Source organism: Vicugna pacos, chromosome 4 (genome assembly GCF_048564905.1).
Source record: "Vicugna pacos chromosome 4, VicPac4, whole genome shotgun sequence".
Taxonomy (NCBI): Eukaryota; Metazoa; Chordata; class Mammalia; order Artiodactyla; family Camelidae; genus Vicugna; species Vicugna pacos.
In genome coordinates, this window is record NC_132990.1 from 62,042,842 (window position 1) to 62,325,863 (window position 283,022).

At 51.4% G+C, this 283,022-nt stretch overlaps 4 protein-coding genes and 1 long non-coding RNA gene across 17 annotated transcripts in view; 3 read left to right on the plus strand and 2 right to left on the minus strand.

The window, feature by feature from the left end:
- Window positions 1-412: 412 nt before the first annotated feature.
- COL27A1 (collagen type XXVII alpha 1 chain) lies at window positions 413-142,593 on the plus strand. 5 transcript variants are annotated; one of them, XM_072959984.1, is made up of 61 exons: window positions 420-900; window positions 7,314-7,384; window positions 11,247-12,985; window positions 20,806-20,859; window positions 24,858-24,911; window positions 33,704-33,757; window positions 34,906-34,959; window positions 44,709-44,753; window positions 45,331-45,384; window positions 45,812-45,856; window positions 48,798-48,851; window positions 49,755-49,799; window positions 57,427-57,480; window positions 59,733-59,777; window positions 67,674-67,727; window positions 68,444-68,488; window positions 71,768-71,821; window positions 73,074-73,127; window positions 73,866-73,919; window positions 76,903-76,956; window positions 77,123-77,176; window positions 78,825-78,869; window positions 80,064-80,117; window positions 81,801-81,845; window positions 86,236-86,289; window positions 88,152-88,205; window positions 88,446-88,499; window positions 92,325-92,378; window positions 97,556-97,609; window positions 98,176-98,220; window positions 98,306-98,350; window positions 98,622-98,675; window positions 99,783-99,836; window positions 100,700-100,753; window positions 101,834-101,887; window positions 103,731-103,784; window positions 107,683-107,790; window positions 111,469-111,522; window positions 111,648-111,755; window positions 112,810-112,863; window positions 113,835-113,888; window positions 117,501-117,557; window positions 117,750-117,803; window positions 118,371-118,424; window positions 118,707-118,760; window positions 119,638-119,691; window positions 119,770-119,877; window positions 120,356-120,463; window positions 121,301-121,408; window positions 124,305-124,358; window positions 124,870-124,932; window positions 125,311-125,364; window positions 125,507-125,542; window positions 125,663-125,680; window positions 125,906-125,941; window positions 126,216-126,242; window positions 128,210-128,275; window positions 129,253-129,421; window positions 130,430-130,539; window positions 139,586-139,804; window positions 140,632-142,593. In XM_072959984.1, the coding sequence occupies exons 1-61, from the start codon at window positions 842-844 to the stop codon at window positions 140,776-140,778; spliced, it is 5,544 nt and encodes a 1,847-aa protein (XP_072816085.1). In that variant the 5' UTR covers window positions 420-841; the 3' UTR covers window positions 140,779-142,593. The 5 variants fall into 5 exon arrangements, 3 of the variants coding, with proteins under 3 accessions (XP_072816088.1, XP_072816085.1, XP_072816087.1); XM_072959987.1 differs by lacking the exon at window positions 88,152-88,205 and having other exon boundaries at window positions 419-900; XM_072959986.1 differs by lacking the exon at window positions 33,704-33,757.
- An 8,118-nt stretch (window positions 142,594-150,711) lies between these two features.
- Window positions 150,712-153,851, plus strand: LOC102526056 (alpha-1-acid glycoprotein-like). The gene is made up of 6 exons (XM_006211366.4): window positions 150,712-150,825; window positions 151,202-151,344; window positions 151,583-151,653; window positions 152,418-152,525; window positions 152,670-152,773; window positions 153,786-153,851. Exons 1-6 carry the CDS (start codon window positions 150,712-150,714, stop codon window positions 153,849-153,851), a joined length of 606 nt encoding a protein of 201 aa, XP_006211428.1.
- Window positions 153,852-155,868: 2,017 nt separating this feature from the next.
- Window positions 155,869-209,001, minus strand: AKNA (AT-hook transcription factor). 5 transcript variants are annotated; one of them, XM_031677452.2, is made up of 22 exons: window positions 208,970-209,001; window positions 193,268-193,654; window positions 189,140-190,206; window positions 187,300-187,374; window positions 182,647-182,803; window positions 181,795-181,949; window positions 179,068-179,127; window positions 176,923-177,050; window positions 176,221-176,428; window positions 174,489-174,643; window positions 174,209-174,388; window positions 173,044-173,293; window positions 171,940-172,046; window positions 170,977-171,188; window positions 169,117-169,279; window positions 165,985-166,167; window positions 165,222-165,337; window positions 164,400-164,546; window positions 162,886-162,981; window positions 161,249-161,365; window positions 160,794-160,986; window positions 155,869-157,008 (listed from the first exon to the last, which is right to left on the minus strand). In XM_031677452.2, the coding sequence occupies exons 2-22, from the start codon at window positions 193,539-193,541 to the stop codon at window positions 156,747-156,749; spliced, it is 4,305 nt and encodes a 1,434-aa protein (XP_031533312.1). In that variant the 5' UTR covers window positions 193,542-193,654; window positions 208,970-209,001; the 3' UTR covers window positions 155,869-156,746. The 5 variants fall into 5 exon arrangements, with proteins under 5 accessions (XP_031533312.1, XP_006211429.1, XP_072816095.1 ...); XM_006211367.4 differs by lacking the exon at window positions 208,970-209,001 and adding an exon at window positions 199,313-199,450; XM_072959994.1 differs by lacking the exon at window positions 208,970-209,001 and having other exon boundaries at window positions 189,140-189,387; window positions 190,047-190,206; window positions 193,268-193,405.
- A 3,836-nt stretch (window positions 209,002-212,837) lies between these two features.
- The window catches only part of WHRN (whirlin), an 80,488-nt gene continuing 10,303 nt past the window's right edge, over window positions 212,838-283,022 (minus strand). The window contains exons 2-13 of one of the 5 annotated variants that reach the window (XM_072959988.1): window positions 268,948-269,166; window positions 263,106-263,231; window positions 234,502-234,704; window positions 233,398-233,431; window positions 232,008-232,220; window positions 230,911-231,120; window positions 228,091-228,123; window positions 218,464-218,535; window positions 216,727-217,270; window positions 214,668-214,849; window positions 214,042-214,164; window positions 212,838-213,755 (exon numbers count right to left, since the gene is read on the minus strand). In XM_072959988.1, the coding sequence (XP_072816089.1) occupies window positions 213,573-213,755; window positions 214,042-214,164; window positions 214,668-214,849; window positions 216,727-217,270; window positions 218,464-218,535; window positions 228,091-228,123; window positions 230,911-231,120; window positions 232,008-232,220; window positions 233,398-233,431; window positions 234,502-234,704; window positions 263,106-263,231; window positions 268,948-269,166 (2,142 nt within the window). In that variant the 3' untranslated portion in view covers window positions 212,838-213,572. Of the gene's footprint in view, window positions 213,756-214,041; window positions 214,165-214,667; window positions 214,850-216,726; window positions 217,271-218,463; window positions 218,536-228,090; window positions 228,124-230,910; window positions 231,121-232,007; window positions 232,221-233,397; window positions 233,432-234,501; window positions 234,729-263,105; window positions 263,232-268,947; window positions 269,167-283,022 lie in introns of all 5 variants that reach the window. The other 4 variants (XM_072959990.1, XM_015245379.3, XM_072959989.1 and 1 more) reach the window with 4 other exon arrangements.
- Window positions 223,333-224,532, plus strand: LOC140696135 (uncharacterized). The gene is made up of 2 exons (XR_012072201.1): window positions 223,333-223,551; window positions 224,335-224,532. It is a non-coding gene; the product is annotated as an uncharacterized lncRNA (long non-coding RNA).

A 283,022-nucleotide genomic window follows, 5' to 3' on the forward strand; every position in this document is an offset into this window, starting at 1 on the left:
TTTCGTGGGATTCTGGACACTGAGTCCTGGTCCCATATCTGTCCCTGGAACTCCGGGTTCCTTTCAGCAATAGCATCTGTCCCCTTTCCCCCTCAATCTCTGTCCGCTTTCCCCTTTTATCTCTGCCCCCAACTCGGGGACCACTGTCTCACAAGCCAGAGGTCCCGAATCGCCGAACTGTGACCATACCTCTGCGCAGCCTTGACTGTTTCTCTCTGTGAATCTCAGTTTCCCCATCTTTGCAGGGGTGCGCTGGGTGAGATGTCTCAGCGGGACAGTCGTGGGCCAGCCGAGGCTGTGTCCCTGGCTGTGGCCGGCAGGGGGCAGCAGGGGGCAGCAGAGGGCGGCCCGGCGCGGGGAGGAGAGAAGGTGGAGAGCCACCGCGGGCCGAGACTTTAAATCGCCTTCATTTCCCCCAAATCCTTCCTTTTCCTCTCCTCCCCCAGGCCGGCGGGGAGGCAGCTTCCACCGCCCTCCGCGCGCCCTCGCCCGGCCTTGCTCTGCCTCCAGGGACCGCCAGCAGCCCGCCTCCAAAAGTTTGATCATCTTTTTTTTTTTTTTTCCTCCTGCTTCTTCTTCCTTTTCGGTGGAAGCAGAAAAGAACGAGGCAGGGGCGAGCGCGGCGCCGGGACTCCTGGGACCATGGGCCTGGCGCGGGCGCCCGCGGGGCCCCGGCTGCGCTGCCTGCCTGTTCGGGCGCCCCTGGGAGCGGGGCTGCGCTGGGGGCGCGGGGGCCGTGCACTCTGAGCCGGCCTGGCGCGGCGAGGCGGGGGGCTGGCGGCCCCATGGGGCGCGCCCACACTTGCCCCCCGGGCTCGGGAGCATGAAGTAGGGGCCCGCCATGGGAGCGGGATCGGCGCGGGGGGCCCGAGGCACAGCGGCGGCGGCGGCGCGCGGGGGGTGAGTACCATCTCAGGGACGCCCCCTCCCCAGCTTCCTGCCGCTCCAGCCTCGGGGCGGGCTGGGGTTCCCCGCCGCGTGGGACGCTTCCAGCGGAACATCAGCTTCCTGCCCCTTCCTGCGCCCCTGGGAGGCCGGCCGCCAAGGGTTAACGCGGGCAGCGCCCCCGGCCCAGCGAGAGCTGGCGAGCACTGCCCGCCCTGCCCCGCCTGGCGTGGCTGCGGGATAGCGTTGGGGCGGGGGCCGAGCTGGGGAGGGTCCGCGCGGAGCCAGCCCCAGGGTCTGGATTGGGATGGAGGGGAGGTGGCGCCTGGAGCGGCCGGCGGGATCGCGTCGGGGCGGAGGGGGCCTTTTGGATGCTTGTGGGAGGAGAGGGGTGTCCGTTTCTGGCTGTCTCAGTGTGTTCCAGTGTCGGTGTCTACATACAGGTCCTAAGCCTGTAAGTCTCCGTTCTGTCTGTTCTTGTAAAACTGTGCAAATTTCTAGGGCTCCGAATCTCGGCTTCTGCTCCTGTTTCAGTGTCTGTGTGTCATTGCACGTCCCCTGTTTCTGGAAATCTCCACATGTGTGTCAGTCTGTTTGGGTCTGTGTGTCTCAGTGCTTCCACGCTTGCAGGGTGAGGGCAGTGGGGAGACTGGTCCACAGTTCCTGTCGCTTTCCCGTGTGTGAGAGAGAAGGACTGAGAGCCAGCATGTAGGGCAGAAAAGGCCCTGGAAGGTCACCAGTTCCAACTGCTCATTGTACAGATGGGAGACTCAGGGCCAGAGACAGGCCGGGAATCTCCAAGGAGGGGCTGCCTGGAACTGGGACCCAGAGGCTCTGATTCCCAGCCTTTGGAGTAGGAGTTGCAAAAGAGTGAGCATGTGCAGGAGGGAGTCACTGAGTGTGGGTGTGTGTGGGAGTAATCGGATGGGAGCAGCTCCTCGGGCTGTGCAGACTGTGGACTGTGGCTCATGTTCATTGCCCAGAGAAGCACAGAACTTTCGTCCTGTCCATCCTGCCCCCAGGACCAGGGGACAATCCCAAGAGGCTGGTCAGGGCTGTAGCTCCACCCTACCCCAATGAGCCTGCCCCCTCTGAACTGGAATCGGGGGTGATGCCTCCCCCTTTCTTTCCCATGTCTTGGAAAAAACTGGCTGGCCGAGATTCCCCCGCCCCCCACCACAACACACACACACACACACACACACACACACACACACAGCACCAGTAAGCACACTGCTGACTCATTTTCTCCAGAAGACCCTGTGCCAGGGCAGATGCCAGCGGTTGGGTAGAAAAGTGGTGCCAGGCGAGCACCCCACAGTGGGGCCCAAGCTTTAGGCAAACGGGCAGTCACACTGCGTTGAGGCCCAGCTGCTGCCCCCTTGCCATGGCAGTGTCCCCAGTCTTGTGCTTTCTAGTTTTACTCTTCTAAACCTCCCAGACCAGGTTCCACAATATTGTCTATGGAGTACATCCCTGGCCTCTTCTTTCCTCCCGCTTGCTCTCTGTATTCAGAACACTGCCCCTTCTTTGCGCTTCCGTATGCCTACTATCCCCTGCTGTCCCTCGAGGCGAGAGGCTCATGGGCCATCAGCTCCCCCTGGTGCTGTACTGGAGGGGGCCTGCCCTCCAAATATAACCCACTCTCTGTCCCTCCCTGAGCACACTCTGCCTGTTACATTATTGGCATATTCTCTTCTTTCTCTGTGTTCAGGGATCCTCTTATTACCCCATAATCTGCCTGGCATATGAAAATGCCATTATCAGTTGGTGGTGGAAACTGTAAGAAAACATAGACTCATACCAGTGGGCAGAGAGGGCCCTGCAGTCAGACCATCTAAATCCTACCTCTGCCCCAAGAACTTGGGCAGGCACCTCATCTTTCTGCGTCTCCTTTTTGTCATCCACAAGACGGGCATCCTCATTCCCAGAGAGCAGTGTTTTGTGAGGATTAGTGGGACTGTGCTTGTTAAAGGCTTGTAGAACAGTGCCTGGCATGTAGTAAGTGCTCAATAAACGGCAGCTGTTATTTGTATTATTATCCACTTCATCTCGAGTGGATGTGTGAGTCAACTGGAAAGTTCTGGGCTGCATCCTGTCCAGACAGATGACCTATCTGTGTTCCCATGGAAGAGGTATAAGGTGTGAAGAAAGGAGTCTGGGTGTGGCTGTCTGGGCACATGGGCCTGACCACTCCATGGAGGCAGGTGGGACATGTTCATCCCCCTTTGCTTTTCTGTGGTCCTCTGGCCAGCATCCTTCCCAGCTTGTCCCATGGGAGCATAACCAAGCCCTGAGTCCACTGCTTTCCTTGTGTTTCTGTGCCCTGGGTCTCAGCTCTGAGTGCTCGGTGGATGTTCAAGCTAGAATGGGTCTCTGAGCTCCTGTGTGTTCTCAGTTAACAAGGATGGAGGAAAAATTATGCAAATCAGCTGCAGGTTCTGGCAGCCTTGTGGTCCAGGAGTAACTGCATTTGGTGTAGTGGCCGGAGGGCTCTTTGCAGGAGAAAGGAACACCTGGGCTCCCTTCTCAGAGAGCTGTGTGGCCAGGCTGTGTCTCCAAGATCAGGCTCCCTAACTCGTGGCTTCCGTTTCAGCTGCCTCCTGCCTCCTCTGGCCCCCATGCTCTGGTCTTCCCGACATTCTGGAGCCCTGGCTTCACCGAGCCAAGGCCCACGAGTCAGCGGTGAAAACAGAAGTCTGGAAGAACAAAGCTCTGAGCCAACGCAGGCACTAAACGTTATTAGCAGTAGCCTAAACAGGATTGGAACGGGAGCAAAAGAATCGGCAGGGCCTCCCTCTGGGAGCCAACTTTCCAGGCCTGGAAGCTTACTGAGATGGCTGTTGGCTCCCCAGGCTGTATCTCTGTTCCTTGTTGGTGAAGGCTGGGACGCTGGTCTCTGGCAAGTAGGAAGTCCCTGTAAGTCTCCGATTTCTTCTCCAGGGGAGATAAGTAAGTGAAAAGGACTGTCTACTAGGTAATGGGGTCAGATGATGTGTGTTACTGACATGCTGTGTGTCTTTGGGCAAGTCAGCTCTCCTCTGTGGTCCTCGTTGTCCATCTCTACAATGAGAGGATGGAACTAGATTCTGGCCTCTAAATGATCTCGGAGGACCTTCTCCCACTCTGTATTCCTGCCGGATAGGGCAGTTTTGGGTCGAGTACACACAGAATCCAGGTCTGAAATGGTCAGTTGCGTTTGTTGAGATGAATGAATGGGAAACAAATATGTTTGTCCCAGACTTTTCAGGACTGAAATTCTTAAGTTAGAAACTGAGGTGCTAGGAAGCTTAGTTGAAGAGATGATTCTGATCCCATCTCCCCTGTGAGTCTTCCTCCTCCCCACCTTTAGGGGTTACAAATATTTCCCCCAGATTTATCCTCTTATTCTCTACAGAGTAATCACCTAGCATAACCTCGGGGGAAAATTGACCGAGGAGGATGTTTGTGGTTCTCACACCTTCTCCTTTGCACCTGACCCCTCTGTATCAGCTTGGGGAGCATTCTAAGAAGAGTGAATGTGACAACACGGTGAGAGACTCAAGGAGTGAGGCTGGTGCTCAGAAAGGGCTGAGAAGAGACAGGGCAGAAGGAAACAGGAATGAAACTAGTTGGGTTGCAAGAATGCTAGAGAGCCAGGGGCAGTGTGTTCTGAGAGGACATGCTCAGGAAAGATGAGTTCCCTGGTCCTCTATGTTCAGGGACTGCTGACCGGTAGAAGGTGCAGTCACTTTATTGCAGAACTTCTCAGAGCCTTTGCTATGCAGTTGTGCTTTGGAACTGCCAAGACTGGGGACGTAGGATCTTCCCCAGTAGATCTAGCCACGGTTTCCGGGAGTATCCACTTTGTGGATGTGGGAAATTGTACTGAAGAATTATGACCCCAGAACCTGCCTAGGGTGACCTTGAGGAAGTGCTTGCCCTCCCTAAGCCTCAGTTTTTGTAAAGTCAGACAAAGCTGCCTATTATTGTTCATCAGGGCTGATGGGACTGCCATTTGCTTCAAGCAGGCAGGTCATGCCACAAGGGTCAGCCTCTGCCTTTCTCCCCAGACAACACCAGAGCCGCTTAGGCACTGACCTTTAGCTGTTGCTGGTGGTGAGCTGGAAGTGAGGCCAGTGGAGGCAGGGAGGACTGGCCAAGTGAAAAAGGTACTGTTACAGCAGTAGCAACAGATTGGAGAGGATGAGGAGGGAGCAAAGATTATCCAGGATCATCCCTGGATAAAGTCAGAGATGGGATGGGCCTGCTGGAGTTAAGGGTTTGGGAAGATATTTTTTTTAAGTCCAGAGTCCTGTGATACCAGGTAATATTCATTCCTTCTGCAAAAATACACTGGACGCTTACTACAGACTTGCCAGGTGCTGGGAATACAAGAGTGAACAAGACAGATGTGGTCCCTGCACTTCAGGGACTGGGGCTAGAAAGGGAAACAGAAAAATAGACAATGACCACACATGGGATGCCTGCTCTGGTGAGGTACGTGCAGCGGGCCATGGGAGGGAACACTCAAATTAGAATCTAATGCATCTGTGGGAACTGACCAGGCAAAAAAGTGGTGTCTAGAGTACTCAGGAACAGCATGTGCTAAGGCCCAGAGGCTGGATAAGTCTTTTGAGGGACCACCATCTGTGTGTGAGTGCTGCTTCAGCTAGTTTGCCTTATGCTGTGAATAACTCCCAATTGAACACGACTTAAACAATAAGGGGAGTTATTACCTCCCATATCAAGAGGTCCAAAGGAAAAACATTAATAAGGCTGGCCAATAACAACCTCTGTTTTCCATTCTGCTATCCTCACGTGCTCATGGGGCTTGTTACCTCATGTGCACAAAATGGCTGCAGCAGCAGTGAGGCCTTACTCAACAACATACAAAGGCTAGAAGAAAACATTCTCTCTGTCCCTCTGAAACGTTTTCCTAGGGGCCCTGACCGGCATCCCTCACATTTCATTGGCCACATCTGGGTCCAATATGCATGCCTTAACCAGTCACTGGCATGGCAAATTCCCAGGATGGGCTTAGACTTATCCAGAGTCATCCAGTATCCTCTGAAATCCTTATCTCCCTGAACAAGCAGGAAGGGAGGTGGCTGTGGGTAGGTAGCCGCCAGTGTCTTCCACAGTGTCCAGGTCAGGATTACCATTGATCCTAATTGCAACTAATCTGAAGTACTTGCCATTAAATCAGAGGGTGTGATCTTGTTGTCTAAGGCTCCCAGGATGCTGGGAAGAACCCTGGGCTCCAGACCTTCACTCTGGCAGATGGGTTTCCTGGATCACGTGATTCCCCAGAAGCACACCATCCTAGCCTTCCTCCTGGAAATGGATCCTGGGCCCCCACTGCCCATCAGGGCTCTTTCTGCCTGCATCCTGGCTGGCCATCTCTGGCCATGTGCCGCCCTCCTCTTTTCCTGCTTGGGGATCAGATGCCCCGGGTGGCTTCGGGTGTCACCAGTGGCTGCTCCCACAGGAAGGTGAAATTGGATCACTGCCTCTGCCCATCTTGGCAGGAGCCCCTGAGCAGAGCATTAACCCTTCAGGCCCCAGAGTGCAGGGGCAGCAGGGTCCGTCTAAGGAGCACTTCTGTGGCTGGCAGCAGGCCGAGCCCTTGACATGCATGAGCTCATTTAATCCTCACGCCTGGCTTGCAAGATAGGGAGTGTCAGCTGAGTTGCAGAGTAGGAGACAGGCCCAGGGGGGCTGAGGGGCTCATCCAGGGTCACACAGCTTGTAAGCAGTGGGGCCAGGTATACACCTGGGTCGGCCTGACTCCCCCGTCATCTCCTCTCCTCTCCGCTCTCCTCCGTTCTCCATCGGCGTGAAGCCAGCGGGCAGCTTCCTTAGCACGCGCTGGTCCTGGCTAAGGGATCTTCTCCCATTCCCTGCTGTCAGTCTGGAGACTGAATTCTCATCTTTCCTGCCCTTTGAAGACACCTGTCATCTAAGCAGACCCTTCTGGGGTTCCTGCTGACCTTTCAGCCCTGGCTCTGCTGCCCTGTGGGCCTCAAAATCTTGAGGCCATAGCACAGATAGAGAGACTGAGGCTCAGAGACAGAGAGGGGCAGGGGCTGGTCCCTTGTCGCCTAATGAGTTGGGAGCAGATATAGCTGGACCCTATGTCTCCTGACGTCCAGGGCAGGGCTTCCAGCCAATGAGTTCCTGCCTGGTGACCTTGGTTTATTGATCTGTAAAAAGTGAGGTTGTATTTGTACTGTGTAAGCGGGTCCTGCCCCGGGAAGCTGTGCCTGGGCACCCAGGAGCCTGGGCTGGTCTGCTGGGATCCTAGAGCCTCTGCCTCGCCTCCCGCCTCCCCTGGGCAAGACTAGGGTGGTACTGGGGCCAGGTGAGTGACTCCCAGCTCCCCACGCGGATCCGGCCGTGAGGGGTGGAAGCTGATGCCGGATCTGCTTGTGTCTCCTGGTCTCTAGGGGCTTTCTCCTCACCTGGATCTTAGTCTCGCTTGCCTGTCACCTGGCCTCCACCCAAGGATCTCCTGAAGGTAATTCTCTCTTCTCTTTGTCCAGGGGGAGACAAAGGAGGATGGAAGGGATCTACAAACGCAGGGGTAGGAGACATTAATGCCCCTAGTTGGAACTCAGTGCCTCAGTTTTCTCATCAGTAGAATGGAGCCAATCATTGACAAATTCTCTCCAGGCTTGAAAGAGCCCCCTTTGATGTTTTGTAAGGGGTAGGAAGGGCTCAGTGCAGAAATGTGGAAAGGTGGTGCCTTTGTTCCTATCCAGGGTGGAATTTGAGTAAGTTACTTTGGGGACAGTAAGCCTCAGTTGTACCTTTTTGTCCAAGGGGTACTCCAAGAAGTTCTGAGAAGAGGCAGGAAGGCTTCAACCATCACTGCCCACACCTGTGATCTGCCCTCCCCTTCCCGTGAGATGCTGCCTTTTCCTGCTACCCCTGAGGAGCTGTCCAGGAGGCGAGGTGGTGGGGGGCTGGCTACACAGCTGCCTGTGGAAACTGAAACCTCCCCCACATCTGTTTGTCAAACAGCCGCATCGCCTCTTAAAATAGCGGCCTTTCCCCTTCCTCCACCCCTGGCCCGCGTGCCAGGGCAGGCAGCCGGGCACTCCCAGAGCCCCTGTGGCCTGACCTGGCCGCCAGGCGGGGATTGGACCCCTGGGAGGGGAGGGCCGTGCCCGGAAGAGACTCCTGCTGCCCAGCAACATTTTGTGCAAATGTCATATTTTCCAGGCTTGCTGTTTCCCCCACAAAGTAGGTGAACAGCTGTCCAGAGTCCTGAGTCAGGCACTGGGCGGGCGGGGGGGGGGGGGTGGTGGGGAAAAAGATGGAGCAGTGTGGAGCCAGGTTTATGTAATAAAGGGATCTTGCTGCGGCCAGCTGGCTGGGTCCCTCCATCTTGGCGTTGGGCTGAATTCATTCCCCTGTCCCCTAGCTCCTCTCCCCTGATGGGGTTCTGGATGTGTCTCCGCCCTGCCTTCCAACTAGTATAGGGGCTCCAGCACAGGATAGCAGAGCAGCTAAGGAAGGACAGAGGTCCCGGGGCCAGGCACCTTGGTTCCAAAGCCCAGCTGCGCCTTTGACTACAGGCTGCGTGGCCTTGGGCAAGTTACTGCAGCTCAGTTTTCTGACCCTCGTCTGTAAAGTGGGGAGAATAAACAGTACCTGCTTCAGAGATGACTGAGAGAATAAGGAGAGACAATGCACGTAAAGCACTTGGTACATAGTAAGTGCTCAATAAATATTAGTTATTACCATTATTGTTCATTATATTATTTGCCTGCAAAGTTTGGGCGAGAATGGCCTTCCTTATCCCCCGTGGAGCCCACAGTGGTCAGAGGCTCCCGGAGGCTCAGCAAGGACCACCTCTGCCAGCTCTAAGTAGCGGAGTTGGAGTTTGGCCCCTGAACTGCAGGGGGTGTGCAGGGGAGGCCTGGGGAGTGCCTGGTGTCAGCTTAAAACCCACCAGGACAGTGGCGATCAGGGAAACCTCACTGGTGCCCCCTGGCCTGGCTGGTTGTTATCTTCCCCGGGCGAGTGCAAGTGGCTGTAAGTTGCAGTGTGCAGGGAGAGACGTGTGCAGGCCTGGGAGCCTCCCAGGGGCTGCCGAGGTGGGACAGGAGGAGGGGAGAGGTGACGTCCTGCCATTACTTCTCCAACAAATGGCTCCTCCCTTTTAAGTTGTTTGTAGTGAGAAGTATTTTATGATAAGAAGAGGCTTTCAGGGATTAAACGTATAAAATACGCTGCTACTCAGAGAATCCTTAAACAGTGGTCTGTTTTACCTTAGGAACTGGGGACAGATAGAGGTGGGAGAAGGGAGGAATTTGAAGTGAGATGAAGGCTCTTGGGTTCCAGGGAGGACTAAGAGTCTTCAAGCCACCCTGGAACAGTGGCCTGCAGCCGCAGAGTTCTTAGAACATTCTTAGCACTTTGTGGCCACCTCCAGGTCTGGTTTCCCTTGTCTTACAGGCAGGGAAACTGAGGCCTGGGGTCAGGAAGAGACTTGGCCAGAGGTACCTGATGCAGGGGTGGGTGAGGGTGGTAAGGGAGACCACCATTCCATCTCCCACTGCCCCCCGGATGTAGGTACTCTTCACAGCCCTGTTTTACGATGGAGGGAACCAGACCCACAGGTGGCCTTGTCCTACTCTGAAGTCTGGCCTTCAAACCCAAGATCCTGCTATGGAACCAGTGTGCTACCACGTTGCCAGCACCCGGGTTCTCAGTGTCTTCCAGCCTGTTTATCCATCCATACACCGGTCCATCTATCTCCCAGTTGTCACCAGAGGGCTACTGGGTGCTGGCTGCGTTCAGCCCAGGGCACACCTCTCGCTCCAGGTGATGAGGGAGAGTGCATTCCACACTCAGGGGTTGGGAGGCTGAGCTCGGGAGAGGGGCCTGAGGACATTTCCCAGACCCCAGTTCTCGAGGCAGCCTCTCCTTTCCTGCCAGGATGGAGCTCCAAGGCGGGCTTCTGCCGACGCTGGCAGCTCAGCCGCCTGAAGGAGGTCGAGTGCCCCGGTGAGAGGCAAGGTCAGGAAGCCTTTCCATAAACACCCTGGAAGCCCTCGATGTGCTCTGGCAGGCCCCATGAATGTAATTGCCAGGTGGATGTGACCTGGCTGGGCCATGGTCAGATGTCCAAATGCTTCGCCAGAGGACAGAGGTTGAAGGGATGCCTTGATTACTTCCTCTGCTCTCTCCAAAGCCACACAGGGAGGAGGGGAGTCACTGGAAATGTCCCCTACCTTCTGTGCAGACAGCAGCTCCCCCAGCCTGCTCCAGCCTGAGAGAGACTTTGGGGGTGGGAAGGGGACTGGGTGGGTTCCTAAAGATGATGAAACCAGTCGAACCCCCTGGGCATCCTTACCATGCTCCGGTGACATGAACATTCCTGTCACTCCATCACTTATGGGACTACTTCCTGGAGGAGATGGCTCTCGAGGCAGAGAGAAGGGGAAACAAGCCATGTTGGGCAGCCTCTAATATTGGCTCTAGTATTTGGAGATTATCATTATTTTTAGTATTAAAGGCTATTCTTCATAAATGCTTATTTTGTGCCAGGCACTTGTTTTTTTTTTCGACTGCGTTAGCTCATTTAATCCTCACAACACCCCTGAGCTTGGTACTGCTGTTATCCCATTTAAGAGATGGGAAAACCGAGGCACTGAAGTCACAGGACTAGTAAGTGGTGGAGCTGGAAGTTTGGCTCTAGAGTCTGCTTTTAAACACTGCAGACGGTCCCCAACCTACGATGGCTCGACTTACAATGTTTTGACTTTACAATGGTGCAAAAGTGAAACTGTACTTTGAGTTCTGAATTTTGATTTTTTTTCCCCTGAGCTAGCGGTATGCGGTACGGTACTCTCTTGTGATGCTGGGTTGCGGCAGTGGGAGCTCCCAGTCACCTACGTGATCACGAGGGGAAACAACCGATACACTTACAGCTCTTCTGTACCCGTACATCCATTCTGTTTTTCACTTTTAGTACAGCATTCAATAAATTGCATGAGATACTCAGCACTTTATTATAAAATAGGCTTTGTGTCAGATTGTTTAGCCCCACCGTAAGGTGCTGTTAGTGTTCTGAGCGTGTTTGAGGTAGGCTAGGCTAAGCCGTGATGTTCGGTAGGTAAGGTGTATTAAATGCATTTTTGACTTATGAGGTTTTCAGCTTATGTTGGCTTCATCTAGATATATCCATTTTAAGTGGAGGAAGGTCTGTAGTCACAAGATCACACAGCCAGACGAGGGATTTGTTCCAACTCTGCACCCTCAGCTGCAACCATGGGGCACAGGTAGCAGTGGGCAGACTGTCCCCGAGTCAGAAGCAGTAGGAAGCAGGCCCTGACCGTGTCCTCTCCCCCTCTGCCCTCCCTCTCCAGATGTGGACGTCCTGCAGCGGCTGGGCCTCAGCTGGACGAAGGCGGCGGGCGGCCGGAGCCCCCCGCCCCCGGGGGTCATTCCGTTCCAGTCGGGTTTCATCTTTACGCAGCGGGCCCGGCTCCAGGCCCCCACGGCCGCCGTCATCCCTGCCGCCCTGGGCACAGAGCTGGCGCTGGTGCTGAGCCTCTGCTCCCACCGGGTGAACCATGCCTTCCTCTTCGCCGTCCGCAGCCGGAAGCGCAAGCTGCAGCTGGGCCTGCAGTTCCTTCCCGGCAAGACAGTGGTCCACCTGGGGCCCCGGCGCTCCGTGGCCTTCGACCTCGACGTGCACGACGGGCGCTGGCACCACCTGGCCCTGGAGCTCCGTGGCCGCACGGTCACCCTGGTGACGGCCTGCGGGCAGCACCGGGTGCCCGTCCCGCTGTCTTTCCACAGGGACCCAGCGCTCGACCCCCAGGGCTTGTTCCTTTTTGGGAAGATGAGCCCACACGCAGTCCAGTTTGAGGGTGCCCTGTGCCAGTTCAGTATCTACCCTGTGACGCAGGTCGCTCACAATTACTGCACCCACCTGCGAAAGCAGTGTGGACAGGCTGACACGTACCGGCCCCAGCTGGGACCCTTCCTCCCCCGAGACTCTGGCACGCCCCTCACCTTCCAGACCGACCTGGCCCTGCTAGGCCTAGGGAACCTGACCACTGCCACGCCAGCCCTGGGGGCATGGCCAGCAAGCAGGGGGTCCAGGGTGACTGTGGTGCCTGCCTCTCCCCCCAAGCCCCTAAAGACTAGCGTCACAGGCCCTCACCAGCCCGTCACAGTGGGAGGCCCAGCCCGGAACCCCCTGCCATCTGCCAAGCTGTCAGCCAGTGAAGGGCTTCCTTCCGTGCCCGCAGCCTCTCCCACCAGCTCCACCAGACTCGTCCAGCCATTGCAGAAGAGCCTAGCCACCAAAATCCCCCAAAGTCACCCAACCAAGCCTTCAGTCCTTTCTCCTTCAGTTGCCCCTGTCAAAAGCCCACGCCCCACCCAGAAGACAGCTCCACCTTTCTTCACAAAGCCAGCCCTACCCACCAAGAAGCCGGTGCAACCCACTTTCCACCTAGTTCCCCCCAAAGTCTCCCATCCCACAGTGAAGCCGATGCAGAGGAACCCCATAACGCCCAGGCCCCCTCCGCCCAGCGTCCGGCCGCTACCTCTTGCCGCTGGCTCCTCTAAAAAGCTCTCTCCCACAGTGGTCCAGGCCAAGATGAGCAGTCGTGCCAGTGAGCCATCCCCTGCCCACACCAGCACACAAAGACCTCCCCATCCCACTGTCTTGCCCCCATCACCTGTCCCCAGTCCTGGCTCTACCAGGGCTGCTCAGCCACCAGCCACTGCTATGCCTCCCACCCTCGCTCCTGGTTCAGCCCTCACTGGAAGCAAAAAACTCACTGGATCAGAAGCTGCAAAGAAAACCAGACCCAAGAGCAGCCCCCGGAAGCCCGTCCCTCTCAGACCTGGGAAGGCAGTAAGAGATGTCCCACTGAACGATCCGACAACTGGGTCCAGCCCCAGACAGCCCCAGCCCAGCCGGCAGACCACCCCGGCCCCAGCGTTGGCCCCGACATTGGCCCCAGCGCGATTCCTGACCTCCAGCCCCCGGCCTGCGAGCACTGGCTATTCATTCTTCCACCTGGTGGGACCCACACCTTTCCCGCTGCTGATGGGACCTCCAGGACCCAAGGGAGACTGTGGTTTGCCGGTAAGACTGGGCAGAGTGTGCATGTTGCTTGGAGCTTAAGTAGGTGACAGGGCAGTTAGGTGTTTGCTCCTGGTAAGGGCGGAAGGAGGAAGAGAAGCAACCTAGAGCAGGGAGCTAGGTACAGGCAGAGCCTCCACTTGAACCCAGGTCCCCCTCTCCTCCACCTCTGCTGTGTTTCTGATTGCATATCCTGCCCCAAATTCGTGATTCCCTGGGGCAGACTTGGGTCTGGTGGCCACCCCCCGGTGAGAGCACTCCTGGGCTTTGGTTGGCCCAGGCCCCAGGTCACTCTTTGCTAACCTAACAGTAAAGGTTGAGTGGCTTAAGGAAAACCACAGACTAACTGGCCCCAGGTCATGCAGTCTCCAAAGGCCAGCTCTCCTGACTCCTGGAACAGAGTTCCTCCAGCCCACCAGCTTGTCTGTGAGTTTCGGACAAAGGTCGCACATGGATAGTCCTGAATGTGTTTTGTTTGGCACATGCAGCATTGTTTTAAAATATTTAATAAGTTACTAATATTTTTTAAATGTGAGAGATTTCTTATAAAAAACCGGTGACCTGCTTTTCTTGGAAGGGGGAGACATGCAGTGGCCTGTGGGCTTTGGCCGGGTCAGGGCTGCTTCTTTAGACAGGACAGGCCCGCTTCTGTCTGTGCCTGTCCACACGTCCGTCTCCCGATTGGTCTTCAGTCCAGTCCTTTCATCTTGTTTCTGTTACCTGCCTGGCTCCTGGAGGTATTTGATTTGTGGCCCCTGGTAGAGGAGTTTGAGGTGAGGAAGGTGAGGGTGGATCTGAGCAGTCAAGGAAGAGAGAAAGAACATTCCACGTGCAGGAGTCGGTCTCGGGGTCGATGCCTCTGGCATGCCTGGGACTGTCTCCAGGGGCAACGACCTTTCTGCAGCTGGAGGCCAATTCCTCCGGGTGGGGAACGATGAGATGGAGTTTCCAGAAAGCTGAGCCTCTGCTCCATTCTTCTGCCTTGGAGATGACCACTGTGCGGGTTCCTCCTTCCTGGGGTGGGATCTCCCACCAGGCTCCCCACAATGTGGAGACAGTGGCAGATGCTGGGAATTCCCAGGCCTTACAAACACACTTAATGAGTTTTAATAATCATTAGGAATAATATTTATTCAGCCTGTCTCCAAGGGGATCGAGAGCCCGTTTTTATTATAACCATATTGTAGAACTTATGGAAATTGTATGCATTGCTTTGCAATTATGTCAACATTCTGCTCAAGCTCCATGTTCTGAAATTGGCAGGGTAGGGAGTGGGGAGCCAAGGAGAGCAGGAGAGACTCTTCAGCCCTCCAGGCTGCCCAGCCCTACTCAGGCATCAGGTACCTTTGGCCTGTGACACCTCAGCTTCCCAAGATGCGTGGATGCTGGGCTCACTGGCCGGAAGGTCTAAAGGGGGTGAATTGTCCCCCTCGGGCAGGGTGGTGGAATTTAGGGTCTCCACCCTGCCGAGTGAATGAGGCCAACCCTGTCCCCCAAGGCTGTGTGCTATGTGGAGAGAGAGGGAGGCTGTGCTAGGCCAGCAGAGCTGGAGCAGGAGCAGGTTTTCAGGCTGTAGAATCTGCCTCTGGGCCTGTCCGATGCCTGAGCTTTGTACTTTCTTCCTGGGGTTTGGTGATGTGGGTCAGTAGGAGGTGAGGCCTCCTGCCAGATCTGGTCTTGGATTTACCCCCACTCTAAGAAGGTGCTGGAGTTGACCTGTTCAGTGGATGGATGCTTAGGGATCATTCAGTTCAACCCTCATCACTGGGCAGGTGAGGAGCCTGGAGACTGTGCCCAGAAAGGGCCAGGACTTGCTCAGAGGCCACACAGCACATAGGAGGCAGAGCTGAAGTTTACACCCCAGTTCCCGACTCCAAGATCAGCACATTCCATCCCACCCCCGTGAGTGTCCACTCTGAGACCCTAGGACTCAGGCCTGAGAGGCTGGGGGTTTCAGAGATGTGGGAGGCCCTGTCCTTGATCTCAAATGGAGAGCTCAGTGTCTAAAGAATCTTCTGTTTCTATACCTGTCACGTTTATGAGCTACTTCCACATGCATGTCACCTCCCTTTAGGACCTCGTGCAAACTGGTCCAGGAGGGTAGGATATGTGTGCTAACCCCGGCTTTACAAATGAGAGGCCTGCGGTTGGACCGACAGACTTGGCCAAGGGCATCCAGCATGTTCTCCCAGGAGGAGCTGGGCTGTGACTGCAGGTCCCTGACTTCAGCAAGGACCACAGTTCTTCCTGCTCCTCCTGGCCTGAACAAATGAGGGCAAGGGGAAAGACACTTATCTGCCCAATTGCCGTCCTGCCTCTTGTCCCACGCTATCCCATAATCCCACCCTCTCCCCAGCTCAGAACCCAGTCTCACTCCAATAAGAATCAAGAAGCTTCTCGAAGCTTTGTCCAGTCTGTGGCAGGTGGCAAACTGGTCATTTAGATTTGACCAGATACTGGGAATTATTAATTGAAGTGGCATCTTTGAGCAGCAATGACAAGAGCTCAAGTCCCTTCTATTCTGTTATCCCCTTCCCGAACCCTTGTATGCTTTCAGGAGCTAATCTGAACAGAGCAGAAATCTGTGCTGCCCGGGGCACGGAGCTTAGTTGTCCCCAGTCTGGGTTTGAATCCTGGCTCCACTCCTTACTAGCTCTGTGGCCCTGACCCACTCTAAGCCTCAGTTTCTGCAGAATATAAGATAATAATAGCTCCCACCTCCTGTGAGGAAGCCAGTTGAGTGATCTCCAAGGCCACCTGGAGTTCTAGATTTGCTGGGTGATTTGGAGGACTTAAAATCTCTCCCTGGGGCGGTCTCCCCTCTGTGACCCGGCGTTGGAAGAGCTCCCTTGGTAGAAATGACTGTGGGACCTTTCAGCGCCTGAGAGGGTTTTCAAGGCTATGCCTAACCGGTTCTGCATGGTTCTTGAGGGGCACGAGACAGCCTGGCGGAGGCAGAGCTCTGGGCGCAGGCCTGCCAGGAGTTGTAGCCACTGAGCGAGGGAACTCTGTGGGAGCCCCGGGAGCGGGGGGAGCATGGAAAAGCTGAGCTTGGCCCTGGGTGAGTAGGGGCGGGGAGGCTGCGGTTCACAGAGGCTGCACAGAAGCTGCACAGAAGCCCCACGCCCAGGAGGAGGCGAGTCAAGGCCTTATTTATTCATGATCAGGCGCTGGCATTTGCACACCCTTGCACTTTTTCCAAGCGTCACCTCTGGGAGACCCGGCTGAGCGCCTGGCCTGTAGCAGATGCTCCATGACTATCTGTGAGATGAATGAAGGAATATGATCCTTACAAAAAACAGGTTGTCCTGACACCCAGGACAGGCTTTTTGAGGTTACACAGATCTCTGCTGCTGGTGGGGTAAGGAGGCACGTGGAGTACAAAAGCACAGACTTTGAATTTGGAATCACCTGGGTTTGAACCATTCCCTTATCCAGCGATCCTTTCATTCTTTCAACAAATGTTGAATGAGTGCCTTCTAGGTGCTAGGTGCTGTGTGACCTTTGGCAAGTCACTTAACCTCTCTGAGCCTCAGTTTTCATCTCTGTAAAGTGAGGGTATGGCACCACCTACCTTTCCAGGGTTGTGTGGGCTGTCTGAGATGAGGCATTAGAATCTGGGTCCCAGTGGATTGTTGTCACTGAGTATTGATATACCGATGGTTGGAGTGGGGGCATTGTTACCCTAACAAAACCAGGAGGGCCTTCATGCTGTTGGCAATTAGGAGTCAGGGAGATTTTGAGAAATTTATCCCATACACTGGTATCATCAGGAACCCAGGAGAATGGAGGGGTGTCTTTGGCATATCGGTTTTGAGCTCCTATTGTGTGCCATGCTCTGTGCTATCCTGTGGCTCCAGGCAGGAACAGGGTACTTGAGGGGAGTTTCAGAAAGGGACCATTTACAGAGGTGTGGGTATCCTCAAATGAATCAACAGGGGCTGGTAAAGCACAGGGGGTACAACCTGAAGGTACAAGGGGAGGGGAAGGTGTTGCCAGAACCCAGTGAGTGTTAAAACATGAACAGAGGTCTCTGATGGGAGCTGAGGCCAAACTATAGCACAGCAAGGAGGGAGCAGGGAGAGAAATACTCCACGCATCCTCTCCTTCTACTCTGCAGTTTCTTGCTGGGGTCTCCCATTGACCAAACTCAGCTGCAAGCAGAGAGCAAGGAAGCCTGGGGGTGCAGCCTGTAGAGATCAGCTCCCCAGGGCAGAGAATGGATCTGGGGAGCAAATGGACAATAACCAGCACACATACACATTATCTTGGAAGATGGGCATTCCCATTTTACAGCTGGGCAAACTGAGGCCCGAAGGCACAGGGAGATGAAATGATTTGTTCAAGGCCTCACTGAGAAGCCCTGTCCCAGTAGGCCCCTGTCTAGGACAGAGACTGGGGGAAGCTCAGCACTCTGTGGGCTAATCTTGGGAATAATGGTGAGCAGAGATGGGAGGGCCTTTTGAGGTCCCCTGCCTCCCCCTGCTCAGGGTCACCCGGCTGTTAGCAGCACACTTGGGACTGGACTCAGGTCTCCCAGATCCCAGGCCTGCAAAACCTCTCCTTGCTTGCTGCCAGGGATCGTGCCAGCCAGGACTTACTTCCTTCTACAAGGCTTGGCTGGCAGACTGTTGCAGCTGGACACAAGGGTAGACTTGTTCTGTGGGATGGGGTTCCCCTAGGCCTGGCTGTCGGAGGCCAGGACCCTTGGGGGAAGCCCAGAGTGGCTGCTTGGTTGTTTCCACGGCTCTGCTTGCCTGAGCCCCGAGCCCAGGCCTCGTCCACCTCCCCCAGACAGGCCTGCGGCCCCTGCTTTCCTCCCCCTCATCTCCCGGCCCTCTCAGAGGCCCCGTTGTTTGCAGCGTGGAGTGGAAAAATCCCACCCCGGCCTCGTGAATCATCCCGGAGTCACCCGCTCAGGCTGCAGGCCCTGGAAAGAAATGGCAGCATTTTTCCATTGCATGGAGAACAGGCAGGGTCTCAGATCAGGAGAGAGGGGCAGGGGGCGCCCAGCCCCACTGAGTGTGGGAAGGTCAGACCAGGGGCAGCGGCTGGGCTGCCGGGCAGGCCCAGCTGGCGAGGGTGGTAGAGGAGGGACGGCGTTGGGCCCGCAGACGGGGGCTGGGCTGCCATGTCAAGGAGTCCGGCTATGGACTGACATCACCGGGCCGGGCCACAGGTCCTGACTGGCACTTAGAGTCTGCTCTGCAGATGTCTAGGATGAGGTCAGACTCCAGGCTGGATGCCCCCGTTTCTGGGGCAGGAGAGGTGCCAAGAGGTGTGTCCAGGCCTCTGCAGCGGCAGCCCTCCCAGGGTCCAGGAGGGAGCTACACCCCACAGAGATTGTCCCTCCCTGGAGTCCTCCTGGGCCTTAGCCCTCTACTCTGGGAGATGGGTGTGATCTCACCTTTCCCTTCCCACCGGATAACGTGGAAGAGGAAATCACCGCCACCCAGAAATTCAGGAAATGCCAGTGTCGGGAAGGCTCTGGGATGCTCATTTCACAGATGCCCACACAGGGGAGAGGGCTTTCTCAAGGTTACACACCTAGTCAGAACACACCTGGCCAACATGGCCTGTGTGGAAGCTGCCCAGGATAGGAGAACTAATCAAATGGTCCTGGGTTGAAGCCAGGCTCTGCCTGTTAGCTGTGTGGCCTTGAGCAAATCACTTTGCCTCTCTGAGCGGCTCTGTGGTTTCTCATCTGAAAAGGGCTCAGTCATGATAACAATATATGGTAATGCTTGGCCTTAGCGCACCCCCCTCCCCCATTTCCCTTTGATTCTAGGTCACCTGGAAAAACAGGGGCAAGGAGGGACTTCTAGGAAAGGAAATCTTTTGCTTTCCCCCAAAACAGATGCTGAGGAATGTGGCTTAAAATTTTGAGTTGGGGAGATTTCAGCAGCTTGCTTAACAGAAACGTCACTAACTCTCTGGGTGTGAACTGTGCCAGGCACCAGGATTAGCACTTTTTATAGATTATCTGTCAGTTAGGTGCCATTACAGCCTCATTTCACATGAACCTTGGAGACTGCAGGTAGCTTGCCCAAAGCCACACAGCCCGCAAGGAGGGGTGCCCAGTGTGAACCCAGGCCCCTGCCTTGTACTGTCCTCTACTGCTCCCCAGGAGGGAGTGGGGCGTAGACTGGCCCTGAATCTCAGGCCTGCAGAAGTACATACAAGACTAGAAACTGTCCACCCAGCCCCTGGGCTCTGGAAGGAAGGAACGTTGTTTGCTGCCAATTTGGCCAGAGGTAGCCGGAGGCTCAGAGGTGGCCAGGACTTGCCTGAGGTCACGCAGTAGCTCCCCTCCCTCCACCCGGGGCTCTTTTCGGTGACCCTGGGGCCTTGGTACCCATATCTGCCTGTCTGGATCTCTCTTCAGATTTTTATTCATGGACGAGCAAGCACGTGGTGTTCACAGGCCAGAACTGTGAACCGAGGCTGCCCAGCGTGAGATCTGGATTAATTACCAGCCAAATTGTACTGGGTTTTCAACACCGATTTTAACTCTGGGCAGGAAACCTGGAATCTCGTTGATGGTTATTTGAAACAAATGAATTCCCCGGGCCTCACACATCCTCAGAAGCCTGGCTTCCTTTGAAGGCTCTGTGTTCAGTTCTTTACATCAGGCATTTAGTCAATCCTCATTTACTCCTTGGGGTAGATGGGACAGTAGCTATGGTAAGGGGAGCTGCAAAGAATCCTTGCACCACGTGTGCAGCTATTAAGTGGTAGGACCAAGATTTAAACAAAGGTCAGCCTGTGGTTTAGTAAGTCTGCTCAGCTGCCTCTCTTCCTATGGGAGGGGAAGAGAGGGGAGGCCAAGCAGGTACTCCCTGAATGCCATGCCGCAGAGTTAGGACTTAACCTGGGAAATGGGGAGCCATTGAATGTAGTTGAGCAGGAGAATGCCTTGGGAAGATGAATCAGGCTGCGTGAAGGAAGACTGAAGAGGGGAGAGGGTGGAGGTAGGGAGACAAGTCAGAGGACTGTTTCAGGTTCTCAGGGAGTGGTGATGAAGACTGGACCTGGCTGTGACCGCTGAAATAGACGGAACATCTGAGTGACGATTGTATACCAGGCACTGTATTAAATATTTACCATCCTCATTCCAGTCATCCTCGATAATCCTACGAGGAGGGTATTATTGCCCCACGTGATAGGCGCAGGCTGGTTAAGGAACTTGCCCAAACCCAGCTAATAGGTGCAGCACTGGAGTTTGAACCCAGGCCCGTTTGATGCAAAAGCCTTTGCTTACACCCTTTATGCTATCCTGCCTCTTTGCGATGCAGAGAAGCTTGGTGTGACCTTGGACAAGTCCCTTCTCTGCTCAAGCTCTGCAGAGAACTTGGCTGAACTCTGAGGTCTCTTGCTGTTTCATTTTATCAAACATTTGGCTGAGCCTTGGGGAGAGAGAGATGACTCATATCCCATTAGATCCTTTGAGGAGATTGTAGTCTAGCGGGAGAGGCGGGCTTCTAGGCAGACAATTCCCCAAATATAATACAGTAGCCTTGAAGCAGAGGAAAAGAGGGGCCTTGGCCCAACTTGGGAGAGGGATCAGGGAAGGCTTCCTGGGGAAAGCGACACACTAAGTTAGCTGAATAATAAAAGATGAAAACTTCAAAGACCAAGAAATAGCAGCTGCAAAGGCCTAAAAGCCCCAAAGAGTGTGAGTTCCTCAAGCGGGGATCTCAGGGGACCTCTTCTCAACCGAGGATTTCCATGTCCAGAGATCTAGATAGGTTTGTTGAATGACTGCTTGACTCTATTCTCTCCTGTCACTTGGCACTGATGCTGTCTTCTTGCCTGTTTTTCAGGGTCCCCCTGGGTTGCCTGGGCTCCCTGGACCCCCTGGTGCACGGGGTCCTCGGGTAAGTAGTCACACACTGTCCTTTCAGTTCTGGTTGGCTCTTTGGCCTGTATCCCCTGCCCCTGAAGTCCCAGCTTTGCTGTGTGTCTTTGTGCTGCCCGACGCCCGTTTTCCAGTTGGCCCGTTAGAGTGGATGTAGGGCTCTTAAGGGGCACTGCGTGGCTAGACATGGCATGGGATAGCGAGGACCTCTTGCAGGGCCTCAGCTGCTCATTGTGGGTATCACCTCTGGGTGGCAGCCTGGAGTGGAGAAGGGGTTTCTCAGACCACATCCCCTCAGCTGACGGGCTTTGGTGTCTGTCCAGGGCAAAAAGCTGACTTGGGAGAGCATGACCCTTGCGTCCATCTTCCCACCTCTGCTGGGCCAACCTGGGGTAGAGATGCTAACACAGGCAACTGGACTAGCCATGCCAGGGACGGGGTGAGCTCCCCACGCTGGGAGGACCAACTAGAGGCTGGAGGATGGCTTGGCTGGGCTGCAGTGGCTGAAAGGAGCGAGCCTGAACCTCGGAGTGAAAAACAGTTCCTGTGTTCCACCTGACATGTCACCTAATGCAGCCTTATTTCATCCCCTCTCCAGTGTGATCCAGTGTGATCCAGTGTGATCACTCTCACTGTAGGGATGAGAGAACCAAACAACTAGGAAATGGAAGAGCCAGGACTAGAACCAGGCTCTTAACCATATGATACTGGGACTCTTGGGAGTCCTTTTGAAGGGAAATCTGTCCTTTTCCCAAGAGGGCTCAGACCCATGGCGCCTGGCATCTGTGCCCAGGCTGAATCAGCCTTTCCCACGCTGGGTGCCTGGCGAGGCCCTGGCAGAGATAGCTGCCTGGGGCATATTTTTAGCTCTGAGCCCAGCGGATGGTTCTGGTTATGCAATTACTCGAGCCCTAGTTCCCTCCAGACCTGGCCCTGTGCTCCCTGGGCCCAGGGCTCTGGAATCTGCTGTCTGAGTAGCATTTCCTTCTGGTTTCAGAGTCTCCATGGAGCACTTGCCCAGAGCTTGGGACCATGAAGGTATCATGGACCCTGCTGGCCAAGGGGCCTTGTAGCTTGGGGCCAGGATGAGGCCCTTGGACCTAGCATTCCAGGAATCTTCAGTCTGCCCATGCCTCCAAACTCCTCCTGAGCCCCCAGCCCCTGCACCTTTGGGCTGTCCCCTCAACCAGGCTTGCATTCCTTGCAAACTCCTCTTCCATCCGTGGTGCAGATCAAATGCTGCCTCCTTTTCTGATGATCACCCCCTTCTTAGAATTCCCACAGCAGTTAACTGCCCCTCTGGATAGGATGGATCCCTTCGTAAAAGCTCACATTGACAGCTGAACTCTGTCACCTGAGTGGCATATGTGTGATTTCATCCCATCTTCCCAGCCATCCTGAGAACTAGGTTCCAATATTATCCCCATTTTACAAGTGAGGAAACTGAGGCTCAGAAAAGTTCAGTAATTTTGGATAAAGTCAAATATAGAGTAAATGCCAGAGCCAGGGTTGAACCCAGTCTGACTCCAGAGCCTGTGATCTTAAATCAGCTGTTGTACTAATTTTTCCATCTACTCAGCTGAGCCCCTCTGGGCCAGAAACAGGCCCTGTCAACTTTATTTTTCTTACCCAATGCGTAGCAGAGTACCCTGCATGCAAAAGGTGCTGGGCAAATGGTTGCTGACAGGTTCTAGTCTGGGAGTCGAAAACATTTCCGTGAGTAAGCTGTGTGACCTTAGGCAAGTCCCTTCCCTACTCTGGGCCTCAGTTTCTGCATCTATAAAACATGGGATCATGGTAAGGCATTTCCAAGTTCCTCCCAGCTCTGAAATTCCACAAGTGAGGGAATGACTCTACTGACATCCTTCTCAGGCTCTCTGTGTGCTCTCCCTCCCCACCGCCCACCCATCACCTTGTTTCTGGATTGGAAATTCCATAGATCACAAAATTCCAAAGATATACAATGCTAGGATTAAACAATCCCAGTTCCTCTGTACAGATAGTGGCTCTGGGGTTCAGGGAGGGGCAGGGCCTTACCTGAGGTCACCCAAAGCTCTATGGCTTGTCCCTTTCTGCCTCCACATAGTCCCCTGGCCCATTGGGGGACGCTGGGGAATCCCTAGGCCCTCCCTCCATTTGGCTTTTTGGACTGTAGCATTTGTGGACTTGGTCTGCTTGGCTCCCAGTCAACTATGTGATTTGTTTCTCTGCAAGGCAGTGGCTGGAGAGGGTGGGGAGGCGGGGGCGGGAAAGCAGGAAGCCCCCACCTTTACACGCTGCAGATGCTCCAACCCTCCATCTTTGGGGCAGCTAGGGGCACCAATGGGGAGAGGTGGTCACTCTTGACCTCGCCTGGCATGGTCCACGCCTGGTTCTGGGGCACTTGACGTGAGGGTCCCCTCCTCAAACACCCTCGTACAATTCAGGCTGAGCTCTGAGGTTAGATCCCAGGAGCCCAGGCTGGGGTGAAGCTCTGAAGTCTTCCAGATTCCTTAGAGACCATGAGTCCCAGGTATTCATGGAACAGATGGGGAGACTGAGGCTGGAGACAGGGAAGGCTCAGAACTGGAACGAGGTTGCATCTAAGGGTGAGGAGACAGTGTTTGGTGACGTGTTGGGAAGGGGCTGGAGGGCTGATTATTTTGGAGGTCATCCGTGACACCATTATAAATCCCCCGGGCTGAGGGAGCTTCCGAACACTGGTCTTTCTGGATGTGGCTGGAGAAAGGGAGGGTCCCATTTCAGGCATCGAGGAAGGGGGAGGTACTTCGGGCGGAATGTGACAGGCTGCAGCTGGGAAGTTGGCCTCGAAGAGGGAGGAAGGAAGCAAATTCATACACAGCCAGATGAGTCAAATGGGGCCAGGGACGAGGGCAGTGTGTCTAGAGGCTGGGGTACCCTTGAGATGCCTGTCTCCACCCCCAATGCCTCAGAGTATTCCTACTGGACAAAGACCCTCAGAAAGTACTTGACTCTTAGGACTTTGTTTATGTTACTGGGCTGTAGGACTCTAGACCAGGGCCCTTGTGGAGAAAGTGGACATAAGGCCCCAGCTGTTGTAAGGGAGATTTGAATATGGTCTGGGAAAATCCAGTGCCGTGAATAAACCTTGGACTTGAAACCAACAAACTGGGTCCCGGCCCTGGCTTGGCCACTACGCTGCTGTGTGACTTTGGCCAAGACATTTTGACTCTCTGGGTTCAGTCTTCCTAGCTGCTTCATGGTCTCTGGGGGATCCTGTAAGCTCAGAGCATGTAGGAATCTAAGGGAGAGCTCTGACTGTAGGCTGTGGCCACAGGAGAGATGCACATTTGTTCAGAGGAGGCCGAGAGCTCCCTTGACTGAGCTCGCAAATCCATAGGCTCACACAAAGTCCAGTTGGGGTCTAAATGGTGGAGAGCTTCCCTTAAGCAGGAGGAGTCCCAGAAGGCTCCCTGGAGGAAGTGGCATTAAAGCCAGACCTTGAAGGATGGGGTGGATTTCAGCTGGAGAGGATGGACAGGAAAGGCATGCAAAATGATGGAACAGCATGGCAAAGGTGATGCGGAGACGAAGTACCAGATGCAGTGCAGGAAAGCTAAGTGTGCTTTGAGCCCGAGGAAGCAAGTGTGGAAGGGGCTCATGGGGTCAGGGGGAGAGAGCGTGGAAAGGTGGTAAAATTCAGAAGTTAAGGGCTTGTGCTCTGAAGCCACACATTTGAGGTTAAGATCTAGCTTTGTCCCTTAGCAGCTGGGTGACCTGAGAATGGTATAAACCTCTCTGGCATCACTTCCTCATCTTCAAAATAGGAATCACGGTAGCTCCTACCTTGTGGGTCAATAGGATAAAAGGAGATAATGCATGGAGAGTGCTTAGTGTGGGGCTGGGCATCGAAGGAGCCTCTCTGAAAGCAGGCTGCCGTGGCCACACTGCTGAGACTCGGCTAGTGGAGAAGACATAGCCGGAGGAAGGAAGTGCCGGGCCCTGCTCTAGGGAGTGGAATTTTTCTCTCATTTCTTTTTTTCTCTTCCCTTTCAGGGTCCTCCTGGGCCTTATGGAAATCCAGGCCTCCCTGGTCCACCTGGGGCCAAAGTGAGTATTTGCTGTGGGATCTGGACGAGGGTCCATGGAGTGGATGCTGGGGTTAGGGCTGTGTTTGAGGAACTTCCTTTCCTTGAAGCTCCTGGTGGGAGGGCCTCAGGGTCACCGTGGAGGATGCATATTCGGGCCACAAGCACTCCCTGAGTGCCTCCCAGTGAGGAGCTAGGAGTTTAGCTTCTGGTGGGGAGGGGTTGGGTGGAGAAGGGCAGCTGGAAACTAGGGCCCTCAAAAGGAGCGGGAAGAGGGATCATAAGACACACCCCGGGAGGCATGTCAAGTTTTGAGGTGGAGAGGAACATGGAAAGATCACACTTGAGAAAGATCCCTGGATGCCGTGTGGAAGATGGACTCAGGGCGGGGACCAGAGCAGTCAGGAGGACCTGGGATGATACAAACCCGCATTGTGTTGTGGGAGGAGGGGAAGCAGGTGCCTTGACAATGTGGATATGAGGCAGAGAGGAGTCAGGGATGGATGAGAGGAGAGAGATTGTGACTCCCTGGTGTTAGTCTAGGTGACTAAACCGAGGAACCCAGTAGAAGGAATAAGACGATGCTGCCTCTGGGAGCCTGTAACACAGCCAGGCGGAACTGATTCATGGGCGTTCTGAAACTCAGGAAGGCTCTGAGCTGGAGATAGAGCCTTGGGAGGTGGCCAGCACAGAAATGCCACCTCTGGACTTTAGATGAGACCAGAAACCTGAGTGACTGGTGCTCGGATGAGTGTGAGGACTCCAGCCCTGGAGCGCCGCCAGAGAACAGAGCTGTCCAGGGCGGTGCGTGGAGTGAGAAGCACTCTAACGGGCCAGCCGTGTGCAGGTTACTGGCAGAAGTCTCGATGAATGGCTGGAGAAATAGGAGGAGGGGAAGGAAGACGCAGGGTCAGGGAAGCCAAGAGCACAGCAACTGTGCCAGAGAGTGTGGGGAGGCCAGGAAGGGCACAGAGGCCACCCAGCCTGTCAGCCGTGGGGTCACCAGGTGAAGAGCACCCCTGGGCTTTGGTTGGCCCAAGCCCAAGGTCCTTCTTTGCTAACCCAGTGACAAAGGTCTCGTAGCCCCAGCTCATGCAGTGATTGACAGCTGAGCATCCTCCAAAGGCCAGTCCTGACTGCTGGAGGAGAGCTCCTCCACCTGCTGATTTGTCTGGAAGTTTGGGACAAAGGTGCACAGGCCACCCTGGATGTGTGACAATATGGCACCCGAGTGCTGGTGCAGGGCCCTTGTGCAGAACTGCAGGAGAGCCTCGCCTCAGCCCCTGTAGGTGTGTGACTATGGCCAGGGCTGGGCGGGGTCCTTCCTTAGAGGGCAAGCACAGAGGCCTCAAGGTCGGGGGCCAGCAGCTGCCTGGAGGTGCCCTGGGTTTTAACAAGACACATACACGGGTGATAATAAGCACCGGATATTGGACCCTTACTGTGTGCTTGGTGCTCTGCATGCACTTCATGCAGCCTGTCCAGTTTGATTCCTAGACATAGACCTAATGAGATGGTGGAGATACTATGCCCATTTACAAATGGGGAAACAGAGGCTCAGGTAGATTAAGACACTGCTCGGAACTGGCAGTGAGACCAACCCTCATGGGTCAGGCAGAGAAAGGGGAGCTCCTTTGGAGACTTCCGCTTTGCAGGTCTCCCAGGCCGTGGGCTACATCAAGATGCTAAGGGTCAGCAGCTGCTTTGATTGCCTGGTTTGCTAAGGAACACGTCCTTCTTGGCCTGCTCTGGGCCTGCCTGCTCTTTCCCGCTCCCTCCCGCTCCCAGACTTGACCCTAGGCTTCTGTGGCAGCAGATGCACCATCAGCTTCTCCCGGGCCAAGCTGGCCCCACGCGGCAGGGCCTCAGCCCCAGTCTGGCCTGCAGCCCACTCCCGTCCTGCCAGCCAATGTGCAGAGGCAGGACGAGGACCCGCCAGCTGCTTTCCCCTCCAATTTAAGGAACAACTTTGGGTGTGGGGAGGGAGGCTCAGACCGAGCAGGTGAGCCCCCCCGCTGCCCCACAGGGCTGGGACCTGTGGACTCAGGGCCTCATGGACAGGCTTTCAGCTTGCTCCTGTGTAAACAAAGAAGGGTGTGGGCTCCAGAAAATACATCTGAATTAGAGCTTGTATAAAATGCCAAGGGGAAAAGTCATGCCCTTTGCCTGGACACTTGGCTGGGAGGCTAGACGGGGAGCAGAGGTAGACCCAGGACAGGTCAGTTGGATGGGTGGCCCCAGTCAGCTGGGCTTGGGCCCCGGGGTGCTCTTCATCTGTGGCATGGCCAGGATAGGGTTAAAGAGAGGCTCTTCCGGATGGAATTCCTGACTTAGCTGAGATTGGAAGAGAATGTTGTGGATCTGCAGGAATGGGTGTGATTCTGGGGAGAGGGTTCTCACTGTTTACCAGATCCTTTGGGGGCCTGGGAGGTGACCTGGTGGGACTGTAGGGCTGGCCTCCTCCAAGCCCTGTGCTGGCTCCTCCTTTTCTGCATGGTGTTGGCTTCTAGAACCACATCTGGGGCCACCCATCCATTCGTCTTCCTTCAGTCAACAAACATTTATTGAGCACCTACTATGTGCTGTTGATGGCAAAATTAGACAAACAGGCAGGGCCCGCTGTGGTGGCAGGGATCCTGCCCTTTGTCTGGGTGGGTCCCTGTGAGGTCATTCCTGCACCGTATTTATTGAGCCCGTGGGAGCTTTTGGCCTTGTGAGTTGAGAATCCCCCTGCCAGACTAAGGATGGGAGAGACCGGTGGACTGAGAAATCAAAAAGAGGAGACAGAGCAAGGGTGAGGAACTTCATCTCGCTGTCCCAGAGGAGTGAAGACCCAAAGGGCCAATGACTTGCTAGCGTCAACTTGCAGTGACTAACAGTGGCAGGGCTGTGTTTCTTGTCCTGGGGTTTGCCGGCCAGAAGACACTCATCAGGGCTCCAGAGCTGGTACAGGCCAGAGCCAGGCTTCACCCTCACCTGCCTCCTCCAGAGCCCAAGGCTTTCCCCACGCACCACATACCCATACCTCCCATGTTCAGATCCATCAAGAAGAGGGTTCGTCAGCTCCCGCGGGGAGTCAGGATCAAGGGCTTTGAGAATGAAGCAGAGGCCAGAACCCTGGGAGGATGGCATTAGCTGTCCATGGAGGCCCAGCATTGAGTCATGTGTCCAACCGACCATGGTTGTAGCTGCAGGAGAGCGCAGTGGTTAAGAGCACAGACTGGAGCCAAATGGTCGAAGTACACATCCCAGCTCTGTCACCTCCCAGTTCTGTGACTGTGAGCACATTATGTGAACTTCCCATGTCTCAGTCTCCTCATCTGGAAAATGGGGTAATAAGAGTAGCAGCCCTCTCAGGTTGTCATGAGGTATAACTGAGTTAGTTACTCAGAGCAGTGCTGGCCTGTGGCAAGTGGTCAGCTGTTGGCATGTGCAATGGGCACAGACAGGTATGGTCCCTGCCCTTGTGGAAAAAAGCTGATCGCACCATGGAAAGGGCTCCATGTGAGAGGTACCTGGTGCTCAGAGACCCCACAAAATGGCAATCGGTCTGGCCTGGGAGGTGAGACCCGCCTCCCTGGAGGGTGGGAAGGTTGAATCAAGGTCTGAAGTGCAGATGACCAGGCCAAGGGGCAGGAGGAGGCTGGGGAGGGCAGCAGGCCTGGTGGGTGTGACAAGACTTTTGGACTTTATCCAAAGAGCAGCAGGAAGACAAGAGGTTTTCAGCAGACAAGACATGATTAGGTGGAGTTTGTGAAGGCCACTCAGGCGTTGTAAGAAGCTTAGTTGATGTTCAGCAGGGTGAGGGGTGGCCAGCAAGGAGGCCTTGAGCTGCCCTAGTCGGGTTGCTGATACTGGACCAGGTGAAGTCAGATGGGATTCAGGGCTGAGGTGGGGGTAAGCAGCTCTGGGCCAGAGGTGGGTGGGGCTCCACCTGTGCCTACCCTGGGCCACAGGGCACCTGGCAGCTGGCCACCGCATCCCTTCTCTGGCCTACTTAGTTTGCAATGAATTACCCCGGATGACCATGGGCCCTCGGGTACCTGGGAAGGATGGGCAGGCAGGAGGGGCCGTGCTTAGTGACCCAGGTGACTGCTGGCAGAGCTGGTAGAAGCTGAGGTGGAGTCAGCCCTTAGACAGTACTCTTGGGCCTCAGGCCCCAGCCTACCTTCCCCCTTCCTCTGATGACTGAGATAGGACATGCTCCTTAAGGAAAATGTGGAAAAGTCTAGAAAGTATCAAGAAGAAAGAAGGTTTCCTGTAGTGGCTCTGCCCAGTGACAGGCACTGATGGCATTTTGAGCAGCCTCTGGGCCAGGAACTGGCCGAGAGCTTTACATACTTTGCAGGGCAGATGTTAACACTCCCATTTTACAGATGAGAAAACTAAGGTCCAAAGTGGCTAAGTAACTTGCCTATTTCTGATAAGTGGCAGAGATAACATTCGAACCCTCTACTGCCTGACTCCAGTTTTAGCCACAGGGGAATTCAGTTCCATAGCTCTTTAGCCTTTCTCTGTGGATTAAGCAATATATATTAATCAAGATACATACATGCATATATATACATATATATATATATATACATGTATACATACATGTGTATGAATAATTTAAAATATGCCTTGCATAAGTGTTTAGCTGTTATTTTATTAACAATTGCCTTTTGGAAAGATTGAATTGATCCATGCCACTGCTAGCATTAGAGGAGGATGTTTGAAAAAGGTAATTCATTATTGCTTTCAATTCACTTCGTTGCGTCGATCATCTATGAGAAGAATGTTTTTCTTACATTTGTTTTCTATTCACGTTTCACCATATATGAATTTGTTCATTTTGGGGGGTTGTCTTTTGTTATTGATTTTTTTAAATTGAAGTATTATCAGTTTAGAATGTTGTGTTAATTTCTGGTGTGTTGATTTGTAAAAATTATTTGTGTTTATATATTGAGGCTTACTAAGGCTTCATCTACCTTACAAATATCTTTAAGTTTACTGTTTGCCTATTAAGAGTATTCATGATAATTTTCACAAATGGAAGTGTTACCTTTTTTTTTTTTAACTAACAATAATAGCTAACATATTAGGAACTTAACAACATGTCAGATTGGAGAGAACTCTACCATATGTAAGATGTATGGGTTTTTTTTTTTATACTTAGACATTTCTTTCCCACACTAAGACAAGATCAATATTCATTTATATTCCTAGTCATGTCATAATATCATTTGTACTCTTAAAATTTTAAACCATCTGGAATTAATCTTCATGGGATGGGTATGAGGTATAATTTTATTTTCCCCCCAATAGTTGACCATTTATTAAATAGCTTTTCCTTCACTGACTATTATATGATAGACCAGGGTCTATTTCAGGCCATTCAGATATGTTTCATTGCTCTGTTTGTATATTTTTATGCTAGTAAAATGCTTTTTTATGACATTTTTTATCTTTATACTGTGTGTCTCCCTCCTCCACTTTTAAAAAATAGTTCTGGCTATTTAATCTGTCAGATGAACTTTATGCCTATCTTAATAATTTCCTTTAAAAACTCTCTTGGAGTTTTTCTTGGAATTGTATTAAATATGTTTATTAATTTATGAAGAATTATCATCTTTAAAATATTGTTTTCCTGTCTAAAACCATGGCATATCTTCCCATTTGGTTGAGTTTTTAAAACAGCTAATAATAAACTACTAGAGTTTTTATTGCATAAACTCTGCACATTTGTTACTAAGTTTGTACTTAGAAATTTTATATTTTTGTTCCTGTTATGAATGGAATATTTTCCCCATTATATTTTATAGCTGGCTTTCAGCTATTGAAAAGAACTATTCACTTTGTATATTTGTACTTTTTGTGTTTATTTTATAACCAAGCCCTTTACTGAATTATTTTATTAGTTCTAACAGTATTTCAGTTACTTCTCCTGGATTTTCTAGACAGGCACTCATAATATTTGCAAAAAAAGGACATATTTTTGTCTCACTTTCCTCAAAGGTTAGGTCTTATTTGTTTTTCCTGCCTTATTGCCGTGGCCAGAACTTCTAAACACATGAAATAGTAATGGTGATGGTGAGAAGCATAGTGAATCTTCAGAGAACCTTCCAGGGCTGGGGCCAGATCTGACCTAATCTCAGCCCAAGAGCTGTCTCTTGAGACTCCATTCACTCATTTGCTCATTTGAAAAGTATTTTTATGATGCCTCTTCTGGGCCAAGCCCTGTGCTAGGTCCTCAGAATCTTATTATCTTGCAAGAGATAACTTACACAGGGGACTTCTGGCCCAGAAATTTTCAGTCCTTTGTGGTTTGTTCCTTCTTTGTCTGAGCCCTTCTCAAGGCCTCATCGCCCAAAGCCTTCTATTCTCTCCACCTCCCAACCCACCTGCAGGAAAGAAGCTCATAGTCTCCATTCCCGTTATATTTGTAGTATTTATTGTTTAAGATATAGCTTCTCAACCATCTTCTAGTTCTGCAAGTCTCTGTTAACTAGTCCAAAATCTACTGTTCCATACACAGAGAGGGAAAGGGGCGTTGCTCAAGGTCACACAAACTCATTGACTAAAGAGCTGAGTCTGGCAGCCAGGTTCTCATGACCTCACCAAGGTGTAAACAACTAATTAGACCTTATATAGTCCTCATATCTCTTACTGGGGAATTTGCAGGAGTCTGGCTGGGAAGACAGAGAGTCTTCTCCATCCCACAAGTCACACCTTCAGCTGACTAAGGATGTCTTGAGCATCCTTGGAGCCCAAACTTCATCTGGCTCCCACCTTGTCTTTCTCCAGCCTTAACTTGGCTGTAACTCCCTTCAGGGATTCACTCTCAGTCTGGGTCAAGTTCTCCCTGACTTCCTCTTGTACTCTACATATCACTGGATCATCATTTTTCATCTGCAGTGTATTGAAATGTAAAGACCTGGGGCTCCAGAAGTGGACTTCCTGAGTCTAAATCCCACTTGTATAACTTTGGACAAATAACTCACCCTCTCTATGCCTTAGTTTCCTCATCTGTGAAATGGGGATAGTGATCATTGCTACCTCATAGCTTTATGTGTCAAGGGCTTAGAAGAAAACTCAGTAAATGCTAGTGCAGATTATCATTACCAGTCTCTGGCTTCTCCCTTTAGAGGGCCCTACAGGCACGAGCTGTGTCGATCCCACTGTGGTATCCTCTGTGTGCATTGCGAGACGTGGCTCTCAGTAGATGTTCAGTCAGTACGTGTGTTTGTTGATATTGTACCCGGGCAGGGATTACATCCCAAACACTGTGCTGGCTGCTGAGAATGCAGAGAGAAGTCCATAGGAACTAAAATGCCCCAGATACAGACTCTGGGTCTCAGTTTCCCCTTTTGTAAAATGACAGAACAGGATGCATGAAGGCCCACCCATGAAAGCATTTTTAGCCCAGCTCCTCTGTTGGCTGCAGACTGAGGTGGGCAAGGGTGGGGCGGGGAGAAACTGCTGTCCTTTTTTGGCCATTGGAATCCTGGGTAGCCCTGGGCCTGGCCTTGCACATGGACTTAAAAGGCATTGGAACGGGGCTTGTGAGCAGCCGAGGGTGGGAGAGTGTCGGTGAGGGGCAGCCGCGGTGGGAGGTAGTAGATCCTAGAGGCAGGTCCTGCAGAGGTAACCTGGAGGGGCCCAGGTGGACAGAGAATTGGGGTCCTAGCAAGGAGGGAATGGCTTATAGACTGGGGCAGCCCGGAGGTCGTGTGGGAGAAGCATCCAGGCTTCCCATTCATAAACAAGGGCTCTGGAGTCAGATAGACCAGGGACTTAGACTTAGTAAGACCTGACACCTTACCTACGTGCCACCCCAGGTTGTGACTCGGCCTCCCTGAGCCCTGGCCTTGGTCCTGTGGTGCAACAAGTGGGTGTAAGAGGACTAACGAGGTGCTGTGTTGAGTGGGCCTGGCCAGCTCCGGGCGCTTGGTAGGTGGGCAGTGAAAGGCGCCCCTCCCTCTTTAAGGCTCTGTCCTGTTTGGAATGCAGTGATTTCTTGTGGAGAGTGGCTGAGTCAAGATTTGGAGGGTCTGAGTCCTGAGGAAGAAAAGAACCAAATGGGAACTTATTAAAGTTGGCCAAACCACCCCTCCCACGTGTTGCATTAACTCACCGGCTCTTTGAATCTGGGATGTCAGTGGGTATGTGTGCATGTGTGTGTGTGTGCACATGCGCGTGCGTGTGCTCGCTCATGCGCACGCAGGTACACATGCTGTGCAGCCCCTGTGATAAAGGTGAGAAACCGAGGCTCAGAGAGAGAAGTGACTTACCTGAGGTCCTACTGTGAGTCTGTCTCTTCTCCCCAGGACTTCTGCCTCAGTACTCAGCTTGGAGAGGGAGCTTGGGAGTGAGGGTGAGGGACAGGGGTCAGAGGCTCTTGGAAGGTGACATCAGGGGGACTGACTTTCCAAAGGACTGTCTCTTGAGTAATTTGATGAAGTTGGGCCAAAAAGCCTGACACAGCCGGGAGCCCTCTTGAGCCCTGGAAGAGACGTGGCAGGCGGGCAGAGGGACCCCATCTATAGGTGGGGCTGGTGGAAGGAGAGCCAAGCCTGGACAGGATGGCTGGGACCAGGTGATGGAAGACTTGGGACACCAAAGGAGGAGTAGGAATTTGTCATCAGGAGAGGTGGGGCTGTACGGAAGGTGTTGGTGCAGGGGAGTAATGGGATTGGAGAAGACCCTGTGGAGGAGTGTGAGCGGGGTGGGTGGGAGGGCACCTGATTAGGGAACAGGGATTTGAGCAGAGTTGGTGGGGAGACATCCTCTTTAGACGACTCGGTGGCCAAAGTGGAATTGTTTTTGTTTCAGGGACAGAAAGGGGACCCGGGGCTCTCACCAGGCAAGGCCTACGATGGGGCAAAGGTAGGTTTCCAGGGACTCCAGCGCTCAGGGACGTTGCGGGGTGGACAGTAGGGAAACTGCTGTGCTCTGGGGTGAACCCTCCCGACAGAGGCCAATGCGTGACAAAGGCAGGAGGTGGGAAGTAGAAAAGGACGTGGTCTGTTTTCTCCTTAAAGCCTTTCAGCTTTCCCTACACCAAACCCAAAGCCATTCCCTTCTGCCTTCGGCGTGCAACCAGGAAGCCCGACAAAAGATGTTGCCTGTGGACACGCCCTTGGTGAATGTCCTTTTGCCTAATGCTCTGAGTGGCTTTCTGCAGGGCCTGCTAGGTGACCCTCGGCATCCAGAAGCTTCTTGGTAGCAACATGCCCAGGAAGCTTCCAACAGACATTCAAAGTCCCCTCTGAGGTGGTTTGTTTGAGCAGACAGGTCTGTGGATTTTCAGGACGTGGGAAGGGAATGGGCCTGAGACTCAGGGCCAAAACCAGAAAGTTCTCCCGTGGAAGAGAGAATACTTAGGCCACAGGATTTGACCCATCCCTGAAGTGCCCACCCCATAGGGGCCTGGAGGGAGCGCAGGACAGGCCAGGGCAGGAGAACCCAGAACTCCAGTTAAGGTTGTCCTCTGTCCCAGACATGCACATCATGGGAGGAATCCTCAAGACCGTCTGATTTCCTTCTGGACACAACCCAAGAGCCCTCCTGACAGGCAGAACACTGCTTCTCAGCCCAGCCTCCTGTGCGGGGGGACTTGGAGGGGACAGTGCCTGTCGACTTCTCTGAGACACAAGTGGCTCGTCCCCTCACGTTTTCATGGGAAGTTTTCTCACTCAGCAAACTCTTACTGGGTGGAAACATCCCACCTGCTCCTCACTGGAAGCTCATAAGCCAGGCGGATGGGCCCAGCTTGCCGATGAGAAAACAGAGCCCCCAGAGGCGGGTGGCTTGCCAGAGGCAAGATCAAATGGGGCGGCTGAGTTAAGTGATGAGGAGGCCAGATACCCCACCCACTTGGCTGCCCTCTCCCCTGCTCAGTGTCTCCTCTTAGGCCTCTAGGCCTCCAGGAATCCTGTCTGCAAACAACCGGCTGGCCTTGGGAGGTCACTCTTTCAATTTAAGGAGTGTCAGCTCCCGTTCCCCCACCTCATCCCCTTGTCTGTGTTTTTCAGGGCGACATGGGCTTGCCAGGGCTTTCGGGGAATCCAGGACCTCTTGGACGAAAGGTACACCTTGTTGTCAATGCTTTGCCTTGCCTGGTGGGCTTCCTAGCAAGCAGGTTCTTCAGGCAGGAACTTTACGTGCTGCCTGCTTGCCTGCCCTCCTCTCCCCTGCCCCGGCCTAGCTCCCTCGGGCACAGGGACGATGGCAGGAGGGGAGACACGTTTCCAAGTGTCTGTGCTTGCCTGGGGGCGGGAAGCATCTTGGCCTGGAGGAGGTCCCCCTACCATGGCTAAGGAGATGTGACAAGAAGTGGCTCTGGTTTGCTGTCCTTCCTCTCTGGGGCCAGTTGCTCCGGGGAGGCCATCCTAGGGGGCACTCCTGGAGGTGGAAGGCATATTGTCAGAGCCAGGGGGGCCCCCATGAGCCCAGCTCCGCCTCCCACCTGCCACGTGACCTGGGCCTATGCGTCCCCTCTCTGAGTCTCAGCCCCCTCCAACCTGGGATGGAGACTGTCACCCTCCTGCCTGGGCCCCCTGGGGCTGTAAACCCAGAGGGAGGCCTGGAGCATAGAGTTTGAGAGAGGTAAATCTGGTTGTACTCCCAGCTCCACCATTTCCTTGCTGTGTGACCTGAGGCAAATCAGTAACCTCTCTGGGTCTAATATTTGTCCCTCCCTGTTACACTGCAGAGAAATGCTCTATAAAAGCAATGCCTTCTCTATACATTCTAAGCTGTTGTCATTCCATCCCCACTCCCATCCCTGCTTCAGTCATGCTGGGGGAGTTACCCCTCTAGTTGCTTTTGGGGGAAGGTCTGCCACTTTTCTAGATGGTGGGTCTCTGGCTTCCAGTGCCCCTGGATTCCTCTCCAGCTTCCCAGCCAGGGCACCTCATCCTTCAGATTCAACTCTAGTAGCGCCTATTCCAGGAAGCCCTCCTGGAACCCCAGCCTTCAGGCCAAGTGCCTCCATTCTGCTCAAGGACCTCTTAGGCCATCTTAGCTGAGTTATTTTCAGCCCCAAGTCCAGCCTCACCAACCAGTACGTGTAGATCTGGTTTGTCACTCTCCCTGCTAAGCCTAGCCCAGGGCCTGTGCATAGTAGGTGTTTGGGAAATGGAGAGGACCGTGCAGGCCAACGGTCATTTGCTTTTTGCAGGAAAACCTCCCATTGCTGTTGAGTTTTCCAGTAGATACATCAGCCTAGGGCCACGTCTTAAGCTTCCACCCTGGCTCCCAGCTGTGGCCACAGCTACCCTCTCTCTAAGCCATCTGGTTCTCATCTGGACAGCTTGGTATCTCCTGGCTCCATCCTGTCCATGCTCTAAGGGTCCTGTAGCACACAGGGACTTGGAGCATCATGTTCCTCCCCAACCCCTCCCCTTCTCCTCCACCCTCTGTGGCCAGAGCCAAACAGGCAGTCTGTGAGCTGGGGAAGTTGGTCTTTTCTGGCTCAAGGGACGCAGAGGGACTCCCTCTCCCTACTCACTTCCCCTCTGGGCTCCAGCACTTTCTGATGGATGAGGTGTGAGTGGAAAGTCTCCTTCCAGTCCCGGCTCATAAAGCAGCCAGTGGTGGTCTCGTTCTGCATGGGGGTAGGAGTCTAGCAGAGGAAGCAGGAGATGGAAAAACAGACTAAACTGGCTCCTGCCTGGGGTTCCAGGCCTTCTTGCTCTCAGCAGATGTCCAGGGAGGCCCAGAGCCCCCAGCCCAAAGGAACCAGCTCACCTGAGCAGGGAGAGACATCTTTTCTAAATTAAGAGTATCATTTGGCAAAGCCACTTGTACCGAGTCCCTCTGGCCCCAGCCTAGGCAAACACAGAGGGGTTTGATTATGGCAGGCCAGTGTCACCTGCTCACAGAGGATGGTGGACAGAGCATGGGGGAGCTCAGGTCCTAAGGCAGGGACCGCTGACCAATGGTAGGGGTCAGGGAGAAGGACCAATGCGGTGAGCGACCATGCCTGGAATTGTCACTGTTTATCAGCAGTCTCTCCTCCCACAAGTGTCTTTGGTGACAACAGTAGCCACTTTGCCCTGATCCTGTGGGGTGGTTTTTCTGCATCATCTCACATGGGGAGCCTTGAGGGAGAAGGAACATCAATGGGTGAGAGGGGTGGGCAGCATCCCCTCTGCTCCTTGAATTTTGCACACTGAATTTTGGTGTCACCTCAGAGGGACACCAGTAACCCTATTCATTCATGTATTCAACAGAAGGGATTGAATGCTTGTTGTGTGTCAGACACTGAGCTGAATAAATAGACAAAAAGCCCTTTTCCTCAGGGCCTGCAGTCTTGTGGGGAGAGAAGTCAACAGAAACAGTAAAAATACAAGGTGTTAGGAGCTGAAAAGGGCCATGGAGGAAAATAGGCAGAAGAAAGGGAGATTTGGTTTAGAGGTTATCACATTGACTAGCGTGACAGAAAGGCTAACTGTCCCTCATCATATTCTTTCCTCACAGTAGCCTCCAGGAGTTAGGTAGTATTGTGCCCATTTTACAGCTGAGAAAATTGAGGCCTAAATAGGCCTCATTCATTCATTCATTCATTTTTTTTTGAAATTTAGAGAAGGCAATTTTTATTTTTTTTAACACTTTTTATTGATTTATAATCATTTTACAATGTTGTGTCAAATTCCAGTGTTCAGCACAATTTTTCAGTCATTCATGGACATATACACACTCATTGTCACATTTTTTTCTCTATGAGTTATCATAACATTTTGTGTATATTTCCCTGTGCTATACAGTGTAATCTTGTTTATCTATTCTACAATTTTGAAATCCCAGTCTATCCCTTCCCACCCTCCACCCCCCTGGCATCCACAAGTCTGTATTCTCTGTCTGAGTCTATTTCTGTCCCGTATTTACACTTTGTTTTTGTTTGTTTGTTTGTTTGTTTGTTTTTGTTTTTGTTTTTTAGATTCCACATATGAGCGATCTCATATGGTATTTTTCTTTCTCTTTCTGGCTTACTTCACTTAGAATGACATTCTCCAGGAGCATCCATGTTGCTGCAAATGGCATTATGTTGTCGGTTTTTATGGCTGAGTAGTATTCCATTGTATAAATATACCACCTCTTCTTTATCCAGTCACCTGTTGATGGACATTTAGGCTGTTTCCATGTTTTGGCTATTCTAAATAGTGCTGCTATGAACTTTGGAGTGCAGGTGTCATTCATTCTTTGTCATTCTGTAAATAGGTACCTATGTACCAGGCCCTGTACTGACCCTGGTGTTAAATGCCAAGAACCTCATTGGGGGCTTGGGGAGAGGGACATCCACAGCCCCAGTTCTCAGCCCCACTGTGCATGACAACCAACGGGGAAGCTTGCCCCCTCCACCAAAGGGGTTCCCATTCAGTTGGTCTGAGTGGGACCCAGGCACTAGATTCTCATGTGCCGCCAAGACTGAGAGTCACTGCGTTCTTAGACATAGCTTCCAGGGTCACTAAATGGCAGAGCTGGGGTTTGAACTCAAGTCTTCTGACCCTCAGGCCCTTTCCCTCTCCACAATGCTGACTGAAACAGCTTCTTCAATAAGAGCAGGGCCATGCAGTAAAAAAGAGCCTCCCCACCCAAGGCTCCCTTCTCTACCTCTGCCTGAGATGCTTGCTGAGGGACTTCGCTGAGCTGATTCCTGAGGGCAGGGAAGGCGCATAGACCAGGTCAGACAGGCCCGCGTGGAATCCCAGCTCTGTCCCTTTCCTGCTGTGTGAGCTGGGGCACATGGCCTCAGCTGCTCCATGGAGTGGTTGGGAGGGTTAAGGAAGATGCTGTATTCCCAGCACCCAGCACGGCGCTGTCACGTGGTAGGCGCTGCGGAGGTAGTTGTTGAGTGAGTGAATGAATGATCATGATGATAATGAAGAAGCAGCACTGAAGAAGACTGGTCCCACCGGTCATCTTGCCTAGTTACCAGTTAGCCACCCTCTGCTTGCCCAGAAGGCTACCGCATTTGCACCTTGGGAGGGCGGAGTCCTGTGCTGTCCCTAGTCTAACCCTCCTGCCTTCTCGCCCATGGAGCAGTGCTTCTCAGCTGCCCCCCGGGGGACAGTTAACAATGTCTGGAGGTATTTTTGGTTGTCACAGCTGGAGGGGTGGTGCACGACCAGCTTCTAAAGGATAGAAGCCACAGATAAGTGTTAAAGATGCTACAATGCACAGGGCAGATGCTCCACCCACAGCCAAGACTCATCCGGCCCAAGGTGTCAGTGATGCCGAGACCAAGACACTCTGCTGTATAGAAACCCTCACTCCATCCAGTCCCGTGTGCCCTGGGCCTTCCTGCCTCCTTGCGTTTTCTTAAACTGGACCCACCCCTGGCATGGTCTCTCCTCCTCACTCATCTTCATGCATCTGTCCCTTGATTCTGTTCTCAAGTGCCATGTTCTCCAAGAGCATCTCCCCAGCACCTCCAGGCAGAAATCATCTCTTCTCACACCAGCCCATTTCCCCAGCGTCTTTGGGACTCTGCACTTTCTGGCTAGTGGGCAACTCACTGGTATCCTTGGCACATTTGTCAGACTGGAGCAAGTGCCCGGAGCACCTCTTCATCTTTGTTACCTCATGTGGGGCTTAGCACCTGCTCTGTGGTCCCACACCTCCCTCGCTCCCTTGCCTATGGCAGATACCATTAATTGTTCTTTCTTGCCAAGCCTAATACAGCCTCAAAATCTTTCTTAACACATCACCCCAGGTAGACATGACTAATGGAATGAAGTTGGTGCTCAAGTTGAAACTTCTTCCTGGCTCCTTCCTGCAGCCCTCACCTTGTCCATGAGCCCTCCCTACGCCACCTGAGTTGGCCACTGTCTGTGAGAATCTGTACTAATATGGGAGGGCAGAGGGGGTCATTTGGGGATGTTTTGTGGGGGAGTGTGATTGGGGCTGCTTGAGATGATCTCCTGCCTTTCTGCAGAACTACCTGGATGGAGCACCCCCAGTTCCATACACCACCCTGATGAGAACCTTCTCTGGGCTCCTCAAATGCTGAGCTGCTCTGGGCTTTGGGGGCCCAGACCCCCTCCATTTCTGAGTTCCACTGCCCCGCTGCCCTCCAACAGGGCTCCTTCAAGTTTCAGCTGACACAACGCCGCCTCCTCCAGGTGGCTGTCTACGCTCTCCTAGCATTCAGTACTTCTTTGTTCTACTTTGTATGTGTTTAATGCCTGTGTCCCCTTCTAAGAGGTAGGAGGTGAGTTTGCTTTGTTCACCAGTATATTCTTAGTGCTAATACAGGGTCTGACTCATTGCTGGGGCTCAGCAAACCTTTGAATGAATGAATAACCGGATGAATGAATGAGCCACACGGAAACTGTACCTTCCTGCCCTGACCTGTCTCAAGTGCCCGCCGAGCAGAGTTTGGCATCAGATGCCTGGCTGCATTGTGATGGACTGTGCTTTTGGACAAGCCACACATCTCACTTTAGAATCCCATGATTTTTGAGCCAACAGGATGCTTTGAAAGGCCAGCTGGGGAAACTGAGGCCCAGAGAAGAGCAGGGATTTGGCAAGTACCATGTAAATGACTCATTCTGCCTCCCGGCATGTGTTTCTTCCTCACTGACCCTTTCTGTTAAGCGGGGCTCTCTGTCCTGCTGACTGCCTGGTGTGGCCGGTGGGCTGCCAGTAGAGAAGTCCAGCAGGAAGGCTCGTGGAGCGCTAAGAAGCATGGCAAGTCCCATTTACTGGGAGAGAAGCCGGGGCCTCGTCCAGCCTGAGGTGGAGCCTGTGGGATCAGCTGAAGTCTAGGCGCATATTGGTCCCCAGGACCCCCAGGCAAGGACGGGACCCCCCTCCCCTCCCTGCCCAAAGCCCAAATAGCATCCCAGCTGATGGGAAGACTGTCTGCAGCAACAGTGAGGTGATGTCTGGTTTCTCCTTGAGCATTGTAAGCAATGATTAATCTGGCTCCCAAACCAAAATATAGCCCGAGTTCTATTATAAACACGGTCCTGTGGAGACCCGCCTGCTGGGCAGCCAGACGCCCCTTGCAGACTCCGTGGTCCCTGGAACTCCCACCGAAGCATCTGTTCTCCACTAGTACCAGTCAGGCACTGATCACCCATGGGGCAATCACTGCCCGTGGGTCCACCTTGAGGTCAGTGCCCGCCCCATAATTGCTGGGGCCCTGGAGAAGGTAATGGTTTAGATTCTTCCAAGTCCTGGGGCCCTGTCATTTGAAGCTGTTTGGCTGACCCCAGCTTGGTAAACACCATCAAGGTGCTTCCAGGGAGCATGTGAACCTCACCCCAGCCCTCACCTCATGCCTTGGTTGTGCTCAGCCTTGATTGTTCCCGGCCAGCTAAGAGAAACAGGGTTCATGGCGATGTTCAAGGCCCTTCGGGGGTCCATGGACTGGGGAGACCTAGGAATTGTGGCCTTCTGGACAAAGCACAGCCCAGTGGGTCTGGAGATGTGGGCAACAGTCTGGACTTGGCTATACCTTGCTAAGTAGCCTTGGGCAAGTCCCTTCCCCTCTCTGAGCCTCAGATTCTCATTCTGTCTAATGAGAAAGGAGGTTGTCAAATTGATGGCTTAGGTCCCTTCCAGCTCAGATGCTCCAGGGTTCACAGTGCTGCAGTCACCTGTAAGCTCAGACCTGCGGAGGTGGGTCAATTAGAGGGTCTTTCTAAGGTGGCCCTGTGGCTCTTCTAGGTGGTTCTAGGGTCTCAACAGTAGGTCTCATCCATGATCTGGTGGTTAAGGACATAGGGATTCACAGCTTGCTTCCCCTGGGAAGCTGTGTGACCTCAAGAAAGACTCTTTACCTCTCTGAGCTTCAGTTTCCTCATCTCGCAAATGTGCATGGTAATTCCTACCTCCTGGGGTGACTGCAAGTTGTTGATGAGCGGATGTATTTAAGGCTTTAATACTGGGCCAGGCATAGGGCAAGCACTGTCCATGTCCCTGGTGGCCATTTGTTTCCTTTTAGCTACACCTTGAGTAAAGGATTTACTTGAAATCTCCTGGAATTTTACTGGCAATTCTGCTAAAGCATTGGTTTCTATCAGACATCTTTGCAGCTGCAAAGAAAGCCAAAGGAGTGGGTGATGCTCAGGGGTTCCCCGGACCCCTTTCATGTGTCCTTGCTTCATTATTGCATTGGCTCTGTTATTGCATTGAGGCAGGCAGGGGATGGCAGAGTGAGCTCAGAGAGGGTGATTGCCTGTGCGGAGTCACACAGCCTAGAGCTCAAGGCTCCATTCAGCTCTAGGTGGGGAAAGGCTTTGATTGTTCTTCCTCATCTGCAGGCTTCAAGTGGAGAAAGGTTAGCGATGACCATTATATGCATCCTGTCTGTGACATGTCCTGCTCAAAACCCTCCTGTGGTTTACTACCATCTTACTGCCTGGCATACTCTGGCCTCCTGCTTCCTCTCTGACCACCCCACCCCTCTACTTCTCACCCCTCACTCCTTCTGCTCCAGTCACATGGGCCTTGTTCTTCCTTGAGAACATTTTTGTCTCAGGGCTTCTGTACCTGCTAGTCCTTCTGCCTGGAATGCCTTTCCCCAGGGAGCCAGCCCTGCGTCCAGCTCCCTCACAGCATTCATCTCTGAGCAGCCTCCCTTGTCTGCCCACCTGCAGTCACCACCCTCCCCAGCACTGCATTCTCTGTCTCCAACTCTGCTCACTTTTCTTCATAGCACTAGTCCCTGCCCCACATTATCTCCTTCTTTAATTTTATTTTTAATTGTAGTAAAAAACACATAAACTTTACCACCTGAACCCTACACGTGCAGTAACGCTAAGTATATTCACATTGTGTGCCATCCATCTGCAGAATTTTTTCATCTTGCAAAACTGAAACTCTACACCCATGTAAACAAACCCTTGAGGCATTACCTTTTATATTTATTTGTTCATATTTATAGCTTCTTAATTCGACTGTAGACGCCATTAAGGCAAAGGATATTGTCTTCTTGTTCATCCAATGCCTAGAATGGTGCTGGAGCATAAAATTTCAGTAAATGTTTGTCGAATGAATGAATGAATGAACTATAAAGACTATGGTAGGAACACCAGCTAGTCTTTACCTCGCCCTTGAATTCAGTGCCAGATACTATGCTAAGTGCTTCACACACATTATACCATATGCCAACCCTTAAGATCCCCATTTGTAAAAGAGGAAAACCAAGGCTCAGAGAGGTGTCATCATTGGCCCCACGTCATCCAGCCAGACAGTAGTGAAGCAGGGTAGAGATCCAGATTTATCTGAAACAAGAGATCTTAACCACTGCTGGCTGTGGCCTGTGCCTCAGTTTGCCCACTGGGGAAAAGTGCACATGCCCTAGGTGGAAGAATCTCACCCAGCTCTGTTGCTTCAATCTCATGGGCCCCAGATTTGAGATGTAATCATAAAACTGAGCAGTCGCAAGGCGTGAGTAGGTGCAAAAGGAATGCTTGTAAATTCTGCAAGCCTCTTGGATCAGACCAATTCTACTGTTTATGATTAAAGTCCTGCTTTCTGGGGGTGTGTTGGGGTGCTCTGTGTGCCTGTGTGTGTTTGTGTGCATGCATGAACTATCCGTGCCCGGGGTGGCTGCAATCTCCATGTGACCTCAGGTGTCAGAAGGGCCCAGTGGTGAGTATGAGCCTGCTGCTCTCTCGCAATGGGACTCCAGACAAGTGGCTTCGGTTCTCTGAGACTCAGCTTTCTCCTCTGTAAAATGGAGACCATGATCCTTAACCCCTATCCCCCACATCTCATAAGGGCTGGAGGACGTCATGTGGGTGTAATTCTGTGTAAACAGCACTGTGTAGAAAGAGCCCACAGACATCGTGTGTGTGTGTGTGTGTGTGTGTAGTCTAAAGTCTCATTTATTCCCCTCTGGGGGAGCCCTAGAACTCTTGAGTTTTAGAACATCAGAGCTAAGTGGGACTCAGAGTTCTAACTCCCTCGTTTGAGGTCCAGAGAAGGGCAGTAACCCATCCAGAGTTGCACAGTAAGTCACAGATGGTCACAGAACCAAGTGCAGGGCTCCCCACGTGGGGGGCTCTAACAGAGATCAGTGTGGCTGCCCATCTGATATGAAAGCCCCCTGTTCTGTCTTATTTCATAACAGCCCTAAGCTCATGGAAGCTTGAAGTCTGGGCTTTCCCTTCAGAGGGCTCCTCACTTTTATGAAATGACCCAGCTGGTCATCCCCAGCACCACCTGAAGGCACACACTCGTTTTGATTCTCCTGACCTGGAGACCTGGCCTTGGACCATGGTAGCTGGACCATGGGACAGAGGGTCAAGGTTGGTTCTGGGATGGCACCAGAGTCCTGCTCAGTCAGGCCTTTGGGTGGCCTCGTTCCCCCTGGAATCGTTGCTGGGACTAGTGGGAAGAAGGAAGGCGGCTATTTTGGTTCATATATTGAGTCAGTAAGTGTGAGATCTTTTAAGATAGGGGGCTACTGAGAAGGTCCCGACAGGAGATCCCAGCGTCCCTTGGTGGTTGAGCACAGCCAGACCTGAAGGCCCTCATCAGTCCACCCCTCCACTGAGAAATCCCTCCATCGCTCCTTCTGACGGTCTCACCCTCTCTCTGGATTTGGAAAGAATAGTGGTGATATAACATCACCCTCTCAAAGTTACTGTGCCTCACTTGGCTCACAAACCCTGCCCAAGGAGTGAGCATCCCCTGATGTCTCTCGGTTTAAGAACTGTTGATGGCAGAGAGGAAGCCATAGGAACCCTGATGCACGCGTATCCATTCGGGGAGTATTTATTGAACACGTGCTACATCCCCGCCGCAGTGTGTGCAGTGCTGAAAAGGCAAGCCCAGATGTGTCATCCCAGCCTGATGCGGTTTCTTCCCCCCACAGGGACACAAGGGCTATCCTGGACCGGCAGGGCACCCCGGAGAACAGGTGAGGGCGCGGCTCCAGCCCCTGCCTGTCCCTGGCCTCCTCCCCAGACCTGCTCCATGAGTGAGCCCCAGAGCCAGGCGGTTCTGCCTCCCATCCTGCTCGGCCCCCACCCTACCCCATCTCTCCCTCAGCCACATCTGCCCGAAGGGACTGGAGTCCAGGCCGGCCCGGTGTTGGCATGAGCCACTCGACTCCGGTTAGAGCCATGAATAGCTGGCCTGTTCCCGGCGATGTTAGGGGATATTATACACACCGCCACGGGGTTTGCAGGAATTTTGGCTGCCTCGGCCCAAGTCAAATAGCAGCCGCTGCCAGCGTGGGAGAGCCAGCCAGGCCTCCTCAGCGCTTTATTCCTGGGCTGTGAGCATGGGAGGGTTTGTCCCTCCGAGCTGGTCTGACCGGTTTCCCTGAGGGGTGGGCTTGGGGGCCCAGCAGACCCATGGCTTCCCCTTCCTCCCTCTTCATCTCACATTCCTGCCTTTCTCTCTGTCCATTGTGAGCCCGTCTCCCACTGCCACCCACACCTGCAGCTGGGCAGGGTCTCTCCTTTCCTTATGTTTCTCTTGTTCCTTTGCAGGGGCCACCGGGACCCGAGGGCAGCCCAGGGGCCAAAGGTTACCCTGGCAGGCAGGTGCAGTATATGGCTTCTGGAAGCTCTGTGGCCGTGGTGGTGTGGAGATGGCCACGGGTGCCCCAGGTGGAGGGAGGCAGTGGGCTGGGGGCCGAAAAGCTCCACCTGCTGGGTGGGCCCTGAAGACATGGCTATTCAGGGTGCTGCACTCAGGATCCCTCCCTAAAGGCAGCAGGGCCAGGATGCTCAGGAAGAAACAGAAGAAAGAGGAGGTCTGGGGCTGTGGGGGTCTCCAGAGGCTCCCCCCGAGTCATCTCCCTGGGGCCTTGGGATAGCTGGGGGCTCCGTCTGAAGAGCAAGCATGTAGCCCCGCTCCCGTTCTACAGAGTGGGCACCTGAGGCCCAAAGGATTCAGGACTTGCCCTGGGTTGTTGGCAGCAGGAGAACGTCTCCATATGTCCTTGCTCCTCTGTCTTTTGTGTTTCAGGGGTTGCCTGGACCGGTAGGAGACCCTGGCCCCAAAGGCAGCCGAGTAAGTAGGACTTGGCAAGTGCCACACAGCTGGGGCCCTGGGTGGGTATTGCTGTCCCTCTGGTGGGCCTGGTGGGAGATCAGGGCTGTAAAGCCTCCACCCAGTGTCTGCTTGGGGGCAGGGGGGCCAGGCCCTCTGACCTGAGCGCTCCCTGAAGAACAGAGGAGCAGCAGGATGGCCGTGTGGTGGGGGACCCTTGAGTCAGGTGAGCCAGCGTGGTCCCCATGTCTGGCCAACTGGGCGGCAAAGGTCTGCTGGGGTCTCAGCCACCGTCTAGCTGCTATCATCAGGCATTTGCTTGCCATGTCCCCCAGCACATCCCAAGCGCCAGGGAACTGAAGTTGGGGCCACTTTGTCTGTCCCTGGAATCCTCAGAGGCTTTTCTCCTGCTCCCAGCTGAGGGCTGAGGGCTGAGGGCACCACCCTTTTGGGAGGGCAGTGCTGCCTGAGGGGTGAACACTGTGCAGGCCTGGAGCTGAGGGAGCCTCTGCTTTCCCTCTCCTTCGAGGCTCGGCTGCAGACCCTGAGTAGCCAACAGCCTCATCTTTCCAGTGGGAGTGCTGTTCATTCCTACCTCTAGCATGGTTACGGGGATACTAGGGATCTGGAAGCAAGTTCTGCTGAGGACAGGTCACCAGGTTTGGGGCTCCCAGCTGGGCTCTGGGGCAGCAGAGAAGGTTCTGGATGAATTGAATGGAGATAGAGTTTGGAAGACTAAGAAGTGATCTGGTGGATGCCTCTTTTCTGCATGCAAGGAAATGGGGCTCATGGTGGGGACTCGAGGGCCCCAGTTCACACAGGATGCCTAAGGTGGAGCTGGGATGAGGACCCAGGTATTTGGAGGGCTGGGCCTTCTGCCTCTCAAAGAATGCTCGGCAAGTGGGTCACACAGTCCTGGGTCAAGCCAGGTCAGGTGTGACGTGTCCTCTGCTCCCGAGCCAAAGCTATTTATGGCTGCAGTCTCAGCCCTAGTCCCTGGAACTGACCGGTGGCTGTTAGGAAAGTGACTGGGAGGTGGGGAGGGATGGGTGGGCAAGTTCCCCAGGACGTGGTGATGAGGGTGATGGTGGTCGTGGTGGTGGTGACAGGCAGGGGCTGAGGAGGCCCCCGTCCTGGAAGCTGGACTTCCCTCCCTCCCTTTCTCCAACTCTTCCCACAAGGTGTGGCCCCAGAGGGGCCGTCTGAGCCCAGGGAGAAGGTCTTCGCAGTTCAGCCCCGGGGTCTCTGATCTGCCAGGGGGACGGGAGGAGTGAGACAGGCTGATGGCATCTGGGGGCTGCTTGCTGTTTGCCATGCTGTAGCATCTTGAGGCCACATGTGGGGAGAGAAATGGTCTCGCCCCAGTACAGCCCTCTCCAGGGTCACAGCGCCCTGGGCAGCCTGGGTGAGCCGGGCCGCTCCAGCTGCCCTCCCAGCCCTGCCGCCACCGGCCTCATGTTGGTGAAGCAGGCTGAGCTCAGGCTTGCGGGGCAGGGCGACTGACGTTGAGACCTGCTCTGCCGTGAACCCGCTGTGGGATCTTGGGCGTGTTGCTGGACCTCTCTGAGCCCATTTTCTCACCTGAAACCTGGGATATAAGCCCTGCTTGGAAGGATCAGTAAATGTCACTTGTTAAGAGGGTGCTGAGAAGGAGGCTCCGTGATCTCTTGACCTTCTGGGGAAGGAGAAAGGATTGTGAGCCTACGCTGGTTGCTTGTTTGTGGAAAGCAGTGTAGCAAAGTGGTTAGGAGCCTAGGCCCGGGAGTCAGATGACTTGAATTCAGATACCATGTTCTACCACATTCCTGCTGTGTGACCTGGGCAAGTCACTTCACCTTTGTGGACCTCAATGTTCTCACCTCTACAGGAGGCTGACTGAGGATTCCTACCTCCTGAGGGTGTGGTGAGGGCGCATAAAGGCACTGATGCCTGCGGAGCACTGAGAAGTGGGCCTGGCACATGGCCTGCGCTCAGTAATGTTAGCTTTTATTATAGTTAGTATTAAGTCATTTCACAAACATTTAGAGGGTACAGATTTGTGATAAGCATCCTGGGCTAGGTCCCTGCTCTTGAAAAGTTCCCAGGCTAATGTGGACATGAAACGTGGACACAGATAATGAAGATACAGAAGACAAAGTGGTAAATCTATTAAGTGAGGTGCAAATATGGTGCTGGGGTGGAGGGAGGGGGGTGCTTCTGGTTTGGGGCATCGGGGTGCTTGCCAGAGGGGCGAGCCTTAGAGCTGGGCTTGGAAGCATTTGGTCTGCAGTCATGGGAAGGGGATGGGTAGAGCAAAGCAGGGATAAAGGCTGGGAGGCAGAAAATCAGGTGCATCTTAGGCCGGTGGGCTCTTCCCCTGCCACCCCTGCTTTCTCTCCAGAGCTTCAGTTTCCTTTGTTCAGTGAGGAGGAGGACGGCAACCTGCAGGGTCCTTGGGAGGGTTGACTGCAGTGGCACACGTGTGCTTGGCAGGATGCCAGCACGCTGGGGTGGCAGCTGCTGTTTCTGCTGGCACTCGGGAGGCCAAGGGTTGATGTGAGCCCCACATCCAGGGCCTTCGAGGCCTAGGAGGAGGCACTGCAGAAGCCACAAGCGCCCGGCAGCATCCCTGGGGGTGGATAGGACCTGGTGCCACCCTAGCATCTAACCCAGCAGAGAGTTTCCTTCCTGCAGGTCCCGGAGCCCCTGGCGCGGGGCGGGCCTCCCCTGCAAGCGCCCGCGCCCTTCCCTGGCGTGAGGGTATGTGCCTTTGGACTACATCGTGGAAGCCAGCACCATGCAGTCCATGGGCATATACACTTGCCTCAAGGCCTATGTCATCGAGGAGCTGCTGGAGCTGCCACTGCCGCCAGCGAGGAAGAGGAGCCGGGGCACGGGAGGGCAGCAAGGCGGGGCCGGGACAGGTCGGGCCAGCCACAGCTCACCACTCAGCCCCTCTGACCTCCCACCTGCTCTTTCCTAGGGCTACATTGGACTCCCAGGACTCTTCGGCCTGCCAGGGTCTGATGGAGAGCGAGTGAGTATGCTTTTGTTTGTCCACCTCCCACCCATCCACCCGCCGCTCTGCCAGGTGCCGGCCCGGAGCAGTCAGTCACAGAATCCCTGCTGGGGGAGGTGCCCTGGAGTAGAATAGGAGTCTGCTAAGGGGACAAGTCAAGGCAGATGCCTTCCAGACACAGGGAACTGCGTGTGCGAAGTCAGGGACATATGCCAACGTGGCAAGTTTAACAGCACGGTCAAAGCACTGAGCGTGAGGCGGAAACAGAGGGAGACAGGCTGGAGGGAGCACCTGGATGAAGTTATACGGCACTCAGGGGCCGAGGTCAAGAAAGGGACTCTATCCTAAGAGCATGGGGAACTTGTAAAGGGATTTCAGCAAATGGGAAGAAATGGGCTCATTTCACATTTCCGATCAAGTGTCTGCAGATTACAGCCCGAGTGCCAGATCCTGGCAGGCACCTGTTTCTGGAAAGCTTTGCTGCACACACCACACTCATTTGCTTCTGTGTTGTCTGTGGCTGCAAAAGCTCTCAGTACAGGGACTGCATGGCCCACAGGCCTCTGTAACTTCCTCTCCGTCCCCTCCCCGCCTGAGCCTCTGCTTCGGAACTCATCAACAAGCTGGGTAAAGAGAATCTTAAGGAAACAGAAGGAGCATTTATTGAATATCTGCTGAATACCCGAACACTAGGCGTTTTCCTTAGGGATCTCCCCAGCTCAGGTCATCCGCAGGCCCCAACCCTGTAGCGTCCAAGGGCCATCCATCCGATGTGCACCTAGCTGGCATCTATTGTGTTTGTGGATTGGATGCCAAGACCTCTGTGACTCCCTCTTGTGGGTGACTCTGGGGCTGGTTTGGGGCACACTGGTTGTTTCCTGCTGGAGTCCTGTCCTGACCTCTTCCCTGTTTCCCCTACAGGGTCTGCCTGGCGTTCCTGGCAAGAGGGGCAAGATGGGTAGGCCGGTAAAGATTTTCCGTGTCTATTACGCAGATTCTATGGGTGAACCTGACCTCCCACTGGCCACGCGGCCCTGTCCACCCGTGGCCTGGGGGTTCTTTGCTTCTTTCTGCTCAGCCCTTGCTCTGCTTTGAGTGTGTGGGCGGGCATGTGGGGCTGTCTGGGCCTCGGGTCCTGTTGCCAGAACACTGAGTGGCTGCTGCCTGGCTGGGGCTGGGGGCTCTCGTGGACTCTGGGCCCCTCTGGGGTGGAGCCTCTCTCTGCGTGTCCAGCAATCACTCTGCAATACAGTTCTGTGTCTGGGGGGCTTCTGTTGTCTGGGTCATGAGTGTCCATGCTGGGGGGCCTGCTCGGACTAGGGGATCTTGTCTAGACCGGATGTCTGTGTTCCTGTGTCAGAGAACACTCGGTCTCTGTGTTGTCTTGGTGTTACCCTTTTCACTTGTGTACACACAAGGGCAGTGGGGTGTTGGGCTGGCCCACAGCAGGCATGACCACAAGAGGGGCCAGCAGGGACCCCAATCCACCAGCTCTGACCATGATTCTCCATCGTAGTAGGCGATTGTTTTCCCCTTGTTTGGGCATCTGTGGGGCAGGAAAAGAAAACCAAGGCACAGAGAGATTAAGCAACTTGCCCACAGTTTCATGAGGGAACAACGGAGCCAGGATTCTAACTCAGTTCCTCTCCAGGTCCTCTGATCTGTGTTGGCTCAGTTTCACCAGCTGACTATAAAGCTGTGCAAGTGGATTCCCTAGAATCTTCGTCTGGGGGGAAAGTCATTCATTCCAATGATTTCATTTCTCACAAGGGGAAACTGAGGCTCTGAGAGGCAGAGTGGTATGTCCAGGGTCCCGCTGTCAAGCTAAGGGAGACCACGGGCTGTAACTGAGGCATCTTTCTTTCATACCCAGCCCCCGTTGGTGGCTTGCTCTCTGCCGCTGTCCTGCAGGTTCACCCCTAGTCTTGGAACCATCCTCAGCTCTGGGTCTGGGTCTCCCCTTGCTTGTGGTTGATGGAGAAGAGATGGTGGGGGAGCTGGAAACATGAGAGACAGCTGGAAGGAAGTCAGGAGCACTCAAAGGTGGCCAGAAAGGGGGTTGTCTGTGATTCTGGGGTTGACATGCATGTTCATGGGTGTGTTATCTGTTGTAACATATAGACCTGGGCCCCCTGGGAGCCAAGTGGGGGATACAGAGAAAAGCAAGACTCGTCCTGGCCTGAAATTGCTGACAGAGTGGGTACCTCACCCTCAGATCTGGAATACTCCATGGCTGGCAGCCCTTCTGTGCCCTGAGGGAATGCCTGACCTCTAGATCTGAGCAAGGAACAGTACCTAATGCTTCTGGCTTCAGATCAAAGACCTGGAGTCTGTGAGAGCTGGGCTGGCATCTGATCTGTTCCTCAAACTAGGTCACCTTGGGCAAGGAGACTCATTCATTCATTCATTCATTCATTCAGTGAATATTGAGTATGTACCATGGGTCAGACCCTGTGCTTGTGGCTGAGCAGTGAACAAGACAAAATTGCCATTCTCAGGGCCAGACAGACAATGACTGAATAGGGGAATGAAGGATGAGTGGCTGGATGTCAGGTGGTGCTGAGGGTTAAGCTGGAGCGGGGTAGGGGGACAGTGAGTACTTTGACCTGCATGATATTTGAACCACATGTGGTTCTCCCACTGATGGTTTGAAGTGAGATTGTTTATACCTATTTTCCACATGAGGAAACTGAGGCTTCAAAGCCATTTGCCTAGAGACCCTCTGAGGCCTTGCCGGACTTAAACCCCCATAACTGACAAAGCGTTTCTGCTTGTTTGCTCTGTGCCTTTAACTTCCTAAGATTCCACCCTGCCCTCCATGATAAGGTGTTCCCGGGCACTGGGGTGTCAGGTGTGGGCGCGAGGAACCCCCCATTCAGCTAAACAGCCCTGTGGCCACACAATACCCCTGAGGGCCGTGAAATCCTCCTTGACTCTGGTCCAGCCATCATGGCCAGCTAATGGGCAAGGTCTGCACTGGGTATTTTAATATGTGTGGAATAGGCCTTCATATCACTTGAGTCCCCAAGGCTTTGTCTGTGCCTCTGCCCGGCCTCCAAGTCTGCTGTGCCCTTGGCCCACATGCTCCTTGAGCAGTCTTCAGGGCCGTCTCCCTGTTACGTGCTCCCCTGGTAGGACTAGGGGCTTCTCCTGTGCATGGGTTTTCCTCTTGTCGAAGCTTTGGGCAGGCAATTTCTAGGCACTTATTAACAAGAGGAAATGTCAAGCGAATGAGCTAGATGCAGCTCATGCCAGATCGCAGCTGGCCTCATTTCTGGTGGGGCAGGTGATGATTTTGCTAGAGCCCATTCCTCTCCGGCAAGCAAAACCTCAGGCCCATGTACATGGCCTCCTCAGAGTCAGACGTGGAAGGAGGGTGTGTGAGGAGTCTTTCGCTGATGGGAGCTGAGAAAGACAGTAGAGGTCAGAGCACATCAGAGCTGCAGGAACCTTAGTAATGATCTGGCCCAACCTGTTTGTCAGATTGGTAAGCAAACATAGCTCAGAGAGGCCAGTAACTTGCCCAAAGTCACACAGCAAATTGGTAGCAGAGTCAGAACTTGAATCTGGGACCCTTGCTTGCTAGTGCAGGGTGCTCTCCACGTCTCCCCTCCTCTCTGTGCTCACATCTTCAGCTTCCAAAGGAAAGCTAAGCCTACAGCTCTCATCACACATCACCTGCTAGAAAGAGAAATGTGTTGTAGTTTCCTGAGGAGGGGTCCAGATATAAGATGTTACAGACTTGGCTGGAGTTGAGGGGGTTTCTCTTAGCCTATCCTGGCCTGTTCGGGGCCCAGTGCAGTGACACTCACAGCTGGAGACCGAGCCATGTCTTCCAGCCAAGGATCTCTTATGGAGCCTAGGAAGACGCTGCAGTCAATCCTCTTGTCTGGCACCCTGTGGATTCACTATCAAGCCCGCTGGAATGCCTGGCAAGACCAGCCCCTGATCACAGCTTCTCTCACGGCCTCTGGCCAGGCCTGCCAAGCCTGGTCTTGTGTGGCAAGTCAGGCGGGCAGACCCTAAAGCTTAGAGCTGGGAAAGTCCAGCCAAGGCTCCAACTCCCTCGGTGTGTGGCTCAGGGACAGCTGGGACTTGTCCAATACCACATGCCCGTCTGGGGCGGGACAGGGCTTCTCCTATGGTGCATTTTGACTTTAAGCTCTTTCCACTTCTCAGCCTGTGGGGAGCAGGAAACAAAGTGGTTTCCAAATGGAGAAAATGAGGCCGAAACAGGTGAAGGTTCTTAGTGGCGGTGATGCTGTGAGCTGGGGGTGTGGTCCCCAGTCTCCTGGACTTGAGCTGGAGCTGTCCCAGGGCTGTTGGTGACCTTGGAATCCTGCTGAGAACTCTGCCTGCCTCTCTCCAACTTGCTCCCCGAGGTGACTCTTTATGGGTGGATTCCCGGTTGGATATCAGCAGGCAGGGTGAAAACATGCTCAGCATCATGAGAAAAGGGGACTCGGACCTCGGGGGTCCTTCCCTGTCGGCACACTCGGAGAGCACGCACCTTCTAGAAGAGAATACAGGTCGTGCCAAGGGTCGTAGGGAGGATGCAAGTCAGATTTGCGTAGGAACTTCTCAACTTTGGAGAATGTAAACCCTGTAAAGAGGGCTTCAAGATCCTTCTGCAGGCTCTTCTTAGAGGTTATTATGAATTCCCATTATCGGTACCTAACTGGCATGGGATGTCATATTAGAGTTTACCAGAGATGGAATTACAAACATCTCACCTCTTCCTCAGGCCCCACGCAGTTGGGCAGGTGAGTTGTTAGGTGGGTTGGGCAGGACTGCCCATTTTGTGGGCCACGATGCTGAAGGCCTTCAAGACACAGCAGGACTTCTGATCCTGGAGGCTGCATGCTTCCCTGCCCCTACATGCCACTTTCTGGAGCAGACTGTCAGGGCAGGCACTGCCTGGAGGCAGGGGAGTGGATGGGATGGCCTCCAGCCCCGGGCATCCTGCCGCAGATATGGTTAGAAGGACCAGCCTTGTTTTTGAGTCTATTCTTATGAATTGTCGTAGCCAGGAAAGACTGTGGAGTCTTGCCCCAGATCTTGGTTCTGTCTCCTCCTGGCCATGTTCTGCTCAAAGTATGAGGCTTTCAGTTCTCCAGGGGGGCCTGACCTGGGGAAGTGGAGAAACTGCGTGGCAGGGCGCCAAGCTCATTCTTTGGGCCTCGGGCCAGCCTGCTGCAGCCAGGAGCTTGGGCCTGCGGAGGAAGGTCCCGCTGCTGGCCGGGCTGGGAGTGCACGGCGTGCACAAGTGGGTGCGGCCACATGGGGGAAGCAGGCGGGGTGGAAGTGGCGGTGCGTGTTCAGCTCGGCAGCTGCCTCTCTGAGATCCAGAGGAACAAGCATCAGGGGCCTGGGGCATGTGTCGGAACTGGGATGCCCCAGTGGCTCAACTGTGGAGGATGAGGTGAGCTAGTGGAGGGATGGGGCCTTGGGCAGGTTCCGGGCCTCCGTCTCCCCACTGGTGACTGAGGTGCTGAGTGTCAAGAACAGCTTCAGTCTTTCCATCTCAGGCCATCTATGATTAATCAGTCACAGATCTGTTCCGGCTCTCTTAAAGCCATATCTTTTTTCCAACTATGGTGATCTGAATTACTCTAGATTTCTAGAGGTTATCTGCTTGGATCCTCTGAAGGAAGGGAGACAAATTGGAGATGGGTCTGGGTATGGAGGCCACCAGGCACACATAAGCAGAACTGGTCCTGGGCCTCAGGAATGCCATTCCCACCTGAGCCTTAGTCCAGGGCTCTCGCGAGCCCTTGAGAGACCACGGGCTTGCTCTAGTCTATTCTGTGTGGTCAGTGTCCATTCATAGCTAAGAGAGCTGACTCTGGAGTCAGCCTGCCTGGGTTCAGATCCCAGTTCTGCTATTCCATAGCTGTGTGACTTTAGACAAGTTCTCTAAGGTCTCTGGCCCTCAGTTTCGTCATTTCTGAAATGGGGCCAATAATAGGACCTCTCTTACGGGGCTGTTAGAGTTTGCTGTTGCTGTCATTGCTGTCACCCCACCATCATCACCCACTGGCTATACTCAGGCTGCATTTTGTCCTCATATGTGCCTCTCTTGGGGTTTTTAACCATTCTGACGGTCTCTCCTTTGCTTACGCCTCAGAGAGGTACCTTCCCATTGCTGCAGCCTCCATGTGCCAGCAAGGGCTCGCCCTCTGTCCAGCATCTCAGCTCATCCTTTCAGGACCCCTGATTGTAGAGCAGAGAAAGCTGAGGCTTGGAGGAGCCCAGGACTGGCACTGGGTTGCTCTGGTTCTAAAGCCTCGCAGGGGAAGCTGGCCCAGCAGCTGGGTCTGAGAGGAGTCCTTGGGCCAGCCTGAAGTGGCACTGATTGCAGACCTGTGGGTTTGAGACCTGCCTGGTGGCTGCTGAGTGTGGATATATTGGACATTACAGTCAGGATTGGTGCTAGCAAATGCTGTCAAGGTCTCTGTCTCCCCCTGGGCTACGGCGTTCCTGTACCTTGTGGAGCAGGCTGCATCCTCCCAGACCTTGACTATGGGTTGGGCCAAGCTGAGGGATCTTAGAGATCACACCCCTCCCCACTAGCCCGGGCAGGACAGAGGGTCAAGTGAGGGTGTGCCCAAGGTCACACAGCTAACCTGGAGGGGAGCCCAGGCTAGTGTACGGGCTGTCTCTAGATGCTGGACTTGGAGAACAGAGCTTGGACTCCCCAAAGCCTTCCCCTTGTGGGCCATGTGGAGTCAGCCAGCATCTCCCTTGTCCCCTGAAGGATTGCCCTTCTCTCTTGCCAAGCCCCAACCCCAACCTCCAAAGGCCGAGGCAGTAACTCAATGCCTTCAGAAGCCTTCCCTGCCCATAGCCCACCCAGCTGATATCTCCTGCCTCAGGAGGTCAGAGGGCTCTCTATAGCATGAGCAAGAGGGGCTGGATTGGGGTGAGGTTGGAATTTTCCAGGGGGGACCCCAAGGATGCAGGGAGAGGCATCTTAGATGGAGTCAAATGTACCCTCACAAAGACTTGACCCGGGGATGCATGCAAGTGCACACACATACGCACCCCCCACCCACGTCTGCCACTCTCTAAAACCAGGCAGGCACACATTAGAGCAGCTTCTGCCTGCCAGGATTGCCCTTGCTCAGCTCAAACAAACATGGCAGAGTTCAGAGAGGTGGGACGTGGGCTCAGCTCTGCCACAGATTTGCTTTTTGGCCTTGGCCAAGTGACATTTCCCTCTCTGAGCCTCAATTTCTCCATCTGTCAAATGGGACCAATAACCTTCCCCTCAAGGGTTAAGGCCAAAAGCAAGTAAAATTTTGCATGCAAAGTCACTGGCTTAGCTCAAATCTCTTTAGTCTGTCCTCATTTCCTCCTTTGGGTGTCTGAATGAAGCCACACCTCCTAAAGGGTCTGTATCAATGCCTGCCCTTCTGGTCCAAGAGGGCTTCCTGGCAGAGGGTGGATTTGAGGAGAGTAGTATTCTAAGCAGGGCAAAACAAAGGCCCAGATACACACACAATTCAAAGTCTCTTTGCTCAGCCAGTGTAGACTTTGTAATTTGGTTTGGGTTTTGTTTTTAGCTTCGGTCTTTCTAGTTTAATCTACTCACTGGTTTCCCCTGGTAGCGTTAGAAACCAGAAACAAATTATCCTCTGTGAAGCATCTTCACTGTTGGAACAGCTCAGGCACCCACTTGGTCAGAAAAACATGTGCTTTGTTTTTTTATTAAATTTCCCTGGAAAAACAGTGATTTGAATTCAAGGAGGGGAGGAGAGCAGGTTTCCCTGAATTCCAAGCTCGAGGACTTTCTTCTCCTTTTGAAGTAGAATGGAGTTGTGCCCCCTCCTCGGCCCCCAGAAGCTTCCCCCACAGCTGATGTTTTTCCAGCTGTCTGCCTCTCCAGAGAGCATGGAGTGGGGTCAGGGAGGGGGCGAGAGGGCCAGACCTCCGGGGCCGGGCAGCCTGGCCTCTCTCAGCTGCCGAAACTCACCTGTGGCTGCGGTGCTGAAGCTCCCGATCCGTGTGACTTTGTATGATGACCTCGGCATCCTTTCAGAGCCTCACTTTCTTTATCTGTAAAATGGGGATTGTGATTCCACAGGGTGGCTTTTGAGGAGCACATCACAAAAATCACAGAAGGTCTGAGCTGGGAAATGCTGCAGTGGCCTTCCCTGTTTTAACCAGTGGGGAAACTGAGGCCCACAAAGGAAAGGGATATTCTTGAACCTCTCAGCGAGTCAGCGACTGGTCCAGGCCTAGGCCCAGCTTCCTGACTGCCCCCGGCCCTGCCCTTGTCAGAACCAGGTCTCAGCATGGGGGTTGGCATTTCCATGCTGGGGAGCTGGGTCTCTTTTCTTTTGTAAGACTCTGGGTAGATAAGAAGAAGGTTCACTGGCCACGGGCTCCAGAGAAGCTAGTCCTTGGGAAGTCTTCATAGGCGGTGATTGCTGAGGGCCCAGAATGACTCGGGACCCCACAGCCTGCCAGACCCTGGAACCAGGGACTGAGACTGCACAGATGTGTCCTGTGTCCCCTCCAGGTCTGGATGGAAGCCACTTGTAGGTGTAAACACTAATCTGCCGATGTTTGCTCTTTCTCGTGCCCCCAGGGGTTTCCTGGAGACTTTGGGGAAAGAGGCCCTCCGGGACTGGATGGAAACCCCGTAAGTATTTCAAGTCTTTGGGAACAGGAAAGAGATTCAGAGCAAACACACGGCAGGCTTTAGGAACCTAAGCTTTAGGGTCAGGCAGACTCGGTCAGATCCTAGCCGGGCCACCTATGAGCTGGGTGCTCCTGGACAAACTGCATGATTTCTCTGAACCCCAGGCTCCTGTCTCCCATGGATTTCTTGTCCCCTCACCCCACCCCAGGAGAGCCCTCTAGCCCCCTGAGCCCCTGGTCCCAAAGCCCCAGGCTGTGCCCCATCCTCAAGGACTTGGAAGGTTCACGGGTGGCTCCCCACTGGCGAAGCCAGGACAGCTGCCCTCTTACAAGGCATCAGAAATGTTTATGGGAGGCAGCGGCCTCGGGGAGCAGATGGCTTGCAGGCCTTGTATGAAGGGAAGAGCCACATTCTAAAGAAATCTCCAACATAGATGTGTTTATAATTTGTAAATAATCAAGGCCATGAAGGAGCTAGGTCAGCCTGCCCCAGGGAGCTGAGCCTGCCTCTCCCTTCCCATCCCAGGCTTAGGCTCAGGCGGGAGGGGAAGCTTGTTCTCCACCTCGGGGTACAGACCAGGTCCAGAGCTCTTTGGAACACCTGCCATGTCCCCCTCTCTCTCTCGGGCTTCCCGCCTGTGCAGCTGTGCCCAGCTGTGCCCTCCGCAGAGGTGGCTACTGGATACATAATTAGCACCTGATGACATGCTCTTTTCAGTTCCGTGAATGCTCCCTGAGCCTCACCCAGCTGGGGCTGACCTCAGGGCTCCCTGGGGGCACTGAAGCCCTGGCCTCGGAGCCAGATGAACCTGGGTTTGAATCCTGCTGCACCCCTTGTCAGGTGCGGAAGCTTGGGCAAACCAGTTCACCCACCTGCATCTCAGTTTCCTTACCTGTAAATCATGGGGATCAGAATGCTGGCCTCACAGGGCTGTGGTGAAGTGAAGTGAGAGAGGACAGGGAGGTGGTACGCCCACAAGGGTTCACTGGATGGAGGGGTTATAAATAGTAGGTAATAACGGGGCCCATTTCCTGCCCTGAAATGGGTGGGATCGAAGAGGCCCAGGTGCTGTTGAGGAGAGAGAGAGAAGCAGGGACCACTCCTGGGGAAGGATGGCATTGAAACTGGGATGAGGAAAGAGGTGGGGAACACTGCAGGTGGAGGGCAGAGCAGTGGCAAAGACACCAAGAGGAGAAACCAGTCTTTCCTTCCGTGTAGCAGCTACTGGATTAACTGCCATAAAGTGTGACATCATCCTGGAAGTGCCCTTGGGGAGGGGCAGGGATGTCCTTGTACTTATGGCCCAAAGGAGCAGGAAGAGGACCTGATGAGTGATCCTGGCTCTGCCACACACTTGAGTGACCTTGGACAAGTCACTTCCCTTCCCTGAGCCTCGGGTCCCTCACTTTAAAGCCAGGGAAGCTCCTCACCTCCTCCTCTTCATCTCGGTGGCTGTGGTCATGACCTCCTTCCAGTCTGGGATCACGGAGATGAAGGAAGGCACACCCCTGGAGGATGCTGGTGATTGATAATCACCATTTCTAGAGCCCTGATTTCTATTCACACCTTTGCATTTTGAACTTGATCCAAACCCCTCTTCTACCTGTCTTTTCTGGTGCAAGCAATTGAAGATCCATTTTTTTAAAGGTGAGGAAACAGAAACTTGCCCACTGCCACGCACGGCCACATCTCCTGACTCGCGGGCAAGGGCTCTCCAGCCTCTCAGAGGCCCTGGGAAGCCCAAACCTGAGACCCTCCTTCTGGTGCAGACGTTGGGGGTGGGGTTCTGTGCAGGCGCCAGCACCTCCTGGCTGAGAGGGAGGAAGGTCGGCCAGTGGCTCTCATCTTGGAGCCCTCATTACTCTGTTGTTTCCTCGCACTTGACCTTGGGAAAATTTCTTAAGCTTTGGAGTCTCAATGCTGCCGTCTGTTCAGCGAGAGTGAAGTGAAATGCACGGGGTAGGCACCCTACACGTCTGTGTTACCATGATCAGGATTCTGCCCGTTCTCTCACATCTACAATCGGAAGATACTGGATTTGGAAATCTAACCTCCTCATTTTATAGCTGTGAAAAGTGATGGCAGAGGGGGAAGAGTCTCATTCAAATTCCAGGCCAGGCTTAGGAGAATCAGGAACAGGGAAAGGTCAGCTCTGAAGGATTCCGCCAGGTGCCCATGTGGAGGATGGCGTGGAGGGAGTCGCCTGGAGGGAGATAGAGCAAGTAACCACTTTGGTTTCTCTCTATTTGCAGGGAGAACTGGGCCTACCAGGGCCCCCAGGAGTCCCGGGCCTCATTGTAAGTACACAGATGCCTGGAGAGGGGGAGGACTAGGGGCAGAGTGTGGGGAGCCAGCCGTGAGTCCTCCTGAAAAGGCCCCTCTCTCATCAAACCCCAGGAGGAGCTGGGGGAGCAGGACAGACCGGTCTGGGCAGGGTGCTGAGGGAGGAAAACCCTGCTGTGTGACCTTAGGTGGATTACCTACCTTCTCTGAGCCTCATTCTTTATTAGTTAAATGGGAATGGGTGCTTGTAGCATGAGACTGCCATGTACTTTCACACCTGCTGCCTGTCCATCGCTCTGCAAAAGGTCTAGGCAGGTGGTAGCGTGCCCATTGGACAGGTAAGGTGCTTCAGGCCCAGAGGAAGGAAGTGGCTGGCAGAGGAGCTGAGGCTCTGGGCCTCCATCCTTTACAGAGAACTGACTTTGGAGCCAGACCACCGAGTTCAAGTCACAGTTCTGCCACATCCTAGCTGTGTGACCTAGACCAAGTCACTTGCCTTCTCTGAGTCTTAGTTCCTCATCTATAAAATGGGGATGATGGTAGAATCCTCTTGGGGTGGTTGTGAGGATTAAATGAGGCATATCTTTGGTGTAAGTTCTGGTACTCAGTAAATGTGCAATTAGCAGAAAATAGTTATTTTAAAATATTATTTATTGTTACTATCTCCTGATGTGTCCGGGACTGAGAGAGGTCTGGACACAGGGAGGTGGGAAGCAGTCTGACCTCTGACTCTATCCATGTTGGGGTAGGCCTTGTGGAGTGGTGCTATTAGCCAAAACCAGGGTCTCCCCTGGGCATTCAGAGGGTGAGCTTGACCTTGGGCCCAGCCCCCAGGGCCAGTGACAGGCCTGAGCCTGGAAAGTGACTCTGGGAGCTTCGTCAAGGGTCTGATGCCCCTCTGCTATGTCCTTTGGGTCATTCCTCCTGGGGTTTGAGCCTGGAGGGTTCACACAAGTAGACTGGTCCCTAATTTGACAAATGGGCTGCCAGCTTTGGCTACTCCAGCAACTGTGCCAATAAATTCTATCGAGAAGGAGGCTGGAGAAGGCCCTGGGAGAATTGAAAGCCCCCTTATTCCGGGGAGACCCATCCTGGGAAGAGGGCCCAGAGGCTCCCATTGGGAGTGTCTCCTGCCAATGTTGGGTGGGAGCAGAACCAGGTCAGGGAGGGGTGGAGGTCGGAGCAACCTGCATCCGAACCCTGGCCTCACCTCCTCCTGGCTCTGTGGTCTTCAGTTGTGGCCTCACTCCCTGAGCCTTGGGGATCCATTCTGTGAGATGGGTTCTTTGTGCCGGCTTCTGTTCAGACCATGGGTATACCCAGTCCAGTCCAGTCCCATGGCGAAGAGGGCAGTCCCTGAAACCGGATCACCTGGGTTCAAATCCTAGCTCTACCACTCATTGAATTACAATTCTGAGCAAATTTCTTAACCCACCCTGTGCCTCAATTTCTTCATCTGTAAAGTGGGGATATTAGTGCCTAATTTGGAGGAGTTTTGTGAGATTTAAAGAAGCTAGTACAGACATAACATTGTGAACTGACTATACTTCAATTAAAAAAAAAGATAAGCTTTGACAATAAAGAGCTGAAAGACTCAGGAGAAAAAAAGAAGCTAGTACATGTAAAGTGCCTAGCACATAGTAAATGCTCAAGAAGTGCTACTTGTAATAATAATATATTTAATAATAATAAATTTTTGCTATTATTTATTAATAAGTTAATAGATAAGTTAATTGCTGTCAATAAATAATTATCATCATCATCATCATCATCATCATTTTACACACACACGTAAGATATTTTATGCCTGGTAGCAGTCATCTGGGTTGCTGCATGAGTAGGAGTTGAAAGTCACAGTGGAATTTAATGGGACAGAGTGCTGTGATTGACTGGTGATGTCTGCCTTGGTTTGGGACAAGGAAGTGTCAACACATGAGTCATACATTTGTCAGCCCTGATGTCCTTTGCTGAACACCTTTTTTGACACAAGGCACTGACCTAAATGCTCTGGAAAAAGAGACATGCAATGCATGTTAGAGAATCTGACTTTATGAGGCTCTCAGAAGTCTTTTAGTCCAACTTTCTCTAAGCTCAGTGGGAGTCCCTTCTGGAGTGTCTTGGTCATATGATCATTAAACTCCAGCTCGAACACCCTGGTGTTGGGAGCTCCCTCCTGTGAAAGTCCCATCCGCTTTCACAAAGCTCTCATTGTGCGAGGTTTTCCTGTGCAGTGAACCCCACTCCTCTCCCTACCCCTGGGGGAGGTGGTTCAAGATGTAAAGATGGTTGTTGTTTGTTCTTCCCAAGGCTCTTTCTTCAGGCTATATGATCCCCATCCCCAAAGCTTTTCTGCAGGAATGTTTACGTACCTTGGCTGTCATCCTTGGCCCACGCTCCTATTTGTCATTGTTGGCGTCCACTAGGTTGGATCCTGAGAGGGGCAAGAATATTGCTTGGCCGAATGCATGCAGATTCTGGACACTCAGACTATGCCATCACAGCCTTCAGGCCTCCTGACTCTTTACAAAGCTCCTTCCCACCGATGCTCCCCTTTGCTCTGCACAGTTAGGGCTGCCAGATAAAATAAAAGATGCCTAGTAAAATCTGAATTTCAGACACAGTATTTAAAACACATTTATACTAAAATATTTTCTGTTTGATTGTTTATTTGACATTCAGACTTTAACTGGGCATCCTGTGTTTTTATTCACTCAATCTGGCAACCATATGTGCAGTATCTCTTTGGAGAATCCCACTGGGCAGATGGGCATATCGAGGCGCTCGGTCAAGGTCACACGCAAAGCAGGAGAGGATGGAGGCATGATCGGGGGCCATGTCTCCCAACTCCTAGTCCAGGGCAGTCCTCTTCCTGCCCCTCTTCTGAGCGGCCTGAGCTGGGGGCGAGTCCCGGGCATTCCTGCATTTCTCAGGCCCTGCGCCCCCTCCTCATGCCCCTTTCCAACGAGCTGATGCCCACCTCTTGCCCCGTGTCTTTCTCTGACCACTTTCAGCCTGAATTCCCCCTGTTTTTAAATTCCCTTTGGTGCCAAAGTGACATTCCCTTTTACCTTGTGCCTGGGGGGTGGGAGTTACAGGGCTGGACCTGAGCCCTCACCAAATCAGCACTGCTCTTCAAGCCAGTGCCCTCTCCTACCCAAGGCACGCAGTCCACTCCCACCCTGGGTTTTTGGGAACAGCAGCTTCTGTGCCTGGGAAAAAATTGTCTCCCCTAAGAGTTGGAGAGGAAAGGAATTTTCTAACCAGGAGCTAAGGGGAAGAGGGATTGTGAGTCACCTACGGTTTTCCAGAGGATGTGGGTTTTTTTTAGCTGAGCAAATGGGAATTCCACGTGCTGATAATCATTTTAGTGGAGATTCAGATTTATTCAATGCTTTCTGTCTACTCAGCTGAAGCAATTTGCGTGCAGACTGAAGCTGAAACGTCCCCTGTCCCCTGAGTCCTTGCAGGCGGGAGGAAGGGCTGGAGAGGACAGTTAACATTTACGGAACTTCTGTCTGTTCTGCATGTGCTTGACACGCATTAGGCTGGGAGCCTTAAGATGCTTGAGGTGGATGACAGCAGCCTGGTCACCCAGATGGGGAGGCTGGGCCCGAGGTCACTAGCTAGGGACTTGCAACCCAGACCTGTGTGACCCTGATCCCATAAGCCTCAGAGATGAGACTGCCTTGAAGCAGCCCCCTTTGCGTAACTGAAACCCTTTGGCTGGCCCTCCAGAAAAGTGTGCCTGATTTCCGAATCTGCTCAACAAAGACAATTTCTGTCTTTTTTATTGACACAGGGAATTTTGGCTCCTTCATTTAATGAGACCTAAAGAATATGTGATCTGGCCAAGTCCCAGCATGTGGGATATAGGGACAAATCCACCATGTTTTGTCACTAAATGATTATCTGGCTTTGCTTCTTTGTCTATGAAGTGAGGTCAGGAACCCCATTAGCTGACATTTACCCAACCCTCACGTGCTGGGTCCTGTGCTAAGTATTTAATTATCACAGCAAGCCTCTGAGGGTAGAAAGTGTCTTACAATTGTACGCTTAAGGAAACCGACGCTCAGAGAGGCTGAAGCACCTGCTCAGAGTCACACAGCTGTTAAGTTGTACCTGGGCCTATGTTCACAGCTCGTGCACTTTACGGCTGCACCACACACCCAGCTCCATGCGACTTCTGTGCTGAATGGAGACAGCAGATGTGTGAAAGTGTGGACTGGGTAGGGCCAGAGGCAGTTCTGTGGGAGAGATGGTGCTTATTAAGACCACACAGGAGCCAGGACTGACTCCAGCCCCCAGGTCCCCATCCCTAAGAGTCTTTGTTGCCTTAAAAGGCAGTTCTGGGGAATGAGGCCAGATTTTTCCTGGGAGGGTTTGTAAATGCGAGTGTGCAGGCTTCTTTCTCACCCACTGGTTAAGCCACTTTTAGTGAGCACCTCCTCTGGGGCCTGGGGCAGGTGGTGGCCACGTGGGCACCCATGTCGATAGTCGATGTGGAACAGGCCATGAGCAAAAGCCACATCAGGCTCAGACCAGATGGCAGGGGTCTGGCCTGGCCTGTGGGACGGGGACTTGCTGCTGGTACTATGGGCGGAGGACCAATGGGCGTTGACAATGTAAGCTCAGGGCGGAGCACCCTGGGTGTAGGAAACAGGGGCCCAGGGTGGCATAGCTACAGGGGACAGCAGGGCAGGAAGGTAAGACTTGTGCAAGGGAGGGAGGGAGGTGCTGCCATCACGGCCATCATGAGGATGGGCACTGGGAGCCCCCCCAGGTTTGCTTTCAGGGGTCCCCAGATGCCTGCTGGCACGTGGAAGCTGGGAGGGGCTGGGGGAGAGGACCTCTTGCCTGTTTTTGAATCTCAAGCCTGTCTTCGTGTCCTGTCACTTATGAGTGACAGCAACCAGGAAAGGCCTCCTTGGGTCCTTTATTGGAGTAAAGAGAGTGGACCCTGGGCTTGTGAGCATGGACTGTGGGGCCAGACAGACAGACAGACCTGTTCTGGTCCTGCCTGTGTCCCCTAGGTATTGCTTAGCCTTGAGTAGGTTGTGTCACCTGACTCTGAGCCTCGGTCTTCTCATCTGTGAAGTGGAAGGGCACTCGTGATGGTGCTGACCACTTGGGGTTGCTGTGAGTGGTTGATGAGCTTCCAAACAGCAACGCTGCTCCTGGCACAGCTAAGCGCCTGCTGGCGAGGACTGACGAGACTTGGGAGTGTGGGGAGTGGTGACTGGAACACAGTAGGAGCTCTTGCAGTGGTCACGGATGTGGCTGGTTGGTTGTGTTCTTGGTGGGAGTCGGCGAGATGAAGGGCACAGAGTGTAGAGCAGCGTCTGGGAGCTCAGGCAGACGTGGAGACAGGTTCCAGATTATGGGCATTACTCACTGTTCCTTCTCGTGGGAACTGCTATTGTGTGTCACTTGGCCAAGCTGCCCATGACAGTGTCGAGCATGGAGAAGACTGGTACTGGGCAGAAAGTGGCCTGGAGTTTTCTCTGTTCTCCCTCAACTGCTTTTATAGTGGGGGTCCTGCCAACCTGGGGAAGACCTGCCCTAAGTGAGCTGCCACCTTCTCCCCATATGCCCTGCAGCCAGACCTCCTTTGCCACGGGTTCCTTGGGTGGGCTGCCCACACCAGCCCCTGTCCCCCACCACACACAGACCCCTTTGGAGAGGCCCTCAGAGGCGGTGCCCCTGCCCAGCAGCGTGGTAATGCCACAGCTCCCAGTGGTCCCACATGGGCATCAGTCGGGCCTGTACTGAATTCAGCCTTTGCACAAAAAGCTGCCTTCAGGCCTGCAGCAGGGAAGAGGGAGCCTGTGTTCCCAGAGCTGCTGGCTGGTCCTCTGCCCAAAGCCCGGGCCCTTGGTGGAGCCAACTGCGCCAGCAGGGCCTACTCTGTTTATTTGTCCATCACGGGGGATTTGGGCGGGCCACCCCTTTCTCCCTTCCTCCAAGAAAAGAGAGGGAGAGAGAAGATGCAGCCAAAGCATCCTGCTGAAGTGCTCTTCTCTGAGGTGCTGAGTTTCTTTCACTCCAGCTCTCCCTGGCCAGTGACCCTGGCTTCTTTCCAAAGAAAGAATTCTTCAGAATTGTTTAGAAGTTCTGGGAACAGACCGCCTGGTGTGAATCCCAGCGCTGCCCAGCTCTGTGATTTGCTCAAGCTTAGCCTTTCAGAGCCTCAGTTTACTCATCTGTAAAATGGGGATAGTAGCAGGCTCTTAAGGGTTGTCGTGAAGAGTCACGGAGTTGAGGCTTGTAAAGTGCTTAGCAGAGAGCCTAGCAGCCAGTGTTACCATATCACTACTAGCACGTGTTAAACTGAACCCTCCCTTTCTTAAGATTACTTGATGGGAACCGAAAGCAGAATTTCTTGGCAAGGCTCAACTAGGTTTGGTTTGACCCAGTTAGGTGGGGATCTTGAGGTTCAGAGGGTTGAGGGTGAGAAGAGGCATTGCCTGAGCCAGGCCACGCTGCGATCTGTGAACTCTCTCTCTCCGTCTCTCTCCTGGGGGCATTCCACCACCTGGGCCCCTTGGCCCTTCCAAGGGATGTTTCATTCTTTGCTGGCCTTCCTCCAAGACGTCTTCAGGCAGCTCCCACAGGAACCCATTCTTGAGCCTGGCCACCTGGGGCAGCCTTTGTTTCTTTGATGCTTCAGAGCACTTGCCAGAGGCTTCCGTGGAGCCTGACTCAGAGATGTGGGAAACAGAGGCCCAGAGAGGTCAAGCACATTGTTTGAGCTCACACAGAAGCCAGACATTCAGATCAGTCACAGAGGATGGAAAAGGGAGAGAAGAGAGTGCTTCAGGGGCCCCCTTTCCCTGGCATGGGCTCGATGTGAGGCCCCACGGCTGAGGGCAGTGGAGACAGGGGAGCACAGGAAGTAAGGAGACTTCAGGGAAAGAGGGTGAGCTTGTTTAGAGAAAATCCAGTCAGTCCTGCACTCTAAACCAGAGTTTCTACCCTCAACACTATTGACATTTGAGCCAGATAACTCTTCATCATGGAGCCTCCACCGACCAGATGCCAGCAGCATCTTCAGATGTAAAAACCAAAAATGCTTCCAGATAGTGCCAAGTCTTTTATATGTGTTGGTCAGTTACTTCTCCGAACAACTCTAGGAGGTACAAAGTGTTAGTCCCTGTTTTAGATGAGGAAACTGAGGCATGGAGAGGTTAGCCCCTGAAATCATGCAGTGAGTTGAGTAGCAGAGGAGAGATGGGTCAGGGTAGTCTGGCCTTGATGCACAGAGGCACACCTCCCGGCCTTTCCCCAGCCCTCAGTGAAGGGCTCCTTGTGAAGGGGACGTGGCTCTCCAGAGTCTAGGAACTCTGCTGCTCCCAACTTGAACAGTCTGATCTGATCTGATGCTGGGTCTCCAACCTGTGGTCCAGGATCTACCCACTGATCTTAGTGTCATAGAGCGTCTGTCTGCAACTTGGGTGTCTGTAATTGATAGCCCCACTCCTTCTGGGTTGCTGTCCTGAGGAGATGATCCAGTTTCTGGAAGCAGAAAGTGCCTCCCCCTCACTAAGCTAGTCCTCAAAGCCTCTGTGTGTGCTTATTTAACCCTTACAGCAGCTCTCGGGGCGAGGGAACATTGTCTGCATTTTATAGGTAGGGAGATGGAGGTCCACAGAAGTCCAGTGAAATGCCTCGAGTCCCTTAGCTAGTATGGGATGTAAAGAATCTAGTATGAGATGGAAAGAAGTGGTGGGAGGGGTAGCAATCAAGGAATGAACTTGGGAGAGGACCTATGTGAAACTGACTCCAGTACTTCAGTGGAGGTGAACATTCCTAATTATAAGACCAACCCAGTGGGGTCATGTCCTCAGAATCCTCCCCAGACCAGCCTCCTATGAGCCACCTCTCATGGTGTCCTCTTCTCTTTCTCTTCCCAGGGCGACATGGGAGTATTGGGTCCGATCGGCTACCCAGGACCCAAGGGCATGAAGGTAAACAACAGCCATCCCTTAATCTGGTCTCATCCTAGCCGGGCACCCCCTGGCTCATTTCAGCCCGGAAGGAAGGATGCCCCAATGCTCTGCTGAGGGAGGAGGCGGGAGACACTCAGAGGGATTCTGGGAACACGGTAGATCAAGGGCTCAGTTCTTCTCAGTCCTGAGAGCCGGTCTCCATCTGCGTGTCATTTATGCCAGACATCTTTATTGGACAGCAGTCCTCCAGCTGAGCATGAGTCAGACATGGTTCCAGACCTCAGGGCACTGAAAGTCCAGTGGGGGACATCACCAGGGCCATAGACACTATAATGGCAAACCACTGAGCTCAGGACATCCCTGAGTGAGATGGGTGTGCAGGAGAAAGGTGGACTAAAACTGCCAGGACCACGTTCCAGGGCTGATCCCATTTGGCCAACAAGCCTGTGACATGGCTCATTAAGCCCATCTCTCCCCATCAGCACCCTTCTCCCCTGGGTGTGCCCAGAGCACTGTGCTTCACCAGTCAACTGCCCTGTCTCGTATTCCTTCAATCCACACCATTGCCTTTTGGAGTGGGGCTCATTGTCCATTTTTACTCATGAGAAAACTGAGTCCTGGGCTGGGGCATGCAGCATGGGTTCTTGCAGCAAGCCAGTGGGTTTACCCCAGGGCTCCTGACTTCTGGGGCTTTGAGCCTCCCGCACAGCTGAACGCTGGCCTCTGTCTTGCAGGGACTGATGGGAAACATGGGGGAACCCGGACTGAAAGGTGATAAGGTGATCTGAATACTCCCTTATTGCACTGTGTTTTATCTGCATGCGAACCCTCTCCGCCTCGACGCTGCTGCTGATTTCTCGCCAGGTCCACTCCCCTGCACTCTACGTGCCTCCCCTCTGGCCCCCTGAATCTGTACTCTTCATCTTCTTCCTTGTAACTCTGGGTGGGGCCCAGGCAGATGGTTCTGGAGGCATGCAGACCTTGGCCGACAGAGCGTAGGGGACTGTTGAGGCACAGAGTGGATGGTAGGGCAAGGCAGATCTCCAAATTTGGAGAGCAAAGCTGAGGCCAGTGTCTGGGCTTTGAGGCCAAAGCCAAAGAACACAGAGGGTGGGGATGGGGAATGGAGGGACATGGTGCTGAGATGACAGGTCCCAGGGCAGTTGTGATGTGGGGTCCAGAGACCCCCTCCCAGGCACAGGAGGAAAGGAATCCACACAAACTGCCAGGATTGGAATTGGGAACCCATTCCTGGAGTCTGAAAACGCAACCGAAAAGCCAGGACAGGCCTCTGAGACCCTGACCTGCTTTCCTCCCAGCTGCCACCGGGAGGCCACCCTTACAGCCCTGCTGCTGAACTGACCCCGTGCCAAACCAGAGCTGTGGTGGGTAGGTGAAACCTCGGGGCCCAGCGAGGGGCAGCACCTGGCCTGGGCCCTGCAGCATCTGAGTGACAGAGACACAGGGGCTGCAGGGAGCAGTGCTTCTGTGCTCTGCCCTCTGGCCATCTTCCTGCCCTCCCCGCCAGGCTCCCCAAGGGGATGTGGGAGAGCTTTCGCGCAGCATCCAAGTTTCCACAAGCCTGAGCAGATAGGAGCCACTCAGCTGCTCCCGGGCCAGGCTCCCTCTGCACCTGTCTCCAGATGACTGTCCTTCTAAATGTGAGGCACAGGAGCAGGTACCAGTGCTAAGCACCCTTGGAGGGCTCTGCGGGGATTAACCCATCCATATTCCACCCCGCTATGAGATAGAAAGCTTGTCGGGTGCACACCACTGGTAAGTAGTATCAGGATTCGAACCCAGCACTTGTCAACAGAGCCCTCAACCACGGAACAGGACTGAAGTCAGAAGGACAGAGCTGATGAGGCCCTTCAAGGTCACCTCCTTCAATGCCTATATTTCACAGCTGGTGAAACAGACCCAAAGAGGAAAGAGATGCATCAAAGGAAACTTGGTGATCTATTGGAGCCAGCTCAGACCTGGGATCCTTAGAAGACTAGAGCCGCTGGGCTGAAATGGGCACCCTAGATTGTCTTACCCACCCCCCACCCCTAGGTACCCGGCCGCGCAGTTCTAGCCCCAGTCTTCTCCATCTGTTTCCACCTCTCCCATCTCTTCCCGTAACGCCCAAGCCTCCAGCTGCAGCTCCCTCTGCCTCCGCCACTCTGCCTTCTGGCCCTGCCCTGCTGGCTGCTAAGCCCCCTCTTCCATGGCCCTCCCTCTAGAGATGCAGGGGCTTTCTGCTGGAGGCGGGGGCTTCCCCACCGCTACCTGTTTACCCTGTGGTTTGAGTCATCGGCACTCTGGAAATGTTGAAGTCATGGATGAGGGGAAAGGAAGTGGGGGAAATAGAGTAGGCTGGGAGCTTTTTATAGGACCTTTGCAGAGCTGGCCTCCAGCTCACTGTTTCTTCAGGAACATGGAAATAAATGTGTTACATAGAACTCGGCAGGCTTGCTGACTGGTGATGCCTGGGGCATTTAGAGATGTGAAAGCTCTGGAAAAAAAAAAAAAAAGAGGAGGAAATTATTTCTCTGCTCAGAGTTCTTAGGAAAATCAAATAAGTCTTTGGGGTTGAAAAAATGCAAAGAAAAGAGGAAAAAAAATTCTCTTTTTTGCCCCTTTGGCTGGGGAGGGGTATTAAGGCTGTGGGGAGCTGGGTTCCAATCAGCCCCTCTTCATCCTCACCCCACCCACCCCAGCCCTCCCCTGGGATGATGGAGCCACCCCTTGATGTTCTGTGGTCATGCTGTGTAGAATCCCAGACTGTCCATGACCCAGCCTGGCCTCAGTCCCACTTACAACCCACCTGGCTCCCTCTCCCCACGTGGAAGTGCATTCTGGAACCAAGGGTCCTGCTCCAGGCCCAGCTTTCTCCAGATCCATTGCCCTGATTTCTTACATGTCTTTGAACATTTTTTTTTTAAACCATCTTACTCCTCCTTTGGCTATTTAAAAAAAAAAATGTTCCGTGGTTCCTAAAAACCCTGAGATATTATACAAGATTTTCCAAATTGGAAAAACCAAAGTAAGTTAAAAAAATTTTTTTAATTAAAAAAAGAAATCTGGCTTTTGTTCTACCAAGGAAGTTCTGCTGGATCATGGCCTTAGCTGCATGACCTGGATTCTCTAAGATTCCCCATTCTTCCTGGGTTTTTCTTCCTATTCTTCCAACTGCTCCCAGGGCTGTGAATGTTTCTTGAGTCCTGGGGCCAATGTACCAACATGGAAACCTGGAACTGATGAGGGCCGTGTGTGATGGTTCCAGCTCCAAGGAGAACGTCTTCCAATCTGGTTCTACGACAGCTCATTTACCAGGATGTGGCTGAATATAGGGAGGGAGTAGAGGAACCCTCTGACAGCCAGAATCAGTGGCACCAAGCCCACGCAGTGCGTCATCCTGGAGAAGAAACGCCCAGACCTAACTCGAGGCCCATTTACTCGCTGTTTACACGTAGTCTGAACAAGCCAGGCGCGCTGGTTTCTCATGCTATAGCTGATTAAAAGCAGCAAATTAGCAGTAGACTGAAGCATACTGCAGGCTTAGAAACTCCTACAGAAGGAAGAAATGACAGCTCACAGATCTGGCGGTGAAAAATACCAAGTAACAGATGCAATGCCTCAGAACCCACTGTGGTGTGGGGCCCCGGTCCAGGCTGCACGCTCCTCTGTGTGACATCAGTTGATGAGGAAGAGGTTGAAGGATCAAGACACAGTTCCTTTGACCCGCAGGGTCAGTTCTCCAGGCAAGGCCGGGTGACATCGGGCAGTGTAGCTTCTGTTAGTGGAGTTCTCAGCCACCTGAGCAGCCCCAGGCAGACCTGCGGACAGGCCACAGGCCGGCTCTGTCCCCACAGCCCGCCTCCCCGCCCCCCAGGCTCCTCCCGGCTGGGGCAGGGTTGGGGACTGCCCTTTTCTCTACCAAGGCTGCTGCTGGTCAGATCCACTTTGGGAACAACCTCGGCAAGGCTGCACCTTGCCAGTGGGTCTGATGTGGGGGAGGCTTCCGGAACCCACTGTGGTCTCCATCGTAACCTTCTTTGCTGGTGTGTATTTAGGGTGAACAAGGGGTTCCAGGTGTGTCAGGAGATACCGGATTCCAAGGAGACAAGGTAATTGCAGCAGGTTCACCCCCTGCCCCCTGCTCTGCTCTTTTCTGGCTCTTTTTTTCCCCAGGGCCCATCAGGGGCCAGGGGCCACCTGCAAGATGGCTTCCTCTCACGCAGTACTGTCTTCTCCATCACTCATCTGCCCTCTCATTGTCTCTTCCCTGGACTTTATAACGGCCTCCTGAGTTATTCCCCGGCCCCAGCCTCTTCCCTCCCAATCTGTCTTCCTCACCGCCACAGAATTGTTCTTCTGAGGGCCTAGCTCTGCTCTGAGCTCCCAGCTCAGCCATGGCTCCCTGCTGCCCCAAGACTGGAGTGCTGGCTCCTCACCCCAGCCCCCAGGCCCCCAGGCCCCCAGTGCACAGGCCCCTCTGACTCTTTCCTGCCCCTTGCCCTCCCAGGCCTGTGCTCCGGCCCCACTGACCTGCCCCCTACACCTCAGGTTTGCACACACTGCTGCCTCGCCCAGCACACCCTCCGCCCCGCCTGTTCACGGCCCAGCCCTGCCCCACCTTCCAGAACCCCACATGGCTGCCATTTTCTCTGTCTGCTTCAGGAGTGGCCGTTTCCCCTCTGAGTGCCCCTCACCTGTGGCAGCATACTTCTCCCCTGGTTGAGGGGGATTTGTGCTCAGCCCCCTGACAGATGGCGGGTTTCCTAGGATAGGGCCTCCGACTGGCCCAGATGAGCTCGGCTTAGGGTCCTGCACAGAATGGTGATCATTCAGGACACGTCCAAGGATCTGGCCTGGCTGACTGACTGTTGAAACCAGGCAGCCTGCCAAGGCCGGCTCCTCTTTGCCGATGTCCGGCACCATGTGGCCACATCTGGACCTCACTCAGCCAGTCAACGAGGCCCAGATGTTGGCCAGCGCTCCCTCTTCCTCTCCCCTCCCTCCTAGCTGCCCTGTCCTGACCCAGCCTCGACGTCTCTGGGCTGCCCCTCCAGCTGGGCCCCAGTCTCCAGGCTTGCCAGGCATCAGGGACACTGCAGTGCCTGCTGGGGGCCCCAGGGTCCCAGGTTCCAGCATGACCTGGTGAGGACAGGGGCTGCTGCTTCACCTTTGCATCCCCAGGGCCCAGCCCACAGAGTTGCCAAGCCGGAGCTTACAAACAGAAAGAAGGGAGTGGGGAGCTTGTCCTCCCCCTAAAAGTGGATGTCCTCCAGGCCTCAGGCTGGCAATGATGACCATGCAGCTGTTCCTCTGGCCATTTCTGGTCCTCCCTAACCCCAGCTTGCTCTGCGTCTTTTCCAGGGGAGCCAGGGATTGCCAGGGTTCCCGGGTGCACGGGGGAAGCCAGGGCCTCTGGTAAGTACCTTCTGCTTCATAACCCCCTAACCTCACACTCTCCAAATGGTCATGGAATGTGACCAGAGACTCCTTCAGATCCAGGATCTCATTTCCTCCTGCAGCAGCCCAGGAGGCAAGTAGAGCAAAGCAGAGATGGAGATTCACCCATTTTACAGATGAGGATACTGAGGCCCAACCAGGGCAGGAACACACCCAGCATCATAGATAGGCCTCAGTCACTGGCAGAGCTCTGGAGAGAATCCAGGGTTCCCAATGCCTTGTAAATAATTATTAATAATAGCAGTGGGTGTTGTTTATTTATTGAATGTTACTACAAATCAGATCCTTCCTGTGTTATATGACTGCCAACAACCCAGAAGTTAGAGGATTATTATTGCTCCCATTTTACAGATGGGGAAAGTAAGGTTCCAAGGTGAAGGACTTGCCCAGGATCCTGTGGCTAGTAGGTGCAAGAGAAATAGATAAACAACAACAAGGTCCTGCTGTATAGCATAGGGACCTGTATTCAATACTTTATAATGGCCTATAATGGAAAAGAATTTGAAAAGGAATAAAAAATAAATAAGTGTAGGAGACGGGGTTTGAGCAGCAGCTCCTTGTAGTTGTCTAGGCAGATATCACTCATATTCTCCTGAGTTTTCCAACCACCTCCTGCCAGGGGGCTAATACAAGGGTTTGGGGGAAGGTGGGCCCTCACTTACCTCTGAATCCCCAACAATCTCTTCCCTTCCACAGGGCAAAGTTGGGGACAAAGGATCCCCTGGGTTTCCTGGGCCTCCTGGACCTGAGGTATGTGACACTCTATTTCTGTGTGTCTGGCTGCAACTGGGACTGGCTGTTGTCATTGGGAAACTAAGGTCTCTCCCAGAGACAGGGAGAGACTTGCCTGAGGTCACATAGCAAAAGAGAGATGAGGCTGAGAATATCAATCCCTAGACCAGTGATCTTTTCCTTTCTGCCTCTGCACCTCCCGGCTTCCCTAGGGGCTCTCCCAGGCGGTAGGGCAGATGCTGGCCTCAGACACCCTCCCGAGCTTAGTGGCTACCTTTACAGTTCCAGAGAAAAACCTCAGGAAAGCCCTCTGAGCTCTAACTGCCTGGCCCCTTCACGGGCGCTCCCCACAATCTCTGCCGTGGAGTTTGAGGCATCCAACCCCTCTGAGCCCTGGAACCTTCCCAGCTGCCCACAGCCACCCTGGAGAAGGGCGGGGCTCAGGGCTCGCAGATATGGGGAAGCAAGAGGCAAATGTATAAAATTCTGCTGTTTGAATGGAGAATGATAAATAATGAAGGATGGATAAAGCAACTAACATATTAACTCTGGTTGAGACTCCTGAGAGTCTGATACATGTGGCCGTGAACACAGCTATGTTAAACATTCGTCCCTGGCATTCACGTACAAGGGAGGGGGGCGGCTGGTGGAGCCCTTTTGGCTCTGCCCCTCCAAGTCCTTGTCCCCAGTACTGGGACCAGCTCTGGAGAACAGGGTGAACAGTGCTAAGGCTATTGCCAGTCTTAGGGGGCCCAGGTCAGCCCAGCCCCCTTCCCCCGCCACCACACCTCCCGGCCCTGGGGCCTTGTTCCTCCATGAGGTCTTAGAGACAAAAGTCTGGCCCTGCCGGGTTCTCCAGACCCTTCCAAAGATCACTCCTGGTATCGCCTGGATGGATGAGGGAGTGTTTCCTGAAAGCTACAAGCTCTGCTTCCCGCTGTGTTGACTTTGGCCGTGACACAGTCCTATCTTTAGACAAATGGACTTGGCCTCTCTTCCATGGCCCTGATTCCTTCCCTTGGTCACTGTGGAAGAAGACTTTTCTGAGAGTCTGGGTTTCCCAGCAGTCTGGCCAGTGCGGGTGGAAGGCCTGTTCCCTCATCTTTATCAGGCACCACCTCATGCCAGGCGGCTGTGTGGTATCTTCAGGATGAGAACTGGTTGAATCGCCACCACAACCATGTGAGGGGGATGCCGCTACCCCCATTTTACAGATGAAGAAACTGAGTCACTGAGCAGGGAAGTGACCTCCTCAGGGTCACTCTGCTACTTATAGCAAATGAAGGTCTTTATTTGCTCTTTGGCTTCCTCCAGGGCCCCTGGGCAGATGTGGGGGTCTGCCTCTCCCATCTTTGTGTTCTGTTTGGATTGGCTGGCTCCCTATCCAGAAGGTGGCCCTGCTCAGCTGAAGTCAGAAGCTGATGCGCCTGTCAGCGCCTTCCTTCCGGAGTCTTTGCCTCCCTCCTTTCAGAGACTGTGGGCGGAGCTCCAGCTCTCCAGCCCCAACGTGAATTAACTCTTTCGCTCATCAGTGGATCTGATCTGTGTGAGCACCACCATTTTATCAGCATCCTGAGCTTCAAGCTCTCTATGGAAATAGGCCCACCCCAGGCAGACTTGTTTTCCCAGGACACAGGACCCAAACCCTTTCAGAACGCAGATTTTTACTAAGTGCTTACCGGGTGCCAGATACTGAACTAAATACTGCACCCAACTTACTGTCTTAAAGAGGCTTAAAGCCTCAGAACAGCCCTGTTAGGTGATGTTATGGTCACCGTTTGACAGATAGGAAACCGAGGTGCGAAGAGGCTTAGAAACCTGCCTGGGGTCACACAGTGAGTCAGTGGCAGAATGGAACTTTGAGCCTCTCAATTAGAAGAAAAAGACATCAGGGCTTTGGCTTCCTGTGTTAGCTTCAAATTCGGGACGACTTTTGCCTTTGCTAGTGAGAAGGGTGAGAGGATGTTTGAGCTGAAATTTTAAAAAGTCACCAAAAGCTCAACAGGGGAAGGGAAAAGAGCCACTCATGAAGGCGAAGTAGGAGAGCATTTTTGGTCTAAGGGATTCAGATCTCAGGCTTTGGTTTCTGGCTCAGAGAAAACTGAGTAGTGGGTCTGCCCTGAAAACAAATGGGGTTCTAGGCTGAATTAACAGAGGTATTACACCTAAAAGAAGAAAGGGGATGTTCTCATTCTGGCCTGTGCTGGTCAGTTCACACCTGGAGAAGCATGGGTGTCCTACTGATCACCGATGATGGAAGCCGACCAGTTGGAGACAGCCAGACTGAGGGGCCCTGGGCCCCTGAGTAGAAGGCGTTGAAGGGACAGGGAAGGGCAGGCTTCTGGGGATGAGGTGACTGGTCTCCTAATTGTGCAAAAGACCACTATGGGAAGAAGGACCCCTTTTGCTTTGAGGGTCCCTGAGGGGCAGCGTGAAGCCCTTGGAGGAGGGAGGAGGAGATTCTGCTCCATGTCAGGAGGAAGCTTCCATGAACAGTCATCCATCAGGAACAGGCCTGGTCAGGGAGCAGTGAACCTTCACCTGTAGCGTGGGGCAGGGTCCAACACACCTGGCCAGGATGTAGCGGGGACTGCAGCTTCGGACATGAGCTGAGATTTACTAGATCAGTGCTTTTCAAACGTTTCAAAGTCACAACAAACCCAGAACATAAGCATACCTGCAGGATACCTGCAGTCAAAGGATGGTCCTTCTCAGAGCAGAGGGTGCCTGGCTCGAGGCCCTGGCTGCCCCAGGCTCAGGACTTGGGAAAGTCTAGATTAGTCGACCGTGTATGTGCTTGCTTCTGTGTTGAGATCTTCCTTCCACTTAATTTTCTCAGCAAGTCTCTGAAGTGTAGGGGCTGGTACCAGGATCCTTGTTTTAGGACCAAGAATGGTACCTGCCCAGGGTGACATCCCTTGCAGAATGGGATGGAAACCCAGGTTGGTCCCCCTCTTAGCATTTCCTTTCATAGTGACCCCTGCTCTCTGCTTCCCTTCAGGGTTTCCCTGGAGACATTGGCCCCCCTGGGGACAACGGCCCAGAAGGCGTGAAGGTGAGTCCCTGCCCAGGGTGGTAGCTCCTGCTGAAGAAGCTGACACCTGCGGAAACCACAGGCCTACAGGGCTGGCTTCCTGGCTTGGAAGCAAGGGAACCTTGCTGGCCTGTGTTGGAGATGGAGGTGCCGCCTCTTGAGATCCCTTTTTTTCCCTTCTCCCCAGGGTAAGCCTGGAGCTCGAGGCCTGCCGGGACCCCGTGGGCACCTGGGGCCCGAGGTGAGACCGTCTGGCCCTGCCCCCTGCCCATCCCTCCTAGCCCCCAGCCTGCTCTGTCCTGGGTCCTGGAGGCCTTAGCTGGGGGCCAGGGCCCCTCAGTCAGGAGACACAGCCAGGGCCACCTTGCGTTCCAGCTCCTCCTTACAGCCTTGCCCCGTGACCCTTCCAGGGTCCTTCTCTGCCCCACTCTGGCTGGCAGGTCACTCCCGCAATGGCACCCCCATTGCCCTGGGGTCTCTCTCGGAGCCACTGCCACTGCTCTTGCTTACAGTAGCACAGTTTACTGGAGTATTGATGTGGGAGGGTAGGAATTGTTGGCTCAGGTGAGGCCGTGAGTCTCAGGAAGGTGAAGGGACTGTGTCCCGTCCCATGGTTAGCAGCAGGCAGCATCAGATTCAAACCTGGGTCTGCTGAGCACAAAGCCTATGACAGACCCTATGCTATAGCTTCTGGGCTCCTGGGAGCTACCTGGGGACCTCCCCAGGGAATGGCATGACTTGTGCTGCTAGTAAGTGGCCGAGTGAAGATTGCCTTATTTACTGTTCATGACGAAGGGGATTGAGAAGTTCTCTGGGCCTGCTGGAGCACCAGCTGGAGGGCTGTTCAGCACCCGATGGATTTTTCCTGTGCACAAGGCCCTCTACCATGCACCTTGGCTCAGGTCCTAGGGCCCCGTGACACACAGCCCTGGGTGATGGTGCAGGAGGCCCAGACTCACCATGACCACAGGAAGGCGTCTGGCTGACATGGATCCCTTCTCGGGCCGGTTCTGGGTCTGGCACAGGTCCCAGCATGGGCTCTGGAAACTGCCACGTGGGGTTGCTTTCCTGGAAGCTGGAGGGGTGGTGGCTCTGGAAGGGGCCTCTTGGTTAGGTCTGGCATGCCGCTGGGGGCCGGTTTGGAGGCTGCCTGCACATGCAGGAGGGCCTGAGGAGTCTCCGCCTATGGGAAGTGGGAGGGGGCTGGAGGGAAAGATGGTACCAGCCCCGCGCTTTCATCTACACTCACAATACCGCTCAAGCAGACCCTCAATACGCCTGCCATTTGCTCTCATCTTCACTGATGCGTTCATCCACTCATACGTTCATTCAGTCGTCCACTGGTTCCCTCTCCCATGCCCTCCTCCCTCCCTTCATGCACCACACACCCACTAGGCCCTGGGCACACCCATCCTAAGTGATGTTTGAGGGATGGCTTCAGAAAAGGTAAGAGATCATGGGTCTCCTCCAGGAACTCAGGCTAGTCATCATAGTTTAGGATGACCCTCTCTGCCCTGCACCATTTTACAGATGGGGAAACTGAGGAACAGTGAGGCTGAGGTCTGCCAGCGAGTAACCATCAGAGCTCAGAAGACAGCCTGCATCTCTGAGCTGCAGTCTGGGGCTCCCCTCCCATGGCAGATGATGGGGTTTGACTTTCCTGCCCAGCAATACCACCAACCCCGGCTGGTCACATTCAGATGGCACTGAAGCTCCTGTGTGGCCTGGCCTCTAGGACTCTGCCCTGGATGGGTCAGGCAGGCGGCCCAGGTGCCCTCTTGGTCCAAGGGGGTTCTCCTGTGGCCACCCCTTTCCCTCCTAACAGGTGAAGTTCTCCAAGACTCCCACTGGATTAACCTTCTCCTTTTTTTCTTCTCTCCTGACTCTAGGGAGATGAGGGACCCATGGGGCCACCAGGGGTTCCTGGCTTGGAGGTGAGTGTTGCTGGCCTAGGGGAGGTGGGGTTTGTTGTGCTGAGAGAGCTCTGTGCAGGTGGGCAACATCTGGGTGGTGCTCTTGAGAGAAGTCGCCAGTGAGGGCCTTGGGCTAGCCAGGGAGGGGGCTAGGACAGACCCCAGAGGAGAGAGCCAAGACGCATGAAGCTGACTGGCTGTTCTTGCCCACCTACTGTGTGCTGCTGCTTTGTGTCCATCTTCATTCATTTGATTCTTCCGTGAAAGAGGCACCGTCTTCCTTCGTTTCATTCAAGGCCATCCAGGCTCAAAGAGTGAAGGGTTTAGCCCAGTAGCTCACAGCCAGGAAGTGAGCATGCCCTGCCTGGAACCTAACCTTGGTTCTCTCCACTGCACCAGGTGGCCTTCCAGAGTGATTCCATCAATCAGCAGTTTGTGAATGTTTTGGTCTCGGCACCTCTTTACATTCTTAAAAATAATTGAGGACCCCAAATGCTTTTCTTTGTGTAGGTCACATCTATCGATCTGAGTATTAAGCCTGAGAAACTGTAAAAGTTTTTGTCAATTCCTTTAAAATCAGTAACACTCCAAGATTAGCAACACGCATGCTTCATGTTAACAAAAATAATAGTTTTTAGAAAAATAGGTGTATTTTCCAGAGCAAAATAATCTAATGAAAAGAGTGGCATCATTTTACCATTTTTTTTGCAAATCTCCTTAATGTGTGGCTTAAGAGAAGTCAGCTGGGTTTTTCAGTGTGCATTCCATCTATGGATGATACCATGTGTCATGTAGCCTCTGGAAAACTCCACTTACATTCATGAAAATGAGTGACACAGGCAAATGACATCTTAATATTATTATGAAAATAGTTTTGACCTCATGAATCTCCTCTGAAAGGGTCTCAGGGACCCTGAGGGATCCTCGGACCACACTTTGAGGACCACGGCATAAACCATTTCCCTGTGTCCTTTATCTTCTGTCTGGTCCCATCCTTTTCCTCTCTGCTTGAAAGCGGGTTTCATCATCCCCATTAACAAACGCGACCAGCCGGGGAGGGGAGACTTCCCGAGGTCACACAGCTGCAGACCTTCCCTGCATCCCCATGACAGCTGGCAGCCTGGTGACCTCAGGGCTCTGAGTCCCTCCTGACGGGGCACTGTGGCCCTCTCCTCCTCCCTCCTGGCTTCGCTCACTCACCTCTCCCTGTTACAGGGTCAACCCGGCAGAAAGGGGTTTCCTGGAAGGCCTGGCCCAGATGGCTTAAAGGTGAGGGGACCTGGAAGTGACTGGGCTGGGGAGAGGGAGGAGGGAATGCCTGGGGAAGAGAGGAGATACGGGCAGCCAGCCTCTGAAGCCCTAGGATGAGCCCCGAATCCCTGACCTGTTGTGAGAAGGACAGGAAATTGTCCCCACTTATCAAAAAGTATGGGTAACAGAGTGGAACAAAAGGACATAATCTCAGTGTCCTTGAGCACTGGGGTAGTGTTCAAGTAAGGGGTACAGTGCATTCACCAAAGATGGTGTGCTGCAAGATTTTACAAGACGGGAAAATGCGTGTGCCTTCCGGGGGTGATGATCGGGGTGAGGAAGCAGGTCATAAAGCGGAACCTGCAGGATGTGCCCGCGGTGGGGCTGGGTGCACCCTGTTCCCGACTGCTCCGTGCAGAGGCCGGAATGTGGACAGGGTTATCTCTGGGTGGTGGGATTATGGGAGATTTCCATTTTCTTCTCTAGGCTTCTATATTTTCCCCATTAGGTACCATAAATCTGCATTTCATTTATTAACAGTTTTAAGTTATCAGAAAAGAACTGGCGCTAGTAAAATTGTATGATCCTCAACGCATGGGCAGCTTAATGGCTTCCCAGGGACTCCCCTCGAGGGATGGATTTCCCCAGCTGTCCTGGGCAGGGATCCTTAGGCCAAGTTTACAGCTGGGCAAATGCACAGAGGGTTAGGGCAGAGCCAGGGGGCCCAGGCTGTCCAAGTCCCCTCCCCCCAGGGGAAATGGCCCCGTGTCTGTGTCTGTCTGGCTCCTCTGGGTGTCTCAAACATGAGGCCTTGGGGAGGAGCTGGAGGGGAAGCTGAGGCTCAAGCCCGGATTGCTGTGAGCCACATCCATTTGTGAGCCAAACTCCTGGCCAGTCCGAGCCCGTGTCCTGGCCTCTGAGGTCTCGGCTTTTCTCCCTCAGATACCGGCTGGGTTTCTGTGGTGGAAGCAGTGACGTGGCCTGGCTGGATTTATCCCACGGGTCTGCTCACCAGGGCGGCTGTGGCTGCCTGGGGCTCAGGAGCCACCCCAGCATGGGATAAAGCTGACAGACAAGGCTCCAAGAGGCCACCAAGCCTGAGAGTTGGAAATAGCCTCGGGGACCAATGAGTCTGATTTTCCTTATTTGTATCTGGGGAAGCTGAGCCCCGAGCTGAGACAAGACTCACCAAAGTCACTTGTGAGCTGGTGGCAGAGCTCTGGTGGGTTAGGTCCAGGACCCAAGTGCCCTGACTCCCCAGTTCCGTGCTCAGCCTGGGTGGGGCAGCGTGGTATAGTAGGAATGGCGATTTCAATCAGTCAGACCAAAGTTCTAATTCTGGCCGTAACCTTCAACTTGCTGTGTGACCTCGAGCAAGTTACTTCACCTCTCTGAGCTTCAGTTTCCACCTCTACAAAATGCAATTGGTTGATGAAGGGCCCAAATGAGATACAGACATCAAGTGCTAAGTAATCTACAGAGAGAATGGTGACTAGAGTCATCTTTGGGGCCAGAAGTTCTGTCCCAATATCTCTTGTCCCTGCCATTTGTTTGGAGTCTCCAAGACCAGACTTTGGAGTTATGTTTCGGGATCAGCCTCCACTGGTGGGAACTAAGGCCAGTAGGCTGGGATGTCCCCCAGGAGGCCTGTACTCCTGTTGCCTTGCCCATCCCTAGTGACCTTCTTCTGTTTCTCTGCAGGGTGAGCCAGGCGATGGTGGACGGCCGGGGCCCGTGGGCGAGCAGGTGAGTCAACACTGTCCCGGAGCATAATGACTGCCTTTCCTGAGCACTTACTCAGTGGGAAGCACTCCTGTGCACCACCTCATTTCATCCCTGTGGCAGCTGGAGAGATAGGTTCGTTGATCTCCCCCTTTCATTGATATGGACCAACGCTGGCTCTGAGGGAGGTGAGGTCATTGAGTGAGAAAACCATGAACCTTGGTCATGATGGCTGTTCCCCACTGCCTGACTCTGCAGATGTGTTGGGGGCATTCGCCCAAAGACATTACATGACTTTGCTCCCAGAATGTGAAAGCTGGAAGAGCCCTTAACAGTTGCCGCCCGTGCTTGATTTATAGACAGAGAAGCTGAAGACCAGAAAAGCAGAACCACCCCTTGCCAGGGCCTCTTGGTCCAGGCATCCCTGAATTATGAAGAAAATGGGATCCAAACCAGTGGCACTTCTATTTAGGAAGCCAGGCCAAGGTCTGAGGAGGAGAGGAGGTTGCAAGTAGTTGTTGAAAAGAAGGTTGGAGCACCACGACCTTCAGTATCGAGGTCCAGGGCCCTTGGCGCTGGAGAGCAGCAGCTCGGAGTGCCGGGTGGATGACAGGCCTCGTCCCTCCTCCGCAGCCCGGTGCCTCCTGAAAGCTTAACCTCTGGGCTTATAGGTCAGGTCGGGAAGGTCGTAGTCTCCTCCACTCCTTTAAAGAAGGACCCCACCCTCTGAACCCTGCAAGGGGCTGCCTCAGGCAGGAAGGAGGAATGATGCTGGGGTCCCAGAAGAATTTATCTCTGCAGAGAAACACCATCAGTGGCGTGAGAGTCACACACGATGAGCTTCCTCACCAGGCCTGCAACATCTGTTGGGGGAAAGAAAGGAATTAAAGCAGGAGGAGGACTGGATTTTTGAAACCTTTCCAGTGTCATTCGAGCGCATTCTGTGGGAAGCCCGGGAGTTTGGAAGGGCTGCCGCGGCCTGGATGTATTTCCTGATTGGAAAAAAAAAGGCAATACATTCAGCAAATTTAATTTCATAGTTATGCTCATGGTAGGGCCCTCGGGAAATAGATACTCAGAATCCTAGGATGTCAGGGCACAAAGGGTCCCTAGAAATCACTCTCTCTTGTGCCTTGGATCCCTTTGGCAGGCCTATGAAGCCCAGGGACCCCTTCTCAGAATAGAGGATTTTTAAATGCATTAAATAGGAAACAAAGGACTGCAGAGGAAATCAATCATATTGAAATACGAATATGACAGTATGTTAAAATGTGGTCTCATGGGTAAGCTGCTTTATTCTCGCTTTAAATAACGAGATCGAGAGGCAGGTCCAATAACGACCTCAGTTTCGAAGTCTCTGCAGCCGTGGCTGTCATGTGACACGTAAATATCTGTGGCCGGTAAAGATGCTGCGGGTTTGTTGCCTACACTCATAGTTGAGGGAAATGCTAGATTTCAACTAGAGGTTGGTTAAAGTGAAAGTTGTCATTTTTCCCATTCAAGTTCATGGACCCCTGCAGTCCATCCACGGAGCCTTACGGGGACCCCAGGTTAAGAACCCCTGGATCCTAGTCCATGTTGGCAATCTGGGATCCATGGAGAAGAATGGGCTTGACCAGGATGACCAAGGATGGTAGTGGCAAAGCTGGGGCCAGGAGGAGCGGGAACCCTGCCGGGGGCTGCCCTGGGCCCACTTACTCGGTAGAGCCCTCAGCTAGCTGCCCAGCCTGCTGAGCAGGAAAGAGAGACCTGTCTGAGCCATGAGACAGGGCTGGAGCCTGCTGGCTGCCACTAGGCACCCTGGGGTGCCACGCCAGCTGTTCCCTTGGCCCCCTCCCAATGTGGGAAGGAGCAGACATTTCCTGTTTGTGACAGAATCAGAGGATTCCCCAGGAAAAATTGTAAGGACTTCCTTATAATCCCAGCATCAGCTACATTTATCAGGCATGTGTTAGGTTCCAGGCTCTGTGCCAGACACTTTCCATACCATCACCTGCAGTTCCTCCAGCAACCCTACGGCAGCAGGTACTATGATCCCCATTTTGCATATGAGGAAACCAAGGCTCTGAGAAGTTAAGTAATTTACCCAAGGTCTCCCAGGCAGTAACGTGGCTGTCAGAGCCCAGGTGGACACTCAGGTCTGCTGGATTCCCAAAACCTGCCCTGAAAGGGCTAAAAAACCCCTGACCTTCTGAGCTCTTACAGTTTTCTAACAGCTGGCTAGAGTGCAGCCAGCCTGCCAGGCCCTGTCCTAGGTGCTGGGCACACAGAGATAATCACCAGGCATGGGCCTTGCCTTTAAGAAGCTCTGTCCAGGGGGAAGCCAGGCATCCAAGCACCTCACCCGGAGATGTCTAGTCCAGCAGAGGACCCACGACCCAGCACCTAGCAGAATGTCATGAGAGCAGGGTGGGCCTGAGAAAAACTCCCATAGTCGACAACAGGCCTTTATCTGTAGCTGGTGTGAGGACCGGGCCAGCCTTTCCCCCCAAACTGGGGACTCAGGTCCTGCCTGTGCAGTGCCCTCTGTAGGCGATAATGCTGCTTCCTCTCCCCACCCCTGCCCTCCATGCCCTCTTGCCAGCTGAGGAGCCACCTGTCCCACAGCTGCCAGAGCTGCTTCTCCCCCAGCCTCGCCAGGTGGAAGTCCTGGGCCTCTGGGGAGAGCGTCCCTGGACCAGCTCCACCCATGGCACAGGCCAGGCCTGTCTGGATGTTCTGGGACAGTGCCCCCAGGAGGGGTCCCGGTGGGGGGAGGGGGCACTCGCTGTATGGCCCTTTTTCATTAGGCTCTTGTTTGACTTCTTGTTCCTGCCTGCCTTCCAGGACCCAACAACTCATAAATTTAAAGTAGCTATGAAATTTCTGTTTCTCTGGGCCAGTCGGGCAGGGGCCCCTTAACAGAGCAGTTTTTATTCCCTTTACTCGGCATCCTCTAAATGTCTGACTGCTCCCTTGTGGGCAGCTCAGGCCTCTGTCTTAACCCCATGCCCTTTTAAAATAAATTAGAATGGGATAGGAGGAACTAACATTTATAGAGTGCCTGTAAGTGCTGTGCAGTATCGCCGGTTCTCATAACAAGCCTGGGGGGTAGGGGGAGCCCTTTATCTAAGTCCCCTCACTCCACACGTGAGGCTCAGAGAGGCTCTGCAATTTGCCCAGGGTGCACAGACCTGAAGATTGAATCATGATGACATAGATTAAGTGTCAAGTATAGGGCTTGGCCCCTCCCCCGTGCCAGCTGTTGTTATTAATATTGCTATCACCTTGAAAATGATCGAATTAACTTTTAAAGTCGTTGTTGCAAAAGTCGAATACTTGGTTATTTTCTGTGACTTATTAGCTGTGATCTCACACCTTGTCCCTCACTGCTCTCACTTCATACTTCAACCCTGAAGGGGCTCTGAGCCCAAGGCACAAGGCACCCCATGTGTGGCGATGGTGCTGGGGTGCCAGGGAGATCTGTGCCCTGCTCGTGGCCACACGCATTGCAAGGACAGGTGCATGGGGTTTGGAGCCATACTGCTCAGAGCTGAATGCCAGGCTCAGCTGCAAGACACAGGTAGCCCTGGTCTGAGCTGCCACTTTAAAACCGCCTCTGGGCCCCACAGAGCAGACCTTTGGAACAGGGTGCGAGTGGGGTCTGGGCTTGCTCCTCCAACTAAGCTCCTCACGCTCGCTGAGCGTGTGCGTGTCTGCCTGCTCAGGGCAGCCGCGGGGCCAGCAGCCACCTAGAAGAACCCTGGAACGCAGAGACGAGTTATCACCCAGTGGAGTTAAAAAGAGCAACAGGAACCACAGTGTGTGAATGTGAGTGTGTGTGTGTGTGTGTATGTGTGCCCTTTCAGAAAGGAGAGGAAGCCTTTCACAAGACAGTAAAAAGGCCTCCACTTCCCAGATTTCAATCAGGTCTTTTGGCGAAGGCTGTGAGGGTATTTCTATCCTGCCAGCAGGTTCGTTTTTTTTTTCTTTGAAACAGCCTCAGAGCCCTGAAAGATGGGGACAGATTTCTCACAGGCAGCCCTCTTCCCAGCACAGCTTAAGGGCCGTCCCCCACCTCCAACCCACCCCTCAAAACCTCCCCCCAACACCCCGTCCCCAAACGTGGCCGCCTCCCAGCTTCTGGCGCGGGAAGAATGTTTGGCGCTTCTAGGGATGCTGGCAGCGGCCCCACGGCTTGGCTCGGAAATCAGAACCATCTGGTGGAGTGGAGGAAGTCAGGACAGTGCCCGAAGAGAGGCAGCTCTGTCCTCGGTGGCAGCCCCGCGCTGGCTGGATTACCAGGCACGGGCAGGAGACCCGGGAGACAGGTCCAGAGGAAGAGAGAGGCAGGCAAGTTGCCTTTGAAACTTAGCACATCCCTGAATTCACCTTCCTTCCTTCTTTCTCTTGCTTTTCTACTCGTTTCTTACAGGGACTTCTGGGATTCACTGGTCTGGTCGGGGAGCCAGGAATCATGGGAGAAAAGGTAAGTTGTGTTGGAGGGGAGATCTAAGCAAAGAGAGCTTGTGTTTAGAAGTTTTAAAAAGGCAAAGAGGCCAGTTGCCCTGGGGATTTCAGACCTCGCTTCCCTGGCCTTTCAGACCCTCAAAGAGCCACATCCCTTGTCGCAGCATCCCCTGGGACTGCACCCCTGCCCTCCTGTCAGCACCCCTGAGCGCAGTTAGGTGTCTGTGTGACAGCCATCGATGTGGCCTGGGCTGCTCATGGCCTGCATGCTCGCATTGCACAGCGGGCAACAGAGGGAGGTAAAGATTCGTTTTTCAAAAAAGGAGCCCCTTACATTGCCTTGTTAATCACCAGCAGCCTTATTTCACAGACCCAATTACCAAGGCTCCAACAGGGGTGGTGACTTGCTCAAGGTCACCCAGATGGGAAGTGGCAGAGCTGGGATTTGAACCACCTTCAGTGCCCATGGCCACACTCTGCCTCACACTGGCTCCCAGCCCAAAGCATGTGACTCCCTGTTTCGCACTGTGGGTGCTGGAGGGGAGGGTACCTGCTTTCCTGTGTAGGGCTTACCTGATCCTCAGGCAGGGCCCCTGGGGGGGGGGAGCCGATATTATTCCCATTGGATAGATGGAAAGACTGAGGTCCTAATCTGGCCCCACCTAGCTTTCCAGGCTCATCCCGTGCCTCCTTCCTTGTCACTCCCTCTGTCCCAGACCCTCTGACCACCACCACCACGTTCTTCTCCTCCTCCCTCCCTTCTTCCTCTTTTTTTTCTAAATTTCACTTTTTAAAAAAGTAATTATACTCATAAGAATTTGCAAAAAAAAAAAAAAAGCACAGAAATGTCCTGAGTACCCTCACCCTGTTGCCTCTGTGGTAACACCTTAGATAACTTCAGTGCAATATCCAAGCCATCTCTGGCCTTCTTTTGTTGCTTGAGTGTTCTGTGTCCCTCCTCAGCGTAGCCCATGCCGTTCCCTTGGCCAGGTACACCCTGCCCACTCCATCCTCCAGCCTCCATCCTCTTTGCCTAGGTGGCTCTCAGTTATCCTTTAGCTCTCTTAGGTCACACAAGACTTTCTGAGGGAAGCCTTCCCCACCACACCTCTGCACCCAGGTGGACCAAATCCTCTATCAAAATGCCTTGGCTCTGAGACCCACTTCCTCACTGCACTGACCCCAGTTTGCATCTGTTTTGATGATTTGTGTTCGTCTCCCCGTTAACACTCTGTCTCACTCCATGTAAGCAAGGTCTGTCTGTCTCTGACCCACCATTCAGGGTCTCAAATATCATACTGGGCATATAGTGGATGCCGAAGAAATGTTTGCTGGCTAGGTGGATACAAGAAACAGGGCCTCAACAAACAGAGCCAGGATTCAAACCCAGAGCCCCATCTTCCGGCTGTAACTCTGGCTGCGGCACCCTTCCTCTCTGCCTAATCTGTCTGGATTGGTCAAGAGAGACTGAGTTACATCTCTGATTCTCCAGCATCTCATCTAGGTTTGGGCAGGGGGTGGGGAGACTGAAAGAAATGCCTTCTATTGCCAACTCTGCCTTAGCAGGCCCAGCCCAGGGAATGCCAGGCCTAATGGGGACCAAGGATCAAAGGGGACAATGTATTTAGCAAATCCCTGATGAGGACCATCCTTGCTCAAGGGAAGCCCATTGTGTAACGTGCTGCAGTGGAAGCTGAGGCCTTCCAGGGCTTGCCAGGGGTCTTGGCTTCTGCAGAATGAAATCCCAGGACCCTTGGGTGATGTGGCTATAGAACTTGGACAAGTCCCATCCCTCATTAGCCTCTGGAGGGCCCTCTGCACCTGACTCCAACAGGGCCACCCCACTACCGTGACCTCCCTGAATTGCTGTCTCCATCACAGGGTGACCGGGGCATGATGGGACCCCCAGGCGCGCCCGGACCCAAGGGGTCGATGGTAAGGAGCAAGTCTGCATCCCCTTGCCCTCTCCTGTCACAGCCGTGGTGACGGCTCTGCTCTCCTCTGCCTGCCTCTGTGTACCCCAGGCATTCACGATGACCAGCTCCTTCTCCCTCCAGGAGGCCTGGCTGCTGCCCGTGTGGCCCTGGGCTGGGGCTGAGCCGGCCGAGGCAGGACTGCAGGAGGAAGAGGCACCTTCCAGAGCTGATTCCTTCTTTTTCTTCTCTTTCTTGGTAGGGTCATCCTGGAACTCCAGGTGGTGTTGGGAACCCCGGAGAGCCTGGACCTCCGGTAAGCAAAGCCCTCATGTACTCTGAGCTCAAACCCACTGTTGAGTAATGTGAGGAGTCCAGGTCTCAAAGTCCTGGCACTGGACTCGAATCCCAGCTCCCTCACTCCCTGGCTATATTGCCAGAGCGGATCATTTAACTTCTCTGGGCCTAAATTGTGTTCATCGGAAAAATATAGAAAATAATCATGGTCATGATAGTGTGGGTGCGAGGGGGAAATGAAACCATGCAGCTAATGTTCATTACATAGGGATGCTCATTGCAAAGGAGTGTCATGGCCATAAGCACCACTATTGCTTTGTTATTTCACTGGGGGTGGGGGTGGCCCAGACTCAGGGGCCCCTCCCACTCCCCCTGAGGGTGAGGTGGGGATAGGGGAGGAGTGGCTCTCATCCAGAGCACCTGGAGCTTCTGGTCCCTCTACCTGTGCTGGTCGAGGACAGAGGGAGATGAGGCAGGGCACTCACTTCAGCCAAGGTGGAGGCTCAGGGCTGGGTGCCCACTCTGGCGAGGGGGAGGGGTGGGCTTCAGGCAGGGAAAGGGTGTAGAGGGAGGGGTCGGGAGCAGGCAGGATCCCGGGGCAGGGCTGGGGGATGATGAGTTCAGGCTGCCCAGGTGCCTTCACCGGCCAGCCTGAAGGGTTCTCTGGGGTCTGACGAGGGAGGGAAAGGGAGCCTTTGATGGTTTGGACCCAAGGCAAGTGCACACACACCAGTTATCTGAGCCAATTAGGGAAACATGGCCCAAACTTTTCCATGCACCTACTGTTTGCTGCGCCCATGCTCAGTCCTGGAGATGCAAAAATGATTAAAAAATAGATCCTGCTCTTAAGATTTTTACTGTCTGGTATAATTGTCCTCTCACTCATTAATAGCCCTTTACTGAACACCTACCATGTACCAGGCAGTGGTAGGTGCTGAGGAGGGATACAGAAGGGCTAGCCCAGGGCAGGAAGCCTGGACACATAACCATCATCCAAAGATGGAAGTCCTAGTCAGCGGGTGGCCCTGTCAGCCCCCCACAGTCGTTTTGGTGAGGTGGGGAACTCACTGTGCAAAGTTGGGATCTGAAGCTAACACTCTGGGCTCCTGATGGCATACTTTACCCCCTGTTCGCAAGAAGGAGGAAAACCTACATCTGGCCTGGGGCTGGAGGGACTGGTTGGCAAACTGAGGCATAAGCTGAGGGTCCCAGCCCATCCAGCCCAAAGGCTGCTGGCCCACCTCCCTCCCCAGTTTTCACAGGACCTGAATACCAGGGCCCAGCAGACACTTCTGGAGGTGGAGTGATTGGAGCCCATCAGCATAAGAGGTGCCCAGGGTAGGGCAGAAGCCAGAGAACAAGGATGCTAGGGGTTCATCATCAAATTCTATCTGTGCCCCTGGACCTTGACCTCCTTGAACCTCAGTGTGCCCATCTGTCCAGTGGGAGGAGGAAAGCCTGGAAAGGAGGTGTTAAGACAAAAAAGAAGGCCAGTGGGAGGTGGAAAAACAGTGTGGACATCCAGGCCAGTATAGAAGGAAAGTACAGGCCTTCTCTGAATCCCCTACCTCCGAGGCACCACTGACCTCCTTGTGCCATTTCCTCAGTGCTTCCATCTGTTCAATGGGTTGGCTCCAACTTAGTGAAATCAGGCAATGAGTAACCGCTTTCAGATCCCAAGCTTGCCATTGACCCTCCAGTGTCACAGTGTGGACCTGGACCCTTGGATCTCTTGGGGCTCCTTTTGGACAGCCAGCTGCCCCAGTGCCACTGGGGAAGCAGAATAGCATGAAGGTCCAGAAAGCTTCAGAATCAGACACGTGTGAGTCCTGGATCCTCCCTTACTAACTGTGATTGTAGACAACATTTATAGCTTCTCTGAGCCTCAGTTTCCCCATCTGTGAGTCGATGTAATACCACCTTGGTTATGAGATTGTTGTGAGGAATAGATGATATTGTGCATGATGTAATGCTTAGCAAACTACCTGCATAGACTAAGTGTTTCATGAATGGTAATCATAGTAATTACTATCGCTATTTGTTGGCTATGGTAATTACCACTATTATTAGTGAGACTATTACTATTAAATTGACATTTCTGATGATACTGTTCACATCTAATTGGCATTTTCCACTTTTCCAATCACTTTAACATCTGTGTTCTCTTACAGTCCACTGAGGTCAGCCAAGGTTACTATCTCCATTATTTGTTGGGGGGATGGTCAGGTTCTGGGGCCCCCAGTTTCTGACCTCCTCCCCCTTTAAGAGAGCCAACAGTGACCTTTCACTGAGGACCCTCTAGGTCATTTCATTTTCCCAGCAACTCTAGGAGGCAGAGACTCTTCTTATACCCATTTTATAGATGATGACATGGAGGCCCAAAGAATTTTAAGTCACCTGCCAAAGGTCACAAAATTAGTAAGTGGTGGAGTTGGGATTTGAACCTAGTTCTCTGGGGGCGTAGTCTGCTCTTTAAGGCACTCTGTTGCCTCTGAACTGAGACTTGGCTCCTGAAATTTCCCAGTGACTCATTGCATACCTTCTGCAGTCTGAGATCCCTCTCTAAAATGGCCTGTTCTCACCCAATCTTCATGTTCTCCATCATCTGGGAGTCAGATCTGTCTTTTTATTGGGCCACGCTGGGGTCCACACCCTGCTTGCTCTGCTGACAAGGGGTCAGGGTGGGACCCAGCCCCTCACATCAGTTTAGCAGTTGGAGGGTCTGTACCCCTTGAGGCTCGGGGAAGAGAGAAATAGGAGCAGAAAGAGTTTTTCCTGAAGCTCCAAACAGAGTTGGGCCTCTCCCTGACATTCGGAGAGGGGATGAGGCTGCCTCTTCTTGAAAAAGGAGGACGCCCAGTCTGAGAATCGCCGCTGAGCTGGGAGGCTCCTGAGCTGTCCGAGGGGCCCTTGGGCAGCGAAGGGGTGAAGGCGCAGCATGACGTGTGTAGCTGGGGCTGGAACCCAGGGAGGGAGACCTAGCCACGGGGAGAGCGCCTTCCTCTCGTCATCTTCTTTCCCTCCCTTTCCACCCTCTGTGCTCTTCAGTCCTTCCTCTAAATCCCTGTCATCAGCCTGCCTCGGGCCAGGTGCTAGGAATGCAAAGAACAGAGCCAGCCCTGTGTTTTCTTTCCCTCCCTCCCTGTTTCTCCCTTGTGCCTCTTCTTGTCATTCCTTCATCAAACCGAGATAACCACGGAGATAACGGGCCATCTTCCTGTCTTCCTGGGCCAGGCCCTGCTCCCTTCTCTTGGCCTCCCTCCACCCCCACTCCTCTGCCCAGGCTTTCCTCCTTCTCCCCTCCCCCTCCCTGGCCCTCTCCCCTCCACCCACGCTTCCTGCTCCCCCATCCCAGGGCCATGGACTGGTTCTGCCCCTTCTCACCGCTCCCCCCACCGCCGCCCCCGGGCTCTTTCTGCCCTGGTCAGAGCCTTCTGGACGCTTTCAGGTAATATTCAGGGTCAGAACTTGGGTCACCATATTCTTGTGGATGGAGAGAGAAAAGGGGACGTGAGTGTTGGAGGAGACTTTGTCAGGAATGTCTTCATAGCTTCTGGTTGTTGATTTTGAGATAAAGAAGAAAGTGGCTCATCCAGCCAGGATGCCTTTTCCCCACTGCCAGATTCCCAAGGCGCTGACTCCTGCTCAAGGTGGCAGCTTGTCGGCTGCTTCTCCCCAGGGGGCGGGTCTTCCCACTGGCCGGGTACTTCCATCTGGAGCTGCCGGGCCCAGGAGGGGCCTCTCCTGAGCAGCACTTGTCTGCGGCTGCAGGCCCAGCCTTTACTTTACTGGTAGTCTTGCTCCTTGAAAAAGGGCGTCTCTAAACTCTTTCTCCTCCCCACAGGGTCCTCCAGGATCTCGAGGTCCACCGGGCATGAGGGGAGCAAAAGGACGCCGGGTAAGTGGGGTCCAGCCCCCAGGGACTGACACTGGCTGGGGACACTTGCCAGAGAAATTAACTCCTGGTCCTTGTCCCCTGCCCAGCCCTGACATCTATGACTTTCACAGCATCGGGCAGGGTTCCAGGCTCATCCCGGGTCTGACTCTGGGCATAGTATCCCCACCCATCTTTTCCATACCATTTCTGAGCACCAGGCCTTGCCATCTAGTGGGCGTGGAGGGGCTCTGTGATACCAGTGCTTTGTCCATCCATGTGTTTGTTCACCCTTTCATTCAGCCACCATTTATTTAGTACCTCTTCTGGGCCAGCCACTGTTGGAGGCTTTGCAGATACCTATGCAGAGAATAGGATGGCAGGACCCTGGCTTGGCTTCATGGTTCAATCAAGTAGGTTAGACAGTTACAGGGTCATTAGCGTGTTGATGGTGGAAATCAACAGGCACCTCGCCTGGACAGGGTACCAGAGAAGACTTCAAGGAGAGGGTGACGCTTGAGCTAATGCCAGCTTCCAGGCAGAGGGAAAGCCCTAAGATGAGAAGGAGTCATGTGTTTATGGTTCAACAGAGGGATGAAGAAGGGATGAGACCAAGAATTAGCAGGCATCGAGCCAAGCAGGGCCTCAAACACCACAGCTAGGCCTATGGGCTCTGCTTCAGGGTAGTGGGGAGCCACAGAGGGTTTAAGCACGGCTGGCCTGAGCACAGTAGCCAGAGGTAATCACTAGTACTTACTATGTGCCAGGCACCGTCTATCACGTACGTTGACTCATTTAATCTTCAACACTACCCTGTAACATTGATGCTTTTCTTATTCCCATCTTACAGAAAAGGAAACTAAGGCACTGAGAGATTAAGTCACCTGCCTCAGGTTGCACAGCTAGAATGGCAGAAGTGTGATCTGACCCCAGGGAATCTGACTCTTGTGAATGCTGAAGGCAGGGGGGGCTGACGGAGTGGCTTCCCGCCTGCTTCCCGCCTGGCCCAGGTGCCAGGCCATGCAGCCTTGTGAAGAGAAAGCAAGAAGGCGCAGGTGGAGCCGGCAGCCCAGGCCTGGCATTCAGACTCATACAGGGGATCTGTGATGCTTATTTGCTTCTTGGCTGGATTTCAAGTAGTTTAAAAATTTCCCCTGAACCAGATGGTCTGAGCAGTCAGCCTGGGAGAGGCAAGATTTAGTGGCATTCCTCCGGCCTGGCAGGGCCCCTCCCAGTGCCATATCCTGGTCTCTTCGAGTGGCTGAGGCCCATTGGCAGCCGGGTTCCACGTTGACCCCCTGCACATTTCCTCCTGCCCCAGGAAGCCAGACTAGCTGGAGGGGGAGCTGTGTTGGCCCAGGTCCTGCCCCCTACAACCTGCCACATGCAGAGGCTCAGGCCCCCAATGACTCACTGAGCTCCCCACAACCGTCTTCCCACCCCTTCTCTGGCTGTGGCTTGAAGAATGTATCTCCTGCTTGAGGAAACCCAGGCTCTCAACCACATGAACGTCTCGAGCTGAAAGGGGAGCTTTGGGAACACAAGCCCCTCCCCGTGCTGGGTCTGGAAGGAATGCAAAACCTGTGGAATCGGCCTCCCCTGGGTTCCCTGCCTGACTGGCCACCGCTCCACAGATGGGGAAACTGAGGGTGGTGGGGGACCAGAGGGGCACCTGCTGAGCCTATGAAAGAGCTCAGTTCTGGGCAGGCCCCCTGTGCAGCCCCTGGCTTGCCCTGTGACTGTAGCAAGGTCTTGCTGCTCTCTGGGCCTCAGTTTCTCCATCTGTGCTGTGGGAAATGAGCTTGGAGGTCTGCAAGGCCCTGCGTGCTTCTCTGCCTATATGAAGGATGGGCCCTGCTGCCCACCACTCTCTCACCCCACTGCCCTGGGCAGAATGAGCACTAAGGGGTTGAGACCAGGGCCAGGATGGGGCCCCAGACCCTTGGCTCTTGGAAGGGCTGTTGATCAGGGTCTAGGTCCACAGGCCTCAAAGAGTGGGGCTCTGGGGTCACACAGGTATAGGGGCAAGTCTCAGCCTTCCCAGGTACCCACTCTGGGACCTCAGCCCAGTTTCTTAACCTCTATAAGTCTTGCGGGATGACATAAGGAGCCAGACTTTGAACCCAGTTCAGCTGAATGCCCATTGTTTTCCACCACTACCTGTCACTGTTTACCAGTGTGGGAGTGAGCTCCCCATCAAAGGGGGTGCGCAGGTCAGGGCCAGGGGCAGGGTGTTGGAGAAGACAGTGTCTAAAATCCCTCTTCCCTGGGAGACTCCGCTATCTCCCTCCAAAATCCTCTTTGAGGGAGTCGTGAGGATTCTGAGATCCAAGTGCCCGACACTGGCCTTTGCCTCCTTTGGGTGGGGCTTAGAGCCCCTCAGGTTTGGCCTTGAATCCCAGCTCCTCCTTTTTGATCTTGGGCAACTGACTTGCCCTTTCTGAGGTCACAGTTTCTCCTTTGTAAAATGGGTCAGCACCTGAATAGACCTCTTTTGATAGCCGTGGGGATTAAATTCCTTCGCCAGAAGCTCGAACGTGGTGAGCACCTGGTGGAACAGCAACAGGTAGCATGTACTGGGCACAAGTACACGCCCTCTCCATCACAAGGGCTGTGATTGGCCAGAATTTTTGTCCCCTGGGGCTCCTCCCCGACAAGCCAGACCCCCAGCTGTGACTGCTACAAGAGAACAGACTTATGGCTCTAACAGAAGCCCAGGCCTGCCTCCCACGGGGCCAGTTGGCCCATGTTCATTTGGGGAAGGAGGGGGCAGGACTTGGGCACCCACAGGACACAAGACAATGAGCTGCAGAGTGGCCCAGAGCAAGGGTTAGGGTATGCACTGCCCTCGAGCCTCTCCCAGCATAGGGGATCCCCTTTGCCTCCTACACCCTTCGGACAGAAAAGGTTGGTCCTGTTTCCCCCCAGCCAGCCCCAGCTTCTCGCTGAGATCTCTGGCTCCCAGGGGATAGCAGTCTCCCAGGTAAGAGGGATCTTAGACATTGTCTTCTCTAACACTGTGCCCTGGCCCTGACCTGCACACCCCCTGTGATGGGAAACTCACTCCCATACTGATAAGCAGTGACAGTGGTGGAAAGACACGGGCATCTGGCTGACTTGGATTCATATTCTGGCTCCACCACCTGTTAGCAGGGCGACCATCGGCTGTTTCCTTATCTGTAAGATAAGGATGACAGCTCTCACTGTCGCTGTCACTGCTACTGCTGTCATTGCTGTTGTTCGAGATCTCATGACCTTTCTCCCAGAAAGGCTTTCATTCCCAGGATAAACAGGGTGCTGTGTCATTTAGGCCAAGCCCTGGACACCTCGGGGCCTCCACTCCGCTCCCAGACTTATCTCTTTCCATGGAGGTTTATGCCTTAGTTAGAGACAGAGGCCAGGGGCTGGAAGCCATCTCTCAGGTGGGCCAGATGCCCACCGTCAGCTCAGCCTCTGTCCCAGCTCTCATGACCTGGGCTGCCCCCACCCCAATCTGTCTCCATCACCACCAGGCCCCTATGCATGGAACAGGGGTGGTAAGTCTGACAGTGTCCACCTGAGACTGAGGCCCAGAGAGGGGAAAAGGCTTTCCTGGGGTCATACAGCAAGCCGGCTGCAAAACCAGGACTTGCACCCATGCCCTCTAATTAGACCTCATCTTGAAAACTCTCAGCTGATACAAGCTGCCTGTTCTGAGGAAAGGACTGATTCCAGGCTGGCCATGCCATTGCTCTGTGCTCCTGCCTCTGGGGAGCCTGCAGCTCCTCTGGCAGGACCAGGTATTTTGAGCAATTACTATATGCCAGGCATGTGCATTATGTCCTGTCTTGAGGCGGAGGTTTCTCATTCCCATGTCAGAGGTGGTATACCTGAGGCTCAGCAAGGAGCAGTCACTTGTCCTTGAGACACAGCCTTTCCTGAGCAGCACTGTGCCTAGTACTAGACCCCTGATGATCCGGGCCAGGGCCTGAGACACTGGGAACAAAGGTTCCCAGCCCCGTGGTCTCCTGGCCCAGGTTTATTTCATCAGTGAGGCCCTATTTAAAGTTGTGCTGTGGAGTTGAAGCATTGGGAGCCCCAGGTAGCTAATAGAAGGCATCATCGTTTTGGGGGTTCAATTATTAATTGAAAATTTCCTTGTTCAATATTTGAATGATTTCTCTGCGTTCCATTTTCTCATGCTTCATACCTTCCCCCACCCCAGTACTTCCCTGGGCCCATTTTGTGGCTGGTCATCTCACTGGGATGGGCCAGCCTCCTTCACAGGATCCTCCTTGTCTCCACAGCACGGCCTCTTTAGCCCTCAGCAGAACAAACACCACACTGTTCTCCATGGGGGCCTCTTCTGGGGGACCCCATCCCGTCTGTGTCTCTGTTGGAAGTCCCATGGAGGGGACACATGGGGCAATGGGTGGAACCCTGGAGGGAATACTAGCTGCTAACATGCTAAGGGACCCTGGACAAGACACTTCCCTAGCAGGGCCTCAGTGTTCCCATCTGAAAAGAGAATTCCACCTGCCCCAAGGGCCTCGCAGCTCTCAAAAGACCAAGAATCCTGTCTCAGGGGTTAGACCTGAGCCTGGAGCTCCAGGGAAGAGCTGCCTGTTCCCCCACAACCCTCATCCCACCCCCGTTTCTGCTCCTTCCTCATGTCAGCTGGGCCAGATTAACTTGCACATCTGGCTGGAGGAGGGGGCTACTCACATCTAGCCACAGGCAGACCCTCCCCTGGTCACGTCCTCTGTCAGGTTCCCCCAAGGGCCATTGTCCACAAACTGCTTCTGCCCCACATGTGCTCTCGGAAGTGCAGGTAACAGCAGGTGACAGCAGAGTCTGAAGACCTGGCTATGTGGCCATGTGTCTCTCAGCTCTGCCCTTAGTTCCCACGTCTGTGAAATGGGTTGGCTGGCTGACCCCCACCATTTCTTCAAACAGGATTTAAATGCACCACCAGCCCCATTCTGGATCGGTAGTACCTCTAGCTGAGTCCAGCCATGCCACGCCCTCCACAGAACCATCTCAGCGGGCACACTGCACTGGGAGACCCTCCTGAGAGTGGGAGGATGAAGGAAGTGGGAGTGGGAGGGAGCCCTCGTTTGTGCCCCGAAAGGCCCAGGGCTCTGGGCAGCCCCGCCCTCCTGGTTCCCAGCCCGAGGGAGACCCCTACTGTCCACTGTGCTAGTCCCTTTTTCCTATTCCAGGGACCCCGAGGACCAGATGGACCAGCTGGGGAGCAGGGGTCCAGGGGCCTGAAGGTACCAACCCCCGTGGCTGACGCTTCCTCTCACCTCCCACGCTGGGTCTGGCATCCAGACACCAGGGCTCGCAGCCTCTTCAGTAACAGGCCCCGTGGGACAGCAGGGCGTCCCGGAGAGACTGCAGGGCATGTTCCTGAGTGCTCATCCGGCCACTCTTCTGGTGCTGGCAGGCCCCCAGCACGGGGGCAGGGAGGGCAGAATGAGCAGACAGATAGGGAGAGAGGGAGAGAGCATATGTGTGAGGGAGAAGCACTGAGGGAGAGAGTGAGGAGGAATCACAAAAGGCCTCTGACCCCCAAGGCCCTCCTGGGCCCCTGAGAGCCAAGACTGCTTCTACCCCCATCAGGACCGAGGGGTCCTTGGTTCTCGACCCAGAGCACCTGGGGACTGTGGCGAGCCACTCCCCTGGCTGGGCCAGAGTTTTCCCATCTAGACACTGGGGAGAAAGATGGATGCCATGATCTCATGGGTTTCTTGTATCTCCCGTGGTAGTGGGAGTCCCTTCTCCATGAAGAGTCCTCCCAAGCGCCCTCTCCCACCTTTGCATGCTTTGCTTCCCGCAGGGCCCTCCGGGACCACAGGGCAGACCGGGCCAGCCTGGGCAGCAGGTATGTCAGGCCAAGGCTGCCAGCCCCTCTCCCCACTCCTTGCTTTGTGAGCCGTGCTTCTAATGAACCCTAAATGTGCTTCCAGGGTGCGGCTGGCGAGCGAGGGTACTTGGGCACGCGAGGCTTTCCTGTAAGTAGCACCGGTTCGTGAAATTCTTTCTGTGGGGCTCTGCAGGGAGAAAATAGCCACTTTAGCCAAGTTCCCATCCTGCTGTGGAAACTCTGAAAGTTCTGGTTGCCCACTCCCTGCCCTGAAGACCCTCCAGCACACCTCTTCGCTTCTGGGACTCAGTCTCCCCATCGTCACACAGCAGAGGGGGGGGATGGGACCCTGATTCACTATGATGGCTTGACTGAGAAGGCTATGGTGGGACTAAGGTCACCTTTGTTTGTCTCCACAGGGCATCCCAGGTCCCTCTGGCCCCCCGGGCACCAAGGGCCTCCCAGGAGAACCGGTAGGTGCCCTTTCCCTCCCTCTTTGCGTCTTCACCCCTGGCAGGCTGGTCTCAGATGGACCACCCCCCTGGGGGTGTGGGTCTTGTGCTTAGATGAGGAGAGAGGTTGGAGATGGAACAGGCCTGGGATTGGGGACAGAGCACTAATTGGGGAAGTCAGGAGCTCTGGGTGCATCTAAGCTCACTGAGACCTTCCAGCCTCAGTTTTCTTGCCAGTAAAATGGGAATAATTGTTCCTATCGTGCCACCCTGTTGTGAGGATGAAATAAGAAAACGTGGATAGAGTGCTTAGCACAGTGAAAAGTGTAGGGAAGGGAGTATTTCAAGTCTCCGAGATGGGGAGGGCAGGATGAGAATAAACAGAGAGCTGCCTGGGAACTACAGAGTCCGGTGTGGCTGGAGTGGAGGAGCCGGACGTCGGGAAGGCAGGAAGAGGTCACAGGGGCTGGTTGCTCAAAGCCATGGACAGAGTTTGCTCTTTCTCCGAAAGGCAACAAGGAGCTATTGAGGGGTTTGAAACGGAGGTGACCCTTCAGATCTCCCTGGAAGAGGAAGGTTTAGGGGACAGCCCACATATTTGAGGGCCCCGTGAGGAGGCTATGAAGGGTGTGGCTGGTGATGGAGAGGAGAACGCAGTCTCAGGGTTTGGAAGGAGGAATCTCAGATAGGGCAGGGGGAGTACTGGAGGCTTCTGCCCCCCTGGGCTGTGTCTGAAGCCCCCCATGCTTGAGGCCCAGGCAGATGCCCTTTTGAACAATGGATTGACCAGGGGCAGATGGAAGGGCATTCCAGGCGGAGGGAACAGAGTGAGCAAGGGTCGGAGGCTGGAAGGTTTCTGAGCCAGGGAGGTCGCACTGGGGCTCAGGTAATTGCGTAGGAGAGGTTGCAGATGGATTGGGTGGGATGCGCTGGACACATGGTGAGGAGGGAGCTGCAGGCACCGGTACCTTCAGTCCAGCGGAGGTGAGGGGGCGAGGGCAGTAGAGCCTCGGGTCCCATGGGTGCTCCCCATCACCCGCCCCTCCAGGCTGCATTATCAAGCCTTAGACCCCAGAGAGGGCCCAGACTGCCTTCTCTCAACTGTCTGTGTGTCTGTCTGTCTTTCAGGGCCCTCAGGGACCCCAGGGGCCAGTTGGCCCTCCGGGAGAGATGGGGCCCAAGGTGAGTGCCGAGGACCTTTGTTCGTCCCATGGTGCTGCTGGGGAGGTATCAGCCCCTCCTGGCCCTCCTCCTCGGGTGTCCCTGTCCTGTGTTCTGCAGAGACTGACGAGGAGACGCCCTGGCAGAGGGTAAAGCCACCACAGTGCCACAGGGTGAGGGGCTGGGCTCCCAGTCGCAGGGGCAGCAGGTGGGATGCTGGGGTACCAACACCCCCATGGGGGGTTGGCAGTGCCTCTTTTCCGGCACCATGGAGGGCAGCAATGCCCTCTGCCCCGACCCTGCTTGGACCTCACCCCAGTACAGAGGCTTGACTACAGAACCAGTCCTCTTAAGGTCATACAGGAAGATTCTTGAAAGGGGTCTCAGACACCTCCGCTTTATCCAGAGGAGAAAACCCGGGCCCCAGGCTTTATGCAGGGGCTGCGGCTGTGCTAATGGTGGTGCTGAGGATGTCTTCCACCTTTGTCACCCTGGCCCGGCTGCAGAGACGAGGGCTGGAATCCCTCAGCCCTGAATGCAGCATCCGTTGACTTCCTTCCCTGTAGTTACGTGAATCATGAAATTTTCCTCCCTGTGCTTGCCAACAGACTCCTAATGTGGTAAACCACAGCATGGGGAGGGAGAGGACTCCAGCAGCCTCTGGGTAGCCTCAGGGCTCAGCAGCCCAGGCCCAAACACGCCCCTCCGCTTAGTCCCAGCTCCAAGCTCCCAGAAGGCTGCAGCCTGCCCCTACCTCTGTGTCTTCCATGCTGTGTGACCTCAAGCATATCCCTTGCCCTCTCTGAGTCTGCCTCAGTTATCTGCTCCCTTATACCTGGGGGCCAGCCCTTGCTCTGGGAGGGACCAATGGCATTTTCTTGCAGGGGCCACCAGGTGCAGTGGGAGAACCGGGCCTTCCTGGGGAAGCTGGGATGAAGGTAAGGCGGGATGAAAGAAGAGAAAAATGGCTTGTTGAAGCCAGCTCCCAGCTGGCGGCCACATCCTCTCCATGGAAGAGAAACGGGCCTTTCTTGTGCCTGGGATAATGGGTTCTCTGTGCTCCTGGCTGGGGAGCAGAGCCTAGCTGGGGCCACAGCATATGGCCCAGCCGGCCCGGAGCCCCCTCCCCTGCCCCCTGTCTGGCAGTGTTTTCTCTGGCACCTGCCCCACCCTGGGGCTGCCGTACCTCCTGGCCTCTGCGATACCATCTGCATTTCAGCATCAGTGCCCCTCATTACCTGCTGGGACACAGGCGCCCATTGATCCCCGGGCTCTGGGCAGAGCCCCCTCCCCGTTCTGCTGTTGGAAGGGGACACTGCTCCCTGCGCAGGTCCAGGAGACCTGGGACTGTCAGTCTTGACTTAGTTTCGGAATCCTTTGCTGGAATAATGCAGGAAACCACCCCATACATAAAACAGATAGAAATGGGATGGCTCTGGGTGGGGCAGGGCTGCTCAGAGGACAGCATGCAAATCCCCACATGAGAAAGACCCTTTTGGGGTCTTGTGGAGGAGGTGGGTGACATTCACTCTGGCTCATTTAGGGCCTCTTCCTCATTTGGGTTTTTCTCCAAGACTCTCAGGGAGAGTAAAGTCTCAGAGTCTGATACTCCCTGGAGCCAAGCTACCCGGGTTTGGATCCTGAATCTCTCACTTATCAGCCTCGTGAGCTGGGGCTAGTTACTGAACCCGCGGTGCCTTGGTCTCTTCATTTGCAAAAAAACATACCTTTCCTGGCAGGATTGTTGTGACGATGTGTGAAATTAAATGTGTGAAATTAAAAGGCACTTAGAGCAGCGTATGTAAATGTGAGCTGTGATGGTGGTGGTGGTTCTGACACGGCCAGGGCTTACTGGGAACAGGGGCTCTGGTTGGTGTTTCGCAATTTCTTTCTGGTCCTGGGCAAGAAAGATCTCCACCCCCAAACCCCCTCGAATCAGAACTGGTGAGAACAAGAAGGTGGGGTGAGAGCTGGAGCTGGTCCTACCCGCCCCTGGACTTGCGTTTGGTTTTTCCTAGGGTGATCTTGGGCCTCTGGGCACCCCTGGGGAGCAGGGCCTCATCGGGCAGCGGGTAAGTCAAAGCAATTCATTCTTCCTGGAAAGCACCCCCACCAGGGTGTTTGGGTTGGGGGAAGGGATTTATTCAGCCTCCCTGAGCCTCAGTGTCCTCAACTGCAGAAAGAGACCATGAATCTTTGCAGCCTTGTCCAGTCTCCCTTGGCAGGCCAGCATTTCCACCATTCAGCGGCTCAGAAAGAAGTATTGTGTAGTCAAAATGTTTCAGACTCCGTGTGTTCGGTGTTCCCTCTTACACATTAGCAGTAGCCTTTTCAAGGCTCTGAGAAGGCCTGCAACCAAAAACTTGGGGTTTGGGCAGGGGTTAATCCAGGGTCTGCAAACATGTTTGACCTCCAAATGTTTTTTTTATTGAAAAACAGCTGTTATCACTGAAAACTGCTCCATGGAAAGTTATCTTTCCCTTTACCAAAAGAAACCCACAGGGTTTGGTTTCCTCGGAGAAGCTTTGGGATGCCTCTGTGTCCACCTCTCTATGCTCTGTGCTGGTTTTTAAGGTCCCTGCCTAAATGTGGAGCCCAGGGGTGCCGTGAGGGATGCAGAGCAGGCATCCTCTAGCATTTTACAGATGGGGAAGGTGGGGGCCAGGAGTGAGGGGGAGTTAGTGGGGAGCCTTGGTTCATGGGGGCACCAGGCTTCCAATCCAATTTCTCATCTTTCCCCTTTCCCAATGCTTCATGCTACCCTCTGCCCAAAGTCAACAGAGGCTCCACAAATTGAGTCAAGACAGAATAAGAGGAGAAGGCCACAGGGCAAGAGAGGATGAGTGTGGAGCTTGAAACCTTTAGATGGCAATCTTGTCAGTCAAAAGAGATAGAATCAGTGTAGTTTCTTGGAGTGCCATGTTAAGAAGGATCCTGAGGCTCCATCTGGGCATAGTAGAAAAGAGAATGACGAGGACTCATTTGATGCCCACTGTGTGCCAGGCATTTCGCAGCAGTGAGTAACAGAAGGCCTTGTCCTCATGGAGCCACATTTAGATTGATTAGTGATGTCTGCCACTGGCCCAAGAAGGGTGGAATCCCCACCTGTCACACGTCTTTGCCATCCCTGCATCTGATGACTTCTGAGGCCCCTTCCAGCTCAGATGCTGGACAGCTATGAAAAAGCAGAGAGAGACCCAAACTTAATTTGACAGCTATTTAGAGAACTCAGGTGTCCAGGGGCATCTCTGGAGCTAGAAAGGTAAGCAGGGAACCTGGCTGAAGGTCAAATGGGGATTCAGGTTCTTGATATCTTTCCCAAACTTGCTGGCAGGAAAGTCTGAGGGATGACCTCACTACTTTGTCTGAGAAATGGGATTCCACCAAGGTGCTCCCTGAGGACCCACTCCGGTTCCAGGAAGAATATGCCCAACGGCTCCCACTTGTGGGATGCTCATGCTCTGTCTCACAGGAACCCTTAAAGGAAGTGCTTCAGCCCCGTTTTCAGATGAGAAAACAGACACTCATGGGGGCTAAGGGGTGTGCTTATGGCCAAACCACCAGTGAATAGGAAGCCCTGTAGGGGCATCGAGGTCTGTCTGAGGTCAAAGCCTTTCTCAGCTAGAGGCTGCACACCTCCCCATTGCAAAGAACCCACCTGGACACAGGTGTCCAGCATGGCTCTGTGACCAGCACTTTCTAACTCATGTCACCCCTACCCAACCCCACCCTGTGGCAGAGCAGGCTGTGGCTTGGGGGTCTGTCCATGGTATACTGTTTGTGCCAGGCATTCCAACGCTCTACTACCCAGAGATCAGGGGTTGGGGTCTTTCCCCAGGGAGGGGGAGGAAATAAAGGCATGCGTGGTCCCCTCCCCAGTAATGTCTGCTCATCTCTCCCCACTACCCTTTCCAGGGAGAGCCAGGCCTTGAGGGTGACAATGGGCCTGCAGGGCCCGACGGGCTGAAGGTAAGTGTCTTTCTGGTGCAGAATCTAGGGAGGAGGGAATGTTCTGGAACTGCCTTCTATGTCTGCCTCCACCGTCCTCCCATCCACGACCTAAGTTGTCTGCCAGAAGCACTGTGTTCCCATAAAGCCCTGAGATCAGACCTCCCAGGGAGAGCAGGATGGGTGAGGGTGAGCCCTGTCCAGCGCCCGTCTCTGACTGCTCAGGTGGGACTGGGGACCATCCCCACCTTCCATTCCTCACTGCTGCCTTTTCCTTGAAACTGCAGCTTCTCTTGGGTGGTACCTGAACACCTGCTCATGCCAGGCCCAGAGCCAGCAGCTTTGATATCTGTTGTCTTCCAAACATCCTAAAAGATCAGGAGAACAATAATCACCACCCATGACCCACAAGCCACTATTTACAGAGGACTAGTCGCATAGGTATTAGGTACTGTGCTAAGCCCTTGGTATGTGCCACCTCGATCAGTGCTATGGGGTAAATTCTGTCTTTGTATGAGGAAACTGAGACTCAGAGAGGTTAAGCAACTTGTCCAAGGACACACTGCTAGTAATTGGCACAACCAAGACCCAAGCCTCAGCTACCTCTCTGCACTGTGTGCCCATTCTAAAGGTGAAGAAACTGAGGCTTGGGCAGAGATGTATTCATCCAGAGTTTATGGCTGTGAGTGGAGAATCCAAAATTCAAACCCCGGGCTCACTCTCACAACAAAGCATGTAGGCCTAACTCAGCCCTGCTGTGTTCCATAGATTCATCGGTTGCCACAGGTGCTGGGGCCTTAAAGAGGGGCCCAGGGCAGGTGGGCATCCCTCTCTGACTTAGCAGCACCACCTCCCACCCTGGCCCAGCCCTGGACCATTAGGTGGGTTTTCTCCAGGGCTGACCTATCATACTGTGAGTCAGCTGCCCAGCTCAGGGTCCAAAGTGCCACAATTCCAGGATTCCCTTTGTCACCCATCGACTCTCCATGTGACCTCAGATAAGCACCCCTCTTCTCTGGGCCTCCATTGCCCCATCTCCAGACTTCCACTCCCATGCTTGCCCTGGGTCCAGGGCTTCCCCATCTCCCAGGAGCCTTGGTGACAGGCCCCTGGTTAGTGCCCCATCTGCCTGTGTTTGGCTTGCAAGGTCAAGAGCGCCCCCTGTCTGCCATCCGTCTACCTTCTCTCCCCTCCAACTCTCCTGCGTCCTAGGGTACAGCTGGGTCTGGTTTGGGAGACCCAGAGCACTTGATGGCCTCTCCACACCCTTTGCCAAGTGCCTGCTGGAATTGTGATGACACTGAAGAACATTTTGGCTAAAATGTTTTGTGTATTCACAAGGCTTGCACCACTTGCCTTAAAAGATTTACAGGAATTAACCCATTTAATCCAGCAACTCTCTGAGCTGGATTCATTACCATCTCCTCTTGAAAGCTGAGGAAACTGTGGCACAATGCAGGGCCCCCCTCCATGTCTGGGCGGCCACCTTTCTTCTCCGCTTTCTTCTTCATCTTTCTTCTCCTTCTTCTCCAAGTAGGATGGGAGGGGGTCTTCCAGGCTTGGGAACCTTTCCTGCCCAAGACTTTCCTGCCCCTCAGCCCTGCCCAGCTGCTTCCTCTTTCACCCCCTCCAAAGTCAGTCCTACCCCAGATCTTGGGCTGGAGTTGTGACGCAGGTGTGCGGTGACTTCCCGGCTCCTTGTGTGAATCCAGGAGAGAATCTGTTTCCTTTACAGTGTTTGTTCAAGAATCACCTTCATGGTGAAAACCTCTTGGACATGCACAGCATGTTATACCCTATGCTGATTAACTCTTTTGAGTTCGCTGACAACCAGCAGATGGTGGCAACGATGACAGTGACTCCAGTAATAGCTAATGTTTATTCCGGGCTCAGGCATCAGACTACGCTAAGCTGCCTTCATGGATTATCTCTTTGAATCTCTACAGTAACCCTTTGGTGCTTGTTTTACAAATGAGGAAACTAGCCCAGATCACACAGCTGTTGAGTGGTGGCAGCAAGATTTGAATCCAGGGTGAGGGAGATACTGTCCCCTGAGCAGAGAAGCTTGGAATTCAAAGGAGCCAGAATCCAGGGTCTTACCCATGCTTTGCCGCTGACTTACATGCGGTGTTTGGAAGTCTCTGCCTTTGTCTGGGCCTCAGTTTCCCCATCTGTAAATTGAGAGGATTGAACTAGGCAACATGTAAGGCTCTTCTGAGCATTGGCAGATGTCCTGGATTCCGGGATTCCCTGGTGCCCCCCCCAACCCTGGGCCTCATTCTGCGTGGGATCCACAAGGACACCCAGCCCAGCTGTGTGGGGGCCCAGGCTGTGGGGGTCTGGGTAGTCCCTGCAGCCAGCGCCCCTGCAGGGCCCAGGCCAGGGCTCCTCGCTGAAAACCAGCCCAGCCACCTGGAACAGGCTGCCTGCCTCCGAGAGCTCAGAGAGCAGGTGGCCAGGATGACAGGCCAGAAGGAGAATCCTGCAGCCAAGAAAGTCCTCAAGAGGGTCATCAGGCCGACTGCCTGTCTCCATTCCAGGCTTTGCTTGGAATCTGAGAATCCCAGTGGAAAGGGACCTCAGAAACCAACTGTCCGACCCTTTCCTGGTGCCCAGATCTGCCCTGCACTGGCCCACGCCTCAGCTTGGCGCTTCCCTCCCTCGTGTGTGTCATCTCTGGACCCCTCTCATTGGGAAATCCTCCTGCACTGGAGCTACAAATGCCCCAGCCATCCTGCGCCCCAGCCTCCTCCACCCAGGGCCCAGGGCCCAGCAGGACCAGCCTGCGGGGTGTGCTCTCAGTGGTCCAGTTCCCAGGCTCTGGCTCCCTGCCCTGTGCACTCTGCTCTTTCTCCTGGGTGCACACCAGTTTATCAGTGTCCCTGGTAAAGCGTGGCACTGGAAAACAAAATGGGCAGAGACGAGCCCTGCTTCTCCAAGCCTGCTCCCCGGCCCACCCCTTCCTCCTACCTGTGACTTCATACCCTCTCCCAGGGGCCTCGCTGAGCAGTCGCAGCTCAGCCACCTGCAGACTGGCCACAGGCCCTGGCGGAGGTGGCCCTCTGATGGGTATCTCCCACTACCCCTGCTGCGCCCCTCACATCTGCTCTGCTCGTGGGGCCAAGGGCAACAGGCTGTGCCCCATCCTGGCACCGCCTAGCCTGCCAGATACAGCCTGGACATGGCAAGAGCTGTGTAAGTGTTCGCTGCTGTCCACTCGACAGGGGGAGGTTCTGCAACCGGTGAGCGTGAGAACCACGCAGAGCAGACAGTCACGGGAGAGCATACTTGCAATAAATAGAGTAAGACATAAAAAAAGAGAGAGAGAGAGGATGGAAACACACAGTCCAATTGAAGTATGCCTTTAAAGCTAAATTTACTAACTAACTTCATTGCTTTGGAACAGTCAGTTCACTGCTCTGAGCCTGGTGTGTAGCAATCGAAAGCATTACCTATTACTTGTTATTATTACGGTAAGCTGTTTTGTGTAAGCAAGGGTTGAAAATGTAACTCGAAAATGTGGAAAGAGTTTGTTCTGAGAGGCAGGCTGGGGGATTTTTTTTTTTTCCTTTATAAAACTTTCCTTTAGCTTCTTAAGACTCTGTCCTCCCAATGTGTCTACAGCGTTGGGGAGAAATTGCCCTAGTCTCCCAACCTGCTCCTTTCCTGTAAACTCCATGGGGCGGGCGTGGTCAGGGTCCTGTCTTCCCTCTGAGCAGCTCCCTCCGTGGCTAGAAACTGTCTTGTCCTCCGTGCTCTCCATGCCAGCCTGGCCTTTTTGGCAGAGCCGTCAGGGGAATTCAGGGGCTGGCTGGCTGTGGACATCCAAGTGGAGCCCTGAGGATTGGCGCCTCTGATGACCTCGGTGACTAATTTTTTCTCTCTCTCTCCTCCCCCCTCTCATGCCTTTGCAACCCAGGGGGACAGGGGTGACCCTGGGCCTGACGGTGAACGTGGCGAGAAGGGCCAGGAGGGACTGAAGGGTGAGGACGGGCCCCCCGGTCCCCCTGGCATCACTGGCGTCCGGGTGAGTGTGCACAGGGCTCCGGGTGCAAATAACACTCATGCCTGTTCAGGCAGCTCGGTGGGAGGTCTTTTGCCAGCAGCCTCCTACGGGTCTTGTCCTGTGATCCCTCCTTCAGCTGAGAGCTTCCCAGAGAACCAATTTGATCATGTCCCTCTCTTACCTAGTCCTCCCCTGGCTCCCAAGTGCCCACAGAATAACATCACTCTCCTTAGCCTGGCTGCTGTGCCCCACACAAACCTGGCCTCTGCTGACCTCGTCCTACCCAACTGCCATATTCAGCCACACTGAATTCAGCAGAAGAGGCACTGGCCCGATTCTCCATATTGCTGTGTGACCTTTCACTTGCCCTTGCCCTCGCTGGGTCACACACTTGGTATGATGAAGGATTTGGAAGCATGTGTGCTGAGCTCACTTTGAGTTCCAACATTCTGGGGACTCTTTCTTAGTGAACTTTTGAGTATTACAACCATGGAATAGGCAGCAACATGTGGCAGAAATAGCCCTGACCCAAGTCCAAAGGCTGAGTCCTGGCTCGAGCACCCACTGGCAATGTGGCTTTGGACACAGCACTGCTTCTCTCTGAGCCTTAGTTTTTTCATCTAAAGAGTTGATGAAGCTTTGGATAGGAAAACACTTTATAAAATGCACCGGAAATATGAAAGATTGTCTTTATGAATTTGGAGGAGGAAATGACTGGAAGCTCGTGGCGGCGGCAATGCTGATGGAGGTGATGGTGATAGTAGTGATGATGGTAATTATAGTGGTGATGGTGATGATAGTGATGGTGTTGGTGGTGGTGGTGGTGAACATGCCGGTGGTAGTGGTATTGGTGGCAGTAATGGTGGTGATGGTGGTGAAGGTGATAATAATGGAGACAACGATGGTGATGATGGTGGAGACAATGATGGTGGTGATGGTGGTGAAGGTGATGATGGTGATGATGATGGTGGTGGTGATCATGGTGGGGATGATGATGGTGGCAGTGAAGGTGATGATGGTGGAGACAATGATGGTGATGAGCATGGTGGTGGTGTTGGTGATGGCAGTGGCAGTGGCAGTGACGTGACACGGGCTGTGGTGATGGAGATGGTGTTGGTGGTAGAAGTGTTAAGGTCTGTATTTTGATATCACTCCCAATTCTCATATACTGGAACTGGAAAGATGTTCACTGGGGCCAGATTGAGTGTGTTTTGGGTGATGGAGGTTAAGAGAGGCCTATATTTGAGTCTCTGCCATCAAGGCTGCAGGACCAGAATCTCCCATTCCATGGCCTGAAAACAGTGGAATATTTAAAAATAGAATTTTATGAGCCATCAGGGCCTTTGCAGAAATCCTTCTATATGGATGGGGGCCCAGCAAATGTTTTCATTCTGACCCCACAGCCTCACCCCACTGGATGCTCTCGCTGTTACTCAGGATTTCCCACACCATGAAGGATGCTCCCGGCTGGAGAGGGCCTGTCAGAGCAAGTGACCAGATGGCTTCCCTGTCCTGAGGGAGACTCCCATCTCCCTGGCCCTGGACTGAATTCTTTGTCACTGACTCATTTCTCCTGCTGACAAGGGATCAGCCACTGCAATCACCTCAGTCCACTGGCAAATTCCACCAGCCCCTGTAATCATGCTTCACAATTGCCCAAACAGGATCAGCCTAGGCAAAGGGGTGTCACGGAAAGTAAGAATCCACATTTCATTCTAACTAGCTGGGTGACCTGTCGCCAGGGTCATGCCCCCCAGCCTGTTTCTTTAGCTCTAACATGGGATAGATAATCTCTACCTCCCAGCCCTGTGGCCAGAACTGGATGAGATATAGTACAAAGTGTGGACACAGTGCCTGGCCCATGGTTGAGGCCATGACGACTGTTAGTGTTTAATTACTGGAGGAGCAAAGACCTTGAGACTGTCAAGTGCAGTCCTATCTGGTAGAAACAGAATGTGAGCTACGTGTGTTAATTTAAAATTTGCTGGTAGTCACATTTTTAAAAGGTAAAAAGAAAGAGGTGAAATTAATTTCAATAATACATCTAGCACAATATATCCAAAATACTAACATATTAACATGTAATCAATATAGAAAATCATTAATAAGCTATTTTGTGTTCTTCTTTTTTGTACTGAGTCTGATATGCGGTGTGTGATTTACCCTTAGAGCACGTCTCAATTCAGATGTTAAATTTTCTTTGGAAATGCTTGATCTGTGTTTAGACTTCATAAAATATACAGTTGAAAATGTAGATTCATATCCCAAGTTGTTCCAAAAATGCCAAAAGTGTTCCAATCATTGAATTACCAGTTTTTAAATTTAAGTTAGTTAAAATTTAATTGATTAAAAAATCCAGTTTCTCAGTTGCAATAGCCATATTTCAAGTGCTCAGTAGCCATATGTGGCTAGAGGGTACCATATTGAACAGTGCAAAGCCAGTTCAAGACCTTCACGTTAGAGGTGGGGACACTGAGGCACAGAGAGAGGGAGGGACTTGTCCAGGGTCACGTGAGGACTCAGGTACCTAGTACCAGCATGCAGGGCAGTCTGTGCTTAGCTTTCTAGGCCTACTGCTCTTCCTGCCCTTCCTCCATCACAATTAGTCAGTGCTTCCTCTTAGAGTCCAATGCCTACTCCAAGATGAGACCATCACCTCCCTCATCCTATAGCAGGTGCCTCTATTAATGCAGCCAAAGGGATTCAATCAAACCAGCTCATTAGCGCTTATTTTCCCCAGCTTCCTTTGAGGTTTGGGCCTTGAGAGGACTGCCCTATGCAGACAGTCTGGATGTTCTTTCCAGTCCAGAAACACTGCCTGCCCTACCCCCTACATCCCAACCCAGTGTGGCCCCGGGTCTACACTTTCTTCTCTCACTCCTCATCTCTCTTACACTCATGCATGCACACTTACACACACTCACTCATTCCCAGTGGACTGAGTTTCCCTGACAACTGTGGAGACAAAGCCAGATGGGTCCCCTGGGGCAGGGTAGTGGAGAGCAGCATTTTGGGATGCTTGTAGGGGAGGGAGCAGAATGGCCTCTCAGAGGGAGTGGCCTGGATGGGCAGGGAGGGGGCCCTGTCAGTGGGACACGGCCTCAGGGATTGTCAGAAGTGACATGCAGCATCTCAGAGACGAGGGAGGACCTAGGACATCTCTCCTGCCTGCCTGTCATCAGTGGGCACCCTGGACTCGGAATCAGACAGATTTGTAGTTGAATCAGGGCTCTGCCAGGGACCAGCCGGACCCTGGGCAAGTCACTTCACCTTTGGGCACCTAGGCTGTCACCATCTACAGGAGGGGGTCTGAATCAGTCCTAAGGCTCAGGGTGGCTAGGAGGGTGGATCAGTGCTTGGCACGTGGAGAGGGCCCACTGGGACAGCCTGGGCATCAGCAGTAACCATGACAACAGCAGTTTATCGTGCGCTTACCATGGGCCAGGCACCTCGTAAACACGCTACTGTATCACCAGGTCGAATCCTCAGCTCTGTGAGGCAACTATGACCACTGCCTTGACTTTGTAAAGACAGAGACCACAGGAAGTTAGGTCATGCTCAAGGTCACACGGGCATTGAGCGCAGAATCAGCTTTAACCCAGGCAGTCTGCCTCCAGAGCTAGTGCTGCATGCTTCATGGATCTGCCTCAATTTTCTCTCATTCCTCATCTTTCTCTGTTTCCCTCCTTTTTCTTTCAGGGTCCTGAAGGAAAACCAGGGAAGCAAGGCGAGAAGGGCCGGACGGGAGCCAAGGTAGGATTCCCCCTTTCTCCTCCTGCCCTGATCTGTGCCATGTCCCTCCCTGACAGCCCCCATCCTCCCCTCCCCCCCTCCCCTCTGCCGGGGCCTGGTGACAGCCTGTCTCTCCTCCACTGCAGGGTGCCAAGGGCTACCAAGGACAGCTGGGTGAGATGGGCGTCCCTGGAGACCCCGGATCCCCTGGCACCCCAGGCCCTAAAGGGTCCCGGGGCAGCCTGGGACCAACGGTGAGAACTCTCTGAGTGGGAAGGGTCGGGGTCAGGCATGGGGCAGAAGGGGCCAAGGGCAGAGAGGAAAGTCTCACCCCACCTCAGCTCTCAGCTGAACACTGTGCTCATTATCCCAGCCACTTCTTTTGAATCATGGATCCCTTTGGGAACCCATAGAAGCTACAGCCTTCTCCCTGGAAAAGTACACACAGAGCTCTATTTCTTACAATCTGAAGGGGCAGGGGGTCTTCTGAAGCCGTTTATAAACCCCAGTTAGCAAGCCCTGCTATCAGGGTGTAGAGACGGAGACCCTTGGGAGTATTTTTATTGAGCAAGGAGTTTTCCCACTGGAAGTAGATTCACGAGGGTCAGGGTGAAGCTGCTCTCGGTCCCTGCGTGACTCTGAGGATGTCTCAGTCCATTGCTGGCCTGCCCTGAAGGAAGGGCCCCTGAAGGGTTTGACCGCTGCAGGCGGAGGAAGACCCCAAGAGGAAGCAAGGATGGGGCCAGATGAGGGTGATGCGGCGTCTCTGAGCCGCCAGTGTGTGTGGATGAACAGTGTGTGGATGTGCTGGTTTGTGGGACCTGCAAGATTCCCTGCTGTGAATGCTCCCATGGTGGCTGATTTCAAGCTACCAACTCGATGTCACTGAGTGCAGACTTGGGAGCACATGTGCAGGAGACCTCCATTATCTTGTACCTTCGACCCCGGTATCCACGGGGCATCCTGGAACCAATCCCCTGTGGACATCAGATACTGAGGGGTGACTGTATTTCCACCACCCAGATTCAATCAACGGAAATAACCTCATAAGCATAGGTAACAGTAAAATGTAGTAAAATTATTAGGAAAGGATGAGTTTGGAATATTTATCATCTTTGTTTTTAATACAATAGAGTTAACTGTAAGTTCATATAATTTAATTTATCATGGTGATTCTATTTAACAATTGGCTCACAAAAGTTTAGCAGTTGGGTGGGGGGAGGAGGGGCCAGGCTGCTGGGCTGAACCAGGCTGGAGCCTGCGGTGAGAGCCGCACTGTGTACCAGCGTGGGTCTTCTCCTCTCGTAGGGTGCTCCAGGACGGATGGGGGCCCAAGGAGAACCGGGATTAGCTGGTTACAATGTAAGGAAATCTCACCTCCCCTTCTCTGGAACTCTGCCCTGCAGGCCTGCCCTCAGGCCTGCCTAGGCCGCTGCCCTCACCTCCTCCCAGCTGAGGGCCAGCCCTCAGGCCACTGAAGATTCATGGTCTCCCCTGCCCCAGGGAACGTCTGGGCCCACAGACCAGAGTGGGGTTCAAGAACCACCAGTGGGCCGGGCAGGGGTGAGGTGGACAGAGACAGATTCCACCCCCACCCCTCCAGCCCTCAATGAGTCCCTCCTTCTCATAGCTCATGTCTGAGCTTCACAACTGCTCTCTATGGAAGGGAAGGCCATAGCCTATTTTTGCATCCAACTGGGTGCCCCCCACGTAGAGGCGGCTGAGCCAAAGCCACCTTTCACATGTGGGAGACCAGGCTTCAGAGGGGCACAGGCTTGCTCAGAAAGGGACACTGAGGCTCAGAGTAGGGGGGCTAAAGAATGTGTGTACAGGGCCTGACAGCTTAAGTTTGAAGGTGCTATCCCATGCCTGAAAGAGGTCCAGCAGAGAGGAGGGGCGGAGGAGGAGCACGGCGGAGAGAGGGCAAAGGGGATGGGGACCGGAGAGAGGGTGCTGGGAGCCCAAGGGCAGGACCTGCACCTGCAGGTCTCACCGCAGCCTGGGGAAGCCAGCTTCTTGCCCCCCGGGAGGACACAGCTTGTTCTCCTGAAACCTGGACCTGGGTCTGCTCCAAGACGGTGTGAGCAGAGCCTTCAACCATCCAAGCAGATACCCCTTAGAGGTGTAGCTGGGTCCAACATGGCATGTCTGGGAGGCCAGGGCCCAGAGAGGCACAGGGCTTGTTCAGCATCACACAGCAAGTTGAGGCAGAGCCAGGACCCAGTCACACAGCCCAGAGTGTCTCCATCTTTGAGTTCTTGTCCTTCATCACTTGTCCCTCCCAACTCCTCACTCCCCCGTGCTCTCACCTCCTGCCGTCTTGTTTTCTGCAGGGACACAAAGGCATTATGGGACCCCTCGGACCTCCTGGACCAAAGGGCGAAAAGGTGAGTGTCTAGTCCCGGGCAGCAGCTGCTTTCTTGTATCTGGGGCTGGTGGGAGTGAACCCCTGGGCCACTGTGGCTGGGCTAGCATGGGAAGTTCATGGCAGGCTCACCCCTAATCCCACCTCCGCCAGCCAAGAGGCCGGTGTCACCCCGGCTGTGCCCGGCAGGTAGGAGCCATTAGACCTACGTTCAGCACACGTGTATTCAGTGTCATCTCTGTGCATGGCACCAGAACAAAAACAGACACAGCTCCTGCTCTCCTGGGGCTTCCAGTCGAGCAGGGGAGATGGGCATCAGTTGTGTAATGAAGCCGTTCCATCATCTGTGTGAAGGTAGGAAGGGAAGTCTGGCTCATGAATGAGATAACCAGCGAGAGCCAGGACAGGCTTCGGATGGAGAGTGAGAAGCACCAGCATTTCAGGCCAGGAAGGAACCGCCCAGGCAGAGGGAAGGCGTGTCCATTTCCCACGCCAGGGCTCCAGATTCAGCAGGGCACAGGGACTGCTGGAAGAAACCTTGCTGACCATCACTTCCCACCCCGCTAGGCAGGAGGGAATGTGGGGGCCAGAGCTCTGAGGGTCACATTCCGAGGCAGCGCCGAGCTGGCCCCAGGACCCAAGTCCTACGTTAGAGGCTCTGTGTCCCTCCTCCCTTTCCTCCGTCTTCCCCCGAGGGCTCAGCTGGACCTCCTCCTCGTGGCGGCCCGCTGCTCTCTCCATGCCCCCCTGCTCCCCATCCCTCCTTTCTTTTGCCGAGTCAGCTCCCCTCTAACTACAACCCGCTGTTGGGTGAATCACCCCAGCCTGGCTGGCTGTCCATCTGGCCCCTTCCTCCTGCTTGAAGAACAGATCTGCAATCAGAGCTGGCCACGGGCTCCGACATGCCCCACAGGAAGCTGTAGAAAGTGTCCCTCAGTGCCCTGAATCCCGCCTCAGCCCTCACAGTCAGCTGGGGCTGGCATGGGAGGGGTTAACGTGGACTCTGAAACAAGGGGCTGCCTCCACTCTGGGCCATCTGCAGCTGCAGAAGCAGTCCTTGTGGCTGCTGAGAATTGGACCCTACCCCCAAATCTGCCCTAAGTCTGTTAGGGCTCAGGATTCCCTGAGCCTCGATGGCCTCTTCTGTTAAGGGGGCAGGTACCTTGGGGACACGAGGCTCATCAGGACATCACGTGTATGCCAGCCAGATGCACTTTCTGACTTGTAAGGCAGTATTATTATTCATTCAGTCATTTATCTGCCAACTAACAAGGATTTGTGAATTTATGATTATTTAGTGTGTTCTCGGCCCTGAGCTAGGGGCTATAGAATGATGCCCTTAAGAGCTCAAAAATAAAAATAGTCCCTTGAATGAATAGCCAACCAACCACAGCTGGATGGAGCTGGAAGGGGAGAGAGCAGGTTCCTGCGGGAGAGCCCCGAAGCAAAGCTCCTTCCCCAGAATTTCTCTTTCTTCATAACCCTCACCATGACCCTGGCACAGAGGTGTCAGTATACCACTTGACAGATGGGGAAACTGAGTCTCCACGACGCTCCAGGACTAGCTCAGGATGGGGGTGGGGGGGGTGACGGGATCAGAACTCAGAGTCTGTCTGATGCCAGGCCTCGCTTTTCCAGCCAGAAACAGACACTTAAATGGGCCAATACACTGTTCAACTTGAGACTTCCCTGTGGGACATGTGTCTGTTTACAAAGGTGGTGACCAGAGGGGTTGGAGAGATTGGATAAGACTCAGAGAACAAGGAGAAAGGTGGGGAAGGGGGGCCTCCACCAGCTTTCTGGTGCTAAGAAATGCATCCCCCAACTACAGCCGCAGTGTGGGGGGAGCGGGGGAGATCTGTAGAGCTGGCTTATGGCCCAGACATCCCCTTAATTCTTGTATGGCCTTGGCTAAGACCCTTCCTTCCCTGGGCCTCAGTTTCTCCATCTGTAAAATGGGAACAGTGGTCACAGCAGTGTAGGGGTGATGTATTTGTTCCATGAAACATACCTCATGAGGTTCCTGGCACATCAAACACTAGGTAAACACAGCCCCCTCCCCAAAGCGCCCCAGTCCAACTGTCTCCCTTCACAACAGGACAGAGCCCTGGGACAAAGAGCCATAGAGAGCGATCAGGGAGGAGAGGGAATCCCCACTCCCTGAGCCAACCACCCCCGGGTACAACTGGTTCTAGGCCTCGGGCCGAGTCCCTCCTGCCTTCAGTCTCTGCCCACAGGAGCCACAGAGGCCCCAGGCCAAGGCCAGCCCTCGGGACTGACTCGGGCCTGGGACCGGCTCCAGACCCCAGGATGGCTCCCCTCTCTCCTGCCTCTCAGCCTCCCCTTCAATTCCTACCAGAAGCAAGGGGTCTCAGAGGTGCCCTGGCTTGAGTCCCCGCCCCGAATGCACCCCAACAGGCGGTGACACTAGTTGCCTGGGGCTAGAACATTCTAAGCTCTGAGGTCCTGCCCCCTGCTGTTCTGCTTACACTTTCCTTGTAGCTAGCATGTGGCGTCCAGACACCTGTCCTGCAGATGGGCCAGGGCCCAGGGTGGCCCGCCATGGCCCAAGGACCTCAGCTCTAAACTCTGTCCTCCCCTAGTCTGTCTACCTCTGTGCCACAGGTCCTCCCTGCTGTTATTATGGACAACAGCAATTTTCCAGGCCACCCCCTGAGCCTCTGCTCTGTGCGCAGTAGCGTGCTGAGGGCTTACCAGCCTTTCATTACTGCGTCCTTGGAGCAGTGCTGCAAGGCATGACAGTCCCGTTTGCAGATAGAAGACTGTCTTATGAACAAGACCCTCAAGCTGGCTGACTGCTGAGTGCCACCTGGAGCAGCCCAGGGCCTTCTCTGGGGCTCCCATCATGGGTAGGACGTTTATCCTGAAGCTGGTTCTCAGCCCACTTTCTCCCAGCAAAGGTCAGAGAAAGGGACATTTTCACTGAGGGCTGAATAACTGAGCAGCTCACACCAACTCTCTGTGCCTCAGTGCCTCATTTCCTCATCTGTAAAATGGGGAGAGTAAAATCACCTGCTTTGTACGGTTGTTGGGAGGCTTCAGTGAGTGCCTGTGTATGGGCCGTGGGCCCTTGGCAGTGCCCACACCTGCCAGCTGTTGGAATTATTATCACTCCCTGCTGGGCACCATGCAGGGATGTATGCATCATTTCATGGAATCTCTGCCACTCCCCATGGTATCACCAATGTCCCCTTCCCCCTACCTCACCCCTATTCCGCAGCTGAGAAAAAGCTCTGAGACAGGTAGGGACTGTTGAAGGTCTGGGCAGCTGGGTCCCTGCAAAGCTGGGTGTGACCAAGGTCTCTGCTGCTAACTACCCAGTCTGACAGCCTGAGGGCGTTGGCCTGGGGGTGTCCAGCATGGGGTGCAGGTGGTAAAGAGCATCATTCTGTGTTCCATCTTCCTGGTTCCACAACTGGGTCTGCCTTTGACCCCATGTCTTCCTGACCCCACATCTGCCCCTTCCCTCTCTGGCCTCAGTCTTTCTGTCTGTAACCCTAAGTAGGCTGAACTTCCTCTGATGAAGGCCCTTTTGGCCTCAGTATGGAGGGTCGGGAATTCCCCCAAATTCACCAGAAGCAGGTTTGTCCTAAAACTGGTTCTGTGTCCACAGGGAGAGCAGGGCGAGGATGGCAAGGCCGAGGGACCCCCTGGGCCACCTGGAGATCTGGTAAGGCCCCCTCACCATCCATCCCCTGGACCACTGCCAAGATGGAGCTCCAGCCTCCGGCTGTGTAGGGAAGGGGAGGCTGAGCAGGGGGGAGGCTGCTGCGAGCTCCACGGAGGGTGTGGCCTAGGAGGTCCAGGTCTGGCATCCCCTGCACCTGGGAGCCCATGTTTTGTTGCTGTCCTTGTCGTTTAGGGCCCTGTGGGTGATCGAGGAGACCGCGGGGAACCAGGGGATCCTGGATACCCTGTAAGTAGCAGAGCTCCTACCTGCTGGCAGCATCAGGAGTGTTGGAGGAGGGCATTCCTTGGCCTCAGCTCCATGCAGCCTGGAATTAGAACAGCCTCCACCAGGAAACAAGCCCGTGCTTCCACCGCTGGTGCAAGTGCCCAGGCTTTAAGCACAACCCCTCCTGCAAAGTGCTCAGGGCCTAATTCATGCCGAAAGGGGGAGGATCCGAGACCTGTCCTGAGGGAGGGAGAGGATGGGCAGGGGAAGGAGACCTCTCCCATTTAAGGGCCTCAGGGTCCACATCTGTGGCCAACAACAGCTCTCCCAGCAAGAGCAGTGGGACAAGCCACTGAATGAGCAGCCCCACACCCCCTACCCAGGCTCTTTACTGCCCCACCTACATCCTCGCTGGCAGGGTCATTATCTCACCCATTTTGCAGATGAGGAAGCTGAGACTTGGGGGACAATGACACATGGCTAGGAAGAACAAGGGCTTCCTGGGGGTCCTCCAGGTTTGGAAGTTGCCCTGGCCCCTGTCCCCTCCAATCTGAGCCCCCCCCTTACCTGTCTCTCCTTGACTTCCAGGGACAGGAGGGTGTACAAGGCCTCCGTGGAAATCCAGGCCAGCAGGGTCAACCCGTGAGTGGTGCTTCCTGTCCCATCCCCCTCCTGCCCTGAGAGGGGTGGTGGAGCAGCAGTGGGGGAATTAAAGAACTGGGCCCTTTAAAGCTTAAAGGGACCCTCCTTGCAGGAGGGCCTGGGGCAGCCCATTCTGGTTTTTCCTACCCTGACCCTGGGGGCCCCCCCCAGAGCCTGCACCCCCAAACCCCTCCCCACCCCTCCCCCTCCAGGCGGAGACTGGCCACCCTCCCCAGGAGAGAATCCTGGGGCTGCCTTGCGTCATCTCACCTTGGTTTGCAGGGGCATCCGGGACCCCGGGGGCGGCTGGGCCCCAAAGGATCGAAAGGGGAAGAGGTAAGAGGGCTGAATGTCCACGGGGAAGATGGGCCCTGGGAAGGGAAAGACTGGCCCAAGCACACAGCAAGTGGGACTCGGGGCTGGGGGTGTGATGAGAAAGAGAGGGAACCACAGGGAGGGGCCCCTCAGGGTGCAGTCTGGTCGAGATTCCTTTCCTTCAAACAGCCTGAGGGAGGGGGATGACCAGCCCTGTGTTTAGGACCTGTAGGAGGGAGACCACCTGTCTGAGATCAGCCGGTGGGATTAGAGGACAGGGCAGTTAAGATCCAAAGCTGGCCTCTCTTCCCACCGTACCACACCGTGGAGAGAGAGAAAAGTGGGAGAAGTGAAGTAAGGGGGTATAGAGAAGGAAACAGGGATGGGGGTGCTCATGGAGGGAATTCAGAGGAGTGGAGGAGAAATTTCCTGCCTTGCACTCAGGGCTCCTGCATCGGCCCCCACTGAGGTTGGGCCAGTGCTCTCTTAACGCCCTTAATCTCCTCCAAGGCAAGCACCCCTCCACCCACACACTCATCCCCCACCGCTCAGGGATACCACACTCCTGAGGATCGAATGGACCAGCCAGTCATGGGCTCAGCTCCTACCAGGAAGTTGCCAATGCCCAGAGCCTCTGCAGCATAGTTGCCAGTGAGGGACCAGGGCCCAGAACAGGGTCAGTGACAACACTGGCAGGTCCCAGGGCCAGCCTTGCCCCTGGGCTTCCAGTCAGGGTGCTTGGGCCCATTTGCAGATTCAGATGCCAAGGCCCAAGAGGTGGAGGGGCAGGGCCCAGACACGGAAGGGCCCATGATCTTCTCAGTCACCCACTTCCAGAGCTCCTAGGGTCCTACACCTCCTCCAGGAAGCCTCCATCAGGTGCCCCTTGATTTTTCAGGGACCAAAGGGAAAGCAAGGCAAGGCTGGGGCACCAGGACGGAGGGGGATCCAGGTGAGTGATGCACAGTTTCTCTCCCGCCCCACCCCTGCCCTCCCCAGAAGCCCTCACCAGCTTCATATTCACTCCCAGGGCCTGCAGGGGCTGCCGGGGCCTCGGGGCGTGGTGGGGAGACAGGGCCTCGAGGGTGTCGCTGGACCAGATGGGCTTCCTGGCAGGGATGGTCAAGCAGGACAGCAGGTGAGCGGGACTTGGGGTTAACAGAGGGCGTCTCCATTTGAGATGAGGTGTATGCATGGTTGGATGTGAGGTACCGCAAGCCATGGGCCAAGAGGAGCAGGTTTGGAATCTTGGATGGGGCAGAATCAACATATCCAGAAGTTTGCTGCTTGGGCAATGGCCGCATCCCTTGGGACCTGGGACTGTGGCCCGTCTCACTGTCTCTCCTCCATGCCAGCACCCAGAGAGCCATCCCCTGCCAGGTGAATAGAGCTTCTGGTTTTTAAGATTCTTCCCTTCCGCATTCGCATATCCTCAAGTCCTCCTGTCCCACTAGCCCAGCCATCCTCACACACAGGCAGTATGACCTCCATCCCTGAGTTTGACCTTCCTACCTCCAGCTCTGCCCAGAGTTCACCCAGGCTTTGAATCATCCTGCCTTCTTGGCTGCCTATTTCCTGAAACATGAAAAATCCTCCTTTGCCCTCTTTCTTTACAGGGGGAGCAGGGAGACGATGGGGACCCTGGCCCCATGGGCCCTGCTGGGAAGAGAGGAAATCCAGGTGTGGCTGGCTTGCCTGGAGCACAGGGGCCCCCAGGATTCAAGGTCGGAAACTTATTAATCCCCCTGCCCACCCTCCACCCTTTCTGCCTTGATATTAACTATAATGATACTGACAGTAACGGTGACATAGGCACCCATGTCCCAGGGCCTGTGTAAAAATAGAATCCACTTTCTCAGAGGTCCCTCCCTAAGTTTAAACTTAGCTTTAAAGGATCATTTATCCAGGGAGCTGTAATACTGCCCCCTACCAGGCCCTCGAGACTCAACCACTTGTTGAGTTGTCCATGGGTGCCCTCTTGTGGGCCTTTGCGGAACAATGATTGGTGCTGGCTGCTGGGACCCTTCAAGGCATCTTCTTAAAAGCTTCTTTGAGCAGTGAGGGAGGCAGCCATGAGTTAGTCTGATCCCAAGACTAGACATTGAAGGGAAGATTGAGATAAATGAGTCAGACATGATGGGCACCCTTTCTGAGCTTGTGGTTTATTTGGGGAGAGGTTGGAACCCTCCATGAAGACAGCAGACAGAGGGAGAAGTGGCCCTGGCCCAAGGAGGATTTGAATGAGGCCAAAGTGGAGGCGACATTCTAGGCAAGAGGAGCAGCGTGAGTGGAGGTGTAGAGGGTGATCTGTGTGGTCTGTTGGGAAGACCAATAAAGAGAAGAGGCATGTGGGAGAGTGGAGGGGAAGGGGGGCCTTGAGTGCCAGAGTAAGAGAAGAGATTTTGCTCTTAAGGAGGCTGAAGTCTGGAGCACCCCTCCCCCAACCCCAAGCATCCAGAGATGTCAACTACAGCGGAATCTATTCTGTCTCTCCAACAGCCCTCCCCATCTCCTAGGACCATTTCCTCCTTTGACTGGTCATCTTGGTGTGTTTCTTTAAGGGTGAAAGTGGGTTACCTGGGCAGCTGGGTCCCCCTGGCAAGCGAGGAACAGAAGGAGGAACAGGGCTTCCTGGGAACCAGGGGGAGCCTGGATCCAAAGGCCAGCCGGTGAGTGAGCCCCAGGGAACACACATGTTCACACGCACATGCATACACAATATTCACATTCCCACGTGCACATACACAGACTCAAAGCCACCTTCCTGCTCTGTGACAAGGATGGAGGAATACCCTCTGTGGGCACCAGATACCAATTCTGCACCCATGAGTAAGGGGTGGGGGATGGAAGGAGGCTGAGAAATGAGATCTGAGTGGTCCCTTCAGAATGAGGAGAGGCAATCTCAACCAGAACTCTTAAATAGCCTTAAATAGCTTTGTATCTATTAGAGAAATTGCATCTATAGTTTGAAAAACTTGCCACAAAGGCTCAGATGACTTCACTAGTAAACTCTAGTAAATGTTTATGGAAGAAATAATACCAATTCTGCATAAACTCTTCCAGAAAATTGAAGAGGAAGGAGTCATTTCCAACACATTCTGTGTGGCTAGCATTACCCTGCTGTCAATGCCAGGCAAAGACATTACAAGAAAAGAAAACCACAGACCAACATACCTCATAAGTATAGACACAAAAATTCTCAATACGGTTTTAGAAAAGTGAGTCTAATAATGTATTAAAAGGATAGTACGTCAGTATCAAGTGACGTTTATCCCAGGAATGCAAGGATGGTATGACATTTGAATATAAATCAATATATTTCAGCATATTAACAAACTAAAAAAATCCAGCCATCACATTAACAAACTAAAGAAGAAAATCCAATTAATCATGTCAGTCATTGCAGGAAAAGCAATTGATAGAATCCGACTCCATTTCTGATAAAAACTCTGAACAAACTTGGTATAGAAAAGAACTCCCTCAACTGGATAAAGGGCATTTATGACAAATCTGTAGCTAACATCATACTTACTAGTGAATGACTGAATTCTTTCTCCCATGAGCAGAAACAAATCAAAGATACCTGTTCTCACCACTTCTATTCAGCATTGTATTCACAGTTCTAGCCAACACAATAAGGCGAGAAACAGGAATAAAAGGCGTTCGCATCAAAAAGGAAGAGCTGAAACTTTTCATTTGTAGGTGAAATGATTGCATAGGTAGGAAATCCAGTAGAATCTACAGTAAACTATTAGAATAAGGGCGTTCTAGCAAAATGGTAGGACATTAGCTCAATATACTCAAATGAGTTGCATGCACTAACAATGAGCAGTCAGAATTTGAAATCTAAAAAGCAGTACTATTTACAATAGTATGAAAATATAAAATACTTAGAGATGCATATGACAATAGGTGTGTAAGACATGTACACTGGAAAACTATATAACATTGCTAAGATAAATTGGAGGAGACCTAAATAAATGGAAATATTTACTGTGTCCATCAGTCAAAAGACTCAATGTTATTAAGATGTCAGCTTTCCTCAAGTCAATCTGTGGAGTCGACACAATGTCAGTCAGAATCCCATCAGAATTCTCTTGTAGAAAATAGCAAACTGATTCTAAAATTCATTTGGAAATGCAAAGGACCTAGAATAACCAGAACAACTTGGAAAGAGAAGAGCAAAGTTGAAGGACTAACAGTAATTGATTTCAAGACTTATAAAGCTACAGTAATCAAGAAACTATGGTATTACCATAAATACACTAATAGATCAAAGGAACTGAAAAAAAGAGTCCAGGAATATATTCATTCAGATACAGACAACTGGTCTTCGACATAGTTGCAAAAGCAATTCAGTGGATACAGAATAGTCTTTTCCAGCAATGGCTCCATGACAATTAGATGTCATGTACAAACATTAACCCAGTATGGATCATACACCTACATGTAAAATCTAAAATGCTAAAACTTCTAGAAGAAAGCATAGAAGAAAATCTTTGAGACCTTGTGTTAAAAATAGATTTCTTCGATATGACACCAACAGCATGATCCATTAAAGAAAATGTGACAAATTGGACTTCATTAAAATTTAAAACTTTTGCTTCTCAAAAGGACACTGTTAAGAGAATGAAAAGAAAAGCCACATACTAGGAGAAAGCGCAAATCGTGTATCTGGTAAAGGATTTATATCTGGAATATATGACGAGCTCTCAAAACTCAATAATAAGAAAGTAAGCAGCTCAATTTTAAAAAAATAGGCAAAAGATTTGAGTAGACACTTCAAAGAAGATATACAGATGGCAAATGAGCACATGAAAAGATTTGTATCATTAGTCTTTAGGCAAATGCTCATTAAAACCACAATGAGATGCTACTGCACACCTACCGAATGGAGACTTTTAAAAGACTGACTGTACCGAGTGCTGGCAAAGATGTGGAGCGACTGGAGCGCTCATACTCCGCTAATAGGAATGTATTTGGAAAACAGTTGAGCAGTTTCTTTAAAAGTTAAGCAACAACCTACCATATAACCCAGGCATCTGGAATCGTATGCCTTAATTGAATCTAGCAACTCCACGTCTGTGTTGAGCAAGCTCCTGCCCTCTCTGAGCCTTAGCTTTCCGGTCTGTGAACGGGGCATATTGTGTCTCCCCAGGCCGGTGTGGGAACTCACGTGTGTGGTAGTGCATGCAAAGTGCCTGACATGTCGCTGGCCCTCAGCTTTTAGCGGTTATTTTGAGGGCCCCATTCCTTAATCCAGCCTCTGGGATGGGTTGGGAAGTCTGCGGGTCCTTTCATTCTCCTCCTTGAAGACCTGGGACAGGAGATCCTGAGTGTTCTAGAACATCCCTTGTGGAATGCCTGAGCTAGCCTTGGCTTTCTCACCTGACGGAGGGCACAGGCTCCTGCCCTCTTGGCTGACGTGGCATCACACTCATCTGATCACCTCAAGGTGGAGTGGCTGATATCCTGGCGAGAAGGCAGGCCCAGGGGTCCTGCGTGACTGGCCAGATGCCCTTGTCCTGGCCCCACTCGCCCCATCTCCTCCTGTTCTCTCCACAGGGTGACTCTGGTGAGATGGGTTTCCCAGGAATGGCTGGCCTCTTCGGACCCAAGGTACAGATTCCCATTCCACACTGTTCCTCTTCAGGTCCCATCCATCTATTTACTTGTTCATTTATTCATTTACTTATTCAACAAGCATTTCCTGAGCACTTATAATGTGGGCTGGAACACAGCCAGAATCTAGCACGAGTGTCTTTTTCCCCCAGTGCTCATATTCCGGCAGACCTGGGTTCTAAGCCCAGCTCCACAATTTACCTACTCTGTACCTTAAGCAAGTTACTTGATGTCTCCAAGCCTCAGTTTTCTCATCTATAAAATGGGCACAATAACAGTAAAGGGTTGTTACAATTAAGTAAGACCAGAAGCCTATACTATTTAGCACCAAGCCAGCACACTGGCACCTGCTTAATAATTGTGGACATTTGTTATTCTGCCTGGAGCCTCTCAGGTAAGGCCTCTCTCGACAGGGAGGGCAAAGGTTGGCCAACCCCAGGGCAGGTGGAGCTGCTGCAGCCCTCACCCAGTGGCCACCCAGACGTAGCAGCCCTTCTGCTTCCCACAGGGACCCCCAGGAGACATAGGCTTCAAAGGCATCCAAGGCCCTCGGGGGCCTCCTGGCCTGATGGTGAGTGCTCTCCCTGTCTGTCCCAGCAGGGACAGTGTCCAAGGCCCCAGGCTGGCCAGCCATCAGCTGGGTGGACTCTGTACCTCCTGCACTTTTAGTCTTGAGCCCCCTCTGCCCACCTTCCTCATTCCAGTTTCTGCATCTTTGCTTATGCCGTTCCCGCCAGCTGGGCTGCCATCCTTCCCCCGTCACCTGCTCCCCTTCCCAACTTGTAGCCCATCCCAGGGCATACAGGTTGGGCTCAGGAGATGCACGGGCTGGCCCCTGGGTCCCTTCCATCCCCTGGGGGCACTCAAGCTGTCCTCTACCCCCCTGTCCCTGTAACTCTATTCCCCAGGCCATGGGACAAGAACACACAAGCTTTTCTTTCCCTTTTAGGGAAAGGAAGGCATCATTGGGCCCCTAGGAATCCTGGGACCTTCAGGACACCAGGTATGTGTAGAGGGCTCGCCAGGAAGACCACTGAGACAAGACTGTCCCTGTGACTCAGGGCTGGTCTGAGCCTCAGTTTCCCCATCTGGGAAATGGAGCCTCCCTTCTGAGCCCTCTCTCACTGGGCCATGGTTTATTGCAGGGTCCAAAGGGTGACAAAGGCAGCCGAGGGGACTTGGTGAGTGGATGGGCTGGGGGCGCAGTATGGCAGGGGGTTGGGGAGGGTTAAGTTGGGGCAGGGGTGGGCACGACTCATTCTGGTCCCCTAACTCTCTGTCCCTGCTTCTGTCCCCTCTAGGGATTGCAAGGTCCGAGGGTGAGTGGGCTGGGGTGTGAGGGCTGGGGGGACGGGGAGTGGGAGGGGCGGGCATGCTGGCTTCCCTTGCCCATGACCAGCGATGTCCTTGGGCACTTTTTCCCACTGGTCCTCAGTCGGTACCCAGGGCACCATTGTGCCTGTGTCTCAGGTCTGCTGGAGGAGGCCTGGGCTGGCTGGGGGGTAAGAGGCCTCTGACCAGGGCCTCACTGTTTTCTTCTTCAGGGTCCTCCTGGTCCCAGAGGGCAGCCCGGCCCACCGGTAGGTAACTGTGTGCTCAGTGCCCCTTGAACTGCAGGGCAGGAGGTGGGGTTCCTTTGAATAAGACCCAAGGCTGTGCTGGCAGCCTTCACAAGACTGGCCCTGACTTCACGGGACAGGCATGCAGGACAATGTGGGATAACCCTGGTGGGGCGAGGCAGAGACCAGTGTGGTGGGTTCTCTCATGCCCTGTAGCCCTTCCAGTCACCTGACAGCCCCCAGGACGGCAGCACCCAGTCTCCATTAGATACAGACCCAGCCTCTTCTTTTGCAGGGTCCTCCAGGGAGCCCTATCCACTTTGTAAGTTGGAGAACATTCTCTTTTGCCTACTTGGGGTAAGGCCTGGGGGTGGCGGTGGGTAGGGGGTGGCAACTGACCCCTCTCTCGCCATGGTGGGTCTAAACTGGACCCTGGGCTGCCCACGTCTTTTTGTCACTACATGATAGACCCGGGACCCTGAAGCAGTAGAAAGAGCCCTGGGCTGAGAAACTCAGGTTTTAGCGAGAGTGTTCCCCTGACTCTGAACCCAGGAGGACACTCCCACCGCTGGCTCGGAGTGTCGGTACACTCTGTACAGCTCAGCTGCAGCTGTTCAAGGTTCTGGTACCCATTCCAACCTGTGTGTATTTGGGAAGGGGGTTCCCCACACCAACAAGCTATTCTTGGGACACCAGCTGACTGTCCTATGATTCAACTCAATCCTGGCCCTAGGAACTCAGAGTTAGCCTCAGGTTCTGCAGATGAAGGACTCAGTCCTACAAGACTGCTGCTGGCTCGGTCCCTGGCCTGTCTGGAGGCAGAGCCCCTCCCAGGCCCTCTGACGAGTCCATCCCAATTTTACCACGGTGCTGGCTCCCTGTTAGGAGCAGCCCTGGCAGCGTCCAGGGAACGGCCAAGGGGACGGACTGAATGGAGCAGGAGCCCTTGGGCCATGAGCCGCTCGCATTCTGCTTTTCTCACCTCTCTGCTTCTCACTGTCCGCCCCCTGCCTTGTCCACAAAAATGGAGTGACCGTCCTGGGCTCTCCTGCACCCTCTCTAGCCCTTCTTATCACCAAGGAAGCCAGCTAGGGGGAAGCGAAGAGATCCGGGAAAAACCTTTTCCCTCTGAAAAATGGAGAATGAGAAGATTTTGTGGTTTTTGAGTAATAACTGGTATATTCAGTGCTTGTTATACGCCAGACATGATCAGAAATGCTTTTCACATAATAACTCACTTACTCCTCTCAACAGTTCCAAGAGAGTTTTATTATGCCCATTATCAGGATGAGAGAACTGAGGCAAAGAGAGGTTAAGCAGCTTGCCCAGATTGTGTAGTTAGTAAGGAGCAAGGCGGGGATTTGAACTTGAGAGGTTCATCCTGAGTCCTGGCTCCAGACCCCAGTGCTGGGCTCTGTTCACTATGAGAGTCTCCCTTTCACTGTTCCTGTGGTAAGACCACGGCTGTGCTTCTGGTAAGCCCTGCGCTGGGGTTGGAGGTACAAGGTGTATGTTAGACAATTACAGTGCAAGCCAAAGGAGACACATGGGGACTGTGGGAATATAGAGAAAGGGGTCCACACCCAGCCTGAGGGCAAAAGCCCCAGGAAAGAGTTCCCATGGCAGCTGACATCTATAGGATAAGTGTAGGGCAAGGTTCCTACAACTGCAGCGCTTACTGACCTTTGGAACCAGATGATTCTTGTCTTGTGCATTGTAAGATGTTTAGCAGCATCCTGGCCTCTACCCACTAGATGCCAGTAGCACCCCCTCCTCCAGTTGTGACAGCCCCTAATGTCTCCAGATATTGCCAGATGTACCCTAGGGGACAGCATCACCCTTGGCTGAGAACCACTGGAATAGTAGCCAGATGGAGAGAATAGTGTCAGAGGCAATGGGAGCAACATGTGCAAAGGCCCTGTGGCTAGAGAGAACCTGGTACTTAGGAACTTAGAAGTACAGTATGTGTCTGGTTCACAGAGCACATGTGGGAAAGAGAAGAGAGGCAGGGCCAGAGACCACAGCACTCAGGCCAGGTCTTGTAACCATGTTAAGAAGTTTGGACTTAATCCTGAGGGCGATGGAGAGTTATGGAAGTGCCTAGAGGAAGGGAGTAGAAGAGTCAGCTCTGTTTGCAAAGGGAGGATGGACAGAGTTCCACAGAAGGCACGTGATTGGCCAGGATCCTGCTGGGGAAGATGGGATGGAAGAACTCTTGCTCAGACCCTGGGGCTCCTGCTTGGTGGGTGAGGGGGGCCAGGAGACACACCCCATCTTCTCCCTGCACAGCAACAAGATGACCTTGGGGCAGCTTTCCAGACATGGATGGACACTAGTGGAGCACTGAGAGCAGAGGTACTGCCAAGAGTCCTGACTGCATGGGGTCCCTTCCTGGTGGGGACAGAAATGACCCACGTGTAGGCTCTCCAGGTGGCCTGCACCTAGTGATTCATGGCCCTTGGTGGCATCTCATAACCACGCCTGGGGGAGGGGCCATTTCTGAGGCTCAGAGTGGACAGCGATAAGTCCCAGGTCGCGTGGCTGGTGCGAGCCAGAGCAGGGGCCAGAAACAAGCCCAGGCTCCTTTGCTTTCCTCCAGACCCATCTCCTCCTGAGGCAGGAAGAGATGTTCATCTTGCCTGAGAGCCCACAGCAGCTTCTATGGTTCAGTCCCACAATCTGCCAGGAGCGGGAAGCTCGGGCCAGTCCACAGACTCTGCTAAGGCCCTGGCCAGCACTTAACTTGACCCCGATACCAGGCTGAGAAGGGCCTCAGGCATCCTCTAGTCCAGCCCTGTCAGGTGTGCCTTTTGCTGCCTTGCCTCCTTCCCGTGATGGGGAACTCACTACCTCCCAGCTCAGACCTCCTTCAGACGTTTCCATTTGTCCCCTGAGCAGGACATGGGAAGAGTGGATGCCAAGGTGGCTCTCAGGGCTCACAATCCGGGGGAAGGGCAGATGGAAAAGCTCGTTATCTTTCTTCCATTCAGGATTGGGGGAGGTCAGTGGAAAGACCTCCACTGACCCCTTACTGAGGGATGTGGGACCACTCCCCAGTGTCCTGCACACCCTGACTCCCTCTGTCCTGCACCAGAAACCAGGCTTACCCTACACTCCCATCAAGTCTCTAGGCCCTTGTGGCAGAAACCCACCCCGTCCCTGATCCCTCATTTATTTGTTAAGTGGAGGGAGACCCAACCCCACCCCCAACCATGCTCCCTGCTGGGAGCTCACACCGCCCCAGCAGCAAGAACTTGGGGCGGTGGAGGCTCGGACCTCCAGCCGGGCCAGGACCTCAAGGGGCTGAATGGCACCCTCTCTCCTCACCACAGGGTTACAGCCATCCGGACCGGCTGGTGCTGGACCAGGGAGGGGAGATCTTTAAAACTTTACACTACCTCAGCAACCTCATCCAGAGCATTAAGACGCCCCTGGGCACCAAAGAGAACCCCGCCCGGGTCTGCCGGGACCTCATGGACTGTGAGCAGAAGATGGTGGATGGTACGAGGGCCCGCAGGGTCTTAAGAGAGGGCTTCCTGCCCCAGGATGTGGCTCCAGGAGGAGCTGGGGGAGATGGTGCTTTAGAGTCCTGGCTCAACTGGGCCATGCATGTTTCTGTCCTTGGAGAGGCAGTCATTTATTCACTCAACAAACAGTCACACAGCCCCACAGTATGCCAGGCCTTGTGCTTCCTGAGGTGTGAGGATATAGTGGGAATCACAGGGGAGTAGTCCCATTCTTCCAGAGCCCACAGATTCGCAAGCTGGAGACCATTTCAGTGCAACGGGACAAGAGCTTTGGCAGAAAAAGCCCCCAGGGCCAGGAGGGGACCCCATCATAGCTTACCTGGAGGGCCAGGATTCCCCCCTTTCTGTCTGCACCTCATCCAATGCTCCTCTCTCTGCAAGCTGATGTGGTCTCATGGAAGGACCACAGTTTTGGAGGCAGGCAGACCTGAGTTCAAATGTCAGCCCTGCCTCTGACAGCTCTGTGAGCTGGGCAAGCCACTCTTCCCTCCACTGCACAGGAAGGTGGATGAGGGGCTGGCTGCCCTACTCTGTCAGCTGTGGGGCCTCTGGCTCCCTTGGAAACCCAGTGGGGAAACCAGGTGCCAGAAGAGGTGCCTGGATGATGGGGTAGAAGCATGGTCTCCCACCAAGCTCCATGAGGACCACTAGCCTTGGCGGTGAAACCATTCAACTAAATGGTCCCGAAATCCATTCGGCAAGTGGCTCAGCCTCTTTCAACCTCAGTTTTCTGCTCTGTAAAATGGACCCTTCCCAACAGCGACACAGGCAAGGATTCTGCCATGTGGCCCTCCAGGGACTCTGCCAGCTGTGAGCTCTGCCCAGAGGGTTTCTTTCCAACCCTGAGGCACATGGAATCCCTTTTCTTCTCCCCCTTCCCGACTACATGTCCAAGTGGGGCTCAGCCCGTCAGAGGGTGCAGAACCAAGCCCTGGGCTCCTTCCCACATGCATACACCACCCCCATCCCGTGCTGCCTGCAGGTACCTACTGGGTGGATCCAAACCTTGGCTGCTCATCCGACACCATCGAAGTCTCCTGCAACTTCACACATGGTGGACAGACGTGTCTTAAGCCCATCACAGCCTCCAAGGTACTCATCTGCTCCCCAGCCCCCACTGACTGGCCCTCTCTGCACCCCTCTCCCCACCCTGGACCACAGCCCACCCAGGTGTAGGACTAAGCCTTGACTATCTTTCTGCTTGTCCTTGGGAAGAAAGTTATCTCCTCTCTCTGAACCCCAGTTTCCTCATTTATACATTGGGGATGAATTCTCCTAAATCAATGGTTTCCAGACTTGAATTTCCAACCCTTTTGAGTTGTGTGATGCTAATGATTCTTCCTTCAAACAGAACTTTCTGCCTAATATCCAGAACAGTGTTGTGGGCCAAGCTGGCCTTGCTTGGAGAACCATGAACCATCAGCACAAAATAAGTCAGTTTGATGCTCACCTGGGACATGCTTTTGGGGTTGTGTGTGCCAATAAGTAACTCATGTTGAGTGCCTGCTTACCATATGCTGGTTTCTGGGCTGAGAATTTTAGGTGGTTCTGGGCAACTCAACAGCAAACCACAGCGTGCAGATGCAGTGGGACATAATACTCCCCTGCCTAAGGGATAACCACACCCCCCACCCAAGAAACCCCTCACTGGATTGTGGGTCTACCGTTACAGTAAGTCCTCCAAAAGGTATGGTTCATGCTGCAGTGAAAAGAGCTCCTCTGGCTGCAGGAGAGGCAGGAACTCAGAGCCCCCTTGCATCCCATCCCGTCGGCCCGCAGGGGAAGCTCCAGGAGGTACCTTGTGCTGACTGTGGCACACCCAGAGTCTGAGCATCCGTAGGTGAGCCAGCTGGTCAGCAAGTCTTTGTTGGGTCCCCACCACGTGCCGGGCACTGAGCCATGGTGCTAGGTTCAACAGGAAACGTCAACCTCACCGCTGCCCCCACAGCCAGAGCTCACGGGCTCAGAGCCAGTCCAGCAGGCCCTTTCCCCTCTGACTCTCAGGTTCAGGGGCTGTATGGCAAACCTGCCTGGCAGAGGGGTGAGGCCAGAGTTGGCACCTGGGTTGGCAGCATGACTGACCGTTCGAGTTGCTGTCAGGAACAATCAACCACTGTTATGTGCTGGTCTCAGCCTATCAATAACCAATGTTGTGGTTGGACCAGCCCTTGTGGTTCTTATTATGATTGCAAGATGCCCTCCAGCAATAACCATCAGGAAACTTAGAAAAAAATGTAGATGTATTACTTACAGGACCCGGAAATTACACAGCACATCTGGGGCCGCACAGTGAGTTCTTGGGTAGACAGAGAGAGAGAGAGAGAGACAGTTCGGGGGCCTGGGGTTCTGCTTTTATGGAGGGGAGGGGCGGTGCTGAGGATTTCACAGGCTGACTCTTTATTGGTGAATTTAAAACGTAAGGGTGGGAATTTAAAGCACAGGGAAGAGAGAAGGGTGGGTAATAGTTCCTTGTAGAATGTGTGCTTAACATGCATGAGGTCCTGGGTTTAATCTCCAGTGCCACCATTAAAAAAAAAAAAATGGGAAGAGAAAAAAAGCAACTGGTTCAAATGGTCAGTTATTGAAATCAACCAGAGCTCGGAAACAAAGGAGCTCAGCGTTGGGAGGTGGCCTGGCTCTTCCAGGGCTAATCACGGAGCTGGCAAGGTGCTTATTGGAGACAGCCCACTTTGAAGTGGATGCCTCGGCAGTCAAAGCTTAAGTGGGGCACTCGCATCACAAAGCAGAGGAACCTCAACTTCCAGGGACTGCACTGCAGTCCAGCCTGGGATGCTTTGTGAGGGGAGCTTCATAGTCAGTGGTGAGGACATTCACCACCTGGGCAGCTGCTATGCCAAAAGGCAGGGGTGGGGCCCCCTGGTAACCCAGAAAGAATACATCTAAAGAGGATTCTAGTAGGAAATTCTGTAATAATTATAGACGCAACAGTCTGAAATTCATTCTGTAGCCATTGTCTCAAACTTGAAGGGTCCCACAGTGAAACTAAGTCAATGATCTCAGGGGTCCTAGGAATTTGTTCAAAGATATGAGTAATACTGTGAACTATTTTAACTTCTTGGGCACCTTGTGTAAGTGGGTAAGTTTGAACCTGTCCTGAGTTGGTAGATTGTTCCACGTCTCATCGAACCAGTATCTTAGTCCTGAGAATAGGTCAATTCAGCTAAAGGGTCACGACTTATTACAGGAGGCAGTGATGCAGAACAATTCTCCAAGTTAGACCTTTATGGTGCAAGTAATCAGGTATTTAATAATAGACATTTCTATGGAAACGAAAGGGAAAAAAAGGGTTAATGATTGGAGAAGATTACAACCCCAGATTCTGAATTCTGAAGGCAGCCAGTTGAGAAGATTTCTAGATGTCGGGCTCAAAGCATTTTCAGATGGAATGAGGGCAGGCAGTGGCTATATGATCGGTTTCCTGGGTTGCAGTTTGAATATCTCGGTGATCATTCTGAGTAGCCCACATGGCAACAGGCACAAAGATTGTCCATAAATGAGCTGTTACGATGATTTCGCTGAAGTTCATTATCAAGCTGTCCCACTTTAGCTTGCATGGCTTTGGGAAGAGGGCAGTTTTAATTCTGAATCCAAGTCAGAAGGATTCCAAGTCAGAAAGATGGGAGAAAAACTGAAAACATTCGTTTAGAGAGTTGTAGTCAGACATTGGTGAAACCAAGAAAATTCAGCATCCAGTTCAGTTTATAGGCAGAAAACAAAACCGCAGACAATTAACAGAACTAGAATCTAATATCCATGACTGTGTGTTATAGTTTCTACTGAAACATAATTTTTTCTCTGGACAGTCACCCTCATTTGTATTAAAGATACTAAGACTAATTTATTTGCAAATTAAGTCTAGTTTCAATAAATTTGATTATTTACATAAGTGCAGAAAGACTAGTAATTGACCACAAAGGTCCTTTTAAGTCACCTTTGCTGGAACCTTTCGTAAAGAGCCTCAGATTGAACTTTTAAAAGACTCTCCAGGCTAAGAAGCCAAGCCAAGAACTCACCATCAGACTTTGCCTGCAATACCTATAGATTTGGGTGAATTTCCCTCTTCTCAAAGTCCCCCAGATATCCTGAGATCCTTGTATCTACCGGTAAGTGACCTTCCTTACTCATCTGGTAAGGCTGCTGGGAGCCCTTCAATCAAGGAACCAGGCCAATTTTTCCAAGGGTCTTTATTGGCTCCATAAAGTCAGCCTTAGTTTCTTAAGTGGTCTGGTCATATCTGAATCTGTGTCTCTCCAATATGACATTCCAGTCAAAGCCTAGGTGATAACCAATATTTCTAATTCCGTCCTGTTACAAGGAGAACAAATTCTTATTGAACTTATGCAAATAATTATACTGCCATAAGAATACTCACTGAGAGCTTCCAAATTGTAGAAGGATCAGGTAGGGAGAAACAGCAATTGTGTCATCTTTGTTCACAAAGATGTACTTTACCAAATTGCTGTAAGTCATTGTCAGCTTAAGAGAAAAAGTTTCCTTAAATGTGGAAACAAAAGATTAGAGAACCAGCAACGTTTCAAACAAAAGTCAAAAAATTATAAACAGCTTCCTCAATTCATTCCGTCCTATGTGATTAATCCTTGGTGTTGGCCTTTTGTTAGCAGTTTCCTGAGTCTAGTTTTTCCTAGAGTTCTATAAATCCTTACCCATTAAGTGGTATGATTTAACCTGTACTTGCCAGAGTCCTTTCTACAAATCTCCTTGAAGATGAAGCACTTTTGCAAAAACATCAGAGTAAAACAATATAAATGACAAAAGACTTTAAAATGCCCAAGGTTAAAAATCTGATGGAAGTTCATTATAATGCAGTTGACAGGAACTGATTATTTCTGTGACGCACACCATTTTAAGATTATAGCTGGAATTTTGGCTGATAACGTTACATATCAGACTTGTAGGCATTTTATATAATTTCTAGAAGACTCTGTTAATAACATATGTTCATTCAAAGATATTCATAAGGAAACTGTAACATTATTTCTTATTTGATAATGTTTCCCATGTGATTTAACATATCAAATAAGCCTAATTATTTTAAAGTCTCTTTTTTTATAAGGAAAGAGAACAGATTTTTTTGAGATGTTCCAAGGACCCCCTGGAAAACCCCAGAGTTACATCCAGGTCAAAAAGCCTTCATTTAGAACTTGATTTTGGGACGTATGTCAAAAATATCAAAGGTTTTTGACACTTGACTAAATGGAATCACAGATCATTATGAAAAAATGTTTAATTACCTACTTAACCAAAGTGACAAAAGATTTTAAAAGCAAATACACAAGATTACATAACTGTGAGCAAATTTTAGCTCTTTTGATTTTTTTCATATTTTTGATATTGAGAAGATGCAATTTTCTAAGTAAAGACCTGATTAAGACAATGAAGCACAGGAGATTATTTTGATAAAACACAAAATCTTTGCTTTCTAGCCAGATTACTTAAGAGGTTAAAAAAAAAAACCTTTCATAATCTCCTTTCATAATTGGAGCAAACCACTACTCCAAGAAACCTTTGTCCTTTTGGCAGATGAAAGAAAATTACGTAAGTACATTATTGATATTAAAGCTTATTTTTAGAAAACTCTTATAGTAACAATCCAGTTTTAGCCAACGTGACCACACAAGGTAAAATTCTTTCTCTCTCTTGGCACTGTGCTTAGACTACCCACAAAATCTGCATTAAACAGTAGACAAAAATCAGTCACCATCTCAAGCTAATTTTCTTGCTGACCAATTTTGTAATAAACATGAATTCATTTGACAAAACAAAGTTGTTTATCTGCAGTGTATTTAATGCTGGTGACCATGAAGACATACCTATTTTAATTAAAACAAACTTAGACTAGCTTTTATTTACCAAAGATTATCCCAGATCATGTGAACTTAAAAAACATTTGGTACACCAGAAATTGACACATTATAACTGACTATATACTTCAATTTTAAAAAAGAATGAAGATCTGAAAAGAAATAAAAATAAAAATTTCACAAGAAAAATATTAATTAAATACCAACTTAATTTAAAAAAATTTGGATTAGTTTCTGTATTTTCAAGCTTTAGGAATACTTAACTCATAAGTGCGTATTTTTAAGCCAATTAAAGAGAGCTCTTTTACAAATTAATTTTGGCAATAACAGAGGTGGAGAGAAAGAAATCATATATACATCCATAGATATACATAAACACTGAGACACAGAGACTCTGTAGCTTCCATTCCAGAATTTTAGCCGTGAATCAGGTACAACACTATAAAATTCACTAGTTTATAAATAACATTTGACTCCAAATTGTGTCTGACAGGCAGAACAAGTTAAAGTTGCCTGCTCCAGTTGCTAACGCTTTTCACTAATATCTGTGGAGATGATGTGTCAGATTTGTATTTGTATTTGTCCTTGACAAATAAATCTTAAGAAGGCTGTGGACTAGATTTTGAGCAAGAGAGCTTTTGTAGCAGTTTGTGGTTTTAAAAGGCTTCTTTCTCACCTTTTTTTTTTTTTTCCTTCAGCCTCAGGCAATTGTGGGCAGAGTTTTAGTTACCTCCTAGGGTGTTTCCTTTTCAAAGATTTAATCTTCAAGGGCCCGAGAAAGAATGTAAATTTTCTTCCCGGGGTTTCGGTGCCTTTTGTATGGTTTTGGCAGTTCCAATAACATATTGTAGCACCACCCTGTAACGAGGGGAGTGCGTGGTAAAAATAATTCTCTGGGTCAAATGGGGCCTCTTCAGAGCTGAAAATGAAGAGAGGGTCATCTGGATCACCATGGCCATGGAAATGGTAAACCCATTGGACCGGGCCAATTTTGCGCAGCAGGAGATGGGCCTCAGCTTACTGTTTTCCATTCACTGTGAGCCTCCGCAGTGATCTGTGTGATGGAGGGATGCAGCGACGCCAGGAGCAAACATCCAAGTGGCGGGGGGGGGGGGGGCGGGGGTGGTGGCTGGTAGAATACTGGTGTTTTGAGGGGCCTTTGCCTTCCCTTCTCCCTCTTCTTCATCCTAGAGGACGACCTGTCAGCTTTTCCCTTGGCGACAGGGATGCCTTATGAGATGTGTTCAGGGGAAAGCCAAGGGGGCTGAGGCTCTTGGAGGAAATGAGCAGACAGCCTGGATGGATCTTTAAGAAAATGATGGATTTTAGGGTTTTTAGAGATATTGGCCAGTTGATGCATTTTTGTGTGCCTGTAACAACCACAAGCCCCACCCCACCCGCCGAAGTAGCCAATTAGCTCCCCTCTCTCCTTCCTGCTGCATAAAATCTTTAAGAGAGATTTGAATTTCAGTTAAGGTGTGGTTTGTTTTTTTTTTAAATCTCAGTGTCTACTTCCCGATTTTCTCCCATTACCTTAATCTTCTGTGTTGTCATGGGAAATTTTTGGATGACATCACTGTGAAGCTTCTTCATAGCTGGCCATTTTCCTCCCCAGGGTTTCCCAGGAGACCTGTCTGGGATTGAGGTCTGCTTCCGCTAGTGTGGTATCCACAGGGTCTCTGGGAAAAGCCCCCAGGCATGTAGAACCTTGGCATGTTGGTATGCTGGCACTGAGCAACGCCCAGGCTGCGTCCATGGGGTTTTGCATTTACCAAGGAGCTGGTGCACCTCCTCAGGGTTCTTAGGAGGTGCTGGCGCCAGATGTTTAGGACATTTGTATCTGTCCGTTCATTTTTTTAGTAACATCACACCAGGAATGGGACCCATCTCATCCCATCAGGTCAGGAGATGAAGAGCAACAGTAATGAGAGGAGTTTTGACCACAGGGACCATAGATTTCTGTCGTATTTTCCTTCTGGCAGCCCATTGGTTTCCAGCTGTCCAGTTGCAAGGTTATTTTGATACAGGAAAACTGAGGAGCAAGAAGACAACCATGTCCCAGGTCCTAGACAAGTCCCTGGGACACGCCCCATCAAGTGAGGGTCCTTGGCTTCACATAGGAAAGAATACAACAGTGAGCCAAGGGGGCAGTATAGCTCAAATGGTAGCACACGTGCTTAGCATGCATGTGGTCTTGGGTTCAAGCCCTGGTACTTCCATTAAGAATAAATAAACCTAATTACCTTCCCCCAGCCCCTCCCAAAATACAATAATCAATGAAAATAAATAAATAAAATGTTTTTAAAAAAAGAGTGAGCCACAGTGAAGTGAAGGTAGATTTATTCAGAAAGATACATATTCCATAGACAGTGCAGGCTATGTCAGAGGCCAGAGAGTCCCTGAGGCGCGGGGGTGGTTAAAGCAAAAGATTTACACACTCCATAGGTGGAGTGCAGACCTTCTCAAAAGGCAAGGAAAAAGGACACGAGAGGCAGGGTTAGTTTTTATGGGCTCGGTAATCTCATGTGCTAACAAGTGGGAGGATCATTTCAACTACTTAGGGGGAGGGGCTGGGATTCCCAGGCACTGGGCCGTCACCTACCCTTTGACCTTTTATGGTCAGCCTTGAAACTGGCCTGGCACCTGTGGGAGGCCCATTTAGCAGCTGTTGTACTTCAGTGAGCGTGTGTTGGAGCTCAGAGTCTACCGGGAGTTGCATCTTCCTCTGTCTTGGTGCTAATTGCTGTGTCGTTCTTTTAATGGCTGTGCCCTGCCCCCTTCCTTCCTGTCTCATTTTCACTCTTCTGGGTTAGGACATGTAGTCCAGGCACAGCCACCAACTCAGTGGTGGCAGGCGGACTCCTCACCTCCAGGAGTCTTTTCTGCCTGCCTTTAGTCCAGAGCCTTTCCTTGGGCAGTGACAGAGCCTTGTGATTCAGTTCACCTCCCTTAGCTCTGCCCTTGTGGCATAGAGGACCCTTACACACATTAATCGTCGATTAAGTCCTCTATAATTAGTGGTCTGATTGGCTGGTTAGACCCTATGGCCTTGATCACACTGCTCTGGGGAGACGGTTGGATTATTATGGCAGCCATGACCTTTTGGGTCGGATACCATAGGCACACAGAACAGGGGCAATATGCAAAAGCACATTGCAGTGAGACGCACCCCCAGCAAGCGTGCCCCTGCCCCAGATGGTGCTACCCACCTGAGCCAGGTGTTAATAAGCAAGTTGTAAGCATTGCCTAGATTGATTGCAAGGGTAACTGGTGTGTGCTGGTCTCAGCCTATCAGTAACCGGTGTTATGGTTGGACTAGCCAGTGTGGTTCTTAGTATGACTGTAAGATGCCCTCTGGCAATAACCATCAGGAAACTTCGAAAAAATAAGGATTTATTATTTATGGGACCTGGAAATTATACAGCATACCTGGGGCCACACAGCAAGGTCATGGGGAGAGAGAGGTCATGGGCCTGAGGTTCTGCTTTTACGGGGCAGGGTGGGGGTGGCCTAGGATTTCTCAAGCTCACTCTTTGTTGGTGAATTTAAAATATAAGGGTCAGAATTTAAAGCATGGGAAGAGAGAAGACAAGTAGCCCAAAAGGTCAGTTATTGAAATCAATCCAGATCTCGAAAACAAAGGCGCCTCAGTGCATGGAGGTGGCTTGGCTCTTTATCTAGTCCTGTGGCTGGCAGTGTGTTTATTTGAGATAGTCTGTCTTTGAAGTGGTGCCTCTTTGAAGTGGATTCTTCAGCAATCAAAGCTTAAGTCGGACATGTGCATTCCAAAAAAGACAAACCCCGACTGTCAGGACTTACCCTGCAACCACTTACGCCCCAGATCCTGTCCTATGGCTTGCTGTCAGGTCTGCCTTTTCCAGCAGCACCCACCCCACCCCGGGATCTTGAGACTTAGAAACATGGGGGAGGCACTTACTGCCTCTGCCCTCCCAGAGCCTCTCAATCTTGGGCAAGATCCTCTTCCTCTCTGGGCCTCTGGATCCCAGCTCAGCTCCGAAGACCCCGTCCGATGCAGTGCATCAGGACCCTCGCAGCTCTGGCTGGAGTCAGGCAGACCTCGGTTCTTTCCCTTATTTGTGACTCCTTGGCCGTGGGACTGTCTTGCACAGACCTCAGTTTTCCTGTCTTCTGAGTGGGCCCACCTCTGGGAGCATGGCCGGGAATTGCTGACCAGGAAAGGGCTTATCCCTGGGCCTTCCAGAGAAAGGTGAGGAATTCTGAGAGCTGTGGGCGGCCAAGCCCGACCCTGCCTCACTGCTGTGTCTCCTCCGCAGGTGGAGTTTGCCATCAGCCGGGTCCAGATGAATTTTCTGCACCTGCTAAGCTCTGAGGTGACACAGCAGATCACCATCCACTGCCTTAATATGACCGTGTGGCAGGAGGGCACCGGGCAGACCCCAGCCAAACAGGCTGTGCGCTTCCGGGCCTGGAACGGGCAGATCTTTGAAGCCGGGGGTCAGTTCAGGCCGGAAGTGTCAATGGATGGCTGCAAGGTAACTCTCGGAGCCCCTTACCGGCCCCTCATGCGCAGACAAGTGGAAAAATGTGTTCTTATATAATAACAATTTTATACTATAATATACCAGTATGATATCTATATAATTTTTATCTTTGTGTAATAATTTTATTATAGCAGTTTTATAAAATTGCTTTTATTCACTTCCTCTCTGGGAAACTTCTGAGGGAAGACGTAGGCTGTTAAAAATTCTACCAGCTGGTCAACGCCATGTTCATTTGCAAGGCTGCTTGTGGAAGGACATAGGTCTCCTCTTCTCTCTGCCCCTGCCCTGCCAGGCTGATTTCGCCTCTTAACCTTCTGGTTATTTTCAGAGGCCTGAAACAGGGTAGACTATAGGGGAACAGGGAGACAAGAAGGTGTCTCAAATACCTGTTACACAAGATTAAACAGGACTGGTAATACACAGTGTTACTGAGGATGTGGGGAACCAACACTCTCACACAAAGCTATTTGGAAAACTTAAAAATAAATCGGTAGAGGTTTTCAGGACAACAGCTGCACATATATCTCCAGTGTATATCCAAAGCCTTAAAATTGTACCTGTCCTTTGATCCAGCAAATCTACTTCTAGAATTTGTTCTGGGGAAATCATTAAGGATGCGCACAAAAGTTTAGCTATGATGACTGTCATGACAGCTTTACTTATAAGAATCAAACTAGCAGAAACCATCTAAGTGGAGAAGCAACAGTAAAGTGCCATGGGGACATTGAAAGTTGTGACATAAGTTAACGGGGAAGTGCACGTGATATACAATGAGGACCATGATGGGTATGTGTGTACCCCTTTCCTTCTACCTTCAGGTCCAGGATGGCCGCTGGCATCAGACGCTTTTCACCTTCCGGACCCAGGACCCCCAGCAGCTGCCCATTGTCAGCGTGGACAACCTCCCTCCTGCCTCATCAGGGAAGCAGTACCGCCTCGAAGTTGGACCTGCGTGCTTCCTCTGACCTCTGACCTCCTGGCTCCTCTAGGCCTCGAGGGGGAGGGAAGAGGAGGAGGAGGCAACCGGAGGGTACCTAGGCGCAGGGGGCCCAGGAGAGGCAGCTCATCTGCCCAAGGATCCTTGAGTGGGCCCTGGCTGTTGTCTGCCCAGTAGAAGAGGCTGAGGGGTAGCAGGGCACGCAGTGTCCTCGGGAACAACTGATCCCAGCTCAGCCTCAAAGACCAACCAAAGAGCCAGCCAGAGCAAGCTGGGCCTGCAACCCGCCTGTGCCCCGCAGCCCATCTCCCAGCTCTGCGGCCACCCCCTCCCTCCCCAGCTTCCTGCCCAAAGAGCCCCACGTTCCAGCCAGCTTGAGGGAAGGGGGCATTGCGTCAGCTGGTCCCTGCCAGGGAGCTTTGATGTGCAATATTAGAGAGGAGACATGAAAAAAGGAGAAAAGGAAAGAAAGAAGTATATATATTTTATTTAAACAAACACGAAGAAGGTGCGTTACTATTTTTTTTTTTCACCTGGGAAAGAGGTGAGAAGGTGAGAGAGAGCAGCCGGGGGTGGGAAGCAATGGATGCTGAGGGAGAGGTAAGGTCCTTGGGGCTGGGGGTGCCCACGTCCGCTACCTCCCACTGTGAAATCGCTGGTGCTCACAATTGTCTTGTAGTGTATGTGATTTTTTTTTAAGGAAAAAAAAAAACAACCCTATTTAAGATTCTGAAGGTGCTACCATTTTTGCCACAGACTTTGAAGAAACATTTGGATGTGGGGTATCATCCACGTTTTTCTCTCTCCTCCAAATGACAAAGTTTGGGGAATTTTAGTAATTTTCCTAGCATCACCCTTGTGCTCATCAGGTAATCTGCTAAGGAGAGGGGAGGAAATGTAGAAGGGAAAAAAAAAAAAAAAGCAAAGCAAAAAACAAAAAACAAAAAACAAAAACAAAAAAGAACCAGAAACAGAAGTAGAAAGATTTACTTTTCAACTTATGAACTTTAAGATCTTAAGCCAGAGGGAGGCCTGAGCATGAAGGATTTTAACTTGACCTTTCATGGTCCTGGAGGAAAGTTAGGCTAGTCTTGGAGGGTGTGATCTAGGCTGGACAGGCCTGACCTTGCAGCTTTGACCTTGAAGAAACCAGTTAGGAGACGGGCGCTGGGTCAGGGCTGGCCTTGGAGGTGGAACGTAAATATGGAACCATCTCAAGAAGCCACAGACCATCCCCTAATGTCCTCCCTTCCTGGAGCTTGTCTCTTGCTTTTTCATTGTCATTCAATTCTGTAAAAACCCAACAGTCATTAGCTCCAAGTGTAAACGTGAGCTGAGGAGAAAGGCTCCTTATGGGAATCTTGGAATTCAGCATGGTAGGGCTGTTCAGGGTAATCTGAATTGTCCTGTATCTGCAAACCAGTCAGCACCCAGGTTGGATTTTGACGTCTTTTTAACTATGGAATTATTTTTATAGAAGGGGGAATTTTATGTGAAAGTCTATTTGTGTCTTTTTTTTTTTCTAAAGTTGTGTCTCTTTGGGAATTGGATTTGATTTTCATTATTTAATACCTCACTCTGGCCTCCACAACTTCTTATCTCCATCCGCCCCCCTACCCCCCGCCTGCTCGGATGCTCCCCGGAAGTGCATTTTCGTAGCAGCTCGGGTCTCATCTCAGCGCTCCGTCTCCCCAGCCGCCAGTCTCCACCTGGCCTCTGTCTTGTTCTGGGGTTTCTTTGCTGTCCTCATTCATGTCTCTGTCCACATGTCAATGTGTTAAAACCCCAATGGGTTCCGTTTCTCCTTTTCCCTTCTGGATTTTAAATAAATATTTAAAACTGAGGCAATGGAATGACACATCTATGGCCGTGTGCTTCTTTGAAAAGCCTGGAGGAGGGTTTCTGGCTGGGCTGGGGGAGTGGGGGACAGATGCTCAAAGGATGCCCTGTTTATTCTGCTCTCCTCAAACAAAGGAAGGGGTACAGGGAGAAATATGGCACCTTGAGGGGGCCCTAAAAGTGAGGGAGTCAGGTCTCATAAGGTCCTTTGATTTCTTAGGGCTGCTGTAGCAGTACCACAAACAGTACCACTAGTGGCTGAAAACAACAGAAGGGTCTTCTCTCCCAGTTTTGGAGGCTAGAAGTGTGCTGGAGGCTAGAAATCAAAGTGTTGGCAGGGCCGCTATCCCTCTGATGCCTCTAGGGGAGGTTCTTACTTCTTCCAGCATCTGTGGCCCACCAGGTCCTTGGTTAGCAGTGACGCTGTTGCTGGTGGATGTAACCGGTGTCTAGGTTCTTGTCCTGTCCCAGAAAGAATTCAGAGACAAGACGCAGAGGTTAAGAAAGTAAAAAGTGGGATTTATTAAGGGATGGATAGTACACTCTAAGGGGAGAGCGGGCAGGCTCAGGTGAGCGGCTGCGCTGAGTTTCTTTGGCAAGTTGGTTACATAGAGTGTAAAAATGAATGGGTAGAATATTCATTGGAGAGGGAAGGATTTGGGGTCATATTCCCTTATTTTCACCCCAACTCCACCTTCCAGAAGGGAGGGAGGGATTTTGTCCTTATTTAGTCTGGATGGAAAGTGTCATGGCCTCAGTGCGTGGTGGATACTTCTAATCTGCAAGGCTAATTTTATTATAATGAGGGCCTCGTGAGCAAAAGGTTAAATTTGGACACGAGATTCCTATCTTTCCCCACTTCTCTTTATCGGCCTGGGCCACTCATCACCCCAAAAGGTGTGACCACTTATCAGCCCAGAGGTTCCTGCTTTTCTTTTTCTGCCCAGGGACTCCCCGGTGCTCACATGACACATGGTTTTCTGCATTTGACCTGTGTCTTTCCTCTCTGCCCAGTTCCTGCCATTTGGCCTGCGTCCCCCTTTCTCTGCTTGTATCTAGCTATCTGCCTGCTCTAATAGCACCATCTCAGTCTTGGCTCCGTAGTTACATGACAGTCTCCCTGGGTGTCTCTGTAATCGTAACTTTTTATAAGGACACCAGTCATATTGGGTGAGGGCCCACTCTAAAGATCTCAACTTACATCTGCAAAGACCCTTTTCCCAAAGAAGGCCGCCTTCACAGGTAACGGGGTTAGGACTTCAACAGATCTTTTGTGGGGACACAATTCAACTCATAACACACAAGGAGGCGGTCTATTGAGGGTTAACATGAGCAGCCCCCCCCTTTTTTTTTAGTGTGACAAAATACAAATAACATAAAACTTACCATTAATGACATTTGGTACATTCGCAGTGCTGGGCAACCATCATCACTGTCTAGTTCCAGAACATTTTCATCCCCCAAGAATGAACCCCATACCCATGAAGCAGTCACTCCCCATTTCCCCTTGCTCATGCTCCCGGAAAACCCCAAAACTTTGCTACTACAGATATTTCATGTAAGTGGAATTGTACAGCATAGGACCTTTTTGTGAATGACTGCTTTCACTTAGCATAATGTCTTCAAGGTTCATCCTTGTTGAAGCATGGATCAGTACTGCATTCTTTTTTATGACTTAGTAGTATTTCATTGGATGGCTAGACCAGATTTTGTTTATCCATTCATCCATTGGTGGGCATGTGGGTTGTTTCCATCTTTTGACAATTACGAACGATACTTCAATATGAGCAGTTCTCCCCTGTGAGATTCTTGAGAGACAAGACCTACTTGGAAGAGGTGAGTGAGACTCTGGGAGACAGTGTCAGCCAGAGTTAGTGAATAAATACAAGACACCCAGATAAATTCGAATTTCAGGTAAACAGTAAGTTTGTTTTTTTAGCATAAGTATGTCCTATCCAATGTTTGGGACAGCATATTGATGGCTACAGGATCCTTGTTGACTGATATGGCAGGCAACATTTTTCACACTGGGCCAGCTCATTCCCAGAAAGTTGTTGGCGCCAGAAGGCAGCTCTTCCCGAGTCAGCAGCACCTGCAGTTCCCAATCCCCTATTGCACAACTCAGTGTCCGGAAACATCCAAGGTGGACTTCCCCGGGGATAAGCCCAGGCCTGTGTTTGCTCTGTCCACAGTGAATGAAGCTTCAGCTGTGGACAGTCACACAGTCGTGTCTTACAATGACCAGCAGCCTGGTGCTGGGGCTGCGAGAAGGCCGGGCAAGAAGGGGAGAGGCCGGCAGGTGGATTCAAGTCTCAGCATCCTGAGACATGGTCTTGGGGGCGGGCGGGGGGGGTGTTCTCTCTCTCTGGACTTCAATTTTTCTCCCAGAAAAATTGGGGGTGATATGCCTTTCCCTGCTTGCCAACCACAAAGCAAGCTATTGTTCTGTTGACTGAAAAAAGATGCACAGCTTAAAAGTTAAGAATAATGTTTTATGTGGCAGACTTTGTGAGGACTACAAACCTGGGAGGCAGCCTCTCAGATTGCTCTGAGCGACTGCTCCAGAAAGGTAGGAGGAACCAGGATATACAGGAGCTTTGCAGCAAACACCAGGTAGTCGGAATATCAAAAGATTACTGTTAATTAAAGAAAACCAGACATCGCAAGTTAATAAACGTAGGGCTTTTCTCCGTATGGGAAGATGTCAAAGTCTGGGCTCACTGAAATCATTCCTTTGATATGCACCTTAGCTATCCAGGGCCAGTACTCTGTTCTTTCCCATCCCGAGTCCCCTCAGGGCTAACTGATCGGGGCAGCTATAGTGGCTGAAAGACTATGGTCACAACATCCTTGTTTTCTGCCTTTTGTCTACTGACAAAGCAAGCGGTATTCTTAGTCCATGGCTCCATAATAATAGGATTAAAGTTAAAAGTGAATGATATTCAACTGCTTTTTGACCTATAATAATCCATAGTCTCACCTGGTTCAACCCCGAATAGCACCTTTCAAAATAATGACAGCTACAACTTCTCGCACACTTTCTGAGCCAGGAGCCGTGTGGCGTGTGATCCGTATTTGTCTCATGCACAGCACTCGGAGCCATGTGATGTTGCCCTGGCTCTTCAAATGGAAGGACTAAAAACTGATGTGAAGAGGTCACATCAGTTGCCCAAGATCACAAAACATGATTTGAACTTGAGTAAAACTTTTTGGGTATTTCCTCAGCCCAGACATGAATTTCCTAAGGACTGTTTGCTCGGCCAGTGGTATTCTTGTGGTTGCTCACATAGAGGGTCACGAATTAGTCGTCAGACACAGAGCACAGCCCTGGCCTTGATGAAGAAATTTGTATAAAGTAGCTTTCTCAGAAAGTGAAGCATTTCAAATGGGTGCATTTCCCTGATTATCAAAACCTCACCTTTTCACTGTGTCGCCTTACCCCTCTGAGCTGCTGGCTTCCTCATCTGTCTAATAGGGAAAGTATCCTATTTTCCTGAATCTAATGTAGACATCTTTTTGCATTCTGATGTCTTTAGAAGTGAGATGTAACCTGCAATCACTGAAGTATTTATGTAATGCAGGAGTCTGTCTTTCCTTCCTCACCACCACCATTGAACAGATGGTAATGGTATTACAATAGGGAGACCGTTAGAAGCAAATTTGTTTCATTTAATATATAATTCACATAATGTGAACTGATTGAATTTGCATAACAACCCAATGAAGTAGGATTTGTTGTTATTATCCCCATTTTACAGGTAGGAAAGTTGAGGCACAAAGAAGTTAAGTAACCTGGTCAAGGTCACACAGTTAGCAAGTGGTAGAACCAGGACAACACTTTACTGCCATCCTACACAGCCCTGATTGCTTTTCGGCCCTTTCTTTCTTGCCAGGCTTCTCTTGACATTGTGCCAGGGACAGATGGAGGGGCAGACTGAGGAGAGTGCCCAAGACCTCAGTTTATGGAGGTACTAAAGCATCCTTGAAACGTAAGAAGATGGAGAAGATTGTACTTTGTCAGAGTGATTTCTGGGTGTGCTTGGAGAAACGCCTCTTGGGAGGAGAGTGAGACCCCCAAGGGGCAGCCTGAGAGTGAGGATGCTAAGTACCACTTCCCCCTTCCGAGGGGATGCGCTCCGCTTATTCACTGTATTCATTTCTCTCCTCTGCTCACAATACTCCTGGCCACCAAACGTGTGGCTTTTCTCCCACATCGAGAGATTCTCCAACTCTCCAGATACCAGCTGGTGTCCTACAAATCAGTTCAGTTCTGACACTGTTACTGAACCGAATTTGGGTTCACTCCTCCCACGTACAGCAAAGCCAATCTACTGACATCAGGTTGTGGTGAAGAAAAGTCCAGTGTTCACTGCAGGCACCAAGCAGAGAGAATGGACGTTGCATACAACCACACATGGCAAAAAAAAAAAAAAAAAAAAAAGATTCTCAATATTACTAGGAAGCAAGAGCTGCTGTTGCAAGAACTTATTGCCTTAATGCTGAGAAGGAAATGCGAAAGTTAATTAACTTGTCATTCCTCTTTCTGTTGTCGAACCCAAGTTCATATGTGCCATGCACCATGAGGCCAAACTGAAACATCGGAGTCTGGAGCAGAGAAAGTTTTATTAATCAAAGAGGCACCAACACAGAAATTGGGAGGCCTAGACTTATCACAAATCCATCTTGCAGGCTGTCCAGGGCTCAAGGCTTTTTTATTTTAATTGAAGTACAATTGATTTACAATATGTTAGTTTCTGGTGTACAGCATAGTGATTCAGTTACACATATGTATTCTTTCTCATGCTCTTTTTCATTATAGGTTATTATAGGATATTGAACTTAGTTCCCTAGGATCAAGGTTTTTAAAGGCAAAAAGAGTAAAGGGGTGAGGGTTGTAGGATGCGTGATCAGCGTGTGGACCTTCGGATGGGTTGGTGGTGAGGTAACAAGGTGATGTTTTGGGAATCTCAATCATTAACCTTCTGGTTCCAAACACAGTCTAGGGTCTACGTGCTTGTGGTCAGCGTGTAGTCACCATCCGCCACCTGGGTGGGGCTTTGAGTTTCTGTAGAAGAACTCAGAGATCTGCATCACATAGTTATCTATATCCTTTCAGGATGAACTAGGAGTCCTGTGACTCTATTGTCCTAATCATTAACTGATGGGCCTGGGTTTTGGAACTCAAAGAAGGCCTAGGAGACTAAAGCCTCTCCTCACTTCTTTTTTTTTTTTTCTTTCTATAAACAAGAAATGGAAGGGCTTTTTATTTGTTGTTTTTTTTTTTTTTTGACCCGGGAAGGCCCTGCAGCATCCTGCTCAGTTTCATTACCTCTAAGTCCATTCAAATCCTCCCTGAACTCTGCCAAAGTAGTGTCTGTCTCCTATATCAGCAGGAGCATCTCCCACAAACCCTCAGGACATTTGGATACAGTACCCAATGTTTCAAGGACAGAGTACAAGATGGGAAGGATTGTCCCCCTGGGACCTGAGCAATGTGGGTCACTCTGTGCCAGTACCAGCCACCAGACCCCAAGTGACAGAGGTGTTAACGTGCTGTTGAATAAACTTTGTGTATGCGTGCACGTGTGTGTGTGTGATACAGGGCCCTCTAAAGCCCTGGGCTCCGGGTAGGAGCCCCAGTAGCCCAGGTCTAATGGTGTTGCTATCCCCACACAACGTTCAGCAGCTCCTTGAAATAAACAGTGTCTTGAATCTGTGAGCAGTTCCATCATCTCACTCCTGGACCCAGCAACCTCCCACCTACTCTGCCAAGTCCATTCTCCTGTTCTTGCCCGACCTGTCCCATGTTCTTCTCACTGCAGACAAACAGAGTCATCTTTCTAAAGGGCAAATCTAATTATTTACCACCCCACGCCCTCACCCTCTGCACCTCACTTAAAATCTTTCCATTTCTCCCCAATACCCACTGAGTCCACTGCAAACCCCTCAGCCTGGCTTCCATGCTCTGCAGCTCAGGTTCCTGCCAACCTCCCCAGCATCGGTCCCCGTCACTCTGACTCTGACCCCATCACACCCTCCAGCCACATAGACCATCCTGGTCCCTCGCATATCAGGCTCTCCCTTACCTGCACTCCTCCCGCCTGAGGAGCTCCAATCACCGCTGCAAGACTCAAATTAGGGCAACGTAAATTCAAAACACTAACTGAGCTGGCAAAAAAAGAAAGAAAAAGGAGGGAAATTCTAGTTCTGACAAGCACATGGAGAAAGAGATCCGTTTCGGCATTGCCAAATTGGGGCAGCGTTAAAAATCGTTAATATTTTTTTTTTTGGTTTGTCATGTTTTTGTTTTCTCTGCTTTTGGGGAGAGGTTTTTTTTTTTTTTTTAAATCAACTTGAGGTACAATTGGCATACAATAAAATGCACGTATTTTCAGTGTCCAGTTCAAAGAGTTTTACAAATGTGCATACGTGTGTAACCACTACCACAATGAAAGTATAGAACTTGGTCATCTACTTCAGAAAGTCCTCTTGTGCCCCTTGGCAGTCAAATCGCCCTTCTTGCTTTATGCAAGCGCTGACCTGATCTCTATCATTGTCATTAGTTTCGGCTGTTCTAGAACTTCGTGTAAATGGAATCATACAGTACTCGCTCTGTTGAGTCTGGCTTCTTTGGTTCTGGATGTTTTTGAGATTCATCCATGTTGTTATATGTATCTGTGGTTCATTCTGTTGCTGTTGCTAAGTAATATTCCACTGTATGAAGATACGGGTTTGCTTTTCCATTCTCCTGTTGAAGGATATCTGAATTGTTTCCAGTCCAGGGCTATTTTAAATCTCACTAAAGTCTTGTGCTTTAAAGATACATGCTTTTCTTTTGAAAGAAATTTGGACATTCTCTGACACATATTGTCAGAGGAAAAAAAAAATCACAATTCGAAATGCTACAATTATATCTCAATCCAGCTGGAAAAAAATAAAGTTAACGCTATTGATACAAAGGCAGGACATGATTAAGGAACTTAGAATCCAGGAAGTGGATGAAAGGTTGTGTATCCATTCAAATCACACCTGCCGACTACACTGATACATGCAAAATTATTCAAAATATACGAAATGAACAAGCGTACAAAATTGTGAGCTCATCATAAGACTTATTTGAAAATACTTATTGGTACCAGTAAAGATTTGACCTCATCATGTAGAAATGCAAATAGGCAGTAGAATTATTTTAATTTTGTTTTTTTTCGGGGGAGAGGTAATTAGGTTTTTATTTATTTATTTTAGTGGAGGTACTGGGAATTGAACCCAGGACCTCATGCACACTAAGTGTGCACTCTACCACTGGGCCACATCCTCCCCTTGGCAGTGGAATTTTTTATTCTGTGGTATCACTGAGTGTCCACTGTATGCTGGGCACTGTTCTAGGGTTGGGAATATATTGGTGAAAAGAGAGGCAAGCTCCCTGCTCATATAGCAGGGGGTGGAGACAGCACAGAGATAATTTCCTATTTTAGATGCTGGGAGTTGGTTTAAGTAACTCATTTACTGGAAATAAACATTCAACTTAGGAGCCTCTTTCTTTTGGAAATGCCCCTGTCTCCAGGATTGGGTTGGGGCCCCTCTGGGCTTTTGCTTTTTCCCAGTTGTCACCACTCTCATTTGGAATTGAACCCACGTTTGCCCTCACCCTCATCCCTAAACCCCTCTCCGACTCCATTCCCCCCACACCCCATGCGAGCCCGGGAACTCTCTAAGTTGCCTTCAGCATTTGATTTATGCTGGGTCCCTCTCAGGTCTTGGTGCTTAGCAGGGCAGGAATTAGATGAAAACAGGAGCATTTGCTTACAGGCCCCTCTATCAAAATGTAACCGCATTAACTAATATCAGTCCTGGCAACATTCACCTTGGCTTTGAATAGGCAGAACTTCGGACCTTTGTAGTCCCTCCAGGTCAAGGACCCAAATCAGACCTGGGCTTGGAGGCTTTACTTACAGCTGGCTTTGCGGGAAGGAGGGAAGGTTTTTGTAAAAAGGCGTTTCCCAAGAGCTCGCCAGATTGTGTCACAGCCAGGGCCTCAGGATCCCGCCCACAGCTAGTTTAAAGGACACTGGCACCCTCCAGCCCCCAGTTTGCCTGGCTACAGGTGCCTCCCGGTCTCAGCATGGCACTGCCCTGGGCCCTTGCAGTTCTGAGCCTCCTTCCTGTGCTGGATGCCCAGAGCCCGGCGTGTCCCAATGTGACGGCGCCACCCATCACCAATGCCACCCTGGACCGGGTGAGTGCCTGAGTCCCTGAGCACCATGGGCAGCTGCCTCCCTCTCTGGGCTTCCCTTTGCCCTCCCAATGCCGTCCTTTTCTCTCCTGGGTCCTGGGGTGAAATTCTGACCAGGCTCTGGAGGCACTTCTGTCTCCAAACTCAGACGCTTCATTGCAAGTTTCCTCAGCTGGGGACAATTCTGTACTGGGCAAGGAGGGGCTGTCCAGGGGTGGTAGGGGTGAAGGGAGATGCCTGGTCCTCCGAGTGAGCTCCTGCCATCAACTCCTCACCCGGGGCCCCAGTCTCTTGGTTTGCAAATTGCCAAGTCTCACCCCAGCTGACTGTCAAGGATTCGGCTGCCAGCCTCCAACACCAGCTCCTGGCTTCTCCCCAGATCTCTGGCAGGTGGTATTATATCGGCTCAGCCTTCCGAAACCCTGAGTACAACGTGTCGGCTAGATCGATCCAGGCGGCTTTCTTTTACTTTTCTCCTAATTACGTGGAGGACAAGATCATCCTCAGAGACTACATGACTATGTGAGACCCCTACACGCTAGCTCACCCCCAGCCCCAGATTCTGGCTTCCCTTCCCAGCTGCAGAAGGACCTGGAGGAAGTCTGCCCCTCCTCCTGGCCTCAGTTTTCCCACTGATGGACTGGGGAGGGCTGACTCTAATTGCCACCCAACTCTTGGCTCTCAATGACTGTGATGCGTGGTTGCCACCTTCCCCTTGGTCATCTTACTCTTTTCTCCCCACTTCTGTATGGCTTTATAGTGGGAACAAGTGCATCTATAATACCAGCATCCTGACGGTCTATCGGGAGAATGGGACCATATCTAGGCATGGTGAGGACCAGCCCTCATGTGCAGGGCAGCTGTATGGAGTGGGGAGACGGTGGGTGGACCAGCCTAAAGGAGGGAGTCCAGGGCTAAGGCCCTGGGGGCTTTGGGCACGGACAACATGGGACAGGCTGACTTACTTCTTGTATCTGTGGGCCCAGTGCCTGTACATGGCAGAAATTGGTAATAACTGCCAACGCTTTTGAGCTCTTACTATGTGCCTGGCACTGTTTGAAGTACTTTACGTGAGTTAATCCCCTTACTACTCACAAACAACTCTAGAAGAACATTACGGTGATCAGATGAGAAAACAGAGAAACAGAGATGTCAAGTAACATCTCCAAGGTCACACAGCTGGTAATGAGAACAAGGATTCAAACCCCAGGCTGGCTCCAGTCCTGCCTTTCTGTCAACTACTTACCCTCCAGGAGCTAAGGTGGCAGCCTCTGTTGGGGAGGCAGTGTCTCACCATCACCTGTCTGAGCCTGATTTCCTCATCTGTAAACTGGGGAGAAAGGCCCTGACAGCCATGGTCCATGTGAGGCACCTCTGACTCCACACAAGGAGAGTGCTCAGTGCAGAGCCTGGTGCACAGGAGGAGCGAGGGACCCATGGCCCAAGGGAACCCTTGGTCTTCGCTGACTGGCTGTGTGGCCCAGGGCACACCCAGGTTCCTGGCCGTGTGGCCCTGGGCACACCCAGGTTCCTGGCCTGGGAGATGGAAACCGTGGTATCAGCCCCACAGTCTCACCGGAAGCTTTCTCCTCCAGAGTCGGGCAGAGAACACTTTGCTGACCTGCTGTTCACCAAGGACCCCAAGACCTTCATGCTTGCCAACGCCAGGACAGACGAGCAGAACAAGGGGCTGTCCTTCTACGGTAGAGCCCCCCAAACTCCTACTCCTCCCAGGCCTCACCCCAGGACCACTGTTGCTCGGGCTAGACCCCAAAACCCCAGCCTTCCCCAGTCTCCCACGTAGGCCCCCCAGCATCCTCACCTGGCCTCCCTGCTCCCTCCTGCAGCGGACAAGCCGGAGCTGACCCAGGAGCAGATGAAAGAGTTCCACGAGGCCATCTCGTGCCTGGGCATTGACAAGTCCGAAATCACGTACACCGATCAGAAAAAGGTGAGCGCGAGGAGGACTGGGCCCTGCCCTGAGGGTGAGCCGCCTGGGGCAGCCCCAGAGACCCAGAGAGGGGAGCTGCCGGTCAAGGCTGCACAGCGAGGCAGGATATCCTGTTTAAGCACCTGCCTCACTGCAGGGCCCACAGCGGGTGATGAGAGGCCAGGAGGGAAAAGTCACAGGGCAATCAGGAAGGATGCCCGGAGCAGGTGGGGAGGGCTGGGAAGGCTAACGGGAGGGGAAGAGCGTGGCCAAGGTGCGGCAGTGGGAACTTGGGAAAGAGACACACGAGGGGAATGATTCTGCACCGCTGCCTGCCACACCCCAGGCTTCAAAGGCCCACGGGATGGGGAACTGGTCTTGTGGTTTTCGGTGTCACCTAACCTGCAGGTCCAGGACCACCGTCCTGATTTTTGCTATCACTGAGAATTCCCCGTGTTGTCGTGATACATTCCTTTAAACCTGCGTTAAATGAAATGCTTTACTTGGTCTTGCCCTACACGATAATATCTGACATCACAGAGAAGGTGATGAGCAGGTTACACCCTTTTGGCTGTACATGAAATCCGTTCCTGATGATTAAAATAAAAACATCTCCATCTGTCTGCCATGGGAGGTCTTTTCCTGTGACCCCCCCATGGCACAAACCATCCCCCCACTTTCGGGGACCCCAGGAAAGGGCGTATGATCACAGGCCCAGGAGCTGGCCCCATCTACTGCTGGAGGACCTCGGGCAGGCCACAGGCTGCCCCAAGCCTCACTCTCATCACCCACAAAGTAGTGTGAGGAGTCCAGGGGATCCACAGAAGGGAGTGGCAGGTCATAAGTGCTCAGTATCTGCCAGTTATTAAGGGTTAGAGGTGAAAAGGCTGAGACTCAGAGAGAAAATGACTTGCCCAGGGTCACCCAGTTAAAGCCCTGCTCGGGCTGGTCCACAGTCCAGAGCCCGTTCCACTCTCCCCACAGAAAACCCCTTGCCCTCCCCATCTTCGCACTTTCTCCCCCTGTCTTCTAGAATCTGTGCGGGCCACTGGAGAAGCAGCACGAGGAGGAGAGGAAGAAGGAAAACGAGGGCTCCTAAGAGGACACAGTGCTGGGTTAGGACCTTGGGGGACTTTGGGGGCCCATCCTCAGCCCCTCGCCCACACTTTGTACCTCAGTTCTTTCCCTCAGTTGCATCAATAAAACTTCTGTATTTTGTACAGGCAGATTGTCTTTTGCTCATTTGTCCATTTGTTCATTCATTCATTCATTCATGTTGTGCCCGCCCTGTGGTGAGCCCTGGTTAAAAGGGCCCCTGTTATAACACCCAGCACATGTGCCAGGATGGATGACGACATGCACTGAGTGCTATGGGAGCCCAGCATAGGCAAGGTTCCTTCTCTAGTACAGAAGTCTGGGAAGGCTTCCTGGAAGGGGCTTCTGAACCAGTCTAGAAAGCTTGATAACACCTGCTGTTTCTGCTGCAAGCCAAGGATCTGCTTGAGGAACAATGAGGCAGAGGACCCCGAATAGGCATTCAGTAGATAGAAGGCCGTGAGGGCTCAGGAGTGTGGTCCAAGCACAGGGACATCACCCCAGCCATCTGGGGAGGTGAGTTGGGAGGGACCAGACTGGAAGCAGGAAGACCCATGCAGAGGCTGCTGTGAGCATCCTGGTAGAGGCAGGTGCCTGGGCCATAGCAGAGGCAGGATGAGGGAGACTCGGAGGACTTGGGGCCAGGCCAGACGGGCTGTGTGTGTCCATGAGGTGTCCCTATAGTGCACACCTCCACCCCGGAGGCGGACAGGACACCTAGGGGTAAGATTGGTCTCTCAAAACTAATCATTCTTGCAAACATGTTTGGAACCGTTGCGATGGGACCATGTCTGAGGCGGTCCACTTGGTGGCATAAGAACTGAGCATCTGAAGCCAGGAGTCAAGCAAGGAAAGCCGGCCTCTTGTAGACCCAAAGGCTTTATAATATACGGTCACGTGAGGGAAGCAGCAACACTCAGGTGGCAGAGAAGTTGGGGGTGAATTACTCGAGTAATTCCATGTGCGAGTGTCCTAAGCCTTCTAGAGTGACAGAACCATAACCCTGGCTCCTGACACCTCACACGCCAGAGCCCTCCAAAGAGCCAAAGACCCAAGACTCCAGCATCCTTTGTTCAAAGCTGCATCCATGCTACATGCCCGGGGCACTGGGGCTGTGACACTGCCCTGGGCCTCCACCTCGGGCTCCCCCTTCCCATCCTGATATCCTGAAGGGTGTGGACCTGGAGGCTCAGAACCTGTAAGAAACCTTCCCATCTCAGTGTTAACTCTCAGCAAGATGCCATTTTCAACTCTACTGACAAGAATCAGCTGAAAAATAAAACAGAAATGGGGGGCAGGGTATAGCTCAGTGGTAGAGTACGATGCTTAGCATGCATTAGGTCCTGGGTTCAATCCCCAGGACTCCATTAAAAAATATCAATCAATCAATCAATCAAACTAATCTCTCCCCTAAAAGGGTCCTGGAGGCCAGGGAGGAGCAAATGAGACGAGAGAGGGGGAACACCGAAGACAAGCTCAAGCAGGAGTTGGGAAGAAAAAAAGTCACGGAGGTTTAGAGAGAAAAGAGCAGTAAGGAAAAATATGGACTTTGGAGTCAGACCATTGTGAGTTTGGGCAAACAGCCCACTGGGACCTCAGTCTCCTCATCAATAAAATGGAGGCACAGAGGGGTCAGTACTTAGCTGTTGTTGCCGTTTGCTGCTAAAAGGAGCACTGGAAAGAGTCCAGGCTCGTGCTTTGCGGACCCCAACCTGCTATGTCTCTTACCACCTCTGGCCTCAGTAAAAGAGGCTTGGCCAGACAGTCTCTCCAGGGAGGCCCCTCCAGGTGGAAAGGTTTACTGTTCTGAGGTGGGAAGTGGGAGACACAGAAGGCACCAGAGGGAGGCAGGAAGAGTTGGAATTGTGCACCCAACTGGTCCCCTGGGAGAGGGCTCGGCTCAGCACCAAATCTTCCGCCCCACAAACCTGACATTAGAAACCACAAGTCGATGACACACCACAGATATGGGCGGCTTTGGGAATGTTTTGGGGGTTTTTAGGGGCCTTCGTTTCTTAAGATCAATATTCATTCTTCTTTATTTGTCCTCATAATGAAAATAGATTTTTAAACACCTCAAATATACAAATATCACTGATGCACATACATTCCAGAAAAGCTGAGGTATGAGCTGCTACAGGGTCAGGGAGCAGGAGGTGGCCTGGCCTCAGGGCCACAGGCCAGGACCTGGCAGGTAGCTGGCCACTGGCCCAGTTCCACAGGGATCCCCGGGAGAGAGCCTGGGGTGAGGTACCGAGGGGGACTGGCGGACGGCTTCCCGGGCCCTCTGCGGGGTGTCTCCATCCCAGCAGGCCTGTGGGAAAGCCTCTTAACCATGGAGAAGCTGGATGCCTGTCATCCTAAGGTATCCCAGTGGCTTCAGTCACTGATCACCAGTCACCAGAAGAGAGGTCCCCAGCCTCGTCCTTCCCAGAGACGCCTGCTCTGGAGTATCTGGTTGCAGCTGGTGGGTAAGTTTTCACCAGAAACCCTGGCCCTGTCCCTTCTTCTCTGGCCTCCTAAGAAGGACCCAAGGCCAGGAAAATGTCTCAGTTTAAAAAAATATCTGTCCATCTGTAGACAAAAGACATATTATTAGCTGGCAATGGACAAGTGCAGGACTGGAAGACTCCCAGAGGCGGTGTCTGGACAGAGGCGACCTCGATCCCAGCACCAACCGCAGGGCTGGGCCCCAGGAAGTGACTTCTCTTGATGACAGTTGACATGCCTTCCGTTCTGGAAACACCCAGGCTGCGCAGGCAGGGCTGATGCGGAGGGACCCCGCCCCCATGAGGGTCTGCAGGGCCTCCAGCAGTGGCTCCAGCTGGACCCTGGCCCAGGGGACGACAGCGGGCTGCCTGCCCCTCGCCATCCGTGCGTCTCTGAGCCTTGAGTGGAGTCAGAAGAGGCAGGAGCCCCGCAGGCCGCGGGCCTGGCGCAGGTCGGCCGACAGGGAGCGGCTCATGTGCTTGGTGGTGGAGCGGACGCTCTCGGCGGCCTGCACGGCTCGGCTCAGGGCCTTGTTAAGCTCCTCCAGGTCCTCCAGGTCCAGCTGGATGGAGCGCCGGGGTCCCCCCGCCGGCCGGGAGGAGGCTGCGGGGGGCCACTCGGCGGCCGGTCGGGCTGAGGGGGCTGAGGTAGGTCCTGGAGGCACATAGAACCTGGGGAGAGAGGTAAGGGCGTTCACCAACTAAGGAGAGGGTGGCTGGTTCTCAGCCCCAGCTCGGCCCCTGGCCCCCATTCACTGAGTCTCAGTTCCTCATCTCTAAAGTGGGAAAAATAAACACTTCCTTTTGAGGGATGTGTTGGAGGGATGAAGGAAGATAAATGAGAGTGCCTGACCCAGAACAGGTGCTCAGAAATGGCTGGTTCAATTTACCTGACCACTGAACCAGTACTAATTGACCACATACTATGTGCCAGCCAGTGTGCTAAGCCCTGGGGTTACCATGGTGAATGAACTACATGGACCCTGCCCACCACCTTCTTGGAGCTTCCAGTCTGAGAGCCAGGTATCGGAGAGACCAGGATCGCCCTCCAGGCTCTGGAGCAAGCCCCCTTTATATATGGAGTCTCATTTGTCAAGTGCAGAGCCCTGGAGAAACACGATAATAATGGATAGGATTCTGCAGGAGTGGGGGTCTGGCTCCATTCATCCAGGCAGCAGGCAGAAAGGTGTCTTTTACCAGCCTGGTCCTGCAGGAATGTGGGGTGGTGTTTAAAATTTCTGGAGAAAATGAGCTGACGAGCTATGAAATGAAGTACAGATTTCTTCAAGAAGTGACTACTGCATTCATCGGAGGCCACCAAGTGTAGGGTTCAAGGAAACCTGCACTGGGCAAGAAGAGGGTGTGGCACCTGTGTTGTGGAGTAAAGTGTGTAGGAAAGAGGGGGACAAAGCATTTCACCTAAACAGAGCAGAAATGGGTTTGAGAGGACTTGGCTGCAGACATTGATTGGTGTCTTGCTTGCCACACTGTAAACTCTGCTCTTATTCCTGATTTTCCACTTCTTAACTTGCTCTAATTGTACAGTGTGAAAAAAAGGGCTTTGTTAGATCTGCATAGACGTCCCTTGGCTGAGACAGTTTCTCAGATTTGCCTTATTTTCGACCAACAAGCACATGAAAAGATGCTCAACATCATTAGCCACCAGGGAACTGCAAATCCAAACTACATGAGATGCCACTTCAGACCCTTCCCACCCACTGGGATGGCTAAAATCAAAAAGATGGGAAGCAGTGAGTGTTGGTGAGGATGTGGAGAGATCAGAACCCTCAGACACTGCTGGTGGGAATGTAAAATGGTGCAGGCACTTTGGAAAGCAGTCTGGCAGTTCCTCAAACAGTTAAACACACCGCCTAGCCCTGGGCTGGCATCCCCATCCTTGGTACCCATGTGCCAGGCTCTGAGACCAGTGCTTTACCAGCACAATCTTGTGTATTCAGTAGGTACTATTATTCAGTAGGTACTTATTCATCTGAGCAAAGTGAAGCTCAGAGAAGCTGAGAGATGCAGGAGGTTGCCCCAAACCCGTCATTCCGCTGGCCACCTGAACGAAGGACCCTGAATAAGCTACTTTACTTTCAAGGGTTCCATTTCCCCACAGAAAACAGCCATATTTGGCTACTTCCCAGGGCAGATCCAATAGGAAAATTCAGGTTAAATGCTCTGTATGCTCAGTGCTCTGTAAATGTCAGCTACGGAGGGCTCTCGCAGAGTCAGAGAGCTGGAAGGGGCAGTACTGGATTCACACCCAGGACTAATTAGCTCCCAGTAGCTACTGATACATACCCAAACGAATGGGCTTTTTGAAGCCAATTCCCTCCTTCAGGGATGGACTATCTGGTGTGACTACTGGGTTCCCACATACCCTTGCCTTCTGATAATTTGATGACCAGCTTGGCTTGAAAGTTACCCCACAATCCCCCTAGGGCAGAAGCTACAGAGCAAACAACAATCAAGAACCCCTCCAAAACCAAAAAAATGCCTCCAGGCTAGAAAGCCTCTGGCGCAGAGTCTATAAGGCAGCCTCCCAGCAGGTGGCAGCACAGGCCCGTTCGGTTTCTAAGGGCTTACTGGCCTCAGCCCTGAGTATGCTGTCTTGCTGATGGGTAGCTGGAGCAATTTTAGGGCATCGTCAGCCCCAATTCCAGTAGCATTAGAAGCACTTTGGTTACTGGCCACCTTCTATGTACTATGGGCTTTCCATGCATGGTTCATTTAATCCTCATCACAACCCGTTTCACAGAGGGAAAAACTGAGGCACAGAGGAGCAAAGTGACTCTCCCAAGATGATACATATGGCTACTGCTGGCCTTGTCTGTCAGGGCTAGAGCCCAGAGCCTTTCCTCTTCCCGATGGCCTGTCCAGGCCTGGGGATGGCCTCCTAGTTAGTTCTGCTCACATGTCTGAGCCTGGAAGGATCTGGAACGGCCTCAGAGCCTGGAAGGGCCTGGAATGCAAACTCAGAGCTTTATCCTGGTTCCCCAGATTCCAAGCAAATCCTCTCCTGCCTGACAAGTTGGAGCATAGGTGGGTGTTGCCACTGCCCCTGTCAGAGGCCTGAGCACACAGCACAGCCTCTCGGAACTGCGCGAGTGGAGGGATGCTTAATGACTCTCCTGGACTCGGCTGAGGGGGTAGCGAGAAACCGCCTGGTAGGCCTGAGTCCTCATGGGGGACCAGAGCTGGATGGCGCCTCAGCCTCTGCTCCCGCCAGGCACCAGCCCTCGGGGGACTCTGGCCCCTCGCTGCCCACAGACATAGGCTTCTGACGACACACCACCAAAGAGGCCTCCTGACCCACTCATTTTACAGAGGGAAACTGAGGCATAGAACCAGCTCATAACAGTCAGGGTCCAGGCGTCTTTCCCCTGCACAGCCCTGTCATGTTGAAGCCATACTTCCTCGCTTTTCCTCTTACTAATGACAACATTGAATGGTGGCAGCCTTTGCTGGGATGACAAAGCTGCCATTTATTCCCCAAAGAGCATGTGCTGGCACTGCACCACCAACCCCACAAACACCTCCTGGGGTTCTTGCCTCACTTAATCCTCACACAACTGGACATGACTGAGATTCTCACCCCATTTAACAGATGGTGAGAGAGAGGCCCAGAGAGGAAGCAGCTTTACCAAGGCCACAGCGCTAATAGGCGGCGGGCAGGATTCCAGTGCAGCTCGGACTCTAAAACCCGAACCACTTCTGCCTCGACTGTTGTGTCTTTTCTGTCTTGACTGATGTTACATCCAGATCCCTGTAAAAAGTGAGTGCTCATCCTGCTGTGGGCCTGACCAGTACATCTGTAAACTGCCAAGGCCATCGAAAATAAGGCAAATCTGAGAAGCTGTCTCAGCCAAGGGGAGCCTGCGAGATGTGACGACTAAATGTACGTGGCATCTTGGATGGGATCCTGGAACAGAAAAAGGAGTTCAAGTGAAAACGAAAGAAACCTGAATCAGCTATGGACTTGAGCTAATAACCGTGTATTAATATTGGTTCACTAATCGCACATGTATCTATTAAGGTGAGATGTTAATAATAGGAGAAACTGTGTGTGTTTGGGGGGCTATGTGGGAACTCTGTATTATCTGCTCCATTTCTCTATAAATCTAAAACTGTTCTAAAAACTAAAGTCTATTTTTTTAAAAAGTGAGCGAGCATTTGCACAAGGAAATGGAAGATGATTAGGATTCTGGATTCCCACGAGGCTGTAAAGAGGGCAAAGCCTTCTGCCAGGCTCTTTCACTTCTGGTTCCTCAGTGCCCAGCACTCTCCCTGGTACACAGGGAGCATCCAGAGTTTGCTGAGTGACTATATGAGTGTTGTGAGGAAACACAGGAGTACTTAGTGCCCGGGTTCAAAGCTGCCCAACTCAGGTCTGAATGCTAATTATTAAGATATTCAGACAGAGAGACTGGAGGGTTGGAATGGAAGATTCTTACACAGTGGCTGATGGATAAGGCATGACGGGGACTGAGGACACGTAGGCAAAGGCAGGAGGGGTTGGTGCTGAGGGCGCGGCAGCCAGATACCACAGTCCAGGGGGTGGCCGGGGCGGCGACTCTGCCCGCTTGCTCCTCTGCTTGGGGCTGGAGGTTGAAGGTGTATTTCTTCTGGTGGCGGCCTTTTCTGGTCCTGACAGGGAAAAACGTCAGAGAGACACAGGCTGGCCACTTGGGGAGACCTAGCAGAGAACAGAGGGTCTGCCCAGCTCCACCCACCCTGTTAGAGCTGAAGACTGGGCCGGCCACGCTGGGAGTGCCTGGCTTTGGGAAACAAACGCTTGTCCAGTTTGCTCCATCCCAGACTGGGCAAACAGCCAACCCAACTAAACCTGCCAGGGCCCTGAACCAGCACCCAGAAAGCTGGGGGAAGAGACGGAGCCACCTGTCCCTACCAGAGGTGGCTGAGTCTGGGCCATCCCCCTCGGAAGGGGACCCAACTTGACCACACAGCGGACATCGCAGGGTCTCAGTGGGGGACGGTCCCGGTGGGCCCTTGGTGACAGTCCCGCCTGGAAGAGGAGGAAGAGAAGTCAGGAGAGGATTACGTCCAAGTCCTCGGGCCTGGAGCTCCCCCAAAGGCCTCCCGCAGCACTGGGCTTCCCTCAGGGACCACTGCGGGAGAGACAAGCTGCCTCCACTGGGTGACAACAGTGTTGATGGCAACTATGACAGTGGGAGGCATTCAGTGAGCCAGGCCCTCTGCTCAGGGCCTTCATGCACTATCTGATCAAATCCAACAAGCCATGGGGCTAGCTTCTATCATCACTCTCCCATTTTACAGATGGGGAAACCAAGGCTTCAAGAGGTGGAATAATTTGCCCAGACTCAGAGCAGGGAAGCCATGGTCCTCTGTCTGATCATAAGCCCCGCACTCCTGACTGCAGTCCCTGCACCTTGGCCACTCTCCACAGTGACACAGTCCCATTCTCCAGGTGGGACTGGCCCAGCAAGGCACCAGACCAGGGGCTCAGCAGGGGCCTACTGGAGTAGGAGGAGAGTGGGTTCCCTTGCTCTGTTCCCATGCAAATCTTCAAAACCATATCTGGTGAATTCTAGGGCCCATCTGCTTCTCCTTCAGGCCTGAGTTCAGCCTTCACTCCCCCTGGGAAGTCCTCCCCCCACCACCCCAGGCTGAGTTATGTGCTCCCCAGCCCACCCTGTGCCCCTCCATCCCAGTTCTGACCACTCTGTTTTGTCTGCTTCACTGAGATTTGGTTGGGGACAAGGCCTAGGGCCCAGTATGGGAAGGTGCTGAATGAATGAATGAATGAATGGTGGAAGCTTGTTGGGAATCTAGCAAAGGCAGAGCAAGACAGTGAAGAAGAGTCAGGGCTCTGGAGTCACAAAGACCTGGGTTCAAATCCGGTTCTATTACTTATAAGCTGTGTGCCCCTTGGGCAAGTTACTTAACCTCTCTGAGCCTCAATTTCTTCACTCATAACGGGCAAAATAATAAAATGGGCAAAGCCTACTTCATAGGTTTGTGAGGATTAATGTTTATAAAACCCTTAGCATTATGTCTGTATACAGTAAGGGCTTAATAAATGACCACCTCTTTCTTAACAGATGTGGCACCTGAGGCTCAGAGAAGTTAAGGAACTTGCCTAACGTCACACAGTATGTCAGCGGCAGAACTGAGACTAGAACATGGTGTCCATATTCGCAGGCCACTGCTCTCCCCGGGAAAGGATGGGGAGTGGAAGGAGGATGGAGGGGAGACAAGACATAATGATCACTGCCAGCCCTTTGGCTGCTTGCACTCCTCATCAGAAACTGTTAAAATCATGTTTATGGTTTTTCTGTGTCAAGATGAAGGAGGGTGGCTTCAGGCAATAGCACCTGGAGCAACAGGTGTGAGAGCAAGACGCCCTGGGAGGGCTGAGCAGCCCAGAAAAATCCCATTCCCTTATCTGTACCTGAACCCGCCACTGAGGCCAGGGCAGCCCATGTCTCTCCCAGTTGCACCCCACCAAGAGCAGGAAGCTGCAACCTCAGAGCCCTGGCCGCTTCTCCAGGTACCTTCCCCTACCTGGGTCCTGGGTTCTAACAGGTCGGCACTGGGGACAGGAGACTGGACCACTACCTCTTGGGACTGTCTTTGGGGTCGAAGCGTGGTACTCCTGGCCTGGGGAAGAAACCAGAACAGTCGTGTTAGCTTTCTGCATGGATGCAGAATTGGGGAGGATTCAAAATAAGGATCTCTCTCCTTTTCCTCCACATGGCTTTAATAGTCTCCCTCTCTCTCCTTCTGTCGTGCACATGCACACACGTGCACACACACTACATGTGTGCATAAATACGCACATATTGAAGTTTGCACGTACATATACATAGAAAGACACTTATTTGTCTTTTTATTGTAAGCTCTCTCCAGATTCCTGTTTCAGCTCAGATCCCATTTAGGGACCAGCTGCCTAGTTCTTGACACACCAAAGCAGTCAACAAACCCAAGCTCAGTCAGGATTGCAAAGGGGGCCAGGAAGACATGATAAGCAGTGACAAAGCGTGGTACCACTCCCCCAGACCCCGGCTTGCTGGTTAGGGTTAGAATGGCCCGGGCATGGGGTCAGTGGTATTTCCTCTGTGTCCCAAGCAGCCGGAAAACCGGGAGAGTCATCCTGTGGGCTTCACAGTCTTGCTGGGAGGACGGAACGGGGCCATATCCATGAGGCATTCTGCCCAGCGCCGATGGGCAGTGCTCGAGGTAATCAGAAAGTTGGGTCTGCACCTGGCCCTGCCATCCCCTGCCTCGTCCATCCTTCAGTCTCAAATAAGACCTTCAGAATGTTGCCTGATTGCTTATCTTTTTTCTCTCCCCTGCCATACAGGGTTCCTACTTTATACCCTGCGTGTGTTGCACTGGGGCCCCTGAACGCACTGACGCTCTCACTTCAAACCCTCGTCTTCTACCTGCTCCGTTCGGAGACATGTATCTCATTTCCTTCCTTGTCTCCAGCGCTCAGCCGTCTGGCTCTAACAGCCCTCCCGCCTAGTGAGGTATGGGTGAGAGTCACGTCTATAATTTACTGACTGTAATTTACACACTTACTATAATTGCTGATTTGTTATTGTTGTCTCTGCTATGCAGTCAGATTCATGAAAATAGAAGCCGTATCCATATTTGTTTTAACGTTAAACGCTTTGAAATCCTACACTGTGTCACCCTCAAGCCTTACTATGCGCCAGGTACCTAGTTCATGAGACACAGGGGTCCCCTGGGAATTAGAACCTCAGGGTAGGCCAGGGGTAGGTGATTCGGTGTTCACTGTGTTGTCCAGGTCCTGTGAACAGCAAGTGCTACCTTCATGATTGACAGCTGAATGGGCTTCCCCAGAACCAAGCATGGGCCCCGACAAAGGGGAGCCCTCACACACTGTTTGCTGGACGAACGAATGAACAAACCATCCAGATTCACAGAGACAACTCTCCCCGATGTTTCTGTATCACAGAACTCGTAGAGAAGGATAGTATTTCAATGGCCCACTGGCTAAACAGAAAAGGCTTCTCATGACAGAGACCACCCAAGTGCCCCTCCCGGCCCACCTGTGTATTGGCCCCGGAAGGTGACCCTGTCTGGACGTCCGGTGCCTCCCACTCTTCTCGTTCCAACCCAAGCTGCCTGAGGGCTGTCCTCGGCGGTCCTGCCCTTCTCAGAGAACAGCCTGGGGGAGGTTGGCTCAGATTCGGAACCTGGGGTGGGAAGAAGGGCATCAGAGGGGGCAGGGGGCGGGGCCACGTAGCTCAGGGGACGGGAGTGGGCGTATCACATGTCCAGGCTGGGCAGAGCTTGGTTTTTAAACCCAGATCTGCCCCTTAGTAATCGCAGATGGGGTATCTGGATCCCCGAGCTTGTGCTAAGTGCTTTGCCTGCTCCGTGTCATGTACTCTCACAGCAATCCCAGGAGGCAGACGCTATAATCATTGCACTGTTAGCTGTCACTTAACTGCACAGGGCAGGTAAACAACCAGACCAAGGTCACACAGCTAGGAAGGAGTGAGCTGGGGCTGAATCTTGGCCGCTGATTCCAGAGCTGTGTTCCTTTAGGCAAGTCCCCTGTGCTTTTGAGCTTCTATGTCCTTATCTGCAGAATGTGGGTGATACAACCCAGCTTGCAGTGAAGGTTAAGGAAGATGACACACATATGCACAAAGCCCTTACAGAAACCGTAGCACATAGTAGGTGCAAAGCATACGGTGGCTATCACTGGAAATGCATGGTGTTTCAGAGCAGCACAACTACCTAAAAAAGACACACAAAAACCTTCTCCGCGTTTCCTCTAGGACTCTTGCTGTGGTCCCTGACCACTGAGCCAACATGCCCAGATGGCGGCGTACAGAAATCAGTCCTGGCAGATGGTCACTTACTCAGGGACAGTTGGGGCACCTCCCGAGGCACTGAGGAGGACCTGGTTCGCCGCCTTCCCGCAGGGACAGCTTGCTCTGCACCCCCAGGCTCACCAGACAATCTCTCTGTGGATTTGCTAGTAAGAGGGAGAGAGAGATGATGTCACTGGATGAGGCTTCATGCAGCCTTTAAAGATGATCAGTGAAAAGGCCAACCCAGAGAAATGCACACAGAAAGAGGAGAGCACAAAAATCAAAACCAAAGACTCTGGAGTCAGACTCACAGAAAATGGCCCTGAGCCTCTCTGACCCTCAGTTTCCTCATCTGTCAAATGGGGATTATAGGAGCAATTACTTCAGAAGGTTGTTGGAAGGATTGTGAGATGATATCCATGAAAAAACCTTAACCTAGTGCCCTCCAATAGAAACACTCAGAAGTTAATTAAAGATGATTTTATAAGTCTTAATAAGTGAATAGCTACTGAGTGAGTGGGTAAGAAGGTGAGCATCCTGGAAATGTTCTAGCTCCTCACTTGGCTAGTGAGTCAGAGATGTTCACTGTATCATGCTTTAGTATTAACACATATGTTTCATATATTCTTTTATGCATCAAATATCACACGGTAAAAAAAGAATGTAAGAGTGAATGAATGAGTGAGTGAGTAAGTGAGAGCGGGGTGTGGCTATGCCTGAATCCTCAAGTCTGGGGAGAGCCAGAGGCCGGCCACCTCTACCTTCTGCAGCTCCCACGAGGGCACAGGGATGGGAGTTTGGGGTCACCCACCTGCCGTAATGGGAGCCCCACGTGGCCGAGGAACCCGCTAGCCGGTCCCGGGCCCGGGCCCGGGCGGGGCAGTCGAAGCTGGATGCTGGGCGTGTTGGGCTGCCCTGCGGGGGCTGGTGCAGGCTGTCCTCCAGCCGCAGACGGAGCCGGGATACCTCCTGTTGCAGCTCGCGGATGGCCTGGCTGGGGTGGAGACAGGAACAAAGAACAGACACACAATGAACAGAGCTGCAGCCACTGCCAGGGTGCTGCCCAGATGCCCCGGTCTTGGTCCCTTTCCAGCAAACACAGTCCAACCCTGCTGTCAATTGATTCTCGAACTTCCTCGTGTGTCCACCTCTCTGAGTTCCTGCTCCTGCACATTTGGGGAACAGAGCAGAACTTTCTTTGAGGTTTACCCAACCTAGCATGCGGAGCCTCTGAGTAACTGCTCTGAAACACCAGTGACAAATTCTCAAGACAGAGGTGAGGACGCAGAATGGAAAGGGCATTGGCTAAAGCTGCACTTTAAATTTTGAATTCTGACCTGCCTCAGCCCCTGGGCTGCCCTCCTCTTCTTCTGCCTCCGTCCATAACTCGAGCTATCCATCCAGGCTTGGTTCCTTCCTGCCCTTCGCAGCGCCTCCTTCCTGGGTTCCCCCAAACATTTCCTATGTTGTTTAAGACCATCTCTTTGCTCCTGGCAGAAGATGCTTGTCTGTCTGTCTCCCTAACCAGACAGCGAGCCACTGGCAGGCAAGGAGCGGTCCTCCCCATCTCACAACCCCTGAGAGCCTTACACCTCATAGATGCTCAGGGAATGTCACTGAATTGGCATCCAGGCTCCAAGAGGGAGCAAAGTAAAGATGTGTGCACAGAGAGGGGACAAGTAGACACACCCATCACCACATGCATGTGAACAGACTGGAAGCTGCAGGGGCACTATCTGCAAGGCTGCTGTCATCCCAGGGAAGCCTCCAGACAGCCCAACCTGTGACTGGCAAGATATCTCATGAGCCGCTAGCACTTCTGGAGTAGATCCTGTTTGCATTTCTCTCCACCCAGCCCCTGAATCTCTAGAGTCTCGTTCTGAGGGCACCGCAGGCATTGCGGCAGCCAATCCCACCCAGATACCCTTCCCCCAAACCCTGACACACGGGACATCAGAGGCTGGGCTGGGCTGGGCGTCCTCCAAGCCAATGCAGACTCTACGTCTACTTCTTGGATCGGCTTCTGGGGCGGTGGGGGAGGTTCCCCTCGGATTAATTCTTGCCTGGTGGCCCCGGGATTCGTGGGTGAATGTCTCCTGGTGCCACCTCCAGCAGACATCAGCTCTCAGATGGGTGTGCCAGGAGCTGGAGATCTCTCTCTGGCTGTGCCCTGGTGCAATGTGCGTCCAAGGGCAGTTGGTTTCCTTGGCAATTCCCAGGGAGACTTTTGTTAGGGTTTCCAAGGCAAATCATGAGGGTGGCAGCCACAGGACTGTGAGAACTCCAGTCACCAGTTAACCCCTGAAAGGCAGGGCTGAGGCTCCGTGCTGCACACAGGACTGGGTGGCTCTGGCTCCAAGTACAGGCCACAGGCTGCTGAACGAGGGCCTTGGACAAGTGACCCCTTGGGTGTCAGTTGCCCTCTCTGGCTTGTTTCTATCAGGATCTCTGTCTTCCTGACTTAATCCTTTAGTGCCTGAGTGCCAGCTGGCACTTAAAATTCATCTTTCCTTGCAATTTTACTCCCCCTCCTAGGTTCCCCATCCCCGCCTCAGCATCCAGCTGGTTGGCCAGCCAGCAATCCGAGTTATTCTAAACCCTTCTCCTTCCCTGAACCCCCCCAAAAGTTAACCAACTCCCAATGTGGGCCCAATGCCTAATTATCCCTTCTCAAATGCACCCCCCTTTCCTCCCCACCGGCCCCATAATCTCTCTCCTGGGTGAGGCAGCCTTCTCAGCAGCCCCTGGCCTCCATTCTCACCTCATAGTGGCCAGAGAATTCTTTCTAAAATATAAACCCAACCATGCCACTCCCTTGCTTAAAGTTGCCCTCATGGTCCTTAGATGAGACTTTCTATTTTTTTTTTTGAGACTTTCTATATTCACAAGTATTCAGTGAACACATTCTCTGAGCAGAGCCATCATCCACACCTCTAGCCACAGGTTTGAGTTCCTCCAAGATCCCCAGGTCTCCCCTTCTACCTCTCTGCTTCTGTTAACACCCCACCTCACACTTGAGGGTCAGGTAACATAAATGTTTGGTGCTTAAAGGTGGCAGATGCTCTCTCACCTCTGGGCCTTTGCACATGCTGGTCCCTCAGCTGGGGATACTCTTCCTTCTGGCCCCAGCTGAGATACCATTTCCTCCGGGAAGCCCTCCCTGAAGCCTCTGACTGGACTAGATGCCCCTTCTCTGTGCTCCCACATTCCTTCGGGCCTGTACCATCACTGTACTTATCATGCTAGGGGTGCAAACACCAGTTTCTTGGCCCATCCTACAAGATGGTGAGCCTTGTGAGGTCAAGGACTTTCTTGTCCACTATTGTATTCCCAGGGGCTGATGTACTGTAGGCAAATAAGCCTCTAATTCCTATGCTGATGTCAGAAGAGACTGCAGGAGGACTTATTAAATTCAGGCCTGGAAGCCAACACCCCAGCCCAACAAAGGCATGTGATTGCTTATTGGTCAAGAGCAACTCAGAGGAGGAGTAAGAGGACTGGCCAGCTCTTTTCCTATTGCTGTTTAATGGAGCAAGGAGAAAACTTTCTCAGTAGAAAAACTGCACTTGGATTAAAAAGAAAAAATTGAAAAAGCAGTCTCTTCTCAGTTCATACAATGAACGCATAAACTGCAGGAAACACACCCCTGGGGGGTGCAGACCTGTCTTGGAAGGGAAATGTTGCAGGGAAGAAGAGGGGTCCTAGCAAGGTGAACTTCTAGGTCATTTCCCACTGGCTGGAGTAGTGTGTTCAAAGTCTATGAGGTCTATCACCGAGGTCCCCCGGGAACAGTGCTGCACTGGGAGGCAGGGTGCCTGGGCCTGTCTGGCCTCAGCACAGCCACCACTGGATGGAGGCCCGAGGAAGCCCCTGTCTCCTGCAAGCATCCCCCTCCCATCTCTGTGATGACCTTGAATCTGCAGCGCCCACGTATCTGACTTACTCTCGCCCTGTCCTGGTGAGGAGGAAAGTGGAGGTGGTCTCTGTCGGTCCACGGGGTGGGACAGCCTCCACAGGGGCCGGAGTCGGGGATGGGCTGATTGTCATGCTGTGGGGAAGCTGTTCAGACATCTGCCTTCGCCCCTTGAACTCTGAGCCAGGAACCGCTAGGGAAGCAAAAAGAGACCAAAGTGAGTTTATGCAGAGGGGACTCTACGTGTGAACTTGTGTGGGTGGAAGGATGGAGGTGAAGAGATGGGGCCCAGCTGAGTTTGCAAATGAAGTTTGCAATGACTCACTGACCTTAAAACCAGAAGAAGAGGTGGTTTTTGCTGGGAGCTTGGGGTGCAAATCTGGGCCTGCAGATCTGCTTGTAACTAGATTCCCCCCGCCCAACCCAGTCCACCATTTCAGCATCAGATCCAAGTCTCCAGGGCTTACCTCCTTCAAAGAGCTCCTCGCTCCTTCTTATGGGCCCCCAGATTCTGGGCATCACTGTGTTGTTCTGGGACCAGCTTTGGAGCCTCCAGCTCCCTTTAAAATTAGTCCCACCTCTACCTGTGTAAATGTCTTTTGGGGGAGCGTTCAGAACTTTAACTAGCCTCTCAAAGGGATGGGCGACCAGAGGTTACAATACGCTCATCTGACCCATGCATCTGAAACAATGAGCTCTTGCAATATTACTCAGCAAATATAGAAAGGAACAAACTATCGACTTATGGAACAATCTAGATGAATCTTCAGAAAATTATGCTGAGTGAAAAAGAAGCCAATTCCAAAAGGTTATATCCTATACGATTCCATTTATACAACATTCTCAAAATGACAAAATTATAGAAATGGAGAACAGACTAGTGGTTACCAGGAGTTAGGGAGGAGGTGGAGGCAGAGGCAGGAGGGAAGTGAATGTGTCTATAAAAGGGCAACGTGAGGGATCCGAAGGTGGTGGAAATGTTCTGTATCTTGACTGAACCCATGTCAATATTTGGTTGTGACATTGCACTATGGTTTTGCAAGATGTTATTACTGGGGAAAACTGTGGGGGAGGGCACTGAGGATCTCTGCTTATCATTTCTTACAACTGCATGTTAATCTTTAATTAAACTTTTAATTAAAGTCTAATCAAAAAGTTTTAAACGGTGAACCTTAAAAAGAGGCAAAGGAATATACGTATGTATATGTATGACTGAAACAGTATGCTGTACAGCAGAAATTGACACAACATTGCAAACTGACTATACTTCAATTAAAAAAATAATAAAAGAAATTTTTTTAAAAAGAGGCAAAGCTAGTCTGAGGGGTCAGAAGTTGGAACAGTAGCTACCTTTGGGAGGGATGGGAGAGACTGGGAGGCGCTCGAAGGGGGTCTGCGGTTTGGATTATGTTGAGTTTCTTGGTCTGTGGTCACTTTGCGAAAATTCATCAATTGATGTTCTTTCCTGTATGTTTGTCTTACTTTTTTAAAAAAGTTCACATGCACTTTTTAAGGTTAAAAAACTAAATCATGGATTTTATAGACATGGGAAGTGTGCATGACACAATGTTCAGTGAAAAAGAGGTTATCAAACAGTCATGTATAATACCCCATTTCCGTTTGAAGTTTATGTGAACAAACACACACACACTGGCATAGAAAACAGCTCACAGCTTCTACACCAGAACATCAGCAGTGACGGTTTTTAGCTTATTGTTTTTCCTTTTGTTCCCTTTTGTCCACCTTGTCTGTAATTTCAAACTTTTCTACAATGACCCTGTATGATATTTTGTATCTTAAAGGATAATGCAAGTTTTCTTGTTAGTTTGATTCTTTTTTTTAACCCATGCAACCCCCCAGGTTCTGGCCAACCCAGACACGTCCACTCACCCATCTCGGCCGCCAGTGCCCGCTCCAGACAGAAGCTGGACGCCCTCTGCCGGAGAGGACTGTCCTGGCCAGACGGGGGCCTCTGGGCTCGGCTCCTGGGTGTGCTGGGCTCAGCGGCTCTTCTGGGAACCGGAAGACCCCTGGTCTGGCGGTGGGAGGCTGCGTCTCGGGGCTCAGATGGAGTGAAGGGCTGGCCTAGTGTCCCTGGAGTACTGGGGGACCATGGAGGGAGAGACATGTTGAGGTCACACAGAAAGAGGCCACAGCCTCTGAGCCCCTCCACATGCTAAACCACGAGTTCCCACCCTTTGGGACCTGGCACCCCTGGGAGTACAGTATTTTTGCAGATGCAGCCCCAGGATACCTGCGATTCTTTGTAAAGTGCAGTGCTGTGCACCTGGCCTACTCATACATTCAAAATTATAAAGTTCCATTTAGTTTTTAGACCATATACGAAGAAATGGAATTTGTAATCCCTTCTTCGCATGCAGCCCTGGGTGGCCCGAGGGGCCTGCATCCAGCTTTGGAGGCTGTCACTCTACATGGTGGCTCTGTCACCCCACCCTTCACCAGAGCCTCCTCTACCCTCTCTCTCCCCTTTGGGTTCCAGCCCAGTCTCCTCCCAGGTAGCCGCCCTGATTATCCTTTATCCTTGTCTTCTGCTCTCCTCACGCCACCCTCGCTATAGCTCTTATTTACTCATCATTTCATCATCCATTTGCTCAACAAATATTTATTTTCCTGTCTGCCGATAACTGGCAGAGTAATGCTGGGCAAATCAGTCAGTTTCCCTCTCTGAACCTCAGCTCTCCTCTATCAGTAAGATGTGGGCAAGGACCCATCGCTGAGGGGATGAACGGCAGGCTCTGAGCATGCTCAGACCATCTGCCCCTGATCTGGGCTCACAGGCACTACACGAGGCATGTGACACTGACAGTCCCGCGGTGAGGGTCCCCAGGATACCTGATGTGGGAGAGCCGGTGCTCTGGAGTCTGAGTGAGGGGCGACACTCTGCTGGTTTCTGAGCCCACAAAGCCACTGTCTGTCTCGGGGGATGCCATCCAGGGCTCCTGAAAGAGGCAGTGTCCCTTTAATCTGAGGAATGTGCCCGAGGCACACTGGGAAACCCTTCCCAAGCCCTGGCCTGAGGCTCACATTCCTGGCCCAGCTCCCGACATCCAGGCCCCGGGTGTGAGGGTCCTCGGGTGCTCAGGACCCAGCACGAGCTCCAGGCCAACAGCAGGGACTCCACACCCCAAGAGGACCCTGAGCAAGTCCCACTTCCCTGAGAAGTGGGAGCCAGGGCCCTTGGAAGAGATACTGTGGCGGATTTCCTGAGCTGAGGAATAGAAAGAGGAGGAGGAGAAAGCAGTCCCATGGAGGGAATGGGCGTCTCATGTCCACGCGTCTTCCAGCGTGGGCCTGGAACGCCGCGGTCCGAACTGACTGCAGAAATGCCCAGGCCCAATGAATGGGGAAAATAAAATTAGTCAACACGCACATTTTCAACGCACTGCGTCTTATGCAAGGAGCAAAGATCACAGACAGCAACACAGGTGCCTGCCCTCGGAGTTCATGGTCTAGTGCAGTCTCCTTACCATGGGCTCATTAGGACCATCAGTGTGTGTATGTGTGTGTGTGTGTGTGTGTGTGGTGTGTATACACATGCCTACGTCTGTGTCATTCTAAGGGAGGATCCATCACATAAGTCACATTTTCAGAGTGATCTGTGACTCCTACAACAGTTTAAAAATTGCTATTCTCATGGTACAAATGGCATGGAGCCAAAGACTCCCCTCCTCTCCCCCAGCTGTGCTGAGCAGGCTCAGAAACATACAGGCGTGGTGCTACAAGCTCTCTCAGAGGAGGACAGGAGCTCCCGGCAGAGGGACAGGGGCACAGGCAGACATGGCAGAGGGGCACTGGGCCTAAGCCCTGAAAGCTGGGCAGGACTGTGACTGGCAGGGGCGGGAGCAGCAGGCATTCTGAGCAAAGGCCTGGAGGCAGGATGCTCCGGGAGGCGCAGGGCACTGAGGCTCTGAGCTCAGACCCCTTGTGGACACTTACCTCCTGGTGGGGCCCACCAGCCTGGCACAGAGACTTCTGTGGAAGGCGCTCAGAGATGCCACTTCCCTCTAGGCTGGTCAGACTGCCCTGGTGGGACGCCACAGAGGACTTGGTGCCCCGAGGGTGAGGGTGCCTGCTAGGGCCTGGAGGAGCTGCCCCGGCTTTGTCCAGGCCTTGCAGGTGGCTGTCTCTGGCCATGGATGCATGGAAGTCTGCTGGCTTCACGGGTGCCATCTGCTCCACAGTCCCCCTGGCAGGGAAGGAGAGGCATGCCAGCCCTGAGCTCAGGCAGGGGCCGGGCGGCCCTGTCCCAGGAGCAGCCATGCAGTCCAGGGCACACGCTCTGGAGTCAGGCACCCCTGCACGCCCACCCTGGTTCTGCCATCTTCTCGCTGTGTGACTTTGGGCAAGGCACCTCCCCTCTCTGAACCTGTTTTCTCAACTATAAAATGGAAATGTCAACAAAACCCACTCAATACACCGCAGCGGAAATAGTGTGGAAACAGATGAGCTAAGGCATCATTTCCCAGGCTTCTGGAATTTGCCTTCCATCTTCCCTATTCCAGCCATTTCCATCAACTTCAATCTACTTAAAAAGACTTCATGTCACTATTATAAATAGAAGACCAGTATTCTGTGTTACAGATAGAAGCTAACTTTGGAAACAAATACAAGAACATGAAAACAATATAGTTACTGTCTGGAGCCTGCTAAAGGTTGTGGGCCTGAGGCCTGCTTGCTTGTTTCCTCTCTTTAAAGGAGGATCAAGAGAGGCACTGAAGACTTAATAACCCTAACTGAGACTTTCTCCTTGATGTATGTGGAATGTCTGAGATTAGAAAGTGGGTAATGTTATTCTTCATTTTTTAATGGAGGTACTGGGGATTGAACCCTGGATCTAAGCATGCGCCCTACCACTGAGCTATTCCCCTCCCCCGAGAGTAACATTATTTAATGCTGCATCTGTCCTACCAGACTTCCCATTCCCCCCCCCAAATAATTTCAAGTGCTATCAATAGTATACGGTCCATGTTTTGAAGAGACACTGAGCTGAGTCAGGAAAGCCATTTCTAACGGTGAAGAGCTGTCTAGCTCGTTCTGACAATTACCACCCCTGTGGTTTCTGAGTTGGTATGGGACAAGCAGGGGAGGCTCACGGACATACTCGAGGGAGCCCCTGTGACTTCTCTCAGCCTGTGCCGGGAGCTGCCTGGTGGGGAGCCTGGTGGCTGCTGCTTTTCCCGGAGCTGGAGCCGGCCCGTCAACTTCCAGGGTGCGGTCCTGCCCTCCCGCCTCCTCCTCCTCCATCCTCATGGCTTCTGGGGGGGACTTCACACTGAGGTACCTGCGGAAGAACACAGAGGAGCGTCACTGCTGCCCAGCAAGGCCAGCAAGATCCAGCCACTGGGCCACACACCCTGGCCCTGCTCCCGGTGGGCACTCACCGCTCTAAGAGACCATGGAGATCCTGCTCCACCTGCAGCTCCTTGTGCCTGAGTGGGCCCGGGAGGCCAAGCGGCCTGTCTTCTACCTCATTGCTGGTAGCACTCAGATCCAAGTTCACGTGCAATGGGTGGGGGCCAATGCTGGTGGCATCGGGCTGGGGCCAGAAAGGAGGAGGGGCAGAGAGTCAGCAGATACCTAAACACCACTTTTTAAGGATCTACCTTATGCCAGCTCACGCTGGGTGCTGAAGAGTAAGAAATAGGTTAGAGTCACTAACCCACCACCCTTTTATGTGCGCACAAAAGGGAGGGGCTGGACCATGTGGTCTTCAGTACTGGCTGCCATTAGTTGAGCCCCTGCCATGTGCCCGGCACTGTACAGACATCTCTTCACCACAACCCCACCAGTACGTACAGCTGTTACAAGCCATCTTACAGACAGGTAACTGAGGCTCAAATGACTTGCCTAAAGTCACACAGAAGGGAGGAGCAGAGCCAAGATTTGAACCCAGACTTCCTGCCAGAAGCACCTCTCCTGACCCACTCCATTCCAATATGGACACCCAGCCCCTAAAACTCCTTCACTGTGGGAGCAGGGGAGCCCCTCAAGAGGATGCATTCAGGTCCCACCATCCATGCAGGAGATAGTGCCTGGAAGAGTTCCTCCCCTCTGGGGCAGAGCACGGTGTGTGAGAATGTCCCCCAAAGCTCCGGGCCACCAAGACTTCAGCTGTCATGGAAATTGTCCCAGTGCCCAGCCCTCCAGCAGCTCCCCGCCCCACCTGCCATGCTGGTCCTTTCTCCTGCTCCAGTTGCTAACACAACGAGCCATAGCAATGCCACTGCCACCTGTGTGAGTGCTCTACACTCAGTCTGCTCAACTGCAAAGCACGGATAGTAATCATCTCCCATGGGGTTGTGACATGGACTGGAGAGAATTCTAGAAACTCCCTCCCGTGTACGGCCTCTGTCTGGCGTCTTCCATCTCTATGAATAGTCGCCAGATCCACCCAGGACTACCAGCTGGAAGCCTACAGGTCATCCTTTGCTCTTTTCTTCTCACCATCACTCCAAGTCCAGTCAAATGTACCTTCTAAACCTCTCTCAGGTCTGTGCACAACTCTCCACCTGCGCTGCCACCTCCCCAACTCTGACTGACCTACCTGCAAATCCTTCTTTGCCATCTTCTGCTGAAAAACCCAGCAGAGTTTAAGACCATCCCCTTGATGTGGTCCACAAGCCCTTGTATCATGGGACTCCTGCTTGTCTCTCCAGCCACATCTCTCAGACAACTGCCCCCCTCGCTGTCCATATCTAGCCACAGGGCCTTTGCATAGGCTGTTTTCCCTGCAAGATGGCTTATTTTCTTCTGCACCAAGTAATTCTTACTCACCCTCGGATATCATTTAAATGTTGCTTTCTTGAGGGAAATTTCTCTGATCTCCTAAGCACAGATATGTTACCCTGTTACCTACTCTCACAGAACCCCACAATTCTCCTTCAGAGCACTGAACAAAATTATAATTAAGCAACTAACTAGTTCAACTGGATAGAAAACTCCATGACGGTAGAGACCACCTATTTTTTGTTTGTGTGTTTTCCACTGAACTTCCACCGTGTGTCATGAGCCCTGGCACATGGTACAAACTTCACAGATGTGTAGTGAAGAAGTCAATTAATGGAGAAAAGAATGAATGAAGGGACAGTCCAGTATGGTTGGGCAAAGAGGTACCTCGGGGCAGAGTGTCTGGATGGCTGGTGTAGGGGCTTGTTCCAAAGGAGAGGGCAGGCCTGCTGGCTGCTCAGGGGAGGGCCCGGCTGGGGGGCTGTCCAGAGCCAAGTCTGATCCGGCTCGCTCAGGCTTCTGCTGGTTCTGGTCCACATGGTCCTTCAGCTCTTCCAAGCGAATTCCCAGCTGGAATATCTTTGCTTCCAGCTCCCTGGAAGGAGGACACATCAGCACTGGGAACCTGGTCAGCAGCCTCATCAGGCAGGTCTGGGAGGCTGTGCTTCAGAGCAGAGGCCCCAGAGATGCCCACAGAGGGTCCACCTGATGTCATCATATAGATGGCATGGGGAGCAAAATAAACTAAATAAAAGTGGACTCCACTGGGAATAAGGAGGCCTCAGCCTGAGTTCCCCATGCCACCAACTGGCTGTGGGATCCTGAGTAAGTCCCTTCCCTCTGTGGCCTCAGTTTCCCCATTCTCCAGTGCAGGATTTCAACCCTTATCTCCAAGGTCATCTCCCACTGCAGGAGTCCAAAAGGACACAAATCTTAGCCTTGAAGTATCCCCCATCTGGATATGTTGTTAATTGGGATAGGATTTCTCCCTGTTCCCCTAGGGTGTGAATTAAGATGAAGTGCGCCCCTCCTGGTGCGACCCGAGGGCCTGCCCCATTTGTCCTCAGGGCCTCCCTCCCCAGCATGTACCTGCCAGGATCGAATTTCCCAGGCGCTCCCTTGGATCCGGCAAGCTGCTGGGCCAGGTGCTGCTCCCTGCAGGCCTTCAGGTACTCCTCCTCCAGGGCAGTGTGGGCAGCCTTTAGCCGCTGGAAGCCCTGAAACCAGACAGGCCAGGAAGACGTGAGTGTCCAGACCCTGTGGGCTCCATCCCTGCAGACACAGTGGACGAGACAGCTCATGGGGGGACCGTGTCACTCATTCAGGGAGAGGCAGGCCCCTGCGTATCTGGAAGTCTGAGGTTGGTAACCTCTGGGGTCTGCTTGCCCTGGTCAAGCTCTCTGCCATCAGACTGGCACAGCAGAGGCACAGCTCAGAGCCTTGGACCAGCTCCAGAGGGTAGCAGTCTTTCCTGGGTAGACCTATAAGTACCCCGATGTCCCATGACAGTCATAGTGTCAAATATGCTATCATTATGTCCCCATGAGGACCTAGAACTTGAGAGATCATAGATCCTCATCCTTGATTTTCAAAACTGTGGATTTTGGAACATTAGTCACTCTTTTCCCAAATCCATATAGATGATCACACACATGGTGCTGTCATCACCATCATATTGTTGATAATGATAACTAACATTTACTGAGCACTGAGGCTCTGTCTACAGCCCTGTGCATTATTCATTTAATCTTCAACATAACCCCAATGAGAGATGTAATGTACCATCTTCATTTAAACAGGAGGAAACTGAAGAACGGAGAGGTTACTTAACTTGGTGAAGGTCACACAGCAAGTGAGCAAGTTGCAGATATGGCGCCAGGCCTTCTAGCTCCAGGGTTCATGGTGCTAACAGTTAAGCTTGGCCCCCACAGCATTTATGGCTAAAGCTACAGGAGGTAGGATCATTATCTCTGGCTTATTATCAGCCTTATCTCATTCATCCTATACTGATGACAGACTGAGGCCAAGGACAACTTACAGTCCAGACCCCAGTCAGGATTGATCTTCCAACACCTCTCAACCTCCTTGGACATGGGGACATTAGGAGAACAGGGAAGAGAAAGGATGGTTTTGATTTTCAAGGTCTTTGATCATCCACTCAATGAAATAATATAATACATATCACACACTTTGTAATAGGAGACTGTATGTCACATTCTACATAATAACAGTAGTTAGTAACAGAGTAATAACATAGCAAAAATATCCAGGAAGTGCTGCGTTGCATTTCCCCTCCCAGCCCTCCCTCAGCTCCCCTCCCCAGCCTGCTCTGTGCCTCGAGCATCAGCTGGGCTCCCTACCTGCTGGCTTCCCCTGGGGTCTGTCCAGCAGGAAGCATCTATTTAGAGGTCATAGCGTGGTAGGACAGAGACCTGGGAGGGAACAGCTCTGGGCAGGTGCTAGTCCTTGGGTTTCCGTGTTCCTTCTTGGACCCCTGAGGCTCCCCATTCCCTCGTTAACAGCCCCTTCACTGAGCCCTACACTTGCAGCTTTGAGAGCTCCATCTGCTCCTTCCTGGGACCCTGGCTAAGGCAGCAGAAATCTAAATTTTATATATGACTGTAGTTTGGTATTTGGTATTTTCTAGAAATACCAAAGTCCAGAAGGAAATAAGCCAATAATGGTTAGATTAGGGGTCTCTTCGCCCTTTTCACCCTGGTTTTCAAATGTTAGTAATTTCTTTTATAATAAAGAAAATTTAAAAAGAAAATTATTCTCCTGGTTGCTGAGAGGCAGGACAATGGGTGGGAAGCTCCTCGGGGCAGTGATCACAACCCTGGACCTGGGATTCAGACAGACCTGGGTCTGGGCTGTGCCACTTACTGGCTGTGCGCCCTTCAAGTTGCCTTTCCGGGCTTCAGTTCATCCCAGTTAAATGCGGGTGATGACTGTAACTACCTCCCTGGGTTTTTATGATGCTATAATGAAATACTGTACATCGAGGGCTTCCCACAGTGCCTGGTGCACCACCGCGGTTGCTTCATCAGTGGTGACTCTTGTGATACAAAGATCACTGTCATGGAAAGCTCCGCAGCAGCTGTCCTGAAAGGAGACCCTGTGTCTGGGATCCTCTGGTCTGTCTTGCAGCAAATGAGGCTTGAGAGCCCGAGCTGTGGGAGACAGAGCAGTTGTCTAACAGCTCCACGGGCGTCTCCTAAAACGGGCAGGCAGTACCTTGAGCTGGTCCCGGGGCGCCAGCTGTCCTGCTTGTATCAGTTCTACAAAGGACTCCACCTGGGCGTTGGGAGGGGAAGGAAACACTCTCCGTTAGTCCAGAATCTGGAAGATGAGTTCTGCAGACTCCCACACTTCGCCCCATCATGCTTTGGCTGGAAGAGCTGGACCTCACCTTGGGGTGTGGGTTTCCTGACAAGCACGGAGGGGCAGGTGCCAGAAATCGATGCTACCATGCCATGGTAGCCTTGGGAAAAACCAAAGCAGAACCTCTAGGAAGTTATTGACAGCCAGGTGCACTCACTCATGTGCATGAAACCTATAAAGCAGGGTATTTACTGCAGCATGGTGGTGGTGGGGCAACAGGAAGCAATCTAATGCCTATCCACGGAATAGTGCAGCCCTCAAGAAGAGGATGGCACATGTATTTGTTTTCATATATAAATGCCTTCAAGACCTGCCTTTCAGAATCAAGTCAAGTTTTAGGACAGTGTTTATGGTATGCTACCATCTGTATAAAATATAGGGAGAATAAAAAAATACAAAACAGTTGCTTATATACTACAAACTAACTCTAGAAGGATGCAAGATACTAAAATATTAAGTGCTTCTGGGGAGGAGAACTGGGTGGTGGGGGGTCAGGGACAGGAGGAGGGTTATCTATTATACGTATCCTCTGAACTTTGAGCAAAGCAAATTCATTGTCTACCCAGAAGTAAATATTCAAATCTGGGACCTTAAAAAAATCAAAATATGGCAGGAGAGGGTACTACTCCCCCCCAAAAACATTTTTTAAAAAATCAAGCTACAGTACACCGTACACACTTATGTGACCATTTCTATAAATGCATGTGTGTGCATTAAATGTTTTTCCATGAAGCAGAAAAGCAAGAGTGAGAGAAAAGACTTCACTGAATATATTCTTTGTTCTATGTGAGGGTCTTTACCATGGGTATCTATTACCTTTACAAAAAATTTTTTAATTAGGAAAAAAAGGCAAATATGACTTGGGGATTGCTAGGCAAGCTCTAGCTCAGTGCCAAAATATAATACAGAAATTTATCTAATATAATTACATTACATTATATAATTATATGACATACAAAATAGAAATGTAAAGCAAGCTACATATGTAATTTAAATTTTTCTAGTAGCCATACTAAAAACATGGAAAAAAGGCAGATTAATTTTAATAAACTATTTTATAAACCTAAAATATTATTTTGACATGTAATCAATGCAAAAAAGTATTAAAATACTTTATATTCTTTTTGTCGCATAAAGTCGCTGAAATCCAGCATGTTTTGCACTTACAGAACATCTCAATCTGGACTGGCCACAGGTCAAGTACTCACTAGCCATGTGACCAGTGCTCCTCTGTCGGACAGTGCAACGCTGGATCATTGGGGTCAGCTGGTGCCCTGGCTCCTGCTCAGTGTGGTGACCTTGGCTTTGTTTCACAGCACACAGGACAAGGAGAAACATTCTCTCCAGTTGCAGGACCCAGAGAGTGGTGACAAAAAGGAATAAAGTACTTGTTCATGCTGCTACAAGGCGGATAAGCCTTGAAAACGTTATGTTAATTGAAAGAAGCCAGACACAAAAGGACAAATATAACATGAATCCATTTATATGTAATATCCAAAATATGTAAACCCATACAGAAACTAAATGGGCAGCTGCCCGGGGCTGGGGGTAGGGGGCATGGGGAGTGATCACTTAGTGGCTTAGTGGATAAGGAGTTTCTTGGTGCGTGACAAAAATGTTCTAAAATTGATTGTGATGATGCCTGCACAACTGTGAATATAGTGAAGAAAAAAAAAAAAAACCCTGGAAGCATTAACCTTAAATGACTGAACTGTATGTTATGTAAATTATATCTCAATAAAGCTGTTACTAAAAAAAAAAAGAAAGAAAGAAAGAAAGAAAAGAAAGAAAGGAAGGAAGAAAGAAAGAAAAAGGGAAAAGAACGGTAGTGTTTCTCTGCAGGAATTTGTTTCATGGACATGATGATGTAACAATTGCATTTCCCTTTCTGCATTGACAACTAGAAAGCTCAAAGCCAAACACGAAACTGATAAAAAGTTCAGGGTCCAACGGAATATTTTGTTTATTCACTTCTCCCTAAGTTCACTTTATTTTTCTCCTACCCTTGCTTTCTCTTTGCCCCAGTTTCCTCACTCCCGTTCTCAGAATGTGGTTACAATGCATGTCTTTTTTAAGCTGCTTTAAAATAAAGCCCTTTTGGAGTAAGGCCAAGTGTATGGTTAAAGACAGACCTGCAAGCAGTCACAGCTATTTGGACTGTTTGATGCAAATGTAGAAGTCCCCCTGAGAAGTAAGGAGAATTGATTTCTGTAGTGAAATAAACTAAGGAAGTGAGGTGATATTCCCCGAAGAGGAAAAGGTGGAGTGGACGTTCCATTACCCTTCCAGAATCCTGAAAACACTGAGTGTCTCCCCCAGGAACGAACTAGGAGGCACTTCAAAGCACCGTTATAGAGACTCTGATGAGACACAATGTCAGAAAGGGAGTTAAACCTAGCACTGGGGGGCAAGGAGGTAGCTGGAGCAGTGTGGCCTCTAAATCCAAGCGGGAGGCTCTGTTTCCGACTTAGCTCCAGCAGGGCAGTGACCACTGAGCTTCACAGAGAGTCACTCAGCCAAAGCAGGCAGAGGCTCCAGGTGAGTTCCACCTATGGTGGGCAAAGCTGGGCTTCCACTCACCTTGGCCAGGAAGCGGCTGGCCTGAGAAGCCAGTTCCTGGGCCGGCTCTGCTGCGGGCTGGTTCTGGATGATACCTGGGTTCTCTGGAAGCCACCCTGGGGTGGGTGCGCTGGGGGACGAGGAGAAGCTCGGATCTCCTCGAGCTGACGGCCACCCTGGAATACACAACCACTAAACATTAGGGCCAAGAACAGTCCTTCCTGGGGCTGAGTGATTGATGCCACGTGTCAAAGCCACCACCTCCACCCTCAAGTGAGCGCTCAGCCATCTCACAATCTTAACACAGGCCAGGGCAAGTGGCCTGGGCAGTACTGCCCCCACTTATTGGAAAGAACAAGGTCTGGATCTGCCCTGGATCACACAGCTAGAGCCAAGCCAGGCCTCTGGGTTCTCAGTCAATAGTGTAGCCTCCAACTCAGAAGGATGTAGGTTCAAATGCAGACCCTTCCCCTGTAGCAGTGTGACCTTCCACGTGTTCTCACTTCTCCAAGCCTTAACTGTAAGTGGGATAGCACCAGTTGGTAACCTCACCAGGTTAACATGGTGGTCAACTGGGATCATACGTGACAAGGCTTGGCTCAGGGCCTGGCCCTCATGTGGGCTCTCCAGTTATGATGCTCTTTGTTACACAGCTCATCTAAGATCACCTAGCTGCTAAATGGCAGAGGTAGGGCTTCACCCAGGCTGCTCTGGCTCAAAGAAAACACTTCACGTCCCCACTTAATTTCTTCAAGTCAAAGGGCCCAGAGAGGGGCCTCACCTCCCTCCCTCCCCTGGCCTGAAGCCAGCACCACCCTAGGGTGCAGAGTCACAGGCAGAGAAGCCCTCCAGCCACATCTCTCCCAGACTCACCTGAAGCTTCAGAGGCCTGTGGGCCCTCAGCGGGGCCTGGCCACCGCTCCACAGAGTGGGGCTGTGGGATGCTAAAGGACAAGACCTTGGTCCCCTGGGGCACTGTCCCCATGTGGATGCTGTGGCTGGGCTGAGGCGGGTCGGAGTACAGGTTCACCTGTCCAGGAGGGAGGCACAGCAGACTCAAGTCAGGGTTGGGGCAAATCCACCCAAAAGGCCTCACCTTCATTCTCAACATCACTCAGGCACTCAACAAACATAACTTGTGATAATAAATACTACCTTTTAGTGGAACCCTTGAGTGGAGGTCAAACACTGGGCCAAAGGCTTACCTATCCTTTCATTCTCTCTTTATGCAGTCCCAGGAGGGAAGAGGACAGGGACTATATGCCCATTTTATAGAAAAGGGAACTGAGACTCAGAAAGGTTGTCACTTACTCAAAATGTCCAGCTAAAAGATTCTTGGCCTGGAATTATAACCCTGCTTTGACCCCAAAGCCTGTGGTTTTCCATATTAATACTTTTATAATAATACTTGTTATAATAATTTACAATATAATCATAAAAATACTGTAATCAATATAGTATTTAATGTGGAGCAAGTATAATTATAATAATATAATAATTAATATTTGTTATTAATAAAAACACTTCGAGTAATTATTATTCCATTGATAATAATGGCAATGAATGGCTGTTTGAATGAATGAGTAAACAGAGTGAAGGAACTAATCTCTCAGTTGTAGCAGATCTCCATCACTTGAGGATCGATTTCATATGATAAATAGTCCAATGTCTGGGAGAGAAGTGAGTCAGGTAGATGGCCAAGGAAGACCACTTGAAGTTAAAGACCCATGTACCGTACAGTGGTTTAAAGTGGTGGGCAAACTATGGGCTGTTTTTATGAACAAGGTCTTGGTGAACACAGCCCCGCTTGCTTGTTTATGTATTGTCTGTGGTTGCTTTCATGCTATAACGGCAGAGATGATACAGCCCACAAAGCTGGAAATATTCGCTATGTGGCCTCTACAGAGAAAGTCTGCTGATCCTGGGTTAGCACATGAGCTCTGCAGAGCCAGGGCTCACATCCCAGCTCTACTACTGCCCTCCTTTGAGTCCTAGAGCAGCTGACTTAATTAACCTCTCTGTGCACAAAGTGAGTGCTCAATAAACAGCAGCCACCACCCTCACACTCATCCTCTTCAATATTATCACTATTACCATCGCCATCATCATCATCATCATCACCATCATCACCATCATCATCACCATCATCACCACCATCACCATCATCATCACCATCATCACCACCATCATCACCATCATCACCATCATCATCACCATCACCACCATCACCATCATCACCATCACCACCATCATCATCATCACTATGTCATTTATGTGGCCATCGTGGAGGCAGGTCCCTAAAAAAGCTACTCCCCTGTGGTGCCTCAGTGTCCCCTCATCCTCATCTTATTGCTCCCTGCTGCCCTAAGGTCAGGAGTGGGCAATTCAGGGTGGGCCTGGTAGAGGGAGCTTCCTAGCCCCTAGACAGGCAGCCTCTCCCTGCTTAAGCTGCTTTTCACGTCCTGATTGTGGCAGGAAAATCTACTCCAAAGTGAGGGACAATGGCCCAGCTGTGGCTTCGCCCCTGCTGCCCCCCTCTCCTTCAGGCCCAGCCTCTGATGAGAACAAAGCTGGATTTTAATAATCCCCTTGGCCATCTGCTCAGGCCTGCCTGTGGGGACTTGCCTACCAGCACCCCTCTCCTCCCAAGGTGACCCAAATCGAGGGGAGGCCCAGCCCTCCTGCGTGCTTCCCTGCCTCATCCCGCTTGTCCCCCAGCCTCAGGCTTGACCCATCAAAGGCCCAGCACAGAAACGAGTGGCTCTCAGCACCTCTATTTCAGCAGAGGACCAAAGGCCCGTGGACAGCCCAGGCAGCAGGGATCTTGGGGGCAGTGAGGGCAACTGTTGAGCTGCTCAGGCCCGTCCCTCCCAGATCTGTCTCTGGACACAACCAGGACCCACACCAGGACCCTCGTTTAAACTGGGGTGTCCCCTGGCCCTCTCTGAGGCTGGATTGGCTCCCTCAGCGGGGTTAAGCAGTGAAGGGTGGACCAGTGAGTATGGGAAACATTGGGTTAAATAACTGACTATTCTCAGCACAGCCGGGTTTCTCACAGCCTTTAAAATGCTAATGGGCTTTATGAATGGGGCGGGGAGTGGAAGGAGTGAAGAGAATAGGAAATGTTTCTCCAATTCCCCAGAACACACAAGCCTCCCTCACCCCCATCCCCACTCCATCCCAACCCTCACCCCCACTCCCACCTCCACCAGGGGCTTCTGGACCAACTGGTGGCCATCAGAACACACACTTTGGGAAAGGCAGTTTTATGTCATCCCTCCAATTCTTTCTGGGATAATTTCTGGCCTCCTCAGCCCCTCCAGATCCCCTTGCAGCTGAGATGGGGGACAGCAGCTGGAGGGGGGTGGCCACAGGGCAGTGAAGGCACGACATCCCCATAAACTCTGGCCCTAAGCTGGTCATCAGGAGTGACTCCTGACCAGCCCAGGCTCTGTGCCCACCCCCAGCCCGGATCTAGTGGTGCTCCCAGGCCAGACCGAGAGACTCCCTGGTCAGTCTCCCCAGCGGCAGAGCCCACAATCGAGTCTGGTTCTGCTAGAGAGCATGGTGTTGAAGCAGGCTTTTGGAGCTAGAATACTGGGCTCAAACCCCAGCTCTGGCACCTACCTGTGGAGTGATCTTGGGCAAATTACTTAACCTCTGTGCCTCAGTTTCCCCCTTGGTAAATTAAGACAGTGGTCAGTAAACATCGCTTACTACTATTGTTGTTATCACTATATCATCATCGTTCTGCCCTGTCCTTAAGCCTCTGCCACATGCCCACTGCCAGGGTCCCATCTGGGCTCACCCAGGCAGGGGGAAATGGTGCCCACTCTGAAACCAGGCAGACACAGGTTTAATTCCCAGCTTCTAGTCCCTGACCAGCCATGCGGATGTCGAGCAAACTGCTCCACCTGGCTGAGCCTGTCTTCTCTTGTGAAGAGGATCGAATGAGGGGTTTCTACCTTCCCTCCTCTGCCTCCGTCACACACTCGGGGGCCTGGGGAGTCCTCCCTGGGTCAAGGGAGCATCCAGGAGACAAGGCACATGGCTGTGCTCTCATTGTGTCCCCCTGCCCGTGTCTACACTGTGAACTCAATGAACACTTTCATATTAATACTATTCATCACGATAATATTCCCTAACTCCTCGGAAGTACCTGCCAGGTGCCAGGTATGCACTTTCTATACACTGACTCATTCCCTTAAATGAGTAAAGGAGGGAGGAAGGCAAGGAGGAAGGAGATGCTCTGAGCCTCGACCTCGACCTTTGGCAACTTCTGCCCCTCCTGGGGTCCCAATTCCCCAATCTGTGAGATGGGAGAGCTGAGGACTTGGACTCGATGACCAGTTCCTTTCTCCTTGGGCCTTCTAGGTCTGCAGCCACGAGAATGTGGTTTGCCCAGAGAAAACGCCTCTCCAAGCCCTCTCGATGGCCCTCCCTACTCCCCCTGTCCCTTCTGCCCCTGAATCTGGCTCAGAAGCTGGGAGAAACCTTAAGACATGGTGGGGGTGGGAGGAGCCCACTGGCTCCCAGGAGGTCTGATTAACCAACCCCCTTTTACCGTTGTGCCCAAGGAGGCCAGGATGGAAAGGACCTGCCTGTGTCAGCAGGAGAAGTCCTGCTTCTGGAATGGGGCCCCTGCTTTTGCTCATCACAGCTGCCTCGGGGTCAGGGACACTTCACGGAAGAAGCACCACTAGGCGGCTAAGAGCAGCGCCCTGCAGGCAGAGAGGTCCTGGACCAGGACGGGGCAGCCAGGGTGAGAGCCCTGAAGGAGGAAGCAAGCAAGAGGGAGAGTCCGCCTCTCGGCACCCCAGCTCCCACCCCTCCCCCACTGCTGCCTGATGGGGCAAGAGGCGGCAAGGGGGAAGCAGGAAGCCATGAGGGGCTGCGACAGGCCCCACTTCCTTCCTCACCCCAGAAAAGGGGAAGGTCTCAAGTGCAGAATTCACAGCCTCGTCCCAAGACGAGGTGAGGACTGGACAGGACGTGGGCAGTGGGTTTCCCCCTCCACACTCCCTGGTCACACTCTAGGCATTCAGTGCGGGGAGCGGGGTACCTGAGGGGAGACGCTGTGGGTGAGACAGTGGGGAAGGAGAAAGGCAATGGTGTGATCTGGGAAGGATCTCCCCCAGGGGCTGCACAGAAATTCTGGGCTACTCCCCTGGGGCTCAGAGAGCCCAAGTAACTTCCTTAAGGTCACACAGTTGGTCAGTAATGAAGCCAGGAGTTCCACCTACGTGGTCTTACCCCGGAGCTCATCTAGGAGAGAGCTTCTGGTGAAACCCCAGATTCTGGGATTCAAGGACATCACAGCTCATCAACAGTAAAGGAGGCTGAGCCTGGAGAGGGCAAGGTCACTGCTCCAGGTCACAGAGGGACCTTGAGGTAGAACAAGGACGGACCAGGTTCTCCTATCCCCAGGGTTTCAGGAGGCAGGAGGCAGTGGCTGCTCTTGAAGATTATGGAAAATTGTCATCCTGGGGACCCTTGGCCGCACCTCCACCCGACAGGGCCCAGTACCTTGGCCCCGAGGCGCAGCTGGTCAATGGTGTTCTCGGCCTCAGCATACTTGGTGAGGAGCTTGTGGTAGTCCTCCTGCGGGAGAGGGAGGCAATGCGGTCACACACCAGGCCCCTCCCTGTGTGAACCCTCGCAGAGAACCCACCCCTCAAAGGGTGCCTCTGGGCTCCTCTGAGTGAAAGAGCTCAGTGGTGGTAGTTCCACAGACCCCTTCAGGCTCACATGCAATACAGACCCTCCACAGCCAAATTCTGGAGCGATGGAGGCTGTAGGACAAATCATCCATCATCCCTTCTGCATCCCTGACAATGGTCAGGGGCGAGGCCCCTGGGCTGGTTTACCTGGATGCGTAACCCCCATCACAGAGGATCCTAGCTACTTGCTTATTTGTCTGAATTCCCTGCCCACATCTCTCTTCTCCACTGCTCTATTCCCAGGAGTTAAGTAGTATGTGCTTAATAAGTATATTTCAATGGCTGATTGAATTGTATAAGGGTCCCTTTGTAGAAAAATCAAAGACTTCAAAAATCACAGCTGCATTTACTCAGAGTCACTACTTGCCATAAACAAAACTGAAGAGGTTCTTAAAACAACTCATCACAAGGGGAAAGGCAAAAACAAGTGTCGCTGGTCGCTTTTGAAGGAGGCTAGGGAAATGACGCATTGTTCTGAAAACTGGTGATTAGCAAGACAGAATCAAGCATTTCTCCTGTCTTTCCCACGTGAACGGGAGACCTTGGTAACCAAATAGGTGATGAAGGAAAGTTTTACTTTATAGAAGATTTCCAGCAAATAGATGGGGAAGGAATGCTAGCATTAGGATACCATACTTTGTCACTCCCAGTGCAAGCCCGGATTGGAGCAATGAAAATCAGTGGCCATTAACACCACAAATGGAAGACCAGCAGGCAGCCCAGGCCTTCTGAGGGCACTATCTCTGATGGGATCTTGTTAAAAAATCCCTATCTGCGTGGAGCTCAAGATCTGGAGGGGAAATAAACAGCCAATTACAACCCCCAAACAGCTCTAGCTCTAACCAGGCAAAACACAGGACAAAGAGAGGACAACGGAACATATGAACAGATACCAGAGGGTGCACCAGCAACCCCCAGAGTGCAGGAGACTCTACAGGACAGACTGGTTTCCTTAATAAATAAATTACAAGGAAGAAAAAAAAAAAGGCCGGGATGGGGAGTGGTGGGGAGAGACTTGAAAGGCACACAGACCACATACAATATCTGAGCCGTATTTTGGATCCTGATTCGAACAAACTGAAATAAACAAGTCATTTATGAGACAAAGGGGGAGATGTGAACAGTGACTGGATGTCGGATAATATTCAGGATCGGCGTTAAGTTTTAGGCATGCTGATGGTATGGTTACTTTTAAGAGAGATTCCTAATCTTTAGACATACACGCTAACCTATTTGGGAATAAAATGTTTTAATGCCTGAAATTTGTTCCAAAATACCCAAGCAGAGTGAGTAGGGAAAGAAGTAAGGCCATAGATGAGAAAGGCCGCCAGGGCTCGGTGATGGGTCTGTGGGTGGAAGTTGGGTGTCAGGTACAGGGGGGCTCATTATACTATTTTCTCTCTTTATGTGTTTTTAATTTTTTGTAGCAGAAGTTAAAAACAAACAAACACGGCCAAGCCTTGTAGCATGAGTACAATGGCTGCTCTTCTTGAGCAAAGAAAGGGCTTGGGACTCTCTTCATCTGAGGAGGCACAACCCTCCCTTCACCAGCAGGGGGCTCCTGGCCCAGCCCCGAGGCCCCCAACCCCAACCAGCCTCCAGTCCAGACCAACAGGAGCCTTGATGTAGAAATGAACCTGGCTTACCTGGAGCTGATGGACCAGCTCTGTGGCTTGTTCAGGTGTCTGAAATTCTTGGGGTACCCTGGTGATGGGGTGGGTAGGAGGTGGGTCCTTTCCAGGGCAGACTTCTCCGCTGCTCAGCAGCACCTCCCGCACAATCTCGGCAGGTGACTTGAAAATCAGCGGCCTGGCAGGACTCTCGGGCAGCCTGCTGTGGCTCCTGGCCTTCGGGGGGCGGTAGCTCTCATCTTTGGGGAACTTCACCCGGGGTCCTACCTTGGAGAAATCAGGGAGTGGGTAGTTCAGCCGCCCCCGGCCATACTTAGGGGCACCAGAAGATGAGTGACCAGCCAGAGTGGCGCCTGGCCTGGGCGGTGGCCTGTCCTGCCGAGCTGGCCCAGGTGAGGGATTCATGGGGCTGATGGAGCCGGTGAATCGGGAAGGGAGCGGCTTAGGTGATATCCGTGTCCGTTTCCAGGGCTGGTCCCCGGGCTGAGGGCAGGAGAGGCTGGTAGCTTCTCTCCTCCATCTGTCTGCAGGACACTGGAGGCTCTGGGCTGGAGGTGCTGAGGACTCCTGGAATTCCGTGGGGGTTACCAGAGCAACGCTTCCTCCAGTTCTGTCATTTGGGTTTAGGAGGTGGTGGCTGGGGCTCTGTGGTAAAGATTCTGCCAGGGCAGGGGCCTGGGGGACATCGGTCTCTCCTTCCCAGGTAGAATCGAGACTGTCACTGGGGTGGTTGAGGCTCACAGTTCCACTGCTCCAGGACCTCGCAGAGCTGAAGTCAACAGTTGGGTTGACCTCAGAATGTTCTGGAAGTTTGTCTCCACTGGCTTGATTGCCAGAAGCCACCCTGCCTGTGGGCTGACACCACCCCAGAGCCATGGGGCTGGTGTTCCCATTGCCCCCCGAGCTGAGATTGGTCTCATACCCCAGTCTCGGGGAGCTCTCTCCAGCTTCCTGGACCTCAGCACCTCCCAGGGTCTCATCTGGCTCCTCTTCAGTCATGCCTGGTTGAGGGTCCTGCTGGGGGAGCCAGCCGAGAGGCAAGTTGGAACTTTCAGGGCTGTCCACATCCTCTGCTTCAGACTCTGGAAAGACAGGTCATTGCTTAGTCTATACTAGGGCTGGACACAACTTGTCACACCACCTAGGTCATTTCACCCCTCTGGACCTTCATTCCCTCATCATATGGTGATGGCAAGAAGCCCAGTGACCACCCCCACCCCCCTGAATATGGCCATACACTTACCTAACACCTCCTCTAGTTGTCTCAAAGGTCCTCCAAACTCAAACCTGCTTGTCCCCTTAGTGTTTTGGGAAATGGAAACATCATCCCATCCTGTTGCACAAGCCAGAAACCTGGGAGGCACTTTGCCCACCTCTCCCCCTAACCCCCACAGTCCAATCTGTCACCTGGTCCTGTCACGATTACCTCCTGTGGTGCTCTCAAACTCACCTACTGCTCTAAAGTCCAGGACCACCAGTTTTGCTCGAGCTAACATCCTCTCTTGCCTGGACCACTAGAGCAGTCACCTAAAAATCTCAATCCTCATTCTTGTCGTCCACCTGAAAACTCATCAATATTTTCCTGTTGCTCCCAGGAGAGAGCTGAACCTTTAATACGGTCCTACGGCCCCTGTCTTCACCCCTCATTAGCTTTTCTGATCCATCTTTTTCCATGGTCCCCCTCAGCCTCCCCCTGCTCTAGCCATGCCACATCCTCTCCCACCACAGGGCCTCTGGACGTGCAGATCCCTCTGCTAGGCTCCCCTCTCCCTCCCTTTCCCTAGTTAACTCCTAATTGTCCTTCAGGCATTTGCTCAACATTGACCTCATCAAAGGAGTCTTCTCTGATCTCCCTAACTTGGGTCAAAATCTCCCTTCTATAAGCTTTCATATGACTGAATACCTCGACTTTAAACTACTTACTACAGCTGCAGCTTTCCATTTATTTACGTGATTGTTTCATTAATACTTTCTTCCCTTGCTACACTGTAAGCTCTGTGAGGGCAAAGATACCGTCAGTTTTTGGTTACTGCTGTATTTACAGAGAAGGTGCTCAATATTTGTTGCCTGAATGGAAAGAAGGAAGGAAGGGAAGGAGGACAATAAGGTATGCAAAGCTCCCAGAAAATGGGTAGTTGTAATGATTACGTAGTAGAAGCTCAACGGATATCCATTCATCCATCCCACTCACCCATCCATCACCCACTCACCAATTGATCCAATTATCCATCTTTTCAATCATCCATCCATCCACCATTCACCCATCCATCCATTCACCTATCCACCACCCACTCACCTAATCATCCACATCATCTATCCATCCATCCATCTGCCTATCCATCCACCCACTCATCCATCCATCCATCCATCCATCCATCCATCTATCCATCCATCCATCCACCCACTCATCCATCCATCCATCCATCCATCCATCTATCCATCCATCCATCCAGCATTCATCCATCCATCTATGCATCATCCATGCAGTAAATGTTTATTGAGCACCTATTCTGTCTTATTGAGCACCTACCCTGTATCAGACTCTGGCATAGATTCAGAGTTTCATGAAATACTGTCAGGGCACCACCAGGCACAGACTCTTCTCTGGCCAGATGCACCTTTGTCATAACCCTTATATCACTCTTTGCACCCCCATGCTCTTTCCCTTACCCTTGGCACCTCCACAACTTTCAACTCCTTAAAATCTCCTTCAGTATATCTCTCTTGTTTACAGAAGCATACTTGAAGCCCAGAGAGGTTAAGTAGCTTGCTAAGAATTATGCAGTGGTTCAGAGCAGTCCTGGATTTAGAACCAAGTTCCCAGCCATGCAGGTAAATTAGTCTCTGCTGATGGAGGCTATGCAGTGGGGTGAAGAGAGCTGGCTCTGGAACCAGGCAGCCCTGGGTTCAATCCTAGATCTTCTGATCCCTCACTGGGTGCCTTGGGCGAGTACTGGCCTCTCAGGCAATCCTTACTCTACCTGGAGGCTAGTCTGTCCTACGTGGCAGAAGGTGGTGAGGAAGGAAGGAAGGAGGACGTGGCTCTCGTCCTGCCCAGCCCTGTGCTTGGCACACAGTAAGGGCCCAGGACGTGGCAGCAGCTGTTACATCACAGCAGGGGGTTACCATGTGACCTCAGGAAGAGATGCCTCTGCCCTTTCATCCCAGTGCATCCCAGTCACCATTCCCTTAGGGAGAGCTCAGAAAACGGCTCCTGAGTGGGTAGCTGTGGGCAAACCCCACTTTAAGCCAACCTGGCCAAGGAACTTTAGGTCACTGCACAATCCACTACCAACCTGATGGCTTCTCTGCCACCCACGGGGGACTGCCTGATTCACAGAATCGTACACAGGGACGTTTCACTCATATGCCAACACAACAGGCGCTACGTAATCAAATTCAGTGGTATTATCACGCCCATTTCAAAGATTCGGAGAGATGAAGGAACTTGGAATTTAGGAATTAGTTAGGAATTTAGTATCAGTTGGTCTTGATGCAAAGAGAACAGTTATTTTAGAAACCAAGGGATGCCATCATTCTCATGGCTAACTGGGATTTTTAAAAAATCTAAAAAATGGGCCTAACTCCCGGACCAAGCAATTTAAATTACTGAGGTTATTATCAAATCGAGTGTGCAAAGATGTACTAATGACATATCTCTGCATTATTTATAAAAGCAAAAATCTAGAAACTACCTAAAGGCCTAGCAGTAAGAGGATATCCACACCATGGAATTCCTACACAAGCATTAGAAATGACCTGTGGAAGAATATTTGATGAGCTGGGATGGTGCTCATGTCTATTAAATTACAAAAAAAGCAAGTTACAATATAGTTTGCAGAATACTCTTCCATGGTCATGTTACATTTATATATATGCACATGAAAAAGAGCTGGATAATAAGTAATAAGTATCTGGATGATAAGTAATTTTTAGTTTTTTCTCTTTTGGCTTGTATTTCCTGATTTTTCTGCAATGAACAATATTGTTTATATAATTTAAATCTTTAACTTTTTTTAAATTATAGGCTTCATAGATTTTAATTTTAAAAATTTCTGAAACTCCCTCTCACTTGCTGCCTCCTGCCGGAAGGTGGGATGTTTTGGGGACACCACTGTGGGGTTGTGGGGGAGTAGGTCTTACCCTCTTCTGCAGACCCTCCTGATTCAGGATCCTGGCACCCATCAGGCTGTGAGTCTGGGCCCCACTCCAGTGGCTGCAGGCACTGCTGGGCCCGGCGGAAGTCCTCCAGGAGCTCAGGGCTGCTGGCTTTGGGAAAGGGCCCCTTTTCTCCCAAGCTGCGTGTACTCCCGTCAGCATCCTTTCCCTCTTCAGCCCAGGCCCAGCGCCGCCGCTGCGGTGGCCCCTTCCCCGGGCCCGGCTCAGCCCAGCAGACCTCCATCCTGGAGCTGGCCATGCGGCCCGGCCTGTGTTTCACCTGGGCCCCTTCATCTTCAAGAGGTGGAGCTGCCCCTACGGGCACCAGAGTTCCAACCGGCTCCGCTCAGCACCAGCCATCCTTCCTGTGGCCTGTCGGGGACACAATCAAGGGACAGCATTAATCCTTGAGCCCCCTCCTTTCTTCGAAGCAGAAAGTACCAGCAGGAACTCTGGAATCAGACAGCCCTAGTTCCGCTCCTGGCTCCACCCCTGTGAAGCTATGTGACCTTGGCCAAGTCACCCTGCCTTGGATTTCTTCATTAGAAAAACTAGGGAGAAACTCAACTCTCCCTCAAGAGTTTTGTGAAATCACCTGAGATACAGGGTAAGAGCCCAGAGGCTGGCACACGGTAGGTGTCCCATGTGTGCTGGGGCTCGTTATCGCGAGCCAGGCTCAGCACACGGGTGCTGGGGCACAGGCCCTGCTCACACGAGAACTGAGGGCCCAGGAGGAAGCAGACAAACAACCAGCAACTACAGATCAAAGTGGGGGTGATGGGGAAGCACGGGGAGGGCACCCAGGGGTCCAGCGCAGGCCCAGGAGGTCAGGATACGTCCCATTCAGAGGCTGCTTCCTCTGGGAAGCTTCCCTTACACCCCTTGAGTAACGGTTCAGATTGTGCGGGATGGGAGATGGTGAAAAGAGCATTCCAGTATCCAAAATAATTGAAAAGCAGGTGCTTGAACAAACACATGTACACACGTTCCTTGCAGCACTATTCACGGTCGCCAAGGGGGACATAACCCAGATGTCCATCAGTGGCTGAATGGACAAACAAGTTGTGGTCCATGAATACAATGGAATATCATCCAGCCACAAAAAGGAATGGAGCACTGACAACACGTGCTGCAAGGACCAGCCTCAGAAACATGATGCTAAGTGAAAGAAGCCAGATTCAGAAGGCCACACACTGTATGACTCTACCTAGATGCAATACCCAAAATAGGTAAATCCATAGCGAGAGAAAGCAGACCAGTGCTTGAGCCGGGGGAGGGGGGAGTGGGGAGTGGGGAGTGATTGCTGAATGGGCACAGGTGTCCTTCTGGGATGATGAAAATGTTTTGGAACTAGATAGAGGTGGTGCTTGCATAACTTTATAAACACACTAAATGCCACTGAATTGTTCACTTGGATGACTAAACAAAGAAGATGGGGTATGTATGTACAATGGACTACTACTCAGCCATAAAAAGGAATGAAATAATGTCACTGGCAGCAACATGGATGGACCTAGAGGTTATTATACTAAGCAAGTCAAACAGAGAAAGACAAACATCATATGTATCACTTATATATGGAATTTAAAGAATGACACAAATGAACTTATTTACAAAACAGAAAGAGACTCACACATATAAAAAACAAACTTACAGTTACTGGGTTGGGAGGGGGAAGGAAGGGATAAATTGGGAGTCTGGGCTTGGCAGATACACTGTGCTATGTATAGAACAGATAAACAACAAGGTCCTACCGTATAGCACAGGGAACTATATTCAATGGCTTGTAGTAACCTGTAATGAAAAAGAATATGTATGTGTGTATATATATATACACATATATATATAACTGAATCACTACACTGTACACCAGAAACTAACATGAAACAACATGGTAAATCAACTATACTTCAATTTTAAAAAATAAGGCAAAAAATGGTTATTTTTAAGTTATGCGAATTTCACCTCAATTTAAAAAAAAGAACATTCCAGGCAAGGGGACTATCAAATACAAAGGCCTGGAGCCAGGAGGGGGGACATGGAAGTGGCTTCAGGATGGCTGTGGCGGTATTGGGGTGGGGGCTGAGGCTCTGACAGCAGAGTGTGGGCATGGAGAGGCGGTAGCCAGATCCAGGGTCGGGGGACCTCTCGGGTCCTGTTGGGGGTTTGAAGTACATCTCTGGCACGGGAGAGCAGGCCAAGGTATGGTTAGAAGTTTCTCTCTGGCTGCTTGGGGAGAGTGAATCAGAAGGGAGAGCCTGCTGCAGAGGGAACTAGTTGTGGCAGTGGGAGGATGGCTGGAGAAGGGCTCCTCCCCGCCTGCCTGTTAGCCTTTCCTCCTTTCCCTCTTCTCCTTCCCTTCCATCTCCTCTCTCCCTCCTCTTATTCACCCTCTTGCTATGACCAACACCCCCCAAACACTTCCTCTGAGCCCAGGAAGCACAAAGCTTACAGAGCAGCAGGATGGTCCCACCCAAGATGCTCGCACAAGGACCCATACTCCAGGTGAGAACACTGAGGCCCAGAGAGCGGAGGGCCTTGCCTGAAGCCCCAGCTGGGTCAGCACCAGGCCAGGGTGAGAGGTCACCTTACAGCCCAGGTCCCGGCTCTTCCCTCCATGCTGTAAAGACTAATTCCAGGCCTCCCGGGACAGATGTGGCTGTGTTTGTCCCTGCAGCCTCGTGAGCAACTGGGTGGTCAGAGCCTCGGTTTGTATAGTTGAGAAAAGTCAGCAGGCTACTATTTCTGGATAGAAAGTCCCCCAGGGATTGGCTGCCGCCTTCTCAAGGGCTGGGGTAGGAACAGGGACTAACATTCCCCTCCTTCTGGCCACAATCCTTGCTCCTTAGGGTCTCCAAGGCCTCAGCCTCTTCCCTCCACTCAGCTTTCCTCCCTCCTCCCAGAACTTCCCCCCACCCCCCGATCACCCTGTAAGCCTCCCCACGATCCCCACCACACATGCTGGGCCCTCTCTGTGCCGGCCCAGGCTAGAAGCTTTACTACCTGCTCTCCATCTGTCCTCTCTGCAAACAGGTAAGTAGGTCATAGGAAAACTATTTTTTCAAATTCAAAAACTAAAGCTCAGCGTGGAATAGTGACTTGGCCAAGATCACCCAGCTGGTTAGTGACAGTAAGTAAGATTGGAAACTGTCGATTTTGGCCTAGGGAGTGGTCTCCAGTATTTTTTTTTTTTAATCACACAACTCATCACTAAAGACATATTTGCTCATATACCTAATATATGTATTTCTTATATACATGCATTTTCACACGAATACTTTACATGTGTTTGAGAAATATATATATATCCAAAATTGAATTTTTAAAAAGATACAATAGAAAATAAGTATTTTAAAAAAGAAGCTCTAATTCTTGCTTCCCACAACCTCTCAGGGGGGCCTGTAGCCCTCTTGGAAATTCCTGCCAGTTTGAGTGCTCCTAAGAATCCTTTAAGAATTCAACACAAAGAGAGCTGGACTCAGTGGCCCTGGGGTAGGGCCCAGGAATCTGCATTTCAAACCAGCACCCTAGGCAAGCAAGCCCCACCCTTTGACCTTGACCGGGCCTTCTGGATCCTGCTACCATGGCAGGTGTGCGAGATGCCAAAAGCCGTTGCTTTTCTGTTTCTGAAACCTCCGCCAAGGAAGGGGCTGGGGGAGGCGTGTGGTTTTTTGACTTTTTAAAGGGCTTTTTTCTAGCCACGCCACAGAGCAGCCTGCTCAATCACAGAGACCTCGGGGTGCACAAAGAGGAACATCCTGTCTCCTGGGATGACTCAGTCGTTACAGAAATCTCACTGTGACGAGGGGAAGCCACTCATCGGAGGCAACTGTGGTCACTGGCTGGAGTTTTGCACATGCTCCCCAGGGCCTCCAACCTATGAGACTTTCCTGAGTAAAACCTCTGCCTTCCACGCAAGCCACAGAGCCCAGGACCAGCTGTCAGCCAGTCAACAAACACACACGAGTGCCAAGCGTGTGCTGACCTCATGCTGGGATGAGGACACCTGCTCATGGGGCTGCTGGGAAAGAGAAGCAGGCAGGGTGTCCAGAGACCAGCTTCTGGGCCTGGTGCTGCTTCTCCACTGTGAACCGCTGGGTTTAAGTTTTTCCCTCTGTAAGATGGAGAAAATGCCACCTGCCCTTGCTGCCACAGGGGAGCAGCGCCCTGCTAGGGGGGGCTGGGAGGTAAGAGATGAGACTACGTGAACTTTGAGGTTCCTGGTTGATTCTCTCGCTTCTAAGGGCCACAGCCTCAGATCTGTTAACCCCCTCCTCCTCCCTGAGGTCCCACTGCAGAGTAACAAAGATATATACTGAGCACCCACTGGGTGCAAATTAACTTTAATAAAAACCCTATACCTCCTACTATGTGCCAAGTGTGACACAGACATGAGGAACAACAGACAGGAGTAAAAGTGTTCCAAAATTTCAAATGAGGGTACAGAGGGTTATTGAAGACAGAAATATTAAGTTGGGCCTGAGAGACAAAGAGGATTTGGGGGAGGAGAATGAGGGAGGGCATTCCAGGCAGAGGGAACAGCATAGGAAAAGGCACAGAGGTCTGAAAGAATGAACAGACCTTGGAGAGAGCTCGGACAGGGGTCCTTGAATGGCGGCCAAAGGCAGGGTGGTTCTAGTCAGCCTTCTTGAGGGCACAGGGCTGCTCCCGAGGGTGAAGGTCCAGCTGTATGAGCTGAAGGCTGAGCCCAGGAGAGCCCCCTGAGCACTGAGTCCCCTCAAGGGCTGGGCTGTCCTTGTGGGGCTCATCTCTCTGGGGCTCAGGGGCCCTGCCAGCCGTGGAGAGACTTGCCCCACAAGGAAGCACCACCCACTCCCCCCTCCTTTTGTATGTCTCTTCCCTCCATCCACACCACCCCGGCCTCTGACTCTCTCATGGGTCTACGAGACCCTTGTAGTCTGTCTCTCCACTTCCCAAGTGGGTCGGCCACCCTCACAGGGCTTCCCTGCCCCTCAGTCCAAAACCGAAGACCCTTCCCTTTACGGCTCAATCCCTGGGTTCTCCTCTACCACCTTCAGCCACACAGCCCACTTCTGCCTCCTCGTGCCCTCTGAAGCCTCTCACTATCCAGCCAGGGCTCTCCAAGGTGCCCCCACTGCTCCTCCCAGGACCCTGACATCTCCCAGGTATGGAAACTGAGTCGCAGAGAGGCGGCTTGCTCTCACAAGACCTCACAATCAGGAAGTGTGAAACCTGGGGCCTGTGACTGTGAAACCAAGTCCATCAGACTTGGTGGGGCGGTGAGAGAAAGGGGAAGAAAGACTCGCCCTACCGAGTAGCAGGGCCCCTCCAAAAAGGCTGGGCTTTGCAGTTAAGAGCCCCAGACTCGGCTGCCCTCCCTGATCAGTGAGCAGGCAGGGCACAGACCTGCAGTTCTCAAGGGCTTCCCACCAGCCACCCGTGTAGAAACCAGTCCCTCGGGGAAGCATCAGCCACTTCCCCCTCCGGATGTTCCCCTTGCCCCCAGCTCTCTCCCGCAGCAGAGGCCAAGGAGAAGGAAAAGGTGGAAAGGTGCCCCTCTCTGCTGTGGACTCATCCCTCCAGCCTGAAGGGCTGGGCCAGGTCTTCTGCACCATCCCTGGCTCCTCTCCTGCTCCTTCTCTGCAGGAAAAAGGGTCACTCTTTAGTGGGGATCCCCCTGCTGCCTCCTGGCTGCTCCTCACCCGCACATCATGTCTGGGGCCCCTTAGCAGCCCATGGGACTAACTCTCCACGTGCAGATGAGGACACCTCAGGCACAGAGCGGGACCAGCGCTTGCCCAAGTTCGCAAAGATCAGAATCAGAGCTCAGACTGGGATCCGGCATCCCGAGGCTTGAGGAAATCCCCCTAAAATTCACCCTGGCCCCGGGGCCGGGTTCCCCTAAGCCAGAGAGAAGTAATGCAGCTGCCACAGCTGCAACTTCCTGGCTGGGCTGGTCCAGCCGCCCAGACCGTCCCAGAGAGCCTGTGACTGGCCCGTCCAGCGGGAAGGCGGCTCCCCCCAGCCCGCCCCCCTCCGCTCCCTTACCTCTCTCTGGATCCACCACCATCCCGCTGACCCAGGCTCAGGGGACCTGCCTGTGAAGTCTTTGTTCCAAACCTGGGGAGCCCCTGCCTCCTCGGAGCCCTGGCCCGCCTCCAGGCCGCTCCGCCAGCGCCAGCGCTGCTCACAGACAAGCATCGCTTCGCTCCCCACCTCTCCCCGCCCCTGCTGCGGCTGGGCTGCGGCCGCCTCGCCTCGGCAGGAAGCGCCCAGCCTCATTTCCTACAAGTGTTTGTCAGAAGGAGGGGGTTTGTCTGCGTGCAGAGTGAGTGAGCAGAAGGAGCTTAACCCCTTGCGGGCCCTCTGTGGGTCTGCGCCGCTCGGGAAAGGACTTCCGGACACCCCCAGTGTCAGAGCTTGGAGCCATCTCAGCAACTGCGGACAATAAAGCCCAAAGCAGGTGAGAGGCTTGGCCAAGGCCACACGTCACGCTGAGCCTGGAAGGGAGCCTCCAGCAGCCTCAGCCCTCTGAGAGCTTTCTCCTAGCGCCTTCCCTCCAGGGCATAACCTTGTTCGAGGCTCCCTCTCTCACTAGGGCACAGTGCCCAACTGTACAATGGGAGCTCAGATCGGATGCTTGCTTGGCACACTGCGGGCTCTGACTCTCTGCCCTGTCTGCCAACATGCGACCCAACACCTCAGGGAGGCTGCAACGATTCCTGCCATCCCACGCACTGTCCTCACCCCAAGCTGGGCCTGTAATTACAGTGGGATTTTCCAGGCAGCACAGAGGTGGGGAATTGGCTGATCATGTGAATTTCCCCTGTTATTCCAAGGGCTCATCAGATGGCAAGCTGCCTTTTCCCAAACCCCTCTCATTCCATTCATTCATCTGACAGAGACTTACTGAGCTCCTGTAGTGTGCTGGGTGCTTTTCCAGATGCTGAGAATATGGCAGGACACAAGACAGGCCAAGCTCTGGCTCCAAGACACAGACAACAAACAAACATGGAGAGAGGTGTGAACAAGGTGGAGAGGATGAGGTAGGTGGTGATCCATATCCCAGGTTGCTCTCGGTTATCCTGATACCCAGGACTCACTCAGACCTAGAGTTTGTCTTTGGGCATCAGCGATTTAAGCGTCCCAGGTTACTGGGATGTGCAGCCCTGGGAGAGAATCTGTAGGTCAGAAAGTGACAGGATGGAGATGAGGGCTTGAGGGTGGCCAGAAAGGTCTCTGTGAGAAGGTGACATTCGAACAAGGGACTGGAAGGAAGAGATGGGATGGGCAGGAGCAAACCACAAGAAGGGCTCGCTGTAGGGTATTCTGGAAGGGCAAGTACAAAGGGCAAGATAAGACCCAGCTGGGCTTTCTCTGAGGCCAGTGAGGCTGTGTGCCCAGAGCAGAGGGAGCCAAGAGGGAGAAGCAGGAGCCGGGACAGAGGGGTGGCCCCACCTAGGATCCAGGGAATCTAATTCAGGAAACCAAAGAAAAAAGAAAAGAATCTGTCCTCTGCATTGTCCAAAAAGCCCTCCAGGTAATTCTGATGAGCAGCCAGGTTTGGGAACCACCCGTGTAGGAGAAAAAAATGCATCTTACAGTCAGTGCAGACCTGGGTTCAAATCCCAGCCCAACCTCTTACTAGCTCTGTGACCTGTGAAGCTTCACCTCTCCAAGCCTCAGTGTCTTCATTTATAAAACAGGGTTAAGAAGAATAACACCCCACAGGGCTGCTGCCAAGATCCCCTTGCAAAGTGCAGAGCCAGGGACCTGGAGCATGAATGAATGAATGAATGAGTCCTCCCATGGTCAGTTTGTGAGTATCTGGCGGAGCTAGAACCAAATGCCCTCATCCCAGTAATCGCCCCACCCTCTTCCCGCCTTTTACCCACATCTGGGTGGCGGGGCTCTACCCAAAGCCCCAGCCAAACGTGGAGCAGAGCCAAACCCTAATGAGGCCCCTCCCTGCCAGCTCTGGTGACCATGTGGTCCATTGTGTGAGGGGCGGGCTGCCCTGACACCCCGTCACTCACTCACCCTCCCTCCCTGGTCATTAACCCAGGCAGCACTGCCATCAACGCCAGGTGGCTGCTGCAGCCAGGCACGCCCCGTGACCCCTGGATAACCCAGACCCCGAGGGAAACAGCCTCCTATGCACCCTGTTCCATTTCTTTGACACCCCAGTCTTACTAACCCTCCTCCCTGCCTTTGCTTGTGTGGTGCCCGCTCCCGGCAGGGCCAAATCCCACCTCTATCCAAAACCGAGCTCATTATATTGCCACTCTCAAAGCCATCTTCCTCAGCTTGGCCCACCTCTCACCCATGTGCACAAGCCAGAACCAACCATCATCCTCTCCCTGACACCCCATAACCAATCCATCATTAATGCCGATTGATTTTATTTCCTAAATCTCATCAGAATCTGTCTCTGCTTCCCCACATGGCCTCCCATAACAGCCTCTCCTGGAAAGCTCTTGGGTCCCTCCAATCCATTCCTCACACTGCTCCAAGGGTTCTTTCCAAAACAGAAGTATCCAAACACGGCCCTTCTGTGCTTAAAACACTCTGTTAGCTAGCTGCCCGATGTTCTGGGAAAGATGAAACTCCATGGCCTGGCTGCCGCTCCAGCCTTTCCCCTCTCAGCAAGCTCAGGCAACACGGGGCTCTTTGCTGTCCTGGGACAAATGTGCGGTGCTCCCCCTCGTCACCCAACCCCCGCTCCTTCTCCCTGGTGACTTCCAGACAGCCTGCAAATCCCAGCTCCTCGTGCCTTGCTCCTCGTGCCTTCGTGGGGGCCTCACCATTTGGAATTGGACGTTAGATATGTCTGCCTGACAATTGGGAGCTCAGTGAAGTGCTCATGTTATGTCCCAGTGGCCAGCACAGGCCCTGACACAGAGGAGAAGCACAGGCAACCCATGCTGGACCATCTGCTGAATCTAGCCAGTCACCCCAGCCTGGCTTGCGGCCCTTACAACAACCCAGCAAGACTGACCTAACATCCCCATTTTACAGATGGGTAAACAGAGGTCCCAAGAGCCCCAGCAACTTGCCCACAGTCACAAAGCTGCTGAGTGCAGCTAGAGATTCAGACACATGAAGACCCAGCTCTTAGCCACCATGCCTGGTGCTCATGCCGTGTAGCCTGCGGAGATCATTAATAACCCGGGCACGATAAAACCGAGTGTGGAGCTTACTACCAGCTAACTACAATCCACTAAGCCAAGGTTCTAACTCTACACTGAGGCTCTGGTTCCTCACAGGGCCTTCTGGTTTTCTAAGATGCTTTCTCATCCTTCATAGCACCAGATGCTTAAGAATAGCCTTGGGAAGTGGGCAGGACAGGGGTAGGATTCCACTGCACAGGCCAGGACACTGAGGCCCAGAGATGGGGAAGAGATTAGTTCCTGGACACCCAACAGAAACAAACGAGCAAACAAAAACCTTTGACCACTACGGCCAGGGCTTGCTTCCATCAGAAGCTTGCCCACATGGGGCTGCGTCTGCACAGGCCTGCCAGTCCTTACCACGGGAGCCTGGGTCATGACACGCTAACATTTCTCACCCACTCTCCCACTGCCCGCCCTCCCCTCTCCCTCCCTCCATAGTCATTCTGGAGCCCCACGTAAGTGCCTGGCATGTTAACCAGACTGCAAGATGAGTCTGTCTTCAAGTCTTCTGGTGCCACCCAGTACATGGCCCTGGACCAGGATGGGCATCGCTCGCTGATGTGATGAGCCCTGGAGAGTTACTACTTTAGATGATGTCTTGAGGCCCAGGGGGCACCGTGGGGCCACCAAGCTTCTCGGACATCCTGGGGGAAACCAGGGGCTGGTGCCTTGAGGGTTCATGGGGGCTGAAGGCTCTTATTTCATCCTCGGCCCCTCCCTGAGAGCCCCACATCTCCTTTCCCTGGGGAAGAAAAATCCACCCTGAGGTCACTCACTCCTTTCGACTCAGGTGGCTGACTTTACCCCATAGTTAAAATTCGCAGGGGTGTGGGGGTAAGGAGGCAGGAGGGGACCCAGAAGAACCGATGGAAGCCTGGCTTGGGAAGTGGAGACCCAAGTTCCAGCCTGAGTGACATCAATCAGGCAAGTGCTTTTCCCTCTCTTAGCTTCGGAGCCTCAGGACTTAATGAGATTATCTCTGAGGTTATCAGAAATGACCTTCTAGCACTAAATCTCCTGGGTTCTTTGATTCCACTTGCCCACACAGGCAGCAACACCGTGCCGATGGGAGGCTGCAGGGAGCAGGCGTTTAGGGCACAAGGGCTTTGTTAATAGAAAGACCTCAGGTTCTCTCTTGAAAGCTGTGTGACCTTGGGCAAGTCTCTTAACTTCTCTGAACCCCAGATTTCTTATCGGTAAAATAGGGGTAATACTGACTTCACAGGATCCTTGGTTACTGAGACTATATACCTCAAGTCCTGGCCAGTGCCCAGCTGGCACAGAGTTCGTGAGCACATGACTTTGGCCATATCCATGAAATGTTCATATGGCCTGCTCCTTGCAAAACTGAGTTCAATTTTCCTGGCTCTGGAACTTCCCTAATATCAGCCACAGCTCAAGCTTTGAGTCCTTTACACAAGTGGAGAGAAAGGCTGCTCTCTCCCTGTGACCCTTTTCCCTGAGGTCCCCAAATCAACGCTGGGGGTCACTGACCCAGCTAGAAACTGTGTCCCTACCCTGACTCGTTAAGGAGGGGAGGAAACAGGCCTTCCTCAGCCAACTGAAACATGGGTTATGAGGAGGGTGTGGCCATAGTGAGGAACACACACACCCACACCCTCAAATTTATGTTCCTTGGAAAGAATCAAACAACAGCTACAAAATGTGCATATGGTGGGGATGCATGGCTAACAACAAAACTTTATTGCACACATATTATGTAAAGGCCTTTCCATGGATTAGGATCTCATTATTTAATCTTCATGCCAATCTGAGGAGGTGGGGATTATTATGCCCATTTCACAGGAGAGCATGCCGGGTTTGAATCAAGCCGTCTGAATCCAGAGACTACAATCTTAGTCACTTTGCGACTGAACCTTAACAGTAGGTGAAAAGGTTGGAAACAACCTCAGTGTCCAACAATGGGGCATCATTAACGTAAATTATGATACTTCCACTCAAAGGAATATAATGCAGCTATTAACAGTTGAATTGTAGAAGAATATGAAGTGATGGGAAAGAACTGTGATACGTTACGTGAACAAGTCAGTTATAAACTAATATATATCTAGTTTCAGTCCATTAAAGAAAAATACAGTAAAATACAGAGGAAGGGAAGGGAAGGAGGGAGGAAGGGAGGGAAAAAGAGGGGTACTCCAAAATGTTCACAATTATCCCTATTAGGTTAACAAACCAAGGCGAGTTTACTCTTTTTCCTTATGTGTACTTTCTAAAAATAACAGTTGCTTTAAAAATAAGAGTAAAACGGGGTAGTGGGTATAGCTCAAGTGGCAGAGCGCATGCTTAGTATGCACCAGGTCCAGGGTTCAATCCCCAGTACCTCCTCTAAAAAGATAAATAAATAAACCTAATTACCTCCCACCCACTCCCCCAAAATAAGAGTAAAACGAACATTAAAAAACAAAGCCAAACAAACAAAAGCCACCACCGTACACTGTATAGGGCTCCATTCTGGTGAGAGCGCGGACACAGCCCTCCTTGGTTTCTCCAGCTATGAAAGCTGGGAATAGTGGTTGGGCCCTTTGAGGGTCTTCGCAGCTCTGACATTCTGTGACATTCAGGACCCCCATCCCACACTTTCTCTCTTCCTCTTTTTAGACTCTGACACCATGTGCTTTTTCACAAGGAACATACAGCCATTACACAACATGTAGGATTATGTGCAGATCACAAAAAGGAAAGCAAGCAATCCCAGCTTTAGCCACTCTCAACGTCTTGGGACACAGCATGTGTTGTCTGATTGGAGCCTCATAATCAGGCATTTAACAGATAAGGGAAGGCCCAGAGAGGTTACACAACTTGCCCAAAGTCACCCAGCACATCAGGGGCAGAGTTGGATATGCACCCACAAGTAAAGTATTACCCTCTAAATGAATCCTTGACTTTGGGGGAGCTGAATGCCCCCTGGACCTCGAGGTCCCTCCCAGTCCTTGATCCTTGGCTGCAGTCTCAAGACTCCAAGAAGATTCATAGCTGGGCATCCAAATCTGGCTTTGATCACTGGCCCCTCCCCCATAGATTAGGCCCAGCTCAGGGTGCAGGGTAGTGGGAATGCTAGCAAGGATCTTGGGGGCTGGCACAAGACTTCCCCTAGGAAAGGGGATCTCTCTCTGCAGCTGAGCTGGAGTTCGGCTGACACTTGGGAAGGATGATCAGAGCCAAGATGGGATGGAAGGCTGGAATGGAGGAGGGACTGAGAAATTTAAAATGTGAAGGTTTGGGGGCAGAGATGCCTGGGTCTAAATCTGGTAGTTCTGAACTTAGATATGTTTCCAAACCTCCCTGATATCCTCATCTACAGACTGCAGGTAACCCTGTCCTCAGGGACATGGCTGTAAGGTAACAAGACTATTTGCTGGGCTTAGCTCACAGGAGGTGCTCAGAAAACCAGGGGTGCTGTTAGCTTCCTCCTGGTCCCCTGGTCAACTAGTGCCTCTTCCCAGAGCCCCCACCCCAACTCACTCTCCAATCTCTTCAGCACATGCTGCTGGATAAATCTTCTTAGAGCATCATTCTGGCCAAGCCTTTCCCTGCTTAAAGACCATCAGTGGCTGCTGTCCCTTTCAGGTTAAAAGCCAGACATTTTGGCCTGGAATTCAGGCTCAGAATGACCTGTTCCCAAGTCAGAGGGCAGCTACATTGCATCACTCACATCACAGACTAGGAGCCTCATCTTATAAAAGCTTCCTTCCAAAATCCCACACTTTACAGGAGCTGTAGTGGGGCATAAGTCTTCTGGCCTGGCTTTCCTGGGGTTTCCTACATCACCAGGAACCCTCCAACTTCTGACTGCCATGGAAAGCAAGGCTTGTCTTCCAGCACCGAACAGCCTTCACATGCAGCTCTCATGAAAGAAAGAAAGAAGGAAGGAAGGAAGGAAGGAAGGAAGGAAGAAAGAAAGAAAGAAAAGGAAGAAAGAAAGAAAGAAAGAAAGAAAGAAAGAAAGAAAGAAAGAAAGAAAGAAAGAAAGAAAGAAAGAAAGAAAGAAAGAAAGAAAGAAAAGGAAGAAAGAAAGAAAGAAAGAGAGAAAGAAAGAAAGGAAGAAAGGAAGAAAGAAAGAAAGAAAGAAAGAGAGAAAGAAAGAAAGGAAGAAAGGAAGAAAGGAAGGAAGGAAGGAAGGAAGGAAGGAAGGAAGGAAGGAAGAAAGGAAGGAAGGAAGGAAGAAAGGAAGAAAGAAAGAGAAGAAAAGCCCAGAATTGAGGCATTTATTAATTTCCATAGTATAAATACCCTTACTATGGTCAATTTCAAGCTACCAACATGGTATCACTGAACACAGCACTGGGAAGAGATCCACACAGTCAGCTCTCAGATGACACACCCCTGCAACATCCCAAAGTAAGGACTGACTAACCCCAGTGAAGAGCTGTGTGACCTCAGGTTAGCAACTTAACCTCTCTGAATCTCAGGCTTCTCATTTGTAAAATGAAAACAATAGCACCCATCTTATGGGGACAATGTGAACGCTAAGTGATTTAGGCAATCAACAACAATATACTGAGCCCTACTACATGTAGGGCTCTGTCCTGGGCACAGGGAGGGTGACTGGTGACAAGATGGACAAGAGCTCCTGCCCTCCCAGAGCTCACTCACTGCAGGAAAACCCTTGGCACAGTGGCTGGAATATAGCATTCCATAACATTAGCTATTTTTATCAATAGTATTATTATTGTTATTCCTTCTTTTCTCTGGACCTCAGTTTCCTTCTCTCCAAACTTAGAATGTGGATTGAACAGAACTTTCTATGATGCCACCTCACTTGAGCCTTAAAAATGGCATTACCATTCCCATTTTACAGAGGGGAAAAGTGAGTGCTCAGAACTGAAGCCAGACTGAGGATTCAATCCAAGTTCTTTTAATTCCCAGCCTCCAGATCTGCCCCACCTCCCAGGACTGAGGAAACATAAAAAGGACCTGGAATTCAGCTGGTGATACAGCCAGATGCTTAAAAAAAAAATACTCTTTCTTATCTACCTCATAGGGGTAAATTGAAATGCCCTCAGTGTGCACTAGTTTCCAAAATACCCTCTCAGCATGACAGCCGCAATGCCGGGGCCATTCCCAGTCTCTCTGGAAACCCTGGCACCTCTAGTGGACTCTCCAGGCTGATGGGAGCTGATGAAACCCCCTTGCAAGAAACAGCCCAAACCACGTTTCAAATGCAAACTGCTGGACTTTGGGAGACAAAGGCCTCACAAGGGCACCTTCTCCCTCTTTCCGATGAGCTGAGACTGCCCCTGGGAATAAATCCAAATAGTCTCCCAAAGACCCCGGGGTCCACCCTCTATTGGTAAGTAACAGAGTTAGGCACCCTCAAATGGATAGGCAGAAATTCTGTTTCTTGACAAAACAAAGCCAATAGCCAAAAAATTAAACCCACCAACTCCAGAGGAGGTGCACGGAAATGTCTACTGGGAAGTCCCTGTATGGATCTAACCTCAGTCCTTCGTGCTTTAGTTTCACTCATTTCTTCTCTTTCTGTTCTAGAGGACAGGAACAATGTCTCTTTTCACTGCAGCTTGTCTCAGCCTCTCTTCTCAGCTCCAAAGAGCTCAGGTTTGTTATCAGCAACTTTCCTTTCCAACTTTTTTACTTAGAAGCAGAAGCTTTTGAAACATAGGTAATAATCCACTCCAACTTGTCATTTCTTTTAACAAAAGCCAGAGAAAAGGAGTAGGGAAGAGTCTCTTCCAAGGTCGCGCAGCCAGAAGGCTCTGGCTCTACCTGTGCCAGAGCCACCACACTAGGGAGAGGCCAGCCCTGTGCGAGCCCCATTCTGCGCTCTTGGGCAAGTCTCAGCCCCTCTTTGGGCCTCAGTCTCCCCATCGGTGTACCAAGAGAGGTTGGCCTTATTCCTGCAGTCCGTTCCAGTTCCTACCACTGTCAGAGCTGCCCACCCTCATGCTGGCCCTTGTTCTACCTCCCTACCCCTGCCGAAAAGAGGAAAAGAAACTTGCGTTAGGCGTCCGGGGAGGGCGCGTGGCTCCGAGTTGTCAGGCTGCGCAGGTTGTTGCCGGGTGAGCGAGTATCACACAAATCCCAGGACAGAGAAGTCCCACCTCCCCAGTAACCACAGTTACCCGGGCCACACCTCCAACCCAAACACTGCCAGAGGCCCCGCCAAGGACCACCCCCGATTCCCTCGGGACCCCTCCCCTCCCTGTGACCAGCCCCAGCTGGAGACAGAGAGAGAAAGCCAACGCCCCCATTGCACGGAGATGGAGACTGAGGCCAGAGAGTGGGGACTGCGCAATCCCGAAACCGACGGGGTTTGGACTCAGATCCTGATAGCCCCTCCAGGGCTCCCTCCCATTCCTGGAGCAGCTATCAGTCTCCTTCCCGTGCGCAGGGGTTTCCACGTGGGAGAGGCCGAAAGCAGCGCGGTAACTGTGGATCTGAGCCCATCCACTCTGTCCTCTCTCCCTTCCCATTCCCCCGACGGAGAAACTGAGACCCGGCGAGGGGCCAGGACCCGCCCCAGACCCACCGCGAGCCCCTCCCTGCCTCTCACCTGCTGGCCGCGGCGGGGCGCGGGTGGTTTCCTGGAGTTGAGCGGCAAACAAAGGCCTCCAATCCCGGCGCGGGGCGGGGCGGCGACATTTTGCATAATCTCGGAGGCCGGCCTGTGACGGCCGGGGCGCGGCCCCGGGAGGCGGAGCCTCTGGAAGCCCCACCAATCGCAGAGAGGCGGCATCTTACGGCCCGCCCCTAGGGGTTCCGACGCTGCTCCAGGACAGAAAAATCTCAAATCTGGGAGATTGCGTGTCTTTCTGGAACCCGCCCAACTGCAGCCCGAGAGACTGAGGCCTGGAGTTAAGACATTTGTGTAGGGTCGCACAGAGCCACGCTGAGGAAGAAATCACAAACTCTGATAGCTGAAACGACTGCTTCGTAACAGTAAACTTTTCTTGAGCACTTATTATGTGTCAGCCACTGTTGTATACTTTTTACTCTACTCGATCCTCTCTGTCAGGTAAGTAGGTAATATCATTACCCTCTAAGTGTATTCTACTCCGAACCATCATTAGATAAGCGCGGAAAAGCAGGCCTGGAGAGAGATAAGAACTTCCTCAAGGTCCTGCAGTGAGAACAGGACAGAAAAAATCCGTTGTTCACTGAAACACGGTGAGGGATGGCAGCGTAAGGTGTCAAACTGGCCTAGGCTCTCGCCCCAGTTCTGCCACTGGCTGCCAATGAACCTCCGGTAAATGAGATTCTTAATTCTCGCCTCACAGGGTTGCTGACGGGGCTAAATAAATACATAAACATTGTACAAGGCCTATAAAAAATAAATTAATGACACTAACTTAAAGGGCTCCTCCACCAATCCTGTTTCACAGACGGGTGTAATAGGCCCAGAGACAGGAAGTGACTTGCCCAAGGTCTGGCATCCAGCTGTGTAGTCATGTTGCAGCCCAATTCTCTTTCCTCTTGGCAGAAAGCTCTTCCCAGTTCCCCAGGTTGCCAGTGACTCCTTACACTCATGACTAATGGTAATCACAGTAGCAGCTTCTAGTCACTAAAATCTTCCTCTGTGCCAGGGGCAAACATTTTTGCTACTCCTTACAATATCTCACAAGTTAGGTTAGTATTATACTCCCCATTTAAAGATGAGAAAATTGACCCTCAGAGAGGTTAAGTGACTTACCCAAGATCACACAGCCAGGAAGTGGTGAAGGTAAAATTTGATTCAAAGTGTCAAACTCTGTGGTGTGGGAATCTGAGCTGTGCCTTGTTCTCTGTCCTTGTGATTCTCACAGTGGGCTACTCCACCCACCTCTCACCCTGCTTTCTCCAAAGCAGAGAAGATGCCAGGTGATTTAAAGGTCAGCTTCGCACTTGCTTCGGCAGGCCCTGGCTCAAACCAAAAATTTGCCCTCTTCTTGTCTTCTCCTTCATCTAACAGCAGGCCCTGAAACTGTACCTTCCCTCTCCAGCTCTGGCATTATGAGTAAAGATGTTAGGGCCACAGGTATATGTGGCCAGGTGGACTTCTGGCCCCTCCCTCTCCCAATATCCAAGCTGCCTTAGCTCATGCTATTGGGTCCCTTCAAAAGACATCAGGACACTTGCTTACCTTGGAGCTTCATGTTGTGTACCTCACGCAGCCGAGGGCCCAAATTTGTCCTCTACCGCTCACTAGCTATGCAATTTTGGGCAAGCAGCTTGGCCTTTCTAAGACCGCCTGCAAAGGAATGTTTTTAGGTTTAAAATTCCACTGGCGAGGGGGACCCTCACACCCAATGGTCTGCAACCCCAGAGTCAGGCCTAGAAATTTCAGAAGCAGCAGTTCCATAAACTCATTCTCGTCCTTTTTTTTTTTCAGAGTACAAACTTGGAACCGTGGGTAGCAGCTGCTGAGAGCTCCCAAACCCCTGGGGTTGGACTGGGTGGGGAGATGGCTGGTTCAGGACATGGGAAGTCATGACCTGCCCTGGAGTTCATAGAGCAGGTCAATAACTGGCCTGAAATTCACATAGCGAGTCAGTAATAGACAAAACCCTCTCAATTCAGAACAGATGCACAGGGACTTGGACCTGGAAGAGATGTGGTGTTTATAAGGCCAGAGGGCTCCTTCGTTCACCATCATCCTGACAACAATCATCTCCCTGGGGCTGACTCTGAGTCTGGTACTCTGAGCCCACACACAGCATCCCAGCCTCCATCAGAGGCAAGTAGCAGTATTACCATTGTATTTATTTCCTGTGGCTGCTGTAACAAATTACCACCAGTTCATGGTTTAAAACAACACTAATTTGTTCTTAAAAAGAGAGTTCAGAAGTCCAAAGTCAGTCTCACCTGGCTAACGTCAAGGTGTCAGTGAGGTCAGTTCCTTCTGCAAGCTCTCAGGGAGAATCCATTTCCTTGCCCTTTTCAGCTTCTACATGGCTGCCTATATTCCTGAATTTATGTTCCCTTCCTCCATCTTCGAAGTGCATCACTCCAACCTCTGTTTCCATCACCACAACACACCTTTTCCTCTCTTGTGTCAAATCTCCCTCTCACAAGGACCCTTGTGATTACATTGAGCCTACCCAGATAATCCAGGATAACCTTCCCATCTAAATGCCTTAATCACATCTCCCTTTACCACATAAGGTAACATTCACACATAACAGGATCGAGATACCTTTGGGGACTATTATTCAGTTTACCACACCCATTTTCTAGATAGAGAACTTGGGCTCAGAAAGGTGAAATCACTTGCCCGTGATCACACAGGATTTTGAGTGTAATGCCAGGAGATGTGGGGCCTGACAAAGCCCTCTTGCAACAAGGTAAGGGTTATTCCCCCCAGGGGTACAAGGCCTGGGGAAGGGCATACAGAGTCCCCTGGGAGGGGCAGGGGACTTTGGAGATACTAGTTGCTTCAGAGGTCAAGTGGCATCCAGGGCTCTGGCCTCAGGTGGTCTCCTTAAGCTGGGGAAAGGACAGGAGCAGCTAAGAGCAAGATCTGGTGAAAATCTGTGGAATCAACTGCGCCCCACCCACTTCTGGAAGAACCCTGAACACAGGGCTGGACAAAGCAGGACTTCTCAAACTCTTTTTGCCCCAGAGAAAGCCTGGGGATAAAGGAGCTGGGCACTAGGGCTGATAGTGGGGCTGTATAGCAGACCATTTTTTGCCCCCTTCCCCTTCCTGCCCGCTCCATGTGTTTTTACTTCTAATATCCACTGCCTGGGCTCCTGGACCAGCTTGGCCTGCACAGGTGGAGGGTGGGAAGTGACTGGGAATTCACTGCCTCTGCCCTCCCCTCCAGACCTTGTCCAAAGACTGACAACATGAAAGCCTTGTCCTTTTGCCCTGAGTGGGGACAACTCTACCCCAAACTTACACTCCAGTGTCTCTCATGGGATCAGGCTGCAGCTGCCCCGCAGGACTTTGCCTGAAATCGCATCCTGCTTTGTCTCCTTACCTCCCCTCCTGACTCCTCCACTGCTTCACTGGTCTCTCCCCAACACTTCCTTAATGAATCACCTGTACACACATCCTCAACTCAGAGTCAGCTTCTGGGACCAGCCCCAAGACAAGCCACCTTTCTGTATTTTCATTTGTGCACACTGTTCATTCTGCCCCATAACATATGTGGGCATTTTTAAATTATTCTGTGTTTTAGGCGTATAGCATTATAGTTTAACATTTAAAGTTACCTGTGCATTTTGATCTAAAAACATTATATGTAAATAGCCTTCAAGTAAGGTGCTCCAAGATGTGGATGCGGCTCAAGTGCCCCTGCACAGCCACTGTGTGACCCAGATTGAGCCGTAAGGGGCAGAGAAAGTGCAATGTTCGGGGGCCTCCATCTGTCCTACCCACCCATCTCTCCACAGCAAGCAAGTAAAACCCCAGCCGCGCAGGCCACATAGCACGCTGGATCCTAACCTTGTTCAGATCTCTTTATTGAAAAATTAAAGTCATAAGCTCTGTATATAAATACACTGAAGTCGCTGGTCACCTGCAAGGCAGCCTCTGGGATAGGCTAGGGGTACGGTAGAAAGCTGGCTGGGGTCTTGGGGGTCCCCAGGGGTGTGGGGAGGGAAATAAATAATAAATACCTTGGGGGATGAGGAGTTAGGAGGAACAGGGGTGTGAATGAGGGGTGCCTGATGCTTATTTGTGGCACTGAAGGTCCCGCAAGAGCCTCCCTGGCTGGGGGCCATGTCTATGGATTCTCATGTGACTTCACTCCAGACAAAGGCTTGGGCATCCGGGGATGGGCCAGCTCCTAGCTGGCTGGAGGGCAACAGTGCCTTCCATCCAACCCAGAGCCCTGGGAGGCCTCAGGTGGACGTGTCAAGATACAGGCACTCTGTGTCAAGTGCCGTGTCAAGACACAGGCATTCCCTTCCTTTCTTCCCTTTCCTAAACCCAGGCTTGTATTGAGCGCCTACTATGGCCTGGGTACAGCACCAGATCCTGACCTAACCTTCTGTTTGCCTGGCCTGGCTCTCTTCCCCTGGGTCTGGTCCAGTGGGCCATGAGGAGTAGGGGGATGTCTTCCTGCTACCCTGGCCATTCAGCACCTGCCCCTCAAGACGCTCAACAGTGCCAGGAGGGAGGAGGGACCAGGGCCAGGGGCTGGGCAGCAGTGGGAGGCCCTCGGGCCTCGGACCCTAGAGCATCACATTGAACTCGGTGACCAGAAAGTCGATGTAGTCACGTTCCTTGGTCTTGAAGGCCTCTGCGATGATGCGTGCGGCCTCCCGATGCTCCTTGCCCCGAAGCGTCACCCCGTTCACTTCCAGGATCACGTGGCCCACCTTGAGCTGCCCACAGTTGTGGGCTGAGCCGCCTCGCTGCAGGGGCAAGACACAGGCCATGGGCACATGGGGTGCCTGAGGGCTGGGCCAGCCTGGCCCTGACCATTCATCAAGTCATGCCCGCCACTGCCAACCAGATAGTTACAATCTGGGTGTCCACAACCCTGATGAGGAAAACTGAGAGAACAGTGAGAACAAAGGTAGTATGAGCCTGGGTCTGCCTTTGAGTGCTGGGTCACCTCTGGGTGTGGCAACCCCCTGGGCTGAGAGAGGGTCCTTCAGGGGCAGGGAGAGATGGTCAAGTGGGCCCCTGGGGACATACCTGAATGGTGACGATCCTAGGCAGGGGCTGGCGGGTGTTGGCGCCACCCTCGATGGCGATGCCCAGGGTGGCTGCACTTTTTTTCACGCGGATGAGGGTGGATGTGGGCTCCAGGAGTCCGGGCTGCAGGTGTGAGGAAGGAAACCAGTGACAGTCCTGACCTGCCGGCTGGACTGGTTACGACAGGCCTCTGGGCCAACAGGGCACAGACTCCAGCCCTGCGACAGGAGCCTGCAGTGTGCTAGCACTAAGCACAGCACTTGGTGTTCTAGCTCTCTAATTGCTACAAAAATCCCTGAAGTTTGGGAGGTTAAAGGGCTGGCCCAAAGCTGCCTGGTGGTGGCAGCAAGACTGCCTGCCCCGGCCACCATGTCAGAACTGAGCTTAAAGATCCCTGAGATCAACCTTCAGCGCTTGGCTTGTCACTGTCGGCGGCAAAGGAGGACTTAAACTGGAACTTCAGCCTCCAAATGTAGCATTCTTTCTGGACACTCACATCCCTCCAATGATGGGGGCTCACTTCCTGTGGTCACTTGTCAAGCCGAACTCTGGTCAAGACCTCCTTCCTGTTCTTCACCTGGGTTGGGTACTTCCCCCATCCTTTGTACCCCCTCCTCCTTGCTCACCGGTTTGGTGGCCCCCTCGGTGGTCCTCTCATTCCGAGGCATCTCCTTGCTGCTCCTGCTCCTGGTGGACGCCGTCTGTCTGCTTCGGCCTGGGGCACTGGCCTCTGCCTCACCAGCATCCACGCCACTGTCCTCACTCAGTGTCTGCCCGCTGTCCGAGAGCTGGGAGAGCGTGGAGGCTGCTGGGAGCGGGGAACAGGAGGAGAGTGGTAGTTTATACAACTGGGGTCGGGCCAGGCATCCTGGAGGAGCTGAGCTGCAGGCTGGAAGGCTGGGGGGATTTCCCTGGGCAGACTCTCTGCTACCTTTCCACCTACCGAGACCTGCCATCCAACCAGGCCTGGCCCCAAGGCTGCCACTTTCAGGATGTCTGCCTTGACTGCCTCTGGCTTAATGATTAAAACAGAGGTCAGAAGGCAAACTCAGCCCACAAATATGGGTTTGGCTTTGTTTTGTTTTTTAACTCTCACAGTGCTGTCAGTTTTTAACAATGGACCAACAAGTTCAAATTAGGACATTTCACATAAAAGTTAAATTTCTAGCTTCTCAAAAAGAAAAAAAGATCTGCTATATCTGGTCTGTACCCCTACTGACCCATGTGGCCTGAGCTGAGTGGTGAACACACACCCTCTGGTCTGCCATTCAAACCAAGCCGCTTCACTGCGTATGTAACGGCTTGATCCCTGAGTTTGAGACACTCTGGGGTCTGGCAAGTGGAGTGTGAATCCCCTCTGACCAGCTACACAATCCTGGGTGAGTTACACAGCCTCTCTGAGACTTCACGTTCTTGTTCTAACACAGAGGCAACAATGCCTACCCCACAGGGTTACCATAAAGACTAACGGTTATGACGTATGGGGTGAAGCAATCAAGAGAACAGGCTAATGCCAGACCGCTTGGCTCCATAGTTACTTTCTGTGTCTCAGTCTCTTCATCCGTAAAATGGGGATAATAACAGTACCAGCCTCACAGGGCTGTTGGGAAGATTAGATGCATTACTAACACAGGCAATGTCCTTAGAAGAGTGTTCCCGGCACAAAGATATGGCTGTATACCTGTTAGCATCTGTTATCATGTGTGTCCGGCTCAGTGCCAGGTCTGGAGTGATCCATCTATGATAGCTCCAGTTTCTCTCACCACATCCTGCCTGATCTCTGCCTAGCTGCCTTCCCTCAGTGAGCTACTCAATGCAGGGACCCCACATTCTGCATCCTGGTCTGCCCACTGCTTGGCATACAGCAGGTGCTCAGTTAACATCCCCTGACCTGGCCTGCCTGCCACCTTCTCTGGCCACAGCGGCCCCACGTGACATTTAGCCACAAGATGGCAGCAGAATCCAACCAACTGGACCCAACTCACTAATAGGAAGGAGGGGTTCCAGAGCCTGCAGGGGGCTCAGGCTTTCCAGAGTGGAAAGCAGGCTCTACCCTTCCCTCCAGCTGGACGTCCTCTGGATTCTCAGGGGCTGGAGCCTCAGGCTGTGCCCACCCCCCAACCTGGCGGTCTGAAAGGTCGAGCCTGCACTCTGACCCTACAGACCTCCGGGGTCCAGAGACTGCAATTTCAATACCCACCTTTCCCCAGCACCTGCTCTGTGCCTGGCCCTGAGGGACAGAGATCACAGAAGCCACCCCTGCCATGAATAGGCTCAACCTTCTTGGGAAGACTTATAGGGGAGTGCAGCGTGACCAGGTCTGGGGACCCTGGAGAAGGAGCCCAACCCTTACTGCGACCTGGCAGGACTGTCACTGTTACCTCTGATCCACGATGGGAAAGCATGGCAGCTGGTCCACAGCCACACAGCCAGTGATGGCAGAGCTGGGATTCACATTCCCACCTCTGCCTCCAAAGCCCCACAATGCAGGCTCAGGACCCTGTTCCCCGGCCCCCCTGACCCTGAGTGGGGAATGCCTGAGCTAGAAGGCCCCTTACTGGGTGAGCACTTGGTCCCATCTTGGCTGTGTCGACGAGCAGGTCAACCCAGAGGGGACAGGGACCCCTCCTAAGATGACATAGCGGCACCCCAAGCCCAGCCCACCCAGGGTCTGCTGGCACTCACTGAGTGTCTGGGGCAGCGCCCTCACTTCGTTCACGTCAGGCTCGCTGTCTGGGCGGTGCACCTCCACCATGACAAAGTGCTGGTTTGTACCTGTCTGGTCTGGGCGTCCAGAGGGGGAGGGTGGTGGAAGGCCGCCCCCGGCCAGCGTGGCCTCTGCAGGGGGGTTCTTCAGGTGTGGGGGTGACTGGACCCGTGGGAAGGGGCCGATGGGGTGCTGGTTGACCAGGGCCAGATGGGCATCCAGCGGCCTCTTGGAGCCGGGGTTGGCTGGGGAGACAGAGGTGTAGATGGGGGAGGAGGGTGAGTCCTGTGCTGAACCAGAGGAGTCCTCTGGAGCAGGTGTGGTGCCCGCTGGTGGGCTGTGGTTCCGTGGAGCCGAGAAGATGATGCCAGAGTGGGAAGATGCAGAGGAAGGCGGCTGGAGGTCCTCTCTGCCCAGCTTCCTCGGCTGGGAGAGCGGGTGGTCGTGGCCTTGGACCAGAGGTGGTGGGGGAGGCGGTGGCTTGTAGCTAGGCAGCCCCTTGGAAGTGGACTTGACATCATCCTGCCAAAAGACCCAACAGGAGTAGAAGGAGTCAGAGCCCATTGTGGCTGGTAGAGGGGAGAGCAGAGCACCCTGGCTGGAATTCCGTCTCCGCTCTATCAGCGCTTGGCCACGCTGCTCTGAATAATGCAACACCCGAGTGGAAAACTTCTCCCAGCATCTCGGCAACTGATAAGCGTTGGGATCTTGGTTGGCGTCTCTGGGGACAGCATCGTTACCTTTGGGAATTGAAGTTCTTGGCATCAGCCAGGGCTTGTCACAGGGAGTGGGAGTTAGTTAGAGGCATGATGCAGAGATGGAAAAACAAAAAAGGCCTTTCTTTGGCTTTTCTTTTTAAGGCTTTATGATGATTACTGGAGACAGGAGGTATATGACAGGACTGGAGAGGGGAATGGAAAGAAGGTGGACAGACATGGGCTGGGGTGCTGTGTGGCTCTGGGTGAAGCACAGAACCTCTCTGAATGCACTCTGGGCAATGGGGAAAACCGCACCTACCCCGCAGAGTCGTAGGGAGGTGGGGAGCAGCGTGTATAATGTGGGAGCAAGGGGCCTGTGAGGGGTGCTGGCTGTGGATACTGTCGTCCCATACCCCTTCTCCCTGTGCCAACACCCAACACTTACACAGCTCTGATGGCAGTGCAGGCACTGTTCCAAATGCTTTACTTAGATTAACAAATTTACCCCAGCCACAAACTTATGGGTTAGTACACTGCTATTACCCCATGTTACAGATGGGAAAACCGAGGCACAGAGAGGTTACAAAACTTGCCCAAAGTCACACAGTCAGTGACAGACACTGGGATTTGAACCCAGGCAGTCTGACTCCAGAACCCAGACCATTTAAAAGTTATTTGGGTCAGAATCACAAAGTGACGCTGCCCAGACTGCTGATGTGCAGGCATGAGGTTAGGTTTAATTCTCTTTTCCAGAGTAGTCACGTGGCCTCCTCGAGGGGTTCTCTCCACACACTTCATGCTTCAGTACTTGCTATGATTAACGTTCAGATAACACAGCAAAAGTAGCACCAACTCGGCAAACAGTCAAATGGCCTGACAGCGCTGACTAAAATCCCCAGAACAAGCAGAGAGCTCGCAGCTGAGGACCTCTGTCCCCTCCCTGTGGTTCTCACCAGGGAGCCAGCCCCAGGGCCTCAGGCCGACCCAGGAGGGCAAAACACAGTGAAAGGGTCTCACCAGGGAAACATCTGAGAGGGTGTTCAGATTGCCCTGGACGGCCTCCCCAGTTTCCTCCAGGTCCAGAGTGTTCTATAACAGAGAAGAAAGCACTGTGAATAAGAGAGCGAAAAACCAATTTGCTTTCTAGGACACCAAATTCTGTGGCCCCTATGACACCTTCAAGTGGTTCAAGTTTCTCCTGATACGCCCCACTCCATGGGAATTGACTTTGCACGTTAAAATTAATGTCGATTTTTCCTGCCATTCATTTTGAAATCAGTTGCAAGGATTTCAGTCTCTTGGAGACTTTCCAGCCTCCCCTGAATTACGTGGAGCTGCTGTGGGGTAGGTAGCTCTGGCCTCGACTGGGAACTCCTGACTCTCGACCTGAGTGCTGTGCTCAGCGCACTCATTGCCTTCAAAACCCAAGGGTTTTCTCCACGCTGCTCCTAGCAGAATCTCAGGAAGGTGTGGAAATGGCCAGGTACAAGTGAGAGGTGGATGGAGAAAGTCTCTGTCTCACTTTTAATTTCAATGGTTTTAATGTGTGTGGGAGGGGGGTTACAGTTTAAATGGAGCTTATTTTGCAAAAATGCTCATTTCTTCCTTCCTTTCCTAACTCACCAGAAGCCTACTGCTCCCTCAAGTGATACTGAGCTGCCGTGAGGCCATCCCTAGCCACCCCTGGGAGACTGAGCAGTGCTCCTTTCTAAACTGGGCTCCTGAGGGCTCAGTGGAGCCATTTCTCTCCCCTTCACAGGGCCCAGAATGGCAATGAGCCTCTGCGACCAACACTAGGCTCAAGTCTCAAGTTCAGCGATCAATATTGAGCAGTCTCAGTGCTCCAGGCAGTAGCTTAGAGACAGTGGAGCTGACAAAACAAGCAAGGAGGAGACTGCACAGGGTGAGGAAACACAGGTATATAATGCAGCTGGGGAGGAGTTATCCAGGTTGGCTTCCTGGAGGAGGGAGCAGGGCTTAAAGCTGAGTCTTGTGGACAAAGGTTGGGTGTTTCAGAGATAAGGGCGTGCATAAAGCTAGCAGGATAGAGGATGCTTGAGACTCCTTGGGTGGTTCCACGTGAGTCAACAGCTGCTTAGATCTAAGCTTGAGGGCAGTGGGTTGACATGGAGATGTGGTCAGGTTTGCCTTCTAAGAAGATCCCCTTTGCTCGCTTCCTCTCCAGCCACACTAAAGCAACGCAGGCATGTCAGGGATCTTACATTTAATACTGGCTGTTCTTTCCGTCTGGAACACTCTTCCTCGTGGCTATCCACAAGGTGTGCTCTGTTTGCTCACCTCCTTCCAGATCTTACTCAACTATCACCTCCTCAAAGAGAGTCTACTCTGACAACCCCACCTAAAATCACAACCCCCACCCCAATCTGCTTTATTTTTCTCCTTTGCACTGACTACTATTCAGCCAGCACCCAAGATGTAATCCTGAAACTTAGGTCAGATAATGTCTCTCTCCAGCTCATAACCCTCCAGGGCCTTTCCATCTTACTTGGAGGAAATTCCAAACCCTGCACTCATTATGCCTAATGACTGGGCCCTTTCTTGCTACTACTCCAACAGGATTGGGTGGTTCATGCCTCAGGGCCTTTGCACTCACTGTTCTGCCTGCACTACTGACTCACTCTCACTTCACTTAGTTCTGACACCAGCAAGGCCTTCCTAGACCAGCCCTGTTTAAAACAGCACCCCTCTCCACGGCCCCACACCATTTCTAACACCTGACCCTGTTTTGTTTTTATGTATAAGATTTATCACCAGCGTAGGGGGCAGGGTATAGCTCAAGTGGTAGAGCGCATGCTTAGCATGCACAAGGCCCTGGGTTCAACCCCCAGTTACTCCTTTAAAAAATAAAAAATTATCACCACCTGTTGTGATAATGTCAATTCGCTTATTGTCTGTGTCTCCCACTAGGATAAAAACTCCTCAAAGGCAGGACTTGTAACTACCTGGTCCCTACTTTATCCTCAGTGTTCAGGATAGTGGCTGCATGATAAATATTTAATAAGCAAACTAATGAATCCATGAATGAATCAATGGCTGAATGAATTAATCAATAATTCTGGCTGTCATGAGGAGGCCCAAGCAGGCAGAGAACTGAGCAAGGCAGCTACTGCAAGTCATCGTGGGGAGCAGTAACGGTGGTATGAGTGAAGGTCAAGGCAGTAGAGGGGATGAAGGTGCCCCCGAGTCCATATATAGGGCAGAGGCTGCCAGGTCACTTCACACTGACCCTCATCTGGAATGAGCTCCTGACCTTGAGCATTCTGGGTGGGCAAAGGGCACACGGTCAGAAAGGCCAACTATGTGAACTCACCAGCCAACATGATGCTCCGCCCTTCCAACCCTGAGGCTTTCTCACCCAGGGCTCCCCATCTGGTCCCCTCATGCCTCTGGGGCAATGTCAGGCTAGGACAACTGCCTTGTTTTACCAACAAAGCTGAGGCTTAGGTGTAAACCTCAGCCTCCTGATCTCTCCTGCTCTCTCCAACCCTGTCTCCTGCACACCGCCTCCCAGGAGGAAGCTGCTGTCAGCCTCGGTGACGCAGCGATGGGGAGGACTCCTTGGGTGGGGGGAGGGGAGGGCTGCTCTCCCATCCACCGATCAGTGGCGCCAGTTCTGGCTTCTCTGAGTGGCAGAGCTGGGTGACAATGAGCAAACTACTGAACTGCTCTGTGCCTTAGTTTCCTCATCCGTAAAATGGGGAAACCACAGTCCCTCCTCTGGCACAATATATGAGGGGAGGCGACTGTCACATCAGAAGCCTGGGATCCTGCAAATCAGCCCCAGCAACTGAAAGTCTGCCCAATGTGCCCTGGCCCATGGGAGCACCCAGATGGAAGGAAAGAGCAGTCCTCCCATACATCCCCTCCTCCCAAACCGTAACGAATCCAGTGCTCCCTGGAAATAAGTTCAGCTGCGCAACACAGAGCATCCAGGGCGAAGGTGAATGGAGAGGCAGGTTATACGCAATGACTTCCCAAGACTGTAGTCACTACTCTGGCCTCGGCAGGAGGCCCCGGGGGAGTCAGAGACCTGGGACGTATCTCAGCCAAGACAACAGGGGCCTCTGCCATGTTCTAACATAGCCACTGCCAACCGCCCCTGAAACTCGGCCGGAGGCACTCTGGGGCTTAGAAGACAGTCCGCGGTGGGGCCAAGGCCATGGGGTTCTGTCCTGTTCTGGCACATCAGGAACTTTGAACATTTATTTAGTCATTCAACAAGCATTTGTCAAGCATCCTTCACTTATGAGGAAAGCTCAAGGGGATACAACATGAGCAAGTCATCATGTCCTCAACACCCAGCAGAGGGCCATGAGCACCGGAGCTGCCCACATGCTCTTGCTCGGGTCACTGATGGGAAAGGCAGTTTTAATGGGGGGGTGGGGGGAAGGAAAGGAGCAGGAGGGATCCAGCGCCTGACACATAAACATGTCTTTGCAGAGCACTACAGGGAGGGAGTGACTTTCCCTTAGAAAGTAGGGCATCAGAGAACTCCAAACTGTGGAGGGCCTATAGCCAGACCCCTGATGAGTGTTTTACTCACATGATCTCATCTGATTCTCCCAGTGACCTGGGAAGCCGGCACTCTGCCCCTGTTCACATCTTTTACACTTAAGCTCAGAGAAGGTAGTGACTTGTCCAAGGCCACACGGCCATTCTACAGCAGATGATGCCTCTAACCTCTAACCCATGATGGGGGACCCCAAAGCCCATACAACCTTACCCCAACCCTAGAATTGGATATGGCCCTGAAATTGTAGGAACCAAAGGGCCCCAGACCCTCTCTGTAACAAGAGAGAACCTAGCCATCGCTGGCCCCTGGCCCCAGTCATTCTCTGCTATTAATGGCATTCTGGAGCCAAGATGGAAGGCAGGGATGGAAGGGTGGGAGGGTGAGGGTGGAGTGAGGACAAACATCCAGCCCCGAGAAGAAGGCCTGAAGTGGAGCAAATGGCAGACGGATTGGAACCCAGCCCTGCCAAACTCCATCTGCTGAATCCAGACGCTCAGGAGCCCCGGGTCCCCGAGCCATGTTCTTACTGCATCTGAAATAGCTGCAGACAGCAGGCTAAGAACCCTGGGGATGCGTCAGCAGAAATGTTTCCTGAACAGGCTTGGAGAGGAGGATCAAGGTCAGAGCTCATGCAGGAGCTGCCCCATGCATCCTAGCCTCCTCCCCAACCCCCTCAGACCCAGTTCTTTGGGGTCCCCTCCTCCCACATCCACTGAGGCCAGAGCCCAGATAAGGGTTTAGACCTAGCAGCTCAATTAATGGGACACTTCATCAATTCTATAGCTGAGGTGACTGAGGCTCAGAGAGGGAAGGCCACCTGCCCAAGGTCACAGCAAGGACAGAGCAGGAAATTGAACTCGATTCAAGGTTATCCAGACCACTTCCCACAAGAGTCAGGACCTGCTGCCCTTGATCCTCCATCTCTCCCCTCCTCAAATCTGTGGTGATTCAGAAAATACCCTTCCCTTCAGAGAGAACTCCTTTCTGTTTGAGTTGACCCAATCAGGGCCAGATATCCCAGCAGTTCGGTTTGAAGGAAGTGTGGGGCGAAAATGAAATGAAATCATGAAGGGCTATCACCCCTGCCGACCTCTTCCAGATGGTTTCCTAATTCTGGAAACGGAAGCCCGTAGGGTCTTGCATGGTCTGGGTGCCACCTCAGCAAAATGAGGCTCTCCCTTCTCCTCCCTTCTCTCCCCTTCTTCTCCTCATCTTCCCTCCCCTCCCCCATTTACAGCCCAATTCCTGGGCTCCTCTGCCTCCACTCCTCATTATGATGGAAGGGCTCTTACATAAAGGTGCTATTTTCAGCTCTTTGTTCTTCTTGCTTCTTTACTCTAATGTCAGGACAGCAGGCTCCCCCCCTCCACCTCAGCCCCAAAATGTACAAGAGGCGTGAGGCTGGGGGCACCCTCCCTGTTCTATATACGGGAAGACTGAGGCACCGAGTCACAAAGGCTTCTGGAAGGTCACAGTGGGGCTGCTGAGAGGAAGAGGACAGTCGGAGAGAGAGAAACCAGAGAAGGGAGGAGTGAGAATAAGAGGGAAAAAAGAGAAGGGAGGGGACTGAGGTAAAAAGATCAAGAAGGGGAAAGCAAAGGGAGAAAGAGGAAGGGAAAATTTGAGAAAAGCAGGAGTTGGTGGCCCGGCCAGAGCAGGGACCAGGGAAGAGAGGCTTGTCACCCCAGGAATGATGGGGTGCTAGGAGGGAAGGAGTGATGTGAGCCCAGAGAACCAGAAAGTCCTGGCATCCTGGGGACAGGGGGCTGCCCAGCCTGGAGGGGACAGGCCTTGGGGTCCAAAGGATCATGGGGCCAGACCCTAGGGTGATGGCCACGCTGGTGGAGGTGGACCATGTTACTCCCAGCTTCTCCAAGCCCAGAGTGGGGTAGATGTCTGGAAGCTGGGGGGAGGGGCAGAGGAGAGGACAGACACGATTCCCAACACAGGGACAGGAACCCCCACTCACTGGCTAGGCTGAGGCCTCGGGAACCGGCATTGGGCCTTCTAGCAACTTGTCCACTCCTGATCTAATGTTCGACCACCAAACCACAGAAACAGAAAAGCCCCCAGGGCACCTGTGCACGAAGACTTCCCAAGACGAGGGGTCACTGCCTTTTCCCAGCACAGACCGTGCTTCCTTCCACCCCCTTGCACCTCCCTCCCAATGGTCTTAGGGAAAGGGCATCATTCAGTGGACAGAGAGGGTGACCCGGAATCTCCAGGTCAGGGCCAGAAGAGCCTTGGGGACAGGTGTTGGAAAGCAGGGCTTCAGGAAGGAGTCAAGGGCCCGTGAACCTGGCTAGGGGAAAACGCTGCATCTTTATTTTCATTAACCTCTAACCGAAATGTAGCATCTCCTTCCAACAGGAATGGAGGCAACACAGCCCAGGAGAATCAGCAGCACCTGTGCCTCCGTCACAGGGCTTTCATATCACACTGCAGACGCTGCGAAGTTCCATTTATGCTCATCATGGCCTCATCATTACAACCGTTACTGACTGATGTCACACCTTGTTACTGGACATGCTAATAAAGAGGCACACGTTCTACGATTTGTTTCTGTATTTTGAATACGGCATTTCATGATCTGATTTTGTTTCCTTTGTAACCCTATGTGTTTTATTTTTAAACATTTAAAACTGTTATTCTGAGACCGGGTCCCAGGGCTCCACCAGCTTGCCAGAGACAGGGCAGTAAAGCCATTAGAGGCAGGGGCCCCACCCCCAGCATCCTCTGACAGCTCAGGAGCCCCTTTCCAGGCAAATGAGAGGCCTGGAGTGCAAAATCTTTCAAATCCAGGAGGAGAAGGGCGGTGGTTAAGGCCAGGACAAGTCCTAGCTGCCACCCCAACCTCAATGGCATTTGCTCTGTGCATACAATTTGGGTCTTGTCCTCTACAACCCCTCTTTTCTCTGCAGTCCTCTGCAGTGCCCTTTGCCAGCTTAGGAGCATCCACAGAATCAGCTCCCACGTACTCCACACCGGCAAGTCTGTCCCTGATCTCACTGAAACTTCATGACAATCCACAGGTGGCCGGTCTATCAGCCCTGAGTACCGATGTGGAAACTGAGGCTCTAAAAGCTTAAGTCACCTGCCCAAGATGCCACGGCTACTAGTCGGGAGAGCCAGCCCTGGTGTGTGGGATTCCAGAGCCCGTGCACTTAAGCCCTGCTGTGACGGGCCCGCTCACCGCACTAGACGAGGAATTCAAGAAATGCCGGGCCGGCCTTTCTCCTTTTGCACAGCTCTCCTGGCTGCCATCTTTCTGGGAGGGGAATGATACTGTTTGGAGGCAGCAGAGAAATTCCCAGGACTGAGCCCCTATTAGACAAATGGAAGATAAACACAATTTGTTGAAGGGGCAGGGCTACATCTGATTTCCTTTGATCAACTGTGTCTGGTTTGAGGGAAAACGGCTACAGAGTGAGCCACATTTAACCTGGGATGGATAAGCACGCAGCTCGATCCAGGGAATTTGGGCTAAGTGGAAACTGGCTCTAACTGGGGCATCCGGGTCACGACAGCCAGCTGCCTGCCACCTTGCCTGTCTGAGTGCCAGAGTAAAGGACATTTTCCTACAATATGGGAGGTAACTGTTCAGAAGGCTGGAATGTTAGAAGATAATCCTGAGTGGCCAGGGAATGAGGTTTCATTTTGCTTTCTGCTTCACATTTCCTTGGAACTCCACTCTGTTCCAGGCCCTGGGCTAGCACTGGGGACACAGACAGGAAAAAGATGAGGTCCTTGCCTGACCCCACCAGCTCTCCCTGTTTACAGGGAAGGACACTCATGGAGAGGTTAAAGGAATACAACAAGCATTTTAATGGAGATGTGAAAAGCATGAATGCTCCATGAGGAAAGGGATTTTGGTGGTTGTCCATCCAGATTGTGGGGGGTTGTTTGTTACTCAGCATCTCTGCAGTGAAAGCTCACTAATACATGGTGTTGTTACAGACCAGTGACTGGCACTCAGTGGTGAATAAGTAAATATTACTTCCAGCTTCCTCTTGGGAGGAATGATACAGTGTTTGTTCAAATACATAGACAAGTGGTGGCAACACAGGTTTTCCATTCCTTGTGATGCCTCTCCTGGAATATTTTTCAGAATCTCCCAACAAAGGGGACTTTAAGAGGTGGAGGAAACTTGGGGTCTGCCTGGGTGGTACATATGGGGAGACTGAGGCCAATGGAGGATGAAGGGCTTTCCTGAGGGTGCACTGCATGGTGGGGACAGAGTATATGAAGGGGCATGGGCTTCTGATTCCCAGGATGGGCCTGGTGCCCTGCATTCCTGGATAGAAGGGCTTCCAGGAGGAGGTTTCTGTCCTGTGGCTTCATATGCAGGCAGCATGGGGTGTCTAGTCTGAGACCTATTTTGTGTGTGTGGAGAGAGGGGGCTCTCAGGAGATACCAAGGCCAGGGCTGGCCAGGCAGCAGGAAGAGCTGGTGCCTGCAGAGCCATCATCACATCTCTTAGCAGCTCAAGCCCTTTCTGGGAATGAACCTGTTCTTGGTAGAAATCCACCTTTGTCTATTCTCAGCAGTCAGCAGCATCCTAACAGAACTAAGGCAGACCGTGTCAGCCCCTGCTCTATCCTGCCAACAGCTCCCATCTCACTCAAAGTCTTCAGCATATAATTCGCCACTGCCTTTCTCCTCACTTACTGCTCCAGGCTCAGGGCCTCCTGGACTTTGCTCAGACACTCTGGGCACACTCCCACCCAGGGCCTTTGCACTCACTGTTCCCTCTGCTGGAAATGCTCTTCCCGCAGCTGTGGGCGGGGCCAGCTCCCAAACCTCTTTCAAGTCTTACTTAGGTGTCACTTTCTGACTATGCCAATCCCTCCCCAAATCCCCTTCCCCGCTTCATTTTCCTCCTTAGCATTTTTCACCACTTAACATACTGTGTGTTTCAGTTATTTATCTGGTTTAGTCTGTCATCCTTGCTTTACCCTAAATTCCATAATGGAAAGGATTTCTCTGTTGTTCACCACTGTATTCCCAACTACTAGAATGTATGTAGTGCACAGCAATCACTTAATTGACATTTGCTAACAGAAGGAGAGAGGAGATGATGGATGGATGGATGGATAGATAGACAGACAGACAGACAGACAGACAGATGATGCTTAACGAGCATCTGGTGAGCTCCTTCAGGGAAGAATCACAACCAGATGGCAGGGGTTAACAGCACCAACTCCTAGGCAAGCAGGCCTGGGTTTGAATCCATATTCCTCCATTGACTAGCTGAGTGACCTTAAGCAAGTCACTACTCTGTGAGCCTCAGTTTTCTTCTCTGTAAAATGGGGATCATAGTGGTACTTGCCACACTTAGTTATTGGGAGGGTCAAAGAAGATACAGTTGGAAAGCATGATCACAGCCATGGCATCTCCTGACAAATGCCAGCTACTCTTATTATTAAGAAAGGCCCAAATTATTAAAATAGGCCAGGCTCCATGCTGAGCACTAGGGAGTCAATGGTGACTCCAGACGTAGTTGTTGCCCTCAAGCCGCCCATGGTCAAGGAGGGTAACCGGCTTGTACAAACTATTAGAATAAAATGACACAAGAGCCATAACAGCAGGAAGCCTAAGGGGCTGAAGGAGCCAGAGGCTGAGGGTCATCCCCCTTGAGAGGATGAGGGAAGTCTGCTTGGAAGAGGTGGCGTGTGAGCTAAGGGCTGATGCACACACAGGAGCTATCCAGGCCGTGTGAAGAGGGAGGGAGAACATTCCAGACAGTGAGATTGTATGGCATATACAAAGGCCAAGAGGTCTCTCAACAGCTCCACAGCACAAGAATTATCATCTTCATTTTACAGATCCTGAAACTGAGCTCAGAGAGGTGAAAAAAACCACTTCTCAAGGTCACACAGCAAGAAAGTGGCAGAGCTGGGAACTGAACGGCAATTGGCTCTGCATTCTCACTGCAGAGCCCGAGAAAACTGATGTACTGGCAAACAGGAGAGACAGTGGGTGCCAAGAAGAACCCCAGCTCCCCACCAGGGCTGGGTGCAGAAGTAAGGGGGTGTCGGGAAGGCCACAGCCCCCTGCCTCCGCCCCAGCTAAGGGACTGCCACAGCCCCACTCCGCAGGAAGGACGGTACCTCCATCAGGTCTATAAGCCACAGCAGCCGCTCCTGGCGGGGAAAGGTGAGCAAAAGGCAAAAAGAAAAATACATCAAATAAATATTAGGGATGGGGTGGGCACAGCAAACCTCCTTCCCAAACACACACACACACACACACACACACACAAAATAAACAAAGGGATTCCCCAAATCCCTTTTCTTTTTACTTGAAATGCTTGGGGCAGGAATAAAAGAGGGATGAGGAAGACCCCACAGCTACAATCGGCATGGTTTCATTTCTAACTGCCTCCTTCAAGGAAACCAGGGGTGGGGGGCGGTCCTCACTGCTCTGCAGAAATGACACTTGTCCTGGAGAAGGGCCTTCAGGAGACAGTCATGAACCTGGGCGCAATTCTGGGACTCCCAAGCAGTTAAGACTAGGATCACTATTTCCACTTAGCAGAAGGGAAAACTGAGGCTCAGAGAAGGGAAGTGACTTGTCCAAGGTCACATCTGCTACTGAAAAGCAGAGCCTGAAGGAGGACCCTGTTCAGAGGACTCGATCAAAGAAGAGCTATATTTCTGAGAGGCCTGGGCCTTGAGGGGCAGAGAAGCTCAGGGTCTATAAAATGGAGCCCGGCGCTATGCATGTGGGGGGCGCCCGGGGTGGGATGAAGCTTGGAGAAGGAGTGGCAGATCCTCAACCCAGTGCTTTCCAGAAGCCACCAAGTGTCTGCAAGGCCCTAGGTACTGGGTGGTTTCCCCAGATCCGGAAGAACACAGGCTCCCTCTGCCCTCAGGGTGTGGACAGCACTTCTGGGATGTCACGCATCCTTTACTCCTCCCAACAAGCTGGGGAAAGCAGCAGTGCTGCCCCAGTGCAAGGAGGGAAACCGAGGCACTGTGGAGTGAGGCGACCTTCTTTCCACACTGCCTTTCCTGCGGGCACAGCTTTCTCCTAGACCCACCTCCAAGAGCTCGCCCTGGTCTTGGTTAGTCCTGATCTGACATGCACATGCTATCTGATGGGCCTCAGACTATCACAGTTACTCACATCTCAGAAGCTGGGAGACCCCTTCACCTGTCCCCCAAATTCCCTGCTCAAAATCATCTCGTGGCCCATCTGAAGTCTGCCTTCTCCAGGGTGCCCCAATCTGTAGAGAGGGTCTTTGGCAGGGCAGGGTCAACTGCCACAGCTGGGGCCCAGATGGCAGGGGCAGTGTTTCCCAGGTACGGGACAGACCCCCAGGCTGGGACAAGGTCAGTGCAGGCTGGTGTTGAGTTGAGGCAGGGACCCTGCCCAGAGCCCTTTCCAGGTGTAAAAGTCACCCTGACTTCTCCAATCCTGCAGCCTTGGACTGCTGCGGCCAGAGCCACCAAGGACCTCAGGCCATTTTACCCACAGGGAAGCCGAGGCCCAGAGAAGCTGGACTGAAATCTGACTCTCTTGCCTTCCGAGCTAGAGCACACCTATCCCACCCACTGGACCTCTATCCCTGATTCTGAACGACCAACCCAGGATTACAATCTGCAACCCCCAGGTTTTAGAGCTGTGACCAATGGCTCCTAAAGAGCCAGATGGACATTATCAAGGCCAATCTCAGTGGAGCAAGACCCAGAAAGAAACAAACACTTGGGCCAGGGCCCACAGCCTGAAGCCAGCTCATCAGCTGTGTGCCACATCAAAGCCAAAAACTTGCAGCTCTGGGCCGGGGACAGCCTCCTCTCTGCACCAGAAGTGATCTGCTCATCCTGAAGCATGACATGGCCTCTACCACAGCCACGTCCAGAGCCTAGAGGAATGCACGGCAGCTTCCCAGATCACCCAGGATGGATGAGGACTCTTGCGGATGAAGGTGACTCAGTATGGTAGGCGTAGGAGGTAGAAGAGGAGAATTCCCCCAGAAATCCAGATCCCCAGAGCTATTAAAACAAACTAAATAAAAAAGCCACACCAGGAGCTGGAGTCTGCAAAGGAAAGGCATGCATGCCCCAGGGTGGTTGTTTCCTGGTGGCTGCAAGCTCACCTGTGCCCACTACCTCCTGTGTCTGCAGGTGGACATCACTGCACCCTCAGAATTGCTCCTCCAATAGGACAACGAACACTGTCTAGTAGATTCACCCAAAAGAGCTCCCAGTTCAGGGAGTAACAGTGCTTAAGAAACTTGACTTCCCACTCCCTTTCCAGGAGAGAAGTGCTGAGTGATGGACAGGCAGGGAAGGAGAGGATGGAGCCAAGCCCGCTCTCCTGACCTCCAGCCCAGGCTCTTCCTACAGCGCGGACCTTAATAACCAGCTGTTTCTCATGATGGATAACAACGCATTTCCTCTGCTCCTTCCTTGCAAAGGCCTCCAGGGTTCATCTGCCTCTGAGCATCCTGGGGGCAGAACCACACCCTGAAATGGACCAGATGATTTTCTGGGGGCTGGCAAGTCTGAGAGAAAGTCAGGCTGGGTTTTGGGGGTGTGTCTCAGGGAAGGTTCCAATCACCACGAGTGCCCTCCCACAGATTGGCATTATTATTTCTATTTGTCTCATTATTGCGTTTTTCATCTTCCTCCCCCAGCCTCCTCTCCTGGACTGTGAGCCTCTGAGGCAGGGCCACATCTGTCTTGTTCACTAGTTGTGTCCTAGAGCCTGTGCCTGGCATGCAGCGGGCACCCAACAATTACGAGGTTTTTACAAGGGAAGAAACTGAGGCTCAGAAAGGCAAGGCACAGAGCAGGCAAGGGGTCAAATGCCAGCACAGAATCCCAGTGCTGGGATTTGAACTTGGATGGGTCTCACTCCAAAGCCAGCATCTTAACTCCCCTCCTGCTGGCTGTCAAGCCAGGGACGGGGCAGGGACAGCTCACCCTGGCCGAGCTGACGGTGGTGGAGGTGCCGTGGCTGCCTGTGGATGAGCCCGTGTCACTGTAGGAGACCATGGAGTAGATGTCCCCAGCCCCAGGGCCCGGGGGCTGCCGCGCCTTCATCGACTCTATCTCCCGCCTCAGTACCAGGTGGTCGAAGCGGTCCAGGTCTTGGGGGGAGATGGTGCCTCTCACCTCAGAGAGGAGCGAGAACTGGAGTCAGGGACAAGCGGGGCACTCAGCAGGGAGCTCCACCAGCAGGTGGGATGGCCCCCTGCTACCCCAAATGACCTGCATGCGAACTTGGCCACTGGCCTCCCTCCTTAACCCTCTATGGCTCCCCACTGTCCGAGGAGAAAGTGCAAACACCTTCACCTGGACACCAGGCCCAGTGTCATCTAACCCTGCTTGCCTCTCACCTCTTCCTCCCTGGCATCTCAGTGTGCACAAATGGCTGCAGCTCCCTGAACAGGAAGCTCTTGGCTGTCCCTTCCCCCTACTTCTCTCCAAATTGCATTTCCTCTATTAAGTTTTCCCAAATGTAACCACTCCCAGCAGATCCAATCACTTTCTCCTTGCTGTAACTTCTGAACCTCAAAGGACTTCCACTAGAGCCTGGTTTCCAAAGGAGGCAGGACAGCACAGTTGCTTGGGGGGCGATTCATAAAAATTACTGGTGGCTGGGAAATCAACTATACTTCAATTTTTAAAAATGGGGGAAAAAAAGTATTAAAAAAATGACCGGTGGCTGGCTCCCATCCACAGATGTGTGGCGTTAGCCAGCCTGGGGTGGCGCTTGGACAGCGCCTTTTAAGAGCAATCCAGCCAATTCTAAATGTACACTCAGCATGGAAACCCACTGCGTCAGGGCCTCGGTCATAGGAACTGTAATTGGCGGTTTCCCCAGGAGTCTGCGGGCTTCCCCAGGCCAGGGGGGTTGTCTCAGTTACCAGTCTCCGCCTGAGGTTCAGTTTAGGCCTGACTCTTTCTGGGTTCTCCGTAAAGGAGTGGGGGACAGAGGGCAGCAGGGAAGGATGCAGAGCCCTGCAGAGCTGAAGCCGGGCCCCCAGCACCGCCTCGCCCAGGGAGGCACGGGTCACCTTGGCATGCGTGTTGAGCAGCTCAAACAGGGCCATGACGAGGGCCTCCACAGAGACGCTGCCGCGGCGGTACTCCTCCAGGTAGTAGGCCATGGTGGCGCGCTCCTGCTCGTTCAGCAGACGCCGGGCCTGCTCCTCCAGCAGCACCCGTGTCTGGTTCCCCAGGCTGCTCAGGGTCACCTGGGAGCCGGCCGGCCCCTTGTAAAACCCCAGCTGAAAGACAGCAAGACAGAGGCCTGGGTATTCGGAGCTGCTCTGGAACTAAATGGCCAGGCCAAACTGGTGACCACACTGCACAGGGATGCGGTGGGTCCTTCTGAGGTCTCGGCCCATGCAGTACACCTGCAGATGTTAACAGGATGTGCTCAGAGCACACGGCCTCGTGCAGCAGCAAAGTGCTTTCATGGCTCACGTAGCACTTGTATGCGTTACCTCATCAGAGCCTCACGACCATTCATTGTCAAGCAATATTACTATGGTTCCCATTTTATTCTCCAGTTTGCAATCTCTCTCTTGGTAAACTGGGGATAATAGTAACTTTATTTCCAAAACATAGCTCAGGTCTGCAAACACACACTCCACCCCTCCCCGCCACTGTCTCTACCATCATCAGCCATGTCCGTAAGACGCCACCTGGTCTCCCCTCTTGTCCCCTCTGCCTCAGGAACCTGTCTCCTACTCAGAGCTGCTGAGATGGCTTCATCAAAATACAGATCTCATCTTGCTTCCCTCTTTAAACCCTTCAACAGCATCCTGTCATTTTTGGTTAGAAGTCAAGCCTCTTACGTGACCCACTAAGCCCTGGGTGGTCTGGCCATCCACCAACAAGCCAAGCCTGGTGCCTGCCTCAGGGCCCTGGCACGTGCTGTGCCTTCTGACTATATCACCCGCCTTCCACTCCTGCAAAGACGTTGATCTCACTAACTTCTACTTAACGTTCCGTTTACAGCCAAGACACCATGTCACTATCTCAGAGAACTTCTGCCCTCTCTCCGCCCCCTGCCCTCTCCCCGCATCTAAACTAGGCGTCAAATCTGTCATTCTCTCTCATAAGACCCAGCACCTTGCTTCGATGACACTGAATGTCTTTTGTGATTAGATATGATTAGATAGATTAGGTTTATTCCGTTTTTATGTATGTCTCCTTCACTGAGTGTAACCTCCACAAGGGTGGGGACCTGATCTGTTCTATTTGTGCCCTTAACCCTGGTGTCCAGTGCAGTGTCTGGAACGTGGCGGCACTCACTGGCATGTGTGGAATGGAGGATGGGCGGACAGTCAGCAGGCCGCCCACATGAAATGAGCTCATGTACGTGAGCCACTCAGCCCACCCTGCCAGGCCTAGAGCTATGAAGAAACCTAAGAGACCCACAGACAGAGATCACCCTACCTTGTTGGTCCCTTCTGTGAGATCCCCAGGAAACCTATGAAGAAAGACAAGCATGTTCAGCTTCACGTCTGAGCAGTTCAAACAGGCACGGGTAAGGGAATGCCTGATCTGCAGCGGGATGAACAACGGTTTTGGAGAAGCATGGCCTGCACTCGCCGGGGCCACTCAAGGGAATATCAACCCCTGGAGAGATGGGCAGCTTCTGTTCTCCCGACCAACCACGTGCATAGCACTTCTAAAACCATGCAAGGTTGACTCCTGAGTTGTTTCCAACCCTACAGGACCAGGTAGGCAACAAGAAGAGGTGAGAATAAATGGCAACTGATACGTGGCCTCGGGGTCAGGCCAATCCCAGCAAGGGGTGGGGACATGTATCTGGCAGGTGCCGCTCAGCTCTAGCCTGTTTTCACACAAAAAAAAACCATGGGCTCAAGGTGCCAGAATCCCTGATTTTCAAGAAGTAGCCAGAAATCCAGCTTTTTTTTCCCAATGGGAAACCTGTTGTCCTTTTCGATGTTGGCAACTAATTTTGTAAAATTATAATACTCTGCAAGTGAAAGGAAGGTGGGAAGGAAAAAAGGGAGCTAGTGAGAGAAAGAGATGCCCTAGGTATATTTGGCTCAGGGGCCACCAACCAGTCTGAGAATTTTGATGGAAATCCAAAGGTGACCCTTTACAGTATTAGCCACTATGCAGCCATCTGGCAACTATATTTCACTTTATGACCTCCAAGACCCTTTCACCCAAGTAATTCACGGGATCCTCATCCACACCTTTAGGATGGGGGCTTTGGGTTATGATTCCCACTTTTCAGATGAAGCAACTAAGGGTCAAAAAATAATTAGGTGAATAAATAAAGAATGAGAGAGCTGGATCATGCAGTTCAGCTTCCCAAGGGCAACTGAGGCCAGGAGAGGAGAAGGGATGTGTCCAAGGTCATGCCCTGCAAATGGAAGGGACCCTGGGGTTGGGACCACAGGCTCTGAAAAACAGGGCAATCTTCACAGATCAGAGCACGGTGGAGGAGTGGGAGGGGCTGTTACTGGCTTTCAGAAATGGCCCTGGGGTCCTGGGGCTCAGAGTGAGTGAGCAGTGCAGACAGACCCTGCTGAGTTTGTGGCGATGTCCCCAATCCGGGAACTGGCAATCCACTTGGTCTCGTCCACAGTGGTGCGAGCGTGGGGTAGCCTCCCGACGTCCTTCACCGTCAGGATGAGGTGCTGGGATGACTTGAGCAGCTTGACTGCCTCATCGTGCAGAATGTTGAGAAAGCTCCGCCCATTCACCTCCAGAATCTGGTCCCCAACCTGCACAGTCAACACAACAGTCACCTAGGCTGTTTGTAGGACACCAATTCATGCCAGGGGCTTCAGAGCCCTGATTCCAATTCTCCTCCTGGCTAACCTGCAAGGAGGTCACTGAGGCTCAGAGAGATTATATGGATGCCTGAGGATCACACAGCAACAGGCTCAGAGAGGTTATGTGAATGTCTGAGGGTCACACAGCAAATCAATGGCGAAACCAACCTTCCAACCCTGAACCTTCCAAGCCCACACTCCTGTCACTAGAAAGGGCACCTCCCTTCATCATAGCCATGGCTTTGAGGGGTGAGTCTATGAGATCCCCAAGGGTCTCCTTATATAGAAAACAAAAGCCATCTCAGAGGCCTAAAGGCTGGTGGAATTGGGGGTAGAACGAGGCGAGAGGTATGAAGGTCTATTTCAATTATATTCTTTCTACGCTTCTACATTGTTAAAATTTTTACATCAAGCATGAAAGTCTTACATTACCTTAAAATGTACACAACATTTTAATTTATTCGAGAAAAAAAGCAATAAATGAGAAAACCAGCTTCCCCTTAAAGCAATAACATATTGCTTGATTCTTACGACCAAAGGCATTTTTCATCTTATAATGTAAGAACATATTTTTTAATGAAAGGATCTAAAAACTTGGAAGGAAAAAAAACTACCCTTCTCATAAACATAAATATGTGACAAAACCAGCAGAGTCTGGCTGGGAAGATGCTGCAGTGGGAGACGGGCAGGTGGAAGGACACAGCACATTTAACTCAGAAGGTCCAGTGCTTTTCCTCCACTCACCTATGGGCGCCTGGAAGGGGCTGCCCAGGGTCACACCTCACCGTGGCCTTGAAGGGCAGCCCCATGACATCAATTACCCATGGCTGCTCTTCCTTCTCCCCAGCGTTTCCACCCACTGATGGCGCATGGTCACGCCCCCTCCCCCAGGATGGTTTTCCAGTGCTTTTCAAAGTAGAATTTGGAAAAGAGAGCCAAAAGGGAATTTGAAAGAAAAAGACGAGAAAAGACGATGTGATGACGAGGCTGAGAACTGAAACCCTGGTCCCCAGTTTCCTGTCTTCTGTTTAACACCTCCCTGCAGTTGGGGAGTTTCCAGAACAGAAAGTGGTTACACATTCAGACTTTCCGTCTCCCTTCTACACCAGCGTTGATGTGCCCAGAGGAGGCCCACTGCATCTTTGCCTCCACAACCCCATTCAGCAACATTTACTGAATACCTACTATGTGCCAGGCTCTGTGCTGGGACACATGCTGAGCAAGACAGAGACCTCTCTGCTCTCATGCTGCTCAGCGGGCTCTGTCTTGTGCTATAATTGGCTTTTCCCTTCAGCCTCTCCACAGTGTCCCCGGGCCCCACACAGTGGGAATTCAATAAAAATTCATCAAATGAATGAAAAGTCAGACACCTACTCCCCTCATTCCTAGCTCCAAGACCATCTCTGTGGCAGCTTAGCAGGGACCAGCACAGGACACCAGCCTGGAGCCCCAGATTTCAAGCCACTTTTTACCAGATGCTGTCTGTACGTCAAGGACCTTGTCTGTCCCTTTACGTAGTTTCCCTTATTTAATATCCTCAGCATCCTGTCAAGTAGGTACCATTGCTCTGCATCTCACCAGAGAGAAGATGGAGGCTCAGAGAGGTTAAGTAAATGGTCGGTGGTCACAGAGCTAGTGAAGAGGACAGCTAGGGTGCGAGCCCAGGTCAGGCTGGGCCCAAGGCCCTAATTCTTTCTACTACTGGGCTGCTGTCAGGCTTCAATTCCAGCAAGTCCAAAGCCACCATCCTGCCATTCCTTCTCACCTAGCTCTGAACACCCACCCCCATCACCAACTGTGATTTTATTGCCCTGAGTAGATCCTCCAGCAAGTCTCACCCCATCTTCACCTTCCTCCACCCACTAACTTGGATTCCCTCCTCCTCACACCTGGGTTCCTGAGTTGGCATCCTCCTCCACGCATCAGCATCTAAAGTGCTGCCAGACCTAGCACCAGATTCATGTTTCCTCAACCTTTTGCTTTCGCAACAACCTTCCTAGCTTAAAAACCTCAACAACCCCTATATGATCCAGGAGGCAGTGTAATGTTATGGTTAAAGGTTTCAAAGACCATCAGAAGAGGATTAAAATCCTGGCTCTGCTACTTTTATGCCATGTGGGGTCAAGCAAAGCCCTAGTAGCTTTTGTCCCTTAGTTTTCGCCTGTGTGAAAAGGGGATCCTAGCCCAGGATTATCCCCCAAGTTTCTACAGTCATCAACATCTGTTCCCAATGCCACCAGCAACATCTACAATTCTCTCTCTCTTTCCACATCTTTGAGCTCCCTACTTGAGAAATCTGAGTCCCTGAGAACTCAGGCAGCCCCAACTGGTCTCCTCATAAAGAGCCAGAGGTGAGACCCAATACCTGATTCCGGGCTTGGCACACAGCAAGTGCTCAATATGCGCTTATGCGTGGAGGTGTGGATTTAGCCACTTCCCACTGTGCCTCTCTCCCAGCTGGCGTTCCCTGATGCTAAGAAGCAGAGCTGTGTCAAAGGAGACCTTCCATAGGCCCTCGGGCCTTGCGGAGAGCGGAGGGAAACTCACAGGGCAAGGGCGGCCTCACTTGTGCCCATGTCATTAACCGGTCTGTCTCCCTGAGTAGCGGCTCCACCTCTCGCCTCTGCCCAACTAGCTCTCTCCCTCTCCCCTGCCATCCCCAGCTGTCCCCACCCCCCACAGCTCCCAACTGGAGCCAGGCTGTCCTTTTCATCTGCTGAAGTGCTCTGTTTTCTTAAGTATCCCACTCAATAGCTTTGGCTTTTGTTAAGCTAAGGAAATCCATTTTAACCTTTCCCACACATTTTATTTCATCCCAGAAGTTTAATTAAAGGGAGTAGCATCTGAGAGACCAGACATGTGAGGGCATCCTTTTGTAAGCAAGCCTCTTCCCTACAGGTCCAGGCCTGGGGGAAGCAACTCAATTCCACGAGCACTTACCTGGCCCTGCACAGTGAGGCTGGGGGAGGGGGCGAAATGTCCCAAATATTGTTTGCGACGTACGTACATTAAAAAAGTGGTGTTTAGCTGGAACTCAAATTTAAAATGGGTGGTCTGCATTTTTATTAGCTAAATCTGGCAACCCTGCGGTGAGGGTGACAGTCACCTCCGGGAGCGATGGTTCTTGGCGGGGTCGGGTGCTGACTTCGTGCAATGGTTTCCAGACTTCGGTTACTCTCCTTCGCCCTGCGCCAAGCACCCGTTATTTATGTAGCCCCAGAAATCACCGAGGTACCACTTAACTGCAGCCTCCTCGGAAGCATTAGCCATGAAATCACAGGTCTGCTGTGCTAATCACATTTCCCTGCTCGTGCCTGTTAAATAAATACATCCCTGCTAGATTTGTGAGAGGCAGCACGGGGTTCGTGTGCAATCCACCTGCGGAACATGTGTGAAGTAGGAGTCATACTCCAGAAACCCCAAATTAATGGGGCATGTGAGCCCGTCTTCTGCATCTCCTGCCAATCCTCTCTTGTCCTTCTTCTGGGGTCTGTTTTAAAACCCAAGCTGTAGACGGGGCTGGTTTCAGGGTCTCCACGCAGCCCCCTGCAGCATCTGAGTTGGTCCGAGTTACTCCTTTTTCTGTGTCCTGGTCTCTCTCATTTCCTTTACCTACTGGAAAGCTTCTTGAGGTCCGGCAGCCCTGTCAGAACAGGCATCTGCCTGCTCACTGTCATTCAGAGTTCACTAGCCACTTTCAAATAAATCCAGTGTCTCCCCAGCTGCTCACAGCAGCCTGAGGCCAGCCGGCTGTGGAGTCCCACCCCTACGGTGCAGCAGAAAGATGTCCGTTGTTCATTAAGTCAGGCAGCCAGGACAAGGTGGCTGTGTGGCCCTGCGCAGCTCAAGTATACTCTGAGTGTATTTCCTCATCTGTAAAACGTGCCTGGCTGCAATTCCCAGGTCACCGAGAAGCGAGCGGGATCACTTGGTACAGCGCCTGACACGTGAGAGGCTTTCAAGAGCTTTTCAGTGACTTCCCTTCCAAACGGCAGGGACATATCAAGCAACTTGCTCAGGGTCATGGTCACATGAGAACAAGGAGCCAGCATTTGAGCCCAGCTTCTCCTGTATTCTCCCGCAGCCCATGCCACCTTTATCCTGCACAGTGCCTGACACGCGAGAGGCGTTCAGTAACTGCGAAGGGATGGCAGACACCCTCCTCCCTTCTCCCCCGGGCTCACTTCTACTCACTTCCCCTTCTCTTTCGGTTTGTGTGATGTGTAGTTGGAGGTGACATGTTCAAAACTCTTCATCTGGCTCCTCCCCTAATGCCACCCCCCTCCCCCAAAAGCCCCAACTAAGAGCTCTAGGTGTTTATTCATTGCAGTGTTACTCTCTCCTTCCCATGGAAGCCAGCTTTGAGTTAAATGACATGGGGGTGATCAAGGTAAAGAGGGAACATGTGGGGACTGTCCGGCCTCCCAAGGTCCCCTACAGATTGAGAGGCTGAGGCCCAGGCAGCACAAGGGTGTGTCTGGGACTACAGAGCGAGGCCACGGCAAAGCCTAGACCCTGAGGCTGATTAACCAAGAAAACACCCACCCGCCCAGAGCTCGTCAGGACACGACCCCCTGGAGAAGGGAGAGACAGAAGCAGAGTGTGATCGAGTGTCAAATATTGCTCAGCCTGCACACAGGCACTGAAGGGGAGGGCGTGGAAGGATAAACGAATAAAGAAGGCTTTATTTTATTTGTCACCATGGGCATCCTATTTATCACCAGTGATGGGGGAGCAGAGGGTGGACAGCGGGAATGCCCTTCATTTTAAGGCAGAGGGAAGACTCCTCCATCATCCACAGCCCATCGAATGACAGGCTCGGGTTTGGGACGCTCTGAGGAGAGCGGGAAGGAAGCTGAACAAGGACAGGACACTGATTTCCCCTGAACTTGGCCAACCAATCACCAGGAAGTAAGAATTCACTTCTCCTGGGCCTCAGACCCAGTGAATTCTCGCTTCCCCTGGAAAGAGGAGAGAGCTCAGCAGGCTTGGGAGTGACTTGACCTCGGTAATGGTCCTTCATTACTCCCTAAGAGACCTGGGGAAAATGATGTTACTGCTCTAAGCCTTCCTTCCCTCAAAACAAGAACAAGACCACCAATCGATGAAGTATTACACTGACTGAATGAGAGGCCGTCTGGTGCGTGATTTATGAGCACAGACCCAGGAGTCTGTCCTCAGGGTCTAATTCCAGAATCTTCCACTTCCTAGCTGTGTGACCTTGGGTAGTTTCCCTACCCTCTCTGGGCCTCAGTTACCTTCTCTGTAAAATGGGGATAGCATCAAGAGTTTAGGATTAAATGAGTTAATACACTCTCCACTGTATCCCCAGCACCTGGCACATGGTAGGTGCTCGATGAATATTTATTGAATGAACACATATAAAGCAAGTAGAACAGTATCCAGCATACAGTAGGTGATCAGTAAATATTAGCTGCATTTTTGAAAAACCACATTTATCCTTGAAGTGACCCCTCAGTCACTCACCAACCAGACCTTTTGAATCTGCTTCCTCTGAGTCACTCAAGGCCATACCCCTCCACCTTTCCACCTGCTTCCTCCGGGAGCCCTGCCTTCAGCTTCAATAGACCCACACATGTTAACCACACCCATGAGGCACATACCCTTACCCCCATCTTACAGCTGAGGAGGCTAAGGCTGGAAAGTGAAGTGACAAGATCTGAGATTTGGCCTTTGTTCGACCAGCTTGCCAAGCCCCTGCTCCAACCAGCACCAGCTCCTCCTTGAAGAATAACCAACCTATCCCTCCACCTCTGGCGTGACCTCTCAGCCCTGGGCAATCTGCCATGCACACAGTAGGTGCTCTATTTGTGCCTGGTGAAGGGAACAAAGGAGCCCAAAGAACCCACAGCGAGACAGCAGCAGCGCCGAGCTCCCCCACCAGAGGCAGTCAGGGGAGACACCTGCCAAACCCTCAATCTGTGTGCTGCGCTGGGAGACAGGATCCATCCTTGCCAAAGGCGTGCAGCAGCACACCCGAAAGAAGCAGACTTCAGGCCCTTTTTCATCACCTTCTCAAGACTTCATTGAAATGGATTTCGTGGCCTCAAACGAGGACTCCACTGATTGTAACATTATTGCAATGAAAATTCAAGTTCTATTCAAGAATTTTATTGCAATTATGAATCTTTAATAATCTTCCATGTCAGGTATGAAACTTTAATGGGCCTGGGTTTTTTTATTTTTATTTTTTTGGTTCAAGTGAGCAAGGCGGTTTTAATGAGACATTAGCTTTCCCCAATAGTTCAGAAGTCAGCAAACTTTGTCAGCATTTAAAAAAAAAACTCAAGGTAAATGCTAAGAAGGTTCCTGGAGCAAGCAAGCTGGAGGTGAGGGCTGGGTCTGTGAGCTCATCACATAGCCCTCTCTGCTCTGACAAGGCAGAACCCAATCAGAAACGCCACAGATGGAACTGGCAAAGCTGGTGCGTTCTGACTTCCTTCTGCTTCCTCCTCCTGACGCCAGCACAGCCACTGTCAGTCCTGCTTACTCTATTCAGAATGGGGCGGGCAGTCCTCAGGGAAGGCCTGTTTAACCCATAGGCAATCAAATGAAAAGACTGAGGTCCAGAGAGGGGAAAGAACTTGCCCAAGGTCATACTCTGAGTCAAGGTCAGAGCAGGGGGAAAGAAGCCACTTCTGAGTTCTTCTCAGAGGAGAGTCTGGTTTCCAAGGAAACACAGCCAAAGGTCAAACCCAGGAGGAATAACAGCTATTGAACCACGCTAAGTACCTCGCTTAGGCCCGAATTCATACCGTTTGGCTCTACACTTAATAAGCACCACCCAGGGCCCAGATGGGATAGCCCATTTTAGAGATGAGGGTGGTGAGGTTCGAAGAGGTGAAGTCACTTGCCCAAGGACACCCAGCAAATAGTAGAGCAGGATTTGAACCCAGCCCAACTGCTGTTCGGAGCCACAGACTTGTCTTTGCCCACTCAACATTTCAGATGACCCTAAAGGCACTCAGAACCAGCACAGTCCAAAAGAACTTTCTGCAATAACAGTCCCACGGCCCTCATCATGGTTTGAGACCATATTGGGCTGTAAGCACTGAGTGAGGGCCAGAGAGCCGCGTCCCCCTTGCCTGTCACATGGGCGGCACCCAACCCATGTCTGACGGAATCGGTGAACTTGTGAAGAAACAATTAAATGAGTGGGTGACCAAATACACAAACAAGCAAGTTAGTCCCCTTGCCCTTCTGGTTTCTGCAGACAGGCAGGAGACATTTTTCATTTATGTAAAGGTTTAGTCTGACAAGGCCGGGGCACGTGGGGAGGCAGGGTACTTGCAGCTCAGCTCTGTGAACTGCCGCAGGGAAAGAGTATCCAGTTTTTTTCAATCAAACAGAAGACAAAGAGGTAAAAACACAAACCACAGTTTTGTTCTGGCTGCAATTACGCTCCGGGAAATGGCGCCCACTTGTCCAGCCCCTCATTGTGGAAGAGAGAAAACTGGGCTGAGGGGTGGAGAAGAGATGTTATGGGTCTGAGGCTTCCCAGTGAGCCGGCCTTGGAACCCAGCCCTCTCACCTGCTTTGTGCTGCTCCACAGCCCTGCAAGAATCAGTGAGTCCTCAAGTTCAAGTCCACAGCCTTCACGTACACAGAGTGACCAGTCTGAAGGGGAAACCTCATTTAGAATGGCGATTGAAGAGAGAAAATATTTAGGGATAAACGTAACAAGAAATGTGCAACACATATGTGAAGAAAACGTAAAACACTCAAAATGGACTCAACACATAAGAAAAAAAAAGATGCTCTGTTGTTGGAAAAGAGTCAGCATCATTAAGATGTCAGTTCTTTCTCATTTGAAACCTTAACATTATTCTCATAAAAACACCAATAAGCTTTGTTACATACACTGACATAAAAGTTCATGGGAAAAAATAAAACTGCGTACAGAGGAACCCTAAATGCGTATAAAGTGAAAGAAGCCAATCTGAATAGGCTACATACTGTATGATTTCAACTATACAACATTTCAGGAAAGGCAAAACTACGGAGACAGTAAAAAGATCAGTGGTTGCCAGGGGTTTGGGGAAGGAGGGGGGGATGAATAGGATTTTTAGGATAATGAACCTGTTCCATATGATAGTGTAATGGTGGTTACATGACATTATACGTTTGTCAAAACCCATAAAATGTAAAACACCCAAGAGTGAACACTAATGTAAACTATGGACTTGAATTAATAATAATGTATCAATATTGGCTCATCATTGTAATAAATGTACCACGTTCATGAAAGACGTTAATAACAGGGGAATTTGTGTGAAAAGATGGAGAGACAAGGGATGTACGGGAACTCTGTACTTCATGCTCAATTTTTAAAATTAACATAAATTACTCTAAAATGAATCTATTGCTTTTTAAATAATAATTTTTACTTAAAAATCAAAATGCAAGAATAGCTATGAAAACGCTGATACAGAATTGCTGCAGAAAGGGGTACCAGATACTAAATCCTGCTCTAAAGCCTCTGTAATTGAATGGTGGGGGACTGACCCTTGAGCAGATGGACAGACAGGGGACCAGACTAGAAATAGGTCCAAGGACACATGGAAATGCAGTGTATGTTAAAGGTGGCACCACACATCACTGTGGCAAAGACGGGCTTTTTAATACACAGCACTAGGATAACTATGTAGCCATTTGGAAAGAAATAAAATTCGGTCCATAACTTACACCCTACACAAGAATAAATCAGATCGGCATTGAGTTCAGGGCCAGCGTGCTGATCAGAGATTTAAAAAGAAAAATGTATTTACAAGTATTTAAAAAATGGATAAAATCCTCTATATCTAAAAAAGGTTTTCTAAAGAGAACTCAGATTCAACAGAAGAAAGGGTTGGTAATTAAACTAAATGATAATAATTTTTAAAAATTTGTACATTGACAGAAACCTCTCTAAGCGAAGTGAAAAGAAAATGATGAGCAAGGAGAAAATGTTTGTAATATATATCACAGATAAAAGTCTAGTAAGCTCTAATCTATAAATGATTCTCAATTTTAGGGGAGAAAAAACCCAAAATCTTGATAACAAAAGGATAATAAAAGACAGGAATGAGTTTCAAAAAAGACATAAAAATGGTTCATAAACATATGAAAAGAACTTCAACTTCACTCACAGTAAGAAAATTGCCAAATAAAGCCACATCAAGATACCATTTCTCACCTATTAGATTGGAAACAATTATAAACTTGACAGTACCTGTCAGGGAGCTATGGGGGAGCAGACATGCCCAGACTTGGCTGGTGGGAATTCAGGATGGAACAACACTTGTGGAGTCGAATTTTCCAATACTGAGAAAACTATAGTATGTATTTACTTTCTGACCCAGAAATCCCATTTCTAAAAATATACCCTGAAGATACACTTTCAAAAGTGAGAAAACACATATGCACACAGTTACTTATTGAAGTATTGTTCATAACTGTAAAATATTGAAAGCATTTAAATGCCCAGACAGAGGAGAATGGTTGAATAAAGCATGGCACAGCCCTGCAGCGGAACAGTATGCAGCTGTAAAAAGGACAACAAAGATTTTCCTGCATTGACATGCAGTGATTTTCAGGACACTAAATGTTTTAAAATTAGGTGAAAAAGAATATCTACCACATACCACCTTTTGTACAAGAAAGGAGAAACATATACATGCATCTGCTCATTTTTGCAAAAAAAATAGGAATAAGCCAGAAACTAGTTTATTTAGTTACCTGCAAGGAATGGTTCCGAGTGGGTAGAAGGGATGTGGGGGAGAAGTAATATTCTGAGTATGTCTTTTTTGTACAGTTTTGATGTTTTTGTTAATCAAAAAGTAACATTAAATCAATAAATATGCCGGGAAAACCCACTCATTCCAGAAACAAATGAACCTATTTTAAATGAATAACAGAACTAAGGTGAAGGGGAAAAGAAATAACTAAGCCAAGTAACACAGTACTTTGACTATAAACCCTCAGTTCACAGATACAGTGAACTGAAAATAAATCAGAAACTTAACCTAGTTGGTTTGTTTTCCCAGTGGTATGAATGTGGCAATTGTGAAACTACTTTTGTGTCCTGTAAGACGGGGCAAATGAGTGAATATAATGAAGTATCTAGACAAGAACCAAGTCCCTCCTAAGGGCCAGCACTGTGCTAGGTGTTGGGGATACACTGTACTGCATTAGTCAGTCCCACTTAGCTGCTGCGACTAATTACCACAAACTTAGTGGCTTAAAAGGACATACATTTATTATCTTACAGTTCCCGAGGTCAGAAATCCAGCACGGGTCTTGTGGGACTAAGATCAACATGTCAGCAGAGCTGAGTTCCTGTCTGGAGGCTCTAGGACACAACCCATTACCTTGCTTTTTCCAAGCTTCTGGAGGCCATCCATATTCTTTGGATGGTGGCCTTATTCCTCTAACCTCAAAGCCAGGGCCAAGTCCTTCTCATATAGTCATCTCTTTGGTTGTCTCTTGTGATGCCCTCTTCCACCTTTACATTGGGCCCACTTGGATAATCCAGAATCATCTCTCCATCTCAAAGTTAGCTGATTAGCAACCGTAGCTCTGTTTGTAATCTCAACTTCTCCTTGTCATTTAATCTAACATAGTCACTGGTTCTGGTGATTAGGATGGAGACATTTTGGGGGCTCATTATCCTGCCTACCACACGGGTGGTGGTGCTCCAAATACAGTGGCACTCATGGTTAGCCAAAAAGATCTGAACACTAAAAAGCTTCCACCATCTCATCTGGGTGAAGAAGTGTTATTAACAAGGGCATCTGGCACTTTGCCACTTTGATTCAAACTTATTAAGAAATATTTGACAAAATGATACAAAAACCTTTGCTACTTTACTTCTAAGAATTAACCCCGAGAAAATCATCACAGTTATGTAAGACAAAAAGGCTACAAAAAAAATTTGGACCCCTCTCTTTAAATGTCTATGAATTGATCACTTAAATACCATATGGTATATCCATACAGTGACACTATAAAGTCATAAAAAAATTTTAGAATATTTAATGACATATAATGATTTCTTCCAATTAAATTAAAAAAAATTACAAAACCAATATAAACACATAGTAGAAACAGAGGAATAGTAAAAAAAAAAAAAAGTATATATACAAACTGTAAAAGTCTTGCCTCCCTGAAGCTCCCTTCCCTTGAAAACACATCTCAGGCCCCCAGACTGAGACTAAGAAGTAACCACCACTGGACCTGGAGATTCTCATACAAGTGAAAGTAAGACAGAAAGATAAATATATGATATCACTTATATGTGGAATCTAAAAAATGGTACAAATGAACTTATTTATAAAACAGAAACAGACACATAGACATAGAAAACAGACTTATGGTTACCAAAGGCGAAAGGAGCGGGGAGGGATAAGGTAAGAGTTTGTGATTAGCAGATAAAAACCACTATATACAAAATAGATAAACAACAAGGTCCTGCTTTTTGCACAGGGAACTACATTCAATATCTTGTAATAATCTAAAATATATATATATATATATAACTGAATCACTGTGCTGTACATATCTTCTATAGTGGACATGCTTTGCTTTTTAATTCAGGTTTTTTAAATGTTATCTTAACATTGCTCATCTAACATGGTCCTCAAGTGTGTTAAAGAGACTGAGAAGGAATATGTCAAAATGTTCACAGGAGTGCCTCTGAGCGGTGAATTCCAGGCAATTTATATTTCAAGCTCTTTATTCATTTTCTGTACTTTCCAGATTGCATCTGAAGATCACATTGTTGAAGGCAAAAAGAAAAAAAGAAATCCTAAAAAGAAATGTAAAAATTTGCTGGGGGGCATGATATAACACTGACATCTCCCTCGACATTTAGGGGTGTGGAGGAGGGTGGGCCTGGGCCCCTGGCAGATCTGCTCCCTGCCCTGGAGAAGAATCTTCTTTATACCACTCTGTGCCGTCCACGTCTCTTAGTGATTTGGGGTGAATCTTTCTTGTTCCCTGCTGGGCTCAGCAGCCTGCTGGCACAGATAGGCTGGGAGGTGATGTAAGCTCGTCTGGAAAGACCCTCTGAGGTTTCTTTCACTTATTGCTCCTTTTAAAAACCTTATTTCAACTGGGAACAACTAAATGCCTGACTTCAAGGGAATGGTTAGGTAAATCATAATTCGGCCAGAAGATGGGAGTGCTATCACACAGCTATTACAGATTGCACTTATGAGAAGTTTTTAATTACACGTGAAAATGTGGGATGAAAAAACAGTAAATATTGTATAATATCAATTGTGTAAAAATGTACAGAGAAAGGAATGAAAGAAGCTACATCAAGGTACTAACAGATGGAAGCAACTCAGATGTCCATCAACTCACAAATGGATAAACAAAATGTGGTATACCACACAACAGAATATTATTTCACCATAAAAAGGAATTTACTGATATACGCTACTAGTATATGCTTCACATTATGCTAAGTGAAAGGAGCCAAGGCCACATACTCTATGATTCACTGATATTGAAATGCCCCAAATAGACAAATCTATAGAGACAGAAATGGTGACTGACTGCTTGAAAGATACAGAAATTTTGGGTGGAGGGGATAAAAATGTTTTCAAATCTGATAGTGGTGATGGTTGCACAACCTTACTGAAGTGTACTTCACTGATTTGTACACTTTAAAAGGGTCAATTCCGTGGTATATGAATTATACCCCCCAAAATAGAAGGTGTTATTAAAGGTTGTCTTCGGAAGGTAGGATATCTGGGTCCTTCTACTTTGCATGCATTTGTGTGTGTATTATGTATTGAATCTACTACTTTAGTAGCTGGAAAAAATAACCTAAAATGAAACAAAGTTCCACAAAGGGTCTGGGTTAATAGCTTTAGTACACCGCCCCCCAGGTCTCTGAACTCCCCAGCCTCTGAAAGCTTCTGCCTCCTTTTGTCTGCCTTATAGCAAACAGCTCCCTGACTCTGCAGTTAACGCCATCAGTCCAAATGCTACGTGCATCTCCAGGTTCGCCTAGCCATCTGTGAGGTCTGGGAAAAACCCAGGGGTTCCTTTCCCATCCCATGCCCCCATGACTTCTTGCTCCACCTCTCCTGTCTGTCAGCCCCTTCGTCCCCCTCAGCACACCAGCGCCCCCAGCCCATGCCTCTGTGCCTTTGCTCCTGCTAGTCCTTCTTGAAGATCCATTCCTTTACTTCTCTTCCTGGTGTGATCGCCTGCAGTCAACACGCCAACCAGATTACACAAGGGCAGAAAGCATCTACCTTTGGCTCCTGCTTTTGTGTCAGGCTCACACACATTTAGCAGATCTCTGGTGATTGAGTGAATATCCTGCAAGACATAGTTAGGGAGCCACTTAATCTCTGCAGACACACTGGCCCTCCTCTCCTGGCCTCATGGCTCCCTCCCGAGGTCCCAGCCCAGGCAGGGGAGTGCAGTGGTAACTGCAAGGATTCTGAACCAGCTCTGCCTGGGTTCAAGTCCCGGCTCCATCACTTCCAGGCTATGTGACCATGGGCAAGTCATTTAACCTCTCTGAACCCCACATCTGTGAACAGGGACAAAGACCCTTATTAAAAGGTGGCTGTGAAGGTTTAAAGGAGCTAATATATGTCAGCTGCCCAGAACAGTGCCTATATATAGTAGGTACTGTGTGTTATTCAAATATGTAGTGTTGGTATTAATATGGTACCTGGTTTGCTCTTTACTCCTCCCTCTTCCTGAGCAGACTGAGATTTGAAGCAACATCCTCCATCTTTGTATTCTACATATTGTCCACGGGCCAGAAGTATCAACCACCTAGGAGCTTATGGGAAAAGCAGAATCTTAGGCCCCAGCCCCAATCTACTGAGACAGACTGTATTTCCAAGTCTCATATGTTCTCCTAGAACCTTGCCACTCCCCATCAGGAGGTATAGTGGGGTGCATTGCATCACCCCAAAAAGTTATGTCTAAATCCTAACCCCCAGTACCTGTGAATGTGATCGTATTTGGAGACAGGATCTTTGCAGATGTAATTAATTAAAGGATCTTGAGATTTAGGGTGGGCCCTAAATCCAGGGACTGGTGTCCGTAGAAGAGAAAGGAGATGGAGATCGGAGACATAGAGAGATGTGCAGAAACCACCCTGGCATTATGCTGCCACAAGCCAGGGAATGCCGGGGACGCCACAAGCTGGAAATGGCAAGGAAGGCTCTTCCCCTAGAGCCTTCAGAGAGAGTATGACCCTGCTGACACCTTGATTTGTGATAGAATAAATTCATGTTGTTTGAAGCCAGGAAGGTTGTGATGATCATTTGTTACAACAGCCCTAGGAAACTAACCCAGGAAGTAAGAGTTATTCCCCTCCCCTTGAACCTGCCTTCTGAGGCTGGGTCATGAAAAGAATGCAGCTCTACCTGCCTCTCTCCCAGGACCTGTGGCCTGGAAGCCCCCTTCTAAGCCACCATGCTCAGAAGAAGCCCAAACTCGCTCTGTGAGAAGACAGCATGGGGAGGCTGGGGCAGGGAAGGGCCTGGGCCCCAGCCAGCAGCCAACGCCAGCCTCCAGACATGACACAAAATGAGCCTCCCGATGGCTCCAGCGCCCAGACTGAGTCTTCCAGCTGCAGCCTGAGGTGTCATGGAACAGAAACCGGCCGCCTGGCTGCGCCCTGTCCACTTCCTGACCCCCAGCAAGGCTGAGCAGAATCCGTGGCTACTGCACACCTCTTGGTTTGGGGCTGCTTATGCAGTCATAATAACTGTAGTGCTTTCTGAATTATAATCTGCCCTTGACAAGGTCCCTGATGATTCCTATGCACAGTCAAGTGCCTGAAGCACTGCCCAGCATGGTTACTGACCTCTCTCAAAGCCTGTCGCGTGTGCCCTATCCCACAGCCAGGGCTGAGGAAATGCTCGCTGATAATTATTTCCCTTAGGAAACGGGGAAACAGGCTGACCTCAGGTCCAGCAAACCATGCACATCTTTGATCTGTAGGCATAGAATCTCATGCATGTGGAGCCAGAGGGCAACTGACAACTCTCCTGTGCTGGTCAGCCGCCTCCCAGCTCCCCGGGCCCTTCCCTCGGCCACTTGGGAACAAGGGATGAGAAGGAAAGCCAGCCCCTGCCGACCGTGGGCACCTGAATGAACGCTCTCAGCTCTTCCTGTGACCAGGGCAAGCCGCAGCTGGACTTCTGCTCCAAAGAGCCTCCCTGCAGAAACTAAGTATTTCTCTTTTTGGCAGTAGCCTGCCTGGGAGCAATCACTACCCTTGCAGGGGCCCCTTTAAAAGCCAGGAGGTAAGACTAAGCAACTTGAACGTCTGCAATTTTTAGACACCCATTCAGAGGCCAGTCCATGCACCCAGCTAAGAGGGCATCCTATGGGAGGACTGAGAATGTGGCACAGCCTGGGGGAAGAGGCTAAAACTGTCACCCAGCACGTAACGGGATTCTCAAGAAAGAAATCACCTTCTGGCTTCTCAGGAAAGGTCTTTGTCATCAGTGTGGTCTCACCAGCAACCTGAGAGTTTCAGCTGCCATTAAGGACCAGTCTTACCCACCCGCACACATACTCGCGTGGATAATGAAGATCGCTCAGCACAACCAGAGCTACTGTTTTGGGGTGCTTAGCCTGTGCACTGGGCTTTACCTGCATTAGCTCACTGTGTCCTGACACTATAGGACCTAGGACACAGGTGGTAGTGGTGCTAATATTGTTATTTTTATTATTTCTAAAGAGCCTGGAATCTACATTTCCTCTTCCACAGTCCTTAGAAGCACATTTCCTCTTCCATAGTCCTTAGAAGGGAAGCAAGATGCCAACATGCAGGTTCACGGCTCATGGACCACTGCCCAGGAGGGAGAGATGGCCTCCGCACCTCAGGAAGAGGCAGCACCCAGGAAAAGGCTTGGCAGAGAAGGCCCAGCTCCAGAGAGGGGCTCTGGAAGGGAGGCAAAGCCAGGCTCTAAGGCGGATAGCTCCACAATGATGTTAAAGTTGTTATCCCACCTCTTGCTGAAAGTGTCAGGGGATTTTTCAAGTCCCCAAGCAATCAGGCGCTGCTCTGCCACGATTCCTTGCAAGCAGGCTCTATGTGGGGCCAGGGTTGGCGTGTCAGGGAACAACTGAAGGAACAGCCTGGGTTTATTCCATCCCGGAGGGGCAACGCCAGACTGACCTTTCACCAGGGAATCAGGCTCCACAGCGGAAACCACATGGCTGGGCATGAGAGGAGAGAGCCAGGCCTGTGACCTTATCCAGACCCTTCCTGGAATGTGACCTTGGGAAAATCACTCCCATTTTCTGAGCCTCATTTTTCTCATCCACAAGCAGAACCAGTGCTATTTATCTTACAGGGTTATACCAAAAACCAGAAATAATTTTTTAAAGCCAGTGTGATGTGAATACTTATATCCGTAAGTGCTTTATAGAGATTCTCTGGCTACCTTATCACAAAGTTGCTAAAGATATTATTTTTCAGCTTTACAGATGGGGAAACCGATTCCAAGGAGAGAAAGTAATACAGCTGGTAATTTTGACTCCAAAGCGTCTCCATTTAACCACCATGTGACACTGCCTGGTAATGACTCGTAGTGCCTGGCACACAGTGGGCATGAGAAGTAGCTGCCACTGTTATTAGTTCTCCCCAAATAATACTTTCTTGCTGAAGTACAGCTTTAGTCACAAATTCTTATTTAAATAATCTTAAAAGTCAAGCTAGGCCCACGTTCTCACATGGAGCTGGCAGACATCCAATCATCTGGGCCCCAGGTCCCCCTTCTGCCTGGCAGTCCCTAATAGAGAGCCTGAGCTTAGCTAGGTATTCTTTCTGGCAGAGCCCAGTTGCAAACACCCAAGTACAAACACTTCTGCAGCCACACTAATTAAACGGTGCTGGCACACAAGATATAGATTATTTGCTGTCCTTGGGAGTGGAAAGAGCACGGGATGTGGAGGCACAGACAAAGGACAAAGCCTTTCCCCACGCAAAATTTAATGACCCGTGTTACCAATCGGAGACATTCTGACTTCCGTGCTCAGCCATCCAGTTGGCAACAGAGGTGAGCACGTGGCCTTGGAGAGCCCTGCAACTGAACTGCCAGTTCTCTGCCAGCGAAGGGCATGCTTTGTGGCAAGCTGTTTAACCTCACTGAGCCTCAGTCTCTTCATCCAGAAAATGGGATGATAACAATCAGTACCTCTGCATAGGGCTGAGATGAGGGCAGAACAAGATGACTCCCTGTGGACGGGACCGGGCTGGAAGTGGTCAGAGGATACTAGTGCTTCTGTGCTGTTGTTGTGTAGACAAACACACAGACTGCATACACACAGACACAACCCCGAGTAAAGAATTATTCACTCCCCCCTCACCTCCAGGGGGCAGTAAGCTCAAGCTGCCCAGTTTGCCTGATAACCACTTTGCAAGGGGACAACCCTCTAGGTTCTGTAGGAACCACTGGGGGTTGACCAGAGCGGAGGCTGTGAGAGGAGGAAGCAGTGGGAACAGGACTTCTGTGACTAAACTCCAGGCCTGCCTGAGTTCCAACCCCAGCTCCTCTGCTGTGTGACCTTGGGCATATCACTTAACCTCTCTGGGTCTTGGTTGCCCACCTCTAAAATGAGGATGATTCTATTGCCTTCTCACAGGGTTGCTGGGAGAATGACTCAATGCAGGAACAGCACTCACTAAGCACCCTGGTTGGCACAGACACAGCACTTCCCAAATGCTGGTGATTCCTATGATTATTACCATCAATTAGAAATACTAGAAGATTCGTCTGCCCTAACTTCCTTCCTTCCATTATAATTTATTATTATTATTATTATTATTATTAAATAGTATTATTATTACCACTCTCACACTGCCACACCTTCTGCCATTTTCACCATACTTTTGCTTAAACAATAGTCTGAATGGTCAGGAGAATCCTCTAGGTTCTAAATCCGAGAGCAGAGTGTGCAGAAACACTAGGCAGGTGTCACGACTGTGCTGCCGGCAGAGAGCCCGCACAGAAGCAGGGAGGGATGAGTGCCCAGCTGCCAAGGGCCATCAGTCTGTTTTTTCCATCACACAAGCTCAGGGCTATAGGGTCTTGTGGCTAACAGAGGAGGTTCTGGAGCCCATCTCCACCCCAGTTCCACCACTTCCTTGCTGTGTGATCTTGAACACGTGATAACCTCTCTGAGCCACAATTTGCTCATCTTTAATGAATGACACAGCATCTACATCAAGAATTGTTTAGGGATTCATTAAGGTGTAACATAAAAAGCTCTCAGCAGGGTGCCTGGCCTGGAATAATCACTCAGTGGATAGTGGCTGTCACCGTTTCTCTCACCAGCGCTCAGCCAGCATGTCACCTGGGGCACCAGGAGTCTTTGCTGCCTTCTGTCTCTACCCTCATCCTCCTTGTTCAACACAGTTTCCACCCAGAGCATGGAGGGGACACAAATCCAGGTGTTGCATTGCACACACCTTGCTCTGGTCCCCAGATAGCCAGCACCTGGGGCCCACCTGAATGCCGGCAGGGATCCAACACAAGAAAGACCCCATGGGCCCCGGGGTGCCTGCCTTCCCTGCCACCCAGCCAGCAAGGCTCTCTCCAAACTCTGCTCAAGATGTGCAAATGGACATGCTCAGCACAGTTTGTCGTTTCTCCTTCCTGTGTTTTCTCTCTGACAGCAGGACAACCTTATAGATAATAAGCTGCAATAGTAAAAAATGATAGTAAGATGGCTAAGATACACTTTTGCTACATTTTGGGGCTCCTAACTGAGGAGGGCCTTCTCAACACTCTGAAGTGGCGACAACTAAATAAAGTCTTGTAACTCAGAGTTGTCAGGTTTTGAACTGAGAAAGGAAGTACTTTTCTAAGAAGCTGATGGTTGAGTCACAAAAGGAACAGAATGATCAAGGGTCTCCAAGTGACTGTGTGTACAACAGGCCAAATAGAAAAAGGTCTGGAAAGACATGCCAACTGCAGGCATTCTCCATGTCCCCAGGCTGGGCAGGGGCAGGGGAGGAAGCAGGGTCAGTGTAAACATGAGTCAGGGCATGATTTGACTTTGCTACAACTAGTAAGTGTTATGTGTACAATTAAAAAAAAAAAGTTAGGATTTTTTTTTCTTAAGATGTATTACACTTGACTAAGTTGGTACCTGCCAGAATTCTCCACTGTAAACTTATTATTTCCCCCTTATTATCACAAAACATATTGGTAGACATACTCTGAAACTGTGCAAAAACATCCTGTTTCTGTTTAAACATCTGTCTGCTGTTCAGCAAGCACGGGTATGTCTTGCCTATGGCAACTATTACTGTACTGTAAGGTTCTAATGGTGATTTTCTGTATCTTTATTCCTCCTATTTTTTATGAGAATTTTTCCTTAAGGAAGAGTTGTTGCTTCTCTCCCATTGATTTATTTATTCTGTTCTTTATGTAATTGCATTAGGGTGTTTACTGTACATCCATGGGTATATACGGTACCCATGGGTATTTACCGTATTCTCCTTTGGCCATGGGGAGCTCTTTCAGGTTGGCTCTGTACACATCTGATAGGCTGATTGATTGGTTGATTGAGCTGGTAGCACATCTTTACTTTCTGGTCCCAAAAGATCCCCGGGCTTCCCTGCCCTAGACCTGGAATCAACCACTCCTACAAAGAGCCCTGGTTCCTTTCATTTGGAGAACAGCGTTTAGACACTAAGATCTGGGTGCTAGCTGTATCCATTTTTATTGGGCACAACCCCTCTAAATGGCTAGAGGGAGGAATTATACCTGTGTGTGCTAACTCACGCATATATACACATCTATATTGATTTCTCTATTATCTGTGTGTGGACATACACATTTTGTTCTTTTTTGTAAATAAGGCCATATTGATACCTCTGACTAGTCCAGCACCACACAGTTTATTCTTTCCTTCCTTGTAACTTCCGCTGAGGGTGACAAACCTGGCTCTCACCATCTAAAATATACTTGTTTTTTCAGCCCTGTACAAATGAAGTAGTTTCAGAATCCCTAATTCATATCCTTTGAGAAAAAGAAATTTGCTAACTGGACTACAGTATCTGAGTCCAGTTCCTCTTGTCTTTGCCTTTAGTATCAGTTGAAACGATGTCTTTCAAAATCACACAGGTCAGCTCCTTCCCTCTCCATTCCCTTTCAGTGTGGTTACAGGAAACATCTGTAATACAGTTAAATTCCTTTGTCCCTGTTGGTCTCAATCTGCACTCCATCTCCCCTGCCACAACCGGGTTGATTTTTAAAAATTTATATACAGCAAAATTCACTCTGTATGTATAGTTCAACGGGTTTCTCCAAATGCACAGACTCATGTGTCCATCACCATATGCAAACAGTTTTCCATACAAAACTACTGGGAAGTCTTTTGCCCATTTTGAGAATTCTTTATGCATTCTCAATACAAATTCTTTGTCAGAAATGTGATTAGAAAATATTGACTTCTCCAAGGCTGTGTGGTGTGTCTTTTCATTCTCTTAAAAGTGTCTTTTTCATTGCAAAAGTTTTTAATTTTCATGAAGTCCATTTCGTCAATTTTTTCTTTTATGGGCCAGGGTCTTGATATCATATCTAAAAATTCTTTGTCTAATGCCAAAGCCACACGGATTTTCTCCTATGTATTCCTGTAGAAGTAGTACAGTTTCAGTTTTTACTTTTAGGGCTATGATCTATTTTGAGTTAATTTTCATAGAAGATGTGAGATTGAGGTAGAGGTTCATTTGTTTGCATATAGACATCCAATTGTTCCAACAACATTTGTCGAAAGGACTATCCTTTTCTCCACTGAATGACCTTTGCACTTTTGCCAACAATCAGTTAAGTATGTTTGTGTGGGTTTACTTCTGGACTCTACTCTGTTCCACTGATCTATGAGTCTGTCCTTCACTAATACTGCACTGTCTTATTTACTATGGTTTTAAAGTAAGTCTTGAAATCAAGTAGTGAGTCTTCTAACAGTGGTCTTCGGCTTCCAAATTGCTTTAGCTCCTCTAGTTTCTTTGCCTTTCCATTACAACATTTACAGTCAGCTTGTAAATATCTACAAAAAAGTCCTGCTGCAATTGGAATCAGGGTTGTGCTGAAACTAGATCAAATTAGGGAGACTTGGCACCTTAATGAGTCTTCCTATCCATGAACACAGTATATCTCTCCGTTTACTTTTTTAGAGTATTCTGCATACAAACACAACACATATTTTGTTATTCAGACCGAAAAAGTTTTGGTGCTACTCCAAACTGCATTGCTTTTATTAATGCTGAATTCCAGTTGTCATTGCTAGCATATAGAAATGCAATTGACTTTTGTAGGCTGATTTTGTCTCCTTCCACTTTGCTAAACTCACTTAATAGTTCTAGGAGCTTTTTTGAGGATTATTTGGAATTTTCTATGTAGACAATCAGTCTCTATAGAGATTTATTTCTTCTTCTCAAATCTGAATGCCTTTTATTTTTTCTATTGACATTACATTGACTATAACTTCTAGTATGATACTTCATAAGAGTGGTGAGAGAAGACATTTCTGCCCTATTTCAATCTTAGAAGAAAGCATTTAGTTGTTCACCATTAAATATGTTAGCTGTAGGTTTGTGTAAATGCCCTTCATCAAGTTAAGGAAGTTAGAGGTTTTATCATAGGTGGACACCGAATTTGGTTAAATGTTTTTTCTGATCACATATTTTTTCTCCTTTATTAAGTTAGTAACACTGATTTTCAAATGTTGAACCAGCCTTGCATTCCTTGGATAAAACCCATTTGGTCATGGTATAGTACCCTTTTTATAACTGCTGGATTTATTTTGCTAAAATTTTGTTGTGAATTTTCACATCTGTGCTCATAAAGAATGGTGGTCTGTAGTTTTCTTTTCTTGAAATGTGTTTGTTTGCTCTTGATATTACACAAGGCTGGCCTCAGAAAATGAGTTGTGAAATACTCCTTCATCTTGTATTTTCAGGAAGAGATTGCATAATATTTCTTCCTTAATTGTTTGTTAGAGTTTATTAGTGAAAGCTTCTGGGCCTGAGTTTTCTTTTTGGATAGTTTTTAACTAAAATTCAATTTCTTTGACACATATATAGGACTTTCAGGTCAGCTGTTTTTCTTTCTTGAGTGTTAGTAGTCTGTATCTTTCAAGAAATTGGTCCATTCATCTAAGTTGTAGAATTTACAGAGGGTTGTTTGCAATATGCCCTTATTATCTAAGATTTTTAACTGTTAGGAATTGCATAGCTATTAACAGGTAATTTTTGTCATCTTCATTAGGACTGCTGTGAAATCAGCCACAATCAAAGATAAAAATACTTTTAAAGGCTCCTTACTAAGTAAGTATTATGTAGTAGCCACACCCTTTCCCACCAAGAATACACAAGAAACAGCCTTGGAGCGTTTGCTGGGTGCATTCTCTTCCAGCAGAACTATTTCGGGATAGAGACACAGTCAGAAGGCAAAGTCAAACTGCTGGATGATGGAGGGGCTCTGTCTGGGGCTCTGTGCTGATCCTCATGATCCTCAGCCAGTCCTCTTCCTTCTTCTGGTCTGTTTCCCCATGAGTAAAATGGGAAGGTTGGAGGCTGGGATCTGTGCATATAGATGGTTTCCTACACCCACTGGCAGAAATGAAATGAGCCTCCCACCCTGGGGTGACCTCAGGGGTGAAGTATGTAGAGCGGACTAGGATCAGGGACAACCACCTTGGGCTTCAGAAGCTCGGTGACTTCTAAGAAGACTAAGCGGCCTTTGTTTCCTCTCTCTGCATTCTTTTCATATCTAGTCAAGTTAGGGTGCTAGAGAAGTGGCAGAGCAAAGCACACGAAGGACCTGAGGAGCTGGGGCCAGATCCCTGTGTGATCTCGAGCAAGTCACTGCACCTCTCTGAGCCTCAGCTGCTCATCTACTAAATGGCACTATTAATGCCCACCTTAGGGCTACTGGGAAGATTAAATAAAAGTGTGAAAAAAGTGTTCAGCACAGTATTTGATTCATAATAAGGGGTTAATAAACAGCAGTCTCTATCATTATTATTGTTGTAAAATGCCAGTCAATTCTGGCTGCCCTTAAAGGAACAAACAAGGTTTTACGGTCCATTCTTTGGTGCGGTTTGTTGGGAGCAGGCGCAAAGGAACAAGAAAGGCTAAGGATAAATGCCAAAGAGGGAGCCAGCTCCTGCTGGGAGGGTGGGACAGTTCCAAGTTCCACAGGGCCACCCCCGGGGTAAATGCTGGGAAGTGCCCGACCTCCTCCGAGGAGCGTCTCCTCCCAGCAGTGTTGGCTGGACTCACATGGACCCTCAGGAGCGAAGGGAGCAGCTGGAAGCCAGGCGGAAGGAGCACTGTCACCCCAGGAAAGCTCCACACAGTGGCAAGGAGCCCTATTTACAAATAAAGCCTCTTCTTGGCTCCACCACCCACACAGCCAAGCCCCTTTATTCCATTTCAATATGCCTAATTCTATGGAAAGTGCATTGGCAATAAACAGAATTAATCAGTCCTTGAAGCCCAAGTGAGTGCAGGCAGGTGTTAGCATATGCGAGGGACCTTGGAGGGGAAAGTAAAATAGTGGCAGGGAATATAAAATGCTTTACTGCAGTGGGGACCAAAAGATGGAAAGGACTTTACTGAAGGCAGGCATTTTATGAGCAAATAAAACCTCTGATTGCCTGCAACTGAGAAGCAAACTAAAGTAACGGAAAAACTTCTATGGATTATTTTTCCTCTGCCTTGTTTCAAAATGGAAATCACCTTGTTGTTGCTGCTTCTGTGATTATAAAGTAGTATTTGCTCTGTTCAGACACTGTATAAGGATGAAAGAATGGAATGAAAATCATCCATAATCTTACCACCTCCAGCTAATCACTGTTGGCATTTGGTGTATGTCGGTATAGACATTTCTTTGGGCATATTTTTACATACATGTACAATATGAACAAGATCCTGACAGACATGTGATTTGACAGCCTATGTTTCTCACCTAATAACACACCATGGACATCCTTCCGTATTAATAACTGAAGATCTCGAGCATCATCTTCTCACGGCTGCAGTCTTGGGTGCCATACACATTCTGTGAGATCTGGCTGTTCGCCTCCACAGCATCATCTGGCATCTTCTCCAAGCCTGGCTTTCTGCATTCAGCCACACGGGTCTTCCCTTGCATCCACTTCAGGGACTTAGCATTTGCTGTTCTTTCTGCCTGAAATTCTCCTTTCCCCTCTCACATAATTCATTTTCTTCTCTTCTTTTAAATTGCAACTGAAATGTGTCTTCTTCCAGGAAGCCTTCCTCGATATCTACTACCAAAGCTAGTCACCCCTGTGAGACACACACGATTCCATGTGCTTCACCGTCTTCGTATTTATCACAATTGTAATTAAACAGTTGTAGAACTTTCCCCCTTGTCTTCCCACTAGAAAATAAGCTCCAGGAGGTCAGAGGCTGTGTGTGTCTTGCTCAGCTCAGAAGCTGCAGGGCAAGCACAGTGCCAGGCACACAGGAATCCTTGGTAAATACCTGCTGATTAAATGGAAGGAAGGGAAGGAGGGGCAGCCAGGGAGACCCACCACCTGCAGGTAATGTTCCCTTCCTTCCTTCCTTCCTTGCTTCCTTCCTTCCTCCCTCCCTCCCTCCCTCCCTTCCTTCCACACAAAAGAGGGATCTGCCAGTGGGCTACCTACTTTGGCATCTCTCTGAAGGTACAGGAACCTGTAGGTGAAAGAGAACAGAGCATGTTCCTGGTGCCTGGGCACCTGCTGGCCAGGAAAATGTGCAGATCTAGGAGAAATCCTTGGAGATCTGCTAGCCCAACTGTTCAACTGCTCACTGTCCCAGCAGGCTGACCAAGGCCCAGAGAGGGGAGGACATGTCCACCCTTACACAGCTGGTCAGGGCGGGTCCTAGGCCTCCTGTCCTCCCCTACAACAGGGCAACCCCAGACTCTATCAGGCCTGGGTTCAAATCCCAGCTACATTAGAAAGAATTTGGCCTTTATCTCTATAAGCCTTGGTTTCTTCAGCTGTAAACTGGTGACAGTAACACCTACATTATCCCTGGAAGGGATGGAACATGGTGGTTAAGAATATGGACTTGGAACATGCAGGTGAGACTTCAAATCTAGCCATTCTAGCTGGGCGACCTTGGGCAAGCTGCTTACCGTTGCTCCTGAATCTGCCCCCTGTCAAAAAGGGATAAGAACATTCCTTTTTCATACACTGCTGCATTAGTAGATAATGTGAAGCATTTAGCACAGTGCCTGACATAGCAAGTGCTTAATAAGTGGATAACATGATAATAGAAGCTACCACCTGTCAGTGATGGGGGCGAGGCAGTGGTGGGAAAAAGAGAGAGAGGACAGAGAGGTGCTCAAGCCTCTCTGCCCAGAATCTGTCACCTCTCTCCGACGTTCCTTCTTTCTCTTACCATGGATTCAATAAGAATGTATTCACCTTCAACAAAGTATGGAACCTATTCATGCACTTCCTGTCACTGAAGACACTGCTTATGTCATCACACAATATCCTCTCTAACGAGGACCAGTGGAAAACTGCTCTCAAGCCTCAGGAAGGGAATAACGAGGCTTCTCCAGCAGAGTTGGTCTGTTTTCATCTTACAAGTGTCACTGACCTGCTTCCCTCTTTGTGTTGGCTGCCAGGAAGCTCAGATACAAATCTGTGTGCTGCCTGTAGCTAGGTTTGCAATGCCACACGGCAAGTATTCTGCGAAAGACTCTCACCACAGCTTTATCTCTTTCCCTCTGCCCCCAGTTTTCTTCCTCCAAATTTCCTCACTTACTCATTCAGAAAAAAAAAAAAAACTTTACTCAGTGTTTAGAAACTGACTTCAATCTTTTTTGAAATTTTGGGGAAAAATAAATGGAATTAAAACTGCATATAGGCTAAGTGCAATGTACTATGCTAAACTGAACTGTATCCTAGAATGGAAAAGAGGCTTTAGTGGGAAAACTGGCAAACTCCAAATAAACTGTAGTTTAACAGTATTACACCAATGTTAGTTTCTTAGTCTTGACAAACGCACCATGGTTATATAAGATGTTAACATTAGAGGAAGTTACATGAAGGATAAGTGGGTAAACTCTTTGCAACTTTTTAGTAAGCCTAAAATTAATTTAAAAACAACAAATTTATTAAATACAATCTGCATACAGAATACCATAGTATTTCCTTTTGGAGTTCCAACGAGGTACCATCTTTATGGGCTGAGAGCATAGCAAGCCGGAGACCCAGGGCATTTCAGAACCACCTAGACCCAACCAACATTTGTGGGGCATCTACCACCTGCCCAGCTGGCCTGGCTGTGAGCACAGTTCTCGAACCAGAATCTCAAATCCTGGATGGCAATCCCCGCTTTGCCTCTAACTAGCTGTGCAGCTCTCTGAGTCCCAGATACTGGGCCAGTAAAGCGGGCTAACAGAAGAACTGTTTTCACAGAAGTGTTGTGAGGTTTAGGTAATTTTATGACATAAAGTACTTGGGAAAGAGCAGATTGTCTCAGTCAGCCTGGGCTGTATAACAAAGTACCACAGATCGGGTAGCTTATTAACAACAGATATTTCTTTCTTGTGCTGCTGGAGGCTGGATGCCTGAGATCAGGGTGCCGGTGTGGTCAGGTTCTGGTGAGGACTCTCTTCCGGGCTGCAAACAGCTGGATACATCACTGTATCCTTCCAAGGCAGAAAAAGGGCTAGGGAGCTCTCTGGGGTACCTTTTCTAAGGGCACTAATCTCATTCATGAGGCTCTATCTTCATGATTTAATCGCATCGCAAAGGCCCCACCTCCCAATACCACCACGTTGGGGGTTAAGGTTTCAACAAATGAATTTGGGAGGAACACATTCAGCCTATAACACAGGCACTCAATAAATTTAACCTTTATTGTTAATTTTGTCAGTTTGTTCCTCATATTTTCCTTTTTAGTCATCCTGAGAAAGAGATGCTATTTATTGTTATTACCTGGGAGAAGGAAGGGGAGCTCAGAGGGGCACAGGGACTCTCCGAGCCACACAGCTACCAAAGCAAAAGCAACCAAGCTGGGATCTGAGCCCGGTCTTCCCGACTCCAGCCCCAGGGCTCTTCCCAGTGTGCATGTTTCCTGAGAAACCCTGACAGATGCCCTGTCTCTCTGCCTCTCCAGCCTCACCCACCACGACGTGGCTCAAGGGGTCTCCTGACCACCTCGGATCCTCCACGAGCCTTCTTGTGGGCACAGAGAATCAGCTTCCCCTCCATTAGTAGGCATGCAAGGCCCTTTGCCTGGAAGACATACCCTCATCTTGTGCTTGTTCCCCAGGCCTCACAGGCACCAGTTGCCCACCTAGTCACACACGGTCAAACCATGTGGCTCCTTCAAGTAGACACTCCTGCAGCCCAGCCCCTTTACCCATCAGCCTCTCTCATCCCACAGGACCTGGCTCAAATGCCACCTGTTCCCAGGGTTACCGCTCCACCTCACTGCTGTCGTGGCATCCCTGCCACCAGGATTTAGCCCAGACTCATGCTGCCATTTATCTAGGTGATCTGTGTCCTGGGTCCAGTGTCCTCGAGGGCAGTCTCACTCACTGTCACCTCTCCCAAAGCTCTAAGCGAGTTCCTGGCCCTCCCCAGCAGCGGGTACACAGCAGCGGTTAAGACTGTGGGCTTTGGATTCAAAACTGTTGGGCTCAGATCCTGCTCTGCAACCCACTGGCTGTGTGACCTTGGGCAAGTCTGTTTAACCTCTCCATGCCTCAGCTTCTCCAACCAGAAAATGCAAGTAATAACAACCCACCCTACGGGACAGCATAAGGTTCGACGAGATGATATGAGTGAAGTCAATTACAAAAGCTGGGCACGCAGTTCGCCCTCTTTAAAATAGGAACTAATGCTATTATTTCAATAACTGCTGTTGCCTTGAATCGAACGCCAGCCCTGGAGCTGCCCGGTGCAACCCCACCCCAGCCGGCAGCTTTCCCTCCTCTTCCCTCTCCAGGTACCACAATAAATCCTGAAGCCAGGGCCATCACAGGCCATCAGCAATGTTTGCAAAACAGCAGCCACCAAGAGCGCAAGCTGGCCTGCTGCCCAGCACCACGTGGGAGGCTGCCCCACTCTGAGGATGGCTAGGAGAACTCGGGGAGCAGAAGTGGGGGGACGGCTCCTGCTGCTCGCTCTGAGCTGTGAACTGGCCAGGGGAGGGCTCCCAGCTGGGACTGATCCTTAGGGTGGTGCTGACTGCTCTGCTGGACGTCTGCTTGAAATTAGCTACACAGAGCTTCACACACAGGTCTTTCCCTCCCTCACCCCCACGCATGCAGCCCGGCACCCCCTTCCTCCCATAGAGTCAGGGCCTCTCACCTTGAGCCCGCTGCTTTCTGCTTCAGAGCCCGGGTCCACACCAGTGACATAAATGCCCAGGCCATACTCAGCTCCCCCACGGATGGTGAGGCCCAGGGACCGGCCGTCCCCCAGCACCAGGTTCACCTGCAGAGGGAGAGGAGACAGCATTCGAGGGCCTGGAGGGCACCATGAACTGCAGGGAATGGCAGGCTGCAGAGCTCCCTCTTGGACTCTGAAGGGCACACCGACTCCTGCCTGCAGGGTCTCCTGGAACATTCCGGTTTCTGCCCCACCTCTGCCTCTGACTTGCTGAGTGACTTGGGGAAGTCTCTCTCTGTCCCTGGGTCACAGTTACAAGTGCAGTAAAAGGCAGGCACTGAGGAGATGACCTCTAGGGACCCCCTGGTGCTAACACCCTAGACACTCCAGGTTTTCACGTGTTCTTCACACCACGGGGGCCACGGACTCTCTTGGCCTCCACTGGCCATCCTTGGCTACACACCCTTCAGTCAGGGAGTGCCCGTCAGACCCCAGGGTCTCCCCAGGTTCCCTCAGCTTCTATCTACCCTCCTCAGGATCAAAGCTGAGTCTAGGTTCAGGGTGCCACCACCTGCCACCCCAGGAATCTCCTGTCTTTCCAGGGGTCTCCTGCCTCCCTGGGGCTCTCCCCCCAACCCGGGGGTCTCCCACTTCCCCAGGCACTTCCTGCCTTCCTGGGGGTCTTCTTCTTCTTGGGGACCCCAAGAGAGCACAGTGTGACCGCTCACAGGAGAGGGAGGTGTCAGGGGTCCCTGCAGGCATCAGGGGAGGGCAAACGTCATAGAGTTAGGGAAGCCATCCAACCAGCTTTCTACTTCCGAAAAATCATTTATCCAAGAGTTATGAAGGGCCCTGCGCCACCAGGAGAAGACTTTTCCGATTATTATCTCATTTCATTCTTCAACCTCCCTAGGGGGCGGGTGGAGGTGCTAAAGACTTGGACAGACTCAAGTCCAAACTGACCAGGGGGAGACCCAGCTGTGTGACCCTGGGCAAGTTACTTCACCTCTCTGTGCCTCAACCGCCTCACCTATAAAATGAGGATGAAAAGTGTGTCTGCCTTATAAGGTTACTAGGGAGAGGATCAAACTGAGAGACAAATGTAGGCTCATCTCTGGCCCACAGTAAATGCTCAATAGTTAGTCATTGTTGGTTCTATTTTGCACACGATAAAACCAGACAAGGCCACACATCCACAGCTGGTGTCTACTGGCTGGCAGGCCATTGTCAGGAGAGAGCCCAGAATGACTCTTAAAGATATGGTTCTAAGACTGGAAACTCTGCGGCACATCAGGGAGGCCCAGCCCCGTAGGACAGTGCCAGGCGATGCTGCCCAATGGGGTGGTCCCAGCCCCTTAATCCAGACCCAGCCCCCTGGTTCTCCATCAGACAGGATGACTGCATGAGTAAGGAGAGCACCCGCGAGGCCCACATAACACACAGGAGGACCTGTGAGCAGTCACCCAGAAGTGTCAGAGTCTGGAGAACAGCAGGCACTGGGGACATGAGGTCAGACTTTGGAACAACTTCCCAGCCCCTCCTTGCCCGGTGCAGCTCCAGGGCTGGGATAGGTTGGAGGTGACCTGGGTTCAAGGCCCACCCTGGTCCCCCATCACATGCAGGTCTGTGTGTTTGGGAGGTGACACTGGTGGTTATGTGTGCAGGCACTGGAGAGACTGTTGAAGTTTAATCCTGGCATTGACCTCGCTAGGTGCGTTAACAATGGGCAAGTTACTCTGCCTCTCTGTGCCTGGGTTTTCTCATCTAAAAAGTCGGAGAGACAACCACACCTACTTTGCTGGGTGGCTGTGAGTGATGAATGGGTTTATCTACTTGGAGCACTTAGAGTCATGACACAGCAGAAGCACTTGTGAAATGTCAGCTGTTGTCATTATCTTCAGTGTCCCTCGAGCAAGCCATCAGGCTGAGCTTGGGCAGGTATGATCTGGGAAGAATGAGGAAGACATCCTCATGGGAGAGAGAGAACGTGGGCCCCTTCCTAGACTGGGACAGGCCATGCACACGTGAGCCATCACTGGTACTCTGTCCAAATGCTAACCGGGCCTCAACTCTGTGCCAGGCGTTGGGCTGCGCACAGATTCAGGGAAGAATCTGACTGGATCCCTGTCCTCAGAGGGGCCCCTGGGCTGGAGTGTTGGCTGTTGATGGCTGAGTCCCTCCCAGGAACTGGCTCACCTAAGGTCACAACCTCCTTGGAGCAGCTCCCATCCAATCACTAGTTGCCCTACACATCTCTTCCATCTGGATGTTCACCTGTATCTTTTATCATATCCTTTTATAATAAACTGGTAAACAGTAGGTAAACAGTTTTCCTGAGTTTCGTGAGTCACTTCAGCAAAGTAATGGAAGCTGAGGACCCACACATCAGGTGTCAGAAGCACTGTAAGTGTGATGTAAAGGAGAAACACAGAGGGAGAACTGCAGGGTTTTCTTATACACCAGACTTCACACCCAGTCCCAATGCCTCCTCTCCTCTATACCAAGCTGGGTCCCATCTTGTCTGCGTGGGAGCAAGAGACCACAGTGGAACAAGACTTGACGCTTGCTCATGGGCCAGTGATCCAGGTGGGAGGCGGTAGGGGGCGTCTGGGTCCTCCATTTTAATTCAGTCATTCATGTAATAAATACCGAGCAACTATACTGTGCCAGGCACTGACCCAGGCACTATGGGTGTACCAACGCACAGAACCAAGAGCCTCACGTAGTAGTCGGGGTAGTAGGCCCTGCCACTGTCTCCAGTCTCCAGAAGAGGAGATCAAGGCTCAGAGAGGTTATGTAACTTGTCCAAGGCCACACAGATGACAAGTGATGGAGCCAGGATTTGAACCCAGGCAGCCTGGCTCCAGTGTCTCACTCTCCCTTCCACACTGACGTTAACCCCCCACCGCAGATCTGCTCCAGTTTATTACACACAGAGACTACATCTGTACTACAGAGGCTGGGGTCAGCACAGAACAAGAAGCTGGAATGAGGAACAACTCTGTAGGCCTCGGAAAACGTGTTGGTGACTTGAGAGCAGACAGGTCTGATTCCCAGAGGAGCTACCTGCCATCTTCCTTTCCATTCCTTCCTTCAGCCTCGTGGGATGGTTTTCAGCCTTCAGAGTGGAGAAGAGCATTTCTAGCAAGAGCTGCAACACCAGAACCAATTTCGGTGGACAGCTTAGGGGGTTTCCAAGGGCAACTTTGCTATGTGTGATTTCTGCGTCACTACTGCCCTGAGAACTCATTTCCCTAGGAGGTGCGGCCCCACTGGGGTTAAGGGTAGGATTCTGGAAGTTTGGCATACAAGAAGTCCAGGAGTCTGGTCGTGGCTATTTGGACTATTAGAAGATGAGACCAGGCCGCTGGAGAGAAGAGTCAGACCAGGAGCCAGAAGTGAGCCTCCGGAGACATTTTCTTCAACAGGGAAATGGGGGTTCCACACTGTATCAGCAAGAGGAGGCCCAGGGGAGTGTAGAAGCTTCAGCCTGGAGCTGTAAAATCTGAGGGCCTCTCTGGTGTGGCCCAGGGTATTTCCTGCCTCCTGAGGTACCTGGGTCCTCCCTGGAGCGGAGTGTGATTCTCTCAGCCTCTGCCTTCTGCATTCCTACATAAGTCATTCCAAGACTCCTGGAGGCACCTTATGTCCTCCCAAGCCTCCCATCCACTCCACCATCCCAGTGACAGGCTTCTCTCTAAGCCTTGAAGGTGCCAAGCTCGTTCCCACCTCAGGGCCTCACGCACTGTCCTTGGTGCTCAGGACTTTCAGCACCCGGAGCGCTACATGGCAGCTCCATCTTCCTCTCTGGGTCTCGGCTCAGAAGTCGTCACCGCAGAGGCCCTCCCTGCCCACCTCAACTGCAGCAGCGCCTCCCTGCCCATCACTCTCTATCCTTGCTCCTGATTTTATTTCCTTCCATCAATCTTCACCACCTTATCTGGCTCAATTATGCTCATTTCTGGATTATTGTCACATTCCTCCTACGATCTCCAAGCTCACTTGGAAGCCTCCCCAGAGCAGGGCCTCATGTCTCTTATCCATTTCTCTATTCCCACCTCCCGAAACAGCGTCAGGCACACCACGGGTGCTCACCCGGTATGGACTGGCTCACTCAATGAGTCCTAGGTGCCGCAGTGCCTTCTGAGTCTCTAATTTTGCATCTGTAAAATGTGGGTAAGGACACCTACCCCACAGGTCAGTCACGAGGATTCAGAAAGATGCTGTAAGCACAAAGCCAGCACATGGCCAGCTCTTCATTGGCTATAATTACTACTCTAAGATCATGCCCTACACAGGGAATGGCTTGAGAAAAAGATAAAGCCAGTTCTCTGACCAACCCTGGAAGGCTGGCCTTGAAAATGACCCAGTGCCACAGGCTGTGCTGCTCTCTCAAGATTGTCAGAGAGCAACATCGCCTGGTGGGGTGGGGGGTTCGAGCCCACCTCTGCCACCAGTCAGCCCTGGCCACCTCGAAGACGCCCAGGCAGGCTCTGACGGTGCATACTAACCAGCTACCCCGCCGCCTCTCGCCTGGCACAGAATTCACTGCCACTTCCTGAGTATTGACATTTGAGCAAAGAACACAAAACACATTAAATAAATGTTATGGTCTTATCGACAGGAAAGAAGAGCTGAGAAAGAGTCTCCAGAGGCTCAAAGCCCCAAGCTGTGTCAAGGTCTTAAAACACCAGAGAGCTGCTCGCAGGAATTACTTTCCTGGTCCCAGGAGCAACCGTAGGGCTCAATGCAAACAGCACAGAGTGAACCTTAAAACATCAGGGGAACCATCTCATTCTTTCCTAAATTTTTTTTAAAGAAACAGTCATGGTCTTGGGGAGGAAACCTCTGGAGGGGGCATCTACTGATGCCCCTGGCCCTCTTCTTCAGGTTATAACACACCATAGTGCTTTGGGCTACAACCCCTCCCAGACTGGCCACAGTTGTGGTGTTTCTGTCAATCAAAGTGCACCTCTCCACCAGCCAATCAGGTGCTTCCTTGGAACATGAATCTTGAGGGGAAGGATGCAGAGAATAAAAATGGTGGGATCCCTTTCCTCCTGGAGGCTGCACCCTGAGTTCCCCAGCTTCAATTCTGGAGCTGCCTACACCCTTGTAAATTCTGACTTTGTGGAAAATGACCAAGACCTGTTTCTCATTTCTGTTCCTTAGAACCTGAGACCCACATAGCAAAAGGTTCCCTGTGGACCTGGGAGTCCTGGCAGCTGCGTTTGGCCATGTGCCTGGGTCTGGACCACTGAGAAGTTAAATCATCTCTAGTGTAAATCATCTGAGATTTCTCTGTCCCCCTTTCTGCTTGAAAGGCTGGATGGGGACTAGGCTTCAAGCATAAGGGGGCGGTATCCCAGAGGATGGCAGATGGAGAGCAGACCAGCCCCACCAGCTTAGACAGTCCCTTTTACTCTGCTATGTGAGGAGCAAGGGAAACGTAGCTTATTTAAATCACAATATAGGGAGGTGTGGCGTGGTGGGTATAGCTCAGTGCAGTCCTGGGTTCAATTCCCAGTACCTCCATTATATTAATTAATTATAGTATTTGGACTCTTCCGTTGGAGCAGCTTAGCCTGCACTGTGATATATGCTGCACAGGTCAAAAGGAAAAGCAAAGTAAACCCTTCAGTAGGGACCTGAGGGAGAGGGGAGGGCCAGAGCCCCAATAGAACCAAGCTCCTTCTTCCAGCATCTAAGAAGCTTCTCTGTTCTGGGTTTGGCAAGGAGAATGGGGTGGGGGGGCAGCCTTCCACCTGTGCCAGCCCTCCACCTCCAGGAGGCCTGGTTTGGCCAAGGCCGGGCAACTCACCTTTTTCTCATCCCCGCCTTGCAGGAGGTGTAGGGTGCTTCTCCGATCACCCTCGTGCTGCCGCAGGGTGCTGCCATGGGGCTGGGGCAGGCCTGAGGGCGGGGAGATGCTGCGGCCCTGAGGGTCCACCCAGGTGTAGATGTGGTTGGTGACGTAGCCGCCAGGGATGCGCCCCGCTGAGTACACAGACAGCATCAGCTTCTTGGAGCCCTTGAGGGCCTAGAGAGACAGAAAGACAGATGCACAAGTTAGCAGGGAAGGGCACAATGATGGACACACTCCTATTATCCAGAACTTGCCTCTTCTCAGGACCCCGCACGTGGAGGAGGAGACCAGGTCCTAGGTCTCTTCCCTCTACTGGCCCTCAGGTTTGTCCTGTGGAAGTGAGGACATCTGTCCCAGCACCCCACCTCTCCAATCCTGAAGTGGTCCAAACACAAGAAATAGGACCTCTTAGCATACCCGTGCAGAAAAGAGCTAACAGAGCAGGCTCACAACTGCATTCTTATGAAGGCCTGCTGGACTAGCCTCTGGGAGCTTGGATTCTGAGTATTCTCACCATTCTTGAATTGATAAGGGTGGCTCACCATGGACTATTTGTGCAAACCGGGGCGGGGGGGGATCTGCAATGTGGGTATAGGCAGAGATGCCTACCTGACTAGCACCAGTTAAAGACCCCTGGCAGTGAGTCTCTAACCAGCATCCCTGGTAGACAAGACTTCACATGCGTTGCCATAACTCAGAGCCGGAGGAATCAAGCTCACCCTGTGCGCTGCACAGGGGGAGGACTCCGAAGCTTGTGCCTGGTTTCCTCCAGACTTGGCCCCGCGTGCTGTTCCCCGTGCTCACTGTGCTGTGTATCCTTTCCCTTAGCCGCGAGTACAACCGTACGCTGAATACGTGAGCCCTTATGGAGCCTAGGGGTGGCCTTGGTGACCCTGATAAAATACTAGACAAGAGAGTCAAGAGATAAAAATCCTGGTAACCATGGTAGCTTAACAATTATAAATGGCTGTATGTATGAGACACTCTGCTCTGTACCTGACCTGCTTTATCTCCTGAAATCCTCACGGAATCCGATCTTGTGGGGGAGGGGTTCCATGACTCGGCTGAAGAAAAGGAGGGAAATGACCTGCCCACACAGCTAGTAAGGGGTTTCTTGGGCACAGCAACTAATTTTCAGTGTAGATACCACCTTTGCTCAACAGTTTCCAGCCTGGAAATGATACAGCCAGAGGGAGAGGTGACCCCACACTCCGTGCCCTGAGGGCGGCCATATTGCTTTCCCATGATGCACCTGTAGTGAAATGAAGCCGCATCTTCCGGCAGACGGTCACTTAGCACTGGGATTACCAGCAAACGCACCCCGAAACCGAGGGCTTTAGGGTCAGTGATATAATACCTGCACGTGTCAAAGTTCATGCTGCTGTTAGAATCACATTTTACAATCATTCCAAAGCATTAGTAATGCCATGAATGTGTGATATATTTGAATGTTAAGTGGGGTCAAAAGCAACTAAATCACATCTTACAGTATGATCTCAGTTAAGAGAAAAAAAATCACACTGGGAAGAAAAGAAAATGAAACTGAGGAGTAATGTGCCAGGATGCCTGCAGCGCTTCTCCCTGGGTGGCAGGATTATGGGTGATTATTATTTTGTCCTTCCTGCTTCTCAGTATTTTCCAAATGTTCCAGAATGGAGGTATATTATGTTCACTACCAGAAAACAGCAATATACCTAAAAGGGGAGGGTAGCACTTAGCTCTTTGGTCCCCTCAAGCTTGCCTGCATCTGCGGAGCACTGGATTCTACTGACTCCTTGGTTCCCTCTCTGTCTCTCTCGACAGATGAAAGGGGCCAAGGGCGGAGCTTTCAAGGACAGTGGGGAGCCCTGGCTGGGCAGGGCTGCCGGACGAGGACACTCAGCCACAGGACTGGACACTCTAACATCTGAACCTCTCCCAGAGCAGGAAGGGAGAGCTGGGAGGGCCCCACACTTCCACAGCTAAATGCCAGTCTCTGGTGGAGGGATAAGAGGCTGGCAGCTCTCCAAAATCCTGCTTTTAAAAAAGATTTCTGAGAAGATGAGCAGAGAAAGATTTACACTGTTCTTTTAGTATGCTCTGGGACTCCCCTGACAGAACAGCTGGGAAAATAAAACCTCTGTGAAGTCTGAGATGCAGGATGGAGTCAGCTGGAGACCAAGTGGGCTTCTGCCGGCACTTGGGGCATGAGCAGCATCAGCAGAAGCCACTGCGGCCTCTGGGTGGTCTTCCTGACCCCTATTCCCTGCCCACTGCCCCCTCCTCCATAACAGCACTTCTTGAAGCTTTGAAGCTGCTCCAACTGGCCTGCCTCTTCCCTGCTCCCTTCCTGGGGGCAGACTGTGAGTCTGAGGCCCATCATTCATTCAATAAGGGCTGACTGGGCCTACTGTGTGCTGGCCTGGAGAGAGCAACGTGGGTATATCTTCATGCCACCTGCAGCCTGGAGAGAGACAAGGCTTCACCAGGTGCACAGTAGGTCCTCATAAAAACCTGATTGACCTGATTGAGTGAGAAAGCACGTATGTGGCCTCCAAAGAAACCATAATGTGCACAGGCATCATCCTGCAGCCACCTCCCTCATCTGATCTGGAAGGCCATGCTAGAATCAGGAAAAGGGGAAGGCAGGTAGAAAGAACGAATGTTGTAGATTTGGGCAGACCTGGACGTAAGGTGCCTCTGTCACTGGTTGGTCGGGAGTCCTGGGGCCAGCTGCTTCCTCTATCAAAGCAGCACACATGCGATGGGGACAATGCCCAGCTCTAGGGGTTGCATAGGTTGAAGGAAACTGCACATGGAGTCTGAGCCTTTGCACACAGTGGGGGCTCAACATGCAGGAGAGCCCACTCCCCTCTCCTTCCTGGAGTGTCTGCAGTGAGAAGGGAAACCAAGTGTAGAAAAGCATTGCCCAAGGAGGAGTTAAAAAAAAAAAAGGTGTCTGAGAGAATGAAAACCAACGCACAGTGCATGATTTGTATTCTGTATCGCTGGCAATAGTGGCATTCTCTTGGTCAGTTCTATAAATAGGCAAGCGGCAACCTTGAGAAGGGAGAGGAGGTTAATGCCTTCAATGAGAACACCATAGAGAGCTGGCGCCGCAGAGGGCCTGGGAGGTCACTGAGTCTCCCATGCGCCTCCTGACACCAATACAGTACAGAAGGGGACCCTGGAAATCTGAGGTGGAAGGGACAGACAGGGTAGAGCCCAGACACAGGCGGCCAGCCCTGGGCAAGCCTCTTCCCCTCTGTACGTCAGTTTCCCCATCACATGCCTAGGAGACCAGAAAATCTGATGGCCACTCAAGCTTAGGCCATTCCAGAACCTCTGCTATTGGCTCTTTTGGGGGGTAAATAAGGGCTTTCATTGGGTCCTGGAGAGCAAGAATACCATCATCCCCTGCTGCCTTTTTTATTTTTCTGGCAAAACTGAAGAAACACGAGATTCCTGAGTCAGCACCTTCCACATTTAAGCAGGCTCTCGGAGTAACGGTCTCAGTGCAGGGGCAATTAGAACCCAGTGGGAAGGGCTCCATCCATTGCTCTTTGACTAAACCGTGTGTGTGATTCTGGAAAGGTGAGGAGGAGGAGGGGATGGTCTAGGAAGCTGGCTTCTACTTTCTTATTGCCTTCTTGTCTCCTTTCTTTTTTTTTTTAATGAACAATTACTTGCTTATTTTAAAAAGGTGTCACTAAAAAAAAAAAACGGGGGTGCAACTAAACGGAGGGGTTAATTCCTGAAGAGAGCTGGCCAACGCTTTTTCGCCCTGATGATCCTTCCACGAGCTTTCCACACTCACTCGCCATCGCCACCCTGATCCCTGAGGCTCAGACCATCTGGGAGAACAGTGTGGTCCTCGCAACCGGTTAGATGCACCCAGCCATTCAATTTACAGAGCTAGTGGCTCCCCTGACCGGTGAGCCTCTGTAGCAAGCAGCCTGACGCAGCAAGGCAAACTAGAAAGAGCTCTGGCTGTGAAACAGAGACCCAGGCTTGTCCTCATTGTGTCACTGTACTGCTGGGTGGCCTGGGACTATGTCCTCCTCTTGCTGGGCCTCAGTTTTGCCAACTGGTAATGAGAAGATTGGAATCACTGATAAGGTCCTGCCCCAAGTTAAACTTCAATGTCTTCTGGCTCATTGCTGTATTTAGAAGAAAAGGAGTTGCTACCAGGTCCTTGACCAGATCTTGAACCTTGGGCTCTGAGGTTCCATATCAGTTGGGAGGGATCAAAAGGGTTTAAGAAAACACCTGAAGGGCAGATGGAGCATCTCAGGTGTGGCAGGAGGCACACCTCAACTTGGCACTATCATCGGCAGCAGAAGGACCTTCAAAGGGACCTGAGGGCTGGGGAGACACTCTCCAATGGGACTACGACTGTGTGTCACTGCTCTTTGTAGAGGCCGATGTGGGTGGTAAACCACACCCAACAGCTACCTTAAAGCAGCCTGCATTCTCTGCCTGTGCCTGTTGGTGAGTGTCAACCACAATCCTCTCCTGCTGCAACAACCTGCAGAACCAGCCAGTCTCCTGAATCAATTATCAGCTGCACCACCTCATACAAGTTACCAAACCTCTCTGTTCATCTGTTTCTCCCCTGTAAAATGAAGATCTCTTTTCTACTCTCTCTTAGGTAGAGGGACCCTTTTAGTACAGTGCCTGATACTTACGAGTTCAATGAGCTACGGCTAAAATAACCCCATGAGATGCAGGGAAAAGTCCATGGTGAGCAAGAGCTATTATGAGAGCACTACACTCCCCTGCTTATCACGTATTTACTGGCAAAAGCATTCTGCCAAGTCAGATCACAGAGAAATCTCAATCTGACCTGGCAGATGGCATGGCTAAGACACTGCCCATGACCAGATGACTCCTCAGGCTGCGTGCTATGATTGTGGAAATGTAAATTATATGTGTATGTCTTTAAACCTAGTAACTTGCTACTTGGATTAGTGCTCTCAGGGGCAGATTTGCCTCACTCAGCTCTTCAGAGCTGACTCTTAAACCCCAAATTAACAGACCAGGGGACACAATTCTCTGCTCAGCAGAAGAGGAATAGACTAGAGATGGCCACAGTGGGAGGGGACTGAGGGAGATTTGTTAACATGGTAGATGCACACATGCTCCCGTGTTCAGACACATGCGCCAAAGTGCAAGCACAAGGTCACAAGACCATCAGACTATTGTCCGGAGGGGCGTGGACATAAGAAGTGCTCTGGAAAAGTCTTAAGAAAGGACACATAATGGTGAATCATCCAGCTTATTTCAGGGCAAGGTTTTCTCTTCTCGGGAACACAAACTCAGGAAAGGGAGGTGGTCTAAGACCTAGATTAGTGATGGGGAAGAGAGGAAAGGATGATGCTGGCCTGCTCTTCCTGACCCCCCCCCCCCGCTTGCCTATATGGGCTTTGTGTTCAGACTCACTGGGCACCGATCCTGACTCTGCTGTTGGCTTGCTGTGTGACACAGAACAAATTTCCTAACCTCTCTGTGCCTGTTTCTGCATTTAAAATGTAACTGTCATAAGGATCACCAAGAGAATGTAAACTACCTATACAGTACCTGACACGTAGTAGGTACTAAATGCATGTGAATCCTCTTCCTGAGTCTGCCAGCTCCTTTTCCTGAACAGAAGCTCTAGAAATCCTCTAAACCTCTCATCTACACGGACACAAATACATGAGCAACTCTAGCCTCTCCCTCCCAGCTTTTCTCCTCCTGAGAAAAGTCTTTCTTTCCTTTAATCCACACTTCCTCAGGTCAGCCCTGCCTTTGACACTCAGCCCCTTTCCCACCACCTCCAGGAAGCCTCCCTAGATAGTGACTAGCTCTCCTTCTCTGAGAGTACTGGCACACTTCTGTGCTTGTTGCCATCTGCCCTGTAGGCTCACGTTCACAATTCTGTCTCTAAGACTACGAGACAATTTCCTGGAGACACGTTGCATGTTCTGTTTTCTTTATACCCTCTCCTTGCTCCTCCTTCACTTACCTACCCATTCATTCATGTCATTCACTTGCTCACTCATTCAAGATATTTACTGGGCTTTCTACATGCCAGGCAGCCCCCAGGGATTTGTTCAACTGAGGCCACAGAAAGAGCAGTGCCCTGGACTGGGGCTCAGGCAGCCTGAGGTCACCATCCTATGCTTCTCCACACTTGTGTGAACATACACACCTCAGACACACCTGGAATTTGGAGAGAGAAGCAGAAGACGGAGTGGTTAAGAGCCAAGGCTCTGAAGCAGGGCTGCAAGGATTCCCATCCCACCTCTGCCAGCTGCCAAAGATAACCTTGGACAAGTTACTCAACTCGTCCATATCCCAATTTCCCAGGCATAAGACAGGGTAATAGTATTATTTCACAGGGCAGTTGTGAGGATTAATTAGTTACTGTACATAAAGTGTTTAGTGTCTGGAGCATAGATAAGAGGTCAGAAAGGTGAGGTATTATCATTATTACAGAGAACCCAGAGTAGAAGTCTCAACCCACCATCCATGGTAACCACTGATACATCTTGGTGTCTGTCTTTCCTGACTTGTTCTGTGCATTTTACAAACACGTGATGTACATACACTAAATTGTTGTCTGAGGTTTACATAAGTTGACTCATACGTTTTATCACCATATTTTTTTTTCCAGCAAAAAATGTATGTTGAGGACCTTTCCTCAAAAGAACATCTCTTTCTGCTCTACATCGCATTCCTGGCAGAGATGCACCACCACTGAGTTCTCACTGCCAGACTGCTGGACATTTGCATTGTTTCTCAATGTTTGCCAGCACGAGCAATGCTGCGATAATATAGCTGCACACGCACCTTGGAGCACACGCGCACCTAATTCTCTACACCAGAGAAGTGAAATCCCAGGAGCAGTAGGCCGTCTTTTTTTCATTTGCAACCCTGTCCCTCTCTGTGTAGTTCCTACAACTACCTGCAGGGGGCAGCTCTATGACACCTAGGCCTATAGAGGGCCTGAATCCTACCCGCGGCCCTGTGGATAGAACCGGGTGAGGGCTTTCCAATCTTTTCCCAAAGCAGAGCTTACTCTGGAGCAGGGATCCATCCTCCTTCATACCTTCTTCCACAGGCTCCAGGTATCTCCTACTATAGGCAAGTCTTGGCTCAATCTTCCAATTCCATCTGGGGACTGAATTATTGCAAAGCAACAAAATAAAAGGTAGGCTTAGGGGGAGGACCCCCGCAAGAGTTTTTCAGTGAAAGGTACATTCACTTAAAAAACGACTCCCAGACAAAGTTCCACGTCTTCCTAACTATGAGACTGCAGGCAAGTTCCCTAAGCCCTCTGGACCCTAGCTTTCTCACCTGTTCAAGGGGGCTACTAATGCCTACCCTTACTGAGTCATCGTGTGGACAAAATGAGGACAGACAAGGTAAGGTACACAAAGCATCTTGCACTGGGCACGGCGCATAGCAGGTGCCTAGCAAATGGTGGTTAATATCATCGGTAACAGCAAAATTAGAGTGATGACCACGCACTCTATTCTATCCACTACACATGTGAAGAAAGAGCCTCTGGGTGGTGAAGTGTCTTATGCAAGGTCACAAAGAGGATAATAGGCAGGATTTGGATATGAATCTTAGACTCTCCAAATTCATGTCTGTCTTACCAGGTCAAGAAGGTTCAGATAACACATGGCCAATGCTACTTCTTGGCCTCACAAGACAGGCAAGGAGAGGGTCTGAAGAGGGGGTGTGGTCTTACAGGCTGTATATAAGTGAGAGGCCCTGGACTCTGAGCCCTGAGCCGATCCCAGATGCAACCACATGCCCTGGAAAGACCCTCCCCATTCAGCCCCACTTTGAGGGAGGACAGAGATTGTGTGGACTGTCTGCCCCAGTGTTTTAATATCATGAGAAAGTAAAGCCTGAATTAGCACTCTTGTCTTCAGAGCTCCTTCCTCTGCACCATGTTTTTATCTGTGTTAATTATTACCTTTTACAGGGACCACTAACTGCAATAGCTCCCCAGCCTCCAAAATCAGTCTCTACAAGGCTGAACATCATTTTACTTTTTTAAAATTTATTTTTCTTCACTTGCTTTATTTTTAAATTAAAAAAAAAATTCCCCTTAATGGAGGCACTGGGGATTGAACCCAGGACCTCATGCACGCCAAGCATGAGCTCTGCCACTGAGCTCCACCTCCTAATCCCCCAGACATCCTCTTAAAATGCAAGTGGACCCTGCCCCTGTCCTGCTCCAAACTCTATCAGTGCATCTCACACCTGTGCAGCTGGTCCTGCTGCCTGAACAGCCTCATCTCCTGCCCCTCCACCTGGCCTTTCTTATAGTAACTATCAAGCACTCCAAGCTATTTGCACATGCTGCTCCCTGTCCCCGAAAGTACATATCTCGATATATTTACTTAAACAAGTGATTATTTTATCAACATTTTCCTCAATAGACAGAGAAGGCAGGAGGTTCTTCTGGTTTGGTTGCAGATTTATTAATAAACGTGAAAGACAGGAGATCGTGGGTGGCTCCACGTGAAATGAGAGACAATGAAAAAATGCAATGACAACTGCTTTCCTTCTAAAATTGACCTCCTTCCTCTTGAAATTGACTGCCAATCAGGAATTTTACCTCTCCTGAAGTACCAATGAGTTCTCTAATAGAATCTAAAAAAAATATTAATTTCCCTTTTTGCTCTGGTTGCTAGAAAGCTCAGAATTCCACTTAAATATGAAATACTATTCCTATAAAGACACCACCTCTCTCTCTCTGTCTCTCTCTCTCTCACACACACACACAACACACATACATATACTTCCCAATATGGTTTCTGATCTCTCTGCCTTTTTCATGATATATTTTTTAGGTTAAGTCACTCAGTTATTTTTGAAGTAGGAAGCAATATTAATTAAAAATATATTAACAAATAAGTAAATGGGATAAATGGGATATGCAGAGGATAAGGAGGGTGTTAAATCACACCAATCACAGAGGAAGTGCTCAATAAAAAATTGCCAAGTGGATGAATGAATGCTAAACCACATCTCAAGGATTAGATATCTTCTAAATGCAGTTGGAAGCAGAGATGTTTTTCACAGACACTTGGACAATAACTCTGCTTTCTCATCCCATCTCTCTCCCTCCGCTTCCCAGAAATACTTAGCTGCTGCTGACTTTGGTCTAAGAAGGAATGTCATTTGTAAACATCCCCTTAAAGTCCAAAATTATTTGTCTTTATTGTTGTGGAATGTTGACATAAGCAGGCAATAGTATGGTAAGAACCCATTATATTGCCAAGAAAGGGAGGAGGGGGGTGTACATTGCAGGGTCCCTGACATCTGTGTGCCCATCAGGGGGCCAGGATCTGAGGCAAAGCTGAGCCGCGACATGGTCCATCTGCTTTGGCTCCTCGTGGCCACCTCACCTCCTTGAGCTGCTGGATCCCAGGGAAAATCAACTGGACTGCAGATCAGCTGTATGAGCCCATCCAAGACCCCCTCCTAGAAACACAGCTCCACTTAAGGACCAGGAAGCACCACGACAATGTACGTACAAAGCAAAAATGAGAGGAAGAAGGTAATTAAAGCACTGTGGAAACATGAATAGAGATAAAGGCCAGGGGAGATGGCAGAAAAGGGATGACTAGTTAAGGAGGGTGGGAATATCCACATCTTCTTTCCCCCTTTGCAGTTTTCTTTAATGATGTTTAAATTTGCCTTAATTTGGGTCTTAGTTAGTAGATTTTCAAAAATCAACTGTTAATTCCCTCCAATCTCTTTTCTTTATGAATTTGACCTTCTCCAAAGGCTCACTGTAAAGATACAGAAGGAAACCTTTGCCCCAGTGCTGGGAATGCCAGGATCCCAGAGGCTGGAACCGGGACCTGACATTTGAAAGCCCCTGCTCCCCAGTATCTTTGGTCCTAAGTGTCTTAGTGAGTTAAGACTGTGAGAAAAAGAAAACCAGGAAGAATCAGAGAGAGGGGAAAAAAACGGTTGTCCTTGAGGATGATGCCATGAGAAATTTACAAGATAGTGACAAAGTGACTATCCCTTTGCAAAACAACTCAGAAGATGAGGACAGAGCAGATTCCAGAAAGATATTGATTCCTTTTAAATGCAATTCTTCAATTATCCACTAAGCCTGGCTTTTAGTCCCTTATAATTTAAGTAAATGGCTGTTCATATGTTCTTTTAAATTTTGTCTCTGTATTCTTTTCTTTTTTCCTTTAAGGAAGAACTAACAAGATTCTTGAAGTCATAAATATAATCACAAGATGAGCTTTGATGGGTTTGCAATGGAGTGTTTTTTTGTCTAGAATGAAGGACCATAGCACATCCATCCATTAGGAACATCAGTTTATATCAATACTATTTTCTCAGTGCATGAGTGAATACATGTGTGGGGAGTATTCTCACTGACTCTCCACATTCCTGTCCCTCCTCTTTTTCTGTGCATTCTCAGTTAACACCAGGATGGCCTTCCAATTTAATTCACCCTTAGACTGAAGAATCTGAATTCAAGGTGGATGAATCCCAGCAGATATGATAAAGAAAAACACTGACAGATTTGATGATACAGAAATGTAAAATTATTGTGATTACATGGGCACGTGGAGGGAGGGTATAGCTCAAATGGTAGAAAGCATGGTTAGCATGCATGAGGTCCTGGGTTCAATTCCCAGTACCTCCTCTGAGCATAAATAAATAAATCAATCTAATTACCTCCCCCCACCAAAAAAAAAAAACAAAGGCATAGGACATCAAAAAGTTGTACACCAAAAATAAGTATATTACATGTGTATTATATACGTATATATGTATATAATATGTATGTAATATATAATATTGCATAGGATGTATATTCTGTACATCGTATATATGCATATACAGCTTTACAAACAATAAACATGCAGAGGGGTTCAACTTCACTATTTAAATTATGCAAATTAGAGTAGGATACATTTTGTCTATCAGATTGGCAAAAGTGGAGAAGAAATGCAATAACCAGCATTGGCAAGGCTGAGGAAAAATGAGGCATCGCATACGCTGCTAATGTTGGGAAGAGGGACTGTAAAAAATCAAACTCTTCCCCAAGAGCACTTTGGCAATAGTTACCTAGGCCTTAAAAATCTGCTTGTCCCCTGAACCAATGCCACCTCTAGAAAGACAGCCCAAAGACTTTTTATTAGAGATGTGCTTAAAGATTAATGTGCAAGGATGCTAAAGTAGCAATACGGATAATGCTTTTTTTTTAAAAAAAAAAAGCAGTATGATACATCATGCAATCTTTAAAAATCATGTTCTAGAAACATTTATCAAGGCAGGAAAATAGTCTTGATGCATTTTCTGGTGAAAAAGGCAAGCTCTAAAACCATGTTCAGAACGGCAGTTTCGTAGAAGGCTCCCAGTCCACATTTACACACAGAGGCAGACAGGGGACTGCGCAGACAGGAATCAAACTATCCACAGTGATTGCTTCTGGGTGGAGGGGATTGTCAAGATTTGGGGTTTTTTTCCTTTGCGTTTTTCTGGGGTTTCTAAGTTTTCTAAATTGAATCCATATCTCTTAGGTCATTAACACACACACACACACACACACACACACACACACACACTTTTGTTTGGGGGGGATAATTAAATTTATTTATTTAGTTTTAGAGAAGGTGCTGGGGATTGAATCCAGGACCTTGTGCATTGAAAGCATGTGCTCTACCACTTGAGCTATACCCACCCCCTCCCCACGTTTTAATTTTAAAATCCCAAGCAGACTCTACTCCTTGTGTTTCCTATGACCCAAACACAATGGCCCTTTGATCCATCCAGGCTGCGATGGGGCCGCCAGCCGCCTTTTACACAAGGCCCAGCAGACTCTGTCCTCGTCCTGCCCACATGGCAGACAGCGAGACAGATTCGAGACTTCACCATTCAATGAGATAATTTCATACGTTACAGGTTTATCCTCATGGGGGTTGAGTTGAGGTCACAGTTATCTATTAAGGGAATTTCCACAGACAATGTACAAAATAAAATCCTGACAAAGGTCAGAGCATGGCAGGAGAGAGAAGGGAGACGGACAAGGAACAGAGGCAGAGCGTGCCCAGCACCACCTCTGCACCTGACGTCCAGTCAATGAAATGCAGAGAGCTCGCGCGGGAAAGGGCAGGGCGGCCATGGCCTGTGTGGTCTGGTTCCTCATGGCTTTTCTCGCCAAACGGGAAAAATTGGGGAAGAAACATACACTTACTGAACCTCAGCTCTGGCCAGCACCATGGCTGTACAGCCCACTTCTTGTTAGAAGCTGTCAAGAGCAGTGCTTTGGAGGCAGAAAGACCAGGGTGCACATCCTGGTCCTGCCACCTCCCACCTGCGTGCAGGTGGCCTGTCACTTCCTCTTCCCGATGCTCAGTTTGGTCTCTCCAGGGGGGGTTGGTGAAAAGTCAGTGTGAAGCAGAGCTTCCGGTGGCAAACAGAAGACCCTCCATGTAGCCAAATTTATTAGTGTCCTCAGTATTATAAGCTCTTAAGCATCTTGTATGTGTGCGTGTTTTTTTTTTACCAGGAAGAACATCACCTGGTAGGAAAATAGACTCCAATACACCAGGGTGAACACAGTAGGTGATCGTTCATTGTTCAGATTAATAGATGTGCCCTGTGCTTTAATGCATTACCTGCATGGCCAGTGACACACCCATTCGAGAGATGAGGAAATTGAATGGAGACGTTAACTTGCCCACCATTTAACTATTATCCCCATCACACTTTTATTGAAGAGGAGTCTAAGAATCAGAGAGGATAAGAAGTCATTTAAGGCCTGATAGGTACAAAGTGGCAGAGCCAGGCTTCGAACCCAGGGCGTCTGTCTCCAGAGTCCAAGTTCAAGCAGAGTGGGACGTTGCCTGTCTCTGGTGTTGGGGTGATGGACGCATTCCTTCAAATCAACAAAATCTGAGTTTAAATCTCGGCTCTGCCACTTTCCATCTTTGTGACAACAGGCAGGTGGAAAATTCTTTGCAATTTTGCAAAATGAATTGATGAAAGTGGTACCTACCTGACAAGGCTGTTGGGAGGTTTAAGTGAATTTAAGCATACAAAGGTTATTACTGTTCACAGAGCAACACTAGGAAACAGATAACCTGTGTCAGGACAGAGAGAAGGAGGCCACTACCTGGAGGAAGCTGAGGGGAAAAGAGAAGGCTCCCCACAGGTGGGTGGCAGGCCTGCTGGGAGGATGCACTGGGGCCATGGGTGTCAAAGGGTGGGGAGAAACAGAGTCTTGTTTCAGGGGTGGGGGGGCATGTTGCTTGTCTAGCCAAGTGTGGGTGGCACTTGGGAACAGCGGGAGAAAAAGACTGCGGGTAAAGGGGGATCGGTTCATGAGCAGCCAAATGTCAGGATGAGGAGCTTGGCGTCTGCCCCATGGGCTCCCAGCTCCAGTGCGAGGCACTAGGCAGGGCATGGCTCAATCAGACTCAGGTTTAGGAAGTTCACCCTGCCTCTGGGATGCAGAATGGACTGGTGGGCATATGAGCAAGACGGGAGACAGAGAGCGAGGAGGCCTCGGCAGTTGCCAGTGGCAATGGCGGGGAGGACTGGTCTGAGACCTGCTCGGGGAGAGGTCAGGCCCAGAGACCCTAACCTCACCAGGGCCGGTGCAGTCCCCAGTGGGGACTGTGGAGAAGAGGAGCAGGGCAAGGTTACTAACTTGGGAAATGTCCATGATTTGCGGGTGAGTGGAGAGGTGCCATCAGAGGGTCAGAGATGAGCCAGCGCTTCCAGGGCAAATAAAGGTTGTTCTTAATACTGGAGAAGAGCTGAAAATAGAAATAAAATAAATAAATACACTAAAGGGAGGCACAGATCCTGTTTAGAGACAACATAGCTAGAAGATGGGTGAAAAGACGGACATTTGGAGGAAGAGAGGGAGGAATTTGAGGGCGATCTGAACATCTTGACCTACTCAGTAGACTTCAAATCTCAGGATCTGGAAAGACTCTTAGAAGGGGGAGAGTTAGGGAAAATCTGGGAGAGGTTTCGGGCCCTCCAGGAAGAAAGATGGGGGA

What these genes read in the sequence shown, in the direction of transcription:
- COL27A1 (XM_072959984.1), top strand. Translation starts at nt 842, where the DNA reads ATGGGAGCGGGATCGGCGCGGGGGGCCCGAGGCACAGCGGCGGCGGCG. An exon ending in GCGGCGGCGGCGCGCGGGGG is followed by an intron (nt 901 to 7,313) that starts GTGAGTACCATC and finishes CCTGGTCTCTAG; the next exon opens with GGGCTTTCTCCTCACCTGGA. An exon ending in GTGGGCACCTGGGGCCCGAG is followed by an intron (nt 77,177 to 78,824) that starts GTGAGACCGTCT and finishes TCCTGACTCTAG; the next exon opens with GGAGATGAGGGACCCATGGG.
- LOC102526056 (XM_006211366.4), top strand. Translation starts at nt 150,712, where the DNA reads ATGGCACTGCCCTGGGCCCTTGCAGTTCTGAGCCTCCTTCCTGTGCTG. An exon ending in CCAATGCCACCCTGGACCGG is followed by an intron (nt 150,826 to 151,201) that starts GTGAGTGCCTGA and finishes GCTTCTCCCCAG; the next exon opens with ATCTCTGGCAGGTGGTATTA. An exon ending in CGTACACCGATCAGAAAAAG is followed by an intron (nt 152,774 to 153,785) that starts GTGAGCGCGAGG and finishes CCTGTCTTCTAG; the next exon opens with AATCTGTGCGGGCCACTGGA.
- AKNA (XM_031677452.2), bottom strand. Translation starts at nt 193,541, where the DNA reads ATGGCCAGCTCCAGGATGGAGGTCTGCTGGGCTGAGCCGGGCCCGGGG. An exon ending in AGGAGGGTCTGCAGAAGAGG is followed by an intron (nt 190,207 to 193,267) that starts GTAAGACCTACT and finishes CTGTCTTTCCAG; the next exon opens with AGTCTGAAGCAGAGGATGTG. An exon ending in CTCCATGGTCTCTTAGAGCG is followed by an intron (nt 174,389 to 174,488) that starts GTGAGTGCCCAC and finishes GTTCTTCCGCAG; the next exon opens with GTACCTCAGTGTGAAGTCCC.